This window comes from Rana temporaria, chromosome 1 (genome assembly GCF_905171775.1).
Source record: "Rana temporaria chromosome 1, aRanTem1.1, whole genome shotgun sequence".
Taxonomy (NCBI): Eukaryota; Metazoa; Chordata; class Amphibia; order Anura; family Ranidae; genus Rana; species Rana temporaria.
In genome coordinates this window covers 407,441,090-407,664,900 of record NC_053489.1, presented here as the reverse complement: position 1 = coordinate 407,664,900, position 223,811 = coordinate 407,441,090, and the positions used below count along the sequence as shown (strand labels likewise).

Genomic DNA, 223,811 nt, shown 5'->3' with positions numbered 1-223,811 from the left:
TTCCTGCATAGGATCCACTCCCTGCGCGGGCTCGGACATGGCTGTCCGGTACTGTCACGTACCTTGAGGATGAGCCCAACGTGCAGGAAGTGGCAGCTGTTACTCCTCTGATCCCGGGACCCCTGGTAGAGTGGACAGGGGGAACGGGAGTGCAGAGTCGCACGAGCGCCAGGAGGGACGCTGATGCTGGGCTGGATGAAGCCTCTGCGGAGTCTGAGGAAGTCTCTGAAAGGCAGGTACTGGGTTGTAGGTGCAGACCGGATGCAGCAGCACTGGAGTTGTGGACAACAGCCGGAAGAGCAGGTGTTCAGAGAATCGGGCAGCAAATAGTCCCAGAAGACAGAGAAGAGTCCCAGAAGACAGTGAGGTGCAGGATCAGCCGATCGGGCACAGGCAAAGCCCAGGTGGTAGAGTGGTCAACAGGCGGCCAGCGTAGTACCAGGGATAAGGCAAAGGGATGGTCAGAACGAGGACAAGGACAGGGCAGGCTGCAGACAGGAACAACAGGAACAAGCCGGAGATCAGGAACTGGATCAGGCAGGGGTAACGGATACAGGTAGTCTCAGGAAACGCTGTAGACCGGACAGCAAGAGGCCAGTGACACAGGACACTCTAAATACCCCGTTTTGGCGCCAGATTGACGCCTGCACGTGCCTGCGCGCCGTTACCGCCGATGCCCGCGCCCGCCGCCGCACTGTGAACGCGCGTGCGCGAGCGCCATTGCCGCGATTGCGCGTGCCCCGCGCGCGCCGATGCGCAGCTAGCGCCATCTGGTGGCCGAGGTAGATTGTGACACTAAGGGACCATTCCTCTTGCTACCGGAGACCGTTGTGAGTAAACTGAAGCCAGTACCAGAGCAGACTTCTTGCCAGCCGGGGACAGTGAAGGAGTGGGAAAACTTCAGCAAGTGCCAAGTCAGGGACCCTGTCACGTACCTGGTGATGGAACCCAGTATGCAGGGAGTGGCCTCTCGTATACTTCTGACTCAGGAACTCCTGGTAGAGCAGACAGGGGATCCGAAGTGCAAAGGCGCACAAGTGCCTGATAAGGTAGCTGATGTAGGCGGCTGGCCCAGTCTTATGCCCCGTACACACCATCACTTTATGTGATGAAAAAAAACGACATTTTCTGTGAAGTAAAAAATTACCTTTTTGAAACTTCAATTTTCAAAGACGAAGTTGCCTACACACCATAGTTTTTCTCACAATGTTCTAGCAAAGCGAGGTTACGTTCCACCACGTTTTTCCATTGAAGCTTGCTTCATAACTAGCTTCTGGGCATGCGCGGGTGTAAAAACGTCTTTTTAAACAACGTTTTTTGCTACACACGGTCAATTTCTGTGAAGTAAAAAACGACGTTTTGAAAAACGACACATAAAATTGAAGCATGCTTCAATTTTTTTTGGTAGTTTTTTACAAGACATAAAACAACGTTTTCCCCCACACACGGTCAATTAAAGTGACGTTTTTAAAAACGTCGTTTTTTTTCATCACATAAAGTGATGGTGTGTACGGGGCATTAGATGCCTTGAGAGGAACCTGGAGCAGTCCGTAGGCAGAAGGCTGGGTGCAGCAGGGAGGTGTTCTGTAGTCCCGGAAGCTGGAGCAGTATGCAGTCAGGAGACTGGACACAGCAGGCAGCAAGGTGTTCTGTAGTCCGGGGAGCTGGAACAGTATGCAGACAAGAGACTGGACACAGCAGGCAGCATGGAGATGTTCTGTAGTCCAGAAGTCAGATAGGTGAAGACAGACCGGGTCAAGCATTGGCAGGCAGATCAGGTACCGGAAAAGAATGGTCAAAGTTCAAGCCGGGTCAGTATCGGGGGTGGACAGTAATCAAGCCAGTAATCAAGCCAGGGGAAGAGCAAAAGCAGAGTATAGACGAGCCGGGATCAGAGGCGGGCAGCAATCAGGAATGGTCAGGGATGCGTCAGATACGGATCAAAATAACGGATAGCAGAAGTCTCCGGAAACGCTGTAGAAGAATCTTCCGCTCCAGCAGGGAGGTCAGCACCCCAGTGGAGGCAGTGGCCGGGTCAGGCCGATGGGACCTCCTCAAAGCATCCCAGTCGATCGAGGGGGTCTTCCTCCGTTGGGTGCACATTGAACGGGGGCCGCGCCAACCGAGACGGCCTCGTGGGTGGTCTCGGCCTGTATGTATGCCGCTCGGGCCACACATTCACTCAGCTCCTTCATCCCGTCCAACGGGCTTACCTTCTGGGGGTAGAAGATCAAGGTAGCCGGTAGCGAAACCTTAGTGGACGGGACAGCTGTGCTTTCATCATCCGGGGCTTCTAGCTCTGCGTTCTCCTCAGAGGGGAGAACTTCTGGCCATGGGGCCTCCACCTCTGCGGCGACTTCTCCCGAACAACGATCTACCCGGGAGTCTCTCGGGGCACCAACAGACGGGGCAACGTCAAATAGGAGCGCTGGGCATCCACAACATCAGGAGAAAGGTAGAAGGCGAATAGCCAGCTCCTGGCACTGAGGGTAAGCCAGGCCCAGCATTTCTGTCCCGTCAAAGGACAGCAGTGCCAACTGTCCTCTGGTGGACAATCGTACGCCCGTGTCCGTCACAGACACCTCGCACGAGACAGTTCCAGGGGACATGCCCGGCACGGTTGTAAGGCGCCTCAGCCCAGTATGGGCAGCGAAATTTTCCTTTCCGGCTGACATTCTTTACTCGGTCTGCACTTCACAAGGAAAATGGTAGTTCTGGCGATTTGGCGTGCGAGTGGGCGTTCCTGTTCCTCGTTTGGCGCGAAATCACACTGCACGTCTCACGCAGGGGAGGGTGGCTCCTCCCACTTGGAAGAACTTGTCCGGACACGTTGCAGGCGCATGCTAGGCCGCACGTACGCCCAAGCTTAGCGGTGTGAGGTTAACTCCCTCGCTGCCGGACAGTTCAAGTACACAACACCGGACACTCTTTAGTAAATGACCACTCACTTTTTCTGGTTCAAAATCGGGCAAAATCGTGGGTGCGCGATATACGCCGATACCCACTTCCTGCGCCGAGTTTGAACTACTGCGCCGGCATATACAGAGCGCAGTACACTCGTGTATAGTCAGGCAGGCTCGGCTCCTCTCGCAGTCACGTCCTGGACAGTGTACTGCGCTCGGTATATGCCGGCGCAGTAGTTCAAACTCAGCGTGGGAAGCGGAGATCGAGCGGGGAGGACACCGCAGAAGGACGCCGGACCCGACGAGGACACCGATGGACGCCGCGCAAGACACCAAAACTGTAAGTACTAAAATCTTTTTTTCACAGGAATGCGGGTCCACTTTAGGGGTGCGCGCTATACCCCGGAGCGCGCAGTACCCCGATAAATACGGTACTTTTTTGGTTGTAACATGACAAAATTTGGAAAATTTCCAGGGGTGTTAATAGGATAATAGGAGCTCAAACTCCTACTTTTTGCAAGGGGACTCCTAGCTGCCATAGGAAAGGAGCAGATAAAGGGCCTATTTGAGCATAGAGATTGGTGGGATAATTTTTCATGTACATGAAATTTTTCCTATGCGGCCAGAGTAGACAGGTGAGACATCAAGAATAATAGGCTGCCTACCTTGGTGATTAGTTGGTTGGGATTCATTTGGTTTGCCTCCAGCCTGTCACCATGTATATAGAGAGTCCTCTAAAAAAAAATTCTTGGAGGAGCTAACACCAGAGACAAAAGTCAAGAGGAAATGATAATCTAGCTCTAAGGTACCAGGATATGGAGGATGATAAACTATCAAGCATGCTCAGAGACCAAACAGGATAGGAAAACTACGGTTAGGCTCAATGCACACTGGGCTTAAAAAAAATGTCTGTTCTCTTTGAAGTAAAAAACGTCCATATAGAGCATTTTTTGTACAAAGTTTAGATGAGTTTAGGAGAGTTTTACGTTGTTTCTGCCAGTGAGCTCCAATCAGAAACGCAAATGAGAAGGTTTTTTTTTTTCTGCCTCTAAACGTTGTTTTCAAAATATGCCTGTAAACATCCTAATGTGTATGGACACATAGGATAACATTGAGCTGCTTCTACAGGCAGAACACAAAACTTCTATAGAAGCAATGGGCCAGAGAGAATTAGATGGGCGCAGCGTATCAGAGAAACGCTACGCCGCCGTACCTTACCTGGCGGATCTTCGAATCCTCAAAGAATTTGCGCCTTAAGTTACGGTGGAGTAGTGTATCTCTGGCGGCAGAATTCAAATCGGCGATTAGGGGGCGGGTTTCATTTAACCACTTAAGCCCCGGACCTTTAGGCAGCTAAATGCCCAGGCCAGGTTTTGCGATTCGGCACTGCGTCGCTTTAACAGACAATTGCGCGGTCGTGCGACATGGCTCCCAAACAAAAATTGGCGTCCTTTTTTCCCCACAAATAGAGCTTTCTTTTGGTGGTATTTGATCACATCTGCGGTTTTTATTTTTTGCGCTATAAACAAAAATAGAGCGACAATTTTGAAAAAAATTCAATATTTTTTACTTTTTGCTGTAATAAATATCCCCCAAAAACATATATAATTTTTTTTTCCCTCAGTTTAGGCCAATACGTATTCTTCTACCCTTTTTTTGGTAAAAAAAATCGCAATAAGCGTTTATCGATTGGTTTGCGCAAAATTTATAGCGTTTACAAAATAGGGGATATTTTTATTGCATTTTTATTAATTTTTTTTTTTTACTACTAATGGCGGCGATCAGCGATTTTTTTCGTGACTGCGACATTATGGCGGACACTTCGGACAATTTTGACACATTTTTGGGACCATTGTCATTTTCACAGCAAAAAATGCATTTAAAAAACGATGTATTATTAAAAAAATATTAACAAAACATTAACAGCGCTAAAAAGAGCCTATAAATGGCTTATGAGTCCAATACTCATGTACTGCAATGGTAAATTGAGAAAAAGGTTTATGAGACTATATATATATCGCATACAAATTATTATGTAACATGTATTCCCACTCTTTGTGAGTCAATTAATAATAGTCCGTGCAATTCCTCAGATGTACAGTTCTTTGTTAGGAGTGATCTCACAGTATAGCTGTTTGTCTGCTCAAATGCTGATAGGGACTCTCTGTGATTTCCCCCTAAGGTTTTGTACTCACCAGAATGTAGTACTTTAAAGGCATTGGATACATCCACTTGTAGTAATCACGCATTGGTTCTCCTCCTCTGGTGTATGGTGATGATCCGTGTGCTCTTCAATCAGTGTAGCTTGGCAGTCATGCAGGGAGGCAAGAGAGACTTTGCATAGTGTAAAATCCTTTTACTTAAACAATAAAAACCCCTGCTACCCGCTCATGCTTACACAAAGTTAAGATAAAAAAGCGCTTGTCATAAAGGCTGCTGCCTCTGCTCACTCAGGAATATGGCTCCAAATTGCTCAGGCTCAAATTTCCCTTCGTAAGTCCCGGGTAGAAGCTAGGCTGCCTTGCAAGCTGAATCGTCGTGTAGTCACGCCCTGACGCGTTTCGTGATAGGTCCACGTCTTCAGAGGGCGTGGCTACACGTCTTAGTCTATTTAATTTATAGTGGGGACTCTGCTTTGGGTACCTCCCCTATGTGGACCCTATTGGACAGCATTTGACAGGGCTGTAGGGAACCTCCCCATCAGCTGTGCACCATTGCTCTGGGTTCATTTGCTGTGACGACTACCGCTCACCTCTGATTGGTGCGCGGCGGTCACGTGGTCCAAGGGATCGGAATACAGAGTTCCCACCCCTCTGCTATGCTGACTGGACGTACGTCAGCAGCCTTGGTAGAAGTCCTCCCACTTTGCTGACCGTGCGTTCCAGTCACTGCAACCAGCCCTCGTTTTGACCATCGCTTGTATTAGCTGATGTGTCTAATCGGCTGATGAATACTCGCACTCCAGCCATTCTTATGCGAGTGTGGAGCCGTGTATACTTCCTTGTTAACCCCTCTGGTTCAGTTATTCCTCTCGAATTGTCGCTGATCCTAGTGAGGGAAGTAAGGGGATCATTTAGAATAATTTTTAAACAAATTTATATTTCATATTGTTTAAACTAATTATTTAAAAGAATTTTTTTAAAAAAAACTTTTTTTTAAAAATCATATTATTATAATAATTAAGATTTTATAACAGTTTTATGCAAACTATAAATAAATATATACATATCTTGGTGACAATATATATGTGCGGCTGTCACCCTATTACTGTGTGAGCAGACACTTCTGACAGCCGAAAAACATTGAAACCATTATACATGTCTGATAGCATTATATGTAAAGAAATATATAACAGCATCCATCATTAATGTAGCTAAAGTGCAATCTCTGATATTTATCCACAACAATTGTACTTAGCTAATTTTACAGAAAGCAATGATAAGAATCCTCTCACTGTAATCATTATTATCATCTGATAGATGGATCTGAGTCATTCCAATACTGTTCTATAAATAAATATAAATATAAATATAACACCTAGACTATAATAATCATTGCATTCAAAATATTACTATGTTACAATGTTAAAAAATATTTTAAAAAATGTTAAAAATATTAAAATATTAAAAAAATTTAAGAATGTTATGTTAGATAGAGGACCTGCAATTTTGTAATAATAAGGCAAGATTGGCTTGATCTTATTCTGATTTCTGTCTTTCTAGTGGTTGCTAATAAAACAATTGAGGTCCACATCTATATTTAAGCCATTCGGACTGAGAGTGTTGGTCATGTACAGCCATTGTGTTTCGCGTTTTGAGATTTCCTGGACCATGTTGGCACCCCGCCAGTTGGGGCCAACACGGTCAATCCCCCAAAACTTGAGTCCTATGGGGTTCTTATCATGTTTCTTCAAAAAATGTAGCGAAACACTATGCTCCTCATATCCAATAGTAATATTGTATATGTGTTCAGACACCCTTTTGGACAATTTTCTTTTTGTTCGTCCTATGTACATTAAGCCACAAGGGCATTCTAAAGCGTAGACCACATGTGTTGTAGCACAAGTAATTGACTCTTTAATTTCAAAAGTTTTGCCATTGGCTGTGGATGTAAAGCTACTTATGCCCCTCAAATGAGTAGATACCTGGCGACAAGATTTACACTTTCTACAGGCTGTAAAACCTGGTTTGTTCCAAAACATCTGGAGTTTTTTTGGGGGGTCTAAAACTTTATGAACTACTTGGTCCCCAAAAGTTGCTGTTTTTCTGTAGATGAACACAGGAGATTCAGGTAACATTGGTTTTAATGTCTTATCCATAGCTAGTATGTTCCAATGCTTTTTGAAAATCGTTTCTACTTCACGGTACTGGTCATGATAGTTTGATATAAAGCCCCATTCATGTGTTTGTTCACGTGGGCGTTCTTTGGGTTGTAGAAGGGCTACCTGTGAGCTCTCTCCCACCTGGAGTCTTATCTTATCTAACAATTCTTCTTTATACCCCTTTTCCACAAAACGCTGTTGAATCAGTGAAGATTGTGTTCTGTAATCATCATCTTCCGTGCAGTTTCGCCTGATTCGCATGAACTGGCCTTTAGGTATATTTCGAAGCCAGCGTGGATGGTGTCCACTCTGAATTGGGATGAAACTGTTTCTATCAGTTGCTTTAAAGTAGGCTTTAGTTGTTAGGTGATCTACTCCTTTAATGACCGTAACGTCTAGGTAATGTATTTCCTGTTTACTCCAAGAAAATTCCAATTTGATGTTATTCTTATTACCATTAAGCCACTCTGAGTATGCAATGAGTGATTCCTCCGTTCCTTGCCATATGATGAAGAGATCATCAATATATCTCTGGTAAAAAATCAACTCTTGCTTCCTATTGTTATATATCCATCTGTCTTCCCATTCACTCATGAATAGGTTGGCTAGGCTGGGTGCAAACTTTGCACCCATAGCCACACCTATCTTCTGAGTGTAGAACTGCCCCCCATACCAGAAATAATTATGGGTAAGGCAGTAATCTAGTGCCATTTTCAGGAATTTCTTTTGAACAAAAGGCAAATCTTCTCTTTTACTCATAGCCCAATTAAGGGCTAGGAGGGCATCATCATGTTGAATGTTGGTATAAAGAGCAGCAACATCCGCTGTTACTAGGAACACTTCTGAATCTTTAGGAAATCTCACTTCTTTTATCTTCTGTATAAAATTGGTGGTATCCTTTAAAAATGCCTTGGTAGTGATAACACTGCCTTGCATGAAGTGATCTAGATATTGTCCAATCCTAGCTGTGACGGACTCTATACCATTTACGATAGGTCTCGCTGGTGGTAGTGTTGGGTGTTTGTGTATTTTGGGGACAGTATATATCGTTGGAGTCCTGTTGAAACTTGGGCATAAATATAACTTTTCTTTCTTTGTTATCACCTTCATGTAATACCCATAATCTATCAGATTGTGCAAATCAACTCTGTATTGTTTCATTGGGTCCTTCTTTAAAAGTTGGTACGTGTTTTGGTCATCCAACATTTCTTTAAATTGTGTGTGGTAATACGTTTTGTCCATCACGACCACTCCTCCCCCTTTGTCAGCCGGTCGGACGATGATGTCCTTGCGTTGTTCAAGAGCTTTAATGCCTTCCTCTATATATCTGGGGTTTAGGCTTTTCTTAGTTGGTAAAATTTCAAGATCTTTTAAAACTAACTGTTTAAAAACCTCTACTTGATGGTTATTCGTTTGTTGTGGGTTAAAGAGTGACTTATTCTTAAGACCACTGTCTATCCCAACCATCTCAGAGTATTTGTTGCTTTTCACACCAAAACTATTTGATAAGAAATATCTTTTAATGTTTATTTTTCTAATGTATTTCTGTATGTCTATGTATACATTGAACTTATTTATTGATTTTGTGGTGGTACATTTTAACCCCGCATTTAGTATATTGGATTCCTTCTGTGTCAAGGTTGCTGTTGATAAGTTGTATATTCCACTTAATCGCCCTGTCTTGGCCTTTTTTTGTTGGATACGTTGCCCTGCTCGACATCCTCTCCTGTTGCTGTTCTGTTGTTCCTGGCCGGGCTGTGGTGGTTCTCCCGTTGTGGTGGGTTCCACCACTCTCTCGTGAAGTTGTGGTTGTGGGATGGTTGTCCTCGTCCTCTCCATGGTCGATTGCCCCTCCCTCGTCCCCGAGAGTTGCCCCTCATGCCTCTCCCTAAAAAAGGGACTGGTCTAGGTGATGATGCATAATAGGTATTCTCCCTAGTGTCCTGTAGAGGATCATATCTGTTATGTGTGCTGATTTCATGGTGGTCATCATATCCTTGATTAGATGTACTCTGTCCGTATTGTGGGGGTCCATATCCTCCCCTCGTGTATCCTTTATAAGATCCCCTTGTAGTCTGTTGATTGCCTCTGCCTCTTTGGTTATTGGGAGCAGGTGCAATTCTTACTTCTCTCTGGGAAGGCAGTGGCCCTCTATTTGTGATGGGAGCGGTGTTCTGAATCAAAGGTGTAGTGATCCCCTGTTGATTCTGTGCACCTGTTTCATCTCCCATTTGCCACAAATACACAGTGCCTTTCTTAAAGTCATTGACATCCCTTCTGTATTTTTTTGCTTTTTTCTTCTGGGTGTCTTTATCGTTTTTTTCCAATTTCTTTTTAATTTCAGCATCAAAATTGGTTAGCAGTTGTGTACCCTTAATTGGGTCAAGTTTAGTTTGTAGTTCAGCAATACTCTTTTCAAGCAAAGCCATCTTTTTCTTCTTGCGTTTCAACACAAGTTGCTGCAGTTTAAAGCCGACTCCATTAAAGAAGTCCAGCCATTCGGTGGTCGATTCTGGGTCATCTAGGCCATCTTGTGGGGCTACCTCCCACCTTAAACTGCGCATAATGATTTTCTCCTTTGAGTAGTGTTCAAATGTGGTTATGTCCCACCATGTACGCACTTGTTTTTCCAATGCGTTTGCTAATGCGTTTAAAGTCGCATTGTGATCGTCATTAGTTTCCCATTCCCCATCATTAGAAAACACTGACTCTAAGTTCAACTCGCGTTTACTTAAATAGTTAATAGAATCCATGCTCGCTATAGGTAAAGGTAGAAGTATTGAAAGAAATTATATCAGAAAAAACCTACGGATTATTCTGATCCTAGCGCTCAATGGAAAGGTGGTTAAAAGTGTAATTGTTTTATGCAGTAGAAAAGCAGCTATTATAATAAAATAGTGACATAAAAAACGATGTATTATTAAAAAAATATTAACAAAACATTAACAGCGCTAAAAAGAGCCTATAAATGGCTTATGAGTCCAATACTCATGTACTGCAATGGTAAATTGAGAAAAAGGTTTATGAGACTATATATATATCGCATAAAAATTATTATGTAACATGTATTCCCACTCTTTGTGAGTCAATTAATAATAGTCCGTGCAATTCCTCAGATGTACAGTTCTTTGTTAGGAGTGATCTCACAGTATAGCTGTTTGTCTGCTCAAATGCTGATAGGGACTCTCTGTGATTTCCCCCTAAGGTTTTGTACTCACCAGAATGTAGTACTTTAAAGGCATTGGATACATCCACTTGTAGTAATCACGCATTGGTTCTCCTCCTCTGGTGTATGGTGATGATCCGTGTGCTCTTCAATCAGTGTAGCTTGGCAGTCATGCAGGGAGGCAAGAGAGACTTTGCATAGTGTAAAATCCTTTTATTTAACCAATAAAAACCCCTGCTACCCGCTCATGCTTACACAAAGTTAAGATAAAAAAGCGCTTGTCATAAAGGCTGCTGCCTCTGCTCACTCAGGAATATGGCTCCAAATTGCTCAGGCTCAAATTTCCCTTCGTAAGTCCCGGGTAGAAGCTAGGCTGCCTTGCAAGCTGAATCGTCGTGTAGTCACGCCCTGACGCGTTTCGTGATAGGTCCACGTCTTCAGAGGGCGTGGCTACACGTCTTAGTCTATTTAATTTATAGTGGGGACTCTGCTTTGGGTACCTCCCCTATGTGGACCCTATTGGACAGCATTTGACAGGGCTGTAGGGAACCTCCCCATCAGCTGTGCACCATTGCTCTGGGTTCATTTGCCGTGACGACTACCGCTCACCTCTGATTGGTGCGCGGCGGTCACGTGGTCCAAGGGATCGGAATACAGAGTTCCCACCCCTCTGCTATGCTGACTGGACGTACGTCAGCAGCCTTGGTAGAAGTCCTCCCACTTTGCTGACCGTGCGTTCCAGTCACTGCAACCAGCCCTCGTTTTGACCATCGCTTGTATTAGCTGATGTGTCTAATCGGCTGATGAATACTCGCACTCCAGCCATTCTTATGCGAGTGTGGAGCCGTGTATACTTCCTTGTTAACCCCTCTGGTTCAGTCATTCCTCTCGAATTGTCGCTGATCCTAGTGAGGGAAGTAAGGGGATCATTTAGAATAATTTTTAAACAAATTTATATTTCATATTGTTTAAACTAATTATTTAAAAGAATTTTTTTAAAAAAAACTTTTTTTTAAAAATCATATTATTATAATAATTAGGATTTTATAACAGTTTTATGCAAACTATAAATAAATATATACATATCTTGGTGACAATATATATGTGCGGCTGTCACCCTATTACTGTGTGAGCAGACACTTCTGACAGCCGAAAAACATTGAAACCATTATACATGTCTGATAGCATTATATGTAAAGAAATATATAACAGCATCCATCATTAATGTAGCTAAAGTGCAATCTCTGATATTTATCCACAACAATTGTACTTAGCTAATTTTACAGAAAGCAATGATAAGAATCCTCTCACTGTAATCATTATTATCATCTGATAGATGGATCTGAGTCATTCCAATACTGTTCTATAAATAAATATAAATATAAATATAAATATAACACCTAGACTATAATAATCATTGCATTCAAAATATTACTATGTTACAATGTTAAAAAATATTTTAAAAAATGTTAAAAATATTAAAATATTAAAAATTGACCGTGTTGGCCCCAACTGGCGGGGTGCCAACATGGTCCGAGAAATCTCAAAACGCGAAACACAATGGCTGTACATGACCAACACTCTCAGTCCGAATGGCTTAAATATAGATGTGGACCTCAATTGTTTTATTAGCAACCACTAGAAAGACAGAAATCAGAATAAGATCAAGCCAATCTTGCCTTATTATTACAAAATTGCAGGTCCTCTATCTAACATAACATTCTTAATTTTTTTTAATATTTTAATATTTTTAACATTTTTTAAAATATTTTTTAACATTATAACATAGTAATATTTTGAATGCAATGATTATTATAGTCTAGGTGTTATATTTATATTTATATTTATTTATAGAACAGTATTGGAATGACTCAGATCCATCTATCAGATGATAATAATGATTACAGTGAGAGGATTCTTATCATTGCTTTCTGTAAAATTAGCTAAGTACAATTGTTGTGGATAAATATCAGAGATTGCACTTTAGCTACATTAATGATGGATGCTGTTATATATTTCTTTACATATAATGCTATCAGACATGTATAATGGTTTCAATGTTTTTCGGCTGTCAGAAGTGTCTGCTCACACAGTAATAGGGTGACAGCCGCACATATATATTGTCACCAAGATATGTATATATTTATTTATAGTTTGCATAAAACTGTTATAAAATCTTAATTATTATAATAATATGATTTTTAAAAAAAAGGTTTTTTTAAAAAAATTATTTTAAATAATTAGTTTAAACAATATGAAATATAAATTTGTTTAAAAATTATTCTAAATGATCCCCTTACTTCCCTCACTAGGATCAGCGACAATTCGAGAGGAATAACTGAACCAGAGGGGTTAACAAGGAAGTATACACGGCTCCACCCTTGCATAAGAATGGCTGGAGTGCGAGTATTCATCAGCCGATTAGACACATCAGCTAATACAAGCGATGGTCAAAACGAGGGCTGGTTGCAGTGACTGGAACGCACGGTCAGCAAAGTGGGAGGACTTCTACCAAGGCTGCTGACGTACGTCCAGTCAGCATAGCAGAGGGGTGGGAACTCTGTATTCCGATCCCTTGGACCACGTGACCGCCGCGCACCAATCAGAGGTGAGCGGTAGTCGTCACGGCAAATGAACCCAGAGCAATGGTGCACAGCTGATGGGGAGGTTCCCTACAGCCCTGTCAAATGCTGTCCAATAGGGTCCACATAGGGGAGGTACCCAAAGCAGAGTCCCCACTATAAATTAAATAGACTAAGACGTGTAGTCACGCCCTCTGAAGACGTGGACCTATCACGAAACGCGTCAGGGCGTGACTACACGACGATTCAGCTTGCAAGGCAGCCTAGCTTCTACCCGGGACTTACGAAGGGAAATTTGAGCCTGAGCAATTTGGAGCCATATTACTGAGTGAGCAGAGGCAGCAGCCTTTATGACAAGCGCTTTTTTATCTTAACTTTGTGTAAGCATGAGCGGGTAGCAGGGGTTTTTATTGGTTAAATAAAAGGATTTTACACTATGCAAAGTCTCTCTTGCCTCCCTGCATGACTGCCAAGCTACACTGATTGAAGAGCACACGGATCATCACCATACACCAGAGGAGGAGAACCAATGCGTGATTACTACAAGTGGATGTATCCAATGCCTTTAAAGTACTACATTCTGGTGAGTACAAAACCTTAGGGGGAAATCACAGAGAGTCCCTATCAGCATTTGAGCAGACAAACAGCTATACTGTGAGATCACTCCTAACAAAGAACTGTACATCTGAGGAATTGCACGGACTATTATTAATTGACTCACAAAGAGTGGGAATACATGTTACATAATAATTTTTATGCGATATATATATAGTCTCATAAACCTTTTTCTCAATTTACCATTGCAGTACATGAGTATTGGACTCATAAGCCATTTATAGGCTCTTTTTAGCGCTGTTAATGTTTTGTTAATATTTTTTTAATAATACATCGTTTTTTATGTCACTATTTTATTATAATAGCTGCTTTTCTACTGCATAAAACAATTACACTTTTAACCACCTTTCCATTGAGCGCTAGGATCAGAATAATCCGTAGGTTTTTTCTGATATAATTTCTTTCAAAAAATGCATTTAAATTGCATTCTTTATTGTGAAAATGACAGTTGCAGTTTGGGAGTTAACCACAGGGGGCGCAGAACGTGTTAGGCTTCACCTAGTGTGTGTTTACAACAGTAGGGGGGTGTGGCTGTAGGTTTGATGTCATCGATTGTGTCATCCCCTTTATAGGGGAGACACAATCGATGCGCCGCCACAGTGAAGCACGGGGAAGCCGTGTTTACATACGGCTCTCTCCGTTCTTCAGCTCCGGGGAGCGATCGCGACGGGGCGGATATAAACGAATAGCCGCGCCGTCGTCCCGGATCGCTCCCCAAGGTAAGCCGCCCGCAGCGGAGGGGATCCCGATCGGACCCCTGACCCGCGGAAAGGCAAGGACGTATATATACGCCCATCTGCCAGTCTGTGCCATTTTGCGGACGTAAATAGTCGTGCGGCGGGCGTTAAGTGGTTAAATGAAGCGCGTCCCCGCGACGAATGAACTGCGCATGTGTTGTTCCGAAATTTCCCGCCATGCATTGCGCTAAATGACGTCGCTAGGACGTAATTTTTTTAACTTAGACGTGAGTTACGTCCATCCCGATTCACGGACGACTTACGCAAAAAGAAAAAAAAATTACAATTTCGACGCAGGAACGACGGCAATACTTAACATGGCAAATCTAACTATACGCCGCAAAATACCAGCTTTAACTATACGCCGGAAATAGCCGACTACAGACGACGTAAGAGAATGTGACGGCCGTGCGTATGTTCGTGGATCGACGGAAAAAGCTATTTTGCATACCCAACGCGGAAAACGGCGAGAACTCCACCCAGCGGACGCCGAAGTATTGCATCTACGATCCGAAGGCGTACGAAGCCGTACGCCTGTCGGATCTAACCCAGATGCCGTTGTATCTTGGTTTGAGGATTCAAATTAAAGATACGACGCGGGAAATTTGAAAGTACGCCGGCGTATCAGTAGATACGCCGGCGTACTCTCACTGTGGATCTGGCCCAATGTTTTTTAAAGTGGTAGTAAACTCTTTACTACCACTTTCACTTACAGCTAAGCCTATAATAAGGCTTACCTGTAAGTATAAAGAATATCTCCTAAACCTGTACAGTTTAGGAGATATTCCCCTCGCAATGCGCTACTGACTGCAGCGGCGCATGCGCAGCGGGGATCTTCGGCTAAAGGCCCGGCAGCCGCCGCACCTTGCCGGACAGAAGTCTCCCGCGCACATGCGCGGGAGTGACGTCATCGCCGCTCCAGCCAATCACAGCGCTGGACTAGCTCATTATGGCTTTTGCTTTTCAGGGATGTAAAAAAAAAAAAAATGCGGCTTTACTACCACTTTAAGCCAGTGTGCATGGAACATAATGGTAGGCAACAGAACCTCATTATTAGTTAAAAAAAAAAGTTTTATTGTTATGTTTTTTCATGCTTGCTTTTTAGGTATGTAATTTACTTTACTGTTTTCAGGTACGCCATTCAGCTGTTGCGCGGACTTATTTATCTTGACAGCAACAGCGTTTACTCCCACGATATATAAAGCCGTGACTCCAGTGCTGTAGGAGGTGATTTCACCACCACAGTTAAAAAAAGAGCATATATGCCGAAGCATGGGGGCATTAGGGGCGTAAGAAAGTGATTTTGCTCCTAATGCCGCGTACATACAGTCGACATCCCTACGGAGGCTTGCCCGTGGAAAAGTTAGACCGTGTGTACGCGGCATAACTTTTTTGCGGGAGGATGCCCCCATGCTTCGGCATATATATATATTTTAGGCACAGTTTGCGTTAAAAAAAAATTATTTTTTACTATGTTTTTTTTTTGGTATTTGCTTTGCAGGTATGGTATGATCTTACTGTTATACCGTAATGTTACTTTGTTTTAATGTTAACCATCATTTGCTTAGCAGGTACGCCATTCAGTTGCAGCACAGATTTATTTAGCGTGACAGCAACAGCGTTTGCTCCCACGATATATAAAGCCGCGACTCCAACGCTGTAGGAGGTGATTTCACCACCACAGTTAAAAAAAGAGCATATATGCCGAAGCATGGGGGCATTAGGGGCGGAGGAGCGATTTTGCTCCTAATGCCGCGTACATACGGTTGACATTCCTACGGAGGCTTTCCCGTGGAAAAGTCTGACCATGTGTACACGGCATAGAAAAGTCCGACCGTGTGTACGCGGCATAACTTTTTTGCGGGAGGATGCCCCCATGCTTCGGCATATATAAATGGTGCATGTATGCCCATCATTAGAAGTGGGTGGATGAAGGGAGGTATTCTAATGGTGGGCATACCCATCGATCAATCTTTTTTTCATTCAGCCAACAGGCTGCATGAAAAAAAAGATTACAATACATGTCCAACAAGAACCATCAACGTACTGGTATGTTGCTGGACTTTGAATGGTTATACCAGAATGATGCCTGCAGGTTTTGGTATCATCTTGGAATCATTCTTTTCAGCCAGCGGTCGCCTTTTATGTAAAAGCAGTCCTAGTGGCTAATTAGCCTCTAGACTGCTTTTACATTCCGTGGGAGGGAATGCCCCCCCAGATATAAACAGCGCCATTGGGAAATTGGGAAAGCATTTTATCACACCAATCTTGATGTGGTTAGATGCTTTGAGGGCAGAGGAAAGATCTAGGGTCTAATAGACCCCATTTTTTTTAAAAAAAAGAGTACCTGTCACTAACTATTGCTATTATAAGGGATATTTACATTCCCGGAGATAACAATAAAAATGGTTAAAAAAAAATAAAATGGAAGGAACAGTTTACAAATAAAATAAAAAAAGCGAAATAAATATATATAAAAAAAAAAAAAACTTCCTTGTCCCCCCCTGCTCTTGCACAAATCCTCTCTTAATTTAATGTGGTAACCTGTAAAGGCTTTTAAAGGCTTTTAAAAATGTATGTAGTTTGTCGCCACTGCGCGTTTGTGCGCAATTTTAAAGTATTTCGGTATCCATGTACTCGGCCTAAGATCATTTTCTTAATACATCAATAATTTGGGCAATATAGTGTGTTTTAGTGCTTTAAAATTAAAAAAAGTGTATTTTTTTCCCCAAAAAATGCGTTTGAAAAATCGCTGCGCAAATACTGTGAGGAAAAAAAAAATGTAAACAAACAGTGTCAGAAAGGACTTTGTTTTCAAGTGGTTAGAAGAGTGAGTGATGTGTGACATAAGCTTCTAAATGTTGTGCATAAAATGCCAGGACAATTCAAAAACCCCCCAAATGACCCCATTTTGGAAAGTAGACACCCCAAGCTATTTGCTGAGAGGCATCTCGAGTCCATGGAATATTTTATATTTTGACACAAGTTGCGGGAAAAATATATATATTTTTTTTTGCGCAAAGTTGTCACTAAATGATATATTGCTCAAACATGTCATGGGCATATGTGAAATTACACCCCAAAATACATTCTGCTGCTTCTCCAGAGTACGGGGATACCACATGTGTGGGACTTTTTGGGAGCCTAGCCGCGTACGGGACCCCGAAAACCAATCACCACTTTCAAGATTTCTAAGGACATACATTTTTGATTTCACTCACACAAATCTTGAAGGCGGTGATTGGTTTTCGCTGTCCCGTACGCGGCTAGGCTCCCAAAAAGTCCCACACATGTGGTATCGCCGTACTCAGGAGAAGCAGCAGAATGTATTTTGGGGTGTAATTCTACATATGCCCATGGCATGTGTGAGGAATATATCATTTAGTGACAACGTTTTGTAAATTTTATTTTTTTTTGGTCATTATTCAATCACTTGGGGCAAAAAAAAAAAATATTCATTTTGCTCAACATGCCTCTCAGCAAATAGCTTGGGGTGTCTTCTTTTCAAAATGGGATCATTTGGGGGGGTTGTGTGCCATCTTGGCATTTTATGGCATTCAAAACTGTGATAGGTAGTGAGGAGTGAAATCAAAAATGTATGCCCTTAGAAATCTTGAAGGCGGTGCTTGGGTTTCGGGGTCTCGTACGTGGCTAGGCTCCCAAAAAGTCCCACACATGTGGTATCCCCGTACTCAGGAGAAGCAGCAGAATGTATTTTGGGGTGCAGTTCCACATATAAGCATGGCATGTGTGAGCAATATATCATTTAGTGACAACTTTTTGTAATTTTTTTTTTTTTTTGCCATTATTCAATCACTTGGGACAAAAAAAAAAATATTCAATGGACTCAACATGCCTCTCAGCAGTTTCCTTGGCGTGTCTACTTTCCAAAATGGGGTCATTTGGGGGGGTTTTGTACTGCCCTGCCATTTTAGCACCTCAAGAAATGATAGGCAGTCATAAAATAAAAGCTGTGTAAATTCCAAAAAATGTACCCTAGTTTGTAGACGCTATAACTTTTGCGAAAACCAATAAATATACGCTTATTGCGATTTTTTTTTACTAAAGACATGTGGCTGAATACAATTTGGCCTAAATGTTTGACTAAAATGTAGTTTATTCGATATTTTTTACTTTTTGTTATAAGAAAAATCATTTTGTTTCAAAATTTACGGTCTTTTTCCGTTTATATCGCAAAAAATTAAAATTGCAGAGGCAATCAAATACCATCAAAAGAAAGCTCTATTTGTGGGCAGAAAAGGACGCAAATTTCGTTTCGGTACAACATTGCATGACCGCGCAATTACCAGTTAAAGCAGCGCAGTGCCAAATTGTAAAAACACCTTTGGTCCTTTAGCTGTATATTGGTCCCGGGCTTAAGTGGTTAAGGACTACAGATCAGCAATGCAGATAGTAATAGTGCTAGAGACACACAAAATTGGCTGCTATAAGCACACATCTTGTTGAATTTTGACCATTTTTTATAAATCGTCTTCATGACTAATTACATGTAAGAATTTCAAAAAGAAGAGACACTATTACTAAAGAAACTGGATGCTAGCTGTTTCAGAGCATTGGATAAGACTATATCACACAGTTCAAAACTTTTGGACAAGGTTCCCTGGAATCCAAGGCACGGACCTCTCCTTCCCAGAGATGGAACAGATGGAGTGGCTGGGTTAATGCAGGGTGCAGAAATGGCAACTGCTGTCTGCCAGCTCAGGGGCTGGCACCTTTTTATTTCTGTCTGTCTGTATTCTAACTGGGGAGATTTCTTCTCATTTACTGTTGAATTAACAATTAAGGCGAGAACCTTTTCCAGAGGGCATCCCCAATTGGTTCATCTTTAATAGAGAGTGAATATCACTGTTCATTCTCTGCAATTCTTAACTTCATTACCTACACTGTGGCTCACTCATTAAAGCGGAGTTCCAACCACAATTAGCATTTTTTAAATGTATGTCCTTTCATCCTGCGTTTTTATAATATAAATCTGGTCACTTACTATTTTACAATCCCCCGCCGATCCGCATAGATATTCAAAAAAGATAGTTTATAAAACTATATCTACACTGTTGTCATTTTGCTTGTGGGCAATGTGAAGCCTACAGGCACTTACTTCCTGGAAGTCTTGGATGGGGAGTGATAATTGGACAGCGCACTGCATCCTGGGAAATGATGACACACATTTCCCAGGAGCATTAGAGGGAGATGATGTCATAATCCTAGGTGGATTCAAAGGCAGATTTCGTGGGACCGCATAGCAACAGGCATTTCCAGATGAGTAAAAGACGTAAGCTAGAGTTGAAAGCAAAATTGTTTTTTTTGATGGAACCTCCACTTTAATAAAAATATAGGCAACAGTGTGTAGCTAGAAGAACCATTTGGAGTTCTCTCAGCTGATTTAGCCTGTCATGGTACCTTGATAGTTCATGTGATTGGGCTGCCAGAGGACAGCTTGCTTGCTGACCAATCCTGTGTGGCAGCAGAATCATGAATGGAAAGCAGAGGGCTCATGTCATGATGGGGCATAGATCAAACAAGATCGTTATTTAAAAAATTATTTAAGGATAAATGTAATATAAAATGAGGGCAATTAGAGTCAGAATTTTAAGCAGTGAACTTGGTGTTTCATTCACATTTCATGTGCGTTTAACCTTCAATGCATGTGTAGCACCCCCTAGCTCAGTGGTTCTCAACTCCTGTCCTCGGGACCCACTAAAAGACCAGATTTTATGTATTACCTTGGGGAGATGCAGACTAGAATACTGCAATCACTGAGCAGTAGGGATGAGCTTCGTGTTCGAGTCGAACTCATGTTCCACTCGAACATCGTATGTTCGCTCGTTCGTCGAATTACGAACTTTATGGGCCATTAGCGTCAAATTCGAGTGGCGCGTCACAGCCCATAATTCACTGCGGCATCGCAGTGCCTTGCTGGCTGATGATTGGCCAAAGCATGCACTATGACCCGCATGCTTTGGCCAATCACAGCACGCAAAAAACGGAGAGCCATAATTGGCCAAAGCCAGGGTGGCTTTGGTCAATTATGTCTCAGGGGGTTTAGTACACGCCCCACACTATATAAGGTCGCCTCCGTGGCGGCCTTGTGTTGTGTGTTGCGGTGGTTAAAGACAGACACAGAGAAAGAGACAGTGGGCTAGATCCACAGACGAAGTACGCGGGCGTATCTACTAATACGCCGGTGTACTTTCAAATTTCCCGCGTCGTATCGTTTATCGTATCTTCTGGGTTAGATCTGACGACTTCGTACGCCTTCGGATCTAAGATGCAATACTTCGGCGTCCGCTGGGTGGCGTTTTCCGTGTTGGGTATGCAAATTAGCGATTTACAACAATCCACGAACGTACGCGCGGCCGTCGCATTTTCTAACGTCGTCTGTAGTCGGCTTTTTCCGGCGTATAGTTAAAGCTGGTATTTTGCGGCGTATAGGTAGACTTGCCATGTTAAGTATGGCCGTCGTTCCCGCGTCGAAATTTTAAATTTTTTTATTTTTTGCGTAAGTCGTCCGTGAATAGGGATGGACGTAACTCACGTCTAAGTTCAAAAAATTACGTCCTAGCGACGTCATTTAGCGCAATGCACGTCGGGAAATTTCGGGACGACGCATGCGCAGTTCATTCGGCGCGGGGACGCGCTTCATTTAAATGGAACCCGCCCCCAACCCGCCCAATTTCAAACCCCCCGCCAGAAATACACTACGCCGCCGTAACTTACGGCGCGAACTCGCTGAGGATTCGAAAATACGCCAGGTAAGGTACGGCGGTGTAGTGTATCTCTGATATGTTCTACATGTATGTGGATCTGGCCCAGTGTCATTTATTTTGAGTTAGATCCGGCAGGCAGGCAGAAGAGTCAGTTATAGTTACAGTGTGTAGAGGATATATATGCATCCCAGGTGTTATAGAAATAATTATACACTGCATTGAGTTTAGCTAGATCCGTTCCTGTATGCTCTTCCTAATATACTGATAGGCAGGCAGGTGATTGTGCTAGCTGCAGTATTTTCACTTGATGTACTTTGCACAGTGTGCACCTAAAGCTAAGTGAATACAATTGCTGGTGTTCAAATATAAATACCACAGGCAGTAATCGGCAAGTATTTTCACTTGGTGTACTGTGTCCTCTGCACAGTGTGCACCTAAATCTACGTGAATACAATTGCTGGTGTTCTCATATTAATACCACAGGCAGAGATCAGCAAGTATTTTCACTTTGTGTAGTATCTCATCTGCACAGTTTGCACCTAAAGCTACGTGAATACAATTGCTGGTGTTCTCATATTAATACCACAGGTATTGATCAGCAAGTATTTTCACTTGGTGTACTGTGTCCTCTGCACAGTGTGCACCTAAAGCTATGTGAATACAATTGCTGGTGTTCTCATATTAATACCACAGGTAGTGATCAGCAAGTATTTTCACTTGGTGTACTGTGTCTTCTGCACAGTGTGCACCTAAAACTATGTGAATACAATTGCTGGTGTTCTCATATTAATACCACAGGCAGGGATCTGCAAGTATTTTCACTTGGTGTACTGTGTCCTCTGCACAGTGTGCACCTAAAGCTACGTGAATTCAACTGCTGGTGTTCTCATATTAATAAAAAAAGAAAGCTCTATTTGTGGGAACAAAATGATAAAAAAATTGTTTAGGTACAGTGTATGACCACGCAATTGTCATTCAAAGTGCGACAGAGCTGAAAGCTGAAAATTGGCTTGGGCAGGAAGGTGCCTAAGTGCCTGGTATGGAAGTGGTTAAGCATCATTAAAATCACATGTTCCCTGGGGCAAGACCCCGGTCCCCAAACCCTTTTTAGGACAATAACTTGCATATTAGCCTTTAAAATTAGCACTTTTGATCTAGAACATTTGAGTCCCATAGTCTTTAATGGGGTTCTAAAGTTTGCGCGAACGTTCGGTTCGTTTGAAGGTTCTGATGCGAACCGAACCGGGGGGTGTTCGGCTCATCCCTACTGAGCAGCAAATGACATCACCTGTGATGTATTTGTCATGGAATTTCTGGCTGTTTGCAGAGTAGACAGACAGATATCTTGTCTCTAATTCATCTTATCTTGCAGACCTGGCCTGCTAGTGGGTCCTGATGACAGGAGTTGAGAACCTATGCTCTAGCTAGTGTGCAAATGTACAAAGTTGTTAGAGTTGGTAAATTGGCCCGCTAAGAGCCAGGCCTGGGCTGAATCTGGGTCAGAGCTGAGTGCCTCAGGGAGGCTAAATGACTCTGTAAGCAGTACCTCTGGTAACTTCGCCTGCTCCCTGGAACTTTGGAGAAGCTTCCAGAAGTAGAGGGTGGAGTCTAGGAGGAGCTGCTAGGCGTATTGATGATGCCCCAAGCCAATCCCCAGCTAAGTGGAATGGCAGGGGGCAGGCAACTCTTAAATTCTCATGGGTCATGCCAGCATGCCAGGGGAGTCAGGTGGAAGATGGAGATGAAGTCCTGAGGAGCTTGTTGGTGGCCCTTGAAGGTGCCCCCTAGTCTGGGGTGGGGTGACCTCAGGCCTGGGGTTTGCGGGCTGGAGGGACCCTCTACAACACACAGAGGAATATTTTCCTGGAGGCACGGGAGCAAGTGTGAGGACAGCAGGAGCAGGTCAGCACATCCAAGAGATCTCGTGAGGTCCCAGCTGGGTGGGCTGGTGAGTGAGAAGACTGGGAAGACTTTGGAGAGAGTGTCAGTCTGGGAAAACTGTTAAGAAGCTAGCCAGGAGGGCTAGTGAAAGGGGCAGCTGCAGCCTAGCAGGCTGGCAGTGCCTAAAGAGGTGGTGCAGGGATCAGAGCCACAAGGATGTAAGCTAAACACTGGACTTTGCTACACAACCAAGGGGCCTGGGGTCCCTGTCTGTAACTGTCTGTAAAGGGCTATTGCTATAAGTCTGACTGAGTGCTCCGTGTCAGATTAATTGTCAGTGTGCCAGCTGGAGTTTTGCAAGCAAGATAGTGCTGAAGGAAGAGAAGAGGCGTATATAGACTGTACATAGGAGAAATTGTCCCTGAAGTTAATTGAAGTCAAGTGGGCATCCCATAATCTTCCCAATCCCTATCCAAGTTTTATCCGCTCAATAAAATAACAAAACAAAGTACTGTACTGTTTTTCTGACTCTGGGAGACTATGGGAATTTGGTGTGCCTGGCTGTGCAGGGTGGGGGATCCCATTTCACTTGCAGCGCCAACGTGGGGTTCGCTACGTATGTTACTGTCTCTTCACACCAGAAGTGCAATATAGCCAAATAAATTATTTCTGATTACCTCAGAAGGAGTTTTTTTTTTTTTAAATCTCCATGACTGAAGAGGTAACAAAAGTATTTCTCAATATCTGGCCTCTATCATTCCAAGGCCAGAAAGATATTTTATAAATGTGAGAAGCTCAGTACTGTTGCTACTCCCCCTGGGAGTGACAACAGTTCATAGGCACATTATATGAATATCAAACAAATAATAAAGAACCCTAGCATGACAACCAAGGGTTTTCAAGCAAATCTTGCACTCGAGAACATCTGTATTCTTTAGGCCCCTTTCACACGGACGGATAGAATGGTGCTTTTAGCTGCTGATTTTCTAGTTTTGTACCGCAGCTAAAAGCACACAATGTTTTCCTATGGCCCCATTCACACACAGCGCTTAGCTGCGATTTTGTTACATGCGGTTTGGTGCGAATAGAAAAAAAATAGAATTGAATGCGTCCAGGTGCGATGTAGCGCAGCTATATGCACATAACCGCAGGTAATCGCAGTCTTTTTTGTCAACTGCGGATAGCAGCGTGAAAAAAAAACAACAGGAAGCACATCATAATAAAAAAAAACGAAAAAGGGTTGCTATGGGAATGACTACTGCAGCTAAACGCGGCCGCATGTAACTGCACGTAAACGCATGTAATCGCAATGTACAATTGCAGCTAATTGCACTGCCTGGAGCCTTGAATTTCACAAAACATTTTACATGCTTTTAACTGCGGCAAAACAGCCATCCGTGTGAAAGGGGCCTAAGGCTACAATAGAGGTAATATCTACAAAAAAAACTTTCACCTGTTTAAAGTCTGCTGAAAACTACCTGGATCTTCCTCAGCACAATTGGAACAATGTTAAAGTGTATGTGTAGTCAAAACTTTAAGATAGTTTTAGGATTAGGGAAATGTTAAAACCCCTTGAGTTTATTTTTGCTGTCAGTGTTCCATTGGGGAGATTTCCCTTCACTTCCTGAAGAGGACATGGGGAGAGTGGACCCTGTGCAGCAGCAATCCCCAGTCCCAGAATTTGACGATTGTACTCCCAGCATGTGCAGAGATTTTCCAGCTTCCAGGACAAGAATATAAGCGCCAGAAAACTGAGTGATTGTCATTGAGTTTGGTTAACCCCTTATGCCGCGTACACACGGGCAAACATGTACGATGAAACCGGTCCGCCAGACCGTTTTCACCGTACATGTCTGCCCGGGGATTTCTGTACGATGGCTGTACTAACCATCGTACAGAAATCCGCGCGTAAACAATACGCAGGGCGTGTCCGCGACGATGACGCGGCGACGTGGGCGGCCCTGCCAGTTAAATGCTTCCACGCATGCGTCGAAGTCATTCGACGCTTGCGAGGGATGGCGAGCGCTCGGACATGCAGGTAGGTCTGTACAGACGACCGAACATGTCCGAGCGGGCAGGATTCCAGCGGGCTGTTTTAAAACAAGTCCAGAAATATTTGCCCGCTGGGAAAAGGCCCGGCGGGCAAATGTTTGCTGGAATCCTGTCCGCTCGGGCCTACACACGACCGAACATGTCTGCTGAAACTGGTCCGCGGACCGGTTTCAGCAGACATGTTCGGTCGTCTGTACGGGGCCTTACACACACAAACACAGTAGCTGTCACCACTTGTGTTAATGGAAACAAGCCCCATTCACAGCATCTGCTGTAGAAATGTTGACTACCGAATATACTCGAGTATAAGCCGAGGCACCTAATTTTACCACAAAAAACTGGGAAAATGTATTAACTCGAGTATAAGCCTAGGGTGTCCATCTGCATGCCTCACTTTGCCTTACTGTGTCGATGTCTCACTGTGCCCATGCCTCACTGTGTTCATGACTAGACTGACATTTAACATGGGAGTCTATAGAAGGGGTGCCTAGGTTTGAAAAATCGGTACTCCCCAGCCTTAGGTCCCCCAGACAACAAACTTTGCACGCTTGTAGAAGAGAAATGGGGCTATATGTTTGCCAAGGTCCAGGGGACCTATGACTGGCCAGTACCAGGTCCCCAAAATCACCAGAGAAATTACCATTTGACATGGGAGTCCATGGAAGGGGTGCCCAGCTTTGAAAAATCGGTGCTCAGGTTTTTTTTTTGCTAGAAAATTACTTAGAACCCCCAAATATTCTACATTTTTCTAACCCTAAAGAATAAAATGGCGGCTGTTGCAATACTTTTTAACAGTAAAGTTAGCCCAATTGTTTTTATACTGTGAAAGATTAGGTTACGCTGAGTAAATTGATACCCCACATGTCACGCTTCAAAGTTGCGCCCGCTCGTGGAGTGGCGACAAACATTTACCCTTAAAAATCTCCATAGGTGACGTTTAAAAAATTCTACAGGTTGCATGTTTCGAGTTACAGAGGAGGTCTAGGGCTAGATTTATTGCTCTTGCTCTAACGATCGTGTCGAGACCTATACATGTGTGGTTTGAAACACCGTTTTCATATGCGGGCGCCGCTCATGTATGCTTTCGCTTCTGCGCGCAGGCTCGTCGTGACGGGGCCCTTTAAAAAAATTTTTTTATTTATTTCACTTTTTTTTCTTTATTTTGACACTGTTTTTTTAAAAAAAAATTGGGGTCACTTTTATTCCTATTACAAGGAAAGTAAACATCCCTTGTAATAGAAAAAAAGCATGACAGGTCCTCTTAAATATGAGATCTGGGGTCAAGAAGACCTCAGATCTCATATTTAGACTAAAATGCAATAAAAAAAAATATGGGCCAGATCCTCAGCCAGCGGTGCAAATTTAGTTTGTCCTAACTTATGTCATTTAAGTTACGTTGCCCTAAGTTGGTGTCGTAAGTGCCGTATCCACAGCGCATTTGCGTCTAAATTTGCGCCAGCGTAACTTAAATTCAGAGGCGTAAGGCAGGGTTTTTGCAAGTGGGAAGGAAGTGGGCGTGCTTCATTGTAATGAGCCGTGACCCCATGCAAATGAGGCGCCGGCCGTACTGCGCATGCGCGCACGAATCGGGTCCTCACTGGGCATGTGCAGAACTGGTCTTGGCGCAATCAGTGAGATAGGTAAAAGGCCAAGTGTACTTAGTTTGAGGATCGCTCTGTGTGTAAAAAGCACCACACACACACACTTCCCTTGCAAAAGTATATCCCATTGTTCCCCTTCCATGAGCAATTTGCTTCTGCTCTGTTTGTTTGTGTGTTGGTAAGTTGTGTTTGTGAGAAAAGTGTTTGAGGAGTTGGAGAGTCTAGTTGTTGTTTGTTTTTGAGAAGTGTCTTTATTTAATTTGTTTGTTATTGTTTTTGCTGATTGTTTTTTGGTGTTTGTTTTTTGTTTGTTTGTTGGTGCGTGTTTGTTTTTGAATGACTATTAGCTGTGTCCTTGTGTGTTTAAATTTTGTTTAGTTTTTTGTGGTATATATTTTTGTCAGGTTTCTGGGTGTGTATTGTAGATTGTTTGTCGGGTGTGTTTGTTGTTGCTGGGTGGTGTATGTGATGCCCCCCAAACGCAGGAAGCTTAATTTCACCCTGGGAGAGAAGCAAATTCTTGCTCGGGGCATTGTGAAATATGGGCGATTTCTGCATGGCCCTGAGAGCCAGAACACCACCCCGGCCAGGAGGAGGCAGCTTATAAAAAAAATCACCGACCAGATCAATGCGGCGGGGGGGGGGGGGATCGACTAGGACCCCCGCTGGCATACAGAAAAAAATAAATGATCTGAGAAGCGTCGTCCGGAATAAGATGGCAAGGATCGACGCCCATACCAGGGGCATTGGAGGAGGGGGACCCTGCCCAGTCAGACTGACGGAGGAGGAATGGGCAGTGGCCCAGTGTTTCCACCCACAGCAGGTGGTGGGCCTGCCTGGCTATACGTCAGATGTTCCTAGGAGGACATTCTGTTTATTCTCCGTTGATTAGCATGTGTGGGTGGGGGAAGGGAAGATGTGCCAAGTGTGTGGTTCCTCAAACATGTGATTGTTTTGTGTCCTCCACAGATGGCCAGGAGGTTGCAGGACAGGAGGTTACACGCCAGGAGGTTACACGCCAGGAGGTTACACGCCAGGAGGTTACACGCCAGGAGGTTGCAGGCCAAGAGGTTGCAGGCCCATCGGGCCAGGCTGCAGCACCACCCCCAAGACAGGCTGATGATGAGTCCCAAGAAGGGCAGGATTCCCCAGGGGAGGGGATTGGCCAAACCTCCACTCATGAGGAGGTTGAGGGGGAGGAGATTGAGGGGGAGGATGATGAGGGGGAGGAGGAGGAAAATATGCAGATTGGCCGGGAAGTCCTCCTGGCCACTGATATGATGACCTTTGAGTCTTCCCCTGAGGCTACCCCTGAGGCTGGCACCAGTCAGGCCACCATCAGGGGTAGCCCCTCCCACTTCTCCCCCAACAGGCCTCCAGTCACCAGGGTCACTCTCTCCCCTCCTCCAGGCCCGCAAGACTCAGCGGCAGCCAGGGGGCCAACCCAGGAGACCGTGGCTGTGGGCGAGCGTCTGTCGGCCAGTGTGGTGAAGGACAATGCCCGGCAGACCCGCACTCTTGGAAAAATACTGGAAAAACTTACGCAGATGGAGCACAGCCAGGGTGAAATGATAGAGGCACTCGGTGATGTGGCCACCAACTCAACGGCGGTCATTACATGTTTGAACGACATACAGACCGCCACAACACGCGTGGCCCATGAGCTGAGTGCCCTGACCCAGGCTGTGCAGGACAATACAAGGTCTGGCCAGGCCAATGCGGCTGCCCTCACTGCCTGTCTCACTCGCATTGCAGGGGCCATGGAGGGCAGGCCAGCAGGGGCGGCTCCTCCTTCCCCAGCTCACCCCCCCCAGGAGGCTCCTCCTTCCCCAGCTCACCCCCCCCCAGGAGGCTCCTCCTTCCCCAGCTCACCCCCCCCAATGGACATCCTCCGCGACGGCGTGGCCGTGGCCGTGCCCGTGGCCGTGGCCGTGCCCCTGCCCGTGCCCCTGCCCGTGCCCCTGCCCAGCCAAGGCGTAGCAATCGCCGCCGCTAATTAATTTGCTGGGATACTTTTTTTTTTTGGTTTATGCTTTTTTTTTTTTTATTATTTAATTTGGTCTTCTGTACTTATGATTTGATTTATGTGTGTGAATGATGTGTGAATGTGGGGGGGTGGCATTCCTGAGAAATTAAGGGTGTCACCCTCAGTTTTGGTGGAGAAGGGATCCCCAGGACCAGGGAGAAGTGCAATCCCAGGTTCCTGAATGGTGTATGAATGCACAGTGACATAATTGGAGCCGTGGCGTGGCGTTACTGCTCCCAAGTCCCAAAGGGGGGGGGGACTTGGATCTAATCCAATTCGATGTGCATGTGATGTGTCTGTGCTAGGAACCACAGTGGTGTGCATTCATGCATTATCATTGTGACTTTATTGATGTGCATTTACAGGGAAAAGATACATTCTTATTGTGACATTAATCATGTACGTTTACTGGGAAAAAATGCCTTCTGCAAGGCGTCTCCTGGCTGCTGTGCCCTCAGCAGACCGGGTAGAGTTGGTTGGGGGGGTATTGCCTGGGTCAGGGGTCAGGTCATCACATAAGTCAATATGCAGTCCCCTTCTGAGGGCAAAGTTGTGGAGTATACAACATGCCCCAATTATTTGGCACACAAAGTCAGGGGAATACAGCAGTGTACCCCCAGACTTATCCAGGCATCTGAAGCGGGACTTCATAAGCCCAAAGGTCCGTTCAACCACTCCCCGGGTACGTATGTGCGCCTGGTTGTAGCGTTGCTCTCCTGGGGTTTGGGGGTTCCTGAATGGGGTCATTAGATGAGGTCCCAAGGCATATCCTGAGTCACCTGTAAGGGAAAAGACAGGAGGATATTAGTCATGCATGTGCCCCTTGTGATGTCAGCATCATGGGGGGGACATACCTGACACACATGTCACTCACCAATCAGCCAGCTGTCTCCATACATGTTCTGGTCCAAATCTCTGGAGATCTGGGTCTGCCGGTAAATATAACTATCATGGCAGGATCCCGGAAATTTAGCACAGACGTGCCAGATGAGGCCATGGGCATCTACGATCACTTGCACATTGATGGAATGCCAGCCTTTACGATTCCGGAACATGTGCTCAGTATCATGGGGTGGTTGTAGTGCCACATGGGTACAATCAATGGCCCCGATGGTGCGTGGAAATCTGGCAATGTGATAAAAGTCTGTCATGGTCTTTAAACGCTGATCCTCCTGGGTGGGTTTTTGAAACTGATTTCCCATGCGCCGCAGGATTGCAGGGACCACTTGGTGCACACACCTGCTGATGGAGGATTGTGCCATCCCAGCCACGCCTCCACTTGTGCGTTGGAATGAGCCAGTGGCAAGAAAATGCAAAGTTGCCAGTACTTTGGTGAGTGGCTGCAGTGCATGGGAGCGTTGTGTTGGGCTGGTAAGATCATCCTGAAGTATTGTTGTTAATTCCAGGATGGCCTCACGGGTAAATCTGTAGTTGCGGAATACTTCAGAAGCAGGCATGCCAAACAAATCTTGGCGTGGGCGGTATACCCTCTCCTGTGCCCTCCTCCTCCTCCTCTGTGCCCTCCTCCTTCTTTGTGCCTCTATAGACACTAATGCAGCTAGTATCATTGATGGTCCTGGCATTTTGGCAGAGAGATTTTAGTCCTGAAAGTGTGTGTGTGCTGAGCTCTTCCTGAATGGTGTTGCTTCAGCAGACATTCAGACGGCATGTGTAAAATTAGGGCTGCTTTTATAAAGTGTAAATTCCCACCAGGAAACTAACAGGTGCGCACAGGGCGTAATCTACGGCGCACACACTTAATTCTGTGGATCGCCCTATCTCCCTCATTTGCATCTTTGCCTATCAAATAAAGCGGCGTGCCTAGCGTAATTTGCGCCCGAGAATGCGCCGGTGTAATTATTTTAGGTAGGACGGAAAAGCCGGAATTTCAGGCGCTTCTCGTTTTGAGGATCGGGCGCAAAGATACACGCCGTGTAAAATTAGAAAAATCGAGTTAAGTCGGCGTATCTCTTTTGTGGATCTGGCCCTATATTTTTAAGCCATTCTAACAAAAAAATCTAAAAATGTCCCTTTAAGAGCTATGGGCAGAAGTGACATTTTGACGTTACTTCCGCCCTGCAGTGATATGGAGACGGGTGGGGACAATCTTCCCACCACGGGGGGGTGAGATCACTTTTATTGGTCCCCTCTCCCGCCGCCGATAAAAGTAATCTCCTGGCGTATCCATCGCAGAGACCACTTTTATCTTGTAGCGGACCGCCCACTGAAGAAGAGGATACCGGGGTTATGGTAGCTAGCGGTATTCCTCTTCAAACAGCCAACGTATTCCTGCGGCGGGCAGTCCATAAGTGGTTAAATATTGTTTTACTGAGAGAAAATCAAAACAGTGCAAGACAATGTTTAATTGAAAGAAATTACAAAATAAACAATATGCATCAGTAAAATAGAGGTGATTAAAATTTTAAAATACTTAGCAAAGTTTGCCTGGTCTTTGTTTTCAGCAATGTTCAGCCCCCTGTAAAGTCCAATCTGATGTATTAGGCTTCATGTACACATAGCCTATTATGACCACCAGACAAATAGAGCTTTCTTTTGGTGGTATTTAATCACCGTTCGTTTTTTTTATTTTTTTTGCGCTATAAAAGAAAAAAGACTGAAAATTCTGTAAAAAAAAATGTTTTCTTTGTTTCTGTAATAAAATTTAGCAAATTAGTAATTTTTCTTCATCAATTTTGGCCCACATTTATACTGCTACATATCTTTGGTAAAAATAAGTACAAATTGGTGTATATTATGCCCCCCCTGCCCCAAAGCACCCACCCTCCCATGTTGAGGGCATGTGGCCTGGTATGGCTCAGGAGGGGGGGGGGGCGTGACCGGCCGGGCGGCGTGCTCAGATAAGGGTCTGGTATGGATTTTGGGGGAACACCACGCCGTTTTTTTTTCATTTTGCGCTGGGTTCCCCTTCAAGATTCTCCGCACACCAGTCCCCCCGCAAGTCGGATAATCTTGATCCGACTTCTGGTGCGACCTCTTTTCAAATCAATGGGCTCCCATAGGGAACCATTGATTTTGAATAGAAAAAGAAAAATGTGGCTGAAAACTAGCGCGGCAAAACGTGCATTGAATTCAATGCAAAAAGTGGAAAAAATTGCGGAAAAAAACGCCGCTTTTTTCCTGGCGTCTGTACTAGCTTTACAGCCCGTTTTGTTAAATGTCCGTGGACATTTGGCCTTAGGAGATATTTCGAGCACCTACAGGTGAGCTTTAATCTAGGCTTACCTGTAGGTAAGCGTGGTTGGTTGTAAAGACTTTTTTCAACCACTTTAAAGTGAATGTAAAGGCAGAATTTTTTTTATGTTATCTATGCATTAAGATAAAAAGCCTTCTGTGTACAGAAGCCAACCTCAGCCCCCCTAATACTTACCTCTAGATCCAGCAATGTTGCAGGAATGTCTTGGATCATTGGCTGAGCCGATCTGTCGTAAGATTTTCAGATCGAGTGTACGGGCCATTAAGGGCTCCTTAAGGCTGCATTCACACCTAGGGGTTTTGTCGCCTAACGCGCGACGCTAGAATATGCTGGAGGGGAAAAATAAAATTGTTCTCTATGGAGATGGTTCACATCTGAACGCCGAAACGCCGAACGCCTGAACCTTAAACAAGTCCCGGACCCTTTTTTGTCGCGCGTATCGGGCGGCTTCGGCGTTTCCCATAGCCGACAATGACCACTACAAAAACATGGTTAAAAATTACGCGTTTTGTTGCGGCAAATCGCGGTACAAACCGCTGCAATGTGTCGCGGCAAATCGCGGTACAAAACGCCGCAAATCGCTTACGCCTAGGTGTGAATGCAGCCTTAGTGGGGTGCACACTATAAGAAAATTGGGCAAACTATCGTCTGATTTTCCTTATTGTGTCACAGCCCTTAACCGCCCCCGAGAACTCTTCAAGCTGGTCACTCAGACTATGAATCCAGCTTGTTTAGAGGCCCCCAATTCTGATTCACAAGAATTTTGCAACGAATTATCGGATTATTTCATTAATAAAATTGAAAAAATCAGTGAAAGTATTCAGCAAAATGGAACCGTCACCAACTCCCCCCCAAAGCTCAAACCTAATACCCACATAAATCCGCCGCAATCACCAAAATTCACTCTAAAACCCATTTCCATCAATGCCACTAAAAACATCCTTGGGACTCTGCGTAATAGCACAGCACCCAATGATATCATCCCCACTAAACTGCTGGAAGAAAGTGCCGATATACTGGCACCAACTATCACGCAGCTCATTAACCAATCATTCAAGGAGGGCATGGTGCCCACCTTGTTAAAACAAGGTACAATAAAACCAATTCTAAAAAAAACTACCCTCGACCCCAAAGACCCAAACAACCGGAGGCCCATAACAGCTCTAAATGTCTTCTCCAAGGTAATGGAGAAAGTAGTTGTACAACAGCTGCAACTGCATTTAGACACCCATAAATTACTCGATCCGTTTCAATCAGGCTTCCGTCCGGGTCACGGAACAGAAACGGCGCTGCTCAAAATATGGGATGACGCTCTAGAGGCCGCAGACGAAGGAGAATCTTGTCTCCTGATACTGCTGGACCTAAGCGCGGCTTTTGACACTGTAGACCACGGACTACTACTGGCTAGGCTAGCTGAAGTAGCCGGAGTCGCTGAATGTGTTTTACCCTGGTTCTCCTCCTACTTGGAAAACCGATCACAAATAGTGAAACTGGGGTCTTTCACTTCTGAAAAACGTACGGTGTCATGCGGAGTCCCTCAGGGATCTCCCTTATCGCCCGTATTGTTTAATATCTATCTTCGCCCTCTCTTTGAAATCATCAGTAACCCGAAGTTACTTTACCACTCCTATGCAGACGACACAAAACTGTATTTCCGCATCTGCAACAAAAAGGATCATTCTCTTGGACTAGAGAAATGCCTCACTCTAATAGATAACTGGATGACAAACAGTTATCTTAAACTCAATGGTTCGAAAACAGAACTTCTCCTTTTTCACGCTAACCGGAAAAATCACCCCGCGTCAACATGGACTCCCCCACCCATTCTGGGTAAATCTATCACCCCTAGCACCAAAGTCAAAAGTCTCGGAGTCATTTTTGATACCTACATGACAATGGATGCACAAATAGGGTCAGTAGTCAGCGGATCCCACCATCTGCTGCGCCTACTACGCAGACTCACGCCCAGGGCTCGAGTCCTGCGGGAACGCGTGGGAACGACGTCCCTCCACTTATTTTACAGGAGGAACGTCGTTCCCTTTGCAGGACTCGAGCAGAACCGTGTGACAGGCAACTAACTTGTTATGTGTCAGGCAGCGGCAGCAAACCCCCCCCCCCCCCCGCGCGCTTGCGGCTCTTAGCTCTGCCTCTGACATGTTTCCAGAACAAAACCCGGTCCCCCAGCAGGGCGCTCCCGCTCTGATGTGTGAACACTCACTGTCACTGTCCAGCTCACTGTCACTCACTGTCCGCTCTGAGATCATGTCACAGCAAATACTCACTTCTCCCGAGTTCCGCCCCTCCTGTGTGCTCATCCAATCATGTGTGCTCATCCAATGTCTGTCACAAGCAGCTTCACACTTTTCCCGAGTCCCATCCCTCCTGTGTGCTCGTTTGTGAAGGGGAGGCGGCGGGAAGATTAAAAACAAGCAGCCACGCTGACAAGCTGCTGAATAAACCAGTGAGCCAGCCCCTGGGAAGTGGGAACCATTCCAAGTGAGCACTTCCACTGACCAGATCCTGCTTCCTCTCTCTCTCTCTCTGACCCCTTTCTCTCTCTCTCTCTCTCTGACCGTCTCTCTCTCTCTCTCTCTGACCGTCTCTCTCTGACCGTCTCTCTCTCTCTCTCTGACCGACTGTCTCTCTCTCTCTCTCTCTCTCTGACTCTCTCTCTCTCTGACCGTCTCTCTCTCTAACTCTCTCTCTCTCTGACCATCTCTCTCTCTCTCTCTGACCGTCTCTCTCTGACCGTCTCTCTCTCTCTCTCTCTGACCGACTGTGTCTCTCTCTCTCTGACCGTCTCTCTCTCTAACTCTCTCTCTCTCTCTCTCTCTCTCTCTGACTGTCTCTCTCTCTCTCTGACCCCTCTCTCTCTCTGACTCTCTCTCTCTCTCTCTCTGACCGTCTCTCTCTCTCTCTCTCTGACCCCTCTCTCTCTCTGACTCTCTCTCTCCGTCTCTCTCTCTCTGACCGTCTCTCTCTCTCTCTGACCCCTCTCTCTCTCTCTCTCTCTCTCTCTGACCCCCTCGCTCTCTGTTTTTCTCTCGCCTTGCCAACAGTCTATCTCCTGTTTTTAACTCCTTCCTTCCCATCATCTGACGCAACAAACCCCTTTTCTCGTGGCTGCGCTGCGGCTCTGATAAGTCTCGGCTGTGACTGTCTCACACAGCCGAGCAGAGTGAAGCCGCTTCCCCCTCCTCCATGTAGTCTACAAGTGCTGTGTGTGCAGCACGCGCTGATCATATGAGCCGAGGTGTAATGTAAAGAGGTCCTTAGGTGCAAGGTCCTGTGTAATGTAAAGGGGTGCAGGGTGCTGTGTAATATAAGGGGGTCCAGTGATGCAGGGTGCTGTGTAATGTAAAGGGGTGCAAGGTGCTGTGTAATGTAAAGGAGTCAAGAGGTGCAGGTTGCAGTGTAATATAAAGGGGTCCAGAGGTGCAGGGTGCTGTGTAATGTAAAGGGGTCCAGAGGTGCAGGGTGTTATGTAATGTAAAGGGGTCCAGTGATGCAGGGTGCTGTGTAATGTAAAGGGATCCAGAGGTGCAGGGTGCAGTGTAATGTAAAGGGGTCCAGAGGTGCAGGGTACAGTGTAATGTAAAGGGGTCCAGAGATGCAGGGTGCTGTGTAATGTAAAGGGGTCCAGAGGTGCAGGGTGCTGTGTAATGTAAAAGGGTCCAGAGGTGCAGGGTGCTGTGTAATGTAAAGGGGTCCAGTGATGCAGGGTGCTGTGTAATGTAAAGGGGTCCAGAGGTGCAGGGTGCTGTGTAATGTAAAGGGGTCCAGTGATGCAGGGTGCTGTGTAATGTAAATGGGTCCAGTGATGCAGGGTGCTGTGTAATGTAAAGGGGTCCAGTGTTGCAGGGTGCTATGTAATGTAAGGGGTTCAGAGGTGCAGGGTGCTATGTAATGTAAGGGGTCCAGAGTGCTATGTAATGTAAGGGGTCCAGAGGTGCAGGGTGCTGTGTAATGTAAGGGGTCCATAGGTGCAGGGTGCTGTGTAATGTAAGGGGTCCAGAGGTGCAGGGTGCTGTGTAATGTAAGGGGTCCAGTGATGCAGTTGTGAAGAGGGGGTACACAGTAGTGACAAAGAGATATTGAAGGATACAGGGGGCACAGTGGGGTGTTTTTTACATTTTACCGTGGGGGGTGCCAAATGCTCTAGGTTCGCCCCTGGTTGCAAGGCAGTTGCTGAGTGTGCGGGCCGCACCCGAGTGACACCCACCAGAGGGGTGACACCTGTGGGTAGCGGCACCACTATCACCGCCCGCTGCCCTGTGCCTCGCTCATGCCACGTCTGTGTCCCTCAGCGGAGCGGAACAAACCTACCTCCCCTCCTCTCTGTTTACATCCACAGAGAAGGAGGAGCCCACGAGCGCAGGACACACACCGCACTGTGTATTGCTGTTCTGAGGTTTGTAAGGGGGGTGTCTGTACTACTGGGAGTCTCTGTACTTGGGGGTTCGGCACCGAGAGGGGGTGTCTGTACTGAGTCCAGCACCCTGAGGCCAGCCAGGCCAGCACCCTGAGGCCAGCACAGCACTGATTGTTGACTCAAGGATGAGCCAAGTCTTCAACTCAAGTTGAGCAAGTCTTCAGAACTGTAAGTAAATATATAAGGGGATGTCGGGAGGGAAATGTTTGACATGCTGGGGGAGGGGGGGTTACCTCCTGTATATAGATGTATTGTGAGTAGTGGTTATCTCATTGCAGCTCTTTATCTTTCCCCGCAATGTCAAGGGGACCTTGCATACCTTGTACCTCTGTAAACTAAATAAAATTTTGTTGGATTAAAAAAATATATATATAAGGGGATATATGTGTTAGAAATTCCCTGCGAGGGAAAGATCATCACCCATTGTTTACTTATTTTGTTTTTGTAAACTGCCACTTTACAATAAATGTTGCACTGTATTTTCTGTGAAATATATATGCATATGAGCGTATCATTTTTTTTTTTTTTTGGTGGGGGAGTGGATTTTGGGTGGGAGTTCCCACACTTTTTTCCCCAGGACTTGACCCCTGCTCACGCCCTTTATCCCGAAAGAGGACATTGCAGTCGTGGTGGGAACAATCATCAATTCTAGACTCGACTACGCAAATGCCCTCTATCTAGGACTCCCCAAATTCCAAATCACTCGTCTGCAAGTCATTCAAAATACGGCCGCTCGACTAGTGACTGGGAAAAAACCATGGGAATCAATCTCACCTTCACTGAGAGCCCTTCATTGGTTGCCAGTAAAAGACAGAATCACTTTCAAGGCACTCTACCTAATACATAAGTGTATTCAAGGCAACGCCCCCCAATATCTATGCGAAAAAATAAAAGCCCATAACCCCAATCGCATTCTGCGATCCACCAATCAAAGCCTCCTCCAGATACCCAAGGCCAGATACAAGTCCAAAGGAGATCGAAGATTTGCAGTCCAGGGACCTCGCCTGTGGAATGCACGACCAACAACCACTTGGCCTTCAGGAGAAAGATTAAAACCCATCTCTTCTGAGGTCAAGGGGTTCCTTACCCATGAAATGGATACAGCGCCCAGAGGCGATTCAGTTCGCATGTGTTGCGCTTTACAAGTCTCTCTCTCTCTCTCTCACAGCAAATGAGGACCGATGAACGAAAATTTGTGCGAAAATTCTCGTACAACAAAGGCTTTTTTTTTTTTGTTGTTTATTGTTTCTGATCGCGAGCAGTCTTTCTTTTCAGATTTTTCTTGTACAAAAATCGTACGAAAACGGTACACATTAAACAAATAACATTTGTTCTGTTCCCGTACAAGAAAAATGTTGGAGTTTGTCCCTTCAGGAATTTTTGTACGTAACGAAAATCGTACGAAAGTTATTTGGACTTTCCCTTGGATTTTTGTCCAAATTGAGTTGTCCTGTCACACCCATAGCATACACACGCTCGGAATTTTCTTCAAACTTTTCTAAAACTTTCCCAACATCACGTGTCTTTTCTGCTCTTTATCGCCACACTTTGGTTAACTTCTGATATTGTTGGTTGATTTTAACATTGGTTCTGGGCATGCATGTTTGTACTTCGCAAAAGTTTTGTTGTTGTAAAGTTTGTCCGTTTGCAGACCAAACTTTTTGTCCGACGAAACCCGAAAAAGTTGGTCCGATGGAGCGTACACACGATCGGACAAATGTGAAAACTTGCAGATTTTGAAGTTTGTTGGACGAAAGTCTGACCGTGTGTACGTGCCTTTATAGTGTGTACCAGCCTTTATGTACACACAATGAGATTATTGGACGGATGATTGTTTTTTATGTTTTTTTGCATGCTAGTCTCAAAAATTAAGTTTACTAAAGTGATGAAAAATAAGAATAAAAAATAAAAATTCGGAAGTGATGTAATGTGTTGTAGTGTATTTGTATTGTATTTTTGAATGACAACTGGATCGTATGAAGCGCTATTTTTCGTACGATTTTCTGGTGTGTACGGACCGAACACACCCGTACACACGATCCGAAAATAGTACGGAAAATGCCGCTTTCGAAACGATCGTACGATAATCGGATCGTTAGTACAGAGCTTTCGAGAGCCGATCAGGACAGTTCATTTGATTTTATTCTATTGGACATGCACGGAATTTTTTTTCGTACGATGCCAGATTGTACGATTTTTGTTTAATCACTTCCTTACTGGGCACTTAAACCCCCTTCCTGCCCAGAGGACTTTTTGCGATTCGGCACTGCGTCGCTTTAACTGACAATTGCGCGGCCGTACGACGTGGCTCCCTAACAAAATTGATGTCCTTTTTTTCCTACAAATAGAGCTTTCTTTTGGTGGTATTTGATCACCTCTGCGGTTTTTATTTTTTGCGCTATAAACAAAAATACGACAATTTTGAAAAAAAAAAAACTTTTTTACTTGTTGCTATAATAAATAGCTCAATTTTTTTTTTTATTTTTTTTTTTTTATCCTCAGTCTAGGCCGATACGTATTCTACATATTTTTAGTAAAAAAAAAAAAAAAATCGCAATAAGCGACTGGTTTGCGCAAAAGTTATAGCGCCTACAAAATAAGGGACAGAATTATTATTTTTTATTATTTTTTTTTTTACTAGTAATGGCGGCGATCTGCGATTTTTATTGCGACTGCGACATTATGGCGGACACATCGGACACTTTTGACACATTTTTGTCACCATTCACATTTATACTGCAATCAGTGCTATAAATATGCACTAATTACTGTATAAATGTGACTGGCAGGGAAGGGGTTAACACTAGGGGGTGAGGAAGGGGTTAAATGTATTCCCTATATAGTGTTCTAACTGTGGGGGAAGGGGGTGACTGGGGGAGGTGACCGATCTGTGTCTCTATGTACAAGAGACACAGATCTGTCTCCTCTCTCCCTGACAGCACCGCTGTCTGTGAGAGCCGGCAATGAGAAATGTAAACATATGAGATCATCTCTCATTGGCCGCACAGATCGCCTAGCAAACGGCCACTCCGATTGGCCGTTCACGGCGATCTGTGATTGGCTGTGTACAAGGGACACGGCCAGCACAGAAGTTCCCTGCTGCGCGCTCGGGAGCGCGCGCGGGGAACGCGGAAAGGGGCGGACGTCAAATGACGGCGCCCCAGAGAAGTAGAACCACCCTGCGGCCGTCAATAGTCGTACGGCCGTCGGGAAGTGGTTAATCAGTGCAGCTGTCGTTCGAAAATGCAATGCAAATGCATTACAACACATGACATCACTTCCGATTTTTTATTCTGCCGTACGAGAATTTGTGTGACTTTAGTAAACTCATCAGATTCGACGTGAGATTAGCATACAAAAAAAAACGGACGATCATTCGTTCGATAATCGGATCGCGTGTACCGGGCATTAGAGTGTATAAAATAAGTGCTATCTTTCGTACCATTTTCTGATTAGAGTGTATAAAATAAGTGCTATTTTTTGTACGGTTTTCTGATGGTGTGTACAGGCTATTATGCCGATTTTCGGACGAATGATCGTCCGTTTTTTTTTTGTATGCTAATCTCACGTCGAATCTGATGAGTTTACTAATGTCACAAAAATTCTCGTACGGCAGAATAAAAAATCTGAAGTGATGTCATGTGTTGTAATGCATTTGTATTGCATTTTCGAACGACAGCTGTACTGATTAAACAAAAATCGTACGATCTGGCATCGTACGAAAAAAAATTCTGTGCATGTCCGATAGAATAAAATCGGTCCTGATCGGCTCTCGGAAGCTCTGTACTAACGATCCGATTATCGTACGATCGTTTAGAAAGCGGCATTTTTCGTACGATTTTCGGATTGTGTGTAAAGGAACACTAAAGGTGTTTTTTTTAAAATAACAAACATGTTATACTTACCTCCACTGTGCAGTTCGTTTTGCACAGAGTGTCCCCGAATCCGGTCTTCTTGGGTCCCTCGGCGGCTGTCTCGGCTCCTCCTCGCAAAAGCTTTCCACCTTCATGCGAGCGAGCTTGCATGGTGGAAAGCTTTTGCAAGCGCGCTACCGTGATACAGTGGAGGGCATAGCCGCCGACTGGATCACTCGGCCCCGCCCCCGGCGCGCCACGTCATCCGCTGTGATTGACAGCAGCGCCAGCCAATGGCTGCGCAGCTATCAATCCGTCCAGCCTAGCCAATCAACGGCGCGGGACTTTCGAGGGGTCAGGTAAGTAAAACGGGTGTTCAGGGGGTGGGCCGGTACCGTCGGATGTTTTTTCACCTTAATGCGTAGGATGCATTAAGGTGAAAAAACATTTACCTTTACAACCCCTTTAAGAGTGTATAAAATAAGCGCTATTTTTCGTACGATTTTCTGACGGTGTGTACAGTCTATTAGAGTGTATAAAATAAGCGCTATTTTTCGTACGATTTTCTGGTGTGTACGGGCCATTAGAGTGTATAAAATAAGCGCTATTTTTCGTACGATTTTCTGGTGTGTACGGGCCATTAGAGTGTATAAAATAAGCGCTATTTTTTGTACGATTTTCTGGTGTGTACGGGCCATTAGAGTGTATAAAATAAGCGCTATTTTTCGTACGATTTTCTGACGGTGTGTACGGGCCATTAGAGTGTATGGAATGTAAGCCATGAGATTGGATACTCTGTGATAAAATGCTATGAAGTGTATGAGCGCGGTGTTCCCTCACAGATACTACTACACGCCAAACTATTCTTCAGGCACTCGGGCCGTGCCATTGTGTGACGAGGGGAGTTAGGCGCAGCTGAGCCCCCACTCCTCCCTGTACATCAGCCCCAGCTACGGAATTGATGTCAGTGGATTGTATTTCATTAACCCAATGGCTGTAGTATGCGGACAGGATTTTTTTTTTGGTACTTGTCCGCCAAGAATGTATGTGTGTGTGAAGAGCCCACCCCTCTTTCCTGAGTTGCGCCCCTCCCTCTCTCCCCTGTGGTGGCCATGTTCCTCCATCAGTGGCTGAGGTGATTTAGTGAGTGAGTGAGACAGCCAGTGGCGGGCGCTGTGCATTCTTCTACACTCCTCTCCTCAGGACAGCAGCATGGCAGTGGCAGTAGCAGTGGGCAGGCAGACTGTAAGTTGGCGCTTCTTTCTTCTATTTCTATACAGTGTGTGTGAGGGGTGACAGTCTGGGATTCTTCTATTGTGTGTATGGACTGTCCCCGAGCCTGAGAAATGATTGCAACTCCCTCCATCCCTTCTCCATAGACCGCTATAATGGGAGGAGGTTATGTAATCTATGTATTGTGGGAAAGGACCTGGAGACTAACCCATCATAGACTGGATACAAGGAGCGCCTCCATCCCAGCTATGGCTTTCTATCGTGTTTCCCTGCCAACAGACAGCCTCATTTACACACGCTGGGTTTTTTTTTCTTCTTTTATAAATCTGCGTGGGTGAGGGAAGAAAAAAGATGTGTGGGCTGAGAGAGCGTGTGATGCTGGACTGAGCCCAAGAGCTAGCAATCCGATCGTCATCTGCTGCTAGTAAACTATTGAATGGACTTGATCTTCACAATGCATTTTAATGTGAATAGGCAACTGCCCCACACTCCAAGGGGCATGCCACAAAACTTATGCTGCTTGATCATAGCCAATCACATTATATTGCATTGGGCAGAATGGGTGATTGCTTGGGACCCCCGCCCCACCCACTCCACCAGGGCCACAGAACTTCTGCTGCTGCTTGATCATAGCAAATTACATTAAATTTCATTGGGCAGGTTGGGTGATTGCCTGTGACCACCAGGGCCAGTGGGCATGCCACAAAACTTCTGCTGCTTGATCGCAGCCAATCACATTATATTGCATTGGGCGGAATGGGTGATTGCCTGGGACCCCCCCCCCCCCTAGACTCCACCAGGGCCACAGAACTTCTGCTGCTGCTTGATCATAGCCAATTACATTAAATGTCATTGGGCAGGTTGGGTGATTGCCTGGGACCACCAGGGCCAGTGGGCATGTCACAAAACTTCTGCTGCTTGATCGCAGCCAATCACATTAAAAGGCATTGGGCAGAAGCCAGCGGTGTGATCATAAAGGCAGAATGGGTGATTGCCCAGGGATCCCCCTGCCTCCAGTGGGGCCAGTGGGCATACTACCAAAGTTTTGCACCTAATAGAAAGTCGGTTGCAGCGTTGTATGTCTTTATGACTCTCCATCACATATGTGCGTCAACAAAAAGGTGGGCTTTAACACACATGCGATGGCTCTCACTCTAGAGTAAAGAATGATCGGTAAATGGCAGGTCCAGCTTCCGATCATGCGACCACTGTGACAGTGGTCGCATGATCGGAAGCTGGACCCGCCATTTACCGATCTTTATTCTGAACTGAGAGCCATCTTGGTGCTGGAAGTGCGCTCTCATCACCACCAATTTGCCTTTCATTCCAGAATAAAGATTGCTAAACTGCAGGACTAGCTTCCGATCTTATGCCCGCTGTCATGGTGGTGACATGATCGCAGATCCCTCCCACCCCTGGCGATCAGAGTTCATTAACCTGGGTTTCCAGACTGGGCAAGAAGGCGGATCCATTTTTGTACTGATCCAGAGGTTTCCTTCCTGATTATACGCAATACATGTGCGCACTCTGTTCTTGGAAGTATCATTACTATTGGGGCTGAGCTTGGGCGTGTTCAGAACCTAGTACCAATTACAATATTCCCCACACACGTTACTGAAGATGGTTGTTCCGTATTGGTGGAGTGACCACAGGCTGGGAACCGTAGACACCTAAGTAGTTGAGGCATTTCCCAACCCTCAGTTGCGTTTGTATGCATATAGCAGTGAGATGGAGAAATGCCTCGGTCACTTATGGTTGGCCCAGTGCAGTGGCAGGATCATTTAGGTGGGCTGGTACTAGGTTCTGAATGCAAAGACATGTCACCAGCACACCAAGGATTCCTCAAATGGGTCCAAAGTTTTATTTTGTGGTCGCACGACCACGCAGGGCCTCTTCTCTAGGTGCCCCTTGCCTGACAAAGAGGCCCTGCATGGCTCCAAAACATTGACTTTTTTTTTTTCATGTACCATGTGACCACAAAATAAAGCTTTGGACCTGTTTGAGGAATTCTTAGTGTGCTGGTGACATTTCTTCACATTCAGAACCTAGTACCAGCCCACCTGAGTGATCTTGCCAGGAAGCTGTCAGTGTACGAGGCCGATCAGAGGTGTCCAAGGTGTTCCCCACCCCACAGCTGCATGTATACAAAGGGGTGTGTATACATTCATCTGCAGGTTAGGGAATGCCTCAACCACTTATGGCTGACTCAGTACAGTGACAGCTTCCAGGTGGGTTTAGACTGGGTTCCAAACAAACACTAGCTCATCCCTAATTACCATAATATCTGCCACGGCTGTAGGTGTCTTGTATACCACTTCATGTAATCCTATTCTAAATTCAAACACAAGTTGGTTTACTAAAACTGAAAAGTACAAAATCTAGTGCAACTCTGCATAGAAACCAATCAGCTTCCAGTTTGTTTTATTGAATAAGCTGATGTTAGCTGATTGTTTACCATGCAGAGCTGCACCAGATTTTTCACTCTCCAGTTTTAGTATATTTACTGCACTGTCTTCTAAATTCTGCAGACCGGTTTCCAAATTTCATATCAAGACATAAAGCATAAATGTCTGTGCACACTCACCCTTTAACTGGCCATATAGTATGTCGGTTCCTTATGGAACTGGACAAAATTGATTACGTGGGTGTATCTGTTGGCCCCTCCCACCCAATAAGTTTCAATTACATTTCAAGTCAAAGGAGCTGGGTGAAAATGTGTTGGATTAACAGTGACTGTATTCAATCAGATATGTGTAGATATTGGCAGCTGTCATAATGCTATAGCTCAGCACATTTGCTCATCCATGTTGTGTATGGAGAAACATGTTTGATTTTTTTTCTTTCTGCCTTTGGGCTACATTGTCTGGCCACAGACAGAGTGAATTTCTTTCCTGCAACCAAAAAAATTGCTTGATTTCCCCATCAACACACAGCGCTGACAGGGGAAGTCATTGTGTTTTGAGGGTGTGCCATCACCGCCGGGAGAATACAATGATTGTTTGCAACGTTAACAGCCGCTTGCGGCAGGCTGTACCCAAGTTGATAAGTCAGTGCAGTCTGCCCATGCATTGTTTGAATCTCAGCTAGTTCCTGCAGAACTGCCTGAGATTTGAACCGTCTATGGCCGTATTAAGGCTAGGCTCACACTTCAACTTTTTTTGTGCTTGTACTTATGGTTTTCTGGTGGTTTTAGCCAAGGGAAAGCTCTTTACTAGGAGGGGAGATAAGAAATAACCTATTACAGTCCATAGAGACCCAAAATGTGCAACTGCCCCAAAGAAGCCTATATTCTTTTTTGAGTAACACAGTGCTCAGGTGTAAGTGGGCTCTATTGAATTAAATGGTAATCTTGATGCTAATGCCACGTACAAACGATCGGAAATTCCGACAAGAAAACCGTGGATTTTTTCCAACGGATGTTGGCTCAAACTTGTGTTGCATTCACACAGTCACACAAATCTTGTCGGAAATTCCAGCCGTCAAGAACGCAGTGACGTACGACGAGCTGTGATCAATGAAGTTCAATAGGCAGTTCGGCTCTTCTGCTTGATTCTGAGCATGCGTGTTTTTTTGCGCATCGGAATTGCATACAGACGAGCAGATTTTCCGGTAGGAACTTTTTCTGTCGGGAAAAATAGATAATCTGCTCTCAATATTTTGTTGGCGGAAATTCCAACAGCAAAAGTCCTATGGAGCATACACACAGTCGGAATTTCCGACCAAAAGCGCACATCGGACTTTTTTTCTTTATCGTGACTGCCACATTATGGCGAACACATCGGACACTTTTGACACTATTTTGGGACCATTGTAATTTTTACAGCAAACCGTGCTATAAAAATGCACTGATTTACTGTGAAAATGGCAGTGAAGGGGTTAACCTGTAGGAGGCACTGAAGGGGTTAAGAGTTCCCTAATGTGTGTTTCTTACTGTAGGGGGGTCACACTAAATTTAGATAAAACACGCCCACATCATCCACATTTGAATGGCTGGGCGTGTGATGTCACTAATCACTAATCACTAAACAGGGAACAGACAATCGGTGACAGGCTCACTAGGAAGAACAGGGAAAGGTTTGTTTACACTTGCCTCTCCCCGTTCTTCAGCTCTGTGACCCGATCGTGGGACACCGGCGGCGATTAGGTCCCGGGGGGGGGGGGACAGTCACGGAGCTCAGGACCGGGTCGTAATCGCGCCCCACGGCTGGGCTTCTTAAAGGGGACGTAACTATACGTCCATATGCCCAGCTGTGCCATTTTGCCAACGTATTTAGTCGTGCAGCGGTCCTTAACTGGTTAAATTCTGCAAAATAATTCATTTTTGCAATTCTGTTACAATAAATGTTATGCAATTTGTTATTGTAATGCAGAATTTTTATAGTGCCAACAGGTTGTATAGCACTTTCCAAAATAAAGACAGCATAGTTATTATTATACAGGATTTATAAAGCACCAACAGTTTGCACAGGGCAGACAGTAGTTACAATAAAATGCAATACAAAAGGATTAGGAGGGCCCTGCATGTAGGACCGAGTCTGCAGCCTAAAAATGGGTATAATGATAATCTTATTAAACTGTATATTAAAGTGAGCATGTTTTCTGTGTATCCAATGTCTTTAGCTGTTTATTCTGTGCAGTTTAGTGATTTACCAAAGTGCAGTGAGCGGTCAGATAAGTCATTACAGAGGATCAGACCAGTTAAGTTATTTACAGTTAGTTTATCTTGTTTGTGTATTGATGTAAGCAGTATTTAGATGCTGTCTCCCTTGCCTTTCCTGTTGTCACAAAACGGAGGTCTTGGCAATTAAAAGAGAGGGTGTGGTTCTGTCTTGGATCCTCTTGTCTTTCTTTTTTTTTTTCTTTGAATTTGATTTAAGGATCTGGTGTGATAAGCCAAAACAAAAAAGGTGCTTTTGCGTTTTTGGCATGTGTTAAGCCAGTTGCATGCTTGAAGCGTTCCAGCCAGAGGAGGTGTTAGAGGTTACAATATAAGATCTGAAGGCATCTCTTTGTTGGCTACAGTGGCCGGATGGAGAGGCCTCACCCCATCCCGCTCTGTTTCCCCCCCTCATCCAGCCCTTGGACAAACAGTTATCATTTCCTTTCTGAATACAGTCTGGCTATCTGAGCTGTGTGGGTTTACTGTGTGTGCTGGTGTGCAGATCTGAATATGAAATGTCTTCTTTCCATCTATAAAAATATTAAGCTTGAAAAACTCACAAAAGACATAATAGAAAAGTCATTGTTAAAGCAGGGAATGGACTCGATGAAGTCGATCAATGTATAGACAAGCTGGATGTACAGAGGTAGATTGACTTCTGTAAGAACAAGCCTGTCAGATTTTCCCCACAATCAACCCCACAGGCTATAAGCCGGCATCACTGTATTCTGACAGAGGCAAAGTCTCCCCTCTGACAGAATACAATACCTCAACGAGGAGATCTCCCCCATCTATCTTATGTGTGGTGACACTTCTATGGTCAGCTAAAGAGTATGGATGAGATGCTGGCTGCAGTAAGCCCTAGCAACACTTAGGCCTCGTACACACGACCGTTTTCCTCAACAGAATCCATCAAGAAATTTGGTGGCAGAGCTTTTTTGCAGAGGAAAAAGGTCGTGTGTATGTGGATCACGACGAGCAAAAAAGAGAACAAGTTCTTTTTCCTTGTCGTGTTTCTCGTCGGGCTGGTTTACGATGAGAAACGCGTTCGTGTGTACAGTTGTGGGCAAAAGTTGAGAATGACACAAATATTAGTTTTCACAAAGTTTGCTGCTAAACTGCTTTTAGATCTTTGTTTCAGTTGTTTCTGTGATGTAGTGAAATATAATTGCACGCACTTCATACGTTTCATAGGCCTTTATCGACAATTACATGACATTTATGCAAAGAGTCAGTATTTGCAGTGTTGGCCCTTCTTTTTCAGGACCTCTGCAATTCGACTGGGCATGCTCTCAATCAACTTCTGGGCCAATTCCTGACTGATAGCAACCCATTCTTTCATAATCACTTCTTGAAGTTTGTCAGAATTAGTGGGTTTTTGTTTGTCCACCCACCTCTTGAGGATTGACCAAGTTCTCAATGGGATTAAGATCTGGGGAGTTTCCAGGCCATGGACCCAAAATGTCAACGTTTTGGTCCCCGAGCCACTTAGTTATAACTTTTGCCTTATGGCACGGTGCTCCATCGTGCTGGAAAACGCATTGTTCTTCACCAAACTGTTGTTGGATTGTTGGAAGAAGTTGCTGTTGGAGGGTGTTTTGGTACCATTCTTTATTCATGGCTGTGTTTTTGGGCAAAATTGTGAGTGAGCCCACTCCCTTGGATGAGAAGCAACCCCACACATGAATGGTCTCAGGATGCTTTACTGTTGGCATGACACAGGACTGATGGTAGCGCTCACCTTTTCTTCTCCGGACAAGCCTTTTTCCTGATGCCCCAAATAATCGGAAAGAGGCTTCATCGGAGAATATGACTTTGCCCCAGTCCTCACCATATTTTCTGCAGAAGATCAGTCTGTCCCTGATGTTTTTTTTGGAGAGAAGTGGCTTCTTTGCTGCCCTTCTTGACACCAGGTCATCTTCCAAAAGTCTTCGCCTCACTGTGCGTGCCGATGTACTCACACCTGCCTGCTGCCATTCCTGAGCAAGCTCTGCACTGGTGGCACTCCGATCCCGCAGCTGAATCCTCTTTAGGAGACGGTCCTGGCGCTTGCTGGACTTTCTTGGGCACCCTGAAGCCTTCTTCACAAATGCAGTGGAATTTTTTTTTATGGGATTAAGTTAATTTTCATGGCAAAGAGGAACTTTGCAATTAATTGCAATTCGTCTGATCACTCTTCATAACATTCTGGAGTATATGCCATTTCCAATCCCAAAAACTGAGGCAGCAGACTTTGTGAAAATTAGTATTTGTGTCATTCTCAAAACTTTTGGCCATGGCTGTATGCTTAGAAACCCATGCATGCTCAGAAACCCGTGCATGCTCAGAATAAAGTATGAGATGGGAGCGCACCTTTGGTAAAAGTAGCGTTCGTAATGGAGATAGCACATTTGTCACGCTGTAATAGACTGAAAAGCGTGAATCGTCTCTCACCAAACTTTTACTAACACGTGGCAACACAAGATTACCAAAATCAGCCCCAAGGGTGGCGCCAATGGAATCGAACTTTCCCTTTTATAGTGCCGTTGTATGTCACCGCGTTTGAGAACGATGAGATTTTGTCTTCACAGTGTGTACGCAAAGAAAGCTTGTCAAGATTCTCGACAAGCCTAACAAGGAACTTGTCGAGGAAAACAATGTTTCTTTTACGACGAGTTTCTCGGTCATGTGTATGAGGCCTCAGATTTTATTGCTCTGTGATGACAATTCGTGGCACTGATTGCTTGCTAAAACTTTTGTAAGTGTGTTGTGCCTTGTTCAAGTATATTTTAAGGCACACGTTGTGTTTTTTTTATAGGCAGAGCAGGGGATTCTAAAACTGTCAGATTTTTATTGTTCTCTGTCAGAGAGAGGTTTGTTTCTTATTAGTCCTGGTGAGTTGTCACCGTAACAGAAAAGGAGGAGAACATTGCCATTGGGGACAACTGTCTATTCAAGTCTTTGTGTTACAGAAAGCAATGGTTTTATATAGTTTTACCATTTTAGTGTAATGCATTAAAGGAAAAAAAAATTTTTGCCTAAAATTAATGTCTGCAAGGTAGACAGACAGAATAGTGTAATGATTCTGTTAAAAAACGAGTAAATACCTATTAAATTCCTTCATCTATATCACCTCCGGCATTCTAGTTTCTGTTCTTTCATTCACTTCCTGGTTTGCATCGCTCGTTCATGTAAGAACTACATTTCCCAGTATGCATTGCGGCACGCCCAGTAGTAATTCACACCTCCTTGAGGTCTCTAACACGTAGAGAGCGTCCTGCCTCACATATGTAGTTCCCAGGAGGTGGTGAGCACATCACTGACCACCGCAGTAAAGCCTCCCTTCACGGTGGTCAGTAAAATCAGACAAGCAGGAAGTGTACAGAGAAGAAATAGAGCAACTTCTGAGCAAAAACGAACAATGAGGAAGTGAAAAGAGGAATGTCTGCAGGTAAAGGATGCTTATTATGAAAACATTTTTTTTCCCTTGCAACCCCTTTAATCACAATGTGTGCTGTTCACTATGTGTATTGTGGTGTGCTGGCCTTAGAGCATTCCAGTCCATTTTTTTTTTTTTTGTGTGCATTGAGGTATACTTCCTAGCTCTCTTACCTCTGTGTACCAAGGGACACGTTTGCAATGGCCTTATTTCCTATTGGCACCCCAAACTCAGTGCGATTTTTGTCACGATTGTCGAGCGACAAAACACGCTAAAATTATGGCAAAAGTCGCCCCATTAAATGCTCCTGGCTCTGTGCCAAAAATTGGTACGTGAGCTGCTTTGAAACATTTTGGAGCAGAGGGAAGCCCATTCCAAAAATGCGGTGCAGCAGTTGTCACTGCACTACGCTTAGGTGTGAATGGAGCTGGCCAGATTAACCTCTTGCCGACCGCGCTATAGCAAAAATACTGCTACAGCGCGGTCGAGTTACTGTGACAGGACGTCCCTGGGACGTCCTCGTGCACTTCCGCGTTTGCGCGTCCCCTGGGGCGCGCTCGCGGAAGTGTCCGTGTAGACCCGGCGCATCACGGATCACGGTAAATTGCCGCGAATCACGGCTGTTTACTACGTGATCGCTCAGTCAAATGACGGAGCGATCACTTGTAAACAAACCGGCGTCATCTGATGACGCCGGTTCCTCCCTCTCCTCTCTGTACCGTTCGGTACAGTGCGAGAGGAGAGGAGGGGGGGGGGGGAGCGCGGGGTGTCAGCAGCTGCTGTGGGCTGGATCTGTGACAACTGCAGTCACAGATCCAGCCATCCCTCCCTGTGCAATACTCTGCAGTACCATCAATACTCTGCAATACCCCATACTCTGCCATCCCTCCCTGCGCAATACTCTGCAGTACCATCAATACTCTGCAATACCCCATACTCTGCCATCCCTCCCTGCACAATACTCTGCAGTACCATCAATACTCTGCAATACCCCATACTCTGCCATCCCTCCCTGCGCAATACTCTGCAGTACCATCAATACTCTGCCATCCCTCCCTGCGCAATACTCTGCCATACACCATACTCTGCCATCCCTCCCTGCGCAATACTCTGCCATACCCCATACTCTGCCATCCCTCCCTGCGCAATACTCTGCCATACCCCATACTCTGCCATCCCTCCCTGCGCAATACTCTGCCATACCCCATACTCTGCCATCCCTCCCTGCGCAATACTCTGCCATACCCCATACTCTGCCATCCCTCCCTGCGCAATACTCTGCCATACCCCATACTCTGCCATCCCTCCCTGCGCAATACTCTGCCATACCCCATACTCTGCCATCCCTCCCTGCGCAATACTCTGCCATACCCCATACTCTGCCATCCCTCCCTGCGCAATACTCTGCCATACCCCATACTCTGCCATACCCCATACTCTGCCATACCCCATACTCTGCCATACCCCGTTACTCTGCCATACCCCGTTACTCTGCCATACCCCGTTACTCTGCCATACCCCGTTACTCTGCCATACCCCGTTACTCTGCAATACCCCGATACTCTGCAATACCCCGTTACTCTGCAATACCCCGATACTCTGCAATACCCCGATACTCTGCAATACCCTGATACTCTGCAATACCCCAATACCCTGCGCAATACTCTGCAATACCCCAATACTCTGCAATACCCCCAATACCCAAATACCCGCAATACCCCAATACTCTGCAATACCCCCAATACCCAAATACCCGCAATACCCCAATACTCCGCATATATAATGTTTTGGGGTTCTATGTAATTTTCTAGCAAATAAATTGTGATTTTTCCATGTAGGAGAGAAATGTCAGAATTGGCCTGGGTGCTCCAGAACGCCTGATGGCGCTCCCTGCATGTTGGGCCTCTGTATGTGGCCACGCTGTGTAAAAGTTGCACACATGGGGTATCGCCATACTCGGGAGGAATAGCAGAATGTGTTTTGGGGTGTCATTCGTGGTATGCATATGCTGTGTGTGAGAAATAACCTGCGAATATGACAGAAACAAGTTATTTTTTTTTTTTTTTACAGAATTTTCGGTCGTTTTTCTTTTATAGCGCAAAAAATAAAAAACCCAGAGGTGATCTAATACCACCAAAAGAAAGCTCTATTTGTGTGAAAAAAAGGACAAAAATTTCAAATGGGTACAATGTTGTATGACGGAGTAATTGTCATTCAAATTGTGAGAGCACCGAAAGCTGAAAATTGGTCTGGTCAGGAAGGGGGTTTAAGTGCCCAGTGGTCAAGAGGTTAACACTGGTACAACATGACTATTGTAGGATTGTCATCCTACTTTGCCCTGCAGCATTGGTCCTACTTCCATCCGACTTGAATGAACAGGATAAGTTTGTTCTGATTTTGAGATAGTCTGACTTGTCATTTGACCAATCAAAACAATCCCAGTGTGACATAAATTCCCTTTACTGCTGCTCTAATCACCATGTCGGATGTCACAAGTCAGATGGTTAGGACAAGGATCTGACTTCAATGATATTCAGCCTAAGTTCACACTTGTGCGATGTCAGACATTGCATGTGATTTGCATCTGCACTGCGGTGCGGATCACATGCGATGTCTGTGCAGTGCAAGTTCAGCCATAGAGTTGTATGACTGAACTCGCATTGGATTAGCATTAAAAAAATATACAGGGACTTTTTCCCCACACTGGAATGGGATCGCATGGGTGTTCTCGCCCATGCAATCCAATTCCTATCTGAATCCACAGTTCACACTGCGATCTGTGAACTGATCTGGGGGTGTCGTTAACATTGTATTGACACTCGCAACGGTTCGCAGAGGGCAGTGTGAACTGCCTGTGGGAGAGATGTGATGTGAAAACCAATCCAATATATGCTTACTGGGATTGTATTTACCAAAAATATGTAGCAGGATACATATTGGCCTTCATTTTTGAAGAAATTTTAGATAAAAAAAAAAAAATTAAAATAAAGATTGTATGTTTCATAGCAGACAGTATAAAATATTGTTTTAGTATTTTTTTTTCTATTGCTCTGGTCAGCTCAATGATCTTCCCAGCTGAGCTGTTGTGTCAGCCCCCACCTACCAGAACACTCTGATCAGCGCTCTCTGCCATTGGCTGAGAGCGCTGATAGGGAGACGCTGGCTTCTGTCAGACAGACCGACATACACACGGGCGGAATTTCAGCCCTACTATTTACTATGGTACAATCTGGTCTCTTTCTCCGGGGGGGGGGAGCAGGGAGAGGGGACAAGATGATGCTAAAGTGATGGCACCGCGTATGTGTTGACAATGCATTGGGTGCTGGGTGCAAGTACAATGATGTTGCTCGCTCATACAATTGTGGAGACACTCAAGAGGCAGACAACAGAACTCTTAATTTGGTGGTGCTACGGTACTTCTTGTGGAGGGCCACAAAAAGTAAGCTGGCATTGTAAGCACTAGCAGGGTCAGTAGGTAAAAATTTAGAATGACGGGTGAACCCTACAATGATATTCTGTAGACAATTCGATCTCAAAAGGAAGGTGTATTTTTAGTACACAATTAATCTTTAAAGAATAAAGTTGCGATTTCCCCCCTGCGTTCTTAAAGCATTTTCCATATTCTATGCTGACGGCTGTCTAAAAAGAAAAAAAAACAGGTAGCCTGCCAAGTTTTAGGAGAAACAGAACACTTAGTCCTTAGATCAAAGGGATGAACTTTGTCTGTAAATGAGGAAATTTTAATAACATAAAGACTAAACCTTTTTCTGACGCTTGTTGTTTACAAGTTAAAATCAGTATTTTTTGCTAGAAAATTACTTAGAACCCCTGGACACACACACATCTATCTATCTATCTATCTATCTATCTTAGCAGAGACCCAAGAGAATAAAATGGCGGTTGTTGCAATATTTTATGTCATACTGTATTTGCGCAGCGGTCTTTCAAACGCATTTTTTTGGGCGGGGTAAAAACACACTTTAATAAAAACCTAAACAGTAAATTTAGCCCAATTTTTTTTTTATTTTGTGTGATGTGAAAGATGTTCTGCTGTGAGAACCTTGAGAGGATTGTGATCTTTATTCTAAGCAAAAAAATTATGACTCTCATTTTGGCCAGAATTGTGCAGCTCTAAATTGTAGTATGATTTTTTATTTTGGGTGACGTTGTGCTTTAAATAAATCTGTATGTATGCCAGACAATAGAGACTGCCTGAGAGGCTTCACACACCCTTGTGCATGAGGCCTAAAAATAATTTTCCAGCGAAAGACGGTTAACATATACAAATTGCACTTTTTCTTAAACTTTGACATTTCAAGTTAACTTCTAATATGTCATATCCCTTGTGTCATAAACAGGAAATAAGTATTTTTTTTCTTTCAGTGGGAGTATGTATGTATTAAAGCATCTGGCATTTTCAGGATGCCTATAGTAAAGTATAACTAAAAGCGAAACTTTTTTTTTTAGTTTTGGAAAGAGTTCGGAGGGATTAGAATGCCGATCCATTTGTATTGCTGTCTGTGCCCCCGTTAAAGGAGATCCATCCACTCTATTTGTCCTGTTTACCATTATCGTTGAAAGTAAAAGAAAATCCCAAATTTTGGGTTGTCCCCTGAAAAGTAATAGAGGGGAAATCTTCCCATGAAGGTACGAGTTCTGGTGACCTGAGGGCCCCCAAGGAATTCCCTAATTTGCACGGGATTTCTTCTCACTTCCTGTTTGGCTATGGGACAGGAAGTGAAGGGAAATATCCACAATGGGACACAGATGAAGAAATTTGACATTATAACTCTCCCTTGCTCTATCCAAAATGGGGGGGGGGGGGGGGGTTTGCCTATAGTTCAACTTTAACTATACTATATATCAGTGCAACAGTTTTGTTGCTAAATTCATCTCTATAATTTGAAAAAAAATGTAGTTCCATTTTAATGACAGTCTGTTGATAGAGGTCTCTCTATGGAATTGCATAAACATAAGAGGAGCAGCAAAGCTTATTCTCTGTTGCGGGCATGGATTTGGAATCAGTGTCTAGAGGTCTGAATATAAAAAAGGATTTTACAACAAAAATGTACAGCATCATTTACATACTGTATTTGCCGGCGTATAAGGTGACTGGGCGTATAAGACAACTCCCTATTTTTCAAGTGAAAACATAGCTTTTGGGCTATACTCGCCATATAAGACTACCCCCCCTTCCAAGGCAACACCAAAAAAAAAAAAAACATGGATTCCACCACATATTCGCCTCCGACCTAAGTGTAGACACATGAGCATACTTTACATCGGCCACAATAATCATCGCTATTCCAACAGGCGTTAAAGTCTTTAGTTGACTGACCACAATGCACAGGGAATTATTAAATGAAATGTTCCAATACTATGAGCCCTCGGATTCTTATTTGCAGTCAGGGGGACTCACCGGCATTGTCCTAGCCAATTCCTCAATCGACATTGTTCTCCATGACACCTACTACATATTTGCCCACTTCCACTATGTCCTATCCAGTTACACTGGATGTGCAGTAATACTGTATGTAGCTTCGGCTACATACAGTATATACCACTGAGCCAATCCCGGTAAACAATGTATTCTATTAATGAATACAAAGCCTGCTCGGATTGGCAGAAGCTGTAACATCATGAGCCCTCTAATCTCTGACTCTCAAAGCCAATCCAAGCAGGCTACTGTATGTAGCCTGCTCGGATTGGCAGGCTCTGTATTCACGAATAGAATACATCGCTCGCCGGGATTGGCTCAGCAGTGTATACTGTATGTAGCCGAAGCTACATATAGTATTACCGCACATCCAGCGGACATCCGGTAGGCTGACATCCAATGTGCGCCATTTTGTACCCGGCGTATAAGACGACCCCTGATTTTTGGGCATTTTTTTTAAGTGTAAAAGGTAGTCTTATACGCCAGAAAATACAGTATGCATCTGAAATGTATGAAATATTGTACATTCTTTACTGCTTATCTGTTAGTGTAAATCTTTATAAATTGCTTCGCAGGTTGATAAATTGTAAGGCACCAGTTTTTGCATTTGCTTTTACACTAATTTATATAAACATTTATCAAAATAAGTTGACTTTTTGCCTTTCAAGTTGTTTCCCACACTCTGAGACACATCTGGTTTTGGTGAAGTCCAGTTTGAAGACAGTATTTGTCTTTACATTGATGGGGAATGTGCAGCATTCTTTGCCATGTAGCAACATCTGAAATAATCTCTGCATACCTGCTGCAACCATTTATTAGAACAATGCAGAGGATAATAAAGTGTAGTAACCCATAATTTACATCCAGCAGCCCACTGTAGTTGACTGTTGTCAGGCTTTATAAAGCTAGCCATACAGATTTTTTTTTTTTTTTTTTCATCCAGCCTGTGGTTTAAATGAACAAAGTCTAGCAATTTTGTCTATCTACGCTATACAATGCAGATGGATGCAGATTTTATTTTGACAGCTGTCCCCACCAGTTGTCAAAATACCCGAACAGCAGTTGCATCTGAATGGATGCAGCCAACCACTGAACAGTGGACAATTTTCTGCCCAGGTTCTTTGATCTTTCAATTTAGACATGTCGGGCGGATGCAGTCCAGCAGGCTACGCACAAATTGAATGTCATCTGGTTCACAATGAACCGACTGAAATTTTGTCCAGTGTAAGACCAGCTTTATATTTGAACTGTGATTGGTTTATTAAGTGTAAAGCACTTGTATAATAGGTTATTCAAGTCCGACAGTTTTATGGTTTTGAAAGACCTGGTCAGTGTGTATGTGTGTTTTTTCTTTACATTTTTACAGAGCTTTTTTTTTTTTTTTGTTTCTATGAGAGAGATGGTCATGATGGCCACAGCCATAAATACTAGGGGGTGTTTTTTTAGTGATTTCTCTGCAAAATAAAAAAATAAAGCATGGAGACATAGATGGATGGGGAAGTTTGCTTTGAATACTAAAAATAAATTAAATGTTTTTGGTTTGTGGTACTCGGATGCACTATAGTTCAACTCTAATAGACACTTGCTTGTCTGTGTCTATATATGCATGCATGTATAATAAAGCAGCAAGATATGTAATGTGTTTTTTTTTTTTCAATGCTAGACACTCAGTACTCTTCTTTTTCTTTTTTTTTTTTCCCGTCAATGACAGGAAGAGTTATAGGGTTTGACCAGTATGTTGCTGATGTAATGCAACACACCCTCTACAACTGGTTGTTCCTTCCTTTTGGAAGTGATAAATTGGAACAGGCATGTGTGTACAGCTCTTCATATTTTTTTTTCCTTTTTGTTTTTTTGCCCATATTTTCTTAAAGGGGTTGTAAAGGTTCGTCTTTTATTTTCTAAATTGGTTCCTTAAAGGAGGGCTCGACAAATTCCGGTCGCCATGGTGACTAGAAATAGCATCCTGGCGACTTGGCTTGGAAGGTGGGAAAAAATTCTCACTTCCTGTTTTTCCTCGGTAAGCTTTCCACCATCATCCGAGCGGTGGAAAGTCATTTAGAACAGCTTACTGAGGAAGAACAGGAAGTGAGAAATTCAGACATAGGAAAAAAAAAGGGAAATCAAAGGAAAGAGTAAGTGAACCAACAATGCACTAGCATAAATGAACCAATTTAGAAAATACAAAAACAAACCTTTACAACCCCTTTAAGGTTATGTTTAACCCACATTTGTTAAATAGAATTATTTTATTTCTTGTGAGTATAAGTAACGCATTCAATTTCCCTTTTCAGCTCCCAGTCATGTGATGATGCTGATGATCATTCTAATAATATATCTATTTATAGGTCCCAACAGGGAGCTGCACACTGATGAACACAAATCTCATCAACCAGTCTGGCAGGCACCAGCCATCACCTAACCTGAAATCAAATGAGGGAGGGAAGTGCAGTGGTAGAAAATTTTAATTCAAGAGTTTCCTCACATAACGTGATTTGATATTACTGGTTACTCTCTACAATAGATACAGGTAGTAGATGTTTTGCAATGAGTCTTGTCCTCGCATGGTAACATATATATTTATGGAAACCATTGTTTTCTTTTTAAAAGATGCTTATTGCATAAAAGGACTGACAGACTTTTTTTTTTGCTTTTAGATTTTTTGGCTTACTGTATATACAGCTGGGGGGGTTGCTTATTCCATTGATATTTGTATGCTTGGCCAATGGCTACCAGCCAAGCAGAGAGGTGGATAGACTGGCATGAATATATCTTTAAAGTTTCACGAAGCCCAGGACCCTGCATTTTCACTATATCTGGTCTCCCACAGTACACGTGACATGGAAATGCAATTGTTTTAGTAAATCTAAACTGCTAAATACCTTTTCTCATCAGCAGTATATAGCAGTCTTGTGACTTATATCAGTGTCTGGTTATAGCTCGTAGGAGGAACTTTCATTCTACTCCAGATTTTTCTATGAGGCTGCATGATCCCTGATCCTCTGTCTGGACAGTGCCGATTGGCCCTGTGCTAATTAAATGCACCCTCTTCGCAAAAAACAACAACTTTTATAGCAATACATACCAAACCGAGCAAGTGCAGAGTGCCCCCAAGGCTCCATGCTATCAGAAGCTGGATTGGGTACAGTAAAGGAAGGGGAGGAACAGAAATGACAGGATCAAATGGCCTTTTTACACAATGCGAAGGATTAACCACTTAGGTTCCACAGTGAGTATAACAGGCATTACTGGATTTACGAGCTGATTTTACTGTTGTGGGTTTAGTAACACTTTAAGCTCTGCCTATGTGCTGCTGGGTCTTTGAGACATTGTCTGAAAATCCAAATTGACTTGTAGCATCTTCTTGTAAGACGTTCACTGAAATTTGGGGTCAAATATCAGCAATTTTAGCAGACATGGAGAGCCATCATCTGTGATGTCTGTGAACTTTCAGTGTTAATTTCTCCAGATATGGGGTTATTCTTCTCACCATTAAAAAAAAAAAAAATTTCCCCTAAAAAGATAATTGGCATGGTTTTAAACCTTCACTAATTAGTCAAATGAGATTTCAAAGAAATGCTAATGAGAGAATTAAGCGAAGATTTGTTTGATAAGAACCACTTGGATGTCTGAATAGAAATGAGCTCTGGAAGAATGGGGATCTGCATGATTGTTGAACCCTCTAGAGATCCTTTTTTCCTATTCCTGAGTGACCATATGTTTGCTCTTTATGTAAATGTGTGAGAGATCCCTTTTTTCTGTTTTTTAGACATATATACTTGTCCATAAACACAGATCAGTCATAACATTATTCCCACCAGGACCCGTCAACGCATGGACTCCACTAAACTTATGGTATGCTGTATTATCTGGCACCAAGTCGTCAATAGCAAATCCTTTAAGTCCTGTAAGTTGCGAGATTGGGCTTCCATGGATTGGACTTATTTTCTAGTACATCCTACAAATTGTAAGAACGTTAAATTAATAACTAATATTCTTATAGCTTCAAGGGCGTATCTGAATGAAGATCATTCATAGTCAGGTTGATTTGAAAATAACGTGTGAGTTTATTGTCACACAGGTGGCATCACAAACACAGTGAAAAATAGTATAAAGTTCAGTTTAGCGTAGATGAAAATATCTGGAATTGGATCGATAGTATTGTAGCAAGCTTATGAAAGCATGTGAGCAGCATCAGGCATGTTGTCTTCTGAGATTTTCCAAAGTGATGCAGGAAGAAACAGGAAATGACGTTTGACTTCTGGCTTCAGCTGTTCTCCTAGTCAATATGTCAGTATGTCAGTGTTGTCTTTCAAAGAGGGTGCGAATAAGTGTGTCTTAGTTTAAGTGTGTATCAGTGTGTCATGTAAGTGTGTGGTGCAAATGTGTCCAGCCTTCTTTAAAGCAAAGCTTAAATATATGTTACAAGTGAACGTCATGACCTCATACGGCCCAGGCTTAGACCCTTGTATGGCAAATATTAATATCTGCTAGGTTCAGCAATATGAAGATCTTAGCACAGAGTCGTATGGGATTTGATTGACAGGCACACATGTGACACTCTATACTTAGAGTAGTGTGCTTGATGATGCAATGTCATAGAACATATATTATCAGCTATAAAGCTATAACTTCATTAAGTAACTATATACTAATACATATTAGTATGACTAAGACTTCACTTAAACTAGCTCTAAATAATTAAACAACAATATCAAATAAATAGCTAAGTTATGGATTATCTATGATTTGTAACTTTAAAGCATGTAAAAACATGTCAGCTCTGACACATGAACTCTATGTGTATACTTATCTGTTAGCCTGCTGACCTCCTGAACTCATGTCAACTTTGGACATAGTAGAACAACTGCCTGACATTCAAATCTTATGTCATTCTCAAATTGGCTATCCGTAATGCTCAGTTTTGGATAGAAGAATTATGTCATATCAATTGATCAAGGTCATTCATTCATACCTAATTATTATGATTAATCATAAATCAAATATGTTTTGCAAGCTTGCCATGAATTGCCGAATTATGAATTTGGAATAATATTCTAACAATCCCCCCTGAATTATGATTAATCATACTAAATCATTTAATACTCACATACACACATTCATATCTCATTTTCTCCACCTTGTATCAAACGATTGGACACGATATTCCTCAGAACTGAAGCAACTAGAAATTTTCCTTTTCCTAAATGCTTTACTCTTTACTTTTAACTCTTCTTAGATCTATCTAATCAAAATCTTAAAATTATGGTATAGATTTTAAAATGTATAACATAATGATGACTAATATCAATAATTATTAATATTAATAATAATAATAATAATGAAAATTATTATTATTAAAATAAGTAAATAATGCAATAATATATTTCCATATATGTGCTCAAATAATATTTTAGCTCTTTGGAAATATACTTTATACTCTAAAACTTTCATAACTTTCCATAGTTCTATTAATGATATCTTTCTTAAGTTATGAACAAAAAATGTTCTATTACTAGAATGAGTGTGCTAACATTCAATATGTGAATAAATAAAAATAAATAATAATCCTAACTTCATGTGAACATTAATATCAGAATAATTGGATAATCAAAAAATGTATATGTATATGTGGACAAATGTTTCAGTCCTAAATTGTTTATCTATAGTAGATAGATAAAGTTCCTTCCGATTAATGTTTCTTCATGAAATGTCTTTAAAATTTCTTCAAGTTCCATTAGGTTAGAAAAACCTTGATGAATAAGATAAAATAGTTCATAAATATGAAATATAAATCTTTTGTCAAATATTCTTCCAAAAAGGATCTCTTCTTTTAACTTCAAATTTCTCTTTGCTCTTTATAGAAGCTTGTTATCCTCCATATTTGTTTGATTTTAGATGCCATATCGTTATTAGAAGGATTTCTCGTCATCAACCGTCTGTTACTGGACTGTTGTCCACATCTGACGCGACACAAACGCCTCTTGCTTGATAGGTTCTGAACCGTCTTTTTTCCTCGAGACTTGAATATTCGCAAAAACTGCGCTAATCTCTCCCCCCCTCATCAAGGGTCGAGATTTCCGTAAAAATAGAGATAAGACAGTACTTTCTTTGGCTCGCCACTGTAAGAACGTTAAATTAATAACTAATATTCTTATAGCTTCAAGGGCGTATCTGAATGAAGATCATTCATAGTCAGGTTGATTTGAAAATAACGTGTGAGTTTATTGTCACACAGGTGGCATCACAAACACAGTGAAAAATAGTATAAAGTTCAGTTTAGCGTAGATGAAAATATCTGGAATTGGATCGATAGTATTGTAGCAAGCTTATGAAAGCATGTGAGCAGCATCAGGCATGTTGTCTTCTGAGATTTTCCAAAGTGATGCAGGAAGAAACAGGAAATGACGTTTGACTTCTGGCTTCAGCTGTTCTCCTAGTCAATATGTCAGTATGTCAGTGTTGTCTTTCAAAGAGGGTGCGAATAAGTGTGTCTTAGTTTAAGTGTGTATCAGTGTGTCATGTAAGTGTGTGGTGCAAATGTGTCCAGCCTTCTTTAAAGCAAAGCTTAAATATATGTTACAAGTGAACGTCATGACCTCATACGGCCCAGGCTTAGACCCTTGTATGGCAAATATTAATATCTGCTAGGTTCAGCAATATGAAGATCTTAGCACAGAGTCGTATGGGATTTGATTGACAGGCACACATGTGACACTCTATACTTAGAGTAGTGTGCTTGATGATGCAATGTCATAGAACATATATTATCAGCTATAAAGCTATAACTTCATTAAGTAACTATATACTAATACATATTAGTATGACTAAGACTTCACTTAAACTAGCTCTAAATAATTAAACAACAATATCAAATAAATAGCTAAGTTATGGATTATCTATGATTTGTAACTTTAAAGCATGTAAAAACATGTCAGCTCTGACACATGAACTCTATGTGTATACTTATCTGTTAGCCTGCTGACCTCCTGAACTCATGTCAACTTTGGACATAGTAGAACAACTGCCTGACATTCAAATCTTATGTCATTCTCAAATTGGCTATCCGTAATGCTCAGTTTTGGATAGAAGAATTATGTCATATCAATTGATCAAGGTCATTCATTCATACCTAATTATTATGATTAATCATAAATCAAATATGTTTTGCAAGCTTGCCATGAATTGCCGAATTATGAATTTGGAATAATATTCTAACACAAATGCTCAATTGGATTGGGATCTGGACAATTTTGGATGCCAAGTCATCACTTTGAACTCATTGTTGTGTCCCTTAAATGATTCTTGAATTCATCCGACCAGACCACCTTCTTCCCTTCCTCCAAGGACCAGTTCTGACGCACACTTGCCCATTAAAGACGACTTTGGCTGTGGACACGGGTCAGCATGGACACTCTGACTGGTTTGCAGCAATGCTGTCCCATATGCAACAAACTGTTCTGACACCTTTCTATGGGAACCAAAATTAGATTTTTTTAGCAATATGAGCTATAGTAGCTCTTCTGTTGTATCAGACTGCGTGTGCCAGCCTTCCCTTCTCATGCACATCAATGACCCTTGGCCGCCTATGACACAGATTTATTTATTTATTTATTTTCTTTGCTTAGACCACTTTTGATGGGTCCTGACCACTGCAGGCCCTTTCCTACTTTTATCTAAAACTTTGAAAAAACATTTTGGCTATGTAAACACTTTAAAGTGGAGGGCCGCCTAAAAAAAATATATTAAAAGCCAGCAGCTGCAGTATTTGTAGCTGCTGGCTTTTAATATATTTTTTAATATATACTTTTAATAAATGGACACTTACCCGTCCAGGGTGCCTGCAATGTCAGCAGCCGAAGCCGATCGATCGCTCCGCTGCCCCTGCCGCCATCCTCTGTGAGGGAATCGGGAAGTAAAGCATTGCGGCTTCAGATGCGTCACCTAAAACCTGGACAGTCGGCGGTGATCGGTGCATGGGGGAGTTACAAGCTTCTCCCCCCACGGCTTTCAGCTGCTTAAGTGAAATCTATACAGCGGTCACCGGTGCTTATAACTCTCCCACACTCACCGCTAACTGTCCCACATCCTTCTCCATGCCTCCTCCGTTCTACTGCTGTCCCCGCCTCCGTTCTGCTGCTCTTCCCCCTCCAGTTTTCCTCCTCCCTCGTTTTCTGTATGAACAGAATCGATGATCACTGACTCTGTCCATTCACATTTTCTGTTAAGACCCCTGATATCTCACCAAACCCCCCCCCCCCCCCCAAAAAAAAAGTATTGCAATAAAAAAAATAATGTCTAACAATCCAGTCGCCCCCCCTGGGATGACTGGATTGTCTGCTGAATATGTTCCCTGGGACGCGCTGCCGGTGAGCGGCGGCTGTCCATGCTCGCGAATTCCCCCCCTCCCACCCCCCCTTATTTTCTTCTCTCTCTCTCTCTTCTTCTATTCTTTCATCTTCCTTCTCTCCTCTGCTGCTCTCTGAGCAGTGCCTGCACTCTTGTTCTTTCTTTTTTCTCTATATTTACTCACACTTAGTAAATGGAAAACGAAGGAGACTGGACCCACAGGATCATGGCGCCCTGACGTACTCTACGAGTGCATGTGAGCCATGCAGGGTCGGACGGAGGATAGTGTGGTGGGCGTCGACGCGACACAGATCATGGGTACGCCGTCCGGTGCTTGCGTACCTGGCTTTAACAGAGGTTATTATTAAGACTGTTGATTGCCGACTTCGGCCAAAATTCGCACATGTTTTACTTCTGTGTATATGTGTCTAATGTTACCAAACGGTTGTATTACTGCTGTGGTTCACGTGGCCCCGTCTTCTGTTATGAATGAATTAATTAATAAACAATAAAAAATAAAAAAACAATATCGGTCGATCCCTAATAATAATATTTTTTTTTAATATAAAATATATATATCCTTCCTGATTTTTTTTTTTTTTTTTTTATTTTTTTTTTTTGCATATTTCTCATACTTAAATTATTTAGATCATCAAACAAATTTTAATATTGCACAAAGATAACCCGAGTAAATCCAAGTTGCAATTTTTAAATTATTTCATTTATTAAGGGGATACATCCACAACTAGGAATTTTATTGCATTTCTATCTTTCAGTAGGAGAAAATGAGGACACCATATGTGATGTTTCTTCAGGCTATTGATGCTGTCATGTGTTTCCTGTTTGGCAAATGCAGTAAAGTAATCATGTGTCTCTGTGTTCAATATTGTGTTTAGACAGTATGTGTGTCTTTCTTGCTAATTATTCTCGGTCCAGGTCCACCAGGAATTTTGGTTACTTCAAAAGAAAAACGCTGAACAAATTAGTGGCTGAATCTAGAAAGAATTTATTAAACCTAGATATGTTCAAGAACATAAGATATTTACGTCTCTTAACCAGTTGCCGACCCCCCTATTACTGCTACAGGGCGGCGACGCTGAGCAGGATTGTGTGTATGTATGTGTGTGTATGTGTGTATATGTGTGTATGTATATATGTATGTATGTATGTATGTATGTATGTATGTATGTATGTATATATATATATATATATATATATATATATATATATATATATATATATATATATATATATATATATATATATATATATATATATATATATGTGTGTGTGTGTATATATATATATATATATATATATATATATATATATATATATATATATATGTGTGTGTGTGTGTGATCCTGTACTTCCGGGTATCTGAGTGTGAGTGCGCACCGCTTCCAGTGATGCTACACAGCGGGTCTGATGGACCAGGTCTTCGCTGGCACCCACTGATCATTCTGTACACAGGCAGAATGGCAAAACAAAATACACATTAACCACTTGCTTACTGGGCACATAAACCCCCTTCGTGCCCAGGCGAAATTTCAGCTTCCGGCACTGCGTCGCTTTAACTGACATTTGCGTCCTTTTTCCCCCACAAATAGAGCTTTATTTTGGTGGTATTTGATCACCTCTGCGGTTTTTATATTTTGTGCTATAAACAAAAAAAGAGCGACAATTTAAAAAATATATATATTTTTTTTACTTGTTGCTATAATAAATATCCCAATTTTTTTTAAAAAAAAAACATTTTTTTTTCTCAGTTAAGGCCAATACGTATTTTTCGACGTATTTTTGTAAAAAAAAATCGCAATAAGCGACCGGTGTGCGCAAAAGTTATAGCGCCTACAAAATAGGGGACAGAATTATGATTTTTTTTTTTTTACTAGTAATTAGGGTTGTCCCGATACCGATACTAGTATCGGTATCGGGACCGATTCCGAGTTTTTTCGGCGGCGGACCGATTACGAGTTTTTTCGGCGGTACTCAGACGCCGATACCCCGCCCCGATACACAAATAGAATACTTGCCACCCCCCGTCCCCCCCCGCCGCTGACGACCACCGCAACCGAAAGCCGCAATCCGCCGCCGCGATCCACCGCCGTTACGCCGCATCCCCGCTACCGCCGACGGGCGGGAACATTACAGCTTTGAATCGCTGTAATGATTTGCGCATAGACACTCCCCCTTGCTCGGGTGAACTGTCCAATCCCGAGCAAGGGGGAGTGTCTATACGCAGCGCGGGGCCAATCATTACAGCGATTCAAAGCTGTAACGTTCCCGGCGTATTACACAGTCGGCGGCAGCGGGGATGCAGGTAAGTGGAACATGGCTGGATGGGGGGAGACGATGGCTGGATGGGGGGAGACGATGGCTGCATGGGGGGAGACGATGGCTGCATGGGGGGAGACGATGGCTGCATGGGGGGAGACGATGGCTGCATGGGGGGAGACGGTGGCTGCATGGGGGGAGACGATGGCTGCATGGGGGGAGACGATGGCTGCATGGGGGGAGACGATGGCTGCATGGGGGGATGGGAGGAGACATGGCTGGATGGGGGGAGACAATGGCTGGATGGGGGGAGACAATGGCTGGATGGGGGGAGACATGGCTGCATGGGGGGATACATGGCTGCATGGGGGGATACATGGCTGCATGGGGGGATACATGGCTGGATGGGGGGGAGACATGGCTGGATGGGGGGGAGACATGGCTGGATGGGGGGGAGACATGGCTGGATGGGGGGGGAGACATGGCTGGATGGGGGGGAGACATGGCTGGATGGGGGGGGAGACATGGCTGGATGGGGGGGAGACATGGCTGGATGGGGGGGGGAGACATGGCTGGATGGAGGGATACATGACTGCATGGGGGGATACATAACTGCATGGGGGGAGACATGGCTGCATGGGGGGACATGGCTGCATGGGGGGAGACATGGCTGCATGGGGGGAGACATGGCTGCATGGGGGGAGACATGGCTGCATGGGGGGAGACATGGCTGCATGGGGGGGAGACATGGCTGGATGGGGGGGAGACATGGCTGGATGGGGGGGAGACATGGCTGGAGGGGGGGGAGACATGGCTGGATGGGGGGGAGACATGGCTGGATGGGGGGGAGACATGGCTGGATGGGGGGGAGACATGGCTGGATGGGGGGGAGACATGGCTGGATGGGGGGGAGACATGGCTGGATGGGGGGGAGACATGGCTGGATGGGGGGGAGACATGGCTGGATAGGGGGGGGACATGGGGGGATACATGGCTGCATCTGTGGGGGGACATGGCTGCATCTGTGGGGGGACATGGCTGCATCTGTGGGGGGACATGGCTGCATCTGTGGGGGGACATGGCTGCATTTGGGGACACATTTTAAAAAAGTATCGGTATTCGGTATCAGCGACTACTTGAAAAAAAGTATCGGTACTTGTACTCGGTCCTAAAAAAGTGGTATCGGGACAACCCTACTAGTAATGGCGGCGATCTGCGATTTTATTGGGACTGCGATATTGCGACTGACGTATCGGACACTTTTTACACAAATTTGGGACCATTCACATTTATACAGCGATCAGTGCTATAAAAATGCACTAATTAGTGTATAAATGTGACTGGCAGTGAAGGGGTTAACACTAGGGGGTGAAGAAGGGGTTAAATGTGTATCCTGGGTGTGTTCTAACTGTGTGGGGGGAGGGGGGTGACTGGGGGAGGTGACTGATGCTGTGTCCCTATGTACAAGGGACACGGATCGGTCTCCTCTCCTCTGACAGCACGTGGAGCTCTGTGTTTACACACAGAGCTCCACGTCCCTGCTGTGTTACCGACGATCGCGTGTACCTGGCGGACATCGCGGCCGCCAGGTACACGCATCGGGTCCCCAGCGATGCGGCGGCACCGTGGTTACCCGCCGCGCGCCCCCCAGTGGCGCGCGCGGGTAATGCATTCCAAATGACGTCCAAAGACGTCCAGTTGGCACCTGAGAGCCGCGCTGTTGACGTCTTTTGTCAATAGTGCGGGTCTCAAGTGGTTAAGCGGTATACCGTTACAATATATGCACATAAAAAGTACAGAAAAATACTTGCTGGTCTGTTGGAATTTATTAACCTGCTTACCATTTTTGTGAGTTGACAACACAGTACCTCCTGTCCATTCCCCTATTTACCATTTTGTGTGCCTTGGTCTCAGGTAGACACTGGTGCACAAACTGGAGAACACACATTTACATGGGCTTCATTTTAAATGTAAGAATAAAACTGTCAATTATACAGGGGTTTAGCTATTGGATTGGATTGGATTGGAATAAATACTTATAGAGTGCCGAATGCGAGTTGTGAAACTCGCGTCTAAGCTATTGCGGAAGTCAAACAGAATAATACTGCGGGGGGGGACGGGGACGGACGGACGATTAAGCTACCAATCAAGGAAATAAAAGCAGTGCTTGGAGTAAAACTTCCTTGTTTCTTTTCTGACAGGTTCCCCTTAAAGTGCAAAAATTCACATTTAATTACATTCTGAATGGATATTTTTCAATCAGCTTGAATGTCCCCATTTTCTACAACTTGCCTTTATCAGTTTGAAAATGCTAGGTCCATTTTAAACTTGTGTGTGGTTACAGTTGTGATGTATATGCCTCCCTTTTCATAGCTATGCAGTGTTTGCTTTAGTGTGGCCTTGCTGCTGTTGAATGTCAAGGCAAGGATATTTTCTATCTGGAAATGATGGTATTTTGACTGATTTTGTTTTACTACCAGCAGAGCTAATAAAAATTATTTTTACAATAATAAATGTGAATCCTACAAACAACATTTGACAATGCTGAGCAACTAGGAGGTTCTTAGTCATAATATATACTTGCTGTGTCTACTTGGGCTACATTCACACTGGGGATTTAGGCCAATATGAAGTGTAGCGGCAGGAATCTTCTGACTCCTCCTGCATCTAAGTACGGTCACTGGCCTTGTTCACTATAGTGACAGGTCGCCGGTGGCTGCAGATCCAGCGATTTACCTGTGTTGATTAACAAAGTTCTGTTGCTGCTGTGTTTTGAAAACTATCAGGGGAATTCATAAGGGTTATCGTAGACACACCCTTAAAGGGGTTGTAAAGGAATTTTTATTTTTTTTCATAATAAGCATCCTTTACCTGCAGACATTCTTCTTTTCACTTCCTCATTGTTCGTTTTTGCTCAGAAGTTGCTCTATTTCTTCTCTGTTCTGTTCACTTCCTGCTTGTCTGATTTTACTGACCACCGTGAAGAGAGGGTTTACTGCGGTGGTCAGTAACGTGCTCACCCCCTCCTGGGAACTACATCTGTGCGGCAGGACGCTCTCTACGTGTTAGAGACTTTAAGGAGGTGTGAATTACTGGGCGTGCTGCAATGCATACTGGGAAATGTAGTTCTTACATGAACGAGCGCCGCAAACCAGGAAGTGAATGAGAGAACAGAAACTAGAACGCCGGAGGTGATATAGATGAAGGAATTTAATAGGTATTTACTCGTTTTTAACAGAATCGTTACACTATTCTGTCTACCTTGCAGACATTAATTTTAGGCAAAACATTTTTTTCCTTTACAACTCCTTTTAAGGATTTTGTTGGGCCATAGCACTGAGTATCAATGCTTGCGCACAAACCATGTACCTGTCATGTAGCTTTGCAGCAGAGGAATAGCCTGCTCTGAATATTGGCCTATAGAGTTGGCCTTAATTACCACCAGTTTTCTAATCTGAGAACTGAACTGGTGGTAATTCTTTAAAAATGTGTTGTTGCCATAGCAATAGATTAACTACTTCAACTCCTTAGGACATACCCGTACGTCCTCGGGTTAAACCCACAGTGGAAGGAAAGAAAATTGAATTATCTATGAACTTCTTTAGAGCCATTTTGAATTCCCCCAAGTAGGTTTTTCCCATCTCTAATGACATTTAGCTGGAGACCTTGTGATCTGGACTTCCTAGGGTGGGAGCAGCAATTTTAATAGTAAGCAACAGATACTCTTTGTACTTAAATCAGAGGTCTTCAAACTTTCTGAACAGAGGACCAGTTTACTGTTCTCAGACTTTGAGGGGCCAGAATGGCCAGTGTGAGTCGAAATTGCCCTGGTGTCAATGGGAGTAAACGATGCTCTATCATTGGTATTATTGGGAGAAGTATTTCCCCATTATTGGTATTGGGAGAAGAAATAATGCCCCCTCATTGGTGGCAGTGAACGCAATTTTGCTTCATTATTGATGTCGGTGGAGGAAATTGTGCCCCATCATTGGTGTCAGTGGAAGCAATAGTGCCCCATTGTTGGCGCCAGTAGAAGGACTAGTGCCTTGTATCAGTGGGAGGAATAGTGCACCAAGGGCCACATCCAGGACCCGGGGGCTGCAATTTGGAGACCACTGACTTAAATTAAAATGTTACTAAACCCACAGCAGTAAAATCATTGTGTATATGCAGTAAAGCATGCTTGTTATACTCGCTGTGGAACCTAAGGAGTTAATCCTCTGCATTGTTTAAAAAGTCTGTTTGATCCTGGCTCCTCTTATCCTCTCCTCCTTCCACTGTCTCCTGATAATTTCCTAATGACAGTCAGGCTGCACATGCTCAATTTGGTGTGTATTGCTAGAGAGGTGTTTGTTTTTTGTTTTTTTCTTGGGAGAGTGCATGTGATCAGCACAGGGCCAATCAGCACTGTCCAGACAGGGGTACTGCAGTCTCATAATATAGTCAGAAAACTCCTCCTATAAGCAGTGCTCAGCCAGCCACTGATAGTCACAAGACTGCTCTAAATGCTGATGAGAAAAGATATGTAGCAATTTATATTTTCTAAAATAATTATTTCCATGTTCTTTGTACTGTGGGAGACCCGATATAGTGAATGCAGGGTCCTGAATTTTGTAACACTTCAGTGATAGTGATTTGGTAATGCGGATTCTTGTGAATGTTAAAGGGGTTGTATAGAATTTTTTTTCCCCCTAAATAGCTTCCTTTACCTTAGTGCAGTCCTCCTTCACTTACCTCATCCTTCCATTTTGCTTTTAAATGACCTTATTTCCTCTGAGAAATGCTCACTTCCTGTTCTTCTGTCTGTAACTACACACAGTAATGCAAGGCTTTCTCCCTGGTGTGGAGAAAGCCTCTTGGGGGAGGGGGCGAGCAGGCAAGTCAGGACACACTCTACTTTGCAGATAGAGAAAGGAGCTGTCTGTTAGTGGGCATCCTGACTTACCTGCTCACCCCCCCTCAAGAGGCTTTCTCCACACCAGGGAGAAAGCCCCTCATTACTGTGTGTAGTTACAGACAGAAGAACAGGAAGTGAGTATTTCTCAGAAGAAATAAGGACATTTAGCCCTGGTTCACACTGGGTACGATTTGGAATGATTTGAGATGCGATTTGACATGTCAAATCGCATCTCAAATCGGCGGCAATTGTCGGCAATGGCACTGTCCTAATCAGTGCGACGCCGCATCTGCGATTTCAAAAAGTAGTTCCTGTACTACTTTTTGCGATTTCGGGCCGCGATTTACATAAAATCGCGGCCGCGAAATCGCGGTAAAATCGCGCATTTTACCGCGATTTTGAATTCGCAGCAGTGTGAACCTAGGCTTAAAAGCAAAATGCAAGGATGAGGTAAGTGAAGGAGGACTGCACTAAGGTAAAGGAAGATATTTAGGGAAAACATATATTTTTTTTCCTTTATAACCCCTTTAATGGCAGATCCAATTTTATTTATGACAAGTATTCATACAGCGCTGAGAATTTATGTAGCACTTTTTACATATATTGTATCTTCACCTCCGTGATGCGTAAACACTTTTGTCATTCTGTTCATACAAAGTTCTAAAATGGGATCAGTATGCATTACCATGATTGAGTGAGCTTTTCACACGTATTCATTTTAGCACAGGTCGGTGGAGGTTGGCCATTGGTTTTTATAGTGCTAGATCACATATACAGTATGCAGTAGGTTGACATGCATTGGACAAAAAAAGCTTTCTTTTTTAATTCTTTTATTTTTTATTTTTTTATGGACTTTGAATGGGAATGAGAACACATGTCGTCAATGCATCATGAATTGCGGTAAAAACAATGCTCTGCAATGCAAACAAGTGTAAATGCAACTGGTGTGCCTGGGTTCCAGGACTATTATTAGGGTCTTATCTTTCCAATCCTGTTTTACCACTGGAGGGAACCTGAGCTGTAATTTCTAGATAGTGTACGGCAATCACTTTATTCTATGTGGTATAGAGTGCCAACAATGTAGTGGCTTGATGGAGAAATGCTTATTTCTGACAGCATCACTACTCCTACTTTTGCTTCTTCCTTGTAGACTTGTGTCTTTAGATATGTAAATCAGAATCTCTAAGGCCCCATACACACGAGAGGATTTATCCGCAGATACGGTCCAGCGGACCGTATCCGCGGATAAATCCTCTCGAGGATTTCAGAAGATTTATATGCGATGGCGTGTACACACCATCGCATTGAAATCCCCGCTGAAATCCTCTGCCGATGACGTGTCGCGCCGTCGCCGCTATTATGACGCGGCGACGGGCGCGACGCTGTCATATAAGGAATTCCACGCATGCGTCAAATCATTACGACGCGTGCGGGGAATCCCTTTGGACGGATGGATCCGGTAAGTCTGTACAGACGAGCGGATCCATCCGTTGGAATGGATTCCAGCAGATGGATTTGTTGAGCATGTCAGCAAATATCCATCTGCTGGAAATCCATCCCAGGGGAGATTTATCTGCGGATAAATATCCGACGGAGTGTACACACCATAGAATCTATCCGCTGAAACCCATTTGATGGGATTTATCTGCGGATAGATTCTATGGTGTGTATGGGGCCTAAGACTCCTTTCACATTAGTGCATCTTCAAAGTCGCACCGATTTTCAGTGTGACGGTTTTTGATTTGACTTTACATTCTCTGGATTAGAATTTCCCCAAATTAGCGCAGGCAGCTTTTCAAAGTTGCTGCGACTTAGTAGCAGTGATTTGGATGGGTGCCATTAAAAGGATGGTGTGCGTTCTTCTTTTTTTTTTCCATATAATTTTTTATGTCCAAAGTCGCATGACAAATTGAACAAGTGTGAATGGACTCTAAAAAGAACACTACATAAACACATAAATCACCTAATCGTATGAGGCATTTACTATTTTGTTGTATTTCTATTGTTTTTTGGAATTCTTTTTATTTCAAAGTCTGTTTTTAGTTTACCTGTGTGCTACTAAAGTGTTATTTCAGGACACGTAATATTGGTAATGCAAGATTTTCTAGAGCTGTATTTTACCTTCTATTTTTAAATCCCCAAATAGTTTGGTATGTCTAGAGTATGCAAACATATGGAAAATGAAAGGATTTAGTTTCTTTTTGCGTGTGATGCTGTCCATGAACGTGATCCAAAAGTTTTATTAGCTCACCTCTGCAGTAGGGGGGAGAGAATGAGGGTTTACTACAAAAGAGCATTTTTACAAACTCTCCTGAACAATTTAACTTGACAGATAGTAACCCACGTTTTTTGCTGCGTCTACATGCCACGTTTGCATTTAGAAGCGTTTAAAAAAAATAGGCAAAAATGAAACGCCTGTAAACTAAATGCGAGTTACCGCGTTTAGCCACATTTTAGAAGCATTTGGCGCTTGAAATGCCTCCTAAACGCGGCTTCTGAACCCATTTTTTTTTTTTTCGTTCCAAAAAAGGCCTTTAAACTCAACTGCCTAGAAACGAGCCTTATGGTGGCCATACACCCTACGAAAAGTAGTCCATACTGACGTTCGAAAAACGAAAATTCGTAATGACCGATAAATCGTTCAGTGGACATAAATAAAAAAAATTTGGTTAGTTTTTTTACGTATACCTAGTGCAGAAAGTTCGGACAGGAAATACATTAACCTTCCGATTTATCATTCGGCAGAAAATTTCCAAACTTGTCCTTCGTTTTTTCGTCCCAACGATTATCGATTTTGTGCCCATTAACTGTTCGAAAAACGAATGAACTATCTGAACGACCAAATTTCGGCCGATTTTTTGTATAGTGTATGGCCAGCATAAGGCTTCATGTATACTGCTGCTGGTAAACGGGTATTTAGGCCGGATTCACGCCTATGTATTTTCAGTGCTTTTTGCATTTTGCAGATTTGCAGTACAGAAAGTGTTCCATAGGAAACCATGTTAAATGGACTGTAGTGCAAAAAGCACTAAAACTGCATAGGTGTGAATCCAGCCTTAGGCCCCGTACACACGAGAGGATTATCCGCTGGAAACGGTCCTCCGGACCGTTCCCGCGGATAAATCCTCTGGCGGATTTTGATCTGATGGTTGTACTAACCATCAGATCAAAATCCGCGCGGAATCCATCCGCGGTGACGCGTCGCCGCGATGATGACGCGGCGACGTGCGCGACGCTGGAAGATAAAGACTTCCACGCATGCGTCGAATCATTACGAGGGAGCGGATGGATTGATCTGGTGAGTCTGTACAGACCACCGGATCAATCCGCTGGACAGGATTCCAGCGGATAGATTTCTTAGCATGCTAAGAAATTTATATTCGCTGGAAATCCATCGGCCCGAAAAATATCTGCGGATAAATATCCGCTGGGCCGTACACACCACAGGATCTATCCGCTGGAACTGATCTGCGGATAAATCCCAGCGGATAGATCCGGTGGTGTGTACGAGGCCTTAGTGCTCATTTACAGGTGTTTTTTTTTTTATTTGTTGTTTTATTTTTTTAAACACGGCATATAAACGCGGCAAAACAAACATTTTAAACGTGGGTTACCATCTGTCAAGTTAAATCGGAGAGGTTGTAAAAACATCCCGTGTACAGGAAACCTAAGGAGCAGTTGGGCATTTTTTTGGAAAACAAAAAAATGCGACAGAGGTTCAGAGGCATTTTAAACGCCAAATGCCTGTAACAGCTTGTAAATGCATTTAGCCACATTTCGTTTTCAGGCGTTTTTAATGAAGATACATTTCTGATTATTTGCGAACAAAAAAAAAAATGCGGCAAAACTTGGTTACTATCTGTCGAGTTAAATTGTTTAGGAGAGGTTTTAAAACGTCCCGTGTACATTAAGCCTTATTAAAAATGTAAGATGAAGAAATTGGTTGTTACTTAAAAAAAAAATAAAAAAATTTGTGCTGCCTCATATATTCTGGGGATAGAATGAATACCATGCCTAGACCAATGCAAATATTGACTTTCAGAAAGTCAGTATTTGCAATGCATCCAATTTCGGAAGAGGTGAAAGAGCACAGCATTAGGCTTAAGGCCCCGTGCACACGATCCAAAAATTGGTCCACAGATCGTTTGTTTTTTTGCATGCTATTCGCCTATTGAAAATTCTCATACTTCCAGAATAAAAAACGAAAATCGTACGATCTGGTATCATACGAGAAAGAGATTTTTGTGTTTGTCCCATCGGATAATATCGGATGAACTGTCATGATGGGCTCTCGAAAGTTCTGTACCAACAATCCGATTATCGTACGATCAATTCAAAAGTGGTATTTTTCATCCGATTTTCGGATTTCGTGTACGGGCCATTAGTCTGTACAGGATATTGATATTGATGCAGTTTACATTGCTGCTGTACATAGCAGATGCAGCTGCATAACCCTACTGTGAAACATCTTTTTCCATCTTTAGCCAAGTTTTGGATTTACCACTTGTTCACACTGGTGCGGTTTGTAATGCGATTTGACCGCTCCAAAATGCATGACAAGTCTCACCCCATTTCCGGCAGTAGTACCATTCAAAATCTCGTATTGCCTATTTGATTGCAACTTGCATAGAGCTCTGTTAAAACGAAGTCGCAAGAGGCAGTGAAATCAGAGGTGCAAATCGCACTGAAATATCGCGATTTTAAAGCCACACAGGCGTGAACCAGATCCCATAGAAAGTAATGGAAACACTCGATTCAAGCGACTAGCGCGACAACGAGCGTTTGCTACGGGCGTTTTGTCGCTTTAATCAATAGACCATTTCACCCAGGCAGAAGATAAAAAAAATCTACCAACATAGCAACAAGTGATGAAAAGATGATAATTTTTCCTATTGGCTAAAATTAAAAAACGGCAAAGTACAAAAACGTCGGACGACGCTGTATGCAAACGCGCAACAAAACGCTGGAAAAAACGACCTACGCTCAGGTGTGAATGCAGCCTAAAGGCCCGTACACACGATAAGAAAATTGAAAGTGAAATTTTGTACGAATGGTCGGCCGATCTTCTGATCGTTGGTATAGTACTTTCAATATTCGATTCCGACTTTTCAGATGACAAAAATCTGAACGTGCAGGCTATTAGTACAGTTTTTGTCCAAAAAAAAAATTGTAAGAGCAAGACTATGTATGCTCAGAAACTAAAGAACACATACAAAACCATTCAATTCATAGGTTGGACCTGATGGACTTGTCTGTTTTTAACCTCGCCTACTATGTAACTATGTCATATGAAAATTTTCCTATGTTGAGTAACCTCTTCACTTTTGATATAAGACTAGCATGCAACAAAAAAAAAACGGACTAATATTCGTCCGATAATCTGATTGTGTATACGGTACTCATCAGGTCTGAGGAAGACCAAGGGGATCGAAGTTTGGGCACCAGGGCTTTAAGAAATATTTTATTATGCATATTTTAATGGAGCAGCTTCTGTACTTCAGTATGTATTTTGTGTTGTATTACATAGACTGTACTTTACTTATATTTGGCTGCAATCTGTGTTCCCTATCATATGTTTAACATATGTTAATGCTAAAGAAAAGAACGTCAGCTCCTACAGATCTTATTTTAAGTTTAATAAATCCTCATGTTGGCACAGTGACCTGAAAATCATTGCAGTGCAGGGCTCACTGGACCTGAAGGAATGAAAGGTGTAATATGTATGTGTATATATGTGTGTGTGTGTGTGTGTGTGTGTGTATATATGTATGTGTGATATATATTCTCTATTCTGCACACAGTTATCACATTCTCCTTTCCAGAAGTTCTTTATGATTCTGCTACTAGGTGTTGTGGTTGATTAGATAACCCATCATTTATTACAGTAGCAATTGAGACAAAATTATAAGCACAGTACCCACTATCTTGACTCTTTTGAATGGCAAACAAGTAAGAAGACACAGTAAGGCCTCATTCACACTACGGGTCGTTCGGGTCCGTCCGTCGCTATGGAGCGTCGGATGTCAGCGCAGACATGTCAGCTGACATCCGATCAGCTAAAAACAGACGTATGGGGGCCACGTCCCCATCCGTCCATGCGGATCGGGTAAGATCTGATGAAAATGGACATGCTTATTTATTTATTTATTTTTTTCAAAGTCGGGCACCCCTTCCTTAGACTCCAATGTTAAACGTCCGTCTAGTCATGGACACAGTGAGGCATGCAGATAGACACCCTAGGCTTATACTCGGGTCAATACGGTTTTCCAGATTTTTGTGGTAAAATTAGGTGCCTCTGCTTATATTCAGGTCGGCTTATACTCGAGTATATATGGTATGAGAGAGAGAGAGAGAGAGAATATAATGTGTGAGGGGGTTAGCTCTGTAGCGGGTGTGTGCGTGACCCCCTGGATGAGTTCACTACACAAAATCAGACACAGCAGACAGCGTTACAGGTGAAAAAAAAACAAAGGTGCGTTTTTTTTATACTATATATACAGTGGAAAATATAACCGCAAAAGAAACATGAAAATAAATCCTGGTCAGCTTGACCACTTACTACACACGTAGGTTCTCTATCATCAACTAGGTGCAATCTTGTGCTGCCCCAGCACCTATTTCCCTGTTTTTGAAGTTTGCACACAGGCGTTGTCTCACTGCACAGGACAGATCCCACACTCGCCAGTCTACACAAACAGAACTGGTTCCAAGATGGAGAATTTCCCTAAGCATGCTGGGAGTTTTTGTTGAGGTCTTAATGAGCCCACTTACTTCAGCTAGGCTCATTAACTCTCTCCATGCAGTTCTCCCTAGTATACGTACGATTTTACCTACCTGCTGTCACAATTTTTATAGTGTGTGGACAGAGATATATGGAGCTAGATTAGTGGCATGCAGGCCATGTATTTAATTTGAGATTTTTATATTAAAATACATATATATATGTGTGTGTGTGTGTGTGTGTGTGTGTGTGTGTGTGTGTGTATATATATATATATATATATATATATATATATATATATATATATATTTATATATTTATTATTATTATTATTATACAGGATTTATATAGCGCCAACAGTTTGCGCAGCGCTATATATATATATATATATATATATATTTATATACAGTATATTAATATAAAAATCTCAAATTAAATACACGGCCTGCACGCCACTAATCTAGCTCCATCTATCTCTGTCCACACACTATACACAGCCGCTATGTAAGCAGCCTTATATAGTGTGGGGCGTGGCCTTTGGCCAATTATGGCTCTTGGAGCAGAGCGTGCTGTAATTGGCCAAAGCATGCAGGTCAGGTGCATGCTTTGACCATTTAGACGTCATTGCACTGCGATCTCGCAGTGCATTATGGGGTGTTCTGCGGCACTCAAATTTGCCATGAACCCTCCATATGTTTGGTTCGTTTGCAAACAAACACCCGATGTTCAAGACGAACCGCGGGCTCATCCCTAATACTTACTGCAAAAATGACATGCATAAGGCAGTGTGCCTGCAGTATCATACAGCAAGTGGTGCCAGATTGCTTTAAAGCAGTGGTTCTCAACCTTTCTAAAGCCGTGACCCCTTGATAAAATTTCCCAAGTTGTGGGGACCCCTAACAGTAAAATTATTTTCGTAACGTGGGTTGTCAGCACCCAAGGCAAGACAAGTAATTTGCGTCCCTAACTCACTGTTTCTCTTTGTTCTCCTTTCTTTGCCTTTCATATTTCTCTATCCTAATTTGTCCCCCCCCCCCCCATCCCTCTCTCTTGTTCTCTCTGTCTTTCTTGTTCTTTCTCTTTTTTTTTTTTCTCTCCCTTTTTCGTTTTCTTCCCTCTTTTCCTCTCCCTTTCACAAATTCTCTATTTTTATACCTTCTCTTACTCCTTGGTGGGGAGGAATGGGATGAGTGTCAGTGTTGGTGTGTGGGGGGGGGGGGGGTTTGGGATGAGTGGCAGTGCTGGTGGGGAGGGTTTGGGATGAGTGGCAGTGCTGGTGGAGGGGGGGGGTTTGGGATGAGTGGCAGTGCTGGTGGGGGGGGGTTTGGGATGAGTGGCAGTGCTGACGGGGGGGTTTGGGATGAGTGACCGTGCTGGCGGGGGGGTTTGGACTGAGTGGCAGTGCTGGTGGGGGGGGGGGGGGTTGGGATGAGTGGCAGTGCTGGCGGGGGGTGTCTCATAGCAGTGACACCTATGCCAAAATCAGGAGATAGGGTCTCCTCCAGCCCCTCCCACTTCACATTCCTCACCAGTCAGCTCTAGTGTCTGCCCCCCAGCCATGCCGTGAACTGAATGGGTGGCTGCGAACAGGGTGAGTGGGAGGCCGCAGGCTCTAGGAACGGCCCAACTGGGTGGCAGAAAAAAGTCTGGGAGAGCGGTGCGGGCTTCAGGAACAGCCCAGGATTTGGTGACCCCTGGCAAATCATCATTCGACCCCCAGGTTGAGAACCACTGCTTTAATGGGTCTTTAAATTCATGGTAGCAGCAATATTTGCTTATTAACCGCTTAACGACCGCCGCATGTACATGTACGTCGGCAAAATCGCACGGACAGGCAGAACATTGTGCCCGCACGTCGCTGCCTTTCCGCGGGTCGGGGGTCCGATCGGGGACCCCCCGCTACATGCGGCGGTCGGTAAGCCTCAGGGAGCGATCTGGGATGAGGGCGCGGCTATTCGTTTCTAGCCGCCCCCTCGCGATCGCTCCCCGGAGCTGAAGAATGGGGAGAGCTGTATGTAAACACGGCTTCCCCGTGCTTCACTGTGGCGGCTGCATCGATCGTGTGATCCCTTTTTATAGGGAGATACGATCGATGACGTCAGACCTACAGCCACACCCCCCTACAGTTGTAAACACACACTAGGTGAAACATAACACCTTCAGCGCCCCCTGTGGTAAACTGCAACTGTCATTTTCACAATAAACAATGCAATTTAAATGCATTTTTTGCTGTGAAAATGACAATGGTCCCAAAAATGTGTCAAAATTGTCCGAAGTGTTCCGCCATAATGTCGCAGTCACGAAAAAAATCGCTGATCGCCGCCATTAGTAGTAAAAAAAAAATATATAATAAAAATACAATAAAACTATCCCCTATTTTGTGAACGCTATACATTTTGCGCAAACCAATCGATAAACGCTTATTGCGATTTTTTTTTTTTTTTTACCAAAAATAGGTAGAAGAATACGTATCGGCCTAAACTGAGGGGAAAAAAAATGTTGTTATATATGTTTTTGGGGGATATTTATTATAGCAAAAAGTAAAAAATATTGCATTTTTTTTTTCAAAATTGTCGCTCTATTTTTGTTTATAGCGCAAAAAATAAATACCACCAAAAGAAAGCTCTATTTGTGGGGAAAAAAGGAAGGACGCCAATTTTGTTTGGGAGCCACTTCACACGACCGCGCAATTGTCTGTTAAAGCGACGCAGTGCCGAATCGCAAAACCTGGCCTGGGCATTTAGCTGCCTCAGGCTGGGTTCACACTACTACACTACTTTCATCCTACTTTGCTCTGTGTTCAATGTTTCCCTATGAGAGTGTCTTGTAGCGTCCTACACAAGTCGGTCCGACTTTGAAAATGCTCCCTGTACTACTTTTGGTCCTACATTGATCCTACTTCAGGCCCATTGAATATTATTGAAGTCGGACCAAAGTAGTATCCTGTTCATGAAAGTAGGATGGATGTAGGACCAATGTAGCAGAGCAAAGTAGGATGAAAGTAGTGTAGTAGTGTGAACCCAGCCTAAAGGTCCGGGGCTTAAGTGGTTAAAGCGGTCCTCCACCCTAAAGTGGAGTCCCGCTGATCGGAACCCTCCCCCCCTCCGGTGTCACATTTGACACCTTTCAGGGGGGAGGGGGGTGCAGACACCTGTCTAAAGACAGGTATTTGCACCCACTTCCGGCCACACGATACGGGCGAAAGACGGGCATTCCGTCACATCCCGTCTGTCGCCCGTTGTGTGCTGGGAACACTCGGCTCCCAGCACACAGCGTGTGAGCCAATCGGCGGGCGCAGCGCGACTCGCGCATGCGCCGTAGGGAACCGGGCAGTGAAGCCGCAGCGCTTCACTTCCTGGTTCCCTGAGCGTGGATGGCGGGGGGAGCAGCAGAGTGACGAGCGATCGCTCGTGCTCTGCTGCGATCGGCGCTGGACTCCAGGACAGGTAAGTGTCCTAATATTAAAAGTCAGCAGCTGCAGTATTTGTAGCTGCTGACTTTTAATATTTTGTTCCCATGGCACATCCGCTTTAAACATGTATCTTATGTTGTGCTTTTTTTTTTTTTTTAGGAAGCTTTGGCTGGCTTAATGGATGTGCTGACCTTATCTTTCTGGTCTCTAGTGTCATAGATTCTCCTCTTCATAAAGAAATATTGAAAGCTGTGGATCAGTCATTGTGAATGCTTAAAAACTTTCCAGTTTAGGTTTACAGATAATCTGTAGTATAATGTACCTTCTGATTTGTTGTCCTGTACTAAATGTTCTTATAGCAGACCACAAGGCAACTTGGCTGACAACAGATTCTGCAGACTGTGTTTACACAGTATTGCACAATTTTTGGGAAGGATATGACCAGAATATTGGAGCTGTAGTTTTTTAGCGTCCTGAATCTAGGTGTTTGTTGTGGTGCGTTTTTTTTTTTTTTTATAATACAGTTTCTAGTCAAATAGTATAGGCAAGTCAGAGATGAGGGACAGATGCTACTTAGGCAAAAGGAAAGGGTGAGATATAGCTTATACTAAAGTGTATTCATTTGTTTCAGTGGTTTTCTTTAAAAGAAAAGGAAGCAGGTTGACATTTGGTAGATACTATCGTTTCATGTCTGTGGGGTCAGTCACTAGAAATAGCATTCACAGTTTACCGACATTAACACCTTCTACGTGTTAGAAATTAATATACGTGTAGCTGTGATACTTGATTTAGTTTAAGAGAATGCACTTTTTTTTACTTGATGTATGCTTGTATGGTTTTAAGCTTAGCCATTTTGACCAATGCCTGCAATTCAAAATGATTTTGCACATCTAGTATCTTTGCTAGTGGAATTTAGTGAATATTAGCAATAATGCAATGATATGATACAGAATGTTTGAACAGCCTTTACAAAATAAAGGAAGACAGTACAGTTACAATACAATTCCAAATGGGTACAATGCTGATCAAATTAGCATGTGTTTTCTGTGTATCTGATGCCATTTATAACTCTTGTTTGTTATGTGCATCAAAGGAGACAGTACAGTTGCAATACAATTCAAAACCAGAGTGTAAGGAGGGCCCTGCTCATGAGAGCTAACAGTCTAGATCAGGCATCACTAAATGGCGGTCCGGTTCCAGCCCCAGTAGCTATACTACCCGGGCCGCAGCCTCGCCAAATAGTTGCCTGTGTGTTCCACTCCTCTCCATCACTGGCTCGCCTGCCTGCTGCTATGTTCACAGCATGGCAGGCGTGCCGTGCACGGGTTTGTCCCTCAGATCACTGCGCTGCCTCCGCCTGTCTTATTCACACAAGATGAGAAGCGCGGCCACTCTGGACACTTGTGGGTCTTTTTAAGTTAAGAAGCGCGTGATTGGTTGCTACGCAGCGGGGCGCTCCTAGCAATCAATCACTCACCTTTAACTTGAAAGTCCCACCCGTTGTCCAGAGCGGCCACGCTGCACATCTTGTGTGAATAAGGTAGGGTTCTGTGTGGAGGGGGACGTGCCGTGCTGTTATGAGGACAGGAGTCTGCTATCTGGGGGGGGGGGGGGTGATGGGGGTCTGGTATGAGGGGCCTGTGACGTGCACAAGAGGATGTCATGTGGAGTCATAACACAAATATGACACTCGGCCCTCCGCTAGAAGAAAAAATGTTCTGACCGGACCCCCGTGAATTTGAATTCACTGCCCCTGGTCTCGATCCATGGTGTCCTACACATGGGTTGCATGTGGCCCACTAGCCCTCTGTATCTGACCTGCAAGCTATCGGGCACCAATTAGCAGTAGAATGGCAGTGAAGTGCTGGAACAATGTGATCCAGCACTGAAAAAAGACATTTTAAGTTATCTCTTCCCACAATACAGGTAAAGTCCCAGCCTGGGGATAGAGAGAGGGGCACAGGAACATGTGATCAGGTAAGGGCGAGTAGGGGTTAATGTTCACTGCTATGACCACTAATGAGGAGGGTTAACTGTCACTGCCATGAACGAGTTGCTTAACTTGACTTCATGCATGAAAATGCACTGCTCTTGTGTGGCCCTCTAAGAAGCCACACATTTAAAGGCCCTATATAATTTTCAAGTTGAACACCACCACTGATCCAGATCGTATGAGGTGTCAGTTTTCCAGGTTGTTATACACTCCTTGTTGTAATCTGTGTGTTGTGGCAGATAAGTAGTGACGACTTTCTCTTTATGTTGCAAGCTTCTTCATTCTGGCACATCAAGGTATGCTGCTGCAGTATTATAAGACTGACATGTTCCAAAAGATGAGCTTGACCCTAAATATTCCACATTTTGGAAACCTGCAATAAAATTGTTTCCAAAGTACCTGGCATTTCATGCCCCAAAACCGAAACAAGAACTGGGAGCTTTTACTCTGCTCTCAGGTGGAATAATTGGTTTTAGGTCATTTAGAAGGAAAGATTCTGGAATGAGTGGTGAACTTTACATAACTTGTCCAGTTAAATGGGACTAGAACTAGCTATTCCATGATCTGGATAAAAAAACCTTCATAGAAAAAAAATGACACTTTTTTTTTTTTTAAATGTTTTATATATTGATATTTTATTACAGTAGATCAAAGAGACATCAAAAAGGCTTTGCATTACTAGAATGTCACACTTTGTTTTGCTCTTAAAAAAAAAAAAAAAAAAGACCAAACCTAATTATTGGATATGAGCAGCACTATATGTTGTATTGGCTCCCTGTTCTAAAATTGTCCCCATCTGCCAGTCACACAATAAACAACAAAGCTATACAATTTATAAAGAAATATACAACTTAGAAAGCTCATTTTAGTGATGTTCACTGTTGGGGATAGTGAAGATATACCCCAAGGTCCTGAAAGTTTCATAAATTTGTATTTGCATCCATGATTATCAGAATTAAGCCTCGTACACACGGCCGAGGAACTCGACGTGCCAAACACATCGAGTTCCTCGGCCAGTTCAGCACTGAAGCCGCCGAGGAGCTCGGCGGGGCGAGAGCTCCCATAGAACAACGAGGAAATAGAGAACATGTTCTTTATTTCCTCGCCGAGCTCCTCGTCGGCTTCCTCGGCCGAAAGTGTACACACGGCCGGGTTTCTCGGCAGAATTCAGCCAGAAACTCGGTCGGAAGCTGAATTCTGCCGAGGAAACTGGTCGTGTGTACGAGGCCTTACAGGGCTTACCAGAAAAATGCACATGTGTTATGAAGCCCCCCTTTTTCTTTTATTTATGCATAGTGGGTTTGACATAACATGCATTATTTGGTTTGAATTAAGAGACTCGTATGATTGGAATCTCTGCATACATGCAGTCTGAACACGAATGCTATGCTAGGAATATACATCTGTGCAAAGGAAGTCGGCTATCTCTTTTGGAGAACTAGCAGGGGCTTGGCTGCTTTCTCAGGCCTGACATATGTTTTCATTTTAACTGCACATCTTAGAATCTTTCTTTGCCTGTCTGTCACATCCTTACTGTTGAGGAGGAAGTTTATGAGACACAAAAAATGCACAGATGTTCCTTGTCATCTCAGCACACTGCTTTTCCAGTGGGTGACATGCTGCTCTTGAATGCTGAATTTGCTATTCCAAAACCCCAAGTATTGCAGTTATGGAGTGGGAACAACATTTTTAGTCGACGCGACGACAGAGCTGGAAATTTTACTAGCTTGTGTCTGGTAAGTTCAAGGGTACACTAATTCAAATGGCTTCAGGTGATGGTTACAGAGAAGCCAGTGTTTATTTATTTATTTATTTATTTATTTATTTATTTATTTTATTTATTTATTACTATTTGTTTGTGAAGCGCACATATACCACCAGTTTAGTTGGTGGTGCCAAAGCGCTTTGTTACAGATTGCCCGGATGTTCTGGCGAGGGTAGCATAAATAAACGCAACTGCTGCAGAGCAGGAGAAGATGGAGAAGAAGAGAGAAGAAAAGAAAAAGGAGAGGGAGAGAAAGATTTAAAGGTCTGCGAGTAGATGAACAGAGGAAAATTGGCCTAGGATTGGAATGCTTGGAAAAATAGCCAGGTCTTCAGCTTTTTCCTGAATGTGTATAGGCTTGGGGAGATACGAATGGTAAGCGGGGTTTGGTTCCAGAGAGTTGCCCCCCGCAGAGCCCATCCGTTTTCCTCCTATGGAATTTAGCCTATCGGTATTGCCAGTGATTAGAGCTTTGTCGGCTGAACGGAGACAGCGTCTAGGTGTATAGTGTGGGGTCAGGTCTGATAGAAACTGAGGACCCAGCTGGTGGTAACCCCTGTAAATCAGGCAGAGGATTTTAAAATCGGCACGTTTTATAACAGGGAGCCAGTGAAGTTCTTTGAGCACAGGGCTGATGTGATCTTGCTTTTGAAGATTGTAAATAAGCCTGGTTGCTTGATTCTGCACCAGCTGCAGTTTCTTGGACCATTTGATGGGAATGCCTAGAAGGACTCCATTAGACTGTATAGCTTTTTTTATTGGAAGAAATAATGTTCCCGCACAGGGGTAAAGTAGGAAGAATAGCAGAGATGTATTTGTTTAGGAGATGTGTTTGAGTTTCGTGAAAAATTCTGCCTCCATCTTAACAGCACTGCCCATCATGACAAAATATGCCCCCTTCTGTAGGCACCCGCCCCCTCACGCGCGGCCATCATGAAGAAATCTGCCCCTTGCAGAGTTGCACAAGCATCGGGAGCATGTGGCACAATGTCGGCTATTGTGCGCAGGCGCTGTCTACAGCTGATCATAAATTCCGATGTTCGGAGGCTTTCGGGGCTCCGTACTGTGCAATCGCTGCTCTTGCGCAATCCTGGACGGGCATTATTCGATGGGGCATTTCTCAACAGGACGTTGGTACAATTCATATTGTGGAGTTCAGTAGCCATATATTTAAATGTAGACTATAAAAGGGATAACTGCAATAAACCTAGTCTGTTTTGGTGAATGGGAAGCCTTAATATAAGAAAATGTGTAAAGTGTATGTAAACCTTAACAATGAACATTTTTGGTGTATTATTTGGTCCCATTTAAAGCAGAGTTCCCCCCAAAAATGGAACTTCCGCTTTAAGTGGTGGTGACCCCCCTGACATGCCGCATTTGGCTTGTCATTTTTTTTTTTTTTTGCGGGGGAGCGTATACCCAGTTTTTATGGGCACCCAGCTCCCACTTCTAACCTGGGCCCCACAGCGCCGGAAGGAAGATCATCTCTCCCCCTCCCTCCCTGCAATCTTCTGGGACATGTCCCAAAATATTGCCTGACCATTCACAGCGCTTCGCTAGCCCGCATGGCTGGACCGTGGGACAAGTGAGTGTCTGGTTATTAACCACCTGTTTTTCAGACTTGGTGCTTACAAGTATAAAACAAGTTGTTTTTTTTTTTGCTAGAAAAAAAACAAAACATTATACATTTTTATTTCTAACACCCTAGAGAATAAAATGACGGTTATTGCAATACTTTGTCACACCGTATTTGCGCAGTGGTATTGTGAAAGATAATGTTACGCTAAGCAAATTGATAACACCATTTTCCTATGTGGGCGCTGCTCACGTATGCGTTCGCTTCTGCACGTGAGCTCGTCGGGACGGGGCGCTTTAAAAAAAAAATGTTCTTATTTATTTTACTTTTTATTTTATTGATTTTTTAAAACAGTTTAAAACAAAATAATAAATTGGGTCACTTTTATTCCTATTACAAGGAATGTAAACATCCCTTGTAATTGAAAAAATCATGACGGTCCTCTTAAATATGAGATCTGGGGTCAAAAAAGACATCAGATCTCATAATTGGACTTAAATGCAATAATAAAAAAAATGTCCCTTTAAGACGTATGGGCGGAAGTGACATTTTGACATCGCTTCCACCCTGCTATGGTATGGAGACAGGTGGGGACCATCTTGCCCTCACTCGTATCCATACCCAGCCACTGACAGGTCACGATCTCCTCCACCGCTACCGACGGCTCCAGGAAGGGGGGGCCTTTCCCGCTGCCAATAACGGTGATCTTGCAGCGAATCCGCCACAGAGACCACCATTATTGTTTACAGGACCGGCCGCTGAAAATATGGATATCTCAGTTGTAGCAGCAGCTGCTGCCGTTACCGAGAGTCCATCTTTAAAGTGCTGACATATATGTATATGAGCCAGTTGCTAAGTGGTTAAAAGTCAGCAGCTACACTTTGTAGCTGCTGAGTTTTAAATGGGTGGACTCCACTTTAAATATACAAGTGTTTGTTATGTGTTTTTTGAGAAGTGAAGAAAAAAATACCTGTTGATCTTGCCAGTTATCTTTGTGAGCCGATAACTACCTGTGCTTTCTGCTGATTGTGATACGTTGGTATTGTTCCCAGCTATTTCTGGGGATTAAAGAACACTCAACTCTATATAAAGAGGATGAGGGAGGGGAGGTGTTCTGTAGTCCCGTGGAAAGCATGGTCCAAGGGTGATTATGCTTCTCATCCTTACATACAGCATGTTTAAGTGTTGTCACCCTAAGCCTCCATTCACTCAGTGGTGGGACTGCGTTGGGCGGTTATTCCAGCACAATCCCACCACATGCAAAATTCACATCACTGCGTTGCACAGTGCGCATCGGTCAATTAAACTTAGAGACATTTCACAGACACTTCAATGTAAATTGTTTGAGGGGGAAAAAAAAGGAACAGTGTGGTACAGGGCAGTGATTCCCACCAGATCTCACCACACACCAGCTGCTGCATTATAAAGGTGTGAATAGACCCCTTCAGACAAGTGTCTGAACTGCAGAAAAAAACAATGTCACCACATTTTAAGAACTGGAAAGATGCAATCGCTTACATTTTTGTTCTTGGGTTTAGATGCACTTTAATAAGACAGTTATTCCTGGCTATGCATTCGTTAGGAGCTTGTTATGCAGTTTCTAGAATCCTTTTGCTACGAGTCTGAGGGCACTTTTTTTTCCCCTAATGTGATTGATTAGAAGCTGGCAGGATTTCTTTTACTTGCCAAGCATTTTTGTAGATTTGTAATTGTTTGAGTCAGCAGGAGGGAGACTTATTTATACAGTGCTCTGTGATCATTTGAAACTTGACCAAATATTGAATTTGCTGTATCTGATGATCTGCCAATTATGGTAATGACAATATATAAAATCCGCAATTTAGGAAAAGCATGTAAAAATTTCCAGGAAAATGTTTATCAGTGAGATGTATAGGTGTTGCATCCACTACATGTGACCTATAACTATTACAGGTGTAATATAGTTTTACTTTTTAAGTAAAGCCTGGTACACATTGAGTTTTTTTTTTTCTTTTGCTGATGGGCTGAATGAAAAAAAACTTTCAGGTCCAGTTTGAGCCGCTGTACTAATGATCTAGCAATTTGCCCCACTGAGTTGCTGTGTTCTGACAGAGGGACACCCTCCCCGGCTAAAACACTCCAATCGGAGAACTCTCAGCCAGTGGCTGAGAGCGCTGATTGGAAGCCGGTTGTCCAACAGAAGCCCGCCAAACAGCCAGCTTCTTTCGGACTGGCTGCCATACACACGGGCTAAATGTGGACTCGTTTTATTTGAACCAGCCGATGCAGTCCGGCATTCGGCCCTTACTTAAAGTGGAGTTCCACCCATAAATATAACATTACATCAGTAGTTTTAAAAAAATGTCTTTAGTCCTTTAAGAACATTTTTTTTTTTTAGATGCCTTCAAAGTGTTGTTGCTAGGCAGAATAGTTAATCTTCCCTCTTCCTGCACCTAGGTGCTTAAGCTTCACCGCACAGACTCCTGGGAATGTAGTGGTGTAACTTTCCAGGAGTCTGTGCACTCCCCAGTCTCGAAGAATCATGTGACTTGGACAGTACAGGTGCTGAAACCTGATCTGAAACCTATTACACTGCTTGTGCAGCACTGAGCATGTGCGAGATCTGCAAGGCTGAAATCCAGGAAGTCATACAGTCTGGCTTCATGATGCCCACACTTAAGATGGCCCCAGTCAATTTCTATTTTATAAAGTGTCTAAATGCTGTAACAACCTAACAAAACGGATCTTAGTTTACAGACTAACTTTACTAGAATACATTAAGCTTGTGTATTACAGGGGTATTTATATTTAAAAAGTGAAATTGTTGCCGGAACTCCGCTTTAAAGTGGTAGTAAACGGGGGGGGGGGGGACTACAAACAGCTGAAAACCAAAACAAACAAAAAAAAAAATGCAAGACTATGGCATAATGCGTTGCATATTAGCACATTATGAAATCCTTGCCTTAGAATGAAACCCTCCCAGCGCCGCTTGGTCACAGCTGAGAGGGCTGACATTTCCCCCCGGCCTTTCTTCTGGGTTCGCAGGCTCCGGCACTCTGAGTGGCAGATGCATGAAGGTTGTATATCTCCTAAACGGTGCACATTAAGGAGATATTCATTTTACCTCCAGATAAGCCTTATTATAGGCTTACCTGAAGGTAAAAATAACAGAGGGGTTTACAACTTTAAACATAGAGCTTAAGTAACACGGGGCAGACTCTGGTGGCGGAAACCCCAGATGACAGGTCCATGTCTGCTCCCCTAAAGCAGAGCAGACTCGGACATAGCGCACTGTTCTCTGAGTGTGATCAGATGGAAACCAATCCGATCATCCGTTATGCCAGACAGATGGGGATCGATTCCCTTCCATTGGTTTTTAGCGGTCCAGATCAGATGCCAGTGGGTGTTGGCTGACACATGTCTGTTGCCATCCGCCGTTCAATAAAGAGAGCAATGGATGGTCCGATCGTGTCCGCCTGAAGGACAGACAGGCGGACCCAAATGGTCCATCAGCGTGAAAGGAGCCCTAGAGTGGTTATTACAAATGGACAAGCCAGCTACACTTGGTTACAAGATATCATTCCTGGTCACTGGGCACCAGAGTTGCTCAACCATACTCTGTCCTTGGCCAGCCCACAGTGCCGGGTTAGACCATGATTAGTATATGGCCAAGCTATACTGAGGAAATGTACAGTCCTTTTTTTTTTGTTTCAGATTGCTTGCTTTCAAGCAAGTCACGCTTTTACACACTGAGTATTATGTGATCAGATTATCACTTGCAGCTTAAAGCTAGCCATGTATGGCTTGAACTTCATCTGATTCTGCCTACATTGGCACCACCTAATTCAACAAGAGAAAAAAATTGACTGAGCCAGGTGGAAAATTACTGGCTGAACAATGATTGTATCAGAGAAGTCACTGTTTGGGTATTCAGGCAAACACATGTTCTACGGCTGTCTGAATACAATTGCCGGTGATCTGCCGATATGGTTCCTCCTATCGATATGGTTCCCCCCCTTGACTGCGCAGGCGCAATCCGAGCCGACGGAAATCACCAAACCTAATCAGCTGTAGCAACAGGTCCAGGGCGACGTGGAATTTGCGGTAAGTGGGCAGTCGGCCTCACATCCTCGCTTCGCTCGCTCTGCTTGCTCGGCCTTCTGCCTCTTTTTTCAACATCCTCCAATCCACGGGGATGGTAAGGAATGAACCTGGATGCCGCCCTGAGCCGTGCATGCGCCGTGTACAGCTGATCAGGTTCATATATTTCCGTGGGCTTCGCCTGCGCAGTCAAGCAGGGAACCATATCGATAGGGGAACTAGCTCGACAAGACACCGGCAGTGCAGGTTCCTCCACCCATACTGTGTAGTGTTAATGGGTATACCTAATGATTTTCTATTGTTCAGCCTGCAGGCCGAGCAAGAGAAATTTATGGGAGAATGGCTAGCTTAAAGTGTATAGTCCTTGAGAGGTTGTTTTAACATGTGCCAGGGATTTTAATATAGATGAGTGGAAAAGGGTTTCTGGAAAGCTATTATGCTGTAGTAATTATGTTGGCTTTGTCCATTACTGATGGTTTCCTTCCTGTGAATGTGGCTGGTACATATTTAGATATATCTGTAAAAGAAATGCATTGCTTGTTTCCCATGTGAACTGTTGGGACTTTCAGCACAGTACTCTTAAGCCCTGCACACGCGTTCGGTTTTTTTGGCGTTAAAAAGTCAGCCGAGAAAACCAAGGGGAAACCCGAGAACCTGCTTGGTAAGTTTCCCTGTGTACACACGGCCGGGTTTCCCGTCGGGAAAACTGCGGGGAGAGCTTTGTCCAGGAATCCTGGCCGTGTGTATACTCCCTCACAGTTTTTCCCCATAGGAAAACTGCCGGATTTAAAACCGCCTGCCTGGAATCCCGGTGGGAAAATAGAGAGCAGGTTCTCTATTTTCCCAGCAGTTTTCCTATGGGGAAAACTGAGAGGAAGCATACACACGTCTAAAAGCTCCCCCCACAGTTCTCCCGACAGGAAACAGGAAACCACGGCCGTGTGTATACAGAGCTTTACTCTCTCGCTGTGTGTGTGTGTGTGTGTGTGTGTGTGTGTGTGTGTATATAGTATCTCACAAAAGTGAGTACACCCCTCCTTTTTTGTAAATATTTTATAATATCTTTTCATGTGACAACACTGAAACACTTTGCTACAATGTAAAGTAGTGAGTGTACAGCTTGTAGAACAGTGTAAATTTGCAGTCATCTCAAAATAACTCAACACAGCCATTAATGTCTAAACCGCTGGCAAGAAAAGTAAGTACACCCCTAAGTGAAAGTGTCAATATTTTGTGTGGCCACCATTATTTTCCAGCACTACCTTAACCACTTAAGGACCGCCTCCTGCACATTTACGTCGGCAGAATGGCACGACTGGGCACAGGCACGTACCTGTACGTCCCCTCTAAGAGCCCATTCGCGAGCGCGCGCCCGCGACTTGGTCCGAAGCTACGTGGCCGCGGACCCGATTGTCGCCGGTGTCCCACGATTGGTCACAGGAGCTGAAGAACGGGGAGAGGTGAGTGTAAACACAGTGGCAATGTCACTGATCGCCTGTTCCCTGATATAGGTAAGGGCAATCGGTGACGTCACTCGTACTACTCACCTGGTTGCCGCCACACACGCTTGACACCATCTCAACCAAATTAGTTTATCTTGGTCTCACCAGAGGGGACAGCAAACTTGCACTGTTATATAATCTGTACATTATAGCAAAGTGTAATTTCTTTAGTGTTGTCACATGAAAAGATATAATAAAATATTTACAAAAATGTGAGGGGTGTACTCACTTTTGTGAGATGCTGTAAAGATACTTGTATTGTTGCATGGATAACAATGTGCTAGGCAATCCAGTCCGTTTTTTATTTCAGCAGACTTTCAGCTGGGGCTGATCTTAGGCATTTCTTATGTATCTGCACATCTGCTGCATACTTGTGGTTTCTTTTCACTTCTTGACATACCAGAGATTTTCTTTAAAATATGTAGAAGCTTGGAAAGAAGGGCTAATGAACGCACTAGCCAGTAACAAAAATACCAAACTACATAACTCAAGAACACAAGTTCAGCAAAGGCATACAGCTTTTCTTTTGGTGCCATGCATTTTGGCAACTCTTGCATGCAGAGAAGTATATAAATAAACCTGTCCAAGATACAACAGATATAAATCACTCTAGAACCACAGTAAGGCTCCTTTCACACAAGGCACTTCTAAACTGCCCTTAAAACGCAGAGCGCATTTGCGACGCTTTTCAGGCATTTGCAGGGTGCTTTTTTAAAGGGCACTTGACTCAAAAATTCTCCCAAAAACATTTTGAGGAGCTCTAGAAGCACTTTTTTTAGGTGCATTTTGGGCACTTTTCAGACGCTTCACATTCATTTCAATAGGAGACATTTTTGAGGCACTTTTTTTTTTTAGCTCTCCAAAGATGCTGCATGCTGGATATTTTTCACCACACCACACTGCCATCGCATTACCCCAGTGTGAAAGCATTTTAATGGGAAGCATTTTTCGTGGGCTTTTCAGACGTCATTTGCGTAAGGCTTTTTCCGGCATAACGTTGCTCCTGCTATATGAGGAGCAACCAACGTTCGGTATGGACGTCGGGCCAGCGTCGAATTTTGCGTCGTTTACGAATAGGGCTTTGCTTAAAATACGTTCACGTCTAAAGCATTGACGATTTGCGGCGGAATTTCGACTGCAGACTGCAGTTTCTCTTTAAGCTGCAAAGAGATAATTTTGACACAGTTGGCCAGCTTGAACAAGTTTTGCAATATATGCGAACAAGAATCCCTGTTTATATGCAAAAGTTTGCTAAAATATGTAAGAGTGTATTGAGCAGTGTTGTATGTCCTAGCAAATCTAACAAAAGTCACCCCAGCCATATATCGATCAGGCGTAATTAGTTTTTCCACTTTTCACACAGAGACTAGCTGGAACAGTTTGATCAATAATTCATATTGCCTTAACCCCTTTATAACAAGACCAATGTTATGGTTTATAGCATTACCCTTTACATTTCTACTACAGCCAAAAACGTGTTTCTCTATTGTCCATTGGAGGACATAGCGTAATGATGATTATACAACCATGGGTTATACTGCCACATAAATGAGAAATTGACACTAGGCACATAGAACTTGAAAGTCTGACGAGCTTGCTCCAAACAAACTATTTAAAGTCACAGGAAACCTTGACATTGGCTTTAGGCACTTTAGTATACGTGTGTGTGTGTATATACTTTATTCTGGTAGGATACATTTTTCTTTATGGTAATTTTTAATTTTGGTGGTCTAGCACCATGTTGAACAAGAGAATTCATTGCTGATCAATGAGTCCCCTCCTTCCTTTAAGGCAGTGTTCTCAAAGTACCGGCCCGCGGGCCATTTTTAGCTGGCGCCATCTGGTGGTGAGCCGTTGGTATTACAAGTTATTACCACCAGATGTGAGCTGGCGCCATCTGGTGGTGGCCGTTGGTATTACAAGTTAAGCATTACAAGTTAAACAGCAATTCTAATGTCATTTTACACTATTTTCACTGCCATCTTCTTCCCTCTTATTAGAACCCCCAAACATTATATATATTTTTTATCCTAACACCCTAGAGAATAAAATGGCGATCATTGCAATACTTTCTGTTACGCCGTATTTGCGCAGCGGTCTTACAAGCGCACTTTTTTGGGAAAAAATTACACTTTTTTTAATTAAAAAATAAGACAACAGTAAAGTTATCCCCATTTTTTTAAATATTATTAAAGATAATGTTACGCCGAGTAAATTCATACCCAACATGTCACGCTTCAAAATTGCGTCCGCTTGTGGAATGCCGACAAACTTTTTTACCCTTTAAAATCTTCATAGGCGACGTTTAAAAAAATCTACAGGTTGCATGTTTTAAGTTACAGAGGAGCTAGAATTATTGCTCTCACTCTACCAATCGCGGCGATACCTCACATGTGTGGTTTGAACACCGTTTACATATGCGGGCGCTGCTCACGTATGTGTTCGCTTCTGCGCGCAAGCTCGTCGGGACGGGGTGCGTTTTCTGGCTCCTAACTTTTTTAGCTGGCTCCTAGATTCCAAGCAAATTTGTCAAACCCTGACTTACACCAGTGCTGGTGGTAATAATGCGCTCGCTTACACCAGTGCTGGGGGTTAATAATGTGTTCGTTGACACCAGTACTGTTGTTTTTGAAGTTTGAAAGTTTGCATGCGGCCCCCCATGGCATATGAAAACTTGTCTTGTGGCCCTCAGGTAATTTGAGTTTGAGACCCCTGCTTTAAGGTGTTCCATGAGCTGAATTTCCATTGGCAGCTGTTTCCCCAGGACAGAGGACACCTTTTTGCTTTTTAATTGGGACTGTGCGTTCTGCTTTATTATAAAGGATTTCACTATTTACCGTGGGTCTGGACTTTACTCTCATAGACCTAAACATTCTACCAATGCATCATCTCTTCTATCATTTTGACCCCGACTTGCTATCGCGTTCATTTCCTAGACCTTTTCTGACTGGCCTAAGAATCCAATAATAGAGTAAAAACCAACACTGCAAAGTAAAAATCTGATAATTTACTAAAGTTCCTTATAAACCAGGCATGTCCAAAGTCCGGCCCGGGGGCCAATTGCGGCGCCCGTTCCAGTTTAATGTGGCCCCCTGGTAATTTGGATATATACTGTATTTATCGGCGCTGCCTCGGAGGGGACAGGGAGAGGGGGAACGAGTGCTGTCAAATTGCATACAGGAGAAACTCCTGTTTACTCAGTGACATCTGTAATAGGAAGTCCCATCTCCTTGGCTGCCATTGGACGACTCCTCTGTCTATCATAGGAGGCGGGAGAAATTGTATTAAAGAGGCTGCTGTGTAAACAGGAGATTCTCCTGTATGTAATCTGTTGGTGCTCATCCCGCCCCCCCCTCCCCTTCTCTCCGAGGCTGCAGATGGACATCGATCAGGCTGCATTCATGGCAAGGCTGCAGATGGGCACTGATTAGGCTGCATTGATGGGCAATGACCCTTATTTTGCTTCACTGTTTATTTACATTTTTTTTCCCCTGAAACTTCCCTCCTAAAGTGAAGGTGTGTGTTAAACGCCGATAAATACGGTATATCCAAATAACACGCCCACGCTTATCTCTACACCACACACAGCCACAAAGGCCTCTTTAATACAATTTCTGTTGGGCAGTGTATTAGTACTCGAACGAACACACTTAGACCAAATTTTAATGGTTCAAAGAATGTCAGGCAAAATGGTCGGCCCTTATGCATGTTCACTTCATCAAATCTGGCCCTCTTTGAAAAAAGTTTGAACACCCCTGTTATAAACCAAGGTTTTGAAACATGTAGGTTGCCTTTCATAAGGTAGCAGGCAAAACACACCTCAGGTACCCATGCAAATACTTGTGCTGTCTCCTACATATCTAAAAGGTGTGTGGCACTTGTTATAGTCTTGGCAAATTGCTGCCCTGTCTATTATAGGCACTGTAGCCCATGGTAAGTTGTAAAATCTATTGGATAGAGGCAACTATCATTGGCGAGTACATTCACCCACCATACCTGCGAGCTGCCCACGTGTGTACTAAGCCCATTTTCCCAGATTGTTTGCAAACAGGTTTATGCTTGCCTGCAATAGAATTGCATATAGTGACCCCCAAACCTCTTCTCAGGTGCCCCGCCAGCACTTCTGGCTTCTCCTCTCTATCCAGTGCCCCCATAGAAAGCTGTTTACCTTATTTTAACTTGGTAATCTGCCAGTAAATCACATTTTTCAACAGAACAAGCTGTCATTTTTTATTTATGGAAAATCTGTTGCTGTAACTGCTTAAAATGTGTAAGGGGAAGTTTGGCTTTAGTTTGTTAGTGCAACTAACACTACCATCCCCCTAGATTAACAGTGCTGCTGTCCAAAAGTGTTGCTCCTTCATCCAAAGTGTAGGCCCCCGTATACATGTGCTGTGTTACGTTTTTTTGTGTTTATTAAAAGTCAGCAGCTGCCAAAAGTGTAGCTACTGACTTTCAATAAACGCACACTCATCTGTCCTATGATCCATCGATGTGGCCGCCTGAACCCTTGGTTCTCTCCCTCGTCATCGCAAGTGTGGGCATCTGGCTGTGACCGCTTGCAGCTTCACAGCTGGGTGCGCATTGTGCATGGCTGAGTCACGATGCGCCTCATCAATGACCGGGCAATTTTCTGGGACCTGTGATACGCCCCAGAAGATTGCAGGGAGGGAGCGGGAGAGGAGAACTTGCTTCGACAGGGGGGGCGGGTCTGCGCTGATTATCAGCGTAGCCCCCCTGAGGATCCTCACTCCAGATGACCAGGCAAGCCACCAGGGATTGCCACCACTGATGACCACCAGGGATGCCAATCTGTGCCCAAAATCGATGCCAATCAGTGCCCACAAATGATGCCAGTCAGTGCCCAGTAATGGCTGCAAGTACCTCCTTATCAGTGATGCCCATCAGTGTCAATCAGGGCAGCCTTTCAGTGCCCATCTGCCACACGTCGGTGTTGCCTATGAGTGCCTATCAGTTCCACCTATTAGTGCCCATCATCAGTGCCACCTCATTGGTGCCCATCAGTGCCACCTCATTGGTGCCCATCAGTGATGTAGAAAATTTACTTATTTACACAATTGTATAACAGAATTTAATTTTTTATTTATTTTTTATACATTTTTAGTCATATTTTTTTGCGCAAAAAAAAAAAAAAAACCCAGCAGTGATCAAATGCCACCAAAGGAAATCTATTTGTGGGCCCAAAGTAATAAAACAAATTGTTTGGGTATAGTGTTGCATGACCGTGCAGTTGTCATTCAATATGCGACAGTGCTGAAAGCTGAAAATTGGCTTGGGCAGGAAGGGGAGAAAGTTTCTGGTATTGTAGTGGTTAAAAGGTAACTCATTTTTAATGTGAAAGAAAACATCATGAGGATTTTAGTAAACTTTTGTTGCTGAGTTCATCTGCTGCGGTTTCTGTGGAAACTGACAGATGGGTTTTACTTCTTCCTTTCTGGCAAGTGTAGGGTTATACCCACTATAGTTACATGCCTAATCCCAGTGTTGCTAAGAGAAAAAAATCCTGGGAATAGCAGTCGGTCAATTTACAGGTTTGGAAATTTACATTACTGGGTCATTGCTGCATACAAACAGTGTACAGGAGGCTCTATTGTTGCTATGGTTACACATAAGCTATATTGTTGTGTTTTTTTGCCAGGTAAACAATGGCTGATTGCAGATTACAGACAATTTATATATTTTTTTTTAAAGTGCACAATCATTTAGCAATTATATACGGTTTGTATAATTTTTTTTTGGAATGGAGTAGCCCCTAAAGTGTATGTAAAGACTAAACTTTTTTTTTTATATTTTTTTTAGATTTGGATAAAATGTTGAAGGGTTAAGCCTAGTTCACACAGGCCGAATGTTGGGTGGCATCGGCAAGTTCAATAGAAACTGGCCAACATTCATCCTGTGTGTACTGCAGGTGGTCCAACAGAAGCTGACTTCTTTCGATGGGGCATGACTGAAAAAGGTCTACCAATTGGCTCTCGATCAGCGCTCTCAGCCAATGGCTGAGAGTAGGGTTGTCCCGATACCACTTTTTTGAGACCGAGTACAAGTACCGATACTTTTTTTCAAGTACTCACCGATACCGAATACCGATACTTTTTTTTTTTTTTTTTAATGTCATGTGAAAGTGGCAGTATTTTTTTTTTTTTTTACAGTGATTTTTATTTTTTTTAGGGGGCAGCTGAGAAAGGGACTGGGGAATCTGTTTCCCTAGTCCCTTTCTCTGTCTTAAAGGGGAGATGTCAGTGGTCTGTTAAGACCCCTGATATCTCTCCAAAGACCCCCAACAGGGCTGACTAAAAAATAAATAAAAAAATTGCAATAAATATTAAAAAACAAAAATGTAAAAAAACAAACAAAACACACACTGTGTTTTGTTTGTTTTTTTACATTTTTGTTTTTTAATATTTATTGCAATTTTTTTATTTATTTTTTAATCAGCCCTGTTGGGGGTCTTTGGAGAGATATCAGGGGTCTTAACAGACCACTGACATCTCCCCTTTAAGACAGAGAAAGGGACTAGGGAAACAGATTCCCCAGTCCCTTTCTCAGCTGCACTGGAAATGAATGGACAGGAGACAGAGGCTCCTATCCATTCATAAACTGAAGCATCGTAAACACAGTTTACGATGCTCAGTTATATGAATGGACAGAGTCAGTGATCACTGACTCTGTTCATTCTAAAAAGGTAGGAGCCGGGTTTAGCGGCTCCTACCTCCGCTCTCCCCCCTGACAGATTGAGGGGGGAGAGCGGCACGGAATGGGGAAAGAGAAGCCGCTCACGGAGCGGGGGGGGAGAGAAGCCGCTCATGGAGCGGGGGGGGAAAGAGAAGCCGCTCACGGAGCGGGGGGGAAAGAGAAGCCGTTCACGGAGCGGGGGGGGAAAGAGAAGCCGCTCACGGAGCGGGGGGGGAAAGAGAAGCCGCTCACGGAGCGGGGGGGGGAAGAGAAGCCGCTCACGGAGCGGGGGGGAAAGAGGAGCCGCTCACGGAGCGGGGGGGAAAGAGAAGCCGCTCACGGAGCGGGGGGAGAAGAGAAGCCGCTCACGGAGCGGGGGGAGAAGAGATGCCGCTCACGGAGCAGGGGGGAAGAGAAGCCGCTCACAGAGCGGGGGGGAAGAGAAGACGAGCATGGGGGAAAGATGGCTGCCCAGGTATCTGGTGAGGCATCGGAGCATTTCCCCCGAGTACAAGTACTCGGGGAAATGCTCGGTGTCGGTACCGATACCGATACTAGTATCGGTATCGGGACATCCCTAGCTGAGAGCCCTGACCGAAGTGTTTTGGTGGGGGAGGGGCGTCCCCCCGTTGGAGCACAATAGCACAGCAGGGGAGATCACTGTACTAAAGAGGACTTTTAATATTAGAAAAATGTACCTGTCCAGGGATTCCGCGGTGTCTTTACCCAAGCTGATTTTTTGATCGGCTCTCGGGTGCTGCCGTCGCCATCTCAGGTAAGGGAAACTGGCAGTAAAACCTTGTGGCTTCACAGTCTGTTTCAACTGCGCATGCACTGTGCATTGTGAATGACCCAGGGGTGGGGGAAGGAGGAGGGGGCCAAACTTCCGGATTCATTTTCCTGGGATCTGGGGACCCCCTTGTTAAAGAGAGCTTCCAGATTCTGATACGCCCCCTGCCCGCAGACTCCCACAACCACTGGCCAGGGTTGTGAGAAAGAGGGCCCTTGTCCCCATCAACAAACTTTCCCTATGGTCAGGGCATGTGGCCTGGTATGGTTCAGAAAGGGGGGTTTGGCGCTCGCTAGTCTCCTCCCTTTCCTGACCACCTGGGCTGCATGCTCGGATAAGGGTCTTGTATGAGTTTTGGGGGGGCATGCCATTTAAGGGTTCCTCTCAAAATCCATACCAGACTTAAAGGACTGGATTGGGGGGGGGGGGGGGGCTCGTTCCCGACTCTTGCATTTGCGTCCACAGACGCAAATGTTGGACTCAGCCCAGCCCCTGGCGCCCACGTCATTGGGTTTGATTGACAGCGGCGGGACCCAATGGCTGCGCTGCTATGAATCTATCCAATCAAGAGTCGGAAACCCGTGGAGAGAGGGACGGCGGGGACGCGCCAACAGAAATTTTGGGTTCAGGTAAGTAAAATGGGGGGGCTAGGGCGCCGGTGACTGCAAGGTGTTTTTTTCACCTTAATGCATAGGACCCCTTTAAGTGGTTTAAGTGTTTGTTACCCCAGGATTCAATTTCCTGACATGTGCCTGCTGTACCATATACTTGTATGACAAAGTATCTTGTTCTCTTTGTATTGCTTCCTTTATGTGAAATACCTGGTGTTCCTGCCAGTCCCTAAACTTTCCTGTTAAAAACAGACTTGTCCTGACACGCCTTTCACTGGGAAACTCAGTGTGCTATTGCTTCTCCTCCTCACCCGCTCTTAGACCCCTTTCACACTGGGGCATTTTGCAGGCGCTATAGCAATGAAAATAGCGCCTGCAAAGCTTCCTAAAACAGCTGCTCCATTCACTCCCGTGTGAAAGCCAGAGGGCTTTCACACTGGAGAGGTGAACTCGCCACTCCTAATGCGCTCCTGTCATACTGCCAGCAAAACGGCTCTTGTAGTAGCACTTTGTGGGCGGTTTTAACCCTTTTTCAGCTGCTAGCGGAGGGTAAAACCGCTAGAGGCCGAAAAGCGCCGCTAAAAATAGTGGCGTTTTACCACCGACGCTGGGGAGGGCTTTTTTGCAGCTCAGAATATATATATCTATACACAAATGTGTGCCTTTCATTTCAATTTTAAACTGGGTTGTTTTACAAAATTAAAGTTTATAATCACTTTAACTTCGTTCTTTCACATAAGATTAATTTTGACAAATTTGAGCCAGTATGACCATCTTTAGTAGATTGTACAATACGGTAAATTACTTTTCAAAGTTAGCACAAGCTTTCTCTTGAATGCTGTTCAAATGTTTCCTTTCATCTGTGTATGTAAAAGGGAAATATGAGCAAAAAGTATCACAGGCTTGAACATTTCCTTTATAACCATATCTGGTGTGTGAAGCGTGGCATGCTTAAATAATAGTATAAAACTGAGGACTAGTCAGGATGTTTCTATGGAAACATTCTATTTAAACTCTGATAGAAAATGGTGATAAATGTCTTGTATATCATTATGGAATGAATTGTATTGCTCTGCTATGTGACGTTTGTTTCATCTGCAAGTTAACATTTTTTCCTAATTTTGGAAATCGTGGCAATTATTTCAGTTTTTATGCAAGCCTAAGATGCTGTATACTGAAATATAATAATGCAATGCTGGCTTGTTGTCTCTACCAAACATTGCTGTGAAAATGTATGAATTACCCCCTTCCTGATTTTTTTTTTTTTTTTTTTTTGCATATTTATCACTTAAAAGAGAATCTTGTGCGTTTTTTTTTTTTTTTTTGTTTTTTTTCGATGGAAGCAGCATCGGACTGATGCTGCATCTGTCCCCCAGCACCTCTCCACTGATAAGCGAACGAACGCCGCCGATGTCAATCAACAGCTCTCCACTTGGCCCCCCATCCGTGCTCACTGGAGCACTGAGCTGTGGAGGGGCGGGTAATGGCTGTCTCGGGCTCTCAGCAGCTTGCTGAGATTGGTATCAGTCCAGGCACCTGATGACGCGGTGCCTGGACTGATTCCTGTGGCGTCAGCAGAAAGCAGACTTCAGCCCGCTCTCTGATGAAAACGAGTCAAAGGAGTGCAAAACGAATTGCACTCCTGTGACCCATAGTAGAAGCCCAGCCAAACAAACTCAGGCTGGACTTCTTTAACCACTTGCTTACTGGGCACATATACCCCCTTCCTGCCCAGGTGAAATTTCAGCTTTCGGCACTGTCACGCTTTGAATGACAATTGCGCGGTCATGCGACGTGGCTCCCAAACAAAATTGACGTCCTTTTTTTCCCACAAATAGAGCTTTCTTTTGGTGATATTTGATCACCTTTGCGGTTTTTATTTTTTGCGCTTTAAAAAACAAAAATAGAGCTACAATTTTGAAAAAACACAATATTTTTTAGTTTTTGCTGTAATAAATATCCCATAAAAAAAAATATATATATTTTTCTCAGTTTAGTCCGATACATATTCTTTTACATATTTTTGGTAAAAAAAAAAAAATCACAATAAGCGTATAGTGATTGGTTTGCGCAAATGTTATAACGCCTACAAAATAGGGGATAGAATTATTACTTTTCTTTTAATTTAATATTATTTATATATTTTTTTACTAGTAATGGCGGCGATCTGCGATTTTTGTCACGACTGTGATATTACGGCGGACACATCGGACACTTTTGACACATTTTTGGGACCATTCACATTTATACAGCGAACTGTGCTATAAATATGCACCGATTTACTGTATAAATGTGACTGGCAGGGAAGGGGTTAACACTAGGGGGCATCAGGGGGTTAAATATGTACCCTGGGAGTGATTCTTACTGTGGGGGGAGGGGGACTGACTGGGGGAGGTGACCGATGGTTGTCCCTATGTACAAGGGACACGCCATTGGTCTTCTCTCCCTGACAGGACGTGGAGCTCTGTTTACTCACAGAGCTCCACGTCCCTGGCTCTGTGACTGCCGATCGCTGGTGCGTGGCGGACATCGCGGCCGCCAGGCACACGCATCGGCACCTGTGTGATGCGGCATGCGCGCACGCCTCTGGCGGCGCGTGCACGCCCCCCCCCCAGTGCTGCGAGGCCGTATATAGACGGCCTCCCGGCAGATGAGAGCCACCTTGCGGCCGTATATAGTCAGCCACAGGGTGGGAAGTAGTTAAATGATTCAGATTTTCAAACTAATTTTAATATTACACAAAGATAACCCTAGTAAAACATGAAGTTTTTAAATTATTTCATTTATGTGAAAAAGTAATTGCCCCTAAAAGTAATTGCCCCCTAAACCTAAAAACTGGTTGTGTCATCCTTGGCGGCAAAAACTGAAATTAAGCATTTGCGATAACTGGCAAAGGCATAAATGGCAAGTTGTCAAAAAGTAATAAAAACACTGACGGTTTTTGACAATTCCTTTATTAAAAAATAAAGATGTGTTTTTTGAGGTTCACCCAAAAAATTAATTTTTAACATTAGATTTGGCCTAATTACGGGAAGCTGAATCTGGTGTTTTGTTTAAAATCAATGCAGTACTTACCGATTTAGAGATAGATGTTCTCCGTGGCTTCCGGGTATGGGCTGCGGGACTGGGCGTTCCTACCGTCGCATACAGCGCGTCACCAGTTTCCGAAAGTAGCCGAACGTCGGTGCGCAGGCGCTGTATAGAGCCGCGCCGACGTTCGGCAACTCGTGACGCGCTGTATGCGTCCGTCGGAAGGCTGTCAATCAAATAGGAACGCCCAGTCCCAAAAACCATACCCAGAAGCGGCGGAGAACATCTATCTCTAAAACGGTAAGTACTGCATTGATTTTAAACAAAACACCCGATTTTCGGGTGAACTCCCGCTTTAAGAACGCCTCTCCATGTTGTTCTGTGACCTCGTGCACATACAGGCTTTTAGGTGCTGTAAGTGGCATAGGCATATTCAAGCTGCAAAATAACCTCAGGGCCAGCACGGTCTGAAACTGCTAAAGGCTACTAAGGCGCGTCAAGCGTTTATTTTTTTTTTTTATAACAGGTCAATAAGTTCCTTATGAGAGCCCATTGATTTGAATAAAAGTCACATCCAAGTCGGATCATGATGAGGATCTTAAAAAGGGGAACCCCTCACCAAAATGGGGGGGAAAAAAATCCCGGCGTGGGGTACCCGCCAAAATCCATACCAGACCTGTATCCGAGCATGCAGCCCAGCATCCTGACCACCCAGGGAGGTGGTTGACTGGGTCTGCAGGCGGATGGGCTTATCAAAATCTGGAAGCCCCCCCGATCCCGACCCCCCCCCCCCCACTCTGTGAATGAGTATGGCGTACATTGTACCCCTGCCCATTCACTCAAAAAGTGTCAAAGAAATAAAGCCAGTGTGATGGAGTTGATAAAATGATTATTTTGTGTTTGTTATCTTTCTCCTAACCACTCAACTATTGCTTTCCTATTTTTTTTTGTTTTATTCCTTTTTGTTTCTTGAGAGAGAGAGAGATATATACACACACACACACACACACACACACACACACACACACACACACACACATATATATATATATATATATATATATATATATATATATTAGGGCTGTGCGTTAAACGCGATATTAACGGCGTTAACGCAAACCCATGTTAACGCCGTCAATATTTTTATCGCGCGATTAACGCAGGAGCCCTCGGGGTGGACGTGCAGAGTGTGCAGTGGCGCGGCGCGGCTTACCTTCTCGCTGGATTCACAGGCAAGTTACTCACCTTGTCCCTGGATCCAGCGATGCCACCCCGCTGTGTGATCGAGCGGGTCCTCCTCGCTTGGCGGGTCCTCCTCGCTTGGCGGGTCCTCCTCGCTCGATTCACAGTGCCTGTGTGCCGCCGATCTCCGTTCCCTGCGACGTTACGACGCACGGGAGCGGAGAACGGCGCCAAATTCAAAAAAGTAAACAAATACAATACACACAGTATACTGTAATCTTATAGATTACAGTACTGTATGTAAAAAATACACACCCCCCTTGTCCCTAGTGGTCTGCCCAGTGTCCTACATGTACTTTTATAAAATAAAAACTATTCTTTCTGCCTGAAAAACTGTAGATTGTCCAAAAGTGTCCCTTTATGTCAAAAATGGTTTTAGATCAGCTAGAAAACAGCGATCATAAATTATAATCACTTGCAGAATTGTGCGATATTTGTGGGGAAATTCGTCATAAATTAGATAGATTAATCGTGAGTTAACTATGACATTATTGCGATTAATCGCGATTAAAAATTTTAATCGTTTGACAGCACTAACACATATATATATATATATATATATAATGCGTGTTTCAGTATTCTGTGACAAGACACTATTATTTTCCTTGAATGAAAGTCATGACAGAGTTAAAATCTCAGCCCGGAGTAAAACTGAAAGCCAGATGTCTCCAAACCCCCTCCTTCCTACTGCACACCTTTCTGCCCATCCCATTGACCAAAGGCAAAATGGCTGCTGAAAGTCTGGAATGTTCGCTTCGTGGTCAAGAAACAGATGTAATAAGAGAAGGCTATATGAATAATCCAATCGGATGCACCCATATACGATGATGCTTGCTTATGTCATTTTGGCTATAAAGCTGTGATTTTAATAAAGCTCTTTCTGTTTGCGGTTGGAAGACGAAGAGGTCTGTGGTCTGAGTTATTGTCTGCGGTCTACAGACTTACATTGTCATGAATTTGACTCAGCGGCAGAATAGAATATGTCCTGGAATTGAGCCAGGGAATGTCCATTACACCAGCACCCAGACTTTTTTGACAAAGCAGCTCTTTTCCCTCCCAGGTGATGTCTTCTCCCTCCACTTTCTTCCGCTGTCTTCTTACTCTTGCTCTTCTGCTGCCTCCGGTTCTTCTTCCTTCTATCTTCTCCCGACACTAGCTCCCGCAGTTGTGCGAGCTCCGCTCTCTGCAGCTTCTTTTATAGACATGGGGCGTGGCCATCCAGTAATCATTCAGGGACCCGTCCCCTTGTGACATCATTGTCCCATCATGCCCCGGGCGGTGCTAAAATTTAGCATGGCTAAGCGCACTTTAACGCCAATGAAAAAAACTACTAAAAGTAAGTTTATACAGCCACATTTTCCTGATGTTGGTAGTGGCTTTGCAGCTTGTTTTTTCTAACTCTGTGTTCATGAGGCCTAAAGCTTTAAAAATGGGTTTGTAACCCTTTCTAGACTGATGCATGTCAATTACCTTGTTTCTCATCTGTTCTTAAATTTCTTTAGGCCCCTTTCAGACTGGGGCGGGAGCTGCGGTGGCGGTATAACGCCGCTAAAAATAGTGGCGCTATACCGCCGGAATTGCCGCGGGTATCAGCCGCTAGCGGTGCGGTATTAACCCCCGCTAGCGGCCGATAAAGAGTTAATATCGCCCGCAATGCGCCTCTATAGAGGCGCATTGCGGGCGGTATTGCCGCGGTTCCCATTGTTTTCAATGGGAAGGAGCGGTGAAGGAGCGGTATACATGCCGCTCCTCTCACCGCTCCAAAGATGCTGCTGACAGGAGATTTTTTTGTCTCCCGCCAGCGCATCGCCTCAGTGTGAAAGCCCTTCGGCTTTCACATTGAGGTAGCTGGGCAGGAGTTTTTCAGGCGGGATAGCAGCGCTATTTTTAGCGCTTTACCGCCTGAAAAACTCCTCAATGTGAAAGGGGCCTTAGATCGCAGCATGATGGTATTGCTTTTTGAGATCTTTTAGCATTCTTTACTTTCAGACAGCTTCTGTTTAGATGATTATTTGATTCAACGTGGCTGGCAGTATTCTGCCCTGGGTGTGGCAAGTAAAATTTAACTCGGCTTTTAAAAAAATGAGGTTAATCACAGTTCATTCATAATTTAGCAATTCATTTTTCACATAGGGACATGCAGGTTTGGACAGTTTTTTTTACTCTTAACAAATCAAATCTTCATTTAAAAACTGCATTTTGGATTTACTAATTTGTTTGATCTAAATCGTCAATTGTGACAAATACGCAAACAATCTAAAATCAGGAAGGGGGCAAATACTTTTTCACAGCACTGTATACACACATTCAGAGAAAATCTTATATAAAGGTTATTTTTATTTATTAATAATCTGAAGCTTTTATTTAAATAATACCTGGGAATCCTGTCATAAAGTTCCTTGTTTAATCACTTCCTGTTATGGGGTGGGATGTCCTTAGGTTAAAATGTACACCAGCTACAGATTGCAACTGCACTGCGTTTTAATCACAGTGCAGGAAACCCATATGGAACACGGGGTCCCGGCAATGCGTTCTGGTGTAAACTGGCCCTAACTGGAACCATATTTTGATAGGTTTATTTTTTGTTTATCTTAATAAGAAATAAAAAAAAATATCATATGTACCATTTCTGCAGACCCACACATCGCAGCTCGGGATCTTACTCACAAACCCTTGTAACAACTTATAGTGCTGTTCAAGGTGCTCTGTTGGTATTAAATATTGTTGTAATTGAAATGAATTGGACTCATTTAGAAAGGAAATTAATCTTTGTGTATTAGCATGTGTGGCAACACTGCATACTCCTCCTCTTATGATTTGGATCCCATTTTGTGATCTTTTATGTAAAGATAATTCTGTCCATGCGTTGGATGAGAGAGGACATTTTTGGATGTTATTGTTGCACTCTAGAGAAATATTTTATTCCAAGATTTCCACACTGGGGTAATCTCACTCTCACTCTGTTTTTTATGATAACCTTCAATTAATGTAAAAGAGATATGGGTGATGACAGCCAAAATATAATACTGGGACAACGTTAATGTCTGTAGCAGATGGCTATTACTTGTGGTGTAAAATTATAGCTAAAATTTGGGACATTTGTCTGTAAAAGTTTTTATTACGTCAGACAACTTCGAAAAGTCCAAGCAAGAAAATCCCTAAGTGCCAGATTGTCTGATGGGATTATATAGAATAAAATTGTTTGCATTTCCGTACTGTATTATTTAGTTCTGTGCTGCTTTTATTCTGGTTATTACATATGCAGCATGTTTAATCCTATAATAAAGCAAATCACATATACTTATATTGTGATGTATTTTGGTCAAATTGTAATTGTCATTTAATGATCATTCTTTGATATACACACCCTTACCACACTGCATTGTTAGGATAAGTGAGATAACAGAGATCACAAGGCAATCCTATTCTTGTCAAGGCAAGTGTTTGCTAGTGCTATCCAAAGAGGCTCTACTATCCTTGCTTGTCTAACAGCTCCTTGAAGAACTCCAGTCTAAAGCTTAATAGAAGAAAAACCTTTATACTGTGTTAAAGGAGAAGTACAGCCAAAGCTTGTTAGTTTTTCACTCCTGTGACCCGTTTTCAGCAGAGAGTGGGCTGAAGTCTGCTCTCTGCTGATGTCACAGATGTCTGTCCAGGCGCCGCGTCATACCGACAATGGAAGTCGTGATCCGCCAGGTGCCTGGACCAACGCTACTCGACTCAGCCTCTCAACAAGCTGCTGAGAGGCTGAATCGGCCGCTCCCCCTTCACAGCCCAGCTCTCCAATGAGAGAGGAGGGCACAGAGCATAGAGCTGATACTGACAGCAACTTTCTGCTCAGAGAGCTAACAGAACCGAGCAATCAGTGGTGTTCGATCACTTGGTTTTCGATCACTTGGTTTTCAGTGCTGTGTCCACCTAGTTGGGTATTAGGCTTCATTTCCATGGACGTTTTTGCAGCCACTTTTCTGAGCGTTTTTTGCAGCTTAAAAACAGCTCTCCATGTTAGTCTATGGCCTCATGCCCACCATGACGATTTTGAGCTGTAGATGGCTTAGCCATTTTTAAGCTGCAAAAAAAACCAGGACCAGTACGTTCTGAAGCTCCAGCGTTAGAGCTGTAAAAACGCCAGACGTTAAACGCGCAAAAACGCTCCAGCTCAAAAAAATAATAATAAAAAAAAAGAAAACATGGACAGGCGTTTTTTAAGCTGTAAAAAAGGCTAACAAAAGTGGCTGTAAAAACGTCCATGGAAATGAAGCCTTAATCTGCAAAAAAAGCCAAAACCCATACTTCTTTTTAGGTTTATGTTTGAGTCTGTTTATTAAATACAAATTCTGTGCTAATCATAAACATAGACACTATGGGGCAGATTCACGTACAATTGCATGTGAGATACGCTACGCCGCTGTAACTTTCTTTTCAAAGCTTTGAATCCAGAAAGAATTTGCGCCGTAAGTTACGGCGGCATAGTGTATCTCTCGCTGCGTAACGGTGCGTAATTCAAATCGGCGAGTAGGGGGCGTGTTTAATTTAAATGAAGCGCGTCCCCGCGCCGAATGAACTGCGCATGCGCCGTCCCTAAATTTCCCGCCGTGCATTGCGCTAAATGACATCGCAAGGACGTCATTGTTTTGAAGTGGACGTAAATTACGTCCAGCCCCATTCACGGACGACTTACGCAAACAAAAAAATATAATTTCAAATTCGACGCAGGAACGACGGCCATACTTAACATTGCGTATGGCATGCCACCAAATAGCAGCTTTAACTATACGCTGAAAAAAGCCGAACGGAAACGACGTGAAAGAATGCGACGGCCGCTCGTACGTTCGTGGATCGTCGGAAATAGCTAATTTGCATACTCAACGCGGATTACGACGGGAACGCCACCCAGCGGACGCCGAAGAATTGCATCTACGATCCGAAGGCGTACGAAGACGTACGCCTGTCAGATCTAATCCAGATGCCGTTGTATCTTGTTTTGAGGATTCAAAACAGAGATGACGCGGGAAATTTGAAAGTACGCCGGCGTATCAGTAGTACTTTCTTTGTGGATCTGCCCCTATATAGGAAAATGTTTGAGGACACCTGCCCATCACACTTGTAAAAGGTTTTTGGACATCCAAAACCATGGGCATTAATATGGAACCCTTCCACATTTGCAGCTATATCAACCTCCACGCATCTGGGGAAAAGTGTGTCAGGGGTTTAGTTTTATCTATTGCCACCAAGTTGGAAGTGCAGGTTTAAAATGTCTTTGTATTTTTTTAGCATTACCACTTCACTTTTGCTTGAAACACAGGGACCTGGTAATCTGGAGGATTTTGTTCAAACTTTTGCCCATATAGTTTAGAATAGTATATGAGCACATATTATTAATGCCATGTGATTCATCAACCTGTGCAGGGAGTTATGTTTTTTCTGCTGAGGTGCATGGCAAAACGTCATAGCTGATTCTATGCCAGTGCTTTATCTCTCTGGTGTTTGGACCACAAGTGAACTGCTTATAGAATTTATAGGCACGTCCACTACAAGCAAGAGTGTGTGTGACTGCGAAGGCATATTTCGGGTGATTAAACTTTACACATTGGAAATTAACTTTTTTTTTTTTTTTAGTCACTGTAAATTGAATGGCTTTCTTTGTACATTTGCCTCAAGTTAACCTGCCTTTCACTACCTCTAAAAGGTAGCAATAAAGTGCCCTTCATTTTCAGATCACCTTTATAAATTGGAGGTTATAATATGTGTGGCTTTTCCTTTCACAATGGGAGCACCATTTGAGTAAGCAATACTTAGACTTGGCTCATCTTCAGGAGGATTATTTCATGCAACCTTTTGCCAGGAAATTCAATTTATTTGCCATGTCAGGAATACTTCTTGTTTTAATAACCTTTGTGTGTGCATCTGAATGTATGCGAGTCTTTAGCCACATTCCTAATTGGTTTGATTAAATTGGCTGACCAGCACTGCTTAACAATAGAAAATATTCCTTAAGTTGATTTGCTTCACTTTTCGCCAAGATTTTTGCTAAAAATATGTTTTCTCAGCTTGGCTGCCCTGAAAGTGGAAAAATACAGGATTTTGCATTGGTTGAGATAACCAAAACAAAGTGACTGGGAAAGATTGTGCAGATGGGACCAAATTTAAATTGCATATGTGTTTTACATGCAGATTTTGTTAGCTGGCGATTATGATGCCCATTCTAGACTCTGGTGTTCAAAAGCAACATTATCTTGTTAGGTGAGGTGTTTCTAAAATCTGTGTGTGTGAGACTAACATGGCGGGCAGGCCAGCAATAGCTGTAACGATGTGACAAGTGTGATCCTGCAACCGGCACAACATTAGCATTGCCCAGCCTTTCACTTCTGTCAGCGGAGAAACCCCTCCTGACAGGCGCTTCACAGTCCTGGTGTGACATCAACGAGAGGCCGGCTTGAGGAGAGGACCCAGAGGAGAAAAGCATGGCATGCTTCTGCTGGTGCTGTGACCTAGAGGAGCCGCCGAGTCGAGGAGGATCCAAGCACTTGTAATCCCACAAGTAAGCAGATTTCCATCTGCATATGGAATTAACTCTTTGGATTGGATTGCATTGGGGGGGTTAATTACGAATGGTATTTGTAATATGCAGCATGAGGGGGTCAATGTATTGCCACTGGTCACTGATGCCTTAGTGACCCGTGGCAGTTAATTAACCCCTTTATGCTGATTTACTGGCACCAGTGTCAATGTTAACACTGACACTGATGCCATAATGCAGCACAAAGGGGTTAATTAACTGCCACTGATCACTAATGCATCAGTGACAATACATTAATTTAAACTAGTTGCTCAAACTATGAACCTCACCTGCTTAGAGCCTCCAGCAAGCGAAACTCAAGAATTATTTAATGAACTATTGGATTTTTTCATTGACAAAATCGAAAATATTTGTGTAATGATTCAACAGAAAAAACAACCAACCGCATTCAGACAAAACAAGAAGAAGAAATCCATAAAAATAGTCTGCGATCGACAAATTTTTAGTTGGTCCCAATTACCATCGACACCACCAAAAAAATCTTTAAAAGCCTCTGAGACAACGCATCATCACATGACACCATTTCTACAAAACTCGTGAAAGAATGTACCGACATCTTGGCACCCACCATAACGCACATCATAAACCAATTGTTCAAAGAATGTTTTGTTCCGAGCTCCCTCAAGCAAGGCATAATTAAACCCCTCCTAAAGAAACCCAACCTCTACCCTAAAGACCCAAACCATCGCAGACCGGTAACAAGCCTTAACACCATATCCAAGATCATGGAGAAAGCAGTAGTACAATAGCTACAACCCCATTTGGACGCCCACAAACTTCTAGAACCGCTACAATCATGTTTCCGCCCAGGCCACGGGACAAAAACTGCACGCCTCAAGATATGGGATGACGCCCTCGAAGCAGCAGATGACGGAGAATCCTGTCTCCTAGTGCTGCTTGACCTCGGTTCAGCTTTTGACACGGTAGACCACAACATCCTGCTCACTCAAATCAAAGAAGTAGCCAGAGTCTCGGACTCGCCCCTACCCTGGTTCGCATCCTTCCTAGAAAATTTATCGCAGACAGTGAAACTAGGAGGCTTCATGTCAGAAACTCGGACCATTACATGCGCGGTCCCTCAAGGATCAACCCTTTCACCTGTACTCTTCAACATCTACATTCACCCACTCATCAAAATCATCAGCAAACAGGACCTGAGCTACCACTCTTATGCTGATGACACACAACTTTTACTTTGGAATCGCCAACAAAAAAGACAAATATCACAAACTAGGAAAATGCCTCTCTCTGATCGATAGTTGGATGACGGAAAGCTCCCTCAAACTCACGCAAATTGAAAATCTAACTCTAGGACCACATGGACACCACCCACCATCCTTGGACAAACCATCACCCCAAGCAACAAAGTCAAAAGCCTCTGGGTCATCTTTGACTCAGACATGATGATGGACACACAAATGGGAGCAGTAGTCGGTGGTTCTCACCATCTTCTCTGCCTGCTGCGTAGACTCATCCCCTTCATCCCAGAAGAGGATGCAGCAGTAGTGGTTGGAACAATCATCAACTCCCGACTCGACTACGATAACTCCCTCTACCTAGGACTGCCCAAATTCCAGATTTTGCATCTACAAGTCATCCAGAACACTGCAGCCAGACTGGTAACAGGTAAAAAAAAGTGGGAATCAATATCCCCGGTCTTGAGGTCCCTCCACTGACTAGCCGGTAAAGGATTGGGTCACATTCATGACCCTCTGCCTCACTCACAAATGCTCACAAGGAAACGCTCCTCAATACTTATGCGAGAAAATAAAACCCTACGTCACCAATCGCATCCTCCGGTCAACCAACCAAAACCTCCTCCAAATCCCGCTACAAATCTAAGGGAGAACGAAGATTTGCAGTACAAGGACCTCGACTCTGGAACGCTCTACCCACGACCATCTGCTTGGAAGAAAACCATCGGGCTTCTAGGAAAAAACGAAAGACCCACCTCTTCTGAAGGAGCAGGATGACACTGGATGCAAAAAGCGCCTTGAGGCTATTTAGTTTGCATTTGTAGCGCCATACAAGTTACTCACTCATTAATCCCCTTATGCAGCATATTACAAATGCCATTGGTATTAACCACTCAGTGTCCTGGACTCTGTGCACCATTTGCCCCCTCCAATTCCTTATTCCTGGTTCTTCTAATTTTTCTGGGGCCCCTTCCTCTCCCCATTCACCCGCAGGGTCTTGCCTCTCTCCTCCCCCAAAACGCTGCCCCATCTACTCCCTCAGCGCTGTCCAGGTCTCTCACTGTTTAAGCACTGCCTGTGTGAGGGGCCCCCTGCAGGATCAGTGTTTTCCTCTGCTAAAACTCCACTCTATCCCCACCTTGCAGTGCAGGCAGCAGGAGAGAGAGCTGAAACAAAGAGCGGCCAGCCAGATGTGCGTCATAATATAGGGAACCGGGAAAGATGCTATGGAAGCCCTGACAGTATGTCCTGGCTTTCCACGATATTCCCTCCTCCTCCCGGATCGTTGGAGCTCTGTAGTGGGAGGACATATAATATAAATATAAACATGTTTTCTGTATGCACCACTTAAAGGGGCTGTAAAGGAAAAAACAAATTCCCCTAAATAGCTTTCTTTACCTTAGTGCAGTCCTCCTTCACTTACCTCATCCTTCGATTTTGCTTTTAAATGTCCTTATTTCTTCTGAGAAATCCTCACTTCCTGTTCTTCTGTCTGTAACTCCACACAGTAATGCAAGGCTTTCTCCCTGGTGTGGAGTGTCGTGCTCGCCCCCTCCCTTGAGGGGGCAAGCAGGAGAGTCAGGACGCTCTCTATGTTGCAGATAGAGAAAAGAGCTGTGTATTAGTGGGCATCCTGACTCTCCTGCTCACCCCTTCCCCCTCATGGGGGGAGAGGGCGGGCAGGACAGCAGCACGACACTCCACACCAGGGAGAAAGCCTTGCATTACTGTGTGGAGTTAAGACAGAAGAACAGGAAGTGAGGATTTCTCAGAAGAAATAAGGACATTTAAAAGCAAAATTTGAAGGATGAGGTAAGTGAAGGAGGATTGCACTAAGGTAAAGGAAGCTATTTGGGGAAAAAAATTGTACCTTTACAACCCTTTAACATAACTAATGAATACAAGTTTTAAAACTGTGTGCTCACAATTGGAGGGGGGAAGAGGTTCTTGTTTTTTTTTTTTTTTTTTTTTGTAGGAGAAATATGGCCACAAGCTCCAAAGATGCTGCTGGCAGGACTTTTGGCGCGGTCCCGCCAGTGCATCGCCTCAGTGTGAAAGCCCGAGTGCAGGGCAGGAGTATTTCAGACGGTATTTAGGCACTATTTTTAGCGCTAACCTGCCTGAAAAACTCCTCAGTGTGAAAGGGGTCTAAGGCAGCCACCTTAGGGTGCCAGGGAGGGGGGTGGTTAAATGCACCTTCATCGGAGTAGTCAAAAATACTTGCACCAGCCCTGCTGACCTTACACAATCAAAATTGAACTTTCTGTCACTTTTTTCACAAGCTTGGCTGCTGACACTTTACTAAAGTGCATATTTAATGAACATATAATTATTTTGTTAAAAAGGAATTACCTATTTGTTAGCAAAGTTTCCCAATCTGCTAGCTTTAACTCTTAAAGGAAAATTCATACTACCCGATTATTGATTGCTTTGCATGTGAAAAACACAAAGTTTGAGTGCCTTCTAATTTGAATAGAAGTAAGACTGTTGGAATACTACACCTTTTTGATGTGATATATCTCAGAGCTGGGGAATCTGTTGTTAGATGCATACTGATGGAACAAAGACAGAATTGCATGACTGCTATGAAGCAATGTTTAATTGCAGTACCCTGTACATTTTAAGCATTTTACATTTAAATTAATTTGAGCCTTTGGAACTAAACATTATTTCTGAACTATTTTATCTGATTATTTGTCATTTAAGTTCTACTGAGCACACCCAGATCTAGGTGGTATTAAGCATGTGCTTTTTGTATTCTAGGATTTAACAGTTACCTTTAGGGACGAAACATCGATTAATTGACAACTAATGGATTAATTTCATAGTCGATTACTATTTTCATAATCAATTAATCGGCCAGTAACATAATGGGGTTAACTAAACTAAAATTAGCCCTTTATAGTACAAAAAGAGCAAATAATCGCTACTGCTACTATTATATAAATACAACAAAATCTTTGTACATTCGCTGAATAAAAGAATGTTTGATATTTTCACTTGCTTTTAACATTCAGTTTTAAAATGAATGTAATTTCTGAACGAAAACCACATACACAGTCTGAAAATTCCTTTCACCAAGAAGTTTTCTATTTCTAAATTTTCCCATCACTGCGGTTGAAAAAGAATGTCAATTTGACCCCACTAATAATTAGAAAATCGAACAAACGTTCTTAATATTTGTATTTATTTTTGTGTGAAAGAAGACGTTGTATGACCAGCATATAATATAATATAATATATATTACAGTTCTGTTTGAAAATTTGCAAAACGGTCTAACTTTTTTTTTTTTTCTTTAAATAAACAAAAATTGATCTTGGAGTCTGATATTTACCATAATCACCCTCTAATAGTATATACAGTAAATCTCTTCTGTCTGTTATTCTCAGAGTGGATTCGAGATTTTGCTCCCTAACCATATAGTTGGTTATTTATATTTACCACTGCATAGAGATATTTAAGAATAAATTGCCTTTTTTTTTTTTTTTTTTTAACTTTACATATTAACTAAATTATGCGCCACACTTTTTTAAGGTTATTAACCGATTAATCGATTATTCGAAGCAATAATCGACCAACTAATCGATTATGAAAATAATCATTTGTTGCAGCCCTAGTTACCTTGCTTGTGTGGCTAATTTTGAGTCTGCTATAACCATAGGTCACTTTTCCTTTATGAATATGCTAACTGCCAGATATTTCTGCACATAAACTGTAAAATTAGGCTGCCAGATTTTTAGCAGATTTGGCTTTGGTCGGATATCATGAGATCTGAAGATTCAAGCATTTGCTGATGTTCCAGGACCCATAGCAAAGGGCAATGCCTATGCTCTTGCCTCATAGCAGTTGGATGAGCTGTCATAATGGTAGGCCTGTGGTGTCCAACACCTCTCAATCATATGAGACCATAGCGGTGGTTGTATGCTGCTTCCTAGCAAATCATGTGACGCTGTTGCACACTTAGATTTTTATACCCTAATAACTGACAGAACTGTGTAGAGGTCATTGAATATTTGCTTCAATACATACAGTACTCTGTACATGCAGAGGATTGGGTACATGTTGTAATAGTTCCTTTCAGCTTTTGATGGGTTTACATTCCACATTTGTATAGTCCAAGAACATTTAAAGGTTGGTTGTAAGTAGGTATCCAGCTTGCTGCAGTCTCTAAAATGACCATGTCAAAAGTGCGATTTATTTGCAGTGATGCTCTTGGTTTGCACACCAGCTTAATGCTGTAGCACTAGTTTTAACTTGTAGCGGTGACATATCGCTAACGACCCTAGCCAATAAATGGCTAGCTAAAAATCGCTGCTAGCCACTGGCTTTAATGACTTGTAGCAGTGATTAATCATTGATACAAAACCACGTGACTTACATTGGTTGCAGGTGTCTCGTATTGAACGTTATCATGACAATGCATTGTTACCTGGTAGATTTATTTGCCCGGTATGTATTTTCATGAAATGTTTATTTGCTAAATCTAAAAGAAATAGAAACCCTCATTAAAAACAACTAGTTGATACCACCCCTGTCGTCAACGGAATGTCCCCTTGCTCTCTCCTGGCCATGGGCGCAGCAGGCTCCCAAAGGGGCGCCCAGGCTGGAGGGAGCAGATGCCGGATGTATAATAACACGCGATAGGATCGATTGCATAAATGTCTTTCTAGGTTGCAAAGGTGCCCATACTATAAACTATGTTGTGGAAAGGCACTGTTTTGTTATAATGAGAACCGGCCCACCCAGTGTTGGGGGTCCGGTTCATGTTTCTTTTGATGTCTGTCTAAAATTCTTTAATAAAAACTTTTTTGAACCTAAAAATAACTAGAATATTAAAAGCTAAATGTAACTTTCATGCATACAGTGGGGAATTAAATCCTTTCAGTATTGTATCCACTGGAAAAATTCAATTTGTTCAAGCATTTTTGCAATGTAAATTTAACGGCAACATTTTCTGTAACATCTTTTTCACAGGTTTGTTAAATATGTTTGTCTCCTTTTTCTTTATAGTCGCCAAATGATGACCTCAGAGCTTTGTCTTTATCTGGACACGTGGGGTTTGATAGTCTTCCTGACCAGCTTGTCAACAAATCAACTTCACAGGGATTCTGCTTTAACATATTATGTGTTGGTGAGTGGACTCATTTTCATGTATTTGATTTTACGAGGTCTGTCTACAATAAATTCATGCTCAGTTACAATTACAAAATTGCAAAGATATGCATTGTGTCAGGGTGGATTTGATTTAAATCAAGATTTAAATCACTAGTAAAAAGGCTTGATTTAAATCAACTCGATTTTTGATCATCATTTTTAAAGAGCAACTTTCATTTCTGTCCCACAACGGCTCCTCCTCTGACCCGCTGTTGACTCACCGACCTTCCCATTCACTTTAATGGGACGGCTGGTGATACGGCAGTGACACAACAAGGTGAGGGACGTGGCTGCAGCAGGTGAGTGGATGCCCGCTAGCAGGCGCTGCCATTATGGATCTGAAATGACAGGTGTTCTTTAAATGTAAGGACTTATGCTTGCTGGTAGTAAAATCTTTAATATTTGCAAACAAAATGAATCTTTCCTATTTGGAATAAGCTGTCAGGTTAGTAAAACAGCAATATCAGAACCGATTCAATCATACAGTTTGTAATGTATGTAAATATGCAAAACAATGGCATAAAAGAATATTCCTGAACATGCTTACTGTGAAATTGTGTGAATGCTTCAATACAGTGCATGTTATCTCAGCTTGCAGAGCTTGGATTCATTGAATGAGTTTACTAAAAATGTAAATATTGCAGAAATATACGGCCTCTTACTACATAACCAATCTCCATTTCATGCTAAATAAACTAAATTATTAATGCATCTTAAATATAAAACTATCTTTTAGATAGATTTTTACACCAAAAGTATTGTATTAAAATAAATGTAATAAAAATAAAAAATCAGATTTTTTTTTTCTTAAATCATTGATTTTTATCCACCCTGCATTGTGTAAACACCTTATTTTCTTGTAAGGATCATTTTACAAATATGCATATTTTTTGTTTTTCTGCATGTGTTTTTTAAAGGCACATTTTTTGTGCAATTACTGTACACACACACTTTTTTTTTTTATTGGGCATAAACATTTAGAGTAGGAATTTTACGGTGAAGGCAAGTTTTCTATTCATTCCAATAAGCCCACTTAAAACATGTAAATGTACAAAAATGCTATATGCCCTATATTCAAAAAAACCTGCAGCACATCCTATGTTAAAGCGGTTGTAAACCCGCATATACATTTTTTTTTTTTTTTACACCTGCAAGGCAAAAGCCATAATGAGCTAGTATGCACTGCATATTAGCTCATTATGAAATACTTGCCTTGGAACGAGGTAGGGAACTTACCTGGTCCACGCCGTGCCGAGCGTGTCTTCCGGGTATCGCCGCTCCAGCGCTGTGATTGGCTGGAGCGGCGATGACGTCACTCCCACGCATGCGCGCGGGAGATTTCATTCCGGCATGGGTCGGCGGGGCCGGCCCTTCAGCCGAGGATCCCCCCTGCGCAAGCGCCGCTGCAATCAGCGGCGCATTGCGAGGGGAATATCTCCTAAACCGTACAGGTTTAGGAGATATTCTTTATACCTACAGGTAAGCCTTTATTATAGGCTTACCTGTAGGTAAAAGTAAAAAAAAGTAAAAAAAGTGGGTTTACAACCACTTTAAAGTGCCACATAGTAGTGATTGGGGCCCTCTGCAGAGAGTGCTCAACAGAAATGATCCATAGGCAGCAGAACCAAAAAATTCTCCCGTGCTTAATCCTGATCGCCAAGAAAGAGAACCCAACTAAAACATTTAAATGAATCCCTCACAGATTTGCAAATAAATGTGAGGCCACACAATCATGTCAAGGTATATCTGCAAAATATATCTGCAAAATGTGGCCCAACTTTATGATGGCAGCCAGGTTGTGACATCAAAATATAAGGACTTGATTCTCTTTGGTGGCTAGCAGGATCGAGTGCTGGGGAATTTTTATGCTGTGAACTCAGCCTATTGTGTCACATTCTCCAGCACTCTTCATACTGCCTATAGTCTTGTCCTCATTTCCCTTAGGCCTCGTACACACGGTCGGACTTCAAACAAACTTTTCTGTGGATTTTTGTCCGAAGGGAGTTTGTCCAGGCACACCCATAGCATACACATGCTCGGACTTTTCTGCAAACTCCTAAAACTTTCCCAACATCACGTGGTTTTTCTGCTCTTTACTGCCACACTTTGCTATTGTTGGTTGATTTTAAACATTGGTTCTGGGCATGCGTATTTGTACTTCGGACAACAGTCCGATGGATTCCTGTACACACGGTCGGACTTTGCACCATCAGACTTTTTGTTGCTGAAAAGTTTGTCCATTTGCAGAGCAAACTTTTGTCCGATGAAAACTGAAAAAGTTTGTCAGATGAAGCAGATTTTTTGGGAAAACTTGCTCATTTTGAAGTTTGTTGGCAAAAAGTCTGACCGTGTGTATGGGCCTTTAGGGATAAAGGGCATTGCTTGGAAAACCTATGGAAAATTGTAGGTAGGTTGCATAAAAAAATGTACTGCCATAAATATAGAAGCATAGTTGTGCATGTGCTCTCATATATCCTTGCATTCCATATATTGCTCCTTTTTATTCGTCGGGCCTGATGTAAAGAAGTGTTCTTTATACACTTCACATTCATATTTTTAAAAACTCTCCGATAAGAACTAGTTCTGGAAGATGTGTTTCATTAGCTTATGGAATTTGTTGCAAATTTGTTTCTAATATGTAAACTGCATCATGTTGACAGGATATTACAGTTTCCATCTGGTGGTGTGTGAATAAAGTCATGTGACTTTATTGACATGAAAGATGTAGAATAAAGAAATTGCTCTAGATTCAATGAGCTAGCCTTGTATGCTACAGCAGCTTGGATAATTATGTAGCAGTGGATATTGGCTTTGCACTTAGGGCTTGCTTACACTTAACTAAATTTTAAATTCTCAACAAACACTCCTATAGCGTTTGTATGGTGTTAGTATGGACATTAGACAGGCGTTTTACAAGCATTAACGAGGAGTTAAAAATGCTCCCCAAATGAGCTATGGGCAGTTTTGAAGCGTTTGACGAGTGTTAAAACTGCTGTACAAATGCCTATTCCATTACAGTCAATGAACGAATCTTAACACCCCTCAACCGCTCCGCAACTGCCTTCCAGAGCATTTGCGAGCCATTACCATAGACTTAAATGGGAGGCATTGAAAGGCTTCAAACGGCTCCTGACGCGACACGAAGCTTAAATTTTGAAGCGATGCTAACGCTTCGTGCTGTTCATGCTATGTGCTGTCCATTGTATCTTGTGCATAGGCTTTTGAGGGGCCTTTTTTATGCCTCTCAAACACTTCTCAAACGCCTGCTCTTAATGCCAGTGTGAACTCAGCCCAAGTGCCTTCAAAGCAGCTAACTGGCTACAGATGTACCTGTAATGCTGGCTGTAGATGTTAATTTTCAGCAGGTGTGAAGAAGATTCAAGGATCACTTACTATAATCTCTGCATATATAAGAAAATAACATTGAAAAGCTGCTGACACAATATTGTTGGATACAATAAACAAAATATGGGGTAAAAGGTGTAGAGCTAAGATATGGTAGTAATAAAAGTTCATATATGAAATTCAATGATGTGAAGATGCCAGAAAGTTCATAACAAGATCCACATTTGAAAATCAGTGAGATGAAAAAGGTAAGAAGTCGTCACCAACACCTGATAAAACGGACCCTTGCCAGGAATGTACAGTAAAAACCTTGGTTTGAGAGTAACTTGGTTTGAGAGCGTTTTGCAAGACAAGCAAAATGTTTTAATACATTTTGCCTTGATATACAAGCGATGTCTTGATATAAGAGTAGCGTCATGTCACAACTGAGGAGCCTCTAAGTGTAGCAATATGGTTACATTTAATGAAGGTACAACATTTATCAACTTATTGCTACCCTTAGAGGTGCCTCTCTTCTCTTTTATAACCTGTAAAAAAAATGCTTTGATATACAAGTGCTTTGGATTACAAGCGTGTTTCTGGAACGAATTATGCTTGCAAACCAAGGTTTTACTGTATAGGGTAGTAATAATGAGTAAATCAAGGCAGTATCCACGACGCTCCTGAAGATGCACGCTGGTGACGAAACGTCCGGGGGACTGAGGGACGTGTGATGTACTGGAGCAGACGGAGTTCACAGCCACCATCTTGTTGGTAGGAGGCGCTGGATGCTTTCCTTTTGTATACAATTTTTTTTTACCTTATGTGAGTTTTAAATGTGGCTTACATCTAATAAATATCCTAGTTATTGGATTTCTGCGCAATGAGCGTTTTTTTCCATCCTTTTATACATTTGTCTACTGAGCTTCATTTCTGGAGTATATGTGTAGCCAAGTTTGTTGGGATCATAGCCAAGCTTATCTGGTGAGCCATTACAAGCAAGTTTCCTCCCACTGCATCGGTCTGCCGAATGATTAGGAGGAGCAGTGGATACTGCCTTAATTTACTCATTGCTTATACCCTATACATTTGTGGTAAGGGTCAGTTTTATCGGGTGTTGGTGACGGCTTCATACCTTTTTCATCTCACTGATTTTCAAATGTGGATCTTGTTATGAACTTTCTGGCATCTTCACATCATTGAATTTCATATATAAACTTTTATTACTACCATATCTTAGCGCTACACCTTTTACCCCATATAATCTCTGCATATCTGAGAAAAAATATATATTATAATGGGTATTGGCGAATACAAAATCTTACTGAAAAGCTTGTGTTGCTTGAGGCCACTAGCAGGTCATACAAGTAGATATTTAGTAGCCTGCCTAGTTCAATGTATACAGGATGTTTTCTTGATATATCCAACCAGTACCAGTGCCAAACTAGCTTATCACAAAGAACACAAAGTGTAGCCGATGACCATGTACTTGAACCAATTCCACATTTTGTAGCTGAAGGCTGGATCCTGCCAAGCAGGTAACAGTTGAGTGGTAGAACTGCATACTACCAAGGCCAGATATTTGCTTATTAATAAAAATTTAAAAAAATGCAGCCGATTATTCTAAGCCTGGTTAGGACCATTAAAACAGAAAAATATTATGTGTAAGCTTGATCTTCAGGGATGTTGCTTTGGGTGCCAAAAGTTTTGTGTTAGCGGGCTCAAGTGATGGAATCCAGCCCTGGCTATCCCTTTAGCAACCAGATTGTTTTTATTTTTAGTGCAGCTTATGGTCTGTTCCTGGCCTGTAGATACATTATTTTCTGGTTCCAGTTTCTAGCACAGATACCATATTTAACGATGGGCATGTTTATGATGTTTAAAATCCCAGTTGCCGCTGAGGTTGATGATTCATTTACAAGCTTATGCTGTGTGGCCATGAATGGTAAGCCTTCCTTTTAAGTTTTCTATTGGGACAGTTTTATTGCTTGCTAATTTCTTAGAGCTGTTGAAATCCAAAAACTACGAGCTAGGAGAAAGCCTACTTATAATATGTGCCTTATGATGTTTTAGCCCAGGATCTTTGATTACTGTAGTTATAGTGCTGGTGACTACCCTCAAATATACTACTATGTGCCCACAAATGTGGTTTGCAAGCACCTGCTTGAAGTTAGTATAATTCATACTTCTCAACTAGTACGAAAACATGTCAAATACAAGATTCCCTCAGACAAATCTAGGAGCCACAAGGGAAATATTGCAACATTAAGAGCTTTTGTTATTTTTATTTTTTTTAACTGTAGCTTGACATCATCACAACTATTGTTTCTGCTTTTAGGGGAAACGGGCATTGGAAAGTCCACTTTAATGGACACTATATTTAATACAAAGTTTGAAAGTGAACCAGTTTCTCACAGTGAGCCTGGGGTCCGGTTAAAAGCAAGAAGCTATGAACTTCAAGAAAGTAATGTCCGTCTGAAGCTAACTATAGTTGATACTGTAGGATTTGGGGACCAGATTAATAAAGATGACAGGTATGTATATTGAGAAACGTTTAGAAGTATATTGTGATTGTTACATCCATATATACAAGCTCTGTTTACATACTCTATATAATGGTAACACTGGCATTACTAAAAATTCCCAATGGAAGTTCTTTTACTTAAATCAAGTTTTATCAGGTGGCTCTGATACCCGGAGAGAAGAGCTTTAAAATGTAGATGTTCATTAGACTAAAACGTATCTAAAAGAAACCTTTTTTGCATTTTTGATATGATGGGAGGGGTTGGCAGGCATTTTTTTGTTGTTGTCTGTGCCCCTGTTGGGGAGATTTGTTTTTACTACTTGTCACAGCGGCATGTAAAGGAAGTGGGGAGAAAGTGATGGCAAAAAGGAAAAAGTTTTCACTGGTACCGGTGTCGCTATTGGGTGATTTCCCTGTTTCAGAAACTGCTGTAAAATGTTAGATTTCCCATTAATTTCTGTTCTGGTAAAAATGGACAAATAGAGAAGGTAAATCTCCCCAGCACAGATGCAATGGGCAGTAAGGAATGAGCTTATGGTCTACTCTATATGAAGAAGACATTTGTAGGCTGCCCACTTGATAATGTAGAGTTATCACAATGTTCCATGTGTTGCATATGAGTTGAAGCGAAAGTATTGTGAGTGCTACACTCCAAAGAATGCACTATACTACAGTAACCTTTATGAAGTTAGAATGTTCATTAAAAATTCAATAACAACCTGAAAGGGGATTTAAACTTCCCCACTTTACACAAAACTTTAAAGGCAACTCACCTTTCTGCTAAACCCTTTTTTGGGGGGGTCTAACATGACGAATAGTCGGTCTGAAGCCCCCCCCCCACCTTTTAAACTGCTGCCACCCCCTCTTACAAAAGCTGGGTAACTTCTCCCTGCTGGCTCCTGTCAAATTTTGAAGTTGGTGTGGCTGTGCATGGCTCTATACACACAGCAACATCATACCTTAAAACAAATATTTATTATCTTAGAGCCACAAATATTGACTCCTATATTTTTAAGACTACCCTCAACCTGTACAGAAATCTACAAATGTGATCTTGTATGACCCTGGCGGAAAGATGGCAAAAGATGTTTCTGCTTCAGGTGATTGGACACTGATGGGGGGAAAAAAAGCTTTAGGAACATCCTTTGATATAACTCCTCCCACTCCCAGCTAGCCTCAGTTTTTTACAAGTATCCTTAGGTGATAGACCTCTTTCCCTCTCTGGATGATTTCTTTCTTCATCACTCGGTTGCACCATAACAACTGGAGTTCGCACCCCCGCCTCCCGGTTCTCTGCTCCAGGGGTGAGGGGCCCCAAAATTGCTGATGGCTGCCCTGCACCCCGCAATGGGTGGCACCCGGCGGGGCGGGTGGACCATGCCCCCTTTTCCTGCCATTATCGCCACCTTTTCTTCTTTCTGCACCACTAGAATTATTACATCTTAAATTAACATTGGCTTCTGACTTTATTTATTTAATTAGCATCAATTTAAAAATAAATTGGTAAAGTTATTGGCAGACCTAAAGTACAGGCATCATCAAATGCTTGCACATAGCTGCAAAGTTTTCTTGACTCTGTCTGAAAAATGGGCCATTATGAAGTAGAAAAACTTCAGCCCTCCAAATAGTGTTGTAGCTTGCCTGCTCTCCCACCACCACATGTTGTTGCTATTGGCTCATTACTATAATAGACTGCCTCACTAACCTATAGGCATGTGAAGTAGACTGGCAGGAAATGGTAAAGGGGTTGTAAAGGTAAAAAAAAAATAGTTATCTTTAGAGATCTTAATATAATGTTCTCCTATTTGTCATGTTGAAATATTTGTTGTTTATAAATGGTTTATTTTTGCAAAGATCTTTTTTCTTTCCAGATGTTCGGATGTCTTTCGAAATTCATCACAGCAAAAAAGAAAATGTAACATTTTCTTCTCCATATAAAACTCTGGTAGTTAAAGGGGTTGTAAAGGTAATTTTTTTTCCCTAAATAGCTTCCTTTACCTTGGTGCAGTCCTCCTTCACTTACCTTATCCTTTGATTTTGCTTTTAAATGTCCTTATTTCTTCTGAGAAATCCTCACTTCCTGTTCTTCTGTCTGTAACTACACACCATAATGCAAGGCTTTCTCCCTGGTGTGTAGGGAGGGGGCGAGCAGGCAAGTCAGAACACTCTCTACTTTGCAGATAGAGAAAAGAGCTGTGTGTTTAGTGGGCGTCCTGACACTCCTGCTTGCCTCCTCCCCCCTCAAGAGGCTTTCTCCACACCAGGGAAAAAGCCTTCCATTACTGTGTGGAGTTACAGACAGAAGAATAGGAAGTGAGGATTTCTCAGAAGACATGAGGACATTTAAAAGCAAAATTAAATTACCCTTACAACCCCTTTAACTACCAGAGTTTTATATGGAGAATACATTTTAAAATGTTATTTTTTGCTGTGATGAATTTCGAGAGACATCCGAACATCTGGAAAGAAATTTTTTTTTTTTGCAAAAATAAACCATTTATAAACAACAATATTTCAACATGACAAATAGGAGAAAATTATATTAAGATCTCTAAGGATAACTAATTCACTTTTGTCAGCATTTTGAAAATGTTATAAATGTTTTGCAACAGAATCATTATAAACATTTCTATTGAATCAACTTGTTTTGTGGTGGCCCTTTAATCATAACTGTATATTTATACTTGCATTTGAATACATACTGACCTACATTCCAGTATCCAGCTGACACAACTGATCTAAATTCATTCAAACATTACCGCATTTTTGCACATTAAACATGTATGACCTCCAGCAACCTCTTATCTCCCTTTTGTTTCCTTGTATGGTCAAAATTATCACATCAATCAAAAGCGGTGCTTCCACGCAGCTATCCCATGGGTCATTGCCTGTTGAAATAAAGAGCCCATAAGGAAGTCTGGACAGGAAAATGCAATCATTCACTGTGCTTCAGCATGACATAGTCTTCTTTTTTTTTTTGTGTGCGATCAGATATATATTTAGCTATGATGCACGGTACACGCGACTGGTTTTGCCGTCGGAAAAGCTGCAATGAGTGCTTTTCGTCGGGAATCCCGACCGTGTGTATGCTTCATTTGACTTTTGACTTTTTCCCACAGGAAAACTGCCAGAAAAAAAAAAAAAGAGCAGGATCTTTTTTCCCATCAAGAAAAAATCCTAGCAGGAAAACTGTTCGTCCGTATGCTTTTCCGACGGGAAAAAGAACATGCATGCTCGGAAACAATTTGACGCATGCTCGGAAGCATAGAACTTCATTTTGTCAGCTCGTCGTAGTCTTTTACGTCACCGCGTTCTTGGTAGTCAAAAGTTCACTGGACCTTCGTGTGACCGTGTGTATGCAAGGCAGGCTTGAAAGGAATTCCGTCAGAAAAAACATTGTTTTTTTTTTTCCCGACGGGAAATCCGGTCATATGTACAGAACATTAGGTTTTATGTTTTGCTGGTTTAGTTGATTGCAATAACTATTCTAGCTAACCTTATTGATAATATCTGTGATTGTTTTCACAGCATTGCCAGGTGATGATAGGGATCCAGTCATCGTTTGGGCCCAGAGCTGTCGATGGCTGGCCTGGTACTATGATTTCTGTTATCGGAACTACACGTGTAATCTCTAAACCGACTCTGTGCATATGTGCATGCCACTTCTGAGACCGCTCATTTCTGAGATGGCTTTAGGGGGCCTAATAAACCATCCTCCCAGTCTGTGCACAGTGTTATTCAGAAGCTGCCAAATTCCCTGTTTGGATCTGTTGGAGAGCATCCTATAGCTCATACATGAAAAATTCAAGTTGTAACATCCCTGCATCCTTTTAAAGCAGAACTCTGGGATTTTCAAAAAAATCCCCCATTAGTACACCCCCTCACAAAGCACTAAACATTAATTACATTTGTGAAATTTCTTACTGTTTAAGAGATAGGTCTGATTACATTTTCAGGAAGTCAGCTTTGTGATCCAAAAAATGCATCATCTTTTCTGGCAGGGTGGATCTCTTAGGCCCCATACACACAGGAGGATTTATCCGCGGAAACGGTCCAGCGGACCGTTTCCGCGGATAAATCCTCTCGAGGATTTCAGCAGATTTCTCTGCGACGGAGTGTACTCACCATCGCATTGAAATCCGCGCCGAAATCCTCTGGCGATGACGTGTCGCCGCGATTATGACGCGGCGACGTACGCGACGCTGTCATATAAGGAATTCCACGCATGCGTCGAATCATTACGACGCATGCGGGGGATCCCTTCGGACGGATGGATCCGGTGAGTCTGTACAGACCAGCGGATCCATCTGTTGGAATGGACTCCAGCAGATGGATATGTTCTGCATGTCAGCAAATATCCGATCTGCTGGAATCCATCCCAGGGGAGATATATCCGCGGAAAAAGATCCGCTGGCGTGTACACACCATAGGATCTATCCGCTGAAACCCATTTGCTGGGATTTATCAGCGGATGGATTCTATGGTGTGTACGGGGCCTTAGAACAGTGATTGCATCATATTCTCTCTTCTCTCTCTTCTCTCTTTCTTCTCTTTCTTTCTCTCTCTCTCTCTCTCTCTCTCTTCCCATGAATCCTTGTACATGTAAATGTGAACACGTCCACTTCAACATAAATCACACCCCGCATTCTGCAGCCATACATAACACACGGTATGATAGGTTACAGCCTTATAAATGCAAAGCATTTTAGTATAAATGCATATTAATATAATATTTAATGCATTTATAAAATAAATTAAAATTTAATAAATGTAATGCATTTAATATAAATGCAAACCAGTGCAGCTTATCAGTGTCAAATGTCAGGGACCACCATGTCAGGGACCACTAGTGCTAAATATCAGGGATTACCATGTCAGGGACCACCGGTAATGCTTGTCGGGAACCACCATGTGAGGGGCCACCTGTGCCAAATGTCAGGGGCCACCATGTCAAGGACCTCCAGTGTCGCTTGTTATGGACCACTATATTGGGGACCACCAGTGCCGCTTTTCAGGGACCACCATGTTGGGGACCACCAGTGCCGCTTTTCAGGGAACACCAGTGCCGCTTTTCAGGGAACACCAGTGCCGCTTTTCAGTGACCACCATGTCAGGGACCACAAGTGCCGCTTGCAGTGGAGGGGCAGATTGCTGGCAGGAGCAGAGGTGGAGGAGAAGGACACCTTCTCCATGGGCAGCACAGACCGGGGGCTGTGAGACCCCTTCTGCCTCCTACATGTCTGCTTCCTCCCTGCTCGTTTTCAGAGGACTACAACGGAGCGTGTCAGACCGCTGAGCTTAGGAAAGGGATAGAAGCCAGTGGTCTTATAAACAGGAAGTCAGCAGGCAATAACGTTTTTTTCAGCAAGTTCAGCAGCCTATTACAGAGGAACTACAGAGCTTAGAAGAACATGAATGGCAAAGTTGAAGGTAGACAAGGACATGGAAATCTATTTTTGGCCTGAGTTCTGCTTTAAGTTTGACATAAAAAATTTGAATCTTTGTCCATATGTTTACTATATGCCCTGCTTTACCCGTTTTCTGGTTTTTCTTTTTCTTTTTCTTTATCATGTAATGATAAAATAAAACTTTTTCTACTTTTTGTTTTCCTGCTAAAAACACTTATCCCATACTACCAGGAAGGCAAATGTCAACTCTAAACAGAATGTTCTGTGCTTAATTTCAGCTACCGTCCTATTGTTGAGTATATTGATGCTCAGTTTGAAGCATACCTCCAAGAAGAGCTGAAGATCAAGAGGTCGCTTTATAACTACCATGATACAAGGATTCATGCCTGCCTTTACTTCATTGCTCCCACTGGCCATTCATTGAAATCTCTTGACCTGGTCACAATGAAGAAACTTGACAGTAAGGTTTGTGTTCATCCGAGGTGATTAACTGCAAGGTTCTTGCTGTCAAATGTACGCCCAGTTGTTATAGTTTTCAAAATATTTAGAAAATCGTTTTTTTTCTTTTACACTACAAAAAACTTTAATTTGGTTTGGAGAGAATGACAGCAGCATTGTGTGTTTTTTTTTTTTTTTTTTTTGGTTGCTTTGTTTCCAGCATCACAAATTTCCTGCCAGGATTATAGCACTAATAGTGTTTACAGGAGCAATAGAAACAAATTGTGTCTGCTTAGCAGTAGTTGTAACAAATAGATGGTTGCGCTTTTTTTTGGTTGGAAATAGTTAGGCCTCATGTACATTGCTGCTGGTAAATGGACGTTTATGAGCAGTTGGGCATTTTTTTTTTTCAGGTGCCCCTGAACTTTCCTTTGTTATCTTATCAGTACATGTACACAGGGTAGTTTCTAGGCAGTTGAGTTTAGATGCCTTTTTTTGGAATGCAAAAAAATGGGTTTAGACAGATGTTCAGAGGCATTTGAAACGCTGCCCGATCGGTCCAAACTGATGGTTAGTACAGAAAGCATCGGTTCAAAACCCGCGCATGCTCAGAATCAAGTCGACGCATGCTTAGAAGCATTGAATTTCGTTTTATTCAGCACGTCGTGTGTTTGACGTCACCGCGTTCTGACCCGATCGGTTTTTGGAATGATGGTGTGTACACACATCAGGCCACTTCAGCAGTGAACCGATGAAAACGGTCCGTCGGACCATTCTCATCGGTTTGGTCCGACCGTGTGTACAAGGCCTTAGGCTTAACACTTTACATTCCCTTCATCCTCTCAGAAAATTTGCAGATCTTTATTTAAAGCAGAGTTCCACCCAAAACTGCAACTTCTGCTTTAAGGGCATGTCATTTTTTTGGGGGGTAGCGGAAAACCCTCTGTTTAAAGGGGTTTCCGCTCCCACTTTCTCCCTGGGCACCGGAAAGAAGGTCACCTCTCCCCCTCCCTCTCGGCAATCATCTGGGACACATCACGGGTCCCAGATTATTGCTCGGCCAATCACGGTGCGCAGCGCAGTGTGTGCCTGGCTGGGATGTTACAGCCGGGTGCCCACAGTAGTGATGCCGGGACCGCGGAGAGTAGGGGGAGACGAGCGGGGCTTCATTCCCCCGCATTGCTGGTTCCTGGGACGGGTGAGTGTCCGATTATTAAGTCAGCAGCTGCAGTATTTGTAGCTGCTGACTTTTAATATTTTTATTTTAGTAGGAACTCTGCTTTAAGGTGACAGACATTGGCATTCACAGCACTCTTGTTCTCTGTAGGTATCTTTTAACAACCCCATGATAACTGTTGTGTATTTAGCAATACTAAACATTGTGTTTACAAACGGCATGCACCTTTCAAGGAATTTTTATATTAAGGGTTTGTTTTTCTATAAACATTACATACTTGTTTTATTTAATATCAAACATGTTGTACTTGCCTGCTCTGTACTAGGGTTTTGCACAGAGCGGCTCCGATTCTCCTCTTCTGGGGTCTCATGGCGGCGATACTGGGTCCTCCTCTTCTCAAATGGCACCATAGAAAGCCGATTTGCATTGGGGTATGTGTGCCGGCCGAGTCCTGCTGTCTGTGTCAATAGATTGAGCAGCAGGACTCGGCCCCGCCCCTTGGCTTCTGTGTCACTTTATTTAATTGACAGCAGCGGAAGCAAATGGATCCTGCTACTATCAATCTATCCAATGAGAATCCGAGATAGCAGCTGGTGTTGCTGTGCTAATCCTGTTGCTGGAAAGATCGGGTTCAGGTAAGTTAAAGGGGGGTTCTGGGGAGCAGCAGCACTACAGAAGGTTTTTTACCTTTTATTGCATTAAGGTGAAAAAGGGTTTACAACCCCTTTTAATGTGTTCATACTAAATAAATTACATTAATACTCTTCTTATTCCAGTAATAAAGACCTTGAAACAGAATTGTGAAGTTTAGCTGTCAATAAACTATAGACTTTCTTTATTACAGGTGGTACATTGGGCCACTGTGTAAAAATAAAAACTCCAGGAAACCAATGTGATAAGATGAACTGCTTATATTATAAACTATATTTTCCTTTTATAATTGAAAAATCTTTTTTCTTTCCTATACTTGTTAAAATTGGTACAAATAGTTTTTCTTTTCCAGTATTCAGTCATTTTCCCGTTTACAGAGAGTATAATGTGCTTTGGCACCCAATTGTTGGTTGTGTAAACAGACCTTCTTGCTACTGGGAAGGCAGTATTTGCTCTAAGCAAACGGTGAAAGAATTTCCAGAAAAAAAGAGCCAATTCTTCATATACTTATCAATTGGTCCTGTATTTCTGCACAATGCTTTGTAGTGAGGCTGAGATTTTGTATTTACTTTAGTAGTATGGAAAAACATTCATAACTAAGGAATTAAAGTGGTTGTAAAGGTAGAGTGTTTTTTTTTTATCTTAAATGCATTCTCTATCCATCGATGTCCACGAGTGTCTCAGCCATCCGAGATCCTCCCTCCTGATTGGCTGAGACACAGCAGAAGCTCCATTGACTTCCGCTGCTGTCAATCAAAGTCAGCTAGCCAGTCAGGAGAGAGAGGGGGCAGGTCCAGGTCGGGACTCCGTGTCTGAATGGACACAGGGAGCTGTGACTCAGCTTGTGTGCCCCCATAGCAAGCTGCTTGCTGTGGGAGCTTTCAACAGGAGGGAGGAGCCAGGATCACAGAAGAGGGACCCGAGAAGAGGAGGATCCGGGCTGCTCTGTGCAAAACCACTGTGACAGAGCAGATAAATATAACATGTTTTTTTTTTATAGGGCTAAAAATACAAGACTTTACAATGACTCTAATACTGTATAGGTGCATTGTCATATATGCAGGATCGCTTAGCACTTTTGTTATTGGCAGCCAAAAGGGTTTTGTGTTGGGTAGAAGGTATGCAAAGGCCCCTTTTATATCTTAGTGGTTCCATCAATAATGTTTAAAAATGGGTATGCTGTTTTTACATACTGGCAGTCTGAAAATTCCCCACAAAAGTTTATATGCATAACGCTATAAGTACAACTCCAAGTAAAATAGTCAATACAGAAATTATTAATCATATATTCTACTGACATTCTTGATGTTGTGCTATTTATTTGTAGGCTTTTGAATGGATGACACTCTTTTGGGTTTATCCTACCTGCTCTTCTAATTACCAATTAATAAGTCTAATCACGGATTGGTAGACTCTGTAACCCCATTTTCCCCATCAGGGTGCAAATATTAGACTGTCTTTGTTATGTGGCAATGACATAGGTGCCTGCTGGATTTCTCCCTGGAGTCTTCTGCAAAGGACCCGGTGCACTTTTGTATTCAGAATCTATTATTAATTCTATCAAATATTTGCTGGCTGTTGTCTGTCCTGTCATTTGCTTTCCTAAAAGGAAGTAAGGGCAAATCTCCCCAATAGGGCCAGAGACGGCAATAAAAACAGCGCAAAAGCTATGACCCTTTACTGCTATAATATAAAAAAATGTTCTGGCTGAAGTTTGGCAAACTACAGTAGTTTTTTACACTCCATTCAAATTGACTAATTTCACCACTGCAATTAGAAATCAAATTTGTTGTAAAGTGGAAGTGGAAGTCAGGGCTAATACTATCTGAGCTTAAACCTGCTCCCACCCCTATTCTAAGTCCTATACTAACTATACTATAAAGGAAAGATCTATACTTGCCTATTCTAAGGCCTCTACTGTCTAGTAACATGACCGGGTCCCAGTGCTGGCTTCAGGGGAGAGGAGTGAGCAACGACAATGGATGGAATGCTTGGGTGGTGACGTCACTCATAGACTTACAATACTGCATCCATTGTACGCTGTCCCTCCTCTCCCCTGAAGACAGTCCTGGGAGCATGTCACTTGACTGGACTAAAGCGCCCTTGGATTAGTCAGTATAGGGTTTACAATGGGGCGGGAGCAGGTTTAGGCTTCTACTTTAATTCTTGCATATTGCACATTCTCTTTTCCCCTTGAACTGCCTTATAAAAATAAGTCCGATAAAGTGTAACTGAAGTCAACTTATTTTTTTTTTTACTTTTGCATACTATAGAGAAATCGGAATCTCTGTCAGGTTTTTACTGTTGTCTATACCCCATTAGGTATATTCACCCTCTCTATTTGTTCTGTTTACCGCTAAGATCAGAAGCGAAAGTATAAGAAAAATCCCACATTTTGGGTTGACATCTCAACAGAATTAGAGGGGAAATCCTTTCTAATAAGGGCACCCCAGGATTCCATCACTCCCAGAAACATTCTTATTAAAGCACCAACATTGGCATCTCAGAGAATGTTTGTCCAGGCTGGCCGTTGGGGAACATTCATATATCTTTGATTCACCCCCACCCGCAACAGACATTCATGCCCAAGCTTTGAACAATGAAGTGTTGATTGGCTGGATTGGAGTTTTCATGGCTGATTGCTGCTGTTTTCTGATGAGAGAGGCAGAGATGTCTGTAAAGTGCTCCCCCACCCCTCTTCATAGTGGGGAAACGTGCAGGTCTGCACCACCATCTGTTGTTAAAAAGATTGTCTGTTGATCAGAACCTGCATCAGGATTTGGACTGTATTTAAGCATGTTTACAGTATGAAGCCTAAATCTGTACAGGTTACACACAAAAGTCTGGCTGCGTAAGAAACCCTGAGAGACCTTTATGCAAACTACTGTAGCTGCACTGGCTGCCTCTGTGACTTTACATCTTAGCCAGTCTTGCTTTGAATATCTATTTCAGTGTTCTACTTTACACTTCTCATTTATAGGATTGATGTTAATTTTCAACTGAGTGGTGCAGATGTGACAACTGTATGAGTACTGGTTCACTGTCATTTTGTAATATAGGTGAATATCATCCCCATCATTGCAAAAGCAGACACCATTGCCAAAAATGAGCTGCACAAATTCAAAAGTAAAATCATGAGTGAGCTGGTCAGCAATGGAGTTCAGATCTATCAGTTCCCTACAGATGAAGAGACCGTCGCAGAGATCAATGCTACAATGAGCGTAAGTTATTTTGCTGTGTAGTTTCTATTTGGCAGCAATATTGCCTGCAATTTCTGTTCTAAGAATGCTACAGCCGGATTCTGATTCAGTTTACAATTGGGTGGCTGATTTGAGCGTAAACAATAACATGGTATGTCCTGTGTTTATGACCAAGCTAAAGTCTGGAGGGGTTGTAATGTCATAAGGATTCTGGCAACTGATGATATAATCTTCCAAAATATTTCTCTTTTGTAATACACTCCAGTATGCCAATATATGTCTATCTTAAATAGTACATTGAAGAGGACAATGGATTTTTTAGGTAATATATAACTTGATGAATAACTGCAATGTATTTCTTCATTATGAGAGTCTGACTGTTGCACCACACAATAGAACGCTGTACTGAAAATATATGAAGGATACCATTATTGAATTTAAAAAAAAATACTACTTGGCTGGCTGCCTCTGAATCTGACCATTTTGATTTAGTGGCCCAGAAACGTGCAGTAAGCGAAGTCAGATTTTCTGATTTGCATACTTGTTTCAGGTCAATGACTTGGGAAAATATGCCTAAAACCAGGCTAGCAGTCAGAGAACTAGCATTTGCAGATGCAAAAGTAAGCAATTGCAGTCCACATACTGTATATGTATAAAGAGGATTCCTGTAAATGTTCTTCATAGTTTTGTATTATGGGATGAATGTGCTTGAAGATGACCTCCATATAAGGGGCCTAATAGAGTTGTTTTACATATATGTAAATTATTTCACCTGCCCCAGGATTTGCTCATTCTGTTCAGTCAGTCTTCAGATTCTGACAGCGTAGCCTGGTTATGGCATCAAATGCAGTTTTGCAGTACAACAGACCTGTAGAGCTAACCACGAAGGAGGAGCAGCAATTCACTGATGATTCGCCACTCTACTCTTCCCTTCTGTCAGGGATCTCAAAGTGTCAAGCTAGCTATATATATGGCTTGAATTTAGGCTGATGCATTGGCTGCAAAGAAGCCATGAGTGGCCCTGCCAACATCACGCTTGTATCATTGCACTTTGATCGACATCTGTGCTTATATGGCCTAATGGTCAGGACCATAATTATGACTATATAAAATTCCTGGGGTTTACTTCCTGTCTTCTGTTCATGTCATCATTTCTTAACCATGTCTGTACTGCTGTATGTTCACAAATGGCAAAGTGGTGGACACCCTCAGGTGACCAGTGCCTCCATTAATGGCTGTGAACCCAGCCCAGCTTGGGCAGCTCAATTCAGACAGTGTACAGAGCTGATCTCAGCGACTCTGTACCATGTGATTGATGTGATGACTAGTCACAGTGATCACAAATGGAAACAGTTTATGGTTTATATTGCAGAGTCTACATCTTCCTCTTACAGCAGAGGAAGTGGAGAAAGGGAGGAAAAAAGTAATGAATTGTTTATTCAATAATTACAAATTAATTCACAGACAGTGTACAGAGCTTATCTGTGCGGCTCTGTACCATGTGACCGCTGTGATGACTAGTCATAATGATCACAAATGGAATAGTGTAGTGTTTTATATTGCACATCTTCCTCTTATAGCAGAGGAAGTGAAGAAAAGAGGAACAAATTAATGAATTGTTCATTCAAAAAATCCAGATTAATGTATCAGAGGATCTCTACATTATCGGATGTTTTTTTAACCCTTTCACTACCACCCCTCTACACTCTTCTCTCCAGTTGGTTAGCCTTATCCTCTGCAGTGACCTGTACATTAACCTCTTTAGTCCCCTAATCCCGAATAGGGATTAATGTATAACTATCATCCCACTGTATGTGACCTGTACATCCCTTCACTTCTTCCTCCTTCCCCCTCTGTGAATGTATGTGTAATAATCTCATCCACCATTACCAAGTTTTGTTTTAACCTCCTTAATACTAGCATGTTTTTAATTTCCCCAAAAAGTGGCAAAAAATTACATTTGAATTGTCTACTTTCCAAACGGATTTAAAATGAATTTGGGTTCATTGTATCATAACATGGTAATCTTTAGTCAAACTATCACAGTATTGAAAATGGCCTGATAATGAAAGGGTATTACAGACTTGTACTTAAGTGGTAAATTTGTGTAGCTTCCACTGCTTTTCTCTGTCTACGGTATATCACATACATTCGTAAAGCCTTCTCTCTCCTTTTTTGCGTTTTTCAACTTCAATAAATGTATTTGTATATATTTTTCTATAGGTGCACCTTCCGTTTGCAGTGGTCGGCAGTACAGAAGAAGTAAAAATTGGCAACAAAATGGCTAAAGCAAGGCAGTATCCCTGGGGTATTGTACAGGGTAGGTTTCCAGGATATGTTTAAAGGACATTTAATTTAGGAGACCTTCCTTGTGACATCAGTGTATGTAGAGGCTGTTTGTGCTTTTCTTCTGGACTTCCTAGTTAATAGCAAATAAAGGCCACCTCAACAGGTTTGTTATGTCTGTAACTTTATTAGGTTACTGTTGCCTGTAAAGCATTTTCGATGCCTGACTTTAGCTTTGTTTTCCTTTTAATTTATCAGTTGAGAATGAAAACCATTGCGATTTTGTGAAGTTGAGAGAAATGTTAATACGCGTAAACATGGAGGACTTGAGAGAACAGACGCATGCAAGCCACTATGAGCTGTACAGACGCTGCAAACTTGAAGAAATGGGATTCAAAGATACCGACCCAGATAGTAAGCCCTTCAGGTAATCCTGGCATTTTCTTGAATTAGTGGCACAATAAACTAAAGCAAAATAGAAAAACTGACCAGCATAAATATGTGAACTCGTTTTGATAACTATAGAGAAATAAATGCTTTGGACTGTACAGTTTGTTATATAATCGTGCTTTTCTTTGCTCAGCCATGAAAGAAAATGTGTTTATTTTCAGCGCAGGTTCTAGCATAACAAATACCTCAGTTATCTCACATCTGTGATAATTTTCCCATCATTTCTTATATTTATCATAGAGTACTGTCAGCTAAGTTAGTGGTACACCATATGATTTGCTTCTGTGCTTACACGTACAGTAGATTATATGTTGTTTTACCACAGCAGCTGTCAAGCATTTAAGGAATTTCTGACTGACTTCCTGCATGCCTGAGGCCTCATCTGGCCATATTAGGCTTGGAAATAAGATATAGGCCCAACTTGTTAGTTCTCTTATGGGAAACACACTGGATGTTAAATGCTGTTGTGATTAGCATATTGTGTGTTTGGACACATTCATTTTTACTACTATTTTTCAACCTCGGTAAAAAACAATGCAATCCCATCCCATATTTGGGTGGGCATCTACTGCTAGTACAGTGTATGTGTATACCCTACTTTGAAATGCCCAGTATTGCTTCTGGGCAGGAGAATCCCCATAAGAAATATACATTTCCTTGTTGGCATGACCCAAAAATGGAGCTAATAATATAGACTCAGAAATGTTAATCTCTTTTCAATAGAAATTAAGTGAGAAAAACGTTTTAGCTGGACACCATTTTGTCATAATCCTTTCTGCCCAAACCTATGTTAAAGTTAATATATAGGAATACTGATGCATCGCCCCTTTTTTTTTACTAAACCTGCAGTATTTGCAAAAGCCTAGGGGCTAGTTTCGAGGGGCTCTGGATTTGACATAAGTTTGAGATAGTTCTGAGATCATGCAGTATTCATTGTCAGGTTAGTCAGCATAGATGTTGGGGGGGGGGGGGGGGGGTATTTTTGTCTAGTAAGGTTTAGACTGGAATTCTGCTTTCAATTTAGGATCTGCCAAAGGGCTTTTCTTCACAACAGACGGGTACTGCATTACCATATGATTCAATGTAAAATGTATTCAAAGGCGCCTATCAATGAATCATTGATAGGCGCCTTTGAATACATTTTACATTGAATTACATGGTAATGCAGTACCCGTCTGTTGTGTAGAAAAGCCCTTTTGGCAGATCCTAAATTGAAAGCAGAATTCCAGTCTAAACCTTACTAGACAAAAATATCCCCCCCAACATCTATGCTGACTAACCTATGTAAGAAACCTTATTTTCAGCACACTTCATTCCTGTCACGTGATACCCTGTATCGGCCAGGGGCAGCTGCAGAGGGGAGGATAAGAGAGCGCTCAACACCTGGGAATGCCTCGGAGCGGTGATGTCACCCATAGGCTTCAATGTGCCAGCTATTGGCACTCCCTCCTCCCCCCTGCAGCCACCTCTAACTGATAAAAGGCGCCTGGATTACATGACCGGACTGGAATGGCCTGAAAATCGGTAAGTATTTACATCTTTCTTTAAACAGATTAGTCAGCATAGGTGTTAGAAGGGGAGGAAGCATTTTTTAAGACTGGGTTTAGCCTTAAATTTTACTTTTAAAGTGTCACTAAACCCATATCATAAAAAATAAAAAAAATGGTGCATTACATGCTGTTCATACTCCATGAAACTCATTTTCTGTATTCTGCAAAAAAACTGTTTGATCCTGCTGCTCTTTATCTGTTCATATCCTCAATTCAGCTAGGGATTTTACAGCTTTGGTGGGAACTCTGCACATGCTCAGTTTTCAGTGAGTTTGTATGCTGAGTATTTTCTCTCTATCACATCTGAGCAGCTCATATGACTATGGAGTCACATATGTGGGTGTTCACATAGTGGTAAATGACAGAAAACTCCCTCCTCCATGCCCACTAACCAGCTGAACACAATGGGGGCAAGGTATTGCATGTAGATTCATGATGACTTCACCTCCCTCTTATTCAAAGACACAGGTTGGAGGGGCATGACACAGCCTGTGACTAGAAGGAATCCGCCCACACCATGTTATTGCCAAAAAATAATAAAGATTTGATTTCGAATATATATTTGTATTACAATTTAAAATCGTTTATTTGTTTACGCTGTATTTCTAAGGCTGTTTGTTTTTTGTTTGTTTGTTTTTTGTTTGTTTTTTCCATTTTGAACATGTGACCAGTAGCAGAGGACTTAAAGTTCCTCCTGCTTATGTTTCCCTACAGACAGGCTGGGAAAGAGCTGGGTCATGTGACAGCTGTATATTGATTAGGAGAATGGTACTTAGAAATAGGAAATAGAAGAAATAGCAGGGAAGGAAAAAAGAAATAGAAGGGACAATGTAAATAGTGTGTGTTTAGTGTCACTTTAAAGCTAAACTTTAAAGTAGTTCTAAAGGCTGAATGTTTTTTTTTTTTTTTTTTTTATCTTCATGCATTTTAAACCCTCGGCCCCCCAGATACTTACAAAGCCCAATCTCGATCCAGAAATGTGCACCAGAGCAGCGGCACTCCCGAGGCTCTCCCTCCTCGTTGTCTGAGCTGCGGTAGCCATCTGCTCCCACTGCCGTTAATCACAGCCAGTGAGGAAGGGTTAGGGCTGAGCCACGCTCCTGTGACCTATTGACATAGAGCAGTGCTCGAAAGCTTGCTATGGGGGCACCCAAGAAGAGGAGAATCGGGGCAGATAAGTATAACATATTTTGTTATTTAACCACTTAAGGACCGAGCCCGTTTTTCAGACTCAGTGTTTACAAGTTAAAAAAAAAATTTTTTGCTAGAAAATTACTTGGAACCCCCAAACATTTATACATTTTTTTTTCTAACACTCTAGAGAATAAAATGGCGGTCATTGCAATACTTTTGGTCACAACGTATTTGCGCAGCGGTTTTACAGGCGCACTTTTTTGGGGGAGAAAAACTTTTTTAAATTAAAAAATAAGACAACAGTAACGTTGGCCCAATTTTTTTATATTGTTAAAGATAAGGTTAGGCCGAGTAAATTGATATCCAACATGTCACGCTTCAAAATTGTGCCCGCTCGTGGAATGGCGTCAAACTTTTACCCTTAAAAACCTCCATAGGCGACGTTTAAAAAATTCTACAGCTTGCATGTTTTGAGTTGCAGAGAAGATCTAGGGCTAGAATTATTGCTCTCACTCGAACGATCGCGGCGATACCTCACGTGTGGTTTGAACACCGTTTTCATATGCGGGCGCTGCTCACGTATGTGTTCACTTCTGCGCGTGAGCTCGTCGGGACGGGCGCGTTTTTAAAAAAAAATGTATTAATAATATTATTATTTATTTTACTTTATTTTATTGATTTTACCCACTTGACGACCGCCGCACGCCTATTTACGTAGACAGACTGGCACGGGCAGGCAGATTGGCGTACAGGTACGTCCATTTGAATCTGCCTCACGAGTGCGGTTGCGGACGGCAAGAGCAGAACGGGGGAATGCGATTGTAAACAAGGCATTCTCCTATTCTGCCTGGTGACACTGTCACTGATGACCGTTCCCCCATGATCGGGAACAGTCATCAGTGACGTGTCACATGTAGCCACGCCCCCTAACAGTAAGAATCACTTCCTAGGAAACACTTAACCCCTGCAGCGCCACCTAGTGGTTAACCTGTTCACTGTCATAACTAGTAAAAAGAAAAAAAAAAGCCATAAAACAGTCCCCTATTTTGTAGAAGCTATAACTTTTGCACAAACCAATCAATAAACGCTTATTGCGATTTTTTTTTTTTTTTTACCAAAAATATGTAGAATAATACGTATCGGCCTCTAAACTGTGGGAAAAAATGATTTTATATATCTTTTTTGGGGATATTTTTTATAGCAAAAAGTAAAAATACCACCAAAAGAAAGCTCTATTTGTGGGGAAAAAAAGGGGCGTCAATTTTGTTTGGGAGCCACGTCGCACAGCCGTGCAATTGTCAGTTAAAGCGTCGCAGTGCCGAATCGCAAAAAGTGACCAGGTCTTTAACCACCAAAATGGTCCGGGGCTTAAGCACTTTTATTCCTATTACAAGGAATGTAAACATCCTTTGTAATAGAAAAAAGCAGTTGAGTTCTAGAATTGCACTGTGCTACCAATGTCCTCAGACTCTTCAGTCAAACTGAAGAAAGAGTATGCTAATGTCCGCTACTACAATATGAAGCTGCTGGTTTGTTGGAGACATATGACCTAATGCTGCGTTTTAGATCAGGTGACCTGTAAAGGGAGCATTGGAGGATCTGCACAGTGGCTTAAGTGGTTAGCACTTTTGCCTGGCAGCACTAGTCATTGGTTCGAATCCCAACCACCTGTTTCCTCCCATCCTCTAAAGACGTGCTATTAGGTTAATTGGCCCTAGTATGTGCATGTACGTGAGTTACGGACCTTAGATTGTAAGCGGTTTGTGGGCTGAGACTAATATGATTGTAATATTTTTAATTCTAGAGATTTATAGCTATATATATATATATATATATATATATATATATATATATATATATATATATATATATATATATATAGCGTTGTGTAAATTGTCCGTGCTATATACGTACCTGTAATAAATAAATCTGATTTATTATGGATGACAAATTTTATTCATATTCAACTACATTGTGTACTTAAAAGTGGGGTATGCCTGTACCTTTGCCTTCCTATGTAGACTTGTGTTTAGAATCTAGGGGTTTCTTTGAAAAAGCAGCATATCATATGATCATACTTTTTGGTTAAAGTTTTTAGGGAAATGTATTCTGTATGTTTCGGTATTTTTCCACAGATAGTGACGCAACACTGCATCTGCAGAGTAGTAAGAAAAACAATTTTGTGAAGTATATTTGTTCTTTCTCTTGCCAGCCTCCAGGAAACGTATGAAGCAAAGAGGACTGAATTCCTTGGGGAACTGCAGAAGAAGGAGGAAGAGATGAGACAAATGTTTGTCATGAGAGTGAAGGAAAAGGAAGCTGAACTTAAAGAAGCTGAAAAAGAAGTAAGGAGAGCTTGGCAAATGGTTACTGTGAATTATTTTCTTTGATCTATAGTACTTTACAAACAAATAAAAAGCACAACAAAGGCCGTGTCTCAGAATAAAATGGCCAGAGTGAAATATTACGTGAATGTTTGCTTCATGTACACAATTCAGAGGGAAGAAAAAAGTATACTGTATAGAGCTGGAAATTTTAATCTTCCTATTTTTGCGCTTGGATTGTATATTTCTAAGGATTCATGATCTGTCTAGTACATTGTGTTTTTTGTTTTTTTTGTGCTATGAATAAAGTTAGTTATAGTCTTTAGCATCCCCTACACCATCTCACTTAAGTTATAGACAATATTACGCAGTGCCCAGACATGGCAAAAACAGGGAGAATCTGTATACAGTGGTGGTCTACTGTAAAGCTGTGATTGGCAGATACTACAACCTATGCTTCTAAGAAGCAAGGGACTACTCTGTTGCAGTTTCAGCCCTCAGCCTAATGTTTGTCATTTCCACAGTGCAGATAGGCAATTTTATTAAAAATTTGATGTGTTTTATTAGGTAATTTCTTATGCTTTGCATATTTTCCTTACATTGACTGTATCTCAATTAAGCTTTTTTTGCACACCATATGTCATATCCTTTTTTCACAACTTCACCATGCTTTTTGCCATCAGCTCCATGAAAAGTTTGATCTCCTCAAGAGGACTCACCAGGAAGAGAAGAAGAAGGTGGAGGACAAGAAGAAGGAAATTGAGGACGAAGTCAGCATGTTCCAGAAGAAGAAAGCAGCCACACAACTCCTCCAGTCCCAAGCCCAGCAAGCTGGATCCCAGCAAACCAAGAAAGACAAGGACAAGAAAAAGTAAGCCACTGACCTTTCTCACATCTCAAGCTTTGGCATGATTGTGGCTACATGCTATCTCCTTCTCATCTTCATATTGGGAAACTGGTCTTACGTTTATTTATTTAATTCCATATTTTTTATACAAAAAAATGAGAATATGAAAACGTTTGGTGAGATAACACTTTGGATGCAGAAAAGCTGAACACCTGTTTAAAATGTATAGTTACAAAAGGCAGCATTATTTCTCATCAGTAATGGTAAAGTACACATTATGCTACTAGGTGGGTCTGTGTATTTTGGGAAGCCAGGACAGAGTGCTTTTTTACCAGAGGGCATTTGACTTTTCCCTACACTATAGCATGTATGACATTGGCTTGTAGAACAAATTTCTATACTGCACTTGGAGACAGAATAGGGAAGGCTGGATAATATCCTGTAAGCATATCCTGTAGCATATTTGTCTGGTAGCTACACAGTCACCAGCTGGTTAAATGTATTTAATTCATACACAACAGAATAATTTTCAAAGACTAAGGGCTCATACAAGATTTCCTTGCAACAGTAATGGTTTTACAGTTGTTGAGTGGTACTGTGTGCAATAATAAGTCCTTCAGAAAGACCATGAATATTTATAAGACACAAATCCCTGACAAGATTTTCTGGTCCATGTGATTCTAGGAAGTTACATACCACATCTGTAGTTCAATCAGCAATAGAAATGAGCCACCAAGGACCAACACTTGAGTTCTCTGAGGGATATATTGGGGTTGTTTACTAAAACTGGAGCACTCCGCTTCTAAATTCAGCTTTTTCTATTAAGCTTTGTCAAATAAAACCTGGAAGTGATTGGTTTCTCTGCAAAAGTGCAGCAGGTTTTGTGCACATCCGGTTTTAGTAAATAGCCCCTAATTTCTGTCTGGAAATTACTTTTTTACTTTACACTCAGAAGTGTTGGCTCCCAGGTACTCAGGTAGCCTTAGGTTGTCAAGAAATAATATGAGCCCTTACTTTGACAGATAACTGGACTGTGTATATACATTTTTAGAGCAATGCTTATGTCAGTAGACTTAAATCACAGAGTTGGTTTAGTTTTTAAGCCAATGTCAAAATAAGATAAATCTCCCATGTGTGTTCGCATTTTTTTAAACTGCAGCCTTGGTTTTTGACTTCCCTCCATTACAGTTCCTTCCTATAGTTAAATGGCCAACATTATCAATGTATCCTATAAAAGACAGTGGTGTCGTTTCATAAAATATAGCAATGGCAGAACCCTAAGCCAAAGGTTGCTGCCACTATTATCTGTCCCTAAGCAGTACAACCTTCATTCATGTTACACTAGTATTGTGTAGGACTTTTACCTGAGTGCAGTCTTCATTTTAAAAAAAACTGTTTTATATATATATATATATATATATATATATATATATATATATATAAATGTTTCAGGGGATCTTGTGCACTACACAGCTTTGGCACTTAACCAGGTTTAAATTGTTATATATTTTCTTTGTAAAATCTTAAAGCGGGGGTTCACCCAAAAAATTAAATTTTAACATTAGATTCAGCCGAGTTGTCAGAATGACAATCGGCTGTTTTTTTTTTTCTGCGGGACTGGGCGTTTCTAATTGATTGTTTTCCGACCATCGCATACAGCGCGTCACGAGTTGCCAAAAGAAGCCAGACTGCGAGTCGGCTCTATACGGCGCCTGCGCGCCGACGTTCGGCTTCTTTCGGCAACTCGTGACGCGCAGTATGCGACGGTCGGAAGCCTGTCAATCAATTAGGAACGCCCAGTCCCGCAGAAGACATACCCGGAAGCGGCGGTGAAAATACGGTATGTACAGGGATAAAATAAAAAAAACGCAGATAGTCATTCTGACAACTCGGCTGAATCTAATGTTAAAACATTTTTTTGTGGGTGAACCCACGCTTTAAGATACAATTTTTTTGGATCCATATCAGGCTGTGGAGATACCAAAGCTGTTGAGTAAAATAGCTGGAAGTTTAATATGTATGTTAAAGTGAACCTATATTTAAAATTTGCAGGGGACAGGTCACCAATACTAAATCATATTATTATTTTGAGTAGACAGCTTAGGTCTCTGGATACCAGGAGCATCGTGGATGCTTGTTAGAGACGGAAAATAATCTGTTGCTTGCTATCAGTATGTCCTTGAACAGATAAGGTGTGGCATTTTACCTAAGTGCTCATAGAAGAGCAATATTGAACTAATCAATTTTCTGCTAACATATTTCGGTAATGTATTTATCACAAAATAAGTAGTTAGTCATTGCATTACATTTACATAGTTTAGGCTATACCAGAGTAAACACTGCTGCTCTTTTTTGCAGTAGCTTTTTCGCTACCCATGAAAATATAATAGGGTCTTAAACAGCCCCATATATAAATCTACCAACAGAAGAAGGAAATTTACTAAAACTAGTCCAGCGAGAATATGGAGAAGCTATGCATAGTAACCAATCCGCTTCTAAATGTATCTAGTTCAGTTAAAGTGAAACTTGTCTCAATTTAAAAGTCTGCCAGCAGGCAGGCTTGCAGTCTGCTTACAATCTTCTTTGGAATGTACTAACGCTCCGTGCTCCTCTATGGAGCTGCGGATGTCAGCGGTGACATGCCCGCTGACATCCGACCCGCTCCGATCCGCCAAAGTGTAACGGAGGAAAAACCTACTTTTCCATTCGTCTGGCGGATCGGGTGAACACGGACAGACGGTCCGTGTTCATCCGATCCCCCCATTGGGGAGAGCGGAGAAAAGACAGGGTGTTCCCTGCACAGTGTGTGAGGACCGCCATGTCATCCGGCAGCTCAGCGGGGATCAACGGAGCGATCACCGCTGAGCAAGCAGAGGTTCACGGGGCGGATCATTACTGATCCGCCCCGTGTGAAAGGGGCCTTACTGTACAACTGTGGCCAAACGTTTTGAGAATGACACAAATATTTTTACAAAGTCTGCTGCTTCATTTTTTTTTAAGGAATTTTTTTTTTGTTATTATGGTATACTGAAGTATAATTACAAGCATTTCATAAGTGTCAAAGGCTTTTATTGACATTTACATGAAGTTTATGCAAAGAGTCAATATTTGCAGAGTTGAGTTTTTTTTCACCCGCCTCTTGAGGATTGACCACAGGTTCCCAATAAGATTAAGGTCTGGGGAGTTTCCTTGGCCATGGACCCAAAATATTGATGATTTGTTCCCCAAGCCACTTAGGTATCACTTTTGCCTTATGGCAAGGTAACGGTAGGTACCGGCATATAACCCAGCTGTAATGATTTATAAAACCCTGTGTCCTGTCTGTATGCCAGGAAATTTATTTTACTGCCCCTTCTTATCTTGGTAACATTTTAATTCCTATATGTGTGTTTAAGCATGTTCTAATTAACTCATAAAATAACTTGTTTGCTCATTTTCTTTTGACCTCCTGAACATCAAAAATGACTCTGTAGGATATGCAGAAATGTGTCCAAAGAAGGAAGTTACTTGTTTTAAATTAAACACATCAATCTTCCTTTAATAAAAGCTGTCAGGAAATACTTGAAAAACTCCACTTGTAAACCAGAGGTCCAAGTTCTTGTTTTATGCAAAATAGGACGTAATTATTTGGCAAATTTAAAATAAATACAATGATGAAGATGGTTGCATTACAGTATGTCGCTTATCACTAGGGTAAGCTCAAGTACAATATTGGAGTGAACAACGACAAATGCAGCCCAATATTGATTATCTGCCTTTTCTTTGCACTTTGCATTGTAACATGGCCTTTAATATATAAAGCTACAGTATAATGCAGACTTTTTTTTTTAAAGGGATAATAAACTCAATTATGTTGAGGATTTGGCTTGGTGTACAACCGTCAATACTGTTCTCATGTTGCAACTAGGTGTCTAGGTAGTCTACAACATTGCTGAGTAGGGGCAAAATCACGTAAAGGTACAGGCCGCTGGCTGTAAATGTGGCCCGACTAATATATATATATATAATATTAAATAAATATTGTGTGTTAGGCCAAAATGAGAAGCTATCCTTTCCCCTCTTGCTTTTTTCACTGTTCTAGTCCCCATGTAGTGTTTGTTTTTATATATTCCAACAGTAAAAGAGCTGGCTTTTCTTGGCTTTTTGGTGACGTAAAAACTTGTACAAAGAATACCTGAAGGAATGGACACATGTATTTTGATATTAAATCTGCTCATTTATATATGTTCAGTATATTTATAAACCTGTCTGTGTGCCAGTTTTAACAGTATTCTATACCATGGCTGTCAGAAGGAATTCATTTTTGTTGTTCTGTTATGCTCAAATGGAATTAACTCAATGGAATGAAACATTTAATAGACGCTTAGTTTTTGTATAGAAATTTATATTTTTGAAAAGTTACTAAAATATGTACCAGTAGGTCATTTAAATCAGAGTCTCCCCTTTTTTGGTGCTGATCCCAGCATTCAGAAGAAAGCTTTTCCTTTATAAAGTATACATATGTTGGATAGTTACTGAAACTGAATCCTTTTAAAATGGGAAATCAAATTTATTTTGGAAGTATTTGCGAGATTTATAGAAATCGCCATTAATGACATCGGCACTTCTTTGGGGTAATCCTTGGTTTAAATATTATTATTTATTTAATCAAAAATCATAAGTGCTACATATTAAATGCTATTTAACTATTTGCAATTCGTTTTTTATTCTCGACTGTACTGTGGGTATTGTTGTTAAAGCCAAATTGAACAACTGTATTTATTTCTGTAATGCAGTCCGGATTTACATATGGTAATAAGTATCCTGGCTTTTTAGGGTTTTTAGCTACTTAGTGCTGTAGCAAGAAGTAAAATACCCTGTGCTGGCAGCATGTTGGAGACTGCTGTGTGTGTGTGTGTGTGTGTGTGGGTGAGCAGTGGTCCGTCTCCCCAACGTGCTGCTTGGCACCAAAAAAAATACTAAAAGAGCAACATATTTATTACTGTATATGAAGCCTCACTATATTACTGTAATAACTGCAATTGTTTACGTTTTAAGCAATTATTTTCATGCTGTACTAACAGAATTTCTTTTCTACACCTGCGTTTTGGAAGTCCATCCATTTGGTATATGTGTCAAGCTCTCACATAGATTACTCTATATGAAAAGCTTTCTTCTCTTTTTTACGCCACTTTTTTCCTTCCCCCTTTTTTTCCTCAGTCTTTTCTTGTTTCTCTTCTTTTTCATTTTACCCCCCATCTCTTCTTACTTTGCTTTCTAAGACTTCATTTTTTTCCCTACTGTGCTGTATTTCTGTGACACTTTGCTATTGTTCCCCTGGCTTTCAGTGACAGCTAGCAATTTTTGTGCAAAATGTTCTTCCAGTTATACAATAAAGCTTATTTTAATGTTTTGGCAGCTAGCCACTGATGTGTAGTAAAAAATATATATCAATAAATGTAGGAGCTTGGCACATAAACCATAAATTTTCTTGGTTTGATGATATTTATTTGTGTGTATTTTGTGCAATGCGAATATGATCAAGGTAGGACCATCTTCTCCAAAGATGAATGGTGCATTTTTGTTGTTTTTTTTGTTTTATATTTTTTCTTTAATTTCCAGTTTTCCATTTCTAATGTGAGTGTTTTTTGTATGTCTCCCCCTTTGTGTGTGTTTTGTTTTTATTTTCTTTTAACTTACAGCGCAAGCTTCACATAAAGTGTGCCAAGCCCAGGATGCCCTGCCATTCACCTGCTTTTTGCAGTAATGTGTCCCTGCCATTTGTGTTCCTCGACACAGATCACTAATTACTCACTAAACACACCATGTTTGGCTGCACGTGGGAAAGACTGCGTGCATTTGGACTCTGTTTTGTTTTGCCTGGAAGTGAATGTTGCCAAGCCTGGTCTGCTCCGAATGGCAAAAAAGTGTGCCTTTTTGCCAGTCACTCTTTTGCTCCTGCTGGCTTAAACCCATCTAATCCTTGAAGATTTTACCTGCATGTATTTAGAATGGACCCCTCAACAGGACTGCTCTTCGGACATCAGACAATGGCCGCTTTTAGTCAGCTGACTAATGAGCAGTCTAAGCGTGACTACCACTTATAAAATTCAGTTGAACATTGAACAAAATCAGCCTTGATTTTTTTTTTCACTATGTACTTACATATTGTGACGATTTCTGATTTAATTTGTAAATAGTTTGCTCGTATGGCTAAAACTGTCTTAGAAAACCATCTCTAATTCCCCTCAAACACCAGTGTGAATTGTTCCACTCGGCTTTGCACATCTAATTTGCTGAAATCTGACATCACCGTAATTATAAAACATTTCACCCTGGTTAAGGTTGTACTGACAAAACAAAACTGAAACATATTTGTGATTTTTAAAGGTGCTGCTAACTAAGCATATAACCGCAAAGAAAGACCAATCCCACGTTCATGTCAATAAGCCTGTATTCTATTTTTTATAGAGAGGGTGCTATTGCAGCATTGTAGGTCTTGGCTTACTGCAGCAGCTTCATGCTTTTGCTTTATTTTCTATGTCCTGGGCCTAAATTTCCCTCATGGTGCACTATGGTTAGGCAAGGCAACTGGCTAACAAAGCAACAAGAACCTTCCTGTTTTCTAAAAGTGTTACAAAGCCCCAATAAATGTAACTTTGAAGTATTCCTTACTTCTGTACATTTTACTTCAGAGGGCAGGATGTGTGTATGTATGTGTGTGAAGGAGCTCCTTGACCTCTCTCCATTGCTGTTCTTTTCAAGTTTAAGAGTAAACTGTCCAAATTGCCATCCCAATCAGATGTTGTACTGGCATACATGGTAAGATAAATGACTAAACTGTGTCTTATATTCTTTCTATGCAATTTTTTCTGGACAGCTCCTTACCCTTTCTGATACATTCCAAGAAGTGGCGACCCATGTTTACCTATTGACTTCTGGATTTCTTTCTCTTCTGATGATGTTTGACCTGATTCTTTCTGCTCATAGCTAGGTAGCCTGTCTCTTTTCTTGTTCACAAGCTCACCTGGATCACTCCCCTTTCCCCACCTCCTCCAGAAATGCACATCCCACTCTGCCTGCAGCTGATCCCATCGCTTGTAAGCCAAGCGTGCTTGAATGCATCCAATATGCATCTTTGATACTTGATATTACCATCATGGGGGCAGTGTTTAATTTTATTTCTCACTAACTAAACATGGCTCTGGGTAGCATTAGGAATGAAAAAGACCACTATGCAAACATAACTGACCAGGAACACTAGAGACTATAGGATACTCTATAGGTGCAGGGCCAGAAATCTGATCCTAAACCAGTTTCCTAACCATTCGTTACGTTTGGTCATTCATTCATAAGTGCTCGAAATATCATGCTTTGGTTGTCTTTTTGTGTGCTGCTTTTGCTGTGTCTGTATTTCACATTTAAATAACATTTTACAATTACCATTAGTGGGCTTTTTTTTTTTCTGCCATGTTTCACATTGTAGTAATGGATATTGTCAAATAAACCATGGCTTATCTCAGGAATGTCAGCCTTAATGTGAATTGTTGCCTACTCTTAGTGCAGGCAGCCATTTTGTGAGCTAAATTTCAGCTGCATTCATCAGTTCCTGATGTGTAGCATTGTATGATTTCTTCAGCCCACAGAATTTCTGTCTGATTTCTCTGTGGTTAAACCCTGATCCTTAAGGGCTGGATAGAAGTGTGAGTATCCAGTCATTCTGGTAGCACAGCTGGAAACCCACCTGATTGGAAACCACCTACATAAAATTGATAGGTTAGTTGCCTTTAGCCAACTGTTGCTAGTTTGGTTATAGCTGTGTATATCGATTTTTAAACTCTTGCACGGTTTTTACAATTTTTTTTTTTTTTTAGATATAATTAGACATATTTTTATGTGGAGAAAAAAAGCCAAGTATACAATTCATGCAATTTATGCAGTGAATCTTTCAAGCCTTAATTTCATTACCTATCCCTGGGCCATGTTTAGCACATTAGCCCTGCACCTGTATGTCGTTCTTTCTGTCTCTATTTTTTTCCACAGTAGTCCTTGGCTGTGCACGGAGTAAAATGGCTTCCCCGCTATCTGTTTGGATGCGCTTTCCCTTCCAGCACGTAAGTATTTCCGTAGTATGGTCTAATGAGTTCTCAGGTACAATTGCTGAGTGCTGTAAATATGGGCTGACATAACAAAGAATAAGCTGATGTGTATTTTTAATACTTAAATAGTACATGCAAGTAACTTAATAAAAACTTGTGAGTAGTATAAAACCATAAGATTCTTTAGAAAGATTGATTGAAAAATAAATCTAGTTGAAGGGGATAAAAGGAGACGCCTGTATGCATGACAGACTTTATCATTTTCTTTTCTTATCTCTAAGGTTTTAAACGTGCCATAGCTTCTTGCAGAATAGTCACACTGTGAATACTGCATATAGAGCTGAATTTTGTAGGGGAATGTTGAAGCAGCCGTTGGGGGGGGAGGAGTTTTATTATTTAGTTTATTGGCACAGTTCACATTTTATACCATCTTTCATGTTAAAAGTATATTTGGGGTATAAATTAAGCATAGCGGTTTGTGGCTGTGCCTGCATAGCCACATCATTCCTGCCAGGAACTGTATTATAACAATGATTGCAGGGTAGATGGGACTTGCAGAGAGTGTGCTGGTAAGTCCTTCTCAGTGGCACTTCCTCCAGCCAGACCACTACTTTATTGGGCTTATGTCGCAAACTTTGTTTACTTTACCTGCTATTTTATGCAGAGTTGAAGCTTTATCTTCAATGGATCTGGCACAGATCCTGGAAGGCTATGAGTTTATGGGGGCCAAGAGGGTAATTAAAGAAGAGCTCCAGTCTCCCCCAAAGTCCTCACCCGAGCCGATTCTTCAATGGGCTCCAGGGGCCAGCATCGTAACTAAAGGAAAATGGCAGTGAAGCCTTGCTGCTTCACAGCCGGTTTACGACTGCACATGCGTGGGCCAAGCTTTGTGACTGGCCCCGCAGTCTTTTTGGACCTGTGATGTTAAAGATATAAGCCTGCAGAAAGATGGGGGGGGGGGGTTTAAGTCCAGTTCTACATTTGTATCCAGAGACAGGCAACATGCCCGTCTCTCTGCCCTGTGCATCAGGGCTGCGGCTACCCAGACACACACACACACACACACACACACACACACACACCTATCACTGGTTGTTAAGGATGCTGTTGGCTTCACAGCTGAGAGGCTTCTAGCAACCAGTGATACTGGCAGTGGGCAGGGTCTGATGGAGAAGCTGAAGGACTAGTTTCCCATAAGGTCTGCTTTCATCTTGTGATTGACAGCAGGTAGTGGGCGGATTCCATAGCCAATAGCAGACAGTCTCTGAGCTATGAAATCTGCCCATTGCCTGCTGTCAATCACAAGGGGAGCAGACCTGGTGGGGAACCTAAGGCTGCTGCGCTGTCTTCGTAACAGCTGCAGCGGCAGGGAGAGTTCTCGGCTGCACTGGGGATGTAGTGTCTATTTGGATACTTTGGCCCAGTGCTCGCGCCTCAGCAGGACAAAGCGGGTGCATGAATTTGCAGCAAGCATCAACATTTTTCATGTGGAGGCACTGTAAAATTCTAAAGAATTTAATTCTACTTAAAATATGTATTAAGTGCTGTGACATAGCTGGCCTGCCTCTGTATATAGATTAATTCCACACAGTATATTTTACACTGAGCATGAATTGCAGCGGTTTTATACAGTACATGATCAACCTGCTTATTGACATCTATTGCCTCTTCATATTATTTAAATAAGCCTTTCAGGTTAGATATCTTATATGTTAGTGCAGGGTCAGTACAAACATTCTTTACTTATTGTAGTCTTGTCTTGCCTGTGTGTACCCTTCAGCTCTGTGTTCTATTGCTTTGCTTTTCCTTGCTTCTTCCAGTAATTCATGGGTCCTTACATTTTCTCATTGTCCAGCTTTATCAAGTCCATCATGTCCTGTTCATTTGCAGTGCATTTGGATAAACAAGTTGTATGCCATCCGGAAAGCTTGAGGATGCAGCATAACACTCACTGTCACTTTTTAATATGGTCTTTTTTTTTCTCTTTGAACATAAAGCTGTGAACAGCATTAGGAATAATGTAATGTTATACTTACATTTTTTTATATAAATATATACCATTTGCCTTAAATTGTAGCTTTAGGAATTTGAATACCAGTGTTGTTAAAGATATAAAACGGATGTCTTGTCTTGTTTTTTCCCTTTTTTACCTTGCATCCAGTGTTAATGCAGTATTATTGAAATTGATGCATATAGTAGGCACTTGTTATGTGTTTGAATTTTTAAACATTTTGTCTTTGAAATATAAAACTATACAAGTTATTTTGAATACAATTTTGTATGCTAGACAGAGGACATGTTTTGTTGCCAGCACTCAACAAAAAATATACTTTTATCCCAATTTCATGTGTGTGTCTTTTTTTTGTTCAAACTCATTTGTTCAGTCACACATTGGTAATAGGTTTTTAAGAGACAACTGTATGAAGCGGACTGTGAGGGTTACCAATGGATACTTCTGCCTTTCCACATTCCGCAGATAATGCCAATTGCAGCTCTGTTCAATGTTTACAGCTTGAGGAAATCTTTAAAGAACTTTGTTTTCCAGAACTTCATTGGCAAATCTACATTTAACATCTTCTAATGCACTGTACATTGTACTTTGTGTGTCAAACATTTGCTTGTGTGTGTGTGTATATATGTATTATATATTTGTTTCTGTGTGCAACTGCCTTCCCAAAAAACTGCCTTCCCAAAATTAGCAAAAAAAAAGTAATACTATTGATGGTACAACAGTCAACTTCTCTCTAGCCTAAATTGACTCATGCAACACTGTACCCAAACTAAATCTTTGGGCCAGATTCTTAAGCAAGTTACGCCGGTGTATCTACTGATACACCGGCGTAATTCGAAATTCCCGCCGGCGTATCATTGTTTTGTATTCACAAAACAATATACGCCAGATTTAGGCTAGGATCAGACTAGTGTAAGACACTTAGGTCTCATTTGTTTATGCAAATGAGCCTGATACACCGATTCACGTACGAAATCGCATTGCGTAACCGTCGCTAACGTCGTTTGCGTAGGCGTAAGGTTACCCCTGCTATATGAGGGGTAACCTTACGCCAGTCCCACGTAGGCCATGTTAAGTATGGCGTCGGGTCCGCGTCGTGTTTTCCCGTCGGGTACGTCGTTTTACTAAGTCAGCCGCGAATACGACTTTACGTCAATGACGCACACGTCGGCGTCATTGACGTTTTACACCGAGAACTGGAGCATGCGCACTGGGCTATTTTAAGCCCGGCGCATGCGCAGTTCGTTAGAATCGGGGGCGCGCTTAATTTAAATACATGCCGCCCCCTTGGATTTACGCTGCCATACGCCGGGCCATTTACACCAGGCCGCCCCAAACTACGGAGCAAGTGTTTGGGGAATACAGCACTTGCTCCTGTAGGTTGGGGTGGCGTAGTGTAAATGGCTTACGCGACGCCCGCCCAAAAACTACGGGAATATGGCCCTTTGTTTTTTCCCGCCCACAAATAGAGCTTTCGTTTGGTGGTATTTGATCATCTCTGCGGTTTTTATTTTTTGCGCTATAAACAAAAGAAGAGCGACAATTTAAAAAAAAACACAATCTTTTTTACTTTTTTATTTAATAAATATCACAATTTTTTTTTAAAAAAAACATTTGTTTTCCTCAGTTTAGGCCGATACGTATTCTTCTACATATTTTTGGTAAAAAAAATCGCAATAATCGTATATTGATTGGTTTTGCGCAAAAGTTATAGCGTCTACAAAATAGGTGATAGATTTATGCCATTTTTATTTTATTAATTGTTTTACTAGTATTGGCGGCGATTTGCGTTTTTTTACTGTGACCGTGACATTGCGGCGAACACATCGGACACTTTTGACACGTTTTTGGGACCATTCACATTTATACAGCGATTAATGCTATAAATATGCATTGATTACTGTGTAAATGTGACTGGCAGGGAAGGGGTTAATATGTTCCCTAAGGTGTGTTCTAACTGTAGAAGGGAGGGGACTCTGAAGGGGAGGAGACCGATGTGTGTTCCTCTGTACTGGGAACACACATTGGTCTCCTCACCGCTGACAGGAGGTGGATCTGTGTGTTTACACACACAGATCCACACTCCTGCCGTGATTACCGACAATCGCGGGCACCCGCGCCGGGTCACAAGCGGTGTCATGGGCGTGCGCGCCCTAGATCGCCGGGAATACAGGACGTCATAGTACGTCCACCCGGATCGGCGAGGGGTTCCTGCCGCCGTCATTTCACAATGACGCGGTATGGGAGTGGTTAATCAGCCAGCCGATAATTTGGCCAGCATACAGAATGCATCATTTGTTTACATATTTGGAAATGGAGTGCAGCACACATACAGCTCAGTACACCATCAATACATGTCAGAAGACACAGTGCAGCACAAATACAGCTTAGTACACCGTCCATACATGTCAATGAGTGCCTGAGAACTTCTAAATATGTCAGGAGCAATGCCTCATGGGACATGTAGTCCTGGGCAGGATGTGAGTGGCTCTAAAGGCAGAATTTTTTTTTTTTTATACCTTGCTATAGGGGCACTTTATACTATAGTTTACAGCTTGCTATTGGGGTGCCAGAAGCATCAGTGGGGCACCCTAGAAGAGGAGAATCAGGGCTGCTCTGTGCAAAACAATTACACAGAGCAGGTAAGTATAACATGTTTGTTGCTTTAAAAAAAAAAAAAAACACTTTAAAGACTCTGTGCAGGGAAGATCAGCTTCTGAACCCAGAGAAGGTGGAGGATGATTGATGGGAGGTAATATAAGGCATTACACTAACATTTAAAGTAAACTTTTACCAGCATTGTGCATTATATTTAAAATTCTCATATCCATGGAAAAAAAGTTTTAGGTTTTAGTACTACTTTAATATAAATAAATTCTCTCTACCTTCCACTCTTCATATAGCTTAATGTCTGACTCCTAGTTAAGAATGCCCATATATCCTACTTCTGGGTATATTTATTTATATATATATATATATATATATATGATATAAGTAATATATATTATTACTTTCACTGTTTCACAGTCTGATATTTACCAGATCCAACCTCTAATAGTATATACAGTATATCTCTTCTGCAGTGGCATCATTAAGGGGTGGCTATTGAGGCTGGAGACCTAAATCATAACCCCAATTTCAGGGCTCGCCCTACTGTGAGAGAGTCGCAGGCTGCCTGACGGACGCATTGCTTTCGCACAGCCGCGGCACTCTCACTGACAGCCAGAGATCAGTGTGTGAGTGAGTCTCCTCCGCCCATACCATAGAGCCGGAATTAACTTTCTCACACAAATCTCTCCTGAGCTGGTGAGCGCAGACCATGGGGGGGGGGGGGGGGGGGAATCTGTACTACCCAGCCTATCTTCTGTATACCCAGCTTCTCTGTATACACAATCCTCATCTGGTGGCAGGTGACGTGACAAGCTCTCTGGTGACCCCGACGTAATGAGGGTGGCTTTGGGGACCCTAATGTAATATATGTTTATATATATATATATATATATATATATATATATATACACACACACACACGTATTTGCCCGCCCAAGCGTATGACTTTCTTTACTGTGCTGCTATGGGCTCTAGCCCCAGATCTTTTGTAAATCTAACAGCGCCTCTGCTCTTCTGTCTATTAATCTCAGAGTGGATTAGAGATTTTGCTACCTAACCATATAGTTGGTTATTTATATTTACCACTGCATAGAGATATTTAAGAATAAATTCCCTATTTTTTTAAACTTTACATCGTAAATAAATTGTACATCACACTTTTTTTAAGGTCATTATCCAATTAATCGAAGCGATACTCAGCGATCTAATCGATTATGAAAATAATCGTTATTTGCAGCCCTAGTATTGTTTAAAATGAGCCATTAAAAATAAAACCGAGATCCGACATGCAGGGTGTCAGACTGACACCCCACATCACCGATCGCTGGTCGCGCTGGTGGTATTTAATCACTGCTGAGTTGTGTGTTTTTTTTTCTTTTCTGCTAAACCATTTATTTTTTGTCCACTTCACAAATATGTGCCACTTTGTATTGGTATATCACATAAAATCCCAATAAAATACATTACGTTTTTGGTTGCAACATGACAAAATGTGAAAAATTTCAAGGGGTATGAATACTTTTTTCAAGGCACTGTAACTTGTTACGTTTTGTGTGGAGAGCAGAGACCACTTTAATTTTAAGTTAGTACCTTAAGTGAAGCCATACGAGATAAAAGAAGTGATCAGGCAGATCTGGCAGACCAGGTGTGGGCCAGGCGGTGCTAGTGCATCCTATAAAAACAAAAGAAAAAGGAACAGGCTGGGTTCACAGCACTGGTCCAGTGCGTCCCTGTTCTCCATTTCAGGGAAAAATCATGCGTTATCAAACAATGTGCTGGAAAAATATCAATAGGTCCGACACCGGAGACGCCTATAGGTCAGGTCTATGGCATAATTCCACAAGGAGCTTTCATCTGAGTGGGTAGGGCCTACGGGGAGAACCTGGGCAAACATAAGCGAGATGCGGAAACCCTCTTTTAAGGCAGAAAGGCAGGGCGACACTAAAAAACATCAACCAAATTAATTAATATGGCAAGGGTGTCCGAGTCCAGGCATTGGAGGAATAGGGGCAACCACCTAAATGTGAAGTTCCAAACAGGGCTGAAGGTTCAATCGTCCATTCTAAAATGGCAGTCATGCTGGAACAGGAAGGGTCCATCCTTAAACTGTACCCACAAAGTTGGGAGCATGAATTTGTCCAAAATGTCTTGGTATGCTGACGCCTTAAGAGTTCCCTTAACTGGAACTAAGATGCCAAGCCCAACCCCTGAAAAACAACCCCACACCGTAATCCCCCCTCCACCAAATGATTTGGACCACTGCACAAAGCAAGGTCCATAAAGACATGGATGAGCGAGTTTGGGGTGTAGGAACTGACTGGCCTGCACAGAGTCCTGACCTCAACCCGGTAGAACACCTTAGGGATTTAGAGTGGAGACTGCGAGCCAGGCCTTCTCGTCCAACATGAGTGCCTAACCTCACAAATGCGCTTCTGGATGAATGGTCAAACATGTCCAAAGACACACTCCTTGTGGACATCCTTCCCAGAAAAGTTGAAGCTGTTTATAGCTGCAAAAGGTGGGCCAACTCAATATTGAACCCTACGGCCTAAGACTGGGATGCCATTAACATTAGTTTATGTGTGTAAAGGCACAATACTTTTGACAATATAGTGTGTGTGTGTGTATATATATGATTACATTATATAAGCAAGGTGTATCCTCAGACAATTCCTTTCTCAGATAAACAATGCTTACTCAGTTCACTAGCAACATTCTCATCTCCTCCTGCACACCCCTGACTTGAACTTCAAGAAGCCTATCACTGGCATATGCAGAGAGTAGTTTTACTTTAGGTGCCTTATCCTTTTAACGAATAGCTGTAGACCAGTGGTTCTCAACCTTTTAGTTGTGGGGACCCCCAACAGTAAAATTATTTTCGTAGCGTGGCTTGTCAGCACCCAAGGCAAGACAAGTAATTTGCGCCCCTAACCCACGGAAATTTAGCGCTCCCTGAGTCCCCTCCAATCATACAGTATTAAAACCTCATATGGTACATTTTAGGATATATCACTCTTTCTCTTTGTTCTCCTCTTTTTCCCTTTTATCTCTCGCTATCCTAATTTCTTGTTTTTCCCCCATCGCTCTCTCTAGCCGCCTTTCTTGTTTTTTCTCTTATTCTTTCTCTCCCTATTTCTTTCTTCCTCCCCCTCTTTTCCTCTCCCTTCCATGTATTCTCTATTTTAATTCCCTCTCTTACTCCTTGGTGGAGGGGGAATGGGATGAGTGGCAATGCTGGGGGGAGTTCTGATCAGCCAACTTAGGTGTTCTGGATTAAGGTCATCTGCCGATCTGAGAACTGTAGTGGGGACTTTTAATGGCAACTATAATCACAGGTAGTGTTACCCAATGTGTCTCTGACTTTGTGGTGTCTCGTAGCAGTGACACCTATGCTGAAATCAGGAGATGGGGTCTCCTCCAGCCCGTCCCACCTCACAATCCTCACCAATCCGCGGACCTCCAGTCTCTGCCCCCCAGCCATGCTGTGAACTGAATGGGTGGCTGCGAAGAGGCTGAGTGGGCGGCCATGTGCTTCAGTTGGGTGGCCACTGGCTCCAGAGACAGCCCTGCTGAGCAGACGCAAGAAGGCTGGGAGAGTGGTGCGGTCTTCAGGAACAGCCCAGGATCTGGTGACCCCTGGCAAATCATCATTTGACCCCCGAGGGGGTCCCGACCCCCAGGTTGAGAACCACTGCTGTAGACTATTCATTTTTTCTGGTTTGGGGGCTTCTTGAGGATGGTAAAGGAAACATCCTGTGAGAATTATGTGGATTGACTGATAACCAGTCCAGTAACATTTTCAGTCAGCAGTCTACATATGTAATTATGCATACAGGTTTCCTTTAAATCAAGCACAAGATGGGGCCTCATCGTAGTAGTATATTAGAAAATATTACAGTATTAAAACTATGGTCAGCAAAAGGTTTTTTATCAGTATCGTAATGGTGAAAGCTGCCTCAAGCATTTCAATATTTTGAATTTGTGATGGTTTACTGAATCTTTTTTCCTTAAATGTGCAGTTGTGCTAATTCCAGCACCCCTAAATTACACTAGTCCCCTCTCCCCTGCAGATGTTTACTTACCTTTGTTCCAGAGCTGCAGCCTCCTACGGTGTTTCTAGTTGTCATGCATGTGTACTGGGTACCCATTGACTTGAATCAGAGGGCCAGATTCACGTAGATGAGCGGCGGCGTAACGTATCGTAGATACGTTACACCGCCGCAATTTTTCATCGCAAGTGCCTGATTCACCAAGCAAGGCGGGCCAATTCAAATGGGCGTGTGCCATTTAAATTAGGCGCGCTCCCGCGCCGGACCTACCGCGCATGCTCCGTTTCCGAACTCCCGCCGTGCTTTGCGCGAAGTGACGTCATTTTTTCAAACGGTGACGCGCGTATCGTAATTTCGTATTCCCGGACGGCTTACGCAAACGACGTTATTTTTTAAATTTCGACGCGGGAACAATGGCCATACTTTATACAGCAATACGATTGCTGTGTAAAGTTAAGGCACCAAAAATGACGACTAACTTTGCGACGGGATACTAGACTAGCGGCGACGTAGCGAACGCGAAAAACCGTCGGGAATCGCCGTAACTCCTAATTTGCATACCCAACGCTGGTTTACGACGCAAACTCCCCCCAGCGGCGGCCGCGGTATTGCATCTTAAGATCCGACAGTGTAAAACAATTACACCTGTCGGATCTTATGGCTATCTATGCGTAACTGATTCTATGAATCAGTCGCATAGATAGAACAACAGATACGACGGCGTATCAGGAGATACAACGTCATATCTGCTCTGTGAATCTGGCCCATTTTTAAAAAGTCATTTAAAATGACCGTGTGTGGGGAAAACGTTGTTTTGTCATCTGAAAAACGACAAAAAAAAAATTCGAACATGCTTCAATTTTTTATGTCGTTTTTCAAAACGTTGTTTTTTGTGTCATAAAAAATGATCGTTTTGGGCTAAAACTACGTTTTTAAACCCGCGCATGCTCAAGCAAGTTATGACGCGAGCTTGAATGGAACAGAGTGCCGCTGTACGTGCTGAACGTAACCGCACTTTGCTAGAGCATTTTGAAAAAACTATGGTGTGTAGACAACGTCGTTTTTTAAAATGAAGTTTGAAAAACTTCGGGTTTTTTTCATGAGAAAAAACAACGTTTTTTTACAAGACAAAAAACGACCGTGTGTACGCGGCATAAGTTTACAGCCTTATTCAGAAAAATGGGGAGCAACTCTGGAGTAGGCCACGGTTCTGGAATCAGGATCAGTAAGCAGCTGGGGATATATGGCCCTATGTTAAAACCATTATCCTACTGCTTGAATATTCCTCTTTTTCTTTTTTTCTGTAGCCTCTTCTTTATATAAGCAACCTGTTGACAATCCTCCACCTCTCCTAATTTGGACGTTAAGGTGCCAGAAGAGAAGCAGTCTTGGCCATCTCTTGGATGATTTGCCTCATTCACTCTGCTATTGTTCTTCCTTACTTCTTCCTTCTGTGGGTTACATGTTGATGTATACTGTGTGTCTGTGTAAGCACTACTTAAATATATCCTTACAGAAGTATAAGTACCATGTAGCCAAATCAATTTGCAAAATATACAGCTGATGCCAAAGGGCTCAGTTATTTGACAGACTTGGTTTTGGGTAACATCCTGTTATTTACCAGTAGAATGGTACCCTTTGCTTCATACTACCTGTTTTCAAATTGTATGGTAAGTCCTGATTCTCAAACCACAAAAAAAAAACGGAATAGAGTTCCTGTGAAAGGATGGTGTTCAGCAGAACTAAATAAATTAGTAGGCGTGGATTTATACGTACTCTTATATAAATCATAATCCATATACAGACTGCAATGATGAAGCTTTTAAAAAAACTATAGATGTGACTGTTTTATGAGTTTGTTTTAAGGCTTTGTAATGGGCCGTACACACGACCGAACATGTCAGCAGACATGTTCGGTCGTGTGTAGGCCCGAGCGGGCAGGATTCCAGCAAACATTTGCCCGCTGGGCCTTTTTCCAGCGGGCAAATATTTCTGGACTTGTTTTAAAACAGCCCGCTGAAATCCTGCCCGCTCGGACATGTTCGGTCGTCTGTACAGACCTACCGTACATGTCCAAGCGTCCGCCATCCCTCGCATGCGTCGAATGACTTCAACGCATGCGTGGAAGCATTGAACTGGCAGGGCCGCCCACGTCGCGGCGACGGCGTGGACACGCCCCGCGTATTGTTTACGCGCGGATTTCTGTATGATGGTGAGTACAGCCACCATACAGAAATCCCCGGGCAGACATGTACGGTGAAAACGGTCCGACGGACCGGTTTCATCGTACATGTTTGCTCGTCTGTACCCAGCATTAGAGTTAACAATTTGGAAGTTAGCAACTGACCCTGACATCCTAATAGCTGGAGTGCCTGTGTCTATGTCAGTTTAGCTCATGGGTGCCCAACCAGTGGCCTGCTCCTGCTTTGGGATGGCAGGTCGGAAAGCCCAGTTGCTGTCCCAGAGCATCAGTGTTGTGGATGGAGCCTGCAGTAGAGAAAGCAAGCAGCTTCGGAGGAAGCAGAGCCACATAAGCTAATGCTTCCACTACAGCGCCATCTCCTGTCCCAGGCAGAGTGATACCGAATGCACTCTGCCTGGGACAGCAAGAAGACTACAGCTGGCAATGCCTGTAGATCAGAAAGTGAAGGATTAAAGGTCAAGGTATATATCAGTTCTGCAATGGTTATGAGCCTGCTTTAAAACTGATCCACCTGTTACTGAAAAAATCAAAGGAGTGCTAGTGCATTCAAGGCTGGCCTGCTGGTATTTTCATATCCTCAAATAGATGCACCAAATATTCATATAAAACCTATTAGAAGCGTAATGAGTTGAAGTGACATTAAAAACATGCAATTCTTGGTACGCTAGTAGACATATATCATGTAATAAATTACTGTTGTGTGCTGATACAATTACACGTTTTGCCGTTATACACCACTTCTTCAGATTATCATATTCACTTATGACAGTTATCCAATAAAAGGTCTCTTGGTTAAAAACAAATAGTTTCAGAATGACAAATCAGATTGTCTCAGGCTGCGGGGAGGCATAACAAAGGGACAGTTAGCAGGGAAAAAAGAGGTGGGCCAGTCTGCACAATTTGATAGTAAGTCGATGTTAGAAACACCCAAATTTCAACCAAGTTTCTAAGGGCTAAGGCTGGGTTCACACTACTACACTACTTTCATCCTACTTTGCTCTGTGTTCAATGTTTCCCTGAGAGTGTCTTGTAGTGTCCTACACAAGTCGGTCCGACTTTGAAAATGCTCCCTGTACTACTTTTGGTCCTACATTGATCCTACTTCAGGCCCATTGAATGTCATTGAAGTCGGACCAAAGTAGTATCCTGTTCATGAAAGTAGGACCAATGTAGGACCAATGTAGCAGAGCAAAGTAGGATGAAAGTAGTGTAGTAGTGTGAACCCAGCCTAAATCGGTAGTGTCCAACAGAAGGGCTTACACCTGGTAGCAGGGTCTGGGGAAGAAACCACACCATCCCCCCTCTCATATCAATCCCAAAGAGGGCTTAAGCAGCCAAATATGTCTAACTTTCAGCCTGTCTTTTTTAGTTTTGATATTCTGGTTTGGTGACCTCTCCGGTATAAGTCTTCTGTTTCACCCACATAGCTGTCTTCAGACAGCCCTACTGTACATATAACCTTGTTGTACCTCTGGGTTACCTGCACTGAGCCAAAAACTTCTATCATATCCTGTGAGTTTGGTGTGCTTTCTGAAAGCACACTAAAATTCCTAGGGCAGGAGTTTTGGTACTCTTTCAGAAAGTGCACAACACCTGCAAGATATAGAATAGAGGTCTTAGGCAAAGCACATATAAAGCCGCAGGTGCACTGCGCTGCACCCAAAGTGTGCGTAAACAGCAGCACATTAGTGTGAAAGCAGCCTTATAGGCGGCTCAGGACAGTAAGTGCTTGTTTACATTTGCAGTTTGGAGGGGCTGTAAAATCCCATAGTTCTTTGTGGCCCACAACCGGTTACCAAATCACCTAAATCCATCTCCTGTGTAAAAATGAAGTTAGCAGCTATGAAAACTGTAGCTGCTAACTATTAATAAACAGCCCGTCACCTGTCCCACGATCTAGTTCTGTGCTCTCCCCAGCTGTTTTCACCTCCTGTCTTCTGTCCCCAGCACCAGCATCTTAACTGTGGGCACCTGGCTGTGACAGCTTGCGGATTCACGGCCAGTTGCCTACTGCGTGAGCCATGCTGCCCAATGTGAATGGTTCCGCAGTCTTCTGGGACCTGTGACGTGTCCCAAAAGACTGTAGGGAGGGAGGAGGCGAGGAGAACTTCCTCTCCGAGCGCCTAGGTGGTTGGAGCAGAAGTGGGAGCGGGTACCTGTCAAAATCAGGTACGCACTCCTCCCCTTCCCACAGCTAGGTGCATAAAACCATTTACAATTATGGTGAATTCACACACAGTGCAGTGACAGGTGTTTTACTGCATTGTAAAAAACGCCTGTCATGGCAAGAGCACACGTTACATTCACACTTCAATAAAGCATGCTGCAATAAAATGCAAATATGCTGCATTTTTTTCGCAGTTGACAGTACAGAACTGCAAGGCACTGTTCAGCCACGCAGAGCATCATGCTGCTGTACTGTGATATGAATGAAATGTACTATTGTACACTTCAAATAAAGTTCAGTGAGAAAAAAAGAAAAGGGAGCTGCGTGATGCACTGAATCACACAACACACACCCCCTACCACAGCCAGAACAGCAGCTGCTGGAAGGGAAACCGCTGCTGTTTACCTGAGACCTCTCTATTGTGTGTGAATTCACCCTTAAAGAAGTCCAGTCTGAGCTTTTTAGGCTGGGCTTCTTCTATGGGTAACAGGAGTGCAATTCGTTTTGCACTCCTGTGACCCGTTTTCAGGGGAGAGCAGTCTGAAGTCCGCTCTCCGCTGACGTCACTGCCATCAGTCGAGGTAGCGTGTCATCCTGACTTCCCAAGTCTGGATCCACCAGCTGCCTTGATTGATGGAAGTCTCAGCGTCTCAGTGAGCTGCTGAGACTGCCACTCCCTCCCCATCCACAGCTCATCGCTCCAATGAGCGTGGAGGATCAGACCGATCAGGAGCGATGCTGACTGATAGTCAGCATCGCTCTGCTCGGGGAGGAGTGAGAACCGAGCCATTGGCGGTGTTCAGTGGCTCGGTTCTCAGTGCAGAGACAGCAGGGGACAGCTGCAGCACCTAAGTATAACTAGCCAAACAAAAAAAAAAACTACTTCTCTTTTAAAGTGATTGTAAACCCACTTAGTAATAGTCACGCAATTCCCTGTCTTTCATAATACTAAGTGCCCTGTATATATACCTTATTAAAAATATACTGTTCTATACCTGATTTCCTAGCGCCGCTCAGCGCTCACATGACCAGCCATTTCTATTTATAATAAGGCATATATACAGGGCACTTAGTATGATGAAAGACAGGGGATTACATGATTAATAGTAGGTTATTTCAGCAGCGGGGGTAGGCCCTGACTGAGCTGACAGGCAGCGAGGGAAGGAGGACACAGGAGAGCTGCAGATAGTTGTCGATGACAGAGCTGACCACCGGTGTCGGGGCTTAGCAGCCATGATAAACTGCGGTCAGTTTACAGAGGGGAGGGCAGAAGCAGGTAGGTTCAGCCAGGTATTTCAGATGATAGGACCAAAAACTTTAAGGAATACCTCTCTCCATCCCTAACTTGCTGGCTAGGCTACAAGCACCCCCCCATCAATTTGGATGCACCAACATACATTTGTGTGGGTGGGTGTCCCCAAACTTGGATGTTAAATTGGGAGCAGTGGACATGTCTGTAGCTGCTGCGTTCCAATTGACATGATTGAAGCAGAACAGTTTTTTAGTTTTTTGTACGTGGAATGTGAAAAAAATAACAAAACGTTATTTGTATTTAAAGTATAACACAACTGTAAAAAATGTAACTCTTGTAACTTAAGGGCAATCAATTAAATTTATAGTTGGAAAGCTAAACTTTAATTCTATAAAAATAAGAAAATAAATACAATTCTTCAGTCTTTACCCTTAAAGTCTAATACCATCCTTTTTTTTGGGGGGGGATGGAACTATGGTTTTCCCAATGGAATTCCTCTTAAGCCTGCCTTGCATACACACAGTCACACAAAAGTCCTGTAAACTTTAGACTGGCAAGAACGCGGTGACTTAAGACTACGATGAGCTGACAAAATTAAGTTCTATGCTTCCGAGCATGCGTCGAATTATTTCCGAGCATGTGTGTTTGTATACGAGAAAAAAAACGATTTTCCCGCTAGGATTTTTCCTGACGATTTTTCCGTCAGTTTTTCTGTGAAAAAAAGTCCGATGGAGCATACACACAGCCGTGATTCCCAACGAAAAAACCCCCAATCACGGTTTTTCCGACTGAAAAACTGGTCGTGTGTACGGGGCATTGCTCCTTCCTTACTTAAAGATGTTTTTGTGTATGTACCCCCATTGGAGAGATTTCCCATTATTTTCTCTCCTATCCTGTAAATAATTTTTAAATAATGTAACCACAGCCAAATAATACTGCAAGGCCCATTTTAGCATGTGTGTTTTGCTACAGGAAGATGCAAACCATATGTAAAAAAACATTCATTTTAGGAGGTCTTGTTCACATTGTTGTGCTACAGTGGTAGTGGGTTGCTTTATTTGTGCATACATTTTTGTGTAGTTCAGTGAAAAAAATTATGAATTTTATAAAATTAGTGAACAGAGTTACTACTTCTTCTTTATTCAATACGTCAAGAAAAAAAAAACATTTAAAATGGTCATAAAGTGTTTCAAAAATACACATCAACATGAAAATTACTATGCACTAAATGTTATAAATGCACATTGCCACATGCACATAAATCTGAAAGATCCCTACGTTTTGAATGAAAAGCCATAACTTTTAAGTAGGAAAAAGCTAAAGAACGCTGTCCTCTGAACGCAAGGAGAAAATCAGTGTGAAAAACGTGCCTAAAGCTGTGCTTAGGCGCATCAAGCGGGCTTGGGCGTTTATTAATTTTATTGTCCAGAATATTAATTCATTCTGTTGACTAAAATGAATAAATGCTCAAGCACTAAACGCACCTAGTGTTAACACACGTTTGAGCATTTTTTAACGTTTAAGAGCGCCTCTCCTAAACATGACTTTGGGTTTTTCTTCTGCCTCTAAACTCCTGTAAACATCTGTGTGTGTGTGTGTGCAGCGAGCATCAGCTAACATTGAGGGGTTTAGAGGCATAATAATAAACTCACACGTCTATAAAACAGGTGTTTTTCAGCTGCAGTGTGTATGAGCCCTTAGGTCTCATTTATACAAGGGCAGTCTGTTGTGGTGCATTTAAAGCATAGTGTTCCTAACACACAACAACAAACCAGCAGAATACAGCAGCATTTTTCCAGCAGAATACAATGCAATGAATGACATTGGTGCATTTCAACGTATTTAACATGCCTAAAATGCAGCACAGTAGTGTGAATGGGTCCTTAGGGAATTTTGCCCTTTAACCTCTTGCCAACCATGTAATGCTTATATGTTCTTGGTCATGGCTTCTGATTAGGTGCCCATGGGTCTGTGAGAGGCAATCACTTTGGTCACATAATAGAGAAGCCGCACTACCTCCTGGGAATTAAAGACCACTTTAGGGGCTGCCAGGAGGCAGCTTTTAAGGGATTAATAATTCCACCAAGTAATGGCAGGAATATGATAGACTTCACTCAGGAGAGTAGACAAGTTTACTAAAAGAAATGGTCAAAATACCTGCAGCGGCTGGGGAGTAATGATGCTGTGGCATATCAAAATGAGGAAAGGCAGTTGGAAAAGCAAGTATAGATGACCTTTACAGGGCTGCCTTTTTTTTCTATTTCTGTGTACCCGTGGTGATTGTTACTTTTTCTTCTTGCTGTGTCTCATTGAGGGGATTTAATTTCCCATCCCAGAGACACAACTAGAACTGAGCAGAAATCTCTCAAAAGTGAACAGGTGTATCTTTTTGAAAATTTTGCGTCTATTGCTGCTTCAGTCTGGGTTCACACTGCAGCAAAAGTGGCTCAAAGCAGGGGTCTGGTGCATCCCCGTTCACTATTTCAGGTCTGCTTTCAGCCTGAATTTTGGGCTGAATTCAGACCTGAAACAGACCAGAAGACGCACAGGACTCCTGTACAATTCTCACCAGAGCCGCTGCACAGATATGTGAGAACTGGCTCCATAGAGAGCCGGTCGCAATCTCCTGACATGCGAATTGGATGCGGAGAAACACATCCAATTCGCAATAGTGTGAACCCAGCCTTAGTGACAACTGAAAATTTTGAATTGCCTATAACTTTTTGTACTGGAGATAATGGTCACCAAAAAAAAATGGAGAAGGTGAGACTCTCCAGCAGGTAAACAAGCAGCAATAAAAACCTGATGTGGCATATACAGGTGATACTTGAAAAAGTTGAATATCGTGCAAAAGTTTGTTTATTTCCCTAATGCAACTTAAAAGGTGAACCTAATACATGAGATGGACTCATTACATGCAAAGCAAGATAGTTCAAGCCGTGATTTGTCATAATTGTGATGATTATGGCTTATGCCGCGTACAGACGGTCATTTTTTGTGATGAAAAAAAAATGAAGTTTTAAGTGATGAAAAAAAATGACATTTTTGAAACTTCATTTTCAAAAACGATGTAGCATACACACCATCGTTTTTCAAAATGCTCTGTTCCATTGAAGCTCGCTTCATAACTTGCTTCTGAGCATGTGCGGGTTTAAAAACGTCGTTTTCAACGTCATTTTGCCCACACACTATCATTTTAATTGACACAAAAAACGACATTTTGAAAAATTACACAAAAAATTCAAGCATGTTCGAATTTTTTTTTGGTAGTTTTTCTGAAGACATAAAACAACGTTTTCCCCACACACTATCATTTTAAATGACGTTTTCAAAAACGTCATTTTTTTTAATCACAAAAAATGACCGTCTGTATGCGGCATTACAGCTCATGAAAACCCCAAATCCACAATCTCAGAAAATTTGAATATTGTGAAAAGGTGCAATAGTCTAGGCTCAAAGTGTCCCACTCATATCAGCTAATTAAGCCATAACACCTGCAAAGGGTTCCTGAGCCTTTAAATGGTCGGTCAATCTGGTTCAGTAGGAATCCCAATCATGGGAAAGACTGCTGACCTGACAGTTGTGCAGAAAACCATCATTGACACCCTCCATAATGAGGGAAAGCCTCAAAAGGTAATTGCAAAAGAAGTTGGATGTTCCCAAAGTGCTGTATCAAAGCACATTAATAGAAAGGAAGGGAATTATGGAAGAAAAATGTGCACAAGCAGCAGTGATGACCGTAGCCTGGAGAGGATTGTCAGGAAAAGGCCATTCAAAAGTGTTGGGGACTTTCACAAGGAGTGGTCTGAGGCTGGAGTCAGTGCATCAAGAGCCACCACACACATAGGACATGGGCTTCAAATGTCGTATTCCTCTTGTCAAGCCACTCCTGAACAACCAACAACGTCAGAAGCGTCTTACCTGGTCTGTTGCTCAGTGCTCCAAAGTCCTCTTTTTTGATGAGGCTAATTTTGCATCTCATTTGGAAACAAAGGACCCAGGGTATGGAGGAAGAATGGAGAGGCACACACTGCAAGATGCTTGAAGTCCAGTGTGAAGTTTCCACAATCTGTGTTGATTTGGGGATTCATGTCATCTGTTGGTCAGCCGTGCTTCATTAAGTCCAGGGTCAGCGCAGCCGTCTACCAGGAGACTTTGGAGCACTTCATGCTTCCTTCCACAGACAAGCTCTATGGGGATGCTGACTTCATTTTCCAGCAGGACTTGGCCCCTGCCCACAATCCCAAAAGCACCAAAACCTGGTTCAATGACTGTGGGATTACTGTGCTTGATTGGCCAGCAAACTCGCCTGACCTGAACCCCATAGAGAATCTATGGGGCATTGCCAAGAAAAAGATGACACGAAACAGAACAATGCAGAAGAGCTGAAGGCCGCTATTGAAGCATCCTTGTCTTCCATAACACCTCAGCAGTGCCACAAGCTGATAGCTTCCATGCCACGCCGCATTGAGGCAGTAATTTCTGCAAAAGGGGCCCAAACCAAGTACTGAGTACATATGCATGCTTATACTTTTCAGAGGTCCGATATTGTTCTATGTACAATCCTTGTTTTATTGATTGCATGTAATATTCGGATTTTCAGAGATTGTGGATTTGGGGTTTTCATGAGCTGTAAGCCATAATCATAACAATTTTGACAAATCACAGCTTGAACTATCTTGCTTTGCATTAGTGAAATAAATGAACTTTTGCACAATATTAAACATTTTCGAGTTTCACCTGTACTATCCAAAATATTTAAAAAAATGGCTTTCCACTTTCCACAAAATGAAAATAAAAACTTAAAGCCTTTTTGATGAATCTACCGAGTCTAATTTTGACATTGTAACAGTTTTTTGTATCGAAGGAGGAAGCATGTACACAATAAAGGACAGTAAAAAATAATATTTCTGTCTGGCAGACCTTTGATTAGAATCAATGTTAATGGCTATATATTAAATAATTTGCACAGAATAGATTGTCTAAACCTACCAGATTAGGGGAAAACAATCTGTTCTATGTTCACAAACACAATCTAGTGCACTGGTTTACTAAAGATATCAATTCTACAGTATCATGGATAAACTCCTTTGACCCTGATGCTCTATATAAGTAGAGGCCTTATAATAGCATTAATAATACCAACCATGTACTGTACACAAATGCCTCACATAAAAGACCAGTAAAGTGCCACCCAATTGAAGCTGACTGGTATGTCAGATTTTTTTAGACTGCAGTTTAAAGATGTTGGAACAACAATGTTTATGCAATGAGTTACTTCTTTTTTATTGTTTCATCAATTCACAGAATTTTTACCCAATTCATTAAGTAAACCTGTCATTTTTTGTAATGTTTTTAAGTAAAACTACTAAGAACAGACACTACAATATGTCTACTGTTACCATTATTAGCCAAGAAGCATCTTCTGTGCCCCTTCTGATTTAGTTTTACTGTGTTACTGGGCCTGACTTTATGACTTAGCCCTGGCAAGTGCCATTTCAATATCCAATGAGACTTGGTAGCCAATAAAGGCCTTCTCATTAAACAGAAGAATGGCAAATGGTGGGATTTAGGCTAGGTTTCCACTATTGTGGCCCCAAAGTAATGCGATTTACAGTGTGACTTTGCAATGCGATTTTTTTGATGCAATGGCATGCGAATGGTAAGAACAAGTTGCAATGAAGTCGGAAACAAAGTAGTACAAAAACCTTTTTTGGAGTCACTGCGACTTAAGTCACACCAATTAGAACAGAGACCATTGAAATACATGAATTTTGACTTGTCGTGCAACTTTGCGTGTCAAGTCGCACAACAACAGTACTGGAAACAGAGCCAAGGAAAGTTGGATACAAGGAACAAAGTAAACCTAATACACTGAAGCCTCGTACACACGATCAGTCCATCCGATGAGAACGGTCTGAAGGACCGTTGTCATCGGTTAACCAATGAAGCTCTACTGATGGTCCGTCGCGCCTACACACCATCGGTTAAATAACCGATCGTGTCAGAACGCGGACACGTAAAACACGACGTGCTGAAAAAAAAGTTCAATGCTTCCAAGCATGCGTTGACTTGATTCTGAGCATGCGTGGATTTTTAACCGATGGTTGTGCCTACTAGGGATCGGTTTTGACCTATCGGTTAGGAATCCATCGGTTAATATTTAAAGCAAGTTGGCTTTTTTTTAACGGATGGTTAAATAACCTATGTGGCCCACACACGATCGGTTTTGACCGATGAAAACGGTCCATCAGACCGTTGTCCTCAGGTTAACCGATCAAATTTATTCGACGCATGCGTGGAAGCATTGAACTTGCGTGTTAGAGAACATCGGTGTCTTATACGTCACCGCGTTCTCTGTCCGCGGGGATTTTGGTCTGATGGTGTGTACACACATCAGACCAAAAGCTCCCAGCAGACATGTCCGATGAAAACAGTCCGTGGACCGTTTTCATCGGACATGTCTGCTCGTGTGTACAGGGCCTTAGGGGCACAGAAGAGACTCTTCTTGCTAATAGAGATACTTGCATCTTCCTATTTATAATGGAGTAAGATTCACATGAACTTGGCAGAGCTAGTAATCGCATATATATTTGACAATCACTCGGAACTTTAAAAAAATTAGACATAATACGAAAGATATATGTTGTAAGATGAGTATATTTTTTTTAGGAATTTACACTGTTGAGAGATTAATTACACAGGCAGCCATATCAAATCAGAGAGCACATTCAATAAAATCAATCTAGATTATATATATATATATATATATATATATATATATATATATATATATATATATATATATATATATATATATATATATATATATATAGTGAGATCAGGGCAGTAATACACCTTTTATGTACCTGCAACAGTTGGATCTCAGTGATGTAGGAGTCACCTGGGCAGGTGATCACAAGTGCACATTTCAGAAGCTTTCTTTGGACCATCTGTAGTTACTTGCCTCTGAAATGCGCAGTATACTTAAAACAGGCCTACATAGTATGACATGAGTATTGGGTGCCTGTGGATATGAATGAGTTATAAATCGTAAGGTACACCTGCTAAAGATGCTGGAAAAAGTTATGAATATTTTGTGCAGTAATAAATATCAGTCTTTACATTTTATTTATCTGCTTTTGTTTACTTGTATGTGTTTTGTATGAAAATAAAATGACTGAGTCAGTCACTGAAATGTACCACTCAGGTTATTGAATCTTATAATAAAACAATGATTTACAAACTGCTTACTTTCTATTTCATTCTATTTTTATTTATTTATTTTCATAAAAGACGTGTCACATTTTAAAGAGACTCTGTCACCAGCTTCAAGGTAAAAGCACAGAGACTATAGTGTCTTTTATATAACAAAAATACTCGTATTCACTTGCAATGCACCGTTGAACTTACTAAATCAATTATCTAGTCAGCCCTCTCCTCTTCTGGCAGTGTCTAAGGCCCCTTTCAGACTGGGGCGGGAGCTGCGGTGGCGGTATAACGCCGCTAAAAATAGCGGCGTTATACCGCCGGAATTGCCGCGGGTATCAGCCGCTAGCGGTGCGGTATTAACCCCCGCTAGCGGCCGATAAAGAGTTAATACCGCCCGCAATGCGCCTCTATAGAGGCGCATTGCGGGCGGTATTGCCGCGGTTTCCCATTGTTTTCAATGGGAAGGAGCGGTGAAGGAGCGGTATACATGCCGCTCCTCTCACCGCTCCAAAGATGCTGCTGACAGGAGATTTTTTTGTCTCCCGCCAGCGCATCGCCTCAGTGTGAAAGCCCTCGGGCTTTCACATTGAGTCTGCAGTGAAGGAGTTTTTCAGGCGCGATAGCAGCGCTATTTTTAGCGCTGTACCGCCTGAAAAACTCCTCAATGTGAAAGGGGCCTAAAGCTAGCCATAAATGAATAGAGCTTCAAACAAAAAATCTTGAGAAAAGTCTTATGCCTTGTACACACGATAGGAATTTCTGATGAAAACAGTCTGATGGAATTTCATCAGAAATTCCTATCGTTTGTGGGCCCATAGGATTAAAATCCTATGTAAAATTCCGATCTGTGTGGAACTCTGTCGGAGAAGATTCCTATGCATGCTCAGAATCAAGTCGACGCATGCTCAGAAGCATTGAACTGAATTTTTCTCGGCTCGTCGTAGTGTTTTACATCACCGCGTTTTGTACGGTTGGAATTTTGTCTGACAGTGTATATGCAAGACTGATGGAAGACAGCTTGATCGGAATTCTAACGAAAATTCCATCAGATTTTAGTCCATCAGAAATTCCTATTGTGTTTACAAGGCATTAGGAAAATTTGGACAAGAATTCCCAAAATATTCTCAGAAAATTCTTTGTCAGAAATTTGCTCATTCAAGATTTTTTTTTCATCCTAGTCCTTCAAATTTTCTCATCGCTGCGGTCAAAAATGAATGTCGATTTGACCCAGTAATGATTAGAAAAACAAACCAATTTTCCTAGAACTTTCTTTTCCCAAGAATTTCCATTTGAAATTCTACTTGTCTATGACCAGCTTAAAGATTAGGTTCACTTTAAAAAAAATAATAATAATTGCACATTTTTTTGCAGGTAAAAATATATTTTTTTTTGGAGCCTGTAAAGCATCTGCTGATCGCTTGTGCCGTGCAGGTCTCCTGCAGATCTGTCATTGTACCTGTATGCTACACTGCCAAGAAGAATCAATTAAATACCATGGGGCTCCACAGCACAGTGGTTCATTGAGAACTACAAGCTAACAGCTGCAAAGGATGTCGTGGCTTGTAGTTCATTCACACACAAAGCTATGTGAATGAATGATGTGGTCATGTGGGTGGAGCACCGCAGCGCTGATTTCAGTAAGGGAACTTTTCCCTGTACTGCTGTCATGGAAAGGGGGGGGGGTCAGTGACTGCAGCATTGGGAACATGTTACATACATGTTCCACCTGTTTTCAGGGTGGAAAATGCATCATGTTCCCAAAAGTGAACTTATCCTTTAAGCAATATCTGACCTAGCTCCTCTGCCCCTACATACATAAACCTTAATATGGCTACTGGAGATGGGGGTAAACTGTAATACTATTGATACTACATCAGAGATGACTGTGCTTGGCTGCTGTTTTTGGATGTCTACAGAAGGTAGGCTTTTATAGGTAAGTGACATGCAAAAACGACATTAAATGCACATATCTTTTGTGATTGGTAAAATAAATGGGCTTGTGACAGGGTTTCTTTAAGTTTTAATAATTTACTGGTGTACAAAATTAATATAGGAAGGCTTCAGACAATGCTACCTGGAAAATGCAATAACTCTTTCCAAAAGGATAAAATTACCAAGCCAGTTCCATTTTTGCATGACAAGCTCTTTGAGTGGATGTTCGACCCAGTGGGAGTATTGAAATATAAGACGAAGATGTAAACTTTTGAACATAGAAGATACATCTTAAAAAATCTTCAAGTTCTCTAGGACGAATATAGATATAACTGATATAAATTTAAAGTGGATGTAAACGCACTCTCATCCTTTCTAAACTGCTGCCATAGTGCTGACCTATAAGGATATACATGCCTCCTGCATGTATCCGTACCCGTCGAATGTCTCCCCTCTGTCTGTTATAAGAACTGAAAAACTGCAGATTCTATGGATGGATCTGTTGTCTGGAGCTCAGGGGGTGGAGTCATGATGTCAGTAGACTCCCTGCCCACCTCTACACTCCCCTTGTCAACATGAATTTTCTCCTGGGTATTCCTTACACTAAATTCTGCTATGATTACTAACATCCAGTCAAAATCATGAAAAGTAACCACATGACTTCAGAAAAGAAGTGGGGGTGTCTCAGGCTAGTGCATGAGATATGTAAATAACCTGTCATTCACAGCAAGGGGGAAGAACGGACAAACGTTTTCTCCTGTTTGTCTGTTTAGCTCACTGGAAAAATAAATAAGGATTGCTCAGAGCTGGATTAACTCTTTGTGGCAAGACTGGGCATAGATGATAGGAAATCTTACACTCTACATTGTGACAGCAAAAAAAAAAAAAAAAATCGGGTTTACATCCACTTTAAGGAAGTCAGCTTTTTGTGATTCAAAAAATGCAGCCTGTATTCTGGGAGGTAGGAGATGTTAGAAAAGTTATTGCATTATCATCCTCTTCTCTCTCTCTGTAATCAGACTACATTTTCCATGAATCCCTGGGTTGGGAGTAAATGTGAGAGGTACACTAGGCTTGTACATGTAAATGTGAACACGTCCACTTCAACATAAATCACACCCCTCGTTCTGCAGCCAGCAGCCATACATAACACACGGTATGATAGGTAACAGCCTTATAAATGCAAAGCATTTTAATATAAATGCATATTAATATAATATTATAATGCAAACCAGTGAAGCTTATAAGTATCCACCAGTGCTGCTTGTCAGGGACCACCAGTGCCACTTGTCCAGGACCACCAGTGCTGCTTGTCAGGGACCACCAGTGCCAAATGTCATGGACCATCATGTCAGGGACCACCAGTGCCGAATGTCAGGGACCACCAGTGCCACTTGTCAGGGACCACCATGTCAGGAATCACCAGTGCCGCTTGTCAGGGACCACCGTGTCAGGAACCACCAGTGCCGCTTGTCGGGGACCACCATGTCAGGGATCACCAGCGTTGAATGTCAGGGACCACCAGTGCCCCTTGTCAGGAACCACCATGTCAGGGACCACCAGCGTCGAATGTCAGGGACCACCATGTTAAGGATCACCAGTGCCACTTGTTAGAGACCACCATGCCAGGGACCACCAGTGTAAAGCTGGGATTATCATAAGAAATTACTTGTATGACACAGCAGGGATCTCCCACTGTGTCAGGTATATCAGAACACTAAGTGCTGATGCCCCGCCCCCACCATTATTTTGATTGACAGCGCACTGTTCCTATAATGGCGGGGGACGGGAGATCAGTGTTCTCATAACAATACCTGACACAGTGGGAGATCCCTGCTGTGTCATACAAGTAATTACTGATGATAATCCTCGCTCTGCACGGAGATGGTGGGCGGCGGTGCAGAGGGGCTGATTGCTGGCAGAGAGGAGAAGGAGGACACCACCTCCATGGGTGACACAGATTGGGGGCTGTGAGACCCCGTCCACCCACAGCATGTCTGCTTCCTCCCTGCTCATTTTCAGAGGACTACAACGGAGCGTGTCAGACCGCTGGCTGAGCTTAGGAGAGGAACAGAAGCCAGCGGTCTTACAAACAGGAAGTCAGCAGGCAATAACGGCTTCTCAGCAAGTTCAGCAGCCTATTACAGAGGAACTACAGAGCTCAGAAGAACATGAATGGTAAAGTTGGTGACGGTAAGAGATCAGCAACAATTTGGATTCCTGCCTTAAATAGACTGTATTGTGTTTCTGCAAAACTGAAAATGTGCAAAAAAAAATGCATAGGTGTGAACCAGGCCTAAATAATGGCAAGTTATCATTAAATAAACAGGCTTATAGTGGAAATGTTAAAATTGCTCTGGTCCAAAAGGGGTATAATTAAAAGATACAAACTGTGAGGAATCGTATGAATGAGTATCTGGTGCTACAGCACACCCACAGCATGGATTTTTTGTGTGTGAGCACAGCTAGCAGCGTCGGTACAGACAGGTCCGGATTTACTCCCTGTGGCCACCATAATGCAGAATAAGTGGGCGCCCTGATGTCACTGTCCCCAGCCAGCGGAGTGCTCCTTACATCTCAGGTGTCACTGTCCCCAGCGGAGTGCTCCTTACATCTCAGGTGTCACTGTCCCCAGCGGAGTGCTCCTTACATCTCAGGTGTCACTGTCCCCAGCGGAGTGCTTCCTTACATCTCAGGTGTCACTGTCCCCAGCGGAGTGCTTCCTTACATCTCAGGTGTCACTGTCCCCAGCGGAGTGCTCCTTACATCTCAGGTGTCACTGTCCCCAGCGGAGTGCTTCCTTACATCTCAGGTGTCACTGTCCCCCGCCAGCGGAGTGCTTCCTTACATCTCAGGTGTCACTGTCCCCAGCGGAGGGCCTCCTTACATCTCAGGTGTCACTGTCCCCAGCGGAGTGCTTCCTTACATCTCAGGTGTCACTGTCCCCAGCCAGTGGAGTGCTCCTTACATCTCAGGTATCACTGTCCCCAGCCAGCGGAGTGCTCCTTACATCTCAGGTATCACTGTCCCCAGCCAGCGGAGTGCTTCCTTACATCTCAGGTGTCACTGTCCCCAGCGGAGTGCTCCTTACATCTCAGGTGTCACTGTCCCCAGCCAGCGGAGTGCTCCTTACATCTCAGGTGTCACTGTCCCCAGCCAGCGGAGTGCTTCCTTACATCTCAGGTGTCACTGTCCCCAGCGGAGTGCTTCCTTACATCTCAGGTGTCACTGTCCCCAGCGGAGTGCTTCCTTACATCTCAGGTGTCACTGTCCCCAGCGGAGTGCTTCCTTACATCTCAGGTGTCACTGTCCCCCGCCAGCGGAGTGCTTCCTTACATCTCAGGTGTCACTGTCCCCAGCGGAGGGCCTCCTTACATCTCAGGTGTCACTGTCCCCAGCGGAGTGCTTCCTTACATCTCAGGTGTCACTGTCCCCAGCCAGTGGAGTGCTCCTTACATCTCAGGTATCACTGTCCCCAGCCAGCGGAGTGCCTCCTTACATCTCAGGTGTCACTGTCCCCAGCCAGCGGAGTGCTCCTTACATCTCAGGTGTCACTGTCCCCAGCGGAGTGTTTCCTTACATCTCAGGTGTCACTGTCCCCAGCGGAGTGCTTCCTTACATCTCAGGTGTCACTGTCCCCAGCCAGCGGAGTGCTCCTTACATCTCAGGTGTCAATGTCCCCAGCGGAGTGCTTCCTTACATCTCAGGTGTCACTGTCCCCAGTGGAGTGCTTCCTTACATCTCAGGTGTCACTGTCCCCAGCCAGTGGAGTGCTCCTTACATCTCAGGTATCACTGTCCCCAGCCAGCGGAGTGCCTCCTTACATCTCAGGTGTCACTGTCCCCAGCCAGCGGAGTGCTCCTTACATCTCAGGTGTCACTGTCCCCAGCGGAGTGTTTCCTTACATCTCAGGTGTCACTGTCCCCAGCCAGCGGAGTGCTTCCTTACATCTCAGGTGTCACTGTCCCCAGCCAGCGGAGTGATTCCTTACATCTCAGGTGTCACTGTCCCCAGCGGAGTCCTTCCTTACATCTCAGGTGTCACTGTCCCCCGCCAGCGGAGTGCTCCTTACATCTCAGGTGTCACTGTCCCCAGCGGAGTGCTTCCTTACATCTCAGGTGTCACTGTCCCCAGCGGAGTGCTTCCTTACATCTCAGGTGTCACTGTCCCCAGCGGAGTGCTTCCTTACATCTCAGGTGTCCCTGTCCCCAGCCAGCGGAGTGCTCCTTACATCTCAGGTATCCCTGTCCCCAGCGGAGTGCCTCCTTACATCTCAGGTGTCACTGTCCCCAGCCAGCGGAGTGCTCCTTACATCTCAGGTGTCCCTGTCCCCAGCGGAGTGCCTCCTTACATCTCAGGTGTCACTGTCCCCAGTGGAGTGTTTCCTTACATCTCAGGTGTCACTGTCCCCAGCCAGCAGAGTGCTCCTTACATCTCAGGTGTCACTGTCCCCAGCGGAGTGCCTCCTTACATCTCAGGTGTCACTGTCCCCAGCGGAGTGTTTCCTTACATCTCAGGTGTCACTGTCCCCAGTGGAGTGCTTCCTTACATCTCAGGTGTCACTGTCCCCAGCCAGCGGAGTGCTCCTTACATCTCAGGTGTCACTGTCCCCAGCCAGCGGAGTGCCTCCTTACATCTCAGGTGTCACTGTCCCCAGCCAGCGGAGTGCCTCCTTACATCTCAGGTGTCACTGTCCCCAGCCAGCGGAGTGCTCCTTACATCTCAGGTGTCACTGTCCCCAGCCAGCGGAGTGCCTCCTTACATCTCAGGTGTCACTGTCCCCAGCGGAGTGTTTCCTTACATCTCAGGTGTCACTGTCCCCAGCAGAGTCCTTCCTTACATCTCAGGTGTCACTGTCCCCAGCGGAGTCCTTCCTTACATCTCAGGTGTCACTGTCCCCAGCCAGCGGAGTGCTCCTTACATCACAGGTGTCACTGTCCCCAGCGGAGTGTTTCCTTACATCTCAGGTGTCACTGTCCCCAGCCAGCGGAGTGCTTCCTTACATCTCAGGTGTCCCTGTCCCCAGCCAGCGGAGTGCTCCTTACATCACAGGTGTCACTGTCCCCAGCGGAGTGCTCCTTACATCTCAGGTGTCACTGTCCCCAGCCAGCGGAGTGCTTCCTTACATCTCAGGTGTCACTGTCCCCAGCGGAGTGTTTCCTTACATCTCAGGTGTCACTGTCCCCAGCGGAGTGCTTCCTTACATCTCAGGTGTCACTGTCCCCAGCGGAGTGCTTCCTTACATCTCAGGTGTCACTGTCCCCAGCGGAGTGTTTCTTTACATCTCAGGTGTCACTGTCCCCAGCGGAGTGATTCCTTACATCTCAGATGTCCCTGTCCCCAGCCAGCGGAGTGCTTCCTTACATCTCAGGTGTCCCTGTCCCCAGCGGAGTCCTTCCTTACATCTCAGGTGTCACTGTCCCCCGCCAGCGGAGTGCTTCCTTACATCTCAGGTGTCACTGTCCCCAGCGGAGTGTTTCCTTACATCTCAGGTGTCGCTGTCCCCAGCCAGCGGAGTGCCGCCTTACACCTCAGGTGTCCCTGTCCCCAGCGGAGTGCTTCCTTACATCTCAGGTGTCACTGTCCCCAGCCAGCGGAGTGCTTCCTTACATCTCAGGTGTCACTGTCCCCAGCGGAGTGCTTCCTTACATCTCAGGTGTCACTGTCCCCAGCGGAGTGCTTCCTTACGTCTCAGGTGTCACTGTCCCCAGCCAGCGGAGTGCTCCTTACATCTCAGGTATCACTGTCCCCAGCCAGCGGAGTGCCTCCTTACATCTCAGGTGTCACTGTCCCCAGCCAGCGGAGTGCTTCCTTACATCTCAGGTGTCACTGTCCCCAGCGGAGTCCTTCCTTACATCTCAGGTGTCACTGTCCCCAGCGGAGTGTTTCCTTACATCTCAGGTGTCACTGTCCCCAGCGGAGTGCTTCCTTACATCTCAGGTGTCCCTGTCCCCAGCCAGCGGAGTGCTCCTTACATCTCAGGTGTCACTGTCCCCAGCGGAGTGCTTCCTTACATCTCAGGTGTCACTGTCCCCAGCGGAGTGCTTCCTTACATCTCAGGTGTCAATGTCCCCAGCCAGCGGAGTGCTTCCTTACATCTCAGGTGTCACTGTCCCCAGCGGAGTGCTTCCTTACATCTCAGGTGTACCTGTCCCCAGCCAGCGGAGTGATTCCTTACATCTCAGGTGTCACTGTCCCCAGCGGAGTCCTTCCTTACATCTCAGGTGTCACTGTCCCCCGCCAGCGGAGTGCTCCTTACATCTCAGGTGTCACTGTCCCCAGTGGAGTGCTCCTTACATCTCAGGTGTCACTGTCCCCAGCCAGCGGAGTGCTCCTTACATCTCAGGTGTCACTGTCCCCAGCGGAGTGCTTCCTTACATCTCAGGTGTCACTGTCCCCAGCGGAGTGCTTCCTTACATCTCAGGTGTCACTGTCCCCAGCGGAGTGCTCCTTACATCTCAGGTGTCACTGTCCCCAGCGGAGTGCTTCCTTACATCTCAGGTGTCACTGTCCCCCGCCAGCGGAGTGCTTCCTTACATCTCAGGTGTCACTGTCCCCAGCGGAGGGCCTCCTTACATCTCAGGTGTCACTGTCCCCAGCGGAGTGCTTCCTTACATCTCAGGTGTCACTGTCCCCAGCCAGTGGAGTGCTCCTTACATCTCAGGTATCACTGTCCCCAGCCAGCGGAGTGCCTCCTTACATCTCAGGTGTACCTGTCCCCAGCCAGCGGAGTGATTCCTTACATCTCAGGTGTCACTGTCCCCAGCGGAGTCCTTCCTTACATCTCAGGTGTCACTGTCCCCCGCCAGCGGAGTGCTCCTTACATCTCAGGTGTCACTGTCCCCAGTGGAGTGCTCCTTACATCTCAGGTGTCACTGTCCCCAGCCAGCGGAGTGCTCCTTACATCTCAGGTGTCACTGTCCCCAGCGGAGTGCTTCCTTACATCTCAGGTGTCACTGTCCCCAGCCAGCGGAGTGCTCCTTACATCTCAGGTGTCACTGTCCCCAGCGGAGTGTTTCCTTACATCTCAGGTGTCACTGTCCCCAGCGGAGTGCTTCCTTACATCTCAGGTGTCACTGTCCCCAGCCAGCGGAGTGCTCCTTACATCTCAGGTGTCAATGTCCCCAGCGGAGTGCTTCCTTACATCTCAGGTGTCACTGTCCCCAGTGGAGTGCTTCCTTACATCTCAGGTGTCACTGTCCCCAGCCAGTGGAGTGCTCCTTACATCTCAGGTATCACTGTCCCCAGCCAGTGGAGTGCTCCTTACATCTCAGGTGTCACTGTCCCCAGCGGAGTGTTTCCTTACATCTCAGGTGTCACTGTCCCCAGCCAGCGGAGTGCTTCCTTACATCTCAGGTGTCACTGTCCCCAGCCAGCGGAGTGATTCCTTACATCTCAGGTGTCACTGTCCCCAGCGGAGTCCTTCCTTACATCTCAGGTGTCACTGTCCCCCGCCAGCGGAGTGCTCCTTACATCTCAGGTGTCACTGTCCCCAGCGGAGTGCTTCCTTACATCTCAGGTGTCACTGTCCCCAGCGGAGTGCTTCCTTACATCTCAGGTGTCACTGTCCCCAGCGGAGTGCTTCCTTACATCTCAGGTGTCCCTGTCCCCAGCCAGCGGAGTGCTCCTTACATCTCAGGTATCCCTGTCCCCAGCGGAGTGCCTCCTTACATCTCAGGTGTCACTGTCCCCAGCCAGCGGAGTGCTCCTTACATCTCAGGTGTCCCTGTCCCCAGCGGAGTGCCTCCTTACATCTCAGGTGTCACTGTCCCCAGTGGAGTGTTTCCTTACATCTCAGGTGTCACTGTCCCCAGCCAGCAGAGTGCTCCTTACATCTCAGGTGTCACTGTCCCCAGCGGAGTGCCTCCTTACATCTCAGGTGTCACTGTCCCCAGCGGAGTGTTTCCTTACATCTCAGGTGTCACTGTCCCCAGCGGAGTGCTTCCTTACATCTCAGGTGTCACTGTCCCCAGCCAGCGGAGTGCTCCTTACATCTCAGGTGTCACTGTCACCAGCCAGCGGAGTGCCTCCTTACATCTCAGGTGTCACTGTCCCCAGCCAGCGGAGTGCCTCCTTACATCTCAGGTGTCACTGTCCCCAGCCAGCGGAGTGCTCCTTACATCTCAGGTGTCACTGTCCCCAGCCAGCGGAGTGCCTCCTTACATCTCAGGTGTCACTGTCCCCAGCGGAGTGTTTCCTTACATCTCAGGTGTCACTGTCCCCAGCGGAGTCCTTCCTTACATCTCAGGTGTCACTGTCCCCAGCGGAGTCCTTCCTTACATCTCAGGTGTCACTGTCCCCAGCCAGCGGAGTGCTCCTTACATCTCAGGTGTCACTGTCCCCAGCGGAGTCCTTCCTTACATCTCAGGTGTCACTGTCCCCAGCCAGCGGAGTGCCTCCTTACATCTCAGGTGTCACTGTCCCCAGCCAGCGGAGTGCTCCTTACATCTCAGGTGTCACTGTCCCCAGCCAGCGGAGTGCCTCCTTACATCTCAGGTGTCACTGTCCCCAGCGGAGTGTTTCCTTACATCTCAGGTGTCACTGTCCCCAGCGGAGTCCTTCCTTACATCTCAGGTGTCACTGTCCCCAGCGGAGTCCTTCCTTACATCTCAGGTGTCACTGTCCCCAGCCAGCGGAGTGCTTCCTTACATCTCAGGTGTCCCTGTCCCCAGCCAGCGGAGTGCTCCTTACATCACAGGTGTCACTGTCCCCAGCGGAGTGCTCCTTACATCTCAGGTGTCACTGTCCCCAGCCAGCGGAGTGCTTCCTTACATCTCAGGTGTCACTGTCCCCAGCGGAGTGTTTCCTTACATCTCAGGTGTCACTGTCCCCAGCGGAGTGCTTCCTTACATCTCAGGTGTCACTGTCCCCAGCGGAGTGCTTCCTTACATCTCAGGTGTCACTGTCCCCCAGCGGAGTGTTTCTTTACATCTCAGGTGTCACTGTCCCCAGCGGAGTGATTCCTTACATCTCAGATGTCCCTGTCCCCAGCCAGCGGAGTGCTTCCTTACATCTCAGGTGTCCCTGTCCCCAGCGGAGTCCTTCCTTACATCTCAGGTGTCACTGTCCCCCGCCAGCGGAGTGCTTCCTTACATCTCAGGTGTCACTGTCCCCAGCGGAGTGTTTCCTTACATCTCAGGTGTCGCTGTCCCCAGCCAGCGGAGTGCCGCCTTACACCTCAGGTGTCCCTGTCCCCAGCGGAGTGCTTCCTTACATCTCAGGTGTCACTGTCCCCAGCCAGCGGAGTGCTTCCTTACATCTCAGGTGTCACTGTCCCCAGCGGAGTGCTTCCTTACATCTCAGGTGTCACTGTCCCCAGCGGAGTGCTTCCTTACGTCTCAGGTGTCACTGTCCCCAGCCAGCGGAGTGCTCCTTACATCTCAGGTATCACTGTCCCCAGCCAGCGGAGTGCCTCCTTACATCTCAGGTGTCACTGTCCCCAGCCAGCGGAGTGCTTCCTTACATCTCAGGTGTCACTGTCCCCAGCGGAGTCCTTCCTTACATCTCAGGTGTCACTGTCCCCAGCGGAGTGTTTCCTTACATCTCAGGTGTCACTGTCCCCAGCGGAGTGCTTCCTTACATCTCAGGTGTCCCTGTCCCCAGCCAGCGGAGTGCTCCTTACATCTCAGGTGTCACTGTCCCCAGCGGAGTGCTTCCTTACATCTCAGGTGTCACTGTCCCCAGCGGAGTGCTTCCTTACATCTCAGGTGTCAATGTCCCCAGCCAGCGGAGTGCTTCCTTACATCTCAGGTGTCACTGTCCCCAGCGGAGTGCTTCCTTACATCTCAGGTGTACCTGTCCCCAGCCAGCGGAGTGATTCCTTACATCTCAGGTGTCACTGTCCCCAGCGGAGTCCTTCCTTACATCTCAGGTGTCACTGTCCCCCGCCAGCGGAGTGCTCCTTACATCTCAGGTGTCACTGTCCCCAGTGGAGTGCTCCTTACATCTCAGGTGTCACTGTCCCCAGCCAGCGGAGTGCTCCTTACATCTCAGGTGTCACTGTCCCCAGCCAGCGGAGTGCTTCCTTACATCTCAGGTGTCACTGTCCCCAGCGGAGTGCTTCCTTACATCTCAGGTGTCACTGTCCCCAGCGGAGTGCTTCCTTACATCTCAGGTGTCACTGTCCCCAGCGGAGTGCTCCTTACATCTCAGGTGTCACTGTCCCCAGCGGAGTGCTTCCTTACATCTCAGGTGTCACTGTCCCCCGCCAGCGGAGTGCTTCCTTACATCTCAGGTGTCACTGTCCCCAGCGGAGGGCCTCCTTACATCTCAGGTGTCACTGTCCCCAGCGGAGTGCTTCCTTACATCTCAGGTGTCACTGTCCCCAGCCAGTGGAGTGATTCCTTACATCTCAGGTATCACTGTCCCCAGCCAGCGGAGTGCCTCCTTACATCTCAGGTGTCACTGTCCCCAGCCAGCGGAGTGCTCCTTACATCTCAGGTGTCACTGTCCCCAGCGGAGTGTTTCCTTACATCTCAGGTGTCACTGTCCCCAGCGGAGTGCTTCCTTACATCTCAGGTGTCACTGTCCCCAGCCAGCGGAGTGCTCCTTACATCTCAGGTGTCAATGTCCCCAGCGGAGTGCTTCCTTACATCTCAGGTGTCACTGTCCCCAGTGGAGTGCTTCCTTACATCTCAGGTGTCACTGTCCCCAGCCAGTGGAGTGCTCCTTACATCTCAGGTGTCACTGTCCCCAGCCAGCGGAGTGCTCCTTACATCTCAGGTGTCACTGTCCCCAGCGGAGTGTTTCCTTACATCTCAGGTGTCACTGTCCCCAGCCAGCGGAGTGCTTCCTTACATCTCAGGTGTCACTGTCCCCAGCCAGCGGAGTGATTCCTTACATCTCAGGTGTCACTGTCCCCAGCGGAGTCCTTCCTTACATCTCAGGTGTCACTGTCCCCCGCCAGCGGAGTGCTCCTTACATCTCAGGTGTCACTGTCCCCAGCGGAGTGCTTCCTTACATCTCAGGTGTCACTGTCCCCAGCGGAGTGCTTCCTTACATCTCAGGTGTCACTGTCCCCAGCGGAGTGCTTCCTTACATCTCAGGTGTCCCTGTCCCCAGCCAGCGGAGTGCTCCTTACATCTCAGGTATCCCTGTCCCCAGCGGAGTGCCTCCTTACATCTCAGGTGTCACTGTTCCCAGCCAGCGGAGTGCTCCTTACATCTCAGGTGTCCCTGTCCCCAGCGGAGTGCCTCCTTACATCTCAGGTGTCACTGTCCCCAGTGGAGTGTTTCCTTACATCTCAGGTGTCACTGTCCCCAGCCAGCAGAGTGCTCCTTACATCTCAGGTGTCACTGTCCCCAGCGGAGTGCCTCCTTACATCTCAGGTGTCACTGTCCCCAGCGGAGTGTTTCCTTACATCTCAGGTGTCACTGTCCCCAGTGGAGTGCTTCCTTACATCTCAGGTGTCACTGTCCCCAGCCAGCGGAGTGCTCCTTACATCTCAGGTGTCACTGTCCCCAGCCAGCGGAGTGCCTCCTTACATCTCAGGTGTCACTGTCCCCAGCCAGCGGAGTGCTCCTTACATCTCAGGTGTCACTGTCCCCAGCCAGCGGAGTGCCTCCTTACATCTCAGGTGTCACTGTCCCCAGCGGAGTGTTTCCTTACATCTCAGGTGTCACTGTCCCCAGCGGAGTCCTTCCTTACATCTCAGGTGTCACTGTCCCCAGCGGAGTCCTTCCTTACATCTCAGGTGTCACTGTCCCCAGCGGAGTCCTTCCTTACATCTCAGGTGTCACTGTCCCCAGCGGAGTCCTTCCTTACATCTCAGGTGTCACTGTCCCCAGCCAGCGGAGTGCTCCTTACATCACAGGTGTCACTGTCCCCAGCGGAGTGTTTCCTTACATCTCAGGTGTCACTGTCCCCAGCCAGCGGAGTGCTTCCTTACATCTCAGGTGTCCCTGTCCCCAGCCAGCGGAGTGCTCCTTACATCACAGGTGTCACTGTCCCCAGCGGAGTGCTCCTTACATCTCAGGTGTCACTGTCCCCAGCCAGCGGAGTGCTTCCTTACATCTCAGGTGTCACTGTCCCCAGCGGAGTGTTTCCTTACATCTCAGGTGTCACTGTCCCCAGCGGAGTGCTTCCTTACATCTCAGGTGTCACTGTCCCCAGCGGAGTGCTTCCTTACATCTCAGGTGTCACTGTCCCCAGCGGAGTGTTTCTTTACATCTCAGGTGTCACTGTCCCCAGCCAGCGGAGTGCTTCCTTACATCTCAGGTGTCCCTGTTCCCAACCAGCGGAGTGCTTCCTTACATCTCAGGTGTCACTGTCCCCAGCGGAGTGCTTCCTTACATCTCAGGTGTCACTGTCCCCAGCGGAGTGTTTCTTTACATCTCAGGTGTCACTGTCCCCAGCCAGCGGAGTGCTTCCTTACATCTCAGGTGTCCCTGTCCCCAGCGGAGTCCTTCCTTACATCTCAGGTGTCACTGTCCCCCGCCAGCGGAGTGCTTCCTTACATCTCAGGTGTCACTGTCCCCAGCGGAGTGTTTCCTTACATCTCAGGTGTCGCTGTCCCCAGCCAGCGGAGTGCCGCCTTACACCTCAGGTGTCCCTGTCCCCAGCGGAGTGCTTCCTTACATCTCAGGTGTCACTGTCCCCAGCCAGCGAGTGCTTCCTTACATCTCAGGTGTCACTGTCCCCAGCGGAGTGCTTCCTTACATCTCAGGTGTCACTGTCCCCAGCGGAGTGCTTCCTTACGTCTCAGGTGTCACTGTCCCCAGCCAGCGGAGTGCTCCTTACATCTCAGGTATCACTGTCCCCAGCCAGCGGAGTGCCTCCTTACATCTCAGGTGTCACTGTCCCCAGCCAGCGGAGTGCTTCCTTACATCTCAGGTGTCACTGTCCCCAGCGGAGTCCTTCCTTACATCTCAGGTGTCACTGTCCCCAGCGGAGTGTTTCCTTACATCTCAGGTGTCACTGTCCCCAGCGGAGTGCTTCCTTACATCTCAGGTGTCCCTGTCCCCAGCCAGCGGAGTGCTCCTTACATCTCAGGTGTCACTGTCCCCAGCGGAGTGCTTCCTTACATCTCAGGTGTCACTGTCCCCAGCGGAGTGCTTCCTTACATCTCAGGTGTCAATGTCCCCAGCCAGCGGAGTGCTTCCTTACATCTCAGGTGTCACTGTCCCCAGCGGAGTGCTTCCTTACATCTCAGGTGTACCTGTCCCCAGCCAGCGGAGTGATTCCTTACATCTCAGGTGTCACTGTCCCCAGCGGAGTGCTTCCTTACACCTCAGGTGTCACTGTCCCCAGCGGAGTCCTTCCTTACATCTCAGGTGTCACTGTCCCCCGCCAGCGGAGTGCTCCTTACATCTCAGGTGTCACTGTCCCCAGCGGAGTGCTTCCTTACATCTCAGGTGTCACTGTCCCCAGCGGAGTGTTTCCTTACATCTCAGGTGTCCCTGTCCCCAGCGGAGTGCCTCCTTACATCTCAGGTGTCACTGTCCCCAGCCAGCGGAGTGCTCCTTACATCACAGGTGTCACTGTCCCCAGCGGAGTGTTTCCTTACATCTCAGGTGTCACTGTCCCCAGCCAGCGGAGTGTTCCTTACGTCTCAGGTGTCACTGTCCCCAGCCAGCGGAGTGCTCCTTACATCTCAGGTGTCACTGTCCCCAGCCAGCGGAGTGCTTCCTTACATCTCAGGTGTCACTGTCCCCAGCCAGCGGAGTGCTTCCTTACATCTCAGGTGTCACTGTCCCCAGCGGAGTGTTTCTTTACATCTCAGGTGTCACTGTCCCCAGCCAGCGGAGTGCTTCCTTACATCTCAGGTGTCACTGTCCCCAGCGGAGTGCTTCCTTACACCTCAGGTGTCACTGTCCCCAGCGGAGTGTTTCCTTACATCTCAGGTGTCACTGTCCCCAGTGGAGTGCTTCCTTACATCTCAGGTGTCACTGTCCCCAGTGGAGTGCTTCCTTACATCTCAGGTGTCACTGTCCCCAGCGGAGTGCTTCCTTACATCTCAGGTGTCACTGTCCCCAGCGGAGTGCTTCCTTACATCTCAGGTATCACTGTCCCCAGCGGAGTGTTTCCTTACACCTCAGGTGTCACTGTCCCCAGCCAGCGGAGTGCTCCTTACATCACAGGTGTCACTGTCCCCAGCGGAGTGTTTCCTTACATCTCAGGTGTCACTGTCCCCAGCCAGCGGAGTCCTTCCTTACATCTCAGGTGTCCCTGTCCCCAGCCAGCGGAGTCCTTCCTTACATCTCAGGTATCACTGTCCCCAGCGGAGTCCTTCCTTACATCTCAGGTGTCACTGTCCCCAGCGGAGTCCTTCCTTACATCTCAGGTGTCACTGTCCCCAGCCAGCGGAGTGCTTCCTTACATCTCAGGTGCAGGGCCGGTGCAAGGATTTCTGCCTACACAAGCGAAGCTCCATTTTGGCGCCCCCCCCCCCCCCCCCAACGGCCACCCACCTCCCTTGCAAAAATGTTTCTTTCAATAATTTTTTAATATAAAAAAACACACTAATTTGTGCTTTTGTAACCACGCCACACCAAAAAATTCTTAGTATAATATACACCATACTACTAAATGTAAAACATACTGGACCCCTTTACATTACACAGCACCATACACCACTGGACCCCTTTACATTACATAGCACCCTGCACCTCTGGACCCCATTACACAGACACCCCCCAACAGTGCAGACCCCCGCCCCCCACAGTACAGACACCCCTATAGTGCAGACCCCCACAGTACAGACACCCTTACAGTGCAGACCCCCACCCGACACAGTACAGACACCCCTACACTGCAGACCCCCACCCCTATAGTGCAGACCCCCACAGTACAGACAACCCTACAGTACAGACCCCAACAGTACAGACCCCCCTATAGTGCAGACTCCCACAGTACAGACACCCCTACAGTGCAGACCCCCACAGTACAGACACCCCTATAGTGCAGACTCCCACCCCTACAATGCAGACACCCCTACAGTGCAGACCCCCACAGTACAGACACCCCTATAGTGCAGACTCCCACCCCTACAATGCAGACACCCCTACAGTACAGACCCCAACAGTACAGACCCCCCTATAGTGCAGACTCCCACAGTACAGACACCCCTACAGTGCAGACCCCCACAGTACAGACACCCCTATAGTGCAGACTCCCACCCCTACAATGCAGACACCCCTACAGTGCAGACCCCCACAGTACAGACACCCCTATACTGCAGATCCCCACCCCTACAGTGCAGACCCCCACATTACAGACACCCCTATAGTGAAGACCCCTACACAGTACAGACACCCCTATAGTGCAGACCCCCCCCCCCCTCACAGTACAGAGTGACCCATAATCAATACCTTAGTCAGATAAGCGCGGGACATGCAAAAAACTGGTCAGGTGACCGGTCCCCTCCCCCTGTGTAGAAAGGAGGAGGAGGGGGAGGCGGCTTTACTCGGCAGAGACAGCCGAGACTAAACAGAGCCGCGGCGTGGGAGAAGGGGGTTACTCGGCTCGCGTACCCCCCCTCCTTGCAAAGCCACTACAGCAGGGGTATTGAATTAAAATTCACGGAGGTCCGATTAGTAACATTTTCTTCCATATGAGGTCCACATCGCAGTTTTGTGCAATTACTCCGATTCTTTACATCACAGCCCAGGCGAGACACACAATTCGTTTGAATGGGCTGCTGTGCCTGAGTTTTCTGCTGGGAAAAGGTCCTGGCATCTTTCTAAAAATGCAGCCGCATGGAAACTGCATGATGCATTTGTACCATGCAATTTACATGTGCGGGAAATTGCACCTTGCATTTCAGTGCATTTAGGAGTCAATGGTACCCCTTCACGTTTTCTGTGCAGCACCTCATTTTGTGCGCAGCTGCTTGTCCCCTTCACATCTTCCCCACCACAGTCCTGCCCCCCTTCACATATCCCCCCACACAGTATTACCCCCTTTACATATCCCCCACACAGTATTACCCCCTTTACATATCCCCCCACACAGTAATGCCCCCCCTTCACATATCCCCCCCACACAGTATTACCCCCTTCACATATCCCCCCACACAGTATTACCCCCTTCACATATCCCCCCACACAGTATTACCCCCCTTCACATATCCCCCCACACAGTAATGCCCCCCCCCTTCACATATCCCCCCACACAGTATTGCCCCCCCCTTCACATATCCCCCCACACAGTATTGCCCCCCCTTCACATATCCCCCCACACAGTATTGCCCCCCCTTCACATATCCCCCCACACAGTATTGCCCCCCCTTCACATATCCCCCCACACAGTATTGCCCCCCCTTCACATATCCCCCCACACAGTAATGCCCCCTTTCACATATCCCCCCCACACAGTAATGCATTATGCACCCCCCTTCACATATCCCCCCACACAGTATTACCCCCTTCACATATCCCCACACACAGTAATGCCCCCCCTTCACATATCCCCCCACACAGTATTGCCCCCCCTTCACATATCCCCCCACACAGTATTGCCCCCCCCTTCACATATCCCCCCCACACAGTAATGCCCCCTTTCACATATCCCCCCACACAGTAATGCCCCCCCTTCACATATCCCCCCACACAGTATTGCCCCCCCTTCACATATCCCCCCACACAGTATTGCCCCCCCTTCACATATCCCCCCCCACACAGTAATGCCCCCTTTCACATATCCCCCCACACAGTAATGCACCCCCCTTCACATATGCCCCCACACATTATTGCCCCCATCACACAGTATTTCCCCATCACACATCCCCCCCCCCCACACACACAGCACTACCCCCCCACACACACACACACACAGCACTGTCCCCCCACAACGCTACCCCCCCCCCCCACACACACAGCACTGCCCCCACACACACAGCACTGCCCCCCACACACACAGCACTGTCCCCCCACAGCACTGCCCCCCCCCACACACAGCACTGCCCCCCCACACACACACAGCACTGTCCCCCCACAGCACTGCCCCCCCACACACACAGCACTACCCCCCACACACACAGCACTGCCCCCCCCCCACACACAGCACTGCCCCCACACACACAGCACAGCCCCCCACACATACAGCCCCCCACACACACACACACAGCACAGCCCCCCACACACACACACAGCACAGCCCCCCCCACACACACACAGCACAGCCCCCCCCACACACACACACACACAGCCCCCCCCACACACACAGCACAGCCCCCCCCCACACACACACACACAGCACAGCCCCCCACACACACAAACACACAGCACAGCCCCACACACAGCACAGCCCCACACACACACACAGCACAGCCCCCCCACACACACACACAGCACAGCCCCCCCACACACACACACAGCACAGCCCCCCACACACACACAGCACTGTCCCCCCACAGCACTGCCCCCCCCCACACACACAGCACTGCCCCCCCCACACACACAGCACGGCCCCCCCCACAGCACTGTCCCCCCACAGCACTGCCCCCCCCCACACACAGCACTGTCCCCGCACAGCACTGCCCCCCCCACACACACACAGCACTGCCCCCACACACACAGCACTGTCCCCCCACAGCACTGCCCCCCCCCCACACACACACAGCACTGCCCCCACACACACAGCACTGTCCCCCCACAGCACTGCCCCCCCCCCCCCCACACACACACACACACACAGCACTGCCCCCACACACACAGCACTGTCCCCCCACAGCACTGCCCCCCCCCCACACAGCACTACCCCCCACACACACAGCACTGCCCCCCCACACACACAGCACTGCCCCCCCCCACACACACACAGCACTGCCCCCCCCCCACACACAGCACTGTCCCCCCCCACACACAGCACTGTCCCACACACCCCATCCATCACATTTCCATATATTTTCCTCCCTTCCCTCTCCACTCCTACCTTTCACAGAGCGGAGAGCAGGAGGCGTGACAATCGTGAACCGAAGGCACAGGGGCGCGGGAGCTGCCGGGTTGAATTTTCTGTGAACTGGTGATTGGCTGCTAGGACCGCCTCCTAGCAGCCAATCATATCCTGATTAACGTGACAGGCAGTCCAGAATTGTCCCGCCCCCTGCCGTCCGCTCCTCTACTCATGATAGCGGAGGAGGCTGGGGACAAAAGCGGCAACTATGCCTGCACTACAGGCTCTCCGTTCTTCCCGTCACCGCCGTGGAGGTGCAGCGGCTTAAACCCGCAGGCAACTCCGGACAATAAAAAAAATATATAAAAAAAAAATATATAAAAAAAAAAAAAAAGGTCATCTTTCCGCCCCATCCCAGGCTGCGGACCTGCCCGCCCCAAGCGGCCGCTTGGTCCGCCTGGTGGTTGCGCCGGCCCTGGGGTTGAGATCTGGAGACTGGCTAGGCCACTCCAGGACCTTAACATTCTTCTTACGAAGCCACTCCTTCGTTGCCCGGGCGGTGTGTTTGGGATCATTGTCATGCTGAAAGACCCAGCCACGTTTCATCTTCAATGCCCTTGCTGATGGGAGGAGGTTTGCACTCAAAATTTCACGATACATGGCCCCATTCATTCTTTCATGTACACGGATCACTTGTCCTGTTCCCTTTGCAGAGAAACCACCCCAAAGCATGATGTTGCCACCCCCATGCTTCACAGTAGGTATGGTGTTCTTTGGTTGCAACTCAGCATTCTCTCTCCTCCAAACACGGCAAGTTGTGTTTCTACCAAACAATTCTAATTTGGTTTCATCTGACCATATGACATTCTCCCAATCCTCTTCTGGATCATCCAAATGCTCTCTAGCAAACCTCAAACGGGGCCGCACATGTACTGGCTTAAGCAGGGGGATACGTCTGGCACTGCAGGATCTGAGTCCCTGGCGGTGTAGTATGTTACTGATGGTAGCCTTTGTTACGTTGGTCCCAGCTCTCTGCAGGTCATTCACTAGGTCCCCCGTGTGGTTCTGGGATTTTTGCTCATCGTTCTTGTGATCATTTTAACCCACAGGGTGAGATCTTGCATGGAGCCCCAGATCGAGGGACATTATCAGTGGTCTTGTATGTCTTCCATTTTCTAATTATTGCTCCCACAGTTTATTTCTTCACACCAAGCTGCAGATTCAGTCTTCCCAGCCTGTTGCAGGTCTACAATTTTGTTTCTGGTGTCCTTCAACAGCTCTTTGGTCTTCACCATAGTAGAGTTTGGAGTGTGACTGTTTGAGGTTGTGGACGGGTGTCTTTTATACGGATAACAAGTTCAAACAGGTGCCATTAATACAGGTAATGAGTGGAGGACAGAGGAGCCTCTTAACCACTTGACCACCAGGCACGTAAACCCACTTAATAACCAGACCAATTTTCAGCTTTCGGTGCTCTCACAATTTGAATGACAATTACTTAGTCATACAACATTGTACCCAAATGATATTTTCGTCCTTTTTTTCACACAAATAGAGCTTTCTTTTTGTGGTATTTAATCACCGTTGGGTTTTTTATTTTTTGCGCTATAAGAGAAAAAAGACTGAAAATTCTGTAAAAAAAATGAATTGTTTTTTGTTTCTGTTATAAAATTTAGCAAATTTAGTATTTTTTCTTCATTCTTTTGCATAATGCGAAAGATGAAGTTACGCTGAGTAAATAGATACCCAACATGTCACCCTTCAAAATTGCACACGCTCGTGGAATGGCGCCAAACTTCGCTACTTAAAAATCCCCATAGGCGACGTTTCAGGGTATTGTGGGGTATTGCAGAGTATTGTGGGGTATTGCAGAGTATTGTGGGGTATTGCAGAGTATTGTGGGGTATTGCAGAGTACTGTGGGGTATTGCAGAGTATTGCACAGTTTGGTTATTTGCAGAGTATTGTTATGGGGCAGGTATGGCTGAGCAGAGATGGATGGCTGGATCTGTGACTGCATTTGTCACAGATCCAGCCCACAGCACTCGTGCTGCATCCGTTCTCTCCCCTCTCCTCTCACACTGTACCGTTCGGTACAGAGAGGGGAGGTTTGTTTACAAGTGATCGCTCAGTCATTGGACGGAGCGATCACGTGGTAAACCGTCGCTATCAGCGGCGATTTACCGTGATGCGGACCCGGCGGTCACGGACATTCCCGTGTGCGCGCCCCAGGGGGCACGCTGGAGCGCGATTCTGGGAGGACGTCCTCCCAGAATTAAGGAAACACCTTGTAGACGTCTTTCGTCTATAGGGCGGTGAGCAAGTGGTTAAAGAAGAAGATACAGGTCTGTGAGAGCCAGAAATCTTGCTTGTTTGTAGAGGAGACCAAATACTTATTTTCCACCATAATTTGCAAATAGTTTATTTCCAAATCAGACAATGTGATTGTCTGGATTTGTTTACACATTTTGTCTCTCATAGTTGAGATATCAGAAAGAAAAAATTGCGCTAATCAAATAAAATAAAAATTAAGTGAATAAATGGGAAGGCTGCAATAGCGTGAACTAACACAAAATAATGGAAAAAGGGAAAAAATTGCGCCAACCAATAATATAAACAATAAAGTCCTTTGTGTTCCCACAAGTGAATTAGAAAAAATGCACCATATGAGTGCATTTAAAGCATAAGTGAATAATAAAATCCGGTGTCAGAGTCCATAAATGATGAATCCAAACCAGACAACACCCGATGTGAAGATGATTTTACAGTTGTGAACCGCCACCATATGGACTGAGGCTTACCGATAGGTAATTAAATAACAGTGTTATTTAAATTACAGCAGGATACTCCAGAGTGCGGGGTCACAGCCAAGAATACACCAGATCACGGCCCTTTAAGAGATCCACGGCGGGATGCAGCAGGATATACTATGCAGTACTCGTCCTCATAACCTCTCAACAGCCCAGTCGGTTGTAAACATATAAGGAAGGAGACCGCACATAGAGTAGTATGCACTAACAGATTTATTAAAAAAAAGGTAAAAACTACTTACAAACGAAGGTAAATAGGGAGCGAGTAAAACAATTGCCGGCCGGCATCTAACAGGAGCCCTTCCTGTACGCGGTAACGTCACTACACGCCGTCCCAGACGCGTTTCGTCACAAAATGACGTTCTCAATGGGAATGGGCTCTGCAGTGAACCACCGCTTTATGTAACCAGGCCTCGCTTTGACTGCCAGGAACCGGAAGTAGTCAAAACACCATTTTGAAAATGGGAAAAACTAATTATTTAATACATACGGGACCTAAAGTACCCAGAACTGAAGGCTAAAGACAAGGAGCTATCTCTCTAATAAACAAAGATAGTATTGAAAATATAGAAATGTAAAAAAGTGCATGTTTGTGAATCTAATACTAACTAAGGTATTAACCAAAAACGTGCATAAATTAAATTATCCATCCTGAACAAATGCAGTCAGTCCCTCTCGTGGTCAGAGCTGGGACTGCAGGCCTATAGAAATTATTACATCAGTGAGCAGTACCTCACTCTTAATTATATCAGGATGATACAAAATAGATTGCAAATAAATAACAAAAATTGGACATTAATACGAAACCCATTAAGGATTATAAATTACGTATAAATTAATATGATCATATAAATAAATTAATATTCATATAAAAAATGAAGAATTAATAAATATATAGATTGTCAATATTGGAACATGATCAAACAAACCCCCATCTCCAAATTGACATAAACATTGATAGTAAAAGTGTAAAATTAAATTAATTAGGGAACCCTGTCAATATATTAAAAAAGCAGGGAACATAAAAATGTGAATAAGAAAAATGGTCCCATCCTGGTGAAGTCAAAATGAGGCTAAAAAATTTACAATTAAAATTTAATACATAAAACCACCCTACATAAACTACATTTAACCAGCATTAAATGACGCTAGACTAACATGATGGCGTCAAGCGTTATTTATAAACGCATTTACGTCCGTGTCTATATTTAGGCCATGAGGCGTATAGCACTTGAGCCGGTGTATCCAGGCCATCTCTAGCCTGGAAATTTCTTTAACTAAAGCACTCACCCTCCAATTAGGTTTAAATTTATCAATACCTAAAAATAGTGTATTTGATGGGTCTTTTTTATGTTTGAGGAGATAGTGCTTTGACACCGAATGATTCTCAAAACCAGTGAGGATATTAGTAATGTGTTCGTTTAATCGAACACGCAGAGGTCGCTTAGTACGGCCCACGTATTTTAGGCCGCATGGACCCTAGTAACAGTTGACTCAAACCTAGTCGTGCGTCTACTCCTACATGAGTTGATGGAACAGACTCTACACCTTCTACACTGATAAAAACCCATTAATTGATTAAAAAAGGTATTTAAACCATTTTGGGGAGGATTTAAAATATTTGGTGCAATCTGGTTACGTAAAGATGGTGCCCCTCTAAAAACAACCCTTGGTTTCTCGGGCAGAAGCCCCTTAAGAACAGGGTCATTTCTTGCCAAATGCCAGTGTTTGTTCAAAAGTTGTTTAATACCCCCATGCTGGATAGAATAATCGGTGATGAAGGGAGCACAACCCTGAAATTGATCACATACAACTTGGGGTCGCTCCACCAGAAGTTCCTCCCTAGGGATACGACTAACGGTCTCCAAAGTCTCATTTAGGGACTCCATGTTGTAACCCTTTTCCAGAAAACGACTGGTCAGCACCTTGGCCTGCTCACAGAACTCAAGAGGGTCAGAACAGTTCCTGCGAAGCCTGAGGTACTGGCTTTTTGGAACCGATCTGAGCCACTGACTGTGATGGCAACTATTTAAGGGGATAAAAGAGTTGCGATCCGTCGCTTTAAAAAACGTGGAAGTGCCAAACTCATTATTCTTAATACTGACCTTGAGATCCAAATAATGGACCTCAAATTGGCTGGCTTCGAATTTTAATTGGATCCCCCTCTGGTTAAGATTCAGATCTGACATGAACCTTTCCAGCCTATCAAGGGAACCATCCCATAGGAGGAGGATGTCATCAATGTACCTTGCCCATAACATGAGCTCTGGTACATTAGCACTATAGATGACATCCTCCTCCCACTTGGCCATAAACAAATTGGCCAAGCTGGGGGCATATTTAGCCCCCATGGCCACACCCGTTTCTTGTTTATAGAACTTCTCCTCGAACCAGAAATAGTTCGAGGAGGTGGCAAACCTTAAAAGTGACATGATGAACTCTACCTGTTTATCAGGGAGGCTGGAGTCACGTGATAAATAAAAAGAAACAGCATCAAAACCCAAAGCATGGGGAATGATGCTATACAAAGATGTCACATCTATCGTGACCAACCACATGCCATTTCTAGGAGTAAGACTGGTCAAAAGATTAATAATGTGCCTAGAGTCTTTTACGTATGATGGTATCCTCTTGACTAATGGCTGTAGAAAAAAATCTACATATCTACCTACCCGGGACGTCACAGAGTCGATACCACTGACAATGGGACGCCCCGGGGGGCAGACAGGATCCTTATGAAGCTTAGGCAGGTAGTAAATCGTTGGCGTACGTGGTGCTAATGGAATCATATATAACCTCTCCATAGGAGATAGGATCCCCTCATAGAACCCCTTGGCCACTATAGCTTCCAGTTCTTTTTTATATTTGTTTTTAGGGTCAAACTGTATTATTGAATAAGTATTGGAGTCACCCAAAATATTATTCATCTCCCTCAAGTAGTCAGATCTGTCCAATACTACAATCCCCCCACCCTTATCCGCAGGTCTAACTACCAATTCTTTGTCATGACAGAGTAGGTCTAAGCCCTCTTGCATTGATTTATTCAGGCGGGCTTTTTTAATTTCCATTAGATCTAAATCCCTTAATAAAACGTCACGAAAGACTTTAAGAGAGGGTGCCAAGTTCCCTGGGGGGTTGAATAGGGATGCGTTGGACAGACCTGAATGGGTATAAATGTTAGACACAACTGGATTAGAGAAGGTATTAGTAGCCATATACCTCTTTATACTTAATTTCCGAACAAATTTGTGGATATCCGTATACGTATGGAATTTGTCCAGACCCTTTGGAGGTGCAAATTTAAGCCCTTGGTCCAAAATGAGCTGTTCTGATTCGCTCAAAACCTTAGAGCTTAAATTAAAAATGCCCTGCCCTTTCTTTACATTTTTGACCGCTTTGGCGGCTCTAGTTCGCCTCCCCCCTCTGGTTCCTCTCCTCTTTCTCCCTGTCTTTTTATGCCTTGTTGGGGTTTGTGAAAACCCCAACTTCCTTGATCACTAGAAGGTCGAGGCATCAAGGGGTTGGCTGAACTGTTGTAATAGTTGGTACTGGGATGTTGTGTTGGGAGAGTGGTGGGGTCATAACCCCAATAATCATCTGGACCCTCTCCATCCCTAAGTGGAAAAAAGGAATTCTGGACTGGGACATTATAATCCCATCCTGATGCACCAAATGATTGGTATGTAGACGGGGAATGCTGACCCCAATCAGCCATCTGGTTCGATCTCCAACTGTCTGAATGGCCAGTATAAGACCCTCTACCTCTTGGAGGGTTGTGACTCCACCCTGCGGTGCGGTCAAAAATGTAAAGAAAGGGCAGGGCATTTTTAATTTAAGCTCTAAGGTTTTGAGCGAATCAGAACAGCTCATTTTGGACCAAGGGCTTAAATTTGCACCTCCAAAGGGTCTGGACAAATTCCATACGTATATGGATATCCACAAATTTGTTCGGAAATTAAGTATAAAGAGGTATATGGCTACTAATACCTTCTCTAATCCAGTTGTGTCTAACATTTATACCCATTCAGGTCTGTCCAACGCATCCCTATTCAACCCCCCAGGGAACTTGGCACCCTCTCTTAAAGTCTTTCGTGACGTTTTATTAAGGGATTTAGATCTAATGGAAATTAAAAAAGCCCGCCTGAATAAATCAATGCAGGAGGGCTTAGACCTACTCTGTCATGACAAAGAATTGGTAGTTAGACCTGCGGATAAGGGTGGGGGGATTGTAGTATTGGACAGATCTGACTACTTGAGGGAGATGAATAATATTTTGGGTGACTCCAATACTTATTCAATAATACAGTTTGACCCTAAAAACAAATATAAAAAAGAACTGGAAGCTATAGTGGCCAAGGGGTTCTATGAGGGGATCCTATCTCCTAAGGAGAGGTTATATATGATTCCATTGGCACCACGTACGCCAACGATTTACTACCTGCCTAAGCTTCATAAGGATCCTGTCTGCCCCCCGGGGCGTCCCATTGTCAGTGGTATCGACTCTGTGACGTCCCGGGTAGGTAGATATGTAGATTTTTTTTCTACAGCCATTAGTCAAGAGGATACCATCATACGTAAAAGACTCTAGGCACATTATTAATCTTTTGACCAGTCTTACTCCTAGAAATGGCATGTGGTTGGTCACGATAGATGTGACATCTTTGTATAGCATCATTCCCCATGCTTTGGGTTTTGATGCTGTTTCTTTTTATTTATCACGTGACTCCGGCCTCCCTGATAAACAGGTGGAGTTCATCATGTCACTTTTAAGGTTTGCCACCTCCTCGAACTATTTCTGGTTCGAGGAGAAGTTCTATAAACAAGAAACGGGTGTGGCCATGGGGGCTAAATATGCCCCCAGCTTGGCCAATTTGTTTATGGCCAAGTGGGAGGAGGATGTCATCTATAGTGCTAATGTACCAGAGCTCATGTTATGGGCAAGGTACATTGATGACATCCTCCTCCTATGGGATGGTTCCCTTGATAGGCTGGAAAGGTTCATGTCAGATCTGAATCTTAACCAGAGGGGGATCCAATTAAAATTCGAAGCCAGCCAATTTGAGGTCCATTATTTGGATCTCAAGGTCAGTATTAAGAATAATGAGTTTGGCACTTCCACGTTTTTTAAAGCGACGGATCGCAACTCTTTTATCCCCTTAAATAGTTGCCATCACAGTCAGTGGCTCAGATCGGTTCCAAAAAGCCAGTACCTCAGGCTTCGCAGGAACTGTTCTGACCCTCTTGAGTTCTCTGAGCAGGCCAAGGTGCTGACCAGTCGTTTTCTGGAAAAGGGTTACAACATGGAGTCCCTAAATGAGACTTTGGAGACCGTTAGTCGTATCCCTAGGGAGGAACTTCTGGTGGAGCGACCCCAAGTTGTATGTGATCAATTTCAGGGTTGTGCTCCCTTCATCACCGATTATTCTATCCAGCATGGGGGTATTAAACAACTTTTGAACAAACACTGGCATTTGGGAAGAAATGACCCTGTTCTTAAGGGGCTTCTGCCCGAGAAACCAAGGGTTGTTTTTAGAGGGGCACCATCTTTACGTAACCAGATTGCACCAAATATTTTAAATCCTCCCCAAAATGGTTTAAATACCTTTTTTAATCAATTAACGGGTTTTTATCAGTGTAGAAGGTGTAGAGTCTGTTCCATCAACTCATGTAGGAGTAGACGCACGACTAGGTTTGAGTCAACTGTTACTAGGAAGGAGCACCCAATAAAGCCCTTTATTACCTGTGAGACCACTGGAGTCGTATATTTAATACAGTGTCCATGCGGCCTACAATACGTGGGCCGTACTAAGCGACCTCTGCGTGTTCGATTAAACGAACACATTACTAATATCCTCACTGGTTTTGAGAATCATTTGGTGTCAAAGCACTATCTCCTCAAACATAAAAAAGACCCATCAAATACACTATTTTTAGGTATTGATAAATTTAAACCTAATTGGAGGGTGAGTGCTTTAGTTAGAGAAATTTCCAGGCTAGAGATGGCCTGGATACACCGGCTCAAGTGCTATACGCCTCATGGCCTAAATATAGACACGGACGTAAATGCGTTTATAAATAACGCTTGACGCCATCATGTTAGTCTAGCGTCATTTAATGCTGGTTAAATGTAGTTTATGTAGGGTGGTTTTATGTATTAAATTTTAATTGTAAATTTTTTAGCCTCATTTTGACTTCACCAGGATGGGACCATTTTTCTTATTCACATTTTTATGTTCCCTGCTTTTTTAATATATTGACAGGGTTCCCTAATTAATTTAATTTTACACTTTTACTATCAATGTTTATGTCAATTTGGAGATGGGGGTTGGTTTGATCATGTTCCAATATTGACAATCTATATATTTATTAATTCTTCATTTTTTATATGAATATTAATTTATTTATATGATCATATTAATTTATACGTAATTTATAATCCTTAATGGGTTTCGTATTAATGTCCAATTTTTGTTATTTATTTGCAATCTATTTTGTATCATCCTGATATAATTAAGAGTGAGGTACTGCTCACTGATGTAATAATTTCTATAGGCCTGCAGTCCCAGCTCTGACCACGAGAGGGACTGACTGCATTTGTTCAGGATGGATAATTTAATTTATGCACGTTTTTGGTTAATACCTTAGTTAGTATTAGATTCACAAACATGCACTTTTTTACATTTCTATATTTTCAATACTATCTTTGTTTATTAGAGAGATAGCTCCTTGTCTTTAGCCTTCAGTTCTGGGTACTTTAGGTCCCGTATGTATTAAATAATTAGTTTTTCCCATTTTCAAAATGGTGTTTTGACTACTTCCGGTTCCTGGCAGTCAAAGCGAGGCCTGGTTACATAAAGCGGTGGTTCACTGCAGAGCCCATTCCCATTGAGAACGTCATTTTGTGACGAAACGCGTCTGGGACGGCGTGTAGTGACTTTACCGCGTACAGGAAGGGCTCCTGTTAGATGCCGGCCGGCAATTGTTTTACTCGCTCCCTATTTACCTTTGTTTGTAAGTAGTTTTTACCTTTTTTTAATAAATCTGTTAGTGCATACTACTCTATGTGCGGTCTCCTTCCTTATATGTTTACAACCGACTGGGCTGTTGAGAGGTTATGAGGACGAGTACTGCATAGTATATCCTGCTGCATCCCGCCGTGGATCTCTTAAAGGGCCGTGATCTGGTGTATTCTTGGCTGTGACCCCGCACTCTGGAGTATCCTGCTGTAATTTAAATAACGCTGTTATTTAATTACCTATCGGTAAGCCTCAGTCCATATGGTGGCGGTTCACAACTGTAAAATCATCTTCACATCGGGTGTTGTCTGGTTTGGATTCATCATTTATGGACTCTGACACCGGATTTTATTATTCACTTATGCTTTAAATGCACTCATATGGTGCATTTTTTCTAATTCACTTGTGGGAACACAAAGGACTTTATTGTTTATATTATTGGTTGGCGCAATTTTTTCCCTTTTTCCATAGTTGAGATATACCTATGATGACAATTACAGGCCTCTCTCATCTTTTTAATGGGGAGAACTTGCACAATTGGTGTCTGACTAAATACTTTTTTGCCCCACTGTACATTTAGATTTTTTTTCTATGATACAGCTGTTATTGTCTGTTTATGTTTTTAATGATTGTATCCTTTGTTTTATTTTCTATAGTTTACTACTGTGGAAACATCTTTCAATGTGGACAGCAAATTTAAATGGCAACCTACTCTTTGTGTCTATGTCACAGTAAAAGCCAAAATATGTGAGCACAGGTACTGGTTCCAACTATTCCATGATGTAGACATTTGTATGGATGTGTAGCCCCTGATCCACAGTACTTCTCTCTCTGGCAGCAGGTACTACTGACATCTCATGAGAATCCCACTTTCTCTGACTAGTGCTGTTGCTTGATTGAGGAGAATGCCGCTGACTTCACTGAGCTTCCGAAGGTGGACAGGGAGGCCACTGGTCAAACTATACTGCACCCCATTAAAGAGGAACAATATTATATGCTTGAGACACAGTGCAGGCTCCTATCTCCAGATTAGGAGGAATTTATTTGAGTGCTCCAAGGTTGGATCTGGGTCCCAACATGCTGGCCAGCAGGGAAAGGATTTATAACTAACAGACTGTTATTAAAACATTGTCCCTTGGACAGGACCCTCCCTGTATATAGTTTAAGGGTCATTTCCTAGATCATTGCAATCTGTATACCCTGATTGCTACTGTGTGTATACAGTGTATTTGACTACCAACCTTATAACCTATTTGCTGTTTTTAAATCTTTAATTGGGGGGTTGTTGTATTCTATTTCTTTAGCTGCTGTAGACGCAGTGGTCAGCCAAGGAAACTTAATGCAGCAAATGAAAGACACATCACGCTTACTTCCCTTCAACATCGAAAGATATCCAGCAGTGCCATCAGCACAGAACTGTCAGAAACCAGTGAGAACCAGGTACATCATCTACTGTCCAGAAAATTCATGTCAGAAATGGTCTTCATGGAAGAATTTCAGCCAAAAAGACATACCTGTGATGTGGAAACAAAGCTACGCAACTCAATTATGCATGTAAAGATAGGAACTGGGGTGCAGAAAAATGGAACAATTAATACCCACTCTTTAGCATGGGTGTGTTAGAGAGCGTGACAATACTTACAGAGTCATGGAGTCTGGAAACGGGAATTGAGAAAATAGTGGCTTCTTCAGGGGCAAGCGCTACAGATGTAACTAGCATAAAAAAACCTTATCTAAATGGTTTTCTGCATTGAAAATACCCTGTAGACTTTCAGGAATTTGCAAATGAGGATCAGGTACTTTTTCTGGACCTGACCAGATCCAGGTCTCTACTACATACTTTAGGGTATTTACTCTCAGTTAGCTAAATAGGTTCAGGATTAGTTTTCAACTTCTGAGATTGGGAATGACAGCTTAGATCAGAGGCTTCTTAACCACTTCAGCCCCGGACCATTTCAAAGACCGGGCCATTTTTTTGCGATTTGGCACTGCGTCGCTTTAAATGACAAGTGTGCGGTCGTGCGACGTGACTCCCAAATAAAATTGACGTCCTTTTTTTCCCACAAATAGAGCTTTCTTTTGGTGGTATTTAATCACCTCTGTGGTTTCTATTTTTTGCGCTATAAACAAAAATAGAGCGACAATTATGAAAATGTTTACTTTTTGCTATAATAAATATCCCCCAAAAATATATAAAAAATTATAATTTTTTTCCAGTTTAGTCCGATACGTATTCTTCTACATATTTTTGATAAAAAAAATCGCTATAAGCCCTTATTGATTGGTTTGTGCAAAAGTTAAAGCGTCTACAAAATAGGGGATAGTTTTATGGCATTTTTAATAATAATTTTCCCAAGGCATCTTTCAGGACAGCACCTTGAGAGATAGTGACTCCACCCACAACCACAGGAAACACCTTCTTCCTCCAGATCTTTAAAGGGAGGTACCTCCTTAGCATACCTCAGTTTTTGTGTTTCCTCCGGCTGGAGGGAACATCTTCGGTGGGGGGGAGTCAGTACCTCTCAGGTGTTCTTGAAAGAAGGGCTTCCCTCTTACTTTTTTACTCCGACGAGACTGTCGGTCCTCCCGGCCAATCTGATCGGAGCAGGTGGTGTCCAGGCTCCTCTTCCTCCTTCAGTGCTCGGGGAGAGACAAAAAACGCGGGGATCTAGCGGCGTTCAAACGCGTGCATCGCCGCCATTTTGGCGTGGCCAGAACAGATCCCCAGGTTAGCGCAGCGTAGTTTCCAGCGCGACGCAGGGGGAAGAAGCAGGACCGGGGCTGGGGCCTAGTTCCGTTTCCAGTCTGGTGCAGTGGCACTAAGGGAGTCTGGAAACGGCGTGGAAGCCACTGTTTGAGCGCTGTACACTGCTAATGGAGGACGCAGAGATTACGGCGGTGGGGACAGGCACAGGCACCAGCAAGGTTCAGATAGGAGGCAGCGGTTAAAGTCTGCCTTTTCTCTTACCTGTATTGTTCCGGTCTCACTCTTTTTTTCCTATACCCCCTAGTGGCAAGGGGCCTGTCTGGGCACTGGAAGTTCACTTTCCTTTCCTAGTGCACCTGTGAGGGGGGTTCACCTATGGAGACCAGGTCTCACAAAGTTTTCACCTGCTTTCTCCCCCTTTTTTTCTTCTCTCCAGGTCAAGAGCTCTGATCCAAAAAAGAAATGTCCTTCGTGTAGGACAAAGATTGGAGAGAATTGGGAGAAAGCATTATGCAGCACCTGCATATCTTCTTTAGTTCAGGAGGAATCAGCCTCTGTATGTGAAGAGTTGATGGCCTCTGTAAAGAAGGAACTATTTTCCACGATTCAAACTTTTCATGACTCTTTAGTTACCCCGGCTGACTCTCAGGCCTCCACTTCACAGTCCTCCCAGGGGTCGGTGACCATGCCAGCAGTAGAACCTTTAGCTGAAGAACTGGTCACCAGATTCAGAGGACTAAGGAAAGGAGTCAGCAGCTTCTCCTTCCAGGTTTAAATTATCCCTAGAGGAGGTAGATGGCTTACTAAGGCCGCGTACACACGACCGGTTCATCTGATGAGAATGGTCCAACGGACCGTTTTCATCAGTTTACTGCTGACGTGGCCTGATGGTCTGATGTGTGTACACACCATCAGTTCAAAATCCGATCGGGTCAGAACGCGGTGACGTAAAAAACACACGACGTGCTGAAAAAAATGAAGTTCAATGCTTCCAAGCATGCGTCGACTTGATTCTGAGCATGGGCGGGTTTTGAACAGATGCTTTTGTGTACTAACCATCGGTTTGGACCGATCGGTCAGCGGTCCATCGGTTCGATGTTAAAGCAAGTTTTAAAATTTTGGTCCGAAGGACCAAAGACCGATGGGCCGTACACACGGTCGGTTTGGACTGATGAAACTGAACTTCGGTCCATTCTCATCGGTTTTGACCGACCGTGTGTACGCGGCCTTAGGGCCATTCATGTCATGTTAAGCCTAAGTGAGGAGACAAAGGAGTTGAGTTTACATGACCGCATGTATGTGGGTCTTAGTGAGCCCAAGGGTCGGACATTTACGGTCCATCCGGTCATTCTGAGACACAAGAATTCTGTAATGAATTATCTGACTTTTTTATCGACAAAATCGAAAAGATTCGGACAACAGTACAACAGAAAAAAAACATCAACCCCACTCGGATACAGCAAGAAGAAGCAATCAACATAAATAGTCCACGATCGACGAATTTCGAGCTGGTCCCAATTACCATCGATACCACAAAAAACATCATCGGAAGCCTTCGAGACAACACATCACCAAACGACATCATCCCTACAAAACTCTTGAAAGAATGCACGGACATCCTGGCACCCATCATAACGCACATCATAAACCAATCGTTCAGGGAAGGGAATGTTCCGAGCACCCTCAAGCAAGGCATAATAAAACCCCTCCTAAAGAAGCCCAACCTCGATCCCAAAGACCCAAACCATCGCAGACCGGTAACAAGCCTGAACACCATCTCCAAGATCATGGAGAAAGCAGTAGTACAACAGCTTCAGTCCCACCTGGACGACCACAAACTCCTAGATCCCCTACAATCAGGTTTTCGCCCAGGCCACGGCACAGAAACGGCTCTTCTCAAGATATGGGACGACGCTCTCGAAGCAGCAGATGACGGAGAATCCTGTCTCCTAGTGCTGCTGGACCTTAGTGCAGCCTTCGACACGGTAGATCACAACATATTGCTCAGGCGACTCAAAGAAGTAGCAGGAGTCTCTGACGCGGCCCTACCGTGGTTCGCATCTTTCCTAGAAAATCGCACTCAGACCGTGAAACTTGGAAGTTTTACATCAGAAACACGGACCATTACATGCGGAGTCCCGCAAGGATCACCACTCTCACCTGCACTCTTCAACATCTACATCCGCCCGCTCCTCAAAATCATCAGCAAACAGAACCTGCGCTACCACTCCTATGCGGACGACACACAGCTTTACCTTCGAATCACCAACAAAAAAGACCAATTTCATGAACTAGGAAAGTGCCTTACACTGATCGACAATTGGATGACGGAAAGCTCCCTCAAACTCAACGGATCCAAAACAGAACTACTCACCCTTCACGCAAATAGGAAATCCATTTCCAGGACCACATGGACACCACCCACCATCCTCGGACAAACTATTGCGCCAAGCAATAAAGTCAAAAGTCTCGGAGTCATCTTTGACGCAGACATGACGATGGATGCACAAATAGGATCAGTCGTCAGCGGTTCTCATCATCTGCTCCGCATGCTACGTAGACTCATCCCCTTCATCCCAGAAGAGGACACAGCAGTAGTGGTTGGAACAATCATCAACTCACGACTCGACTACGCAAATTCCCTCTACTTAGGACTACCGAAATACCAGATTACACGTCTACAAGTCGTCCAGAACACAGCAGCCAGACTGGTAACGGGTAAAAAGCCATGGGAACCAATCTCCCCGGCCTTGAGGTCCCTCCACTGGCTGCCCATACAGGACCGGGTGACATTCAAGACTCTCTGCCTCACCCACAAATGTACACAGGGTAAAGCTCCTCAATATTTAAGTGAGAAAATAAAACCCTACGTCACCCAGCGCGTGCTCCGATCAACCAACCAAAACCTTCTCCAAATCCCCAAATCTCGCTACAAATCTAAGGGAGAACGTAGATTTTCGGTCCAAGGACCACGGCTCTGGAATGCTCTACCCACGACCATCCGCTTGGAGGAAAACCATCGGGTTTTTAGGAAAAAACTGAAGACCCACCTCTTCTGAAAGACCTGTACAACTCTGGAAGCCAGCGCCTTGAGGCGATTAAGTTCGCATTTGTTTGCGCTATATAAGTTTCTCACTCACTCACTCACTCACTCATTCTGACGTTAAAACCAGAGAATGACAGGATCCAGAGAAAAAAAACTTTTTCTCAAAAGCCCACAAAACGCATTTCCCTTTTGAAGAAGATCCCTCTGCAGTGTGGAATAAAGTCCCTAAACTGGATGCGGCCTTCTCTCAGGTCTCCAGGTCCACTGATCTGTCTTTTGAAGACATGAGGGTCCTAAAAGACCCGATGGACAAACGCATGGATCTCTTATTAAAAAGATCTTGGCAATCTATTAGGAATAATTTAAAACCCGCTATGGCCACAACGTGTGTAGCTAGAAACTTAGGGCCAGATTCACAGAAAAAGTACGCCGGAGTATCTGCTGATACTCCGGCGTACTTTCAAATTTGCCGCGTCGTATCTTTATTTGAAATTCTCAAACCAAGATACAACGGCTTCTGGCTTCGATCCGACAGGCGTACGGCTTTGTACGCCTTCGGATCGTAGGTGTAATACTTTGGCGCCCGCTGGGTGGAGTTCTCGTCGTTTTCCGCATTGGGTATGCTAATTAGCTGTTTATGGCGATCCATGAAGGTACGCGCGTTCGTCGCATTCTCTTACGTCGTCGCTAGTCGACTTTTCCCGGCGTAAATTTACGGCTGCTATTTAGGTGGTGTAAAAATACACTAGCCATGTTAAAGTATGGCTGTCGTTCCCGCGTTGAATTTTAATATTTTTTTTTTTGCGTAAGACGTCCGGGAATAGGAAAGGACGTAACGCACGTCGTGGTTCAAAAAATTACGTTGTGCGACGTCATTTCGCGCAAAGCACGGCGGGAAATTTCAAAACGGAGCATGCGCAGTACGTTCGGCGCGGGAACGCGCCTAATTTAAATTATACACGCCCCATTTGAATTAGGCGGGCTTGCGCCCGACGGATTTACGCTATGCAGCCGCAAGTTAACAGGCAAGTGCTTTGTGAATCAAGCACTTGCCCGTAAAACTTGCGGCGGTGTAACGTAAATGAGATACGTTACGCCGCCGTGCAGCTACGTGAATCTGGCCCTAAGGCCGGGTACACACGGACAAACATGTATGGTGAAAGCGGTCCGTCGGACCGTTTTCACCATACATGTCTGCCAGAGGGCTTCTGTACGATGGTTGTACACACCATCGTACAGAAGTCCGCGCGTAAACAATACGCGGGGCGTGTCCGCGGTGTCGCCGCGTCGATGACGCGGTGTCGCCGCGACAATGACGCGGCGACGTGGGCGGCCCGCCTTTAAAATGCTTCCACGCATGCGTCGAAGTCATTCGACGCATGCGAGGGACGGCGGGCGCCTGGACATGTACGGTAGGTCTGTACTGACGACCGTACATGTCCGAGCGGGCAGAATTCCAGCGGACTGTTTTAAAACAAGTCCAGGAATATTTGTCTGCTGGGAAAAGGCCCGGCGGGCAAATGTTTGCTGGAATTCGGCCCGCTCGCGCCCACACACGACCAAACATGTCTGCTGAAACTGGCCTGCGGGCCAGTTTCAGCAGACATGTTTGGTCGTGAGTATGGGGCCTTAGAATTCTGGACTAACCAGCTGAAAGCCCATAGAGTGGCAGACTCACCTAAACAGGAAATTTTAGATTCCTTTTCCACTTTATCCTCTGCAGTGGCTTACATAGAAGATGCCTCAGCTGAAGTAATCAAGATGTCGGCGAGGTCCGCAGCCTTGACTAACACTGCAAGAAGAGCATTGTAGTTAAAGACCTGGCCAGGTGACGCAGCTTCAAAAAATAAGCTTTGCGGGATTCCTTTTCCAGGGGACCTTTTTGGGCCTGATCTAGAAAATATCCTAGACCGGACAGCTGACAGGAAAAAATCCTTCCCAGTAAAAAAAAAAGGATCAACGCCCAAGATGTTTTTTTCAACCTCAAAAGGCTCAAGAAAAAGACAACAAACCCCAAGGAGGCAGAAGGAATTGGGCCGCACAGAAGGCCAAAGGGAAAGGTGGAATCCTTTTCCATCCTCCTACGCAAGCCAAGAAATCCCAATGACTCAGCCGTGCGGGTAGGCAGAAGACTACAAAAGTTCCTTCCGCAGTGGTCAGTGATAACGTCCAATCAGTAAATCCTGACCACCCTTTGCCCAGGGTTATGTCATAGAGTTCTTGGAGTCACCTCCAAGCAGTTTTTTGATAACAAATACCCCAAAAGACCCAGAAAAATCCCTGGCCATGAAGTCCTCTTTAAAAGAGCTGATGCAACAGGATGTGGTGGCATAAGTACCTCCAGAGGAACAACAACTGGGGTTCTAGTCTCACATTTTACTGATAAAAACCTGGGAAATTCAGAATGATCCTAAACTTGAAGCACCTAAACAAATCTGTCAAATACAGAAAGTTCAAGATGGATTCAATCTTTTCAGTAAAGAATCTATTGACGCCAGACTGTTATATGGCGTCAATAGATTTAAGGGACGCATACCTGCATATCCCAATCTCTCCTCAATCACAGAGGTTCCTCAGGTTAGCAGTAAAGATGGGGGAGTGGTTCATCATCTGCAGTACAGGGCCCTTCCATTCGGGCTGTCATCCTCGCCTCAAATTTTTACCAAGGTGATGGTGGAAGCCCTAACCCTGCTTCATCTACAGGGGGTGGCAGTTATACCCTACCTAGACAACCTATTATTCTTCGCCCCATCGAAAGAAAGGTTACTAGACAACCTATCCAGTGCGCAGAACCACCTGGAATCTCTGGGCTGGATTTTGAATTTACAAAAATCATCCCTAATTCTATCTCAGGAGATTCGTTTCTTGGGTTACCAAGTCGATTCGGTGAGCCAAAAAATGTTTCTTCCACAGGAGAAAAAAGTCAAACTTCAGGACGCCGTGTTGCGGCTACAGTCCAACCAGCCCATAACAATCAGGCAGGTAATGTCGGCATTAGGAGTCCTGACTTCAACGATGCTGTTCATTCAATGGGCAAGACTACATTTCAGATGCCTACAAGCCTTTCTCCTGAGGTCGTGGGACCACAACCTCAAATCCCTGGTAAAAATTCCATCACGAGTGAAGAGGTCACTTTATTGGTGGAAAAATCAGGAGGTCCTTTCAAGAGGTCTGGAGTGGTCCTTTCCAAGCAGACCCCTGCAGATTCTTGCTGCAAAGATTCTTCTGTGGGCAGAAAAGAACTTGCGGTCCCTTTCAGCTATACATCTAAAAGGGTCCCTGAACAGGGTGGCGGATTACCTGAGCAGACATCAGGTATGGGAGTCAGAGTGGTCTCTGAACCCGGAGGTCTTTGTGGAAATTTCCAACAAGTGGGGTCGGCCATATGTGGATCTGTTTGCCTCAAAGGAAAATTCTCAAGTACCTCAATTATTTTCCCTAAACAGACTGGACGGGTCCCTAGGAATAGACGCTCTGGCGAACCCTTGGAGGTTTCGCCTGTGCTTCGCGTTCCCCCCGTTCCAGTTAATCCCTTTAGTACTAAGGAAAATCCAGAGGGAGAAGGTACCGTCATCTTGATCACCCCGTACTGGCCCAAGAGAGCTTGGTTCTCGACAGTCCTGGGAATGGCGACCAAGCCATGTTGGCATCTACCTCTCAGGCAGGATCTGTTAATACAGGGTCCTGTGACTCATCCACATATGTCCATTCTCTCCCTTGCAGCCTGGTATCTGAAAGGCAACTTTTAAAAAGGGTTTTCAGACCGATTAGTTTCTACACTACTAGAAAGTATCAAGAAAGTGACGAGGGTTATATGCACAAAAGTGTGGAAGGTGTATACCTCTTGGTGTAACTCATCTGGTCAAGACCAAAACGATCTTAGGTCCATTTTTAGAATTTCTGCAAGAAGGAGCAAATAAGGGTCTGGCAATCAGTACTTTGAAAGTACAAGTATCTGCCTTGTCAGTGTTTCTGGAAAGATCCGTGTCTCCAGAACCGCTAGTGGCTAGGTTCTTCAAAGCCCTTACTAGGTCTAGACCAGTTCAGATTAATGTTTTCCCCGAAATGGAATCTCTCGGTAGTTCTACAATCCCTGGCAGGAAAGCCATTTGAACCTTTAAAAGATGCATCTCTTAGGGATCTTACTTTAAAAACTTTGTTCCTGGTCGCTATCACGTCAGCACGCAGGATCAGTGAATTACATGCCCTATCAATAAGGGAACCTTATTTATCTTTATTTTCAGATAGGATTGTTCTGAGAACAGATCCAAAAATGTTTGCCTAAGGTAGCGTCAACAGGGAATCGCTCCCAGGATATTGTGCTTCCTACCTTCTGTGCGAATCCCTCAGGGGAGAAAGAAACTTTTTTTTTGTCATATGTTAGATGTAAGAAGGGCTTTGTTATGCTACTTGGAAATAACAAAGAAATTCAGACGCACAGATTCATTATTTGTTCTTTTTGGAGGCAACAAGAAAGGTTGCCAAGCTTCAAAGGTATCTATTCGGGAGGCCTACTCTCATGCAGACATCGTGCCACCAGTAGAAATCTGTGCTCATTCAACAAGAGCACTTGCGACCACATGGGCAGAGCGAGCTGGTGCCACCCCTGAGCAAATTTGCAAAGCAGCAACGTGGTCAAGCTACCATACGTTTGTGCGGCATTCATAGGCGTGCGCACATAGGGTGTAAGGTGTGCCTGGGCACACCCTAATCACCCTGTACTATGCAGATTCCCCCTGCTGCCTGGCTGCAGAGAAAGGGACTGGGGAATCTCTGTCCTCAGTCCCTTTCTCTGTCTCAAAAGTTAGACATCAGGGGTCTGTTTAGACCACTGATATTTCACCAAAGCCCCCAAACAGGGCTCCTAAAAAAAAAAAACTAATATTAAAAAAAAAAAAAATTGTAAAAAAATAATAATAATAATTCACGTAAAGATAAACTTCTGACACCGATCTCTGCCTTGCTGACAAAGCCCTACTGACTTGCCCACTGCCATATATGGTATATTACACATGCATGTGTGTTCAAGCTTTGGTGTGCACACCCTAATGCAATAGGCTGCGCACACCGATGGCGGCATTACAGATTGGACCTCACATCTGCCGGTGACCAGGCATTCAGCAGAAAGGTCCTACAGGCTGTTGTCCCGCCCTAAGGTGGTAAATCTCTGTTATCCTCTCAAGGTGCTGTCCTGAAAGACACCTTGGGAAAATTCAAGTTAGACTTACCGGTAACTTGTTTTCCAGAAGTCTTTCAGGACAGCAACGACCCGCCCTAGTGTTTTAATATGCTATGCTGTGACTAACGTATTTGTTTATGTGTTCCAGCCGGAGGTTTCTCTGAGACAACTGAGGTATGCTAGGGAGGTACCTCCATTTAACCACTTAAGACCCGGACCTTTAGGCAGCTAAAGGACCCAGACAGTTTTTGCGATTCGGCACTGCGTCGCTTTAACTGACAATTGCGCGGTCGTGCGACGTGGCTCCCAAACAAAATTGGTGTCCTTTTTTTCCCACAAATAGAGCTTTCTTTTGGTGGTATTTGATCACCTCTGCAGTTTTTATTTTTTGAGCTATAAACAAAAATAGAGCGACAATTTTGAAAAAAAATCAATATTTTTTACTTTTTTCTATAATAAATATCCCCCAAAAATATATAAAACATTATTTTTTTTCCTCAGTTTTGGCCGATACGTATTCTTCTACCTATTTTTGGTAAAAAAAATTGCAATAAGCGGTTATCGATTGGTTTGCGCAAAATGTATAGCGTTTACAAAAAAGGAAATAGTTTTATTGCATTTTTATAAAAAAAACTTTTTTTTACTACTAATGGCGGTGATCAGCGATTTTTTTCGTGACTGCCACATTATGGCGGACACTTTGGACAATTTTGACACATTTTTGGGACCATTGTCATTTTCACAGCAAAAAATGCATTTAAAACGCATTGTTTACTGTGAAAATGACAGTTGCAGTTTGGGAGTTAACCACAATGGGGCGCTAAAGGGGTTATGTGTGACCTCATGTGTGTTTACAACTGTAGGGGGTGTGGCTGTAGGTGTGACGTCATCGATTTTGATTCCCTATAAAAGGGAACACACGATCGATTACAGCACCACAGTGAAGAACGGGGAAGCTGTGTTTACACACAGCTCTCCCTGTTCTTCAGCTCCGGGGACCGATCGCGGGACTCCAGCGGCGATCGGGTCCACAAGTCCCGCGGTCACGGAGCTTCGGACCGGGTCGCGTGCACGCGCCCGCGACCCCACGGCTGGGCTTAAAGAGCCACGTACATGTACGTGGATGTGCCCAGGCGTGCCATTCTGCCGACGTATATCGTCGGTAGGGGGTCCTTAAGTGGTTAAAGATCTGGAGGAAGAAGGTGTTTCTTGTGGTTGTGGGTGGAGTCACTATCTCTCAAGGTGCTGTCCTGGAAGACTTCTGGAAAACAAGTTACCGGTAAGTCTTACTTGTATTTTTTTTTTTACTAGCTATGGCGGTGATCAGCGATTTTTATCGTGACTGCGACATTATGGCGGACACATCGGACACTTTTGACACCATTTTGGGACCATTGTCAATTTTACAGCGATCAGTGCTATAAAAATGCACTGATTACTGTAAAAATTACACTGGCAGTGAAGGGGTTAACCTGTAGGGGGCGCTGAAGGGGTTAAGTGAGACCTAGGGAGTGCTTGTAACTGTTAGGGGGTGTGGCTTGGCGTGACACGTCACTGATCGCTGTTCCCGATGACAGGGAACAGATGATCACTGACAGTGTCACTAGGCAGAACGGGGAGATTTTGGTTTACACTTACCTCTCCCCGTTCTTCAGCTCTGTGACCCGATCGCGGGACACCGGTGGCGATCGGGTCTGGGTCGCTAGCGCGCCGCCCACGGCTCGCATTTTAAAGGGGACGTATCTGTACGCCCTTATGCCCAGCCGTGCCATTCTGTCGACGTATATCGTTGTGCGCTGTTCTTAAAAGGTTAATCAGGGGGCTTTCTTTATTTATAAAGCCTAATTTTTTTTAATAAAATAAAAAAGATGTTATACTTATCTGCTCTGTGCAATGCCCTAACCTCCCCTTCTAGAGTCCCTCGCCATCGCTTTTCACTTCTACATTTCTGCATATGCCCTATAACAAGCCATTTGCTATGGGGGCATACATGTGGGTGCGCTCCTGAGCCTGGCTGTATGCATCCATAGACACACACAGTGTGGCAATGGCTCCTGCTGCTGCATGAGTCTCCTGTGGGACCAGGAGATGAAGAGAGAAGACCGCAGCCAGGCACAGCTCTGGATGGCTGACAGCCTCGGGTAAGTGTTTAGAGAGGGTAGATGGGGACCAGTTAGTTAGGAGTTTTTTTTTTACCTTAATGCAGGGAATGTATTAAGGTAAAAAAAAACACACACACACACACAAGACAAATGCGTACTTTCTGCAGGAACACAGATTCTTGCTTGCAGAGCTATTATTATTATTATTATACAGGATTTAAAGTCAGGTCCATAAATATTGGGACATCGACACAATTCTAATCTTTTTGGCTCTATACACCACCTGATTTGGATGTAAATACCCTCAAATTAAAGCTGAAAGTCTTCAGTTAAAGGATATCTTGTTAGTTTCATTTCAAATCCATTGTGGTGGTGTATAGAGCCAAAAAGATTAGAATTGTGTTGATGTCCCAATATTTATGGACCTGACTGTATATAGTGTCAACAGTTTACGCAGCGCTTTACAATATAAAAGGGAGACAATACAGTTATAATAAAATAAAATACAAGAGGATTAAGAGGGCCCTGCTCAGAAGAGCTTACAATGTAATACGTTGGGGCAGGTGGTACAAAAGGTTGTAACTGTGGGGAATGAGCTGATGGAAGTGGTAAAAGATTAGTTGGAGATGTGATAGGCTTCCCTGAAGAGATGAGTTTTCAGGGATCGCCTAAAGGTAGAAAGAGTAGGGGATAGCCGGACAGGTTGAGGTAGCGAGTTCCCAAGGATGGGAGAGGCTCTGGAGAAATCCTGGAGACGAGCATTGGAGGAGGAGACAAGAGAGCTTGAGAGTAGGTCTTGAGAAGAGCGGAGAGGACGATTTGGAGACAAGTTTGGTGATAGATCGGGGCAGAGTTGTGAATGGCTTTGTATGTTGTGGTTAGTATTTTGAATTGAATTTCCTGCGAGATTGAGAGCCAGTGTAGGGATTGGAGGAGAGGGTTGGCAGACACTGAGCTAGCAGAAGAACCACGTAAAATACATGCCTAATGTACTCTCATGTAGACGTGTGCAATTTATTTAATTGTGTATGCGTGTGTACACATGTTTATGCATGTACACTGGTATATCACTGGTAAATCTGCAGATCTGTGTGGCTCTGGACACAACTCTATCCTATTTATTTATTTTTGCAACTAAATGTAGCGCACATTTTTGCTTGTAGATGCAGTAGTGTATATGCCCTTGGTTATTGGTATAGTACTGCAAAAGCTGTATCCATCCAAGCGAAAGTTTTAGATGCCTGTTCGAATGAGCCCCAACAGTACCCTAGATTCAGATAGCCCGGCGTATTTTTATGCTGGCGTAACGTATCTCAGATATGTTACGCCGCCGTAACTTAGGGTGCAAGTTCCGTATTCATAAAGAACTTGCGCCCTAAGTTATGGTGGCGTAGCGTATGAGGTCCGGCGTAAGCCCGCCTAATTCAAATGTGGATGATGTGTTTTATTCAAATTTAGTGTTCGTGAAAGAATACCAGTGCGCATGCTCGAAATTCCGACGCAAATCGTCAATGCTTTAGACGTGAACGTAACTTACGTACAGCCCTATTCGTGAACGACTTACACAAACGACGTAAAATTTTCAAAATTCGATGCGGGAACGACATCCATACTTAACATTGCGTACGCCTCATATAGCAGGGGTAACTTTACGCCGGAAAAAGCCTAACGTAAACAACATAAAAAAATGCGCCGGGTGGACGTACGTTTCTGAATCAGTGTATATACCTAATTGGCATATTCCTTGCGTAAATCGACGGACACGACACCTAGCGGCCAGCGTAAATATGCAACTAAGATACGACAGCGTAAGAGACTTACGCCAGTCGGATCTTAGCCTAATTTCGGCGTATCTTGCTTTCTGAATACAGAAAGAAGATACGCCGGCGCAGCTTTGAATTTACACGGCGTATCAATAGATACGCCGACGTAAATTCTTTCTGAATCTAGCCCATAGAGTACAAATAACGGAAAATTTTATACTTACCTTTCCGTTAATTTTTCTTTCCTGTCGCATCTTCATGGCAGCTCCGCCCCCACAACTTGATAGGACCGTTTAGCTATTAAGCCCAGAGAGGGCCCCTGCCCAGGTATTCTCAGTATATATATACCTCACCTCAGACGGGTGGGCATCTGTATGCTGCCATGAAGATGCAACAGGAAAGGAAAAATAAGGAAAGGTGAGTATACAATTTTCCGTTTTCCTGTCGCATCATGGCAGCATACATCTTTGGGGAATAACTCGCAAACTTGGTGGGTCTGAGTATAAAGACAAGTTTTTTTTACATGGAATAGAGGTGTTGGACTGAATAATTACTCGTCCAAACTCTGCCGTGGACAATCTGGCAGAGTCCATCTTGTAATGAGATATAAAGGTATTTTTTTAAGACCAAGTCGCTGCTCGGCAAATAGTTTCAGAGGATACCCTGCAGTAGGCCGCCCAGGAGGTCGCCATTGCCCTTGTGGAGTGTGCCTTCAAGCCCTCAGATATTTGTGTTTGACTCAGTGAGTAAGCCTTTTTAATGGTCTTCACCAGCCATGCTGCGATGGTGCGAGAGGTTGCTGCTTGCCCTCTCCTGAAGCCGTGTGTGATAACCAGGTGGTTTTTGACTTCCTAAGGTCGTTGGTTGCCGAGAGGTAGGCTAGGATGTTGGTTCTTACATCCAGCGGATGTGGATCCCCTTGTTCTGTGGAGAGAGCAGGAAGGTTTATCTCCTGATTGAAGTGTAAGGAGGATGACATCTTTGGGATAAATTGATCGGGAGGTCGTGAGACTACTTTGTCTGGGTAGACAATTAGGTATGGCTCTTTCGCCAATAGAGCCTGCATCTCTGAGACTCTCTTGGCCAATGTTATTGCGATTAAGAAGGTGACCTTGAGTGTTAAGTCCCACAAGGAGATGTTTTCCAATGGAAAGAATGGTTCATGGGATAGAACTTCTAGTACAACCGAAAGATCCCAGATCGGGAAGGAAGGCTTTCCGGGGGGCCTTATCTTTACCAGTCTCCCCCCCCCCCCCCTTACCTATTAGGCTGGTGATGGTCTACTGGGGCAGCAACCTCCATGAGGGGTGATAGTGTCCCTCCTACAACAGACAGTAGGAATAAACATGCAGGCAGCAAGTAAGGTGAAACTAAAAAAGGAAGAGTGACCCGAGGAGCTTACCTGAAAGTAGGAGGGAGAGGAATCATTAGTGCATTCTATCCTAGTGAAAAAACTCTGGTGTAGTGCTCAGGGAGAAAAAGGAAGAGAAGGAAACTACCACCGCCGTGCTCGTTGATGACGTCATGACCACACATGCGCCGTAGTGGCGCAAACAAGCCGGCTCCATCTTGGAAACTGGCAAAAGGTAATCCCAGCGTAAACCTGCCTGTTCGCGCATGTGCGGAAGAGAGCGTTTGGCTCTGCGTCATTGTACTGAGCCTGCCAAGGTACTACAGGGTGCAGAAAGCCTGTTTAGTTAGTAAATAAATAGGAGAGCTGGAGGCCGCTATAGAGACCTGTTTAAGGTCTGTGAGTAAGCTGGCACATATCCCTGGGACCAGATTGTGGAGGACTACAAGACTCAGGAAGTGCAATGCTGGAAGAAGTGCACAGAAGAGCTGGAGGCTGCTGCAAGAATAAACCTGTTTAAGGCTTGTGTAAATGCTGACATCCTACCCCATCAGAGTGAGGTTCCTTCCATAGAGCTCGTTTAGAGACTGTACAGGAGAGGACTTCCACCCAGGAGAGGCTAGAACCTGTTTGGGGCGATAGTGGTAAGGAGGTGCTTCTTCTTGATGTCCTTGTCAGGTGAGGAAAAAAAGGAGAAAACCTGGGTGGGGGACCTCTCTGGGCTTAATAGCTAAACGGTCCTATCAGGTTGTGGGGGCAGAGCCATAACCCAAAGGTGTATGCTGCCATGATGCGACAGGAAATGGAGATGTCGCCTGGTCCTCCCTTTTTTCCAGGTAGCTCTGTCATGCAAAAATAGTTATAAATACTGGCGTGCCTGGTTTCTGTAGAGATGTGAATTTCAGCTTAAACCACTAGATGGTGCTGTACATATTGAAAGTAAACTATTTGCATCACCAGCTGTGACCCATGAAAGTAGAAAGTTTATTCGGGTTGCCAAGTTTGCTGCTGGGCTTGATTGCAAATTGAAGATTTTAGCATATCTCATAATTTACAAAAACATTTTTACTACTACAATATATTTACACATATTTACAGCTTGGTCATGCAATGCTTTAATGGATGAATCAGTTTATTTCAAATGTCAGAATTACACATTTTATGTTTTAATTGACAAAGTAAATTGTTCCAGGCTTAAGCAATAAAGCAAATTGTAGTTATCTTTCTTTGATCTGTAAACTGAATTACTATTGGCTAGTGTACTTTTGCGACGTCTTATAAATGAAGCCTGTTCACACACACCAATCCACTCTGCTTTCTACATTTGGGTATATACAGATAGGTCCATATATATTTGGACACAGGCACAATTTTGTTTTTTTTCAGGTTTTTACCAAAACATATTTAAGCTATAGTTATATCATGGATATGGGCTGAAAGTGCACATTCTCAGGTTTAATTTGAGGGTATGTACAGTAAATCCTGTATAATAATAATAATAGCTCTGCCAGCAATTCCCTGCATTAAGGTAAAAAAAAAACCTCGCTAACTGGTCCCCATCTACCCTCTCTTAACACTTACCCGAGGCTGTCAGCCATCCAGAACTGTGCCTGGCTGCGGTCTTCTCTCCTCACCTCCTGGTCTCACAGGAGACTCATGCAGCAGCAGGAGCCATTGTCACACTGTGTGTGTCTATGGATGCATACAGCCGGGCTCAGGAGCGCACCCACATAGCAAATGGCTTGTTATAGGGCATATGCAGGAAGGTAGGAGGGAAAAGCGCTGGCAAGGGACTCTAGATGGTGGTGGTGTATAGAGCCAAAAAGATTAGAATTGTGTCGATGTCCCAATATTTATGGAAAAAAGGTTTAGGGAGTACAGCTCTAAGGCCTCATGTACGCTGCTGCTGGTAAATGGACGTTTAGGAGCAGTTGGGCATTCAACTGCTCCTGAACTCTCCTCTATGTTATCTTATTAGTACATGTACACAGGGTCGTTTATAGTCATTTCTAGGCAGTTGAGTTTAGTGGCTTTTTCTGGAACCCAAAAAAAGCAATTAGAAGCTGTGTTTAAAGGCATTAATTTACAGTTTTTACATGGCTAAATGTGGCATGTAAACGTGGCTAAACAGCTATTTTTAGACACCGGTTTCTAGCTGTCAAGTTAAATAGTTCAAGAGAGGTTGAACAACATTCCGTGTACATGAAGCCTTAAGATTAGCCATTCCCCTTTTTCAAGGGACCAAAAGTAATTGGACAAATTAATCAAAAGCGTATTCACGGCCAGGTGTGGGCTTCTCCTGCTATTTCTTCATCAATTAAGCAGGTAAAAGGTCTGGAGTTGATTCCAAAAACCGATTGTGTGTGGGCCCCATCGGTTTGTTTTCCATCGGTGAAAAAAAATAGAACATGTTTTAAAATTATCCTATGGATAAAAAAACGATAGAAAAAAACGATCGTCTGTGTGGAAGTCCATCGGTCAAAAATCTACGCATGCTCAGTATCAAGTCGACGTACGCTTGGAAGCATTGAACTTCATTTTTCTCAGCACGTCATAGTGTTTTACATCACTGCATTCATTAGACACGGTTGGATTTTTGACTGATGGTGTGTAGGCAAGACTGATGAAAGTCAGCTTCATTGGATATCTGACGAAAAAATCCATTGGATTAGATTTCATCAGATATCCAATCGTGTGTACAGGGCTTAAGGCTTCAAAAACTAAACAAATTCATCAGAGAGCAGCAACATTAGCAGTAGCCAAATCAACAGTTTGGAACATTCTGGGGAAAAAAGAATGCACTGGTGAGCTCAGCAACATAAAAAGGCCTGGACGTCCACAGAAAAACAACAGTGGTGGACGATCGCAGGATCCTCTCTATGGTAAAGAAAAACCCATTCACAACATCCAAACAAGTGAAGGACACTCTCCAGGAGGTGAGCGTATCATTGTCAAAGTCTATAATCAAGAGAAGACTTCACAAGAGCAAATACAGAGGGTTTCACAAGGTGCAAACCATTCATAAGCCTAAAGAATAGAAAAGCCAGATTAGACTTTGCCAAAAAACATCTAAAAAAGCCAAACCAGTTCTGAAAAAGAAACTGGGAAGAAAAAATGGTGGAGAAGACTTGGAACAGTTTATGATCCTAAGCACACAACGTCATCTGTAAAACATGGTGGAGGCAGTGTGATGGCATGGGCATGCATGGCTTCCAGTGGCACTGGGTCAATGATGTTTATTGATGATGTGGCCGAAGCAGCCGGATGAATTCTTTATTGTTTAGAGTTATACGGTTAGCCCAGATTCAGCCAAATGCAGCAAATGGACGGCGCTTCACAGTACAGATGGGCAATGATCCAAAATACACTGCAAAAGCAACCCAGGAGAAAATAAGTGGAATATATTGCATAATGAACTATTATGGTTACACATGCCAAGGGACAGAGGCGTAGCTTGAAGTTTGTGAGCCCTGATGCAAAAGTTGTCCTCGTCCTTCCCCCCTCCTCCCATTAGTACCCACCCCTTTCACTGTACACTATTATATTTTACGTGGCTAAAGAGTTATTTCAGAGATGTACGTACATATTGAGCGGGTAATCACTTGACCTTGTCCTCTTAAACTCCCCCCCCCATTGTAGGTATGACATGACCTCACCTCCCCCCATCCTAGTAATGACATGTCCCCAGCCAATGAGAGCAGAGGAAGGTTGTGGACTGAGAAAGAAAACTGAAAGCTGATTACTGGATCATAGAACTTGGCTGGGGCCCTGGGAGAAACAAGGTGGACTGGAGCTGGACTGGATTTTGTGGAGGAAATCAAATGTAATATAACAGCAGGGAGCAGAGGTGTGGGTCCCCTGGAGTGGGGTCACAATTGTGACCCCTGCAACCCCTGATGCTACGCCCATGCTAAGGGACATATTTAAAGTGATTGTAAAGTCTTGTTTTTTTTTTTCTATAAGAATAACAAACATGTTATACTTACCTGCTCTGTTGCAGTGGATTTGCACAGAGCAGGCCAGATCCTCCTCTTTACTTCGGTTTCCTCTTTTGTGATCCTGGCCTCTCCCTCCTGTTCAGTGCTCCCACAGGAAGCAGCTTGCTATGGGGGCACCTGAGCCGAGTCACAGCTCCCTGTGTCTATTCAGACCGGCCCCGCTTCCTCTCTCCCCTGATTGACTAGCTGACTCTAAAAGCAGCAGCAGCCAATGGCGCCGCTGCTATGTCTCAGCCAATCAGGCAGGAAAATCTCAGACGGCTGAGACACTCATGGACATCACTGGACAGAGAGGGACCTCAGGTAAGTATTAGAGGGGCTGCTGCACACAGAAGGCTTGTTATCTTATTGCACAGAATGCATTAAGATACAATTCTTATCATTCTTATCAGACACAGGTCAAATATTGTCCTTGGCATATGTAACCATTGTATTCCACCCATAGTCCCTATGTAGAAACAAAATTATTTTTAGAAATAGGTTAAATATGTTACTTATTAAGTGTAACCATGATATTCCATCCATAATTCCCTTGTAGAACAATGATTATACACCTATTCCTATCAGAAACATCAAATGTATTACATAGAATGTGTATCCGTGATTTATCCATATTCTTACCTATAAGGCCTAATGTACACTGCAGCTGCTAAACTCATTGCTCGGTTATAAACTGGGTTGTTTATTAGAGGTAGTTGAGTTTACTGATATATAAATCTGAGGTTATCTGTAGCTTCTAAAGGTAAGCTCGCATAAACGCTGTATGTAAAAGCAGCAAAATGGATATGGGATGTGTAACCATGATATTCCACCCATAATCCCTATGTAGAAAAATAATTGTATGGATATTCTTATCAGAAATAGGTTAAATACGTTGCTTGTTAAGTGTAACTGTGATAATCCATCTATATTCCCCATACAAAACAATAATTGTATGAACACAGTAATCTTATCAAATACATTGAGTCATTTTTCCATTATTTCTTTATAATTTACTTTTATGCTATTGCACAGCTGCATATATATCAAGTGAATAGTTATACATTAGCAACTACTTCTTGCAACATAGTATCCAGCGCTGCAGAAAAGAATTGCATATCTTGAGTATGAACAGAGTAATTACCATAAACGTGTGTAATAAGTATACTGACATCTAGTGAGAGTGCTGAGCATTGCAGCCAATCCTCCCATCATCTCAAGATGCAATTTAGTGTGTCTCTATATTATTACTGTTCTACATGGGCAATATAGATGGAATATGATGGTTACATTTAATAAGGAACTTATTTAACCTATTTCAGATAAGAATTTGCATATATTGATTTTTTCTATATGGGGATTATGGATGGAATGTCACGGTTTCACATCCTACATAATACATTTGACCTGTTTCTGAAAGAATATGGGTATAAATATTTTTCTTCATGGAGATTATGGATGAAATATCTTGGTTATTTGTTTCAGATAAGAATATGCATATATTTATTTTTTATAGGTGGAATATCATTGTTGCAAATGCCAAAGACCATGTTTAATCTGCATGCTAGTTCAGTGTTGGCTTTGTCAGGGATCAGTTTGATGCATATTTCAGCAAGTAGTTTTTTTTACATCTTTATATGAAGTGTCAGGTAATAACATTTCATTCATGACATGTAATGCCATCCAGTACGTGAAAACATGCTGACTTGGCAGCTTAAGGGAGTGATCAAGCCCAATTGTGTTGGTACCAAAGCCCAACGGGACTCTGCGATTCTGCAATGATTTCCGGAAACTTAATGAGGTTTCACAGTTTGATGCCTACCCCATGCCTCGGGTAGATGAACTTATTGAGAGACTAGGTCCAGCCAGGTATATCAAAACATTGGACCTTACCAAGGGGTGTTGGCAAATCCCATTAACTAAGGCTGCTAGAGAGAAAACTGCTTTTTCTACCCCAGAGGGGAGTTTTCAGTACAAACGAATGCCTTTTGGACTGCAAACTGCTCCAGCCACATTCCAGCGAGCAATGGATAGGATTTTACGACCTCATCGGGAGTATGCCTCAGTGTACTTGGACGACATAGTCGTTTTTAGCAGAGACTGGGAATCACACTTGCCCAAAGTCCAGGCAGTACTGGACTCTCTCTGGAAGGAGGGGTTTACAATAAACCCTAAAAAATGTGCTTTGGGAATGGAGGAGGTGAAATACCTGGGCTATATCGTGGGTAGAGGGGTGGTGAAACCTCAGGTCAGCAAGGTAGAGGCTTTAAAGAATTGGCCCCGCCCCCTCACAAAAAAGCAGGTAAGTGCATTCCTGGGCATGGTGGGATATTACAGGAGATTCGTACCCAACTTTGCCACATTGGCGGCTCCATTGACCGATCTGACTAAGGGTCGGAAATCGGTCATGGTGGAGTGGAATGCAGACGCTGAGAAGGCTTTTTTGGAGCTCAAGTCAGCACTGTGCCAACAC

General features: G+C 43.8%; 1 protein-coding gene across 3 annotated transcripts; it reads left to right on the top strand.

Annotated features, from left to right (window-relative positions):
- The first annotated feature begins 41,206 nt into the window (after positions 1-41,206).
- On the top strand, positions 41,207-160,493 carry SEPTIN11 (septin 11). 3 transcript variants are annotated; one of them, XR_005743574.1, is made up of 11 exons: positions 84,111-84,245; positions 116,586-116,706; positions 122,392-122,587; positions 128,264-128,450; positions 133,311-133,472; positions 135,675-135,771; positions 135,996-136,164; positions 141,084-141,216; positions 141,879-142,066; positions 147,724-150,135; positions 160,098-160,493. XR_005743574.1 is itself a non-coding variant. In XM_040324089.1 (10 exons), the coding sequence occupies exons 1-10, from the start codon at positions 41,325-41,327 to the stop codon at positions 147,737-147,739; spliced, it is 1,302 nt and encodes a 433-aa protein (XP_040180023.1). In that variant the 5' UTR covers positions 41,207-41,324; the 3' UTR covers positions 147,740-152,462. The 3 variants fall into 3 exon arrangements, 2 of the variants coding, with proteins under 2 accessions (XP_040180023.1, XP_040180011.1); XM_040324089.1 differs by lacking the exons at positions 84,111-84,245; positions 160,098-160,493 and adding an exon at positions 41,207-41,357 and having other exon boundaries at positions 147,724-152,462; XM_040324077.1 differs by lacking the exon at positions 160,098-160,493 and having other exon boundaries at positions 147,724-152,462.
- Positions 160,494-223,811: the final 63,318 nt, after the last annotated feature.

Excerpts from the sequence above, each read along its gene's own strand:
- SEPTIN11 (XM_040324077.1), top strand. The coding sequence starts at position 84,126 with ATGCTGCTCTTGAATGCTGAATTTGCTATTCCAAAACCCCAAGTATTG. Across the intron at positions 116,707-122,391 it reads CTTTAACATATTATGTGTTG|GGGAAACGGGCATTGGAAAG; the intron begins GTGAGTGGACTC and ends TTCTGCTTTTAG. Across the intron at positions 136,165-141,083 it reads CCAGATAGTAAGCCCTTCAG|CCTCCAGGAAACGTATGAAG; the intron begins GTAATCCTGGCA and ends TTCTCTTGCCAG.